Source organism: Pieris brassicae, chromosome 10, assembly GCF_905147105.1.
Source record: "Pieris brassicae chromosome 10, ilPieBrab1.1, whole genome shotgun sequence".
Taxonomy (NCBI): Eukaryota; Metazoa; Arthropoda; class Insecta; order Lepidoptera; family Pieridae; genus Pieris; species Pieris brassicae.
This window is the reverse complement of record NC_059674.1, coordinates 177,204-465,561: the sequence shown is the minus strand read 5'-3', so window position 1 is coordinate 465,561 and position 288,358 is coordinate 177,204. Positions and strand designations below refer to the sequence as shown.

General features: G+C 35.0%; 19 protein-coding genes across 34 annotated transcripts; 10 read left to right on the top strand and 9 right to left on the bottom strand.

The window, feature by feature from the left end:
- Positions 1-29,675: 29,675 nt before the first annotated feature.
- On the bottom strand, positions 29,676-33,571 carry LOC123715488 (protein krueppel-like). The gene is made up of 2 exons (XM_045670510.1): positions 33,532-33,571; positions 29,676-30,532 (listed from the first exon to the last, which is right to left on the bottom strand). The coding sequence occupies exons 1-2, from the start codon at positions 33,566-33,568 to the stop codon at positions 29,676-29,678; spliced, it is 894 nt and encodes a 297-aa protein (XP_045526466.1). The 5' UTR covers positions 33,569-33,571.
- A 49,809-nt stretch (positions 33,572-83,380) lies between these two features.
- LOC123715443 (SUN domain-containing protein 3-like) lies at positions 83,381-85,524 on the bottom strand. Its single transcript, XM_045670445.1, has 4 exons — positions 85,293-85,524; positions 84,821-84,973; positions 84,235-84,521; positions 83,381-83,718 (listed from the first exon to the last, which is right to left on the bottom strand). The coding sequence occupies exons 1-4, from the start codon at positions 85,482-85,484 to the stop codon at positions 83,424-83,426; spliced, it is 927 nt and encodes a 308-aa protein (XP_045526401.1). The 5' UTR covers positions 85,485-85,524; the 3' UTR covers positions 83,381-83,423.
- A 693-nt stretch (positions 85,525-86,217) lies between these two features.
- Positions 86,218-89,952, bottom strand: LOC123715519 (eukaryotic translation initiation factor 3 subunit M). The gene is made up of 7 exons (XM_045670564.1): positions 89,779-89,952; positions 89,404-89,583; positions 88,827-88,921; positions 88,379-88,594; positions 87,771-88,036; positions 87,318-87,461; positions 86,218-86,836 (listed from the first exon to the last, which is right to left on the bottom strand). Exons 1-7 carry the CDS (start codon positions 89,821-89,823, stop codon positions 86,622-86,624), a joined length of 1,161 nt encoding a protein of 386 aa, XP_045526520.1. The 5' UTR covers positions 89,824-89,952; the 3' UTR covers positions 86,218-86,621.
- Positions 89,953-90,217: 265 nt separating this feature from the next.
- On the top strand, positions 90,218-93,759 carry LOC123714884 (putative elongator complex protein 4). The gene is made up of 7 exons (XM_045669516.1): positions 90,218-90,398; positions 90,479-90,514; positions 90,808-90,923; positions 91,212-91,452; positions 92,020-92,291; positions 92,866-93,100; positions 93,616-93,759. Exons 1-7 carry the CDS (start codon positions 90,287-90,289, stop codon positions 93,705-93,707), a joined length of 1,104 nt encoding a protein of 367 aa, XP_045525472.1. The 5' UTR covers positions 90,218-90,286; the 3' UTR covers positions 93,708-93,759.
- A 104-nt stretch (positions 93,760-93,863) lies between these two features.
- On the top strand, positions 93,864-98,918 carry LOC123714885 (tetraspanin-17). 2 transcript variants are annotated; one of them, XM_045669517.1, is made up of 5 exons: positions 93,864-94,008; positions 96,507-96,725; positions 97,187-97,369; positions 97,620-97,817; positions 98,290-98,918. In XM_045669517.1, exons 1-5 carry the CDS (start codon positions 93,946-93,948, stop codon positions 98,578-98,580), a joined length of 954 nt encoding a protein of 317 aa, XP_045525473.1. In that variant the 5' UTR covers positions 93,864-93,945; the 3' UTR covers positions 98,581-98,918. The 2 variants fall into 2 exon arrangements, with proteins under 2 accessions (XP_045525473.1, XP_045525474.1); XM_045669518.1 differs by lacking the exons at positions 93,864-94,008; positions 96,507-96,725 and adding an exon at positions 96,923-97,000.
- Position 98,919: 1 nt separating this feature from the next.
- On the bottom strand, positions 98,920-125,332 carry LOC123714883 (neurogenic protein mastermind-like). Of its 2 annotated transcripts, none has more exons than XM_045669514.1 (9): positions 124,661-125,332; positions 118,980-119,196; positions 113,072-113,821; positions 109,102-109,219; positions 103,678-103,794; positions 102,058-102,318; positions 101,568-101,700; positions 100,701-100,776; positions 98,920-100,512 (listed from the first exon to the last, which is right to left on the bottom strand). In XM_045669514.1, exons 1-9 carry the CDS (start codon positions 124,723-124,725, stop codon positions 100,213-100,215), a joined length of 2,037 nt encoding a protein of 678 aa, XP_045525470.1. In that variant the 5' UTR covers positions 124,726-125,332; the 3' UTR covers positions 98,920-100,212. The 2 variants fall into 2 exon arrangements, with proteins under 2 accessions (XP_045525470.1, XP_045525471.1); XM_045669515.1 differs by having other exon boundaries at positions 118,989-119,196.
- Positions 125,333-126,476: 1,144 nt separating this feature from the next.
- Positions 126,477-130,736, top strand: LOC123715505 (heat shock protein 75 kDa, mitochondrial). The gene is made up of 13 exons (XM_045670532.1): positions 126,477-126,775; positions 126,856-126,989; positions 127,119-127,280; positions 127,504-127,739; positions 127,893-128,002; positions 128,101-128,174; positions 128,427-128,703; positions 128,777-128,846; positions 128,977-129,124; positions 129,466-129,593; positions 129,798-129,985; positions 130,112-130,343; positions 130,511-130,736. The coding sequence occupies exons 1-13, from the start codon at positions 126,664-126,666 to the stop codon at positions 130,683-130,685; spliced, it is 2,046 nt and encodes a 681-aa protein (XP_045526488.1). The 5' UTR covers positions 126,477-126,663; the 3' UTR covers positions 130,686-130,736.
- Positions 130,737-133,049: 2,313 nt separating this feature from the next.
- LOC123715260 (neurotactin) lies at positions 133,050-138,108 on the top strand. Its single transcript, XM_045670210.1, has 6 exons — positions 133,050-134,223; positions 134,395-134,536; positions 134,766-134,941; positions 135,271-135,343; positions 135,512-135,662; positions 135,736-138,108. The coding sequence occupies exons 1-6, from the start codon at positions 133,951-133,953 to the stop codon at positions 137,171-137,173; spliced, it is 2,253 nt and encodes a 750-aa protein (XP_045526166.1). The 5' UTR covers positions 133,050-133,950; the 3' UTR covers positions 137,174-138,108.
- A 5,665-nt stretch (positions 138,109-143,773) lies between these two features.
- LOC123715656 (putative leucine-rich repeat-containing protein DDB_G0290503) lies at positions 143,774-147,588 on the bottom strand. The gene is made up of 6 exons (XM_045670867.1): positions 147,444-147,588; positions 146,958-147,121; positions 146,707-146,861; positions 145,213-146,611; positions 144,251-144,397; positions 143,774-144,060 (listed from the first exon to the last, which is right to left on the bottom strand). Exons 1-6 carry the CDS (start codon positions 147,475-147,477, stop codon positions 143,845-143,847), a joined length of 2,115 nt encoding a protein of 704 aa, XP_045526823.1. The 5' UTR covers positions 147,478-147,588; the 3' UTR covers positions 143,774-143,844.
- A 3,282-nt stretch (positions 147,589-150,870) lies between these two features.
- LOC123715167 (splicing factor 3A subunit 2) lies at positions 150,871-152,343 on the bottom strand. Its single transcript, XM_045670037.1, has 3 exons — positions 152,050-152,343; positions 151,627-151,890; positions 150,871-151,288 (listed from the first exon to the last, which is right to left on the bottom strand). The coding sequence occupies exons 1-3, from the start codon at positions 152,201-152,203 to the stop codon at positions 150,921-150,923; spliced, it is 786 nt and encodes a 261-aa protein (XP_045525993.1). The 5' UTR covers positions 152,204-152,343; the 3' UTR covers positions 150,871-150,920.
- A 16,028-nt stretch (positions 152,344-168,371) lies between these two features.
- On the top strand, positions 168,372-169,944 carry LOC123715115 (40S ribosomal protein S10). Its single transcript, XM_045669945.1, has 4 exons — positions 168,372-168,446; positions 168,622-168,834; positions 169,264-169,507; positions 169,880-169,944. The coding sequence occupies exons 2-4, from the start codon at positions 168,635-168,637 to the stop codon at positions 169,913-169,915; spliced, it is 480 nt and encodes a 159-aa protein (XP_045525901.1). The 5' UTR covers positions 168,372-168,446; positions 168,622-168,634; the 3' UTR covers positions 169,916-169,944.
- A 638-nt stretch (positions 169,945-170,582) lies between these two features.
- Positions 170,583-173,063, bottom strand: LOC123715619 (NADH dehydrogenase [ubiquinone] 1 alpha subcomplex subunit 9, mitochondrial). The gene is made up of 7 exons (XM_045670796.1): positions 172,875-173,063; positions 172,550-172,743; positions 172,252-172,475; positions 171,672-171,875; positions 171,391-171,552; positions 171,107-171,296; positions 170,583-170,823 (listed from the first exon to the last, which is right to left on the bottom strand). Exons 1-7 carry the CDS (start codon positions 172,918-172,920, stop codon positions 170,644-170,646), a joined length of 1,200 nt encoding a protein of 399 aa, XP_045526752.1. The 5' UTR covers positions 172,921-173,063; the 3' UTR covers positions 170,583-170,643.
- Positions 173,064-175,256: 2,193 nt separating this feature from the next.
- On the top strand, positions 175,257-183,407 carry LOC123715114 (synembryn-A). The gene is made up of 8 exons (XM_045669944.1): positions 175,257-175,700; positions 175,855-175,994; positions 176,083-176,539; positions 176,649-176,854; positions 177,251-177,389; positions 178,672-178,915; positions 180,237-180,454; positions 180,598-183,407. Exons 1-8 carry the CDS (start codon positions 175,620-175,622, stop codon positions 180,751-180,753), a joined length of 1,641 nt encoding a protein of 546 aa, XP_045525900.1. The 5' UTR covers positions 175,257-175,619; the 3' UTR covers positions 180,754-183,407.
- Positions 183,408-184,935: 1,528 nt separating this feature from the next.
- Positions 184,936-195,746, top strand: LOC123715779 (spondin-1-like). Of its 2 annotated transcripts, none has more exons than XM_045671074.1 (16): positions 184,936-185,061; positions 186,222-186,425; positions 187,563-187,786; positions 188,550-188,741; positions 188,837-189,043; positions 189,289-189,555; positions 189,835-190,000; positions 190,291-190,510; positions 190,784-190,996; positions 191,269-191,317; positions 191,656-191,841; positions 192,091-192,238; positions 193,382-193,561; positions 193,977-194,069; positions 194,742-194,833; positions 195,548-195,746. In XM_045671074.1, the coding sequence occupies exons 2-16, from the start codon at positions 186,269-186,271 to the stop codon at positions 195,665-195,667; spliced, it is 2,514 nt and encodes an 837-aa protein (XP_045527030.1). In that variant the 5' UTR covers positions 184,936-185,061; positions 186,222-186,268; the 3' UTR covers positions 195,668-195,746. The 2 variants fall into 2 exon arrangements, with proteins under 2 accessions (XP_045527030.1, XP_045527029.1); XM_045671073.1 differs by having other exon boundaries at positions 184,993-185,061; positions 186,066-186,425.
- Positions 195,747-196,195: 449 nt separating this feature from the next.
- Positions 196,196-208,404, bottom strand: LOC123715394 (zinc transporter 1). The gene is made up of 8 exons (XM_045670385.1): positions 208,255-208,404; positions 204,170-204,379; positions 202,819-203,071; positions 202,291-202,401; positions 201,833-201,955; positions 200,311-200,486; positions 199,923-200,022; positions 196,196-199,019 (listed from the first exon to the last, which is right to left on the bottom strand). The coding sequence occupies exons 2-8, from the start codon at positions 204,356-204,358 to the stop codon at positions 198,892-198,894; spliced, it is 1,080 nt and encodes a 359-aa protein (XP_045526341.1). The 5' UTR covers positions 204,359-204,379; positions 208,255-208,404; the 3' UTR covers positions 196,196-198,891.
- A 1,289-nt stretch (positions 208,405-209,693) lies between these two features.
- On the top strand, positions 209,694-219,757 carry LOC123715542 (rho-associated protein kinase 1-like). 5 transcript variants are annotated; one of them, XM_045670597.1, is made up of 19 exons: positions 209,694-209,779; positions 211,316-211,401; positions 211,822-211,881; positions 212,303-212,429; positions 212,793-212,902; positions 213,540-213,714; positions 214,016-214,164; positions 214,254-214,375; positions 214,635-214,794; positions 215,034-215,216; positions 215,585-215,700; positions 215,909-216,017; positions 216,249-216,399; positions 216,660-216,799; positions 217,296-217,411; positions 218,357-218,474; positions 218,999-219,205; positions 219,371-219,611; positions 219,695-219,757. In XM_045670597.1, exons 1-19 carry the CDS (start codon positions 209,767-209,769, stop codon positions 219,709-219,711), a joined length of 2,400 nt encoding a protein of 799 aa, XP_045526553.1. In that variant the 5' UTR covers positions 209,694-209,766; the 3' UTR covers positions 219,712-219,757. The 5 variants fall into 5 exon arrangements, with proteins under 5 accessions (XP_045526553.1, XP_045526557.1, XP_045526554.1 ...); XM_045670598.1 differs by lacking the exon at positions 209,694-209,779 and adding an exon at positions 210,262-210,345 and having other exon boundaries at positions 215,909-216,005; XM_045670599.1 differs by lacking the exon at positions 209,694-209,779 and adding an exon at positions 210,262-210,345 and having other exon boundaries at positions 219,014-219,205.
- On the bottom strand, positions 219,748-234,986 carry LOC123715540 (repetitive organellar protein-like). Of its 5 annotated transcripts, none has more exons than XM_045670591.1 (20): positions 234,865-234,986; positions 234,407-234,522; positions 233,729-233,809; positions 233,563-233,658; positions 233,291-233,389; positions 232,864-232,920; positions 232,501-232,600; positions 230,606-230,709; positions 229,989-230,160; positions 229,181-229,329; positions 227,059-227,189; positions 226,536-226,686; positions 226,204-226,386; positions 222,975-223,090; positions 221,914-222,161; positions 221,536-221,660; positions 221,285-221,406; positions 221,102-221,213; positions 220,604-220,843; positions 219,748-220,521 (listed from the first exon to the last, which is right to left on the bottom strand). In XM_045670591.1, the coding sequence occupies exons 1-20, from the start codon at positions 234,917-234,919 to the stop codon at positions 219,808-219,810; spliced, it is 3,171 nt and encodes a 1,056-aa protein (XP_045526547.1). In that variant the 5' UTR covers positions 234,920-234,986; the 3' UTR covers positions 219,748-219,807. The 5 variants fall into 5 exon arrangements, with proteins under 5 accessions (XP_045526547.1, XP_045526548.1, XP_045526549.1 ...); XM_045670592.1 differs by having other exon boundaries at positions 234,458-234,522; XM_045670593.1 differs by lacking the exon at positions 233,563-233,658.
- A 403-nt stretch (positions 234,987-235,389) lies between these two features.
- On the top strand, positions 235,390-248,266 carry LOC123715632 (outer dense fiber protein 2-like). Of its 5 annotated transcripts, none has more exons than XM_045670824.1 (21): positions 235,390-235,526; positions 235,670-235,779; positions 236,421-236,474; positions 236,696-236,734; positions 236,872-236,980; positions 237,486-237,545; positions 237,767-238,098; positions 238,392-238,593; positions 238,948-239,078; positions 240,139-240,269; positions 240,351-240,504; positions 240,684-240,866; positions 240,934-241,049; positions 241,406-241,641; positions 243,140-243,276; positions 243,823-243,941; positions 244,838-244,955; positions 245,329-245,460; positions 245,718-245,825; positions 246,089-246,297; positions 248,194-248,266. In XM_045670824.1, the coding sequence occupies exons 1-21, from the start codon at positions 235,490-235,492 to the stop codon at positions 248,210-248,212; spliced, it is 2,736 nt and encodes a 911-aa protein (XP_045526780.1). In that variant the 5' UTR covers positions 235,390-235,489; the 3' UTR covers positions 248,213-248,266. The 5 variants fall into 5 exon arrangements, with proteins under 5 accessions (XP_045526780.1, XP_045526779.1, XP_045526778.1 ...); XM_045670823.1 differs by having other exon boundaries at positions 235,670-235,812; positions 245,329-245,445; XM_045670822.1 differs by having other exon boundaries at positions 235,670-235,812.
- A 10,145-nt stretch (positions 248,267-258,411) lies between these two features.
- On the top strand, positions 258,412-261,940 carry LOC123715747 (splicing factor YJU2). Its single transcript, XM_045671000.1, has 5 exons — positions 258,412-258,569; positions 258,652-258,864; positions 259,093-259,267; positions 259,567-259,744; positions 261,477-261,940. Exons 1-5 carry the CDS (start codon positions 258,546-258,548, stop codon positions 261,784-261,786), a joined length of 900 nt encoding a protein of 299 aa, XP_045526956.1. The 5' UTR covers positions 258,412-258,545; the 3' UTR covers positions 261,787-261,940.
- Positions 261,941-288,358: the final 26,418 nt, after the last annotated feature.

The following is a 288,358-nucleotide window of genomic DNA, read 5'->3' as shown; positions in this document are numbered from 1 at the left end:
CCGTTTCCCCCGAGATCGAAACCTAAAGTTTTTTGTGCAGTTTTTGCCCACCCCAGAATACGTAGGGCGCGCGCTAGGGCGATGATGGACGCTCAGAGGGGGATTCTCCACAGCGAAAACGTGTGGTACCCCCTGGGGTAATCTCTGTTTAAACTGCATCTTCATATTCTGGGGGGGTGGGAGGATTGATGGGCTCCGGGAGTCTCACTCACCGCACGAAACGCGAGTACAATAAGATGAACCTATTGCATCACTTTACGCCGGTTTTTTGTGAGACAGTGGTACTGCCCCGGTCGTGCCTGCCCGTTTGGCTGAAGCCCGAAAGCAACAGCATGGCACTCCCACTAGGAAGGGGGTTGACTGACTGCACTGGTGAAATAACCTCTGTCACAGGTTATTTCACCAGTGGGCGATGGGGTCGTCACGTCCCGACGCCGTGAAAATCTAACCACTGTTTGTGAAGTGTAACCTCCTCTTATCAAAACCACATCTTGGATCTTTCTGGGCACACTTTCCAGGATGTTCTTAATAACGTTTTGAGGACAACATTTCCACCCTTCTGAATCTTTTTAGCACCCTTATGATTTGTGGAGCAGGTTGCACTGATCTCACTCGTCTCTTTAGAACGACCCAGGAATGCTCAATTGAATTGAGGTCAGGACTTCGAGCTGGCCTATTTAAACAATGGTTAACTTCTTGTACACTTCCACGTCGCCAGAACGGTACAGGCGGGAATTGTCTTCCATCCTTCCATTCCATTTCCTTTTGTAAATGTTTGAACATTTTTGTATATATTATGTATTTTATCTATGGCTTTATCTTTAGTATAATTATTTTATGATATATATATACGAAATAAAAAAAATTGGAAGTTATTATACTATGCTAAATAAAATTTAAGATAGAGCCTGCTTCTGTCTGTGTAACTGCGACGATTTAGGTATTTGCCACTCCTAAAATTGAGCAAAATATGCTGCCTTGGCTCATAATATAAATAAAGAATACTATAGATATTTATATAATATATAAAACAAATTAAGTTTTACGTTTTATCCCCACAATGTATCAAAGTCGTCTTCGTGCGCTTTTGCGCGTACTGTGTCGACTAACGGATGCATAGCATCAGGCCGAGGACTCGACCATCTTCCCGAAGTGGGATGGTCGAGTTGGAGGAGGGAGTTGTGATTATAAAAGAGGTTGTGACACATGCGCACGGGCCTTTTCTTCGTACAAGTTTGAAGTTATACAGTTCACGTAAAATCAGTGAAGTAAAGTGTGAATTAAGTCATCATTGAAGTGTTTAATTTCCTACCCTAAGAACTAGACCAACTACCGCTACCAATAGTATAATCATGCCGATGTCGTCAATTACTCGGAGGCTGAGACCTTCAGGCCAGCTTGTCAGTGGCCGAGGATCCTCCCTTTAGGTTCGAGAAAGCCACACCATCCTATACAAACCTTCCTCAACATATCTATATTTAGATAACTTGTTCCACATACTTAGCTTAACTTGGCCTACAATCAGCTTAAAGTTGTGGGAAGGTTGGTGAGCAAACCAAGTGTTCTTCAAGGACTCGATGTACCTAATATTGTACCTGAGGGGATATGTGCGACGGCGAAGGGCATGGTTGTTTGAAATACCAAGGTCCAGAACCAGTCTGTTGCACAGAGTAACAAAGACGTACTGAATGCTGTCTCGGACACTATCCACACTGTATGTTCGCAGAGTGAGTTCGACATTGGGTATTGAAAAAAAGAAATATATTATGTATTTATGTTGCACATTGTCGTATTGAGGTTGACTGAAAGGCTGCTAATTAATAGCAATACTTTGACATGTTTAATTTGAAATAAATAAATAGATAAATAAGTTGTCAATAAATTAAAACGCTATAAACGTGAAATGGGGTCCGCGGATTGTTATCTAAATATTAAAAATAAATTGGTGCGGCGTCGTCAAATCACAATAGGCGTACGCTTGAATGAATTGTATTCAGAAGCCGCGTGCGCGACTAAAATACCCTTAAAAAGGTGTACGGTAGTTTAAAAAAAGGTAAAAAGTGAAATAAACAACCTGGGTTGAGTTTTTTCGACAATAGTTCTCGTGGGGTGGCACAAGTAGCGCACGAGTCATGCATCTGTACTGTTATTTATAGATCTTACGACCACTTGCTTACAAATGTGGTGATTTTCAAATCTAGAACTTGGATATTATGAGTAATGGTATGATATGTATGCCCCTATGCTCAGAATCAATGTGTTTTAAAATTGTGTTTATTAATTTGACAACAATTCATTATAATGTGTAAGATTTGGGAACCCTTTGAAGCAAAAAAATACCTGTGTCAGGATGCCCAGCTCTTCCCATAACTAACTTTTATTAAATTCCATTAAAAAACATATACTTACTGTTTTCAAGACGCGTGAGTGAAAGATTAAGTGTGGGAGCATGTGAGTGAGTAAAAAGAAGCGAATATAGTTTAATAAAGAAATCTATGAGGGATAAAGAATAATTTTTAGCTAGGTTTGTTTCGGAAATACGGGTGAACCGGTCAAGTGGTATTAGTTTAATAGTATACGTAATGGATTTATTACTAGGCATTCACTTAAGTTTATTCAACTGATAAGCAGTTGCAGTTATCTAGAAATATCTAGAAACCTCTATATATCTGAATGCTCGTCGCATACAACATTCCTTATTTTAATTAAATTATATTTGACCTAAGAGTTTGTAGTTAAATAAGATAAACATATATTTAATAACAGTGAATAATTTTTTGTATTCCGTCCTTTCGGTAGTATCACATACATATATATAACTGTATTTTAAAGATTTTGTGGTGACGAGAGGTGCTTGTCACTATATCGTGAAGATTTTATCTTAATATTTACAATTAAATAATGGAATCACTCTCCCAAGAAACTTACCATATGCAGTAGCTGAATTGCAATTTGATTGACCAGAGTAACGGACTTTCTCAAGGAAAAATTGTTGCATTTAAATAGATTTCGGTTTCGACAGTTTGCCAACAATGGTGAGGCAGGGGTGATTTTGTCTTTATACGCGGTTGACCTCCCGGCGAGATGTCAATCATTTGAATATCCGATTCGATTTTACGATAATATATTATAATCAACCAACGGACTGCAATGATTCCTTAAAACTTGGTTTTGCTTTGAATAGGTAAATTCGTATTTATTGGCGCAGAAATTGTAACGGACGGCTGGTGACTGTTATGTTAATTATATGTGCTAGATGTTATCTTAAAAGTACCCTGAGAGGTTTCTTTGCTTGATTTTCGATATTTTTAGGTTCTAATTTCAAAATGTTACCTTAAATTAGTTACAATGTTTTAAATTATAGTACATAATACATAAGGCCTTGTGGAACTAAAGGGACAATGCATTTTTTTAAGCATCTTTTGCTGATCTTGTGTGTTTTGATATTGGAAACACTTTAGAACCGTGATTCTGGATATAGCGTAATTGCACTGACTGTCATGTCAGATTGTATATCTCTACAGCCTCTTAAGCTTAAAAACAATATCTTTGGCATAGTAATAGATAATATACCTGTATGTTCAAGTACTTCTGGTTACACGTAGTAGTTAAGTATGCTGTGTGAGTGACTTTCTGTAAACTCAGCTCAGGAGAACAGACTGATTTCTGGCTGTGTATCGCAGCGATGATTTATATTTTTGCTATTTTTGTTGTCCAATACCAAATAGAGTGGTTCTTTTAACTAGTTGCTTTGCTTACTACTCAATATATCAAAGCAAGCCTCTCAAGCCGATTGTCAAGGATGGTGGCAGTAGAAGTAGGGTTTGGAAAAGTATGAGTTATTAAAGCAGAGAAGTCGTTAATGTGGTCTTGACTGTAAAATAAATAAATATATAGTATAAAAATAAAATTTAAAAGCAGGCTAAAGCAGTCTTGCAGCTTTTGCGTTCTACCTTATTTTTTTTTTTAAATTTATAACCCTCTACTCCCCTGCCATATTGTCCAGGGACTTTTTATACCACATTTTTTCCAAAAATAAAAACAATATACATTTAATTAATTCGACTAGTTCGCGAATGGCAGGCGTCGCGAAATACGCCCCGGCTGCATCGGTAATATTTTTATTTACAATATTCGTGGGCGAGCCGGGGCGCAATTCCTCGCGAGACCCGCTCTTTCTCTTTTGTTTGCCTCCTTTAAATATTTAAGAATTTTTTCGCAGAACCGTTCCAGGCACAGTCTGTGCTTTATTAACATGTCCTGTAGGCCGCCACGGTCTAGTCATCTGCATTTGTTCTACCTTATTTTAAAATAGTATAAATTTAAAAGCATAAATGATTATTTTTCTGTATAATTCATGTCAAGGTTTCGACGCTCCCTCAGAAGTTGTCCCCCGTGCCTTGGATGGGTTGCAATTATTCCCTTATTTCGCGACCCCACTCAGCAGCTGAAAAAAAACCAATTTTGTGCGCTCATTAATTATTTAAATCTCATTAAACAGTGAAATTTACGAGTCTTAGGAAAATTATTCTGCTTACACATTAATTACTTTTAAAATTTTTGTGCCCGCGACATTGATCGCATGAAATGTGTAAAACAATTTGAACTATCTTAAATCGAATGAAAACCATATTTGTAAATGAAGTCAATAGTTTTCCCTGCTGGGAACTAGAATTGCGACCATTATTTTAGTACTTTGTTTCGGAAAAAAGATCTTGGGAGAATACAGGCAGTCCAGCTACTAGGACCAGCTTTAGGCCTGGCCGTGCATTGATTGATGTTATCAAGTGTGTCAGGCTCATCTCTTACTGAAAAGATTACCATTATTATTTATTATCGCTTCCGAGCGATCTCTTCCAGGCAACCAATGTGAGAATTAGTTTTTATTAAATTATGAATAAAACAGACACTGAAATATATGCCTTAGTTTGCGCCAAATCGGTGTCGAAGAAGGATGACAATTGTCGATTTTGTCTTTGATACACGAACCATTTTATGTACCATCATTATTTAAGGACCCAGTGTTTACAGTGAGACACAACACCATTGATCTTCGAAGTGCTAGTCTTAGTCTGTTCCTGTTTTGTTTGTTAATTATACTGACACGTGACAGTCGATCCAGTTCATAGTATTTTACCAAGGGAAGGGAGCATCCTAGATACCCAAACCCATACATATTTTTTAGTCCTTCGAGCCAGATTCCATATATATGCATGCATGTGGCAAGAGTAGCATAAAAATATGCATGTTTTATACTCCTCTTGCCACACAATAGAAGAATTTAATATAATAATCGATAAGATGAAGGTCGTTTATACATATTAATTACCTGAAAATATTCTGTAGGAAGTATTTAAACGATGGGACAGGAAATTGAAGCTTTATTGTAGATAGGCAAAACACGAATGTAGGGCTGACGGCTGCTTCCGATTAGATGAAGGCGCCTCCTCTGTTTTGAGCAGATTCAAATATTTTCAAATTACGGAAATTAAGTGCCTCAAATAACGTTTCTTAATATTCGTAAACCTTTTTTAATTGCAATTATGATTTACCTAAACGTATTTTTTAAGCATACATCAATATTTTAACAGTTATTGAACCTCATTGGCTAACTAAATCAGTGCTTTTTCTGTTTCAATTTGTCTTAATTTATTTCAAATAAAAAACTGTTGTAGGTATTGTTATTTTTCGTCGTACTAGAAATGGCCGAGTGTAGGCGTCGGGTGGAAGGTGGCGATCGTCCACGCTTTAATTGTCTTTCACTTAGCAACCGCTCATGAAAACTCTAGACAGAATGAAGAAATCATTAAATCAACATTTTCCGAGATCAGATTTGGAAGGCTCAAAGTATAAGGCTCTTGTTTTTCCAGCGCCTCATTTCCGGGAGGCGGTAAGGGTGGCGAGGGCCTAAGTAATTTCGCTTAAGAACTCTAAACGTAATTAGTGTAGGGCGTGCAAAGGGAAGGGCTTGAAAGTTAGAGAGGGTTGCGTCCCGCGCCCACCGCGTCCGCGTCGCCTCTCTGAATATTTGATCGCGCGCGTCTTGCGATAATATTTTCCCCGAGCTTTCCGCGATACCATATTTTTCTGTCTATACTAATGAGGTACAGAGGAAACTTAACTTTTATCTGCGAACTCGTGTTGTCTATGATGCAATTTAGATGCTTTATCAGTAGCTTAATTCGAAGTATCTTTGTAAAACTACAAACGCAAATGTAGATTACATTGAGTTCAATTAGAAAGTTTCGCGCTTCGTGCAATTTCAATATAGTTTCTCGTCAAAATTATCTAAAAGAAATTTATAAAAGTTTGAGAATATCAATTCTATAAGTATAGCTATACAGCGAGGAAATGCTGCCAGCATTAAAGGTACACTGCCACAGAGACCAAAGTTTTTAAATTACAGTCAAAACCTGATATAGCGACATTGAAGGGACCGTATACTTGCCGACGTTATATCCGATAGTTGTTATAAGCAATACATAAGTATATACAAGTACAGTAGTTATATTAGTTGTGTAGCTATATTATCATAGGTATCTATCTAGAATAGGTTATGTATGTGAACTTGTTGTCAAATCAAATGTCAGAAAAGAAATTGAAATATTTATTAAGAAATAATTAGAATACAAAATGTACTTAGCTACTTACAGTACAGGTTATAAGACTACACTAGTTTTTAAAGTAATCAATCATTTTAGTCTGTTTTTTTTAGCCTAGTGTCAAATATTTTTTGAATTTTACGTTTCATACTCCTCAAGGTATGAGTATCATCAGTATTAAACTGGTCGTTAAAGGAACAAATTTTTGCAAAACTGTTATAGCGTTAAGAGCCTCGAAAATTGTTGATAGCTGAAACTGTTCTTCTGGGTCTTGCTGGTCTTCGTTTTCGTCGTCAGTGTTATGATTGTTACGTTCAGCTTCTGCAAGAATTTCTTCCTCAGTAGCTAAGGCGCACACGGCGACACTGTCATCTATTCCAATAAATTCCTCTATCTGAATTCTTTGTTCTGTAGCAGTAGATCTTTGCAACTGAGCAACCAATTCAGCAAGTGCTACGTTGTCATCTTCATCTGTAGATTGTATCATTCTTGCTAGCGGAATATCATCGTCGTTCTCCGCTTGTGATGGAGAGAGATCTTTGAAACCTGCATGGCGAAAGCAGTTGGCTATAGTGGTCTGTGTGACCTTTTCTCAAGCTTCTGATATCATTAGAATTGCATCCAGAACACTGATACCTTACTATACTGATACCTTAGTATCTTTGCTGTTTTCAATATTCTGTATCATTTGTAGCACTTGAAGTTTTCTGTATTGTGTTTTTAAAGCTTTTATCACTCCTTGGTTCATTTGCTGTAAAACAGAGGTGATATTGGGCGGTAAAAACACAAGCTTTATGCATTTCAGATTGGAGACTACAGAATGAGCGGGACAGTTGTCTACTAGGAGAAGTATTTTGTTTCCTCCAGACTTCAATTCTGCATCCCAGATACGCAGCCATTTTTCAAAAATTTGCGATGTCATCCAGGACCTAGTGTTGTTTTCATAAGTTACAGGCAAAGATTGAATGTTCTTAAAGCAACGCGGTTTTTTAGCTTTTCCTATCACCAAAAGTTTTCTTTTACATGAACCAGTCATGTTTGCCGCAACCAATACTGTAATTCTTGTTTTGGACAACTTTCCGCCCTCGCCTTTGAATTTAAGTGTTTTGTCAGGGGTTAAATTGTAAAACAATCCTGTTTCATCAGCATTAAAGATTTCCTCTGTTGTGCATCCCTCGCATAGTGCAGGCCGCTTATGAGAGAGCCACTCTTCAGACATTCCTTTAGGAACGCCAGCCGCTTCACCGCAAACTTTTCCTGCCATAATATTATGACGAGCACAAAAAAGTTGTACCCAAGACGACGAACACTTAAAATTTTCCTTAGCCATAAGACGAGCAAAGTCAATGGCTTTTTGTTGCAGAATCGGACCACTTATTGTGACGTTGTTTGCCCTCTGATGTTTAAACCATGTTAATAAAGCATCTTCTATAACTTTATGTTTAGTTGTCCTTGCTCGTTTAAGTTTTAAAGAGTTGTTTTCGAAAAGAACTTTTATTTTATCTCTATTCTTCCAAATCGTTGATATCGTAGTGTGCGAAACTCCACATTCCGTTGCAATTTCACTATTTGACTCGCCATTTTCTAATCTCCATATGACATGAGATTTTTCTTCAATAGAAAACTCTTTCCTCTTTTTTTGCGACATGATAACGCATAAATGCACGGTCTAATCAAAAGCAACACTTATAAATCAAGCTGTTACTCACGCAGTCATTTAGCGCACTAAACAATTGGTGTAAAATATGCAAGGTCAAATGGCCGGGAAGAGGTTCGGATGAGGTGGGAGAAAGTGCGTAGGTAATAATACGCCTAAATATTCTTTCAATGCTTATCAATAAGATTTAAAATCGTCCGTATTGTTTTGTTTTGCTGGGACAAGAAGCGGTTGGTCGTTATAGTCGATGAATATCGATAAAGTTTCGTCGTTGTAAGCGATATGTCGCTGTATCCGATGTTGTTATAGGCGGTATGTTTGCTGAATAGTTTACTAGAGATTCGGGCGGGACCTTACAATCTGGCTGTAATAACCGATCGGTCGTTGTAAACGATGTCGTTATAATCGATTTCGACTGTAGTTTTAATTTTCTATTAATCAACTTTTAATCATTATTATAACTTTGTTAAGGTTAAGAATATAGTGAATTAATTGTGTAACCCTAGGTAAGTTTACGTAATATTAGTATCAAAGATAATATAAAGTGGAAGCGAAGCCAGCAACATATGCTAGTCATTATATTTTCCTCTTCGCATTTTAAAGCTGTCGTCCGCATTTAATTGGGAGACCGTGTTAGGTAAGTAGACTTGTAAAGGAATTAAAAACTCGCGCAACACTGCTCCCGAATACTTTTGATGTTATTAAGTTTTTCTGAAAAGGAAAGCTGTTTTGGACTTTTTAAAGAATATTCTAAAATACACGCGCCAATTAAAAGGGAAATAGGTATTAATTTTTTCAAATGAAATTTGGCATAAATTGATTTTTAAATGAAATAATATATACTTCTTTTGTCAGAAAAAAGAAATTAAAACATTTGGCGTAATTATATAGATGTTTTTATTATTTATTCTATACATTACCAACTATACGGCGATCGTCACTTTTATCACATTACTTTTATAATAAATACTTTTCTCTTTTGTTTATGAATTTGTTTTTATTTTACAACATAAAAACCTTTTACTAAAGCAATTCGTCTCCGAATAGTAGAGGCGAATTTCGTTTCGGAACCATAAACATGATGAGATTACAAAATGATTTGAATGAATCCTTAAATTTAACAAAATTTAAAATGTAACAAATTAGAAACTCAGAAAACTTTTCATAAAAACGTATATTTTAACAGTTAAGCTATCTATTTAAAACCGAATCCTTTTAATGCGAGAAAATGTTTTTTTCACATACATCATAATTACTACATGTAAACTTCATTTTTTTTTAACGCAAAAAATTTATTGCAGCAAAAACAAGAGAATTTTTTTTCTTAATCACAAACGTCAAATCTGATTTTATTTTTAATTTTCTTATCCAACCTCATTGGTTGACCGTTATTAACAAAAATAGGTTATTAAGTCAATATAATTACTACTTAAATAAATGTAACCAGATTTGAAGATTTTTACATTAAACATGCCGCAGCCCAAGGACTGTATGGGTCCTTTAACCGTGAAAGATAACATGTCTGATGTTATCTTTAACTTAAATAGAGTGAAAATCTACAAAATAAAACTAAAAACTATAACTTAACTAAGGCTCTGAAGCAGCTAGAGGCAGAGGGCACAGTTTAGTAACTGGTCTTTTGAACACATTAAACGTTTACTTAATCTGTGGTTGTGGTTCATTATTTCGCGGGTTTTTGTAAATTAGATTAAATAAATTTTCAGATACCAAAGTTATAAGTACATATTTAATTATTAATATTATTTACATAGAACAAAATAGCTAATCAAAAATGGTGTTTAATTAAATTTTTAGAGTACCTACTACACAATACTTTCAGTCAGTGAAAGATTTTTAGGCAATTTCAAAACATTGGTTTAGTACAGGCAAGAAGGCGTACTGAGAAGAAAAATCAATACAATCAGCCAAGTTTAATTTACATACAATATGAATGAATGATAAAATTATAAATAGTTCTACCTTACGTTATCTAAATATTCATTAGATAGGCGGTGTAATAATTTACAAATTCAAAAGGTCTGTAAAACAAGGGAGGAAATTAGAATTCATAATTAGTACGAAGCGGCTGCTTCTACAACATTTGATTAGCAATTATGGTAATTTGACTTAGAGCAGGGTAAGATTTCTCCTAATTTGTTAGTTAAATTATGAAACACGACGGAAAAAGTTCTATTAAATCTTTATTATAAAGTTATAAGACTTAATTATTGTCTTTTGTAAAAAAAACTGCGCCATTGTTATATTTGTGATGTAATAAAATATAAACGTGTTTCCAGACGCTTAGATACAATCCGAGTTGTTATAATAATCTTTGTCTAATCTGTGTAACCATACATGTGTTGTCTGTATTTATTCTATATTTTGTCGATGGTAGGTTTTTATGGAGTTAATTTATTTAGTATAACATGATTTGATACAATGCAAATATGTGAACAGCTGTATTATCTTCTTTTTATTACTCAAGTGAAAGCCAAAATCAAATGGTTTTGGTCCTCTGTTCTGTTTGTTACAAGTCGGGGCAACGTGAATCGCGCAATTTAATTATGAAGCGTGCTCCCACGTTTTACCCTTTTGTATCTTAGCCCTCGGAAAAAAACTCACCCATAAAAAGGACCGAAAAAAGGAGCGTATGCAAATTCAGAATAAAATATAGCCCGTAAATGCCACCGTTTCTAAAAGAATATTAGAGACGTTTTTTAGCGGGTGGATGGGGGCCGTCACTTTATACTTTGTCTCGCGCTAAGTACTGCAGCCTGGCTTAATTTGCAAATGTTTTAAAGTAATAAATCAAGATTCAAAGGAAACCGTATACACGTAGATCATTTTATTTAGTCCTAAATGACATACATTTCTATGAATCAAAAAATGACAGCAATGTTAGTCTTAGCTAGCGCGACCGAGGGCCGAACGTGGGGTCATTCGGCTCCAGGGTACCAATAGTTTTTTTGTTGATCGTTCCATGATAACTTACTTCTAGGGAAGACCGGTAGCACACCCGAGGCCAAAGAAATAATCTGGAGCAAAAACTCATGACCCCCGGCGTGTAGTAGGTACTGGACTGACAAAAGAGTGTTACTTCGGGGTGTACTAAAATATTTAGTTTAAATTGGAGTCTTTAAAATAACATACTAACTAATAATTATAAAGCTAAAACGAAAAAAATGTAGGCATTTTACGGACAGTAATTTTACGTATTTAACAAATGCGTAGCCCGTTAATGAATGAGTTAATTGGTACTCTAACTACCACTGTGATGACTAATAATTGGCTGTAAAGAGGCCGCGGGCCGCGTTGACTTAGAGACAAGAAAGAGACGGCATTAATTATTTACAGAAAAGGCCTCGCGTTCGTAATTAAAGCTCTCCTTTTTTCAGCGGCCTGATACAATATTCAGTATGAGAAGGAAGCTCCGGTGGCGGGGTGGCGCCTCCATTGTATTCGCTAAGGAAGATAAATTAAAAAATATAATTACAAGGCGGCCGCCATAATTCTCGACGGGTGGACTTCGGGGGGCGACGTGGTGCGGGGGGGATAGTGGAGGAGCGGGCGCTCCCGGAGGAGGCTTCTTAAATATTTGGGGATAGCGCGTACCTACGCATTACGTAAATTAATGACACGGATTCGAGGAAGGATGGCGCCCCCCGCGCCTAGTCTGTTTGTTTTGTTTTAATGTCCGTTGTTAACGATGTTATTAGTCGCGAATTATAATACGAGCACCTCCCACCCGCTCCAGGATTGATTGCTCTAATGACTCTTCTACTCAGATAATTGCGCAAATCTGACTTCCAACTTTGCTTCAATTTATCTTAAGTATTCTCTCTGTTATTCTTCAATGCTTATTTATGACCAAAGTTTTTGAGACTAATTAACACAATCGCTACAGTTTTCTATAAATTTTGAAATTATCTTAAATCTCTTTTTTTAATACTATTTCTGTTCAAAACATTACTAGAACTAAAGTGTTTGTAATTATAAACATAATTGGTGATTGATCTATTGTTTCTCCCATAGCGTAGACCGTTTGTGAAAGTTCATAAGTGTAAACATTTGTGAATGTATTGTGCGCGCATGCTCACACATCGCGATCAACAAGTGTGTGACCATGTGTTTCTGCATACTACGCTAAGTGCAATTGTATCAAGCGCGGACTTTGTTTCCTCCCGAAGCCAAGATAATATTTATTGCTATAACAATATCCTTAGTATTTAAAATTAAGTTTTTTTAATTTTATCTATAAACATATTACGGCAAGTGTCGGTAACGCAATTATCAGTTCCGGTATCGCTTACTATGACAGTTTAAAAAATATTAAAATGTAAATTACCTGTGTTTAGCAGTAACAATCTAGTTTTTTCTTTGAAATATTTAGTATTAACTGACTTTTGTTTAATGTAAAATTTCAGTTTTCTTTTTCATACTTTTGAGTTTAACCCAATTTTGGTTGAACGTTTTAATTGTATAATAATCCGATAATAGAACAATATACATAACCCTAACACTATAGACAGATATTTCTCTGGCAGTTCCTCAGTAAGCTTGCTTGATGGTTTCAAAATAATTTTAACTATCTCAATCTGAGATTTAGAGCTTTATATAAAAACATAGTAGCTGTTTGAACGACGACTTTACATCCTGTTTCAGAAAAGGTTTCAGTGAGTATATCACAAACATTTCTATTTACAAATTCAATATCAAAAGAATACATGACGTAATCAAAACGAGTACTTAACTGGGTAGGGTGTAATCACAATAATACCGTGTATTCCATCGCATTTCGAAGCACCCTCCAAGAAAACTTATTAATTTCACTCATTATGAATTCCGCGAGCGAAACTCGAACGTCTAATTTCAACCCTAACTTATCAAGACGCGAATAAAAAAGTTCCCCCCTCGCCACCCGCTAACCCCCCTTGTTTAAAACGCCGACGAAAAAAGAAGCACATAAAAATGCATGAGGCCTTCCTCGTTATAAGGAAAGGGTAGCAGTCCCCCCTCCCTCGCCGGGGGGGGGCTGTAAAAATTGTCTCTAATTTAAATTTGGGAAGTTTCGAAGCGCGGCAAGGCTGATGTCTTGATAAATGTGAGCGAATTCCACTAATTTGGCGTCTTCAAGCTCTTCGAAGTTTTAATTGGATGCACATAAATCTCTCCGCTGTAATGTATAAGCATTAATATTTCGCGACAAAATGGCAGGTCGTAGACGATAAGGATCGCTCATTGTCTCCGGAGGCTCTGATTTGCCGACTGCTGATATTACTGACTTGAATACAGTCATTGTGTATGCTATCTCGCTAAATAATGAGTTGATTTTTATTCTCATCTAGATAACCTAATATTTTTCATTCTGAAATCTATGCTTCACAGGACAGGACTACCCTCGATGGATGTAAATATGTAATCAAATTTTAGACAGTTTTGGCATATAATAGACATCATTTAATGTTTAGTGATGTTTAAAATTATAACTAAAATACTTACATAAACTGTTTCAAACATTGTAAGATTATCTATGACACTAAAAACTAATTACAATAAATTTTATAGTCTGCAATTCGATCCATCTCATTACTGATTTGTTCATTAAAAATGGTCACCTTTGTATTTTTCTTCTGTGTAATCGTACTTTCATTAAATCTAGACAAAGCGAGCATTGACAAAGTTGGATGTTTGTAATTCGCTTAAGAAAGTCAAAGGTAGTGTTTGTAGAGGAAAATATAAGTCGCCGGAGAGCGGACGGTGGCATTTTTTCCATTCGCCGCGTTCCATTAGCGTGCCTTTGTTTGGCGGGAGCGCGCAAATTAATTTAGCTGCCGCCATTTCCTCGCGCCTTCACCCGCGTTCTTTCCTCACCCTTGACGCGCCCTTTTGTCTATTCCTTGCTCTACGTATCGCTTTCTTCTTTATGGCTCATTAGGCGTCTTCGCCACCATTGTTTTTTTAGTTATGCATTAATTCAGAATAACTAAGTTTTACGTGTTTAGCCATTATTTAAAATTAAACAATTGTAGTGTATATCAGAAGGGAATGTAACCTCTGAGCCACTTAATATAGGGAAATTGATGTTTATGTGAATAAGTCATGTCCCATTTTACAATCGACTACAAACCTTTTGACTTTATTTACAAAAACGTTACTTTATACAATGATATATTCTACTACTAAGAATCATGAAATAAAATTACACTTAATTGAATTATAGAAGACTTAATTGTCAAATAGATTTTTAAAGAAAACTTATAGTTATTTTAATCGCTTTTTTCGTAATCGTTACTTAATAAATTAACAAGTATAATGTTGTCTTCTTACGATTAATAAACAATTCTTACCATAATTGTAACGGGTTTATTTGTCATAATTATTCAAGTCACTTAGTCTCCCTAACAATTAAAGTTAAATTAATTTTATTCCGACTAAAACTTCTGTTATACAGTTAAACTTATTCTTTTATTACTTACTTTACTTTGACAAACTACCCGTATTTTTTTGCCTATAACATAGTCCATGTTAGTTGAAATAGTGGCGAGATAATTTCATTAGAATTCTGCAAAATATTGTTAACCCATTTGGAATTTTCTAGAGAAAAAATATTTATTAGACAAGCATTGCTTAAAGAAGGTGAGACAAGAGCGGACGTAAACAATCCGAAATATGTACAACTGGATAAAATAATATAATCGAAGAGAGACTCACTAATCCTAGCCAAACTTAAAAAATCATATAAACAATTTTTTTTATAAGCTACAGGTGTATTAATAATTGAAAACTTACCTGTCACCTGCGCCGGCGCCTCTGGTCTAAGAACGCTCACTCGCAGCAACAAAAAAGCGACAACTGAGAGCCATCACCCGTTAGTTGTGAGTTGTGACCCACAGTTTTTTAACCCGCGCGTGCCCTCACCCGCGTAAAACCCTTGCGTACGAACCGACCGTCATATTATGGTAACCACGCACTGTCGATAAAAAGCGCCTTCCACCTCACAAAGACAAGCGGTTAGAGTGGATGACCGCGGCTAAAAACGAGTTACGTAATAACGTAAAAACAAATAACAGTTCATATTGTTAATAATATCGACACACATTTGTTCGTTCCAGACACGTGAAATGCGTTAAAAACATTATAATTTACCAGTTTTTAACAGTTTAATTTTCATGAAAAACACAGTAGCTCTACAACCGTGTTGTTCCGTGTTGTATGTGTTTCATGATATTTTTTTATTAACATACAAGTAGGTGATCAGCCTTTTCTATCGGGTTTTTATGGAACTAAATTCAACACGAAATCACCAATTGATAACTTCATAATACTGTGTGATTTGTGATAACAAAAAAAAAACCCCTGAGCCAATTTATACCAAACTCAAAAGTTTCCTAAAACGTCGCGAATAAATAAGTAGTGCGGATTAACGGGATTGTTGGGAACTCAAAGTAGTGCGTGTGGTGTGTTTAATACATATTATTTTAGATACGATTTAACAGTTTTCTATAACATTTGAACGTCTCATTAAGTAACGCTGAAGATAATCTCTGATGAACATATGTTTTCCTCGTAATGTGCACAGAACCTTGGCTTGGGAAGCTCAAGGAATTCCTCAATTCATTTAAAAGACATCACAAAAGTGCACTTTCCTTTAAAAAAGAAGATTAACGTAAACAATTCGTTTACAGTATCTAATTAAATTCCTGACTCGACGGCTAAAAGCTTGAAATATAACGCAATCTGAAGATTTTATTAATTGTTCAGTAGACACATTTTAAATTCTTAATTAAGCAATTCGTACTTTCGTCCGCCTATAAATTAGATGGAGTCGTTTCCATAGAGACTACTCATCCTTTAAAGCGGCCCGGGAGGGGGAGGGGGGGGCTGCTTTACAAAAAATATAACTTAGGGTGAGTTAAAAAACCGTGGGGTGACTCAGCCGGCCGCTGCACCCCACGACGAGAAATCAATATTAACTCTTTTTTTGAACGACGAATCTTTGAATTTTAAATCATTTAAATTCGCTCTTCTGTTACGCTGTGTCCGAAGTCCGCTGCGCAAATATTGAATGAACACAATAAATCATATTGGGATCCGACATCCAGCATTGCGTTAGTCAAGGTCGGCCATATGTGGCTGACATATTAATGTAGGACATCTCAATTTTCAAACAATTTATTAAAAATATGGCGCAGGGTAACTATAAAATAATAATTTCTAGTTCACGGAGCGTTTAAGAATATTTGTTTTATTTTTTTATTAATTTATCTACATTCGAGTTGGGTATATTACCACATAATTAATAAATTATACTATTTTTTTTTATATAATAGCAGGCAAACGGGCAATAGGCTCACCTGATGTGAAGCGATACCGTCGCCCATGGACACTCACATTTCCAGAAGGCTCGCAAGTGCGTTGCCGGCCTTTCAAGAATTGGTAATTAATGTGTATCTTAATTATCTCATTATTTATTACAATTATAAATACAGAAAAGAGAAAACTATATAAATATTAAAGATCTATCTGTCATTTCAACCTCTAAGGTCGCTTTTTACAATTCCAGCCGAATCTTTTCTCTGTGAACTTTTTTCAACAATATAGGTCATACCAAGGCTGCAGTTTTGATGGTAAGGCCTTATTGTTAAAGGAATTTGTTATCTAATTAAAAAAGCTATAAGGCCCGGTGCTAAAGCATAGTAAAACGCATTTGTTATATTAAAAAAAAACTATTTATGACAGGGACCATTATCGTCCAATAAATCAGCTGCTCACTCTTCTGTTTTCTATAATGATTCTATTATTATGGAAACGCGTTGTGTAACTGTAACATTTTTTACGGGTAAAAAGTATGGAGAGGGTCGTTTGTATTTTAGGGACTTTGTGGTAGCTTTGAATAGTTCTACAAGATCCAGAGTATATTGGGTTTGTTCTTACAGTAACAGTAGCAACGTGTGTTGGTCTGAGATTTCTGTTTCTTGATTTTGATTTTACTCAAGCAAATATATAGCAAGTGGGTGACTAGCCTTCTGTGCCTGATTTTCATGGAACAATTAAATACATATTTATTTGTAAATAACACGATCTTCAGTTGTTTCTTTCAGATTAACTATGAAATCAATGTATAGGTTCAAGATATTCTGAGTAAATTAATGGTAAGAAGCCTCTTCCATAGAACCGAGTTGCGTGTGGGTCGCGAGCCGACTCACAGCGCCCACTGTACGGGTTACAAATTGTGGGGTGAACGGGGTAGTTTTTTCTAATCGACTTTCGTAATAAACGATATTTATCTTTCTTAATTATAGTTTCACTCCGTTATTTGCTAGTTTTATTCATATTTCGATGCAACGGAGGTTATTATCGAATTATAGGCGTTTGTCGTATCTACTATTTTGTAGGAAAAAAGTAATTTGGTTTCCTAATAACGTTTTTTTAAAGGTGTGCGTGTAGTTTGGCGTGACTCATATGGAGAACCTGCTCAGCGGTATTTCAATTATATCAGCGACAAGACTGGAATTGAATTTCAGTTAAAAACTTAACGTAAAATAACGGCAGTTACAGTTAAAAATTAACAAACACCTACATATTTTTTTTTATAAATATATATTTTTTACTTGCCCCTTATGGGCCAATCTACTTCTGCCATTACTTACATTATACACAAGTAGGTAATTCTTATCGAACTCAGGAACATCATGGTGAAACAAAACAAATTCATAAATAATATACTGAATAAATGAGACCTTGCTCCATGAGCAATGAAGTATTGAAAACATCAAAATAATATAAATGGCTCGGATCGCCAGTGATCTGTGAATAACAACTGAGATAACAATAGGTTCTTGTCTACAAAATCTTCAGTTATCAAGTTTTACGACCTCAAATAATAAAAAGCCTAATGGTCGAACTTCTGATTCATTTCAAGATCACAAACGCTCGTATAAAAACTAAATAAAGACCAACCCAAGGTGATTCTGATAGGATTCAAGTGCTAAATTAAAGTCTGTTAATGCGCTAAAGAAAATTGCTGAAACTGTTTCATGCAATCAGTGATCGACGCATGTTGACGCATTTTGAGTCTAAGACATGCCGATTTCCTTACGATGTCTTCCTCTACCGTTCGAGCGAATGTTAAATCCGCTAATAGAAATCAACGCTGAAGCCACTAGGTCAATACTGCTCAAATAATAACTAAAAAAAAAAAAACTAAATAATGTCAATATTGAAAAATGTTTTTAGCTATTTTCCGCGCTATATACGCGCTTCACGAACAACAGATACAAATGTAAGTTCTACTTAGTGATATATTATATATATTAATCTAAAGTTTAAGATACTGCTTAGTAAAAAAAAACTGCCGAACATTCCGTAATGAAAAGTATCGATCTTCATCTCGTAAGCGTATGCAAATAAAAAATGGATCATTACAAAATTTAAAATGAGAGGGCACTGACACGAGGCGCATGCGTACCGTCAACCCTTTTTACCCTTTCCCTGTTTTTTATAAGCCGTTTGAAAGGGTTGTGTGGGGTACCTGTATGCGGAAGGGCAACGTTTTTTCTATACGCATATTATATCCACGTTTTTTCTATGCATGGTGCATTGAACTCTTTCATCAGCTGATGCCATAATAGTGCACTTGTCCCATTGCACTATTGATTTTCGCTATGGTTCAAGGTCGATAAATCTGTTTACATTCCTGCAATAAAAAAATAAGTACAAACGTTGAGATGCCATTTAAAATATGCTCAATTTAACTTTATATGTTTTTATTCATTACACATGAAGCATTTATATATCTTGTTGCACGAGGAGGTAAAAAGTATTTATATGTAAAGGGTCTTATTAGAATTAAACTCGGATTTATTATTTGATTATTTGAAAGATGTCATTAAAACGCATTTCTTTATAAATTAGGCAACGCGTCAGTATCCTTGGTGTCTTTATACAACAAATACCCACAACTCATTGACTTTTTAGGCAACTACTGATTATATTACGGCCTAGCATAATTCACTTTCCAATAAATATAACTAATAAATCTACCAATTAAAACTACTTTGTATTTGAGTTTTGATACGTAAAACGCAATATTAGATCGACGCTCAAATGTCTCTCCCTGTATACCGCTTATAATTTTGCAGCTTAACCATGTCGTCAGTTGTACCAGAACTATATACTTGTGACTGTTTGCAAAGACAGGGATGAATGTGAGTAGTTTAAGGTTAGTTATATGATAATTATTGTTCTGTTGATAGCATCTGTGCTGTAAATCAATAAAATAAATGTTACAGAACTAAAATTATGTTGAAGAAGCGTCGTACTTAATTATGAGTCGCATAAGCGGCCTGTCATTTAATAGTTACATAACACTTTTAACATACCCGTTAACAACGGTGCTTACGTCGTCACCGGATGGTGTCAGATTTCTGAACGGGTGTTCATTTTTTGGCAATCCGAGTAAAAAATGTGCCGAATTCTATTAACCCACATTGATCAAGGTGTGAGGTCGAGTTGCAGCCACCACGTATTCTTTATCCTTTGTTGTTACCCGTTGCGTATGATTGACACCTTGCCAGTGATGCCGTTTTTGGAGACTAAATATTCTAAATTAAAACAACATAAATTGTATTATATCTGCTTTAATTATTTATCAAATGTGGGCTGAAGATATAGACATATATATTAAATGCAACTTGACGCAAATACACTTCATATGTTTACTTGAATAAAACTTAACTTTTAGTAAGAATAACGTGGCCGCTTAAAACAGACCTGGCAACGAGGCATCATTGCAGAGGCTATCCTTCGCCTGGAATGCTGGATAGATAGAATGATGTGGAATTAAGAGAGCTGCCCAGTAGTTATTAGGCTGGTATTCTACGCTGCCCCACTTGGGGGACATAGAACTTTAAGTCAACATTATCCTTACCTTGCCTTAATAAAGATGAAACAGACGCAGAAAAGTGTCTATCGCCTTGTACATGCCGTGTAACTTTTACTGTAGTATACATTATTGAGTAGGCGATTAGGCTCCTGTTCCTGACACACCACCTTTCTAAGGCAATCCTCACGATGTTTTCCTTCACCATTCGAGCGAATGTTGACGCACCTGGAAAGAAATTCCATTGGTGCACAACCGGGGGATCGAAGCTGCGAACTCAGAGATGAGAGCAACATGCCCACTAAGCCAACACTGCGCTAGTTACAAGGTTTAGCAATACTTTTTCGGTATTATTAACTTTAATAGTTCGAGTACTTTCACAAAACTAAGTTTACCTTATTTGTTTGGCAATTCGAATCTGCGGATCTGATTTCTTAAAGATAGAGTTTCATTGTATTTCTAAGAATTCTTTTTAATTATAATCTGATTTCAACGAAGTCTCAGGTATTTTATTAATCCGCTCCTTAAATACTCCTTAAAGATATTCAATGTGTGTTAACTTAAACATAACCTAAAACTATACTCAAACTAAAAGTAGGTAATTGTATATTAGTAAGTTTTTATTGTGATTATAGATTACAATTGTTAACTGTTAAACTAGCTAAATTTTAGTATCCAACGTTATCAAAATACTATATTCTAATGTATTGTAGTACCTATTTTTATTATAATTTTAGAGAATATAAACACGTAAGGGTTTATTATAAAACAATAATAATTTGTAAAATTGGTATTATTGCTAATTAGTAATCTACAATTTTAAATAGAAAATTCATAATAGTTTAAAAGCTAATTAGTTATTTACTAAATCCTTATTTATTAAATATTTTTTCCCTACCGGCTTTTAAATAATATTATACTCCGAAATAAACAAAATTGACAATAAAAATCGCAGCTCGAAGGACCAATGCTTCAACTTCAGCTTGCCAGTGAACTGTGAAATATAAAAATATTTAACAATATATATAAGTACCAAGAGACCTAAGGTAACCAACGGAGCCCTACGGATAGGATCAAAGGTTCAAGGTGGTGGGATTATTTCAAAGCTATCGGGCTGGCTCACCACGATAATATAGGGCTTGAAGTAGTCTTTGCCACTTTAAATGAATAAGACTGAGCAATATTTAAATCTGTTTTATTGTTATAAAACAATATCTTAAATACTACTAACACCTATTCACTCATACATAACATTATTCTTGTGAGGTATTGGTGTATCGCGCACCTTCAGCTGTTAAAATTTAGAACAACCATGTGAGCCGAGTCAGCAGTGGGTCAATGTTCAAATGAAATCTAAACACTTATTGTTCACAAAGACAAAGTACAAAATCATTTATTCATATAGGTAACACAATGTACACTTATGAACGTAAATAAAAAAAGATATATACATTAAATGCTCACCTTATAACAAACATGGCATGCTTTATACCCTGTAAACTATCTATAACTAACTAACATAATACTTAAAAACTATGAATATGTGATTTAATATAGCGAGATATATAATTGTCATTGAAAAGTTTTGGAAAAGGTTTTCCAAAGAGTTTCAAAGTAAAAGAGATGGAAGAAATGTATAGTTTTATAATAATCATTGTTAACTCAAAGCTATATGCTTACTACCGTGTCAAAAATCTATTAATATTAACAATTGAAGCGTTGTGAAAAGAAAACAGAATAAATAGTTGAAGGCGGCCGATTCCTTTGTACTTGCGAAAACATAAAGGATAGTTTGGATTAAATGTAAACATTGCTACTGACCACTGTTACATCAAACACGTAATGCATAGAGATAGCACTCTTTGTCGGCAGTTTCCACAACAAACAAATACAAGTGACAAACACCATTGTGGTAGCTACTGGGTACTGATATGGATTAAAGGATTACATAACCTGACAAACAAGCGACTCTTTAGATGACTTATGAGCGTGATATTAGCCTTTCCTCAAACAACGTATAAAAATTAATATGAACCTGTAGTTGCACGTTCAACAACACAAACTCTTCATTATTATTTTAGTAGTAGGTACAAATTATTACTAAATATACAACAAACAATAACTAACAAGTCATATTGTATTGACTGGTGTAAACTTTTGATTGTGTATGATAAAGTTAAATATTAACTAAATGACCATCCTAACCGTCAATAACGAACAACTCCGAGTGCCACTGAACGGAATTTACACGGATAGCAAATTATCTGCTAATAAATTGCGTTTATTCATTTTAACTACATATGCATTACAATGTGTAAGATTTGGGGACCTTTTTAAGTAAAAAAATACCTGTGTCAGGATTCCCAGCTCTTCCATAACAAACTTTATTATACATTCCTTAAAATATTGTTATATATGTTTAACGTTTAAAGAATAATTATATTTTATTTACATGATAAACTAAATATTGTGAGCGAGATACACGTCTCAATTTTAGTTCACTATGTTATTTAATTACATCTTTTATTTTAGGTATATAGTTTATGAAGTCAACGTTATTAGCAATTAATGCTTAAAAGAGAGTTAATAGGTGAGAATTTTCTTGTAAGGCTATAAAGTTGGACGAGTAGAAATGGAGCCTTGGTTCGAACTAAAGTAGAAGTGAGAATGACATTACATTCTTTATTGTATTGAACTTGAATCGCGACAAGTTCTGATTTATGATATTGTACAGTTCATCCTTTTGTGAAGGAATAATTGCGATGAATAGGAGCTTGATAAAAGTAATATTTAGCGTAAAAATCAATAATCAAACGCACGGTGACAATGGAAGTCGGTTAACCGAATTCACTATCAAAATAGAGACTGCGTGACAGAGCGCGGGTGGATTTTTTATCGCCTCACTTCAATGTGAAGAGCTGGCACAAATTTGCCGCATACATTTGTATTTGCCTTATAGAAGAGATATATAAATATATAAGTAAATGTGACTATTGTTTTCATTTAAGAGTTTAATTGGCGAGTTCACATCTTTTGCTGTAGTAAGGCATACCTTTTGGGTTATTTATTGAACGGATGACATTTGTTAAAACAATGATGATGGTGTATTGTCGAAACTGTTTGAATTAATTGAAATATATTCTCGTATACATTTGTCTGAATTCTTAACTAGCACCAAATTTGACCAAACTTATTAAAAGGTTTCTTTTCAAACGCTTTACGAGTATAAAGTATACGTAAAATTTCCATAGAAAAATGCGTGTTTCTCAAAAACTAAAAGATATAGGAGGCAACGTAAATATTCATCCTATACCTATATTATTGTCCTTAGCAAAAAATATATTAAATGACGCAAAGTTACCTTCAATCAGAACACGTGCATCGTGTGAATACATCAATATAACATACTTCACAATGCATCGCAGGCACAAAGCTTTCACTTATTCAATGTCTATTCAAGCGAATAATTCGTCAAATCGTAAGAAATTGTAGACAATGGGTGGGTGACCTAGAGATTAAAATGATACAACCTAAATAGAAGAAAATTCAATTCCTAACAATAGTATCAGATGAAGAAAAATCAAAGCATTCGTAATGTCTAAATCTAAATTTAATTTGATTAAAGGTGTTTATTCGTTCGAGTTACAATGAACATCTATCTTCTTATCTTCTGTCCAGCTCTGAGGCAAATTAGTACATTATATATTAAATTCCATCCACCGTCTTGTCTGGGTTTTGAGTATTTGCGACCGCAAATATTTAATTGATCAAATTGAATGATATACATTCTGGTGAGAAATGAATGAAACAAATCGTTGGACGTTATCGCGTTCATACAGAGACAGGGCCGAAAGCCTTTTATAAAATGTATGGATAAGATTTATGATTAGCAATGCTGTCGATAAAGGGTGAAAATGTTTATTTGTAACAAATTATACTTTTCCAAAGAGGCCTGGTTGTTGTAAGTTAGCGATGTCGTTACATAAGATCCACTATAAAAATGTGTATAAAAACAATCCTACCCGTTACTGGCTACAAAACAAAAACTGCTTCCGGTACTCGTAGCTTTTTGCTTTCTTTATTGAGAAACTCAATGTTATTCATATTTTATGTCAGAAACGACATTTTTATGTTATTTGTCTTATTATAAAATAAAGAGTAACTATATACAATTTACAATAATAACTGATAAAGAAATATAATATCAATTGAATTTTGTTAAATTTTGAATTTAAAACAAATTAAATATTATTACAACATATCTCATTTAATGTAAGTTTAATGTATTGCCTAAATTGTAATGCCGGACTTGTGTTGTGCTTTAGGAAATACAAAACATTACATGATAATACTGTTGTTGTTATTAATCAAGAAGTATAATTATAGAATTAATTATTAAAAGTTATCCAAAGGGTATGTTAAAATGACAATTCATAACCCCAAAATGGCATGGAACAAACGCATTTTTAGGATAAATCAGGAACCAGGTGTAGTTCACTCGAAACAGTTGTTATATCGACTTAAACCTCGTACCTACACATCACACGTTAATCACAGAGGCACCACCCACAAAAATGTAACTTATTTTCGATAGCATTGCATCATTAAGAATTGTGTAATAAAAGAAAGCTGAATTAAGCAAAAAAGTCAATAAATACACACCTTCACATATACATATGTTGGTGCCGAGTGAGACATCTGCAAATATATTAGTCAAATTAACTTTTGCATAATCGGTTAAAGGTATCATCAGCCACCTGTCGCATAGGCCGCTTCCGCCACCACAAAAACAAATGAATAAAAACGTAAAGACGAAAGTGTAGGCAGATTATTCTTTATTAATTTATACGATAAAAAACATAGCTCGCGTCCCACAAAAGGGAAAGGGTGTCCCGCGCCCGACTCGCGTGCTGCACTTCGTTTTTTAACGTATTCTGCGGTTTAGTTTTTCGGGTGCATCTCTGTTTTTTAACATTTCCAACGGAATGTTTTTTAAAGCGCCATCTTGACGCGCGCGAGTTTTTTTTTAAATCTCTCCGCCTCGGGTGAAACCCTTTTCGTCATGGATCCGCGGATGGAATTCAATGCAGCATATGTGTTATTTATGACTTTGCATTAATTTATCTTATACAAAGTAATTGTGAAGTATTCAACAGGGCTGTTTCGTAGCTTAGTTAACGCATTCGACAGCTCCCGAGTTCGACTTACAGCGAAAAACTAATTTACTTACCTAACCAATAAATGAAACAGACGCAATAACGTCTACCCCACGCAATTGGGGTTGGACACGTACAAAACTCGTTCAAGATAATTTCCTATCATTTGATATATTTAAAAAAATATTCGTATATACCATCAAGATGTTTATTGTTTGTGACGATGATTAATATTCATGTAATTTTAACGATTAAGCAATGATTGTAAGATTGAGGAATCTGTAAGTGCGCTATAAAACACGCGCCATGAAAGCGCTATTAAATATTAAAAGTGGAGAAACGGAGAGCTTAACAAGAAATAAAACATTATAAGAGCGAAGTCGCCCCCGGTCGGGCCAGCTATCGGCGCGCCTCAGTTAATGCCTACTTATACCTTATTATATAGCAGAGTTTGCGTTGAGGAACAAAATTAATTGGTTAAAACTCCTCTCAGTATCCAGGGCGGGCCCCCCTTCTCCCTCTTAATTCCACGCTCCCTCCGTCGCCCGAACCCCGTCAGCTCTTTGAACACAACCTACCTAAGAAAAAACAGAAAGTATGAAGTTGAAAGCCGAAGTGTTGTAACTTAATTAAAAATAATCTAATTATTTTTTGTTTATAACAGAGAATATAGATTTATTGTGTTTATAGCAAAGATCAATTTGTTATAGTGTAACTTAATTTTTCGTTGTTAAATTTTAAAGAATAGTTCCTAGAATATAAATTGGCATGATTTTCCGTTTTTGAGAGCGGCATATGTTCGAGCATGTGCTCGTATTGTGTATATGCTTCCACAATGCACATTGCTAATATACTAGTGCTAAATATAAGATATAATACCAACATGATATCATTGTTTGCCAGTCAATGTGCATAATTATACAAATAATTACGTCACTCTTTCCTCATTTCAGACCAATTACAATTAAATTTGTAATTATACATATTAAATAATCATTATATTAGCAATTGGCCATAAGTTAACTAACATTATCCAATTAATATTTCATTAAATGCTCTTTTTATATTCCAAAGTCTTTGTGTGATAAAAACGATTGGGAGGCAATGGATCAGACATTCATTTCTTTCAATAGTCAATTTTAATTGTATAATTTGAAATATTTTCTTTCGCGAGTTGCAACCGTTGGCGAGTGCGTAGGTAACGAAGGGCGAAAGCAAAGGGTAGGTCGGGCGGCGAGGGCGGGCGGCGGGACGCGGGGCGGGGGCTCGTTGCCACTTCTCCAAATAAATTATAATTCGCCCGCTTTCTTACAACGCTTTACCTCTCCTACTGTTTAAAAGATATTCATTAAAATTGCGAGACAATGCTTTGAAAAAATTGTTTTGTTTCAAATCAAAGCCTAATTGAAATCAAAGTCTTTCAAGTATACAGGTTATAACAGGGTTATAGGAGTAACTACTTGGACCATAGACCCTATGTTTTATGCTGTTAATTCTCTAATAATCTAATCTAATCAGTAAATACTCTATGCCACAGAGTATTACAGAATATGTAGAGTGCGGTGTCAAACTTACTATAGCAGTGAAGCAATTCAAAACGTACGAATAGCATTTTAAATAAGCGTTACGGGATTTGACTTACTTGATATGTGACGTAATTTTTTAATTAAATCAAACTTAGCTGATCTGTGACCGCTTCATATGTATCACTATAGTAGATATATTAGCTGAATAGTCTTTTACATGGCTTATAATTAATTTTTACTAGATAAAACTTGTGAAAAAGTTTTTGAATTAATAACTATCGTTTCATTTTTCACTACATACTATATATTTGTTCACCTATGTTTATATCTGGACCACGAGATGGCGCCCCCGTAATATTCCAATGTTTCAAATGTTGTACACTATGATGAGATGAAAGAGACAGACAATCTCGTAAAGTTGGTATAATAAGTATAGATATAAGTATGGGTGTTGCCAGCTTGCCAGCTAGCCAGCTGGTAGACTGAAAAATGTGTGTTAAATTTATGTCATAAATGTCAGGTGTATCTATGTAGTATATTGATAGCTAAAGATGAGAGGCTGATACCTAAGAACCTAATAACCGACCTCAAAGCCCTAGAGCTTTGATATGTAAGATAATAGTACCAATGTAACATTTGACATTATGATTACATGTTATTATTTTGTGAAAGAGAAATTAATAAAAAACGTCATCAAAAGGAGTCCTGAACCTTAATTTAATTTAGAATAAGCGAAACCCTTTACGGTCTTAATACAAGAGTAAGCAGTCAGCGTATCCATTATAGCCAATACACCATATGTGTCCAAGGGAGAAATCAAAAACAAATGAAAAACTGTTTAAATAACAAACATCTGTTTATTTCTTAATATGTACTGGACATCAATAAGAAATACATAAATTCATACAATAACTATTAATTATTTTACATTCGTAACCTATTATTTGTACAAGGGATTATGACAGACGAGCGTCTAATTCGGACTTTACATGAGGTAGATAGTGGCAGTTGAAATCTGTATCACAAAACAATCCTGCGATGGCACACTTGGACCCTACTACTAAATAAAAACAATTCTAAACAAATATATTTAATAGGAACTTAAATGATTGCAGAAAGCCTTCGTTCTAATGAGGTAATTGTAATATAAGTCAGTCTCAGCATACAGCTTCGTGTAAATTATACATATGAGATCTCAATAGAGTTGAAGTATAGAAAATATTTTAGTTTTTGGCTATTTACCCTGCCTAAGTGTCTGAAATGAGGTAGACTGGTACGACTAACATTAAACTAACTACGACCATATAACATTACTTATAATCACTAGTCGACATTTATTTGTACACATCAATGTTTGTACCAATAATTTCTTTGGGAATACTTAATACACTAGACCCTTAATCCTTACGAAAATAAAATAATAATAATCAACAATCAATACAATTACAATCGTAGTGTGCTCGAACAAACGTCCTAAAATAAAACGAAAAAAATCACACTATAACTAGTAGGAAACTAATACCCGTAAGAACAAATTGCAATAATGAATGCAGCTTTGACACGAAAACACCATTGTAAGCCATGTGTATCTCCAATAAGGTCTCATTTACAATGTAGACATTCAAACTTGTTACTTCATGAGACATCTCATTCGAGATAAAAATGGCTTTGGTGTTCACTTATAACGTAATAGTCATAAGACTACATAATCTTTATTCTAACAATAATATTAAACCACGAGTGGTACATAGCGGTTATCCGCAATTTATTATCAATACACTTTGATTAAATATTTACATATATTATTCTCTATTAACAGCAATCGTCGAGGAAACGACTTATACGTGAATATTTATGTACTAACAGATAAATAATAAATAATTTATGACAGCAATATTTACAAAGAAGCACGCTGCGTTCGACTCCTTCGATTGTCACTCGCTCACTCGGGGCTGCCTCGATTTTATCGATAAAATAATTACCTACTTACAAGTAAAAGCTCCATTGATCTCAAATAATTATCCCCTACACGTGTTATGAATCGCTGTTTCCTACATTCTTTTTAAAATTTAATAAAAAGAACTGAAACGATCACATTTCGCAATATTTATAGAATTTTTTCCAGAATTGGCTATAATAAGGGTGATTAAAACCCGGTTTGGTTCTCGTGAGGCGCGATGGATGAGGGCTCACACAATAGCTTCGTCTTTGTCCACCCAACGGAACTACCGCCCGAATCAATACTTATTTAATCACCGATTGTTAACAAGCCTTTGTCGCTGAAATAATAAGGCAATGTCGCGACCTTCTTATCCGCGAGCCTATTCCGGTTAACGCCATTCGAAGAGCTACAAATTTTTTAATTTAAACCGTAACGAACAATTTTTTTACGTTAAGAACAAACAATAGTCGACACATAAATCAAAAAATCTATTATGCAATTTGCTTTTGCATATTTTTTGTCAGTTCAGTACAATACAACAAAAACTGTCTCGTTTTTGCAGCCCTTGCGCTTATGCAAATGGAACGGCAATAAAGTTGTAAAGTGTAACACGGTGGAACAAGACTATTGCGAATTCGTTATCATAAAAAAAGGAAGGACGCCTACCTAAAGCGCATCAGTAGTCTTACGGAGAAATAAACAAAAGCAAAATAGCTGACCGTTACAATTTTTTAGAGCAATGGCTTCTTTGGAAATTATTAAAAAAATAGAGGATTACTTTAATGAGGGTAAAAACGCCGAGTAAGCGAGGTAACATCGAAGTATAAAATTGGCGAAAACGCTGCTCTACGCAAAAGGAACTCGTATACCGGCTCATGAGTGCGCGGCGAGAGGCCCGTTGTGCGCGCCCACTACGCGGAGTGCACGCGCAGGTCAGTGGGGGAGTCCGGCGTTGCTGGCCTGCGAGGAAGGGACAGGTCCTCCGGCTCCGTCTGCTCGGGCCAATCGTCCCAGCGCCAATCTGCGGCAGGCGGGCTGGGGGTGCCTGGTTCACATCCGCTACTGGGACAGCGGTGCAGAGCAGCCGCTTGCCGACGTCTAAATCTGGCTCCGCAACGGCACGCGAATGGCGCATCTCCTTCGTGGACTAAAGCGTGCGCTTTCAACTGATTTGAGTCTGAAAACCTGGCGGGACATCGGGCACAGGCGTAGGGTCTCTCACCAGTGTGCACGCGCAGGTGCCGCCGCAGGTTGGCAACTTGAACGAAATGTCGAGGGCAATGGGGACAACTGTATGGCTTTTCTCCAGTGTGTAGACGCAAGTGGGTTTTAAGGTGATGATCCCTTGTGAAGCGTTTGTGACATTCACCGCATTCGAATGGCTTCTCGCCGGTGTGGGTGCGTTCATGGTTTTGGAGAACATGTTTGTAGCCAAATGACCGGGAGCAGACCTTGCAAGTGAATAGTTTGTCGCGAGGAGGATCGGTGGCACCAGGAGAAGACCCTGATGATGGTGGCGAAAGAGGTGCAGTGGAGGTGTCGTCAAGTTTAGGGGTTCTTCGTCTTTTACGGGCACGATCTAGCTCAGGAGCAGGGGGTGGCAGTAGCGGTGGGGGTGGAGAAGGAGGCCAGGCAGCCAACAGAGCATTCGAGTACAGCTCGGCTGGCAAACCCGCCACCAGCGCTGCGGCTCGGGTAGCCAGCAGCCTCTCCGCTAGCATTGGCAAAGTATCTTCCCGCATACTTGATAGAGATCTTACCGATACACCTGCGGACAAAGAAAATCTTGTTAATTTATTTCTAAAAATGACTTTCAATTTTTAAAAACGTCGTTAATCTAAATGGGCTAAATAAACAGCTGAAACTGCATGTCGAAGAATGTGTCGTACTTCCGATATGGGTTAAAGCCAACCTAAGCAAACGCACAGTCGAACCTATCGATAGCACACTTATCAGTGAGAGGAGGCAAAAAATACGGCAAAAAGTGTAAGCCAGACGTAGCGGAGGAAACATTTGGTCGCAATCACGTGGCTGCAGGTCGCTTCCGCCCCGACCTGTTGCGCAAATTACCTCCTCTACAACATAGCATGGAAATGTTCCGATATTTATAAAATAGCACTAATTATTCCATGGCAGTTGAAATGACAGTCTCTACTAGATATAATATAAAGTACGACTTGATATTTTTTTCTATTCCGTCAAAGCAGCAATATACATAAAGTATACAAGTCCGGTAAAATAAGGAGGCGCGAATGCTCAGTCTTCCATAATGGAATTAATTATTCCAAAGGCGGCCTCCACCCGCGCTCCTCCCAAATTATATTCAAATATTAATTTCGACGAAGAAAAGCCTTTTGAGAGCACTTAATTAAAATTAGACAAAATCATAATTGAAAGTTCTCCTCGAGGCGTGAAGAGGATGAGCGGAGGGAAGCGTTCTTACATTATCTACTTAGTCGTCGAATTAATTTTGGCCGCTTTAAATTGAATCTACGATTTCTATAGGTATATTTATAACGACTTATTTATTACTTACGAATAACGTTAGACTTGCAATTAAATTGACAATATTTTCTAATAATATTACTTTTTAAAAAATTGCCATATTTAGTATTAATTTTGAAAATGATTCACCATATTATCGCTTATATGGGGATATACAATAAAAAAATGGAATCTGAAATAAGAATGTAGTAAATGTTTCAGTTTTTTTTTATCTAAGAAATCTGAAAATGATAATATTTTTTGTTTGTTTGTGTAAAACCTTCTTGGATTAAACAGGTCAGTAATTAATCAATCGTTCATCTTGATGCGGCATTTAAAAGGCAAATATCTCGCTCGAACGCGTAAAAAAACGCGTTTATATCCATTAAAGAACATTTATTTAAATCTGTAATACTTACGTAAAAAATACAATGAAATATAATTTTAGAGTGCCCCATTTGATAATAATGTACTTATGTTAAATAAATGCACTATAATCACATATCACCAGTAATAAATCAACAACCAAAAAGATTCAAGATATGAATATATAGACTATTGAAGTATGTTTAATGGATAATAAAAATCTGTCAATATGGTATGTGCAATAGTGAACCCCGACGGGTAACGCGATAAATTTTGTAAGGCAACGCACCCTTCCGATCACCGCTTTTTATGTGTTAAAGAGTTGTAATTATCCGCTCTTTATACGCCATAAATATTTGTCAATAACCCATACTCAATACTTTTATGGACTCACCGGCGGTCTGCCACTCCATAACTCATTGCGCAAGGGTTCCACTGATAGCAGACGTTATGCTTTCCTTTGTCATACATTACTTCTTAAATAACATCAACTTTATGCTTTTATTATATAGACCTTTTTCATATTAATAACATACAGAGTCTTCGTTCGTATTGAATTGACTAATGCAAATTAACGAAACTTTTAGTTATTAGTAATTATTAATTATGGACAGAAAGTAAACTTATTCAGATAAAATTTTGTTTTAACCTATTTTTTAATAATTGTTATTTGTTTTTGTTAATCCATTATCATTTGATTTAATTATAAGTTTAAATCATATTATATTAACTATATATTTTGAAGGCCAATTTTAAGCCTAAAAGGTATAAAATAAATAAAGTTTAACAATATTAAGAGTAGAATTAGGAAACAGTACCAATAATTCAATTCACGATTCAAATAGTTTAGTTCTTAATTTATTTAAAAAAAAAATGTCTTGATTGCGCTGGTTGTGTTCCCACGGACAGCAACGTTATGTTTTTGTATGTAGGTCTTTTTGTTTGTTGTATCCTACGTTTGTCCCAATATTGTGTCCAAATAACAAAACAATGGCCTAATTTCTAACCAACTTAAATTAGATTAAAGAGTCAGGTAACATACTGCTGGAGATTAGAGCTCGTACGGTTTCGGCTATTTAGGGTTAAGTACCACCTTTTTTGGCTTCTGCTAACCCTGACTTTATGTTCTGGCTCTATACTAAAACAAGGATAAAATTAAACTGTTCATATCAAAAACATTAGAATATGTTGTATAGCTACGCACCGTTTATTTTATAGATATTGGAAAAGTGTATATCTGTTTTTATGTCATGGTATTTCTTATAATAATTGTGTGAACTACGTGAAATATTTATGTCCAAAGTATGTTAATTATATCAACTAGTAATGACTATAGTAGCTTTCTTGTTAAATTGGGTTATTAGTTTAATTAATATAAAGTTCTTGAAACTTAAGACATATTTCAAATAATATTATAGTATGTAGTTTTTACATGTGTATGTAAATTTCATAATTTTAGGAATACAATTAACCTCTAAGTCATGCTAAAAACTATCCTGTATTGAAAAAATATTATATAATCTTACTATAATTTAATAAGCTCCTTTTAAATGTAATCGAATAATTGCTTAATAGTCAAAAGACTTAAGATAAAAATTTATTATTATTTTCTAATATTTCTCATTGACAATGTTAGTAAGAGGCTTTTCTTAAACGGTGTACCGTTAATAATATTCACATTTTCTTAATAAAGTTTTGTAGTACACGTAGTTTGTTTCGTAGCGGCAGCGTAGAGTCGCTACGAGGCACTCACTCGCGGAAGGCTACGCTTGACTGAGTCTAAAATGCAAATAACACATGTGTGCGGCCGTCAAACCGCCCAATCATAGCGCATTATACACGCATGCCAAATACTCGCAAACAAAACTTACAAATATGCACTTAATAATAAATAAATATAAAAAAAAACAAACAAACCTCGAGAATTCTGCGACGATTGCAGCGATATGGCCATCTCACACCAATTTCACAACATTTACACCAGAAAACTTATTGTTAAACGTCCAATACGAAAATGATTAAAACGTTGGCATGTTCCGCGATTTATTTCGTTCTGTGATACGACCGTTCTCGTTGAGACCTACCACAACACTGGTTTGAACCGAGTTCGTGCCGGCCGCCCCTATGCGCGGTAAACACACCCCACGAGGGAGGGGTCTCGAGCCCCCTGCCCCCGCGTTGCACTCGTTCACGCAATGCATTTTTATGGCCACTACATTATGTCCCTTGTAGTTTTTTCGGGACGAACACATAGGCACTTTTTTATGTTTACGGCTCCCGTATGGGTCGGTGCTTTCTCCTACTAATTCGAGAAATTCACCATCCCTGGCTTCTGTTTTGGGATACAATAAAGTTGTAACTTTCTCTGGGTGTAAGAGTTTTTTTAATTAACTTTGTGTTTTCGAAATTAGGTTTAGCTACTAACGACGGTGATGGTTTTACGGAAACACGCAAAACCCTTAATTATGATTATAGTAATTAACTTGTTAAGAAAGTACTTTTAGGTATTGTAAATATTTATTTTATAGCCAGGACTTTCGTTTGCGTAGACTTATTTAAAACTAATCTAATAATAGCAAAATTTCATTAGACATGGGAGTTTCTATTGTTTCATTGTTTGCCGCTGTTGGCCTATTGGCTTCAGCGTGCGACTCCTATCCCTGAGGTCTAAGGTGGTAAGTTCGATCCCTGGCTGTGCACTAGTGGACTATCTATGTGCGAAACATTTGCTCGAATGGTGAAGGAAACATAGTGAGGAAACCAGCGGCGTGTCAGGCACAGGAGACTGATCAGCTACTTGCCTATTAGATTGACGAATGATCATGAATCAGATACAGAAGTAAGGTTGTAGCGCCAGTATTTTATTAGTTAGTTTTTATATTTATAATTATTCAAATTATAATATTTGTTTGTTTATAGCATAGCATATTAATTAGTAGTTGTACAAGGTAAATTACAATGTAAACTTAACTCGATAAAACGATAAATTAACACATTGTTATGCAATTAATTCCCAGAATCATAATTATCATTATTTCAAATCTAAATATCCTTTGATTTATTATGAAATAATTAATTACTATACATCGATTTGCAGTTAACTATAACTTATTAGTAGAAGCAAATCTAGTTACTGATTCATACGCTTGTTGCGTTAAACATAACGATGTCACTGAAGACATTTATTAAACTGTGATCTTAAATTAAATTATACTAGTATTTCTTTAAATATTTAGGCAGAAGTCAAAGTTTTGTGTCATATAAATTAAACTTTAAAGTTTTCACTCATATTATTAATGAAAACCGCGTTTTTACATGTGTGGTTGCCGAGCCTTCCGCGATAAATTGTCGTTACAACAACAGCAGGCAGTAGCTTCTGAAATAAACGCTGAAGCTGAAATTAACAACTGTTCACGTATAACACTACTTAAAACTGTTATAATTTTGTTACATAATCTAATTAGGGACAAAGAAAAATCCTCAATCAAATTCTAATAATTTCTTTATTGACTTAATATGCTGACACTTTTAATATTTAAAAGAAATCTCCTCAATCTTTGTTTGTATGATAATTATATATTTTATAGTGACAAATCGTATATACATTAAATAATGTAAAACAATATGTATAAGGAAATGTAGTTATTTGATTTCTACATTCAATTGTTTCTGAACAGATTACTAGCATTATAGTAGTGCATCTACGTTGGCCAAACCCTTAGTCTAATGAAGCAATGAAAGATCATTTCGAGATATTATTTATTATATAATGTCGCTTTCTGTTCGTATATACAACCAACCTCAAAGTACTTCAGTAGGCCCTCATATTGACTCAAAGACAACACATAAAAAGCATAAGTGTCGTACCAAGCAGCGTGTCGCGTAAATTAAGCATTTTTATCGCTCGCTTTGGCTATTTTTAGCGTTTTCACTATTTATTCCTGTTTTAGTAGCACGCGCCCCAACTTTTTATCCCGAAGTAGATGAGGAAGCAGAGTATCGTCTAATAACTCTATTATTAGGATACGTTCCTGGCGTTTGGTATATAAAAGCATATTTATTATTTACATATTATTCAGTTATAGTGAATTATTTAGATCCATAAACAATGTTACAGATATCTAAAATAAAATCCAATATTGTTGTGTGTATATATTAAATATGTAGGTGATAATTTTTTTTAGTCTAATGCGCGTCGGTTTCATCTTGATGTTTCGCCGTTCGAGCGAATGTTAAACGCGCTATGTGCGAAAGAATGTTGGTGCACAGCCGGGCTCGAACCTACGACCTGTGGATACAATTTTGATATATATTTTTATGTATACTGTAAACGAATCTTGTTAATCTATACATAAAGCGTTGGACTACAGGCAGATCAAGAAATAATCTAAATAAGATTAGTCATGTTCTTGAATATGTTCCATAAATACAATAATTATTAGAGAAAGCTTTGTATGCGTTTTATATTTATAAACCGACCCCTTATTTAGCCACTGATAATTATGAAAGAAAACACTTCTTTCACTCACAATGCACGGTGAAGATTGTTAGTTTTTTAAGCGTGCCCACCTGCTGTCGTCGCGTGCCTACATTTACTATGTGAATTTAAACTGTATATGTATGGTGTTACGTCTCATTTTAGACTGAAGATTGTGTACACGGTGCACTTTTTTAAGATAAAAAATCACTCATTTCTTTTATATGTTTTGTCCTTATCTCTCAGGATGTTTAGGCTTGTTATCTGGCACACGCTGTCGCACCTTGCCTTCGGAAGCAGAAATGTACCAGATCTTTAAATTAGATCTTTGTTATTTGCAAGTTTCGCAAGGCAGGTGCATCCTATCCTATATCAATAAAATAATCATTAATTAGATCTGCGGTTAAACATAGTTTTACTATAATTAACATCGGCATAATTTATGGGGGTGTTAAAACATAAAGTAAACAAAGCGATTTTCTAAAGTTAGATACATGTCTTACAACAAAATCCGATGCTTTAATATATTAGCATGTCTATGTCTATGTTGCAGTCAACCTACGTGGGTTTAAAATAAATATAAATCAATACTTTTATAATAGAATTATCTCAAACACCCAGATTCTTCAACACAAATAACATTTATTTACTTTTTCAGTTTGTTTTACATTATAAATATTTATTATATGTATAATACTGATCAATCACTACATAACTATACGTTCTTGGTACGAATATGTAAGTACTTTCAAAAGCTATGTTAAGCGTATATTAAGCTACAATCAATTAAAATTATTTAAATGTTGAAATTACAATTTTTTTAAGTTTAACCTTTCTAATATCTCCAGATTCGTGCGACATCAGACGGTATATTGTCAGAGTAATTCGTATTCAAAAACCTTATCGTTTGAACGCTTGACCTAAGTACAGACCCAGGTTCATTAAAAGCGAAAGTTGGGTGAAAGCTATTGTTTCCGAGGGTGGGACCACCCTCGCTTTCATCTCAACTCTTTGAAGCGACAATTAAGCCTTGCCAAGGAGAATTCAAGGACGTTTGAACCCAAAAGTTGCTTTTAAAACCAGTTTCTTTTCGCAAGGGTTATTCGCACTTTGTCGGACCTTAGACAATGGAACCCTTTCTCTTTTACGATAGCAATTGCCCATCTGGGTAATAGTAGGTAAAGTTGAAAGCATTTTTTTATTCAGTAATGAAAGAACAATATCAATTTCAATAGATTACATGGCAAAGGTGAAACAAATAACTATATAGACTAATAGTTAATCAATAAAAGATAAATGTGAAGGTATGGTTACGTAGGTATATAACTAAAGGTCATTCCAAGGTTATCAACTATAAAAACTATATAGGTACTACAACGCCTGAATTCAGTTAAAACTCATTAAAATGACACTATATCATTTTCATTAAAAGCAACCTTTTTAAAATATCAAACTTCGATATCATAATTTAGTACTCAAATCATTACCAGACCGTAACTTATGTAGGATTCTGCCAATTTCTATTTAAACGTCACAAACTTCTTTGCGAGTAACTACTATCAGGTTTGTCTTTCGTTTAGGCGTGTATATGTTTATATTGAATAGTGATATACATCGCTTGTTGTAAGGAATTCATTTAACAAGGCGTTTTACTTAAAGCTAAATCAAACGTGCTAAAGTTATGAAACCAAGCGATATTATTCCTAGAAACGCAAACAAAGGGTTCCGAAATGCGCAAGCAATTTGTCCTATTGCGTTGTCTAATGAAACAATAGTATTTTTGACTATTTTGGCAAATTGGAGCGATATACTTTTATGGCACTGCCGGTGTTTTGTTAAATATTCTTGCAAATATCACAATGCCTAGCCGCTGCCGGGATCTTTTGACAAAGACCTTTTACAAAACAAATCTTTTGTTTTTGTAGTAAATACAAGATTGATACACACATTTCACTAAAATTTTGTCCAAAATCAGAATAATTGGTACGATAAAAATACTAGTAAACTACAAGGAACTTGATTTAATTAGTTTAAGTAGCAATTATCTACCATGATTACTTTGTATTATATGCTATGTATAGTAAATAAATAACTTTATATGTAAATCGTGCAGTGTAAGCGTATTTGAACCCCGAGGCAGCACAATTACTTGATTTTGTTGCCGTTGTTCACCTACTTGCCTAAATGATCAGTGTTACAGACACAGAAATCTGTCCGTCCTAAGCTCCATTGGACCTATGACTTGTGATACACGTTATGCTAAACATTGTTCTTATGTAACATAATTGCGTATTATTACAATTCGATCCCGTGTGAGCGACAGATGTGCTGAGGAAATTATAAAAATTGTGAATATTTCATTCACTTTATTGCGTATTCGGCCGTTACGAATCAATTGAACACAATGGACTTGAGTTTAGCCAGTTTTTTTTTGTATTTGCTGTGGATTTTAATGTAAATTTTAGGAAATATAACTGGGAAGGGATCAAGAATCAATTGATACAATATAAATACAATCTTGTGATTGATTAGAAACTTGTTTGCAGAGATTGACGGTTGTATTAATGTTTAATTGTCACGTTTTTATAATATTAATCAATGGCAGTAATTATAAATCGGGATCAGTTATTGTGATTTACAATGACATTTTTCGTTATACTTGTTTTACAAACCGCTTTACAGCTGTTATTTCACCCTATAAATAATAATCACACAACATAAATATACACAAAAAAATGCTGGATGATGTAAATGGGTAATATAAAATGAATGTGTATTTTGTAGAATCGACTCTCGGTGGGGGTCTTCCCTGGGAGAACCTCCAATTGTTTTAAAGAAGAGTATACTCCTCCCTCTAAGGCCGGCAACGCACCCACTAAAATGGGTGTCGATGGCTACGATGACTGCCATTTCTGGTCGTCCCATAGGCTCGTTTGCCACCCTGTACTTTGAAAAAATACCGTTGCAATTGAAACAACTCAAAAATGGGTAAAAAAGTCCCAAGAAATACATACAATAAAGACAACCTAAAATCTAAAGTTAGGAAGTGTTTATGTTTTAAATGCTGCATATAGGAAGTGTTATTAATTTTGTATCTATTGTATCGTTCCGGTCCATCTCGCAGGTGAGAGCTGGCGACAATCACCCAGGCCGATAGTATGATCGCAAAGGATTCACATTGAATATTTATCCCGGAATAGGATCCCCTTTGTTCTCCTCGGACGTTTAAACTTTTGATTCTGCAAAGGCAACATTGAACTGGACCCTCGCTATTCAAGATTTATGTATTATGCACTTTATGTGAAGGACTTAAAGTCGGTTTTAATGTTTCCACTTATGACGTTGTAGACAGGTGGCTAGTTCTGTCCTTGCGTCACGGACTCTCCCCTTCCGGGTGTGATGAATAATTCCCTTTCACTCTTAGAATTGTCATTGCGAACTATCGATACGCATCATAGGGTTTAGAAATCAAAAGAATATAATAAAATTTACTACATTAATACATTTTGAAGGGATTTATGTACTTTGATCTGAGAAGTAATTTTAATAGTCAAAGGTAACTTAGGTAGGTTAAGAAGGTTGTATAAATGAATCACAAACACACAGGCATAGTTGTTATTACTTGAAGTTCAACACCCAAATGGTAAGTGAATGTTTTAGCGATATAACTATAAACCACAGGAGTATATAAAATTAAAATATTAACACTATGACAGTATACAAGCAAAACAAACCTAAGTTCTAAGTTGTAACTAATAGATAGTTGAACGGCAAAAACATAATCTAGATTTTAGACAAACAAATGATAAAAATTCTCTAACTATACGCATATGTTTAATTTACAATTTGCTACAAAATAATAAAAATCCAATATATTAGAGTTTGCGTGCGTTCCATCATGTGCTTTCACAATACATAAAACATATTTGTATATGAAAAGAGCGTACCAATTCATTAAAGGCCGACAACGCGCTCGCAAGCCCACCTGCATTGGGAGTGTCCATCTCCGTCACTTAGGTGAACCTAACAGTAGGTGAACCTTCTGCCCCTGTTCTACAAAAACAAAACATTCCTTTAATTACAATTTTCGCTGAACAACCTCGCCTAACTGCAAACATTGCACATCAACAACTTCCACTCTTTCTCGTCGGTTTAGAAAGCCTAGGCCGACCCTGACAGTCCTTTACAAAGCCTACAGCGGACCCAAAACATATTTTTTGTACATACGCGCACGGTCCAACAGAGCTCAATAAAATGGACAGCTCCATCACTCCTTTCAAGGCCCATTCATAACGTCTTTCAAACGTCTCGGGTTGTTTGTGACGCTGTCACCTTTTCACGGAACGCTCTCCGCTGTCAAATCTTGCACAAATTCAAAAATAACATTTTTTTCGAAATGTTCCTGTATAAACGTCCGATAAGTTTACCGCTTGGTCTTTGTTTGATGCAAACATGGGACGAAGTCTTATCTCCCATTGATCACCCTAAAGGATAACGTATTTTAAATATTCTTTTTGATACAAACACATCGATTTTCTTAGACCAAGAATTAGGATTTATATGCAATATATGCAACATATATGAATACTTTTGCTTCAAGTGTATACAGAAATTTAGTTTTTTTGTATGTCAATCGCGGTTTATAATAAATGATTTTTTGAGAAAGATTATAATGTGTTGTAGTTATGATTTTTAATTTAATACGTAACTTCTATGTAAAATTCTACCTTTTAATTATGTAAGACAAATTTGCACGCCATTATTTGGGGGCAGAATATGCGATGTTTAGATTGTACCACCATCACATTTTTGTACCATATTTTGTAATAAATTATTACATTTAACGGATATAAAAGATAATTTATAACGTTATTCGTATGAAGTGAGATGAGATGAGATAGAGACTGTGACTACGCCGTCGTACGTCCTATAACACTCACCACGTTATGTTTATTATATAATTCAAAGAATATAATCAAATCCAATACATATATGAACATTTTTGTCCTATAAATGGTACTATTTAACCTAATTTGTGTCGATTTTTATCAAATTTAAACACAATTGTTAGCATATTATATAGATGTCAATTTGTTTCCCATCCCGAGGGTGAATTAAACAAAGTCTAACCAAAGACACCGCACAATGATCTCTTAGCTTGACATGAATTCGCGATTTTTTAAAACACGTCCTCGTGCCACACACTATTGTGATGCAACGAAATGCATAATTCGAGCACATGTCGATTTTTTACCGTAGTGACCTCCATCCAGAAATGCAAAAAGACTATTGAATATTTTTTGACCCGTGGATATTACAAAAAGTGTCCAGGTGGTACCTAAAGGACGTTATTTTTTTTATTTTACAAAGCACGTGGTAGGATGAGGGAGCTTTTATGCAATTTTTAACTTATTTATGACATTCGATTTGAGACCCGCTGTGCTAAGGCCAAGTTCAATTTGCAGATTAGTGTCCTTGCATAATACCGACAACAGATTAAGAGGATGGGACAATATGAGGAGATGTTAAACCAAATGTATTACTCGCCAGTTTAACTGTGACCGCTTCCTTAATTAGAACGCCCTGTAAGAATTGCTTGTAATTAACAATTGAAGATATTAAAATTTCAATTTAATTACACTCAAACTCAAACTAAAAATAATTTTATTCATATAGGTAACCAAATACACTTATTAAGGTCAACAGAAAAGATGTTAGTCAAGGGCTTAGAGCGGGCAAGAAGAACTGGCAAGAAACTCTCCGCCACTCTCTTTAATCACCACCACAAGTTTAGAGCCATACACATTTTTTGTAAGGCAGAACAGCCTTATTGTATTTGAACTGGAGCAAATCAATCCGAAGGAGCACTGAAACAGGAACCAAAACTTTAAAATTAAAAAGAAACCTTGCTATGTAGGTTAAGAAAATTGTAAATACTGTATATTTGATTGTTATGGTATTCGGCTTTAATAAACGACCTTATAAAAAATAAGAATAATGTTGAATTAAATAGTTGAGGTGTTCCGGATATAACTAAAATAACAAACTCCTAAACATAACCGCTATATATGAAATTAACCTTATAAATAAACAAATTGTGAATTGTATGACGCAGCTTTAGTTTCGGACATTCGAATCCTTTCCAAAAAAATACTTTGGTCGACCTTTGTAGTTACCTTCTGGCTTTGACAACTTCGAATTACTCAACACCCTCGCCTAATATCAGCAACTCCCTAAACCATTGCTTTCATATCCAATGTCAGAAACAAATCGCTTCTCATAAGTGTACGTTTAATAAAGAGTTGAGTCTTGAAATGAGTTAAGAACGATAATAGGTATTGAAGAAGCAAAATTATTGACTTTAAAATAGTTTTATCGTCTTAACAATATTTGTAAAGGTAATATTGCTTGTAAGCTTATCCTTCAAATTCGAAATATTCTTACGTTGGGAATCAAGCAATCTTTTTTGGATTATATATCAGTGGTTCCTATAACACGAAGTGCGTATAATAAATTAAATATTACTCACATACTAAGTACTAACTACAAGTGTCTACAATAAATATAACGACACAATTAATAATAATTATTGTCTGCAACAACCTTTCGATTATATTTGGAAAAATGACGTACTTAGATATACATCTTCTTTAAATCTTTTGATATAATTAAATGCAATAACCTTTTTGCTATGTAAACATTTTAATGTGTATTTAAAACTAGTTTAATAGATTAAACTCAGATCAATGCGATTGTCATTTTTGTAAAAAGTACATCGAATAAAAAGTAATGATCGGATTACGTTCAGGCCAGCTGCGGGCAGTGCATTTTTTTAAAATCTCGAATTGTATTTCGGATACTTCCGATCTTCGTCGTATCTAATTCAAAATTCATTAATCTTATTCGATCTGAGAACAAAATCCACTTGTGCATGGTCAGTAGACAGAAAATTGTTTTATAACTATGCATGGAGATAAAAAAAGTGTGAAGTTTAACGTTTTGTACTGTTACATGTGAGCAAAAACGTCATAATTATTATAATAAAAGTTTCTGTACAACGTGGAGTAAATACGTAAGCCAAACCAGAACTTCTATCAAACTTTCAGAGGAGAAAAGCGCTTTACCTAACATTTAATTATTAGGTGACAATAGATACAATTACGTGTCATTAAAACGTAGTTGTGGTTGATTGTAGCGTTAGGTTTTCACTATCGTTTTAACACGGAAGTTCTGAATTCAAGAATATTTAAATGACTCGGATAAAGGGCGTAAAAATGATTAAAATCGTGGGGCTATTCTTTGAATGGATCAAATTCTTAAACACCACAATTTGGAGCTTTGCCCATTGAGGGATTTGACACTAATGCAGAAATGGCAGAAAATATTAATCGCGAAAAGAGCATTTAATGTCAATTTTTATTGTGTGGGTGCACCTTCGTCACTCAACATTTTTGTACTCCGATCAAAATTCTTGCATTGAACAGTGTTATGATTGACAACGGAAACCGTGCAAAATTAGGAATATAAATATATAATAAAAGATACTGTGTCGTTTATTAAAGCCTAAACATAACTATCAAATATACAGTTACAATTTTCATAACCTACAGCAATAATAAAAATATTTAAGGTTCTTCGTTTATTTTTACTGAAGTCCCTGTTTAAAATTGACAAAAGTATTGTTTAAAACGACGCTTGCATACCTACAGAATATATTGGAACATTATACATTGATATATAGGAAATTAAAACAAATTTAAAATGCTTGGTCCCTGTGGCTGTGTACCTTTAACGCTGGCAGCATTTCCTGCTGTATTGCGATACTTATTTCTTGAGCGAGGAAAGCACCAGCTCTGGATTCTCCTGTATATACCAGGCACCAACTTCTTAAATCTTAAATCAGCGCTTGTACACATGAACTCCACGGTCCTTTTTTATGTACTAGGAGGCAAACGGGCAGGAGGCTCACCAGATGTTAAGAGGTAACGCCACCCATATACACTCACATTGCCAGAAGGCTTGCAATTGCGTTGTAGGCTTTTTTAAGAATTGGTAAACTCTTTTCGAATTGGTTCAGTATATACTCAAGTACATACTACATCTTCCTCGACCTACGTTTAGGCAGCATAATAAGCAAAGGTCGGAAGACTCTTAGACAGATTATAGTAATCATAATTGTAGTTATAAAAAATTACATAACCATCTAAAGATTCTAAATCTCTAAATATCATCGAAATGTTACTTTACTCATCTGTGCAATCCGTATCCTGTTTAACCATAATATTCTTACATAATAAATACTTAGTATTGTTCAATTACTTCGCGATCGTAACTTTTTGCCTTGGGTCAACATAATGCCGGAGAATATTATATTTCTCGATAGAAAATATCCCATTTCCGCATCTTCCCATAACAATGAGTTCGCCATCCAACTATTCAAATACGGCACGGTGTGGGTAAACCGATTTTTTGCACAACGAGCGAATTAATGGATAACCAGAGCCGATGCGAAATAAAAAACATGCTTATTAAATGTTGGTTTCACGTAATAACACGTTGATGTCCCGTTTATTGTTTCCAGGCCGCGCCAACATATCCGGTTACCGCAGCTCAATATTTTGCCTCCCGATGAAAGGGAAACTTCGTAGTTTTTTCTTAAAGAATTCGTTTTTGCTCCTCGAACGCGGAAGTCGTACTTATGCAAAAGCTGAGGTATAGGGAATCGATTTCGCTTACGCAATCCGTAACTGCCAGTTGCCATACAATTATAACATTTTATTCATCGAAATGAACGTTAGTAATTATCGTGCTTTTGTTAATACTTCACGGTAGCTTTTTATTACTTTCGCAGCCATATCCGTTATTTTAGCATTAATTGAAGTGTCTGCGATTTACCGAATTCAAAGAATTTCTCCCGAGAACATTTATCAAATTAACAAAGAGAGTGAAACCTCTCTCAAAAGAAGCCTGCGCCGGACAGATTTAATTTGTTGCGAAGGCCTTTATAATTGGAACATAAAGATTGTGAGTAATTAATTTTCGCAGCGAGTCAGAAGCAAAGAGGCTGTGCATTGAGCTGGGGCGGCGGGAGCACCGCGTCTAATTAATATTAATGACCTCGGGTAGCGCCGCGGCCGCTGGCCACCACCTCAGGCTTCCTTTTTAATGCGATCGCAATTTTTATACATTTCTCTAATATCAATCTGACTGAATCGAATCTGGCTGTCCCAATGAACAGCGCGTATATACAACCAAATATAATACACGACTAAAAGTGAGATGTTGTTTGACGCTTATTTTTGCTACCAACGCAGTATCCACAGTATCTGTTCACCGTCACGTCAAAGGTCACAAAACCTTGTGTCTGATTAGTGTCCGTAGATAATCCTGTTCACCCCGAATCCACAGCAATGACAGTTCAAGATCCAAGGTAGCTCATTATTAAAAGATTCTGTAACAATAAAGTATTAAAGTCTCTATACCTGTTATAAACATTTTGTTCATTCATTGACAATACTTTTTACTAATTCTAAGACCTAATCAACGTAATGTCGATTATGTGTTAATACGAAATAATAGGAACATATAATGTGATTTGCCGTGCAATGTACATAAGGAGGTGTGGTGAGTGGTGAGTGGTGAGCGATGGGACGGCGCTAAAAGCCGGACGGAAGCCGCGGACCGCCGGTTCAGGTTACAGGCCACATCGTGGGATCCGAAACAAACGTGCTCAGGGCTATCGCGATTAAATCTTTAGTAAAACTGGTATTCATAGTTCATAGTGTATAAAGTTCTGCATACAAATCCATCAGATATGATTTCTCACGAGAGAATATGACAAGTTCATTACAAAAAAAGATATTCTAATATTTAATTTATCAATTGTTCGAAATGCATAATTTTACTTTAATCAATTTTGTTGAGGATGATGAAAATATTTTTACTCGGCCGATCGTCACTTTTTTGATTGTCACTGTTTAGTTTTACTTGGGTTATGCTAGATGCATTTTTACCTTTTTGTTAATGTTAACGTGCGTTTCGTGAATTGTGAGGCAAGACATCAGTATTAGTCTAACCTCTCTTATTGTTCCCAAACTAATACAATTTCTCCAAATACCGACTGAAAATTGGTTGGTTTCTTCTTGGTTACATCGTAACGAGGTATGTACTCAGGACTTATTATTTTAGTATAAAATTGTGTACCTATCGACAGCCACCGAACCGTTCCTTGTGGTACATCAGTATGTATGAAACAAAAACATTTATTTATTGGTTTTACTGGCGAATTTTAAGTGACTTCGGAAACCTTAACAAGGCTTTACAAGAAATCTTCGTTATGTATGTATGTACACTTCGTTTGCGTTGAGCTAAATATTAGGACATTTTAAGGATTAAAAATGAGCTGAACAAGCATTGGTGATGATGTCAGGTTCTACTTATCATATTATGAGGCAAAATTATCTTCGAACTACGAGCTCAAGCAGTCGGCTACTTGCTTCTTAAAGGTTTTCATATTATAATTATTGTATATATTTAGATTATTATATAGATTTTGTGTTTAAAAACTACAATAATGAGCTCAAAGTAAATAATTATTTTGCTGGTGGCAACCCTGATATTATTGCACAAACATGAGAATATGGGTATATTCCGCGATTCTTCCTGTCCATATGCGACTCATTTGGTCTTACTTAAGATCACAAACAAAAACCTAACACCCCACTTCATTTTTTGTCCATTTCAGTGGATTTTAAGATTCCAGACTGCCTGACTTCCATATTCACAGCCCATCTATTAATTAATTCTACCAACTTAAACATTTATAAATTACACTTTGTTAATTGACAATTAAAAGATTATGCATTAAAAAAGTGCTCGCCATCTAGTTGTTTACATAATTTATTTCTTTTCGCTTAGCTGGCCGTATGTGCTTACAAAATCGAAACAATTTCCACGGGGAATTGAAAGCACTAAACTGACAGTTATTTTTGCATCGAAAACTTTGGAGGAAAAATTCACAGTTACTCTCGAGTCTCGAGTAGATAGATTCATAACTAGTTCAAACATGCCCATATAAACTATATAATAGAAATCCAAATACAGCGAAATTATGAATAAAAACTCAAAAAATGTATGTATGTACAAAAAACATTATTTGCAACATGTTCTGGCGGTGTTCACTTGCACAAAGGCCATGGCAAATGTAGGTAAGAAGGTTATAATCGAGTCTAAAGTGGGTTAAGCAAAAAGCGGCATATGTTTTGTAAAAAAATTCAAAGAACTCGAAAAATCCTTTTAATCTGCACGTGTGCGAGTTCAGACGAGCGAAAGTCTTCGCGTGCGATATCTTGACTTTATTCACTGGGATAGCCTTTGTTTGCCGACTACAGATACGGTATAGATCGTGTGCTCTTAATCATGTGTTTTTAACTTTCACCAACAGTATAATATCTGATATAGATATAGATATGTTCATAACCCCTCGTCGTGGTTCTAGATATTTGTATCTGTTTCGTGATAATTTCTTGTAAAAGGCAAGTAACTGTTCAGGTATTGGATCTAAGGATTGGTTTCCTCGCAATGTCTTCTTTCTCCGTACAGGCGCGATTATTGCGTAGAAAATGCATTGGTGCAAACGTGGGGTTCGATCCTAAGACCTTAGGGAGTCAACTTTACTCTTTAGCAATGGTAAAGATCATTATTTCTTTATAAAACGAAATTGATTCGACACTTTTTTAACTTAAGTACTTATTCGTCTCTTTCAGTTGAATTATGTTTCCGCCGAGTTGAAAAGAGCCAGATTACTTTAGTTACAATTAACTGATATTTTTCATGATAACTTTTACAACTACCGAATATGCATCATATCTAAATTTTTTACTACATTAACAATTTATAATAAATACACAATTATTAGTAGACATGACTGGAAGGAAAGTATGACAGAAGTGTAAATAAACAACAAATTTCTGTATATATAAATATATATATATATATATATATAAACTAACGAATTAAAGTTAATTCTAATTAAACAATCTATCTATTTTAAAGGGGTTTATTTTCCGAGGCAAACAATTGAATTATAGTACCAACCAATATTACCGCACTTTATAAAGATAAGTTATTGTAAGTTTAAATGCCTCCCAGCAATTTGCTGTGGTCCGGCGAAGCATCCAAGCAAAATACAAGATACATTTAACCACTAGACTGTGAAATCACGCGTTCAACATTCTTTGACGTAAAATACCGACAATCGCTCTTTTAAATTCATACGAACAGATATTGATGCAAGATGTACTATTTAAATACATCTTTAATATAAGTAGCAGACTCTCGCTAAGAACCACTATTTAGTTAGTATAGTTTATACTCGTTAAAGAACATTTTAAAAATATATTAAGATAGCAATAAGATTAGTGTTAGTAACAATAGAGAATGATTTCATGAAGAAAGGGACTTTTAGCAATACCAATTTTTTTGTATACAAGATCGATGTTATATTATTGGCATTGCCGTCGCAAATTTAGAATGGTGCTGTACAAAAACTCATTTATGATAATTGCAATCAGAGAGAGTACCGGTGCAAATCCTCCAAAATAACGAGAGACTTGACCAGGCTAGCCATTGACTGGCCAGTTCGAAGGCTCCAATATTGTAATGCACAATGGTCGAAAACACTTTCATTGTACGATTCAGGGTTTTACTGGAATACGATTAAGTGCTAATGCCACGCTAAATTTTAGACAAAAATAGGTCGCTACATTTTTTTATCATACATTTTGATTCGTTATACATCATATAGCTATAATATTTTACTTAGTACAGGAGGTTACTGCGCAGACATACGCCACCAAGAAGTATTATCTTTTTCGCAAGTAAACTGAAGAAAGTCTTCGTCATCACTTCTGATAGGATATTCCTACATCCTTGTACAGCCAATATAGTTTTTTAATCGCAGATTCAGCGAGGGTACACTCGTGGTATCAGCTTGGGGAGACCCTTTGACTAGTCCAATTTGACGGACGTTGGCTAGTCTGAATGTGTTTGTACCTACAGTCATGAATATGTAATAAACTCTCTCATACAGTAAATTATTTCAATATCTGATACGTTATGTGCAAAATTAAATAGTTATCCTTCTTCTGGTGCCACTTTATTGCTTAAGGTTGGCTGTTAACAACTAGAATTTTCTGATATCTAGCGCTAGTCTAAAAAGATTCTCAACTCTCGTATGTTCCGCAACTTCTTCCTCGTACCAGCCCGACTTTTGCCTTGAGTTTTGCCCATCATTGTGATCTACAACAAGTCGTATCGATGATGACGCAAAACGTGTCCAAGATATGCGACTTTCCGTATCTTAATTGTCTGCATAAACTTTAGTGTCATCCTGATTCGTTGAACGACCCTTTCATTCGTAATTGTAATATTTAGCAGTTGTAGTAGGAGATACCTAGTATATCAGTATTTAGAACTGAAAGTATATCAGTAGCCTGTGACAATAAAATATAAAATAAAACGCAATTTCAACTTATTCATATATTTATTTAATCTACCTGATATCAAAAACAAAGATATCTAAACCCATATAAAATCGTGTAAAAAAATTAAAAGTGCAAGTGTTCAATACTTCATTTTCTCCGCATCACATTCCAAATTTTTTTCACATCTTTTGTGATGTCGAATGTGAGTTATAAATGATCGTACCGATATCGACACAATAACTAAACCCATAGTTTTGATTACTGGAAAAGAGCCAGTATTGCACAAAATATACCATAAAAATAATATATTTACAAAAAATACGGGCAGTAAATAAAACCGACATTTCATCTTTAAAAATTAAAATTTTATTTGTACCTATTTGTTTATTTACATTCTTTTTAAAGTAATCCTATTTATTCTCGTTTTTTTTAAGAGAAAGATATCTATATATAGACACTACTTAACTATTATATAAAGATTAATAACTGCATATTTATAATTCACGATAAAAGACTATTATATGTACTTGCATTTATTCCATACATGACTTGCGTTAAAATGACGTAAAACAAGATTGATCCTTTCAGAGAAAACGTCCCGAGAGTAATTAACCCGTTTTTTGTCCTGCGTTTGATTTATTTTAGGATCCATTTGGTATTTGCGAAACTTCAGCCATTTCGGCAAGGCTGTGCCTCTCAAACTGTCACAATTAAAAACATAATTAGATTAAGATTTTTATCTAATTAAGATGTGTGTATAGATATATGTGTGTAAATATGTTATATATCTCCTGAAAAATCCGAGTAAATTTCAATGTATTCCAAAGCCTTTGACCATAACACTACAATTATTGATCTTTCATTCTACAAATATATACTCTTATCAAAGAGCAATAAAATACTATTGATACACGAGTTATCGCAAGTTTGACAAGCGTCGTGTTTAATAAGTGCCTTCTCCGAAATCGATTCCGGGAATAGTAAAAAGCGCAGGTATATATCGAGAGTGAAAGGGTCGTTGCAATTCGAGAACTAGCCCAGTTTCACTGAGGACTGACCTACGTTTTTGTTGCGCATCCAGGGACGGAATGATATGGGAACTCAAAGGCCACGGTAAGGCCAAGGCACTGCGGTATTCGCGACTTCGATAGTGAATTTTGTATCCAATTTCATTTTAGTTCAAGCAAGCTTGTTTATTTTAGAATTTTTTTGTTCTAATTACACAGCAATGGCTATTGAATGATTCAAGTTTTTAAATCCATCATTACCGAGAGCTACAACGTCTCACAGTTGTGTATAAATAAGACAAAGAGTGCACATACAGTCATAAGAATGACGAATGAAGAATAATCAATAGTTCACAGGGCCCGAACAGTGTCATGGGGCCTAACAAGAATGTTACTTACGCTACTGTATAGATCAGATGGGCCATTGATTGCGCACATCCAAAGTAGAAACACGTGGGAATCTGTCCTTTCAACTGATTTGCCGATTTGCTATTATTTCCATTTTAAGTGTCGTTTTACATATTTCGTGGTATCCAAATCAAGTAACGAAACTAGGCACAAAGACCCTATCTTCTTCATTATTCATGTGAATTTATTCAGTCGCCGTTGCCGTCTTGATTATAGAAATAATTTTAATTGTACTCTTTACTTTGCTTTGCTTTTTTAATCACTCATTCATCATTTGAAAAAAAACCTATATATATATACTAAGTAACTTTTGAGGAATGAGAGCAGTGTTGGCCTAGTGGCTTCAGCGTCCAACTTTTATCCCTGAGGTCGTAGGTCCGATCCCCGGCTTTCTACGTGCACATTTAACATTCACTCAAACTGTGAAGGATAACATCCAGGAGGAACCCGACTTGCCTTAGACCCAAAAAGTCGACGGCGTGTGTCAGGCACATGAGGCTCATCACCTACTTGCCTATTAGCTTGACAGTGGTCATGAAACAGATACAGCTGAGGCGCAGACCTAAAAAACAGTTGTAATGCCACTGATATTTTTTTGCTTTTGAGGACCAAATAAGACAGGTGGACAATTTTGTACTCAAGCTTCCATGACTTAAAACTTCACACAATAAAAACATTGGACGCAATGTAAATAAAATATAATCCGGCACTCAACCTGCGTCCCAAAAGATTTAGATAATTGTATTTGTGGAGAAAGCTGTCATTTCTTGATGCGAGCCAATATTTCCCACGCATTGTGTACACGACTTGCATTATCGACCCTTTCATATATCTGAATATTTTGCGCAAATTTATACAATACTTTCTACGTCGTGGGAATGCAGGTGAGAAGGGGGTTCTAACTTCTACCTACGCTTTTTGCACAGTCCGATGCGGTTGCACAAAACTTATTATTAGCCCTTTACAAACGTCAAGCGATGTTCGACTAATAGATTATTTATGGAGACAGCATCTCGGTTTGATATATAAGGGTTTCTATGGATTGGAGATAACGGCGGCGTTTGTTATTTGTAATAAATTGGCAAAATTATACAAGGATGACTACCTAGAACTCATAAAATGTTAATGTTAAATGACAGAATTTTGAAATTATCACATCGTGATATCGGATAGATTACGTCAAGGCAAAGTTAATAAATAAACAAAGATGAACAAGCTCGTGTAGTAAGCCAGGCCATGACGAGAGTAACATAGATGAATTTAAGAAAAATATTGCTGCTACAACCCTTTTAGGTCTTGCCTTAGATTTCTGTATCTGTGTCATGATCATGTGTCAATCTAATACATAAATACATGATCAGCCTCCTGAGAGGAAAGAAGAAGAAAGGAAGGGGAAGGAAGAGGAAAGAGGAAGACTATTTCCTCACGATTTTTTCCTTCACCGTTCGAGAGATAGATAAATGTGCAATAGACAAAAAGTCCTTTGGTACGCACGCTGAATGTTGATATGTTTAACGAAAGAGTCTAATCATCCACAACACAGGTGTGCTTCATTAGTACGAATAGCAACCATGTAATTTCATTTTTTTATCTATCTAATAGTAACTTAAACTACACGACTAATACACGCTCAGCTGTGAGCTGTGTAATGTATAACAATAAACGGTTTAAATTCTTTATGTGTATCTAAAATTATAAATTGAGACATAAAGATTAAAACGTAATAACCGTGTTGACAAGATTTAAAACCGTAAATGAAAGGGGCCAAGGTGTTAGAAATAATCCTTGTGTAGTTGCGAAAGTCACGTTAACCAACCAGCTTTAACTGAACGTTAATGTGACAAAAGTTAATTTTAAAAGTCATCAGATTAACAGCTAGCCCTCTAATCGCTTACGCAATGGTGTAACCGAAGCCCAACGTGGGATCAACACGTTCGTGAATTATTTTTGCAATTACCAGACTCATTAATTATAAATTAAAGTGTTTGGATTGCTTGAAATCTGTAAATCGATGTTAGATCTGTCTAATACTATAGGGCTTACATAATTAAATAACATCGATACATAATAATTACGATTCTATCGTCAGCAGTGTTATATATGCAAATTGACTTGACTTAAACACAAACTATAACACTGCCTGTAAAGGTTATTATACTATTATTTTAGTTTAAAATGCCAAATAAGAAACGAATAATTGAAATCAGTAATAATCTAATCATTTTTCAATTCTTCATCAAGATACCATACGTAAAAGATTTATAGAAGAGTTTATAAGCTTGAATCTCATGTACGCACGCAATTAGACATATTTTGTCCCCTAGTAAATAACAGCAACCCTTTCATCTACCTATATACAATAACCCTTTCTCTTCATCCAATCAAACGCGGCGCGAGAGAGAAATATAAGCGCAGATAAAAAACATAAAAAGACGATCGAGGCGGCGCGCACGCCGGTGTCGAGGGGCTAATAATAACCCTTTCGTTACGGAAGGGTTAAACAGCCAATCAGATGCAAGGCGTGGCACTGCTTTAATTAAAACGATCCTTGCTCCCTCCATATTGAAGTTTGAGGATTTATTTATTATTATATTGATTTGAATTACTAGATAAGTTCAAGAGAATCAATATTAGGCAGTCATATTATAAAACGTGACTGTGTTTGTTAACATTACCATATAATTTGCGTATTAATGAAATGGTATCATACAACGAAACTGTATCTTTGTTTACGGTGGTTTCACTTTAAAAAGGTTGACTATTTACTCAAATTGCTATTTATGAGCGATAAAAGTTTAACGTAAAGACTCAATTGTTTTTAAATTGAAGACCATCTTAAGTAATATTCCTCTAAACTTTGCCTGTCAGTAACAACTACAACCACAGCCAGCCATTGCCGCGTTCTGCCATTTTTAATAGCAACACACACAGATTTGGTTCCTTTCACTGTTATATTGTAAAAATTAAATCGGGTCACAATACATGAAAAGCCCCGCTTCGAGTTAAAACTACTTTGAAAGAATATTTAACATGGCTACTGTGATAAAAATACTCCCGCATGCACACAAACGAATTAAGTGCGGTCACCCTCTGAACATAATTGAAAACAACCAACGATAATATATGTACAATCACATACAACATCTTATTTAGTAATTTTAAAAGGTTCACTAACAGACGTGTTTTGTGTTATGGGTTATAGAGTTACATAGTATACGTTAAAGAGTCTTCCAAATGATTCATACACTGATAAACATTTATATTTTTAAAACAAGCTAACAGGTAAACAAGATACATTTTATATACTTAGGACTGTAGAGGCGAATAAAATCTCTTATGGTAATGTAAACAATCGCCTGGGAAATCGCAATATATGTAGCTGTAATGAAAATATTTAATCTTTACGGGTTGACGAAGTCATTCATAAAATAAAATGAATACGTCATATTATTTAGCCGGTCCATTTTGTAATAATAATTTTAAATTAACTTGTAATATAATCTTTTCTTCGTAACTATACTGGTAATTTGATTAACTTTATGTACAAATTATAACTACATATTGACCACATATTTTTATTGACACGTTATAGATAGTTCAATTACAATATTAATGATACGAAGTTAAAAATCTATACAAATATAAGCAAAGAATACATTTATCAAAAAAATTAAAAACGTACTGCGTATTTATTGAAATATAATAAAATGTGTATGATTTAAAAAGATTACGATTTTAGCTATGTTGGCTCAGCGGTTTGACCGTGCAACAATAACGCCTGAGAAATGAGAACGTAGGTTCAAACCTCGTGCACCAATCTACTTTTTCGTCCATATGCCCATTGAACATTCGCTCGTACGGTTAAGGAAAACATCATGAGGATGCATAGACCTAAAAAGTGGACTGGGTCATGCACAGATACAGAAATCTGAGAGTTGTTAACGCACCGATTTTATTATTCCAAGGACTGATATACCAAAAAAACTAATTTTTACCTTTTTTACACTTTTTTTTGGACATTTCTCAAATCATCAGATACCTCTCTAGAGTTTGATAAATTAAATGCTCGCCTGAAACGTGACATCTAGAAGAGGTTGCACTTTTTAGCGAGACCGTTATTGTTTGATTTACTTCTATCAAATAGTGCTTATAATAAAAATAATATAATATTATTTCATTATAATAAACATTTCATTTACTTTAAAAATGTAGACAAAGGTTGTCCCTACATGGGCATTGCCCATTACTGCTAAGAGGAGTTACATCCAGATAACCCAAACATGAAAATACAAGAACAAATCAAGTGTATGAACAAAACACTGATAAAATACCCATTTTTGAACCAAACCTGCATGTCTATTAACATGTTAAACCACAGTTGATTAGTCCCCAGTCAGCAAATGTATTGCTAAGTTACGGCCTAACCACACGTTATGGAGTCTCTAAACAGCAATAATAGGGAAACGTAGAATGTCCCGTATGAATCATACTTTTTGTACATCTAATAAAATGAGTTTTTGGTAAACTGCTATTCAAAAAGCATGAATGTTGTGTAAAGATAGGGGCGTATTCACAGTATATGAGGGCGATTGTTTAAGATAATTGGTTAAGCACCTAATTGCCACTGGACACGTCACTGCGTTTTTGGTTTAAGACTAAGAAGACTCCATCTTATTTCATTTATTATAGAACAGGGATAAAACGCGCAGAAAGCTTACCTGTTGTTAAGTGATACCGCCGCCCATAGAGACTTACATTGCCGGAGGACTCGCAAGTACGTTGCCGGCCTTTTAGGAATTGGTAATTTTTTTGAAGGACTCTCAAATTGTCTCGGAAATATTTCGTCAGGCAGCTAATTCCACATAGTTGTGTGCGGCATAACTACTTTAGTTGTAGAACGACGGACGTCGAGGTGATACGGGAAAACGTCAAGGTCAATCAACAAGACTATTTTAAAAACTGTTTCAATCACAGTGACGATTATATTGATAAAAAAACAACTAAATATATATAGGTATTAAAAAAAAATTCTTATAAAAAGTAAAAAAAAATCACTAAGCACAAGTTGTTTTAAAACCATTGAAATCCAATCCAAAAATACTATAAAACAGTATATTAACTTTTCAGCTTACACTGCAGTAATAAGATTCATTAACTATGCCTATTACTATAAGGTTTTGACATACATTGTATTCCCGGTATAAAATTCAGAGGAATATGTGAAGAGTATTCGATTATGCCTTGTACGACACACGAAAAGGCTTCACGTTGTCCAACATGTTATTTAATTACTACGTAATCCGGTCAACAAAGCGCATTAGTCAAATTAACACGACATAAACTTTGGCGTGCCCTCTGATTAGTGGACACCCGCGGGCGCGACTCTTGCCTAATTGACCTAAAAGTGTTCATCACGAATCGGTCGAAACATAGCTTTTAGGGTTGTTAGCGTTAACTTTGTTCTACTGAGCTATTTAATATAATCATTCCTACAACTACTTAGTATAATATCTAAACAAAAACGGAGTACACATTCAAACATAAACATAAAACACAGTTAGAAATTATTACCTACTTATAATATAAGATGCATTGATCGTTATAGTATAATCATATGTTATATTTCCTCAATTTAAAAAACTAAAAAATAAATAATTTGATATATATGTTTTAAACTAAACTACAGTTCGAATGGTATTCGTGTATACTAATGTACGAATAGGAAAAGTTATGGAATACGTTGGTGCTTCGACTGATATTTTCGACTTTACTTCATGAAATTATCGAACAGGTTGTGCTAAAAGTGTTTACTGTATGATGTATATCGTACAATGTACCAATGTACCTATAGGAAAGTTTATGATCATGTAATTTAACTTCCTTTAGGCAAACTGGCAGGACATGTGCAACACTAGAAGGCATGCAAATGCGTTGTCGGCCTTTTAGGTACGCTCTTCTGACTGTTTTTAGTTTACTTTTCTAAATTTATATTGTTTAAGCAGTCGAATGGCAATTCAACGTCGTATAATTGTTCTACAGTATTTATTGAAATTAAAGTTTAATGACAACGCAGGTGTAATGGTCTAAGTAAATTTATAAAAATATAATTATATACAAGTACTGTGTACTATATAGATATTACCTTCGTTCGACGTTTCTTCCATTGATAGTGTAATTAGTTGTTACGTAAAAGACTCTAAAAGCTACAAGCTATAAATTTTATATGAAGCAACAAATTTGCCATTAAATTAAATTGAAAACCTTGTAGCCATTTTTCCAGCTGTCAGCTACTTGGCACTGGTGTTATATACCTCTTTTATTGGGCAAACTGATTCTTGATTTATGATTCTTTTTCATACACTCAATATGAACTTACTGTTACGTAATATTTATGTTTTTACACGACTTTAAAGAAACCGAAAGAGGACGTTATCAATTTGACTAGTATTTTTTCTTATCATCTCTTCGTCTCAAGTATTTTTATTCCTTATAACACACCACAACACTGAGATATGGTGTTCGATTCCTGTCTGTATTGAAGGATTTATATGTGCAATGACTACAATTCCACCGTGCATTAAGAGCAAAACGCCATCTAGTGGAAGTTATCTAGACTTAGACTTGAATATTAATCATGGGTTTTAAAAGGATTTTTAAATATTTTATTAATGTATATATGTTAATAATGCTTATCATGCATATTGTATTGGTACAATAACACAAAATACATGGCTACAAACTCGCAAGTTTTGTATGACTTGGTCTAGCGACGACCATTAGCAGCTACTACATATATAAATAGTGAATTTCTTTCTGTTTCTTCAGCCAGCCCTAGCACTGAACATGGTAATGAGTGAGATTGATAGACCAGCGCCCACTAACCCTAATCAAATTAATGGCGACTAAACACTGATTAACCTCGACGACTATAAATTTCCATAGAAGTAGTAACATCGCAACATGGGCGCGCCTGATTTATAAGTCGGCTCTTCGATTCGTTGTAAACTAAACATTTAATGACTATTCAAATTACTCGACTCAGCCCGCGAAGCCTGTTTCATAACATTTTAAGTAATTAAACCAAACTCAAATGTTAAAATTGAAACAAAAACTTATCGACGTACAATTAAAAATGGATATATCAGTCTACAACCTTTTTAGGTTTTCAGATTTCTGTATATGTTTCATGGTCAATTGGCAAGTAGATGAGCCGCCTATGCCTGACACATGCCGTCGACTTTGTGGATTTTAGACAAGCCGGTATCCTTGCGATGTTGTTTTTTAATGCGTGAATGTTAGTAATTTTTAGTTATGATATACATATGAGAATGATATTTATAATTTCCTCGCGATGTTTAATTACCGGAGTAAGTATTAACTAGAACGAAAAATGTATTAGTATTGAATTACAATACATACCTACAACTAATAGATATATAGGCACTCATAGAGTTTATTTTATTTTTTTATTTATTTCCTATTTTTACAGTAACTTAATACTAATACAATAGAAAAGTTATTACTATAGTATAAACCATTTCCTTGAATTCTGCCAGTGTACATCTAAAAATAACAATTAGGGTTATATATATATAACCCTAATTGTTATATATATATATATATATAACAAATATACGACAGCGTAAATACTTCGACTTTTGGATCAAAGACTGTCTCAAGATGTATTCCTTCAACAAGCGAATGTTAATTGCTCATATAAAAACCATTGTTCAAACAGTCTGACTTTCCTCGCAGCTTGAAATTTGTTGGTTCGCTGCGATCGTAAGCCTTTAAAAACCTTTACCACCTAACTATTCACTATGTGCAGTATAAGGAACTATTAATTATGTCTTGATTGATCGAGATGCCATTCAGGTTGGCATTCGGCAAACTTCTCGGACAACTTTGATGTAATTAAAATCTCCCTTGAGCGGACGTGTAATTTTCCTTCAAAGAGAACTTCGGTTTTAGCTCCTCCCTTGCCAGATGAAAGATTACTTTCAGCCTAAAAAGGCTTTTAAGCAACGCCAACGAAATGACCGAAGTTTTATACTTTAATGACTTAGTGCAAAATTTGCCGATTTCCGAGAAATTTTTAAACTTAGATTAAGAATTCCATGTTTGAAAGATTCACCAACAACCAACTCAGTATGAATTTTAAGTGAACCAGTGATTACTTTTTAATTACTTCTTCTCTCTCTCTCATCTACTTAAGATCGTTTAGTTTCGATGTAGGTAACAGCGTTACCTCTTTGATTTGAGATTCAATTAAAATGTAAATACCTCCTTTTTTTAAATTTATCTATCCTTGAGGTAGTAGATTCGATCCTCGTCTGTGCACCAATGGAGTTTCATACAATGTGCGCATTTAACATTCGCTCGAACGGTGAAGGAAAAAATCGTGAGGAAACCGGCTTGTTAGACCAGAAAAGTCGACGGCGTGTGTCGGGCACAGGAGGCTGATCACCTACTTGACTATTAGATTGTCTAATGATCATAAAACTAATACAGAAATCAGAGGCCCAGATCTAAAAAATTTGTAGCTCCATTGATTTTTTTTGACATTAAATTTAGAAAATATATTTTTATTGTCTTTGAATACACACACTTTCCTGCTGTTTTTAAATGTCAATATTACAAGAAATTGAACCAATTTTAAATATTCCTTAAGATTGTCCGTTATCCGTCAAAACCGCCTCTCTAACGTAATTGGTCTGGAAGGTGTGATTCTTGATGAAACATTATTTCAAGACGGTAAATTTTCCTCTTTCGTATACAGTAGTAAAATAAACACGAAAGAGTGTTACTGAGAGGACAATCAAACATCGCGACACGGTGGACACGCACTTATTAATTGCTCGCTCCCTTTCGGAGGGCAAAAACGTCCTCCCGAGTCCTGTCAGCGCGGGAAAAAATCAGTGAGCGATCGTCCCCTCGCCGAGTCCATCATATTGATTGAGGGTGGTGGGACGGTGGCCATTGGTCAGCTTCCCCCGCGCCGATTCATTTATTATAGACACTGATGCTGCCTCGCGTTACCAAAACATGCACCCGATGTTGTTGCAAGATTCACAAGCTGTGCTCACAACAGTTTTGGTAATACTAATAATAACATATACTTTAAATTTTAAAGACGAAACACACTTTTACTAACTTTTGTGATAATTGTATGTGTTTTTTAGTGATACTTGCTACAATAATACAGCTAGTACATATTATATTTTAATTAAAAAATTGCATTTATTTTCATTTTCAAGCACCTTTACAATCGGTATTAATAAAAATGTACTTTGTTTTTTTAATAATATATACAATATAATTCCACGTAATAATGACATCTTAATATAAAAATACTAAACATTCCTATAACAAAACGTAGATCAAACTACACACCTGTAGTATCTGAGAAAACGTGGAATATATTTTAAATGTCTCAGAAGATTAGAACTTTCTACTCTAAAACGAGAACAATTTACGCATGTGTCGCCATAGGACAGGTGAAATTTCCAATCACTTTTCATTAATTTATAAAACGAAAAGCCTTGTTATCATTGATTTGCCTACGTCTAACCGGTTATATGTTGGCGAGACATCGAGAGCATATGATAAATATTTATATTCAACGCGTTGTTATAAAACCTCTTGTACAGTTGCAGAGTAGCCACTCTTCGTCTCAAAAACTGAAGTCGGTACCCAATACCTACTTACTTGTCTAGCTTTTAGTCCTAGGAAAGACTGATTACAAACTTTTTGTATTCTATTGGGGGCATTACAGGGCTTCACACTCACATAGGCTTCGCGGTGATATGTCTTTGTATGTGCATGTATTAGCTATAGTAATATTGATTTTGTTATATGTCTGTGTAATTTACTCGACTGACAACATTTTACAGTTTATTATATAAATTATTTTTAATAATTAACTTTTTTTTGTCCATGGACACTAGAAGGCTCGCAAGTGTTAAGAATTGGTACTCTCTTTACTTCCTGCGGAAATACATATGTGGCAGCTGCTTCCACATAGTGTTTTAATACATAAGCTGCTTGAAAAAACGCTCGGTTGTGGATGGACGTCCAGATATATTATAACTATATCAAAGATTTCTTCAGCATTCAGTTTTTGGTTCGTTAGCTATCTTCAGCATTTATTTAACCTACTCGTCTTTTGCCGTGCTTGACACAGATCAGAGAAGTCTAAATATGTTTAATCATAGCTAAAGTAAAAGTGCTTGGTGTATCATCAGCGGTATTACAAGGAAAAATAAAAGTGAGGAAAGGGAAAGTTTTCTCCTTAAAATATGTAGAGAAAGTGAAAAGTAAGAGGGTGGCGGGGCATCGCGCGGTCAGGGAAGGGATGATGGATTGCTCGGACGGATCTCATTCTTTTTGCAATTATATCTAAATAAACGTATAAGCTGTTCAGTGATTTTTACTTAAGAGACTGTGATAGATATACTAAACGAAACATTATTTATTGAAATTAAATTAAGTTCTTTCAGTACTTGTTTAAGGAAAAGTGTCGCTCATGGGAGAAGGTTGGAGAAGAAGAAGAAGGAATTTCTACGATTCGTTAATATTACGGGTCGTATTTTAGATTCCTTTAGGTAAGACAGATAGGTTTAAGTTTTATAATAATAATGATGTTTAATACGTTTGATCTGTTCGTGATAGTTTATTTTGTTTTAATATAATAATTTTATAACGACATGATTCAATTTATTTAATTAAAAATATAATTCTTGGGAACAATAACATTTCATTCATTAACACGTTTTTTTTATATCTAAACAAGCTAACATGGCGAACTTTGCTCCGCCTTTGAAGTAATAAATGAACAGATTTTGTTTTTTTACTAAGTTTAATTTTTATTAGGATAATAAATATACATTTTCAAAAATGAAGTACGTATGACTCTTTTTGGCCAGGTATTTTGGTTGCATTCTTCAGTGAAGCAACTTCTGAAAGAAGTTTTTTGTTTTATTATCAGACTCGAGTACAAATAAGGCAGATGGTCTTTCCATCCATGAAATACAACAACCGATCAGCTTCAAAAGTTAGTTAATTGTCATATTTTCAATCATACATAACCATAGATAACATTACCTTAAACTCTCAGTTGAGTTTTGTATTTTTAACAAATGAACGGCTAGACTGGTGTTTTGACTGATACAGGATTTTAGGTTTTCAGTTTGTTGCGTTACCACGTTTTATGTCACGTCCCACGGAAATAGGTCCAAACAAATAAACTACGTCCGTCTCCTGGCTCTAAGCTACCTCCCCATTAATGTTCAGCCAAATTTGTTCAGCCGTTTTTGATTTATAAATAGTGTAACTTACACGGCTGTCTTTTATATATATATATAACGTAGTAATGATAATATATGATAAATTTCTAATATCTGTATTAATAGTATAATTTAATTCTGTATGTTTTTTTATAAACCTAACATTGTTAGCAACACGTTTGTTTTTTAACTCGAAGGTTCGATTCCAGGACAAAAAAAATCCATATCTAGTTACTCGATTTGAATTGCGTTCTATTGTTGCAAAACTTGAACAAGTCCAACTTCTGTGAAATTTGCATAGTGAACTCTTTAAAGACATTAAAAATCAAAAGAACAATATTTCAAGGTATATTTCAAATTTGCAATTTTCTAAAGAAACGACACGCTCTTGCCAATAACTATAAAACATGAACCTAATTTTTTGTAGGTCATTGTGAATGTAATTGTTCATAATTATTAAGTAGCATAGGTTCTTTGGAAGTCAACCATTTTTTGTGAGCCCAATTTAAATTTTAAAATATGTAAGGGAAATTCTGACCGTTTTAACGTCACAATAGAACATGTCGTTTAAATGTTATATTTATACATTATGTATACACCGTATTCTTCAACGAGTAATAATAATTCATTTAAGATTTTGAGTAAACGGTAAATCTTTAATTTTGTTTAGAGTATATAATCCAAAATCAAAATAATAAATTCTTGTAAAAAGGAAAATAAAATCAAAACATGCATTTATACTTGTTTATAGAATACAAAATATTTCGAGTTATTTTTATATGAGTTTATCTCAGTGAGTGTGCCCGTAGGCATTAGGAAGATAGGCTGATCAATCATGGAGCCTACCCCTTCTAACCCGCCCCGAATGGCAAAACAAACCGTTGCTAAGCGACGCGGGGGAGGGGCGCTCATATGAGAATTACATCCGAATCTCACATATGACCCGACTTCTCTAAGATTGTCTTATAATAAGTAAGTTATACGCTGTTAATTTAACTTTCAGAGCCGAACTTAAGCGTATCAGTAATATAATAAGGAAGTCCTAAACCAATGAAGAATTCTATATATTTTACTGAAAGAAATGTCTCGTTAATAAATTAATAGGTTTCACCAAGATGATAAAACCATTAAGAAAAACACTTTTATTATGTTATGTAAATAATTGTAAGTTTTTAATAATAATACATAGTTTCAATCAGTTCAAAAGTGTTTTGCACATTTGCAAAAGCAATGTTAACAAAAGACAATACTATGATAAAACCATAAAAAGCACTAAGTGTAGTTTACAAAACGCCATCTGTTGGCAGAATCCCGAAGTGAGTTCGATTAGAAAAAACAGTAAAATAATATTACTAATCAAAACGGGCAAGCAGATGCCTAATGCTGAACATTTCTGTCTAATAGTTACGCTTTACGTATAAACGCTTAGGTGTTGATTAAACTCCGATTATGCACTAGTGATTTTTTTCTAGTCATGTTGCTCATGCAAAAAGTCCGACATGTATGTATACAAAAATCTATATGTATCAGGCACAATTTAGGTCTTTATTACCTAATTTGTTAATGAAACTGTAGCAATTAATGGCACGAAATTCAGTTAAATTTTTCATTTATAATTGCTCTAGTTAATAAGCTACGTTAATGTCCAAAAAAGAATATAAAAGTAACAAGCTGTAATCAGCCTAATTGCACCAATTGACATCCTTTCCAAAAGTATTTCTTTAATAAATTTAATAATAGGGTTACAATCACAAAGTTCCTTTAGAGCGATGGAAAATTACGTAGAAATTGATGCTCCTCACTATCATGGTTTCGAAGTAGTCAAGTTGTTATGACAATAATTTAGGGACTTGACTTAAGGTCCTCTGTCCCCCAGGTGGTGCAAAGGGCATCCAACATAGAAAACTAGCCTGATCGGACCTGGGCAGCTCTCTTCTTATTCTAATCCATGCCATTCCAGCTTCCTTCGCCTCTGCAATTATGCTTCGTTGCCAGGTCCGTTTGAGCGGCTACGTTGAGGATTCTAGTCGAGGGTTTGCTTGGAACCCACTTCCACTTTAAGATTTTTGTAGTCTTGTCAATTGCGACTTCATCGCATATCTCTCATAGCTGATGATTAGAGATTCTCTCGGGCCCAAGGACTTGACGAAGGCAGCGGTTCACGAAAACCTGGAGTTATTGTGTTGTGCTCTTAGTAACTTTCCGTGCCACCCTATAGCAACACTTTCGTTATGATTTATCGGAAGATTTTGTCGTGTTAGCACGGACCTAAGACGTGTAAGCGTTGCGCGTAAGCGTTTAGTGGTTCTTTAAGTGATGTCAATTCTGGTGTCGAAGTGTTAAGACAATATTTTAGGGAACTAATAAGTAAACGATTTCTTATGATAAGTTGAACAGTATAAATTAAAATAATTCAGTGGACCTACACCACGCATTTTTAGGTCTGGGCCGCAGATATCTGTATCATCATGATCATTTGTTAATCTTAACATCAGGTGAGCCTCCTGCCCGTTTGCCCCCTATTTTATTAAAAAAAAAAAAATGTAGGTAATCAGCGTCCTGTGCTTGATACACCATGTCGACTTTTTGGGTCTAAGGCAAGCTCACGATGTTTTCATTCACCAATCGAGCGGATGTTAAATGCGTACATAGAAAGAAAGTCTATTGGTGAACAGGCGGGGCTCGAACCTACGATTTTAGGGATGAGAGTTTCTGAAGTCACTAGGGCAACACTGCTGTAATTGTACCAGTAGGTATATCTTTACTAATATTGTAAAGAGAAAAAAATTGTATGTTTATAAGTTTATTGATAATAAACTCAAAACCTACGAAAATTATTTCAATTTTTTATTTCATAAAGTTATCAGAGTACCTATAACACAGACATTATACAAAACAACGATTACATTTTTTTAATTATTAAAAAAAATACCAAACCGCATACGTAATTTAAGAACAATACTCACGATTTGTATAGATTCCGTTTATTATTAAACGTCTTATATTTTCTCTTCCATTAGACAATTATGAATTCACACGTTTATTGCTAAGCGTTTGGTATCTTTTCGTGTGACAACATATTACATCTCAGGGAAACTCAGATTATTCCGTCTTTATACGCACATGTTATGTATTCCAATAAAAATCAAAACCTTCGCATACATAATATAACTATAATTAATTTAATACAGAAGCCTATTCCCGCAATAGGTAAAGCTTTTAGTTGAAAAAAGAACAAATTAATTCAATTAAGGCGATATTAATAGGCCAAAATGAACCAACTTGAAAGAATGTAATAAGGCATATTTCCATGCATATCAGATGAAGGAATTCCAGACATCGGACTGGCGTACCGTCCCAAATTACTTCTATTATTTTATAATCCCTCCTAGTAACGTTTTGAATATTAATCACATTCCACAGTTTTCCCTCGTACGAGCTATTTTATAAGAGAAATTACCGCTATTGTCACAAATTCCGTTATAATTAAGAGGCAACGTCTTTCAAAGATATTTTTGAATACAAAAGCATGTAACTAAGTAATGTATTTTGTTATGTAAAGGTCGGTAAGACGTGGCAGAAACTATAATTATTTTGCTCGAAATCATAACAAGGAAATGTTTTTGTTTATCAACCAATACTAACAATAGGAAATGAGACCGTATTGTTACTAACTCTAAGTAAAACTACGTCTGGATATTATCTGAAATAAATAAGGAACAGTGTGAAAATTGTGCAATTTCTCTTCTTACGTAAGATTATCTTATTATAATTTAGCTATACTTTCGACAGTCAAGACGTTATTCGAAACCACATCGGGTTCCAAAGAACCATTTAATTAAGTTAAAAAAGTGACCCCAGCAGTTAGTTTTTTAAGTATAAAAAATCGAAACACGCGCCTTCGAAATCCGATTAAAAAGGGTTCAAGACGCGTGCTGTTAAAAAAATTATAACCCCATTCTTGATAGAGCTATTCGATTGTTACGATATCAGCTAATTGGATCGAACGGTAATCGATAACTTTTGTAACCTGCAATGTGTTTTTACATCTGCCCATTTTAATATTTTATTAACCAAAATAGTAAATTAGCATAGGTGAAAAATTCGAGTGACGACATTGTTGCGTATCTTAATTGACGGCCGTTTTTGTTCTTCACTATCTATTATAACAAGGGTCAATCGACAGTGGTGTCGCTTAACCTCCTGGCCGTTTGCTACTGGTGTACAACCTCATTAGACCCCTTACAGTTAAAGTGCTTAGTGTTGAATAATATTAACAGCCACACACACTGACTATTCACAATAAAGTTGTGAATTTAATAACATTTACCAACAGTTACACAACAGCATCCAATGTCAACAAATATTTTACATTTAATTAAAACAAGCTGCGTTCAATAGAAGTTAATTTATGACATTCATGTTTAAATTACATCAAGAATGGTATAAATTTCAATCTTTATTGTATTGATTATGGAAATGTCATATAATCAATTATAAAAACAAAAACTTATTGAAATCTAAATTAAATTACAACAGAACAAATGACATTATTATTTGAACGGGAATTGTTATAACGAACTAAGTGTCTTTGGTCAATTTTATAAAACACAACCTCATAATCATATTTTAACTAAGTTATATTAATATATTACATGTATCTGTACCAAAATAGTTGCATGCTTTTTATCTTCTTCTTCTTCAGGTGCCACTTTATTACTGAAAGTTGGCTGTTAACAACTTGAATTGCCGGGTATCTTGCGCTGGTTTAAACAGATCCTCAGCGGATCCTCCAGCCGCTTTAAATGTTACCCATCATTATCAACTGCAACAAGTCCTATTGATGATGACGCAAAACATGTCCGAAATATGCGCTTTTCGGATTTTAAGAGTCAGTTCCGTGTTTTAAACATGTGCGTGTGCCTGGCTAAAACTAGAAACAAAACTTCAATATCTTTTCTTATAAAAATATCACCTTTTTTACTTTGGGGTACCATTTATTGTCTAAAGCTTATCTGCTGGTTAAAACAGGTGTCGGTTAAAAAAGTGTGTCCACAAAGGCTGTTCGTAACCGTCACGGCTATCAGATGTTTAAAAAAATAACAATCAATCGCGAACAAAAAATTAAATAAAGAAAAAGCGAAAGGGTTGAGTTTACCTGACTCACTCACACAAAAATCCTATTTGACTTGGTAATAAAGTTTAAAATCGCTTACACTTTTTGCTGGTTAATGTGAATAAATGACGCGTCCGAAGCACAAGTGCCTAATAGAAGGGTTATACGGCAGTTACAATACAAAGATATCCGTGTAAACATCGTGTAATTATATAAAGGGATGTCTAGTTTAACCAATCATTATGTACTGTTAGCAAATGGTTGCTAATGGGTAAAATTGAAACACGTAATAAATATAAAATAGTATCGAGCTTCCACATAAAGAGATTACACTAAATTTTATTTAAGGTTGGCAACTAGCGAACCGTATTTGTTCAAGGTATTCAAGGCATAGATTTTTCAATGACCTTAAGAGGAGATATGTTGGGATTGGTTAATATTTGTGTATCTATTTAGGCGTTCAAGTACGTGTGTTGTTTCGTAAATGTATTTATATTTGTCCACCTCTGAAACAAGTCATATCAATTATGCTTTCAGAGTTAACAGAAACAGATGAAGTTTTACCAAACGGTTCAGTAGTTTTTGTGTTATGCATTTCGGAAGGGGATACATATCGTATCACATATATTATTGGTAACAATATTATTAATAGGTAGTTTCTGGAGCACATATAACAACAGTTGAGTACTCTGTTTCAATGTATCTGTATTAATAGTATCATGGTAGTAGGCATAACCGCAATTAAGAGAAATTGATTTAAAAAATATGTGTGAATAACACTCTCGATGAAGAGTATGCAATAAATTCTCGGCGTCAAATAAAAAAACGATATAAAAACATCACTAACAATCGATCTATACCCTTTTATTGCGGCCGATTGTAAACTTGATAAAAGGATGAATGTCGTTACTGTCCGCGGAACTAATTTATAAATAATTGAGATTTCATTTTTTCTACGTTTAGGGGAAGTATTGGTCTCATCAGTTGTGCACTGATTCATCTTAAATCATATCGAATAGCTGCCGTGCGTTGGCTCGCTTTAAGATTAAAAGTGTGTAGATGACCCCTATTTTGTTTACACGCAAAACACAAAATTAGTTTAAGTTGTAGTTAACGAAGTAAATTAAGTGAATTTATGTCTATTGTGTTAACAAGATAATACAAATCAGTTTCCGCAAAAGCTCTAAAAAAGATGACCAAGTGTAAAGCTTGTCCAATGACCATAAATGGATAAAACAATAAAAAAATCAACGACTTTGGTAGTTGGTAGTTTCCTAACCGTTCTCTAATTAAATCCAGTCGAATTAACCCAATCTTTCATACATCACAAAACGTAGTCTAACAAAAGATAATTTTTACCCTAATTTTAGGATTTCAATTTCAAAGCTCCGTTTTTGTATAATAACAGGAATCGTTCCTGGCAAAGTAGTGATTACTAGTTTCAAAAGCACCCCTTTCTGACCCACTTTTTACCCGTTTTTAACAAATTTTCCCTCTTAAAAAGTTCCCATTGAAAGCCGGGCGTGAACGAGTTGATGATATTACATTTTTTTGCGAAAAAATTTACGAACAATCAACTATATTAACAAAACAGCGATGTTGAGCGCATTGTGTTACTTTTTTGCCGGATCGCGTGCGCTTGCGCGTCGGCGGGCGTCCTTGCAAACCCTTCCTGGAGCGGATTGAACTTGGAACCCTTCTCGCCTATGTGCGAGGGTCACCCCAGAAGACATGTGTTCCATTCTAAAACGACCCAATCGCCCCAAATACACCGTGCGCTTATGTCGTTTCGTGACGCATGCTTCTCGCTACAATTCGCATATGTGTGCCTCCCGACAGCTGCATCTAGTTTTTGTATATACTCATATTTTTTCATAATGGCGATCAGTGCAGAGCGCACCCTTGAAACAGTTTGCGTAATCGATGACAAAACTAAACATTCCGCCCGATGATTTCCGTATTTTTGGATAAAAACTTTGAAAAGAACTGCAACAAAAGTTTTTAATCGACATAACAATTATTACTTAAGTTTTATATATTACAAATTACTGCTCATCGAAAAAGGTTTATAAACTCGAAAATTTCACGTCTGCCGATTACACAATGTCTAATTATAGTTGAATTGATTAAATAAGAAACGGCAACACTTTTTATGCGATGGGCTCACAGATAACAACATTATTTATAACTCCTTATAAAACTTTATTTTCACACATCAACAACTTAAATTTCAAAATACCATTGTCTACAAAACATACTCATTTATAATCGACAAAGATCTGCCGAATATTTAAATGTGTCGTATTAACTCCAGTTGTATCGCTTCATCCCATCAGACTTCTACCGATCACACTCGCCATCTCCTTTGAATACATTAAACGGTTTACAGCATACATGTACTTCTATACTATTTCCTGGGTAAGAAAACAAAACCTTGTGTTCTTTGCCTTCATTAAATTTTCATCCCTAACAGAAGTTGATTCCCTTTCATAAGAAGGCAGCTAGCGACTGTTATAATTTACGCTTATTAAAAGGTTATATTTAAATGTACTCACGTCACTGACAAGAGCCTACTGTATAACTTTAACTAGTGAGTCTGCAAAGTCAATACTTTCGACAAGCAAGTAAACTGTCAGCAGTAACTACTCTTTACTTTCTTAACGTTAATTTCAAATATTAGTAGCTTTTGGTTTTGGTCAGAGCAGTGTTGGCCTAATGGTTTCAGCTGTCTCAGACTTGTGGTCGTAGGTTCGATTCCCGTGCACCAATAGACCTTAGCAATCGCTTGAACCGTGAGAAAACCAACTTGCCTTAGACACAAAATGTTGACGGCGTCTGTCAGGCACAGAAGGCTTGCCTATTAGATTGACAAACCATGAAACAGATTCGGAAATCTGACGCGTAGACCTTACAAAAAACATTTTAGCTTATAGTTTGAGTTGATACAAATGCAGTCCATTTCTTTTACTTATATACTAAAGTTGGTCCCCGTTTTTTTCACCCCAATATAACTGGTCCAAAATATATGCAAAACAGAGATCGTGTATGCCATTGTCCACTTTTTGAAAGGGACATTGCGAAGGGTCACACTCATCTGTAATTCTATTCTATTCAGGAACTATACGGGTATAAAAGAAAATGTTATCGAAACGCTGACTAAGTTCATTTTAGGTTTGCCTTTACTGTAAAAACATTTACATTTGTTTCATTTTCATTCTTTTATCATTCATTTTTTTGTATAAAGGACGAGAAAACTGAACATAAGAGACCACTGCTTCGAATGGACACCTGCCAGCTTGCTCGTGCGTAGCCGGCCTTTTATAAAATATCGTGCTCTTTCGTCACATTGGTTTGGCAAAAAACCCATACCCATACAGCTGGTTCCACAGATAGTTTTAGTAACAGTGGGTCAGCCTCAACCTAGAAACTACGTAATACGTAAATTATGCCGACTTTAATCAGTTTACCATTAATCCAACTGACTGGTAAAAAGATAAATTCCATTCTATAATAATTGAGTAGTTAATACATATATATCTAAAGAAATATGATAAAAAGTATTTTTTTAATGAGACTTAAAATTTTATCCTACCGAAATAGTGTAATGTAATGACACGAACTAAGATACGATTTCAAACAAATTATTAATTACATGACGGTGTGTTTGCAGTTCTAGTTTATCAAAACAAAATGAGTGAGTGAATTATACAATATATGTACAAGAAAACAGACAAAACATAACAAATATGACCAGTCCGCCGGATGGGCCTCGTAAGTTTTCGCAGTATTGATTGTAAAGACACAATTAAAGTTAGAGTTAGGTAACTGCGCGCGTTTGAGTCACACATGTGTAGTTTAACCCCACGAAAGTTTCATCTCCAGAGACCCTCCAAGGGGACCCTCCCTACGAAGGGAGTAAAACTTCGTTCACCTCTTTCGCTGACACCCTCCGATATTCGCGTGCTTTATTTACTTCGCTATGTATTATTATTGACTCAGAATCTTAACATTGTCTCCACGCTGGTAAGTGACAACAAGTAATTAAAATAAATTTTGTTCCTCTTAAAATTAAGAATTATAATTTTAACATTTCACATTAAATCTAATATTGGTTTGCGCGAGTTATTCCATAAAGCACTAAAATCATTGTAAATTAGGTATTTTACGTATATATTCGTGACAGAAGTTTTATATATAAAACAACATAGTGATACTGAGTATAATAGCAATAATTTATATAATCATAAAGTATCTTTCAACGCCTGGGATTACATTTAAAAGGGTTTTCATTTTATCCACAACCGAAGATTCATGTCTTGGTGACATGTGCTCGGTTGCGGCGTGCACGGCACACACCAAACAATAAAAAATCCCTTCCCGACATAAATTTGAACGCGTGCTCATCCGACACGCAACAATTGTACAGGGACATTTTTAACTTAAAAAGTGAATTTATTTTTAAAAATCTTTCCCCCGTTAAACAGTTTAAAAAAGCTATAATGCGTCCCGTAACGATAGCGCGAGCCGGCTGAAGATTTGACGCGCTCGCGCATGTGCTTATCGTCCCCTCGGAATTTACAATTTTTATCAAAAAAATTGCAGCTCAGTACGCCGTTTGATGGTGATCGATATTAGAAAAAATCCCAGCGAATTGTTACACCGGACAGCGTATAAAAAACAATACGTACTTTTTCAACGACAAGGGTCGTAACTGGACGTTATGGGCACGGGATAAGTAGGCCCAACGGTTTTTGTCTGACCCCCAATTTACACAAGGGATACCTTTGGCATCTTAGCGTGTATGCAATCTAATGTAAATGTGGTACAAAAATAGGAATTTAAATGTGCAGCCCTTACGATCGGCCCTTCGTATAAAATTGCCGTTAATACTGGTTTTTAAATAATGGCCTCTCAAATCAGAAGCGAAGAAAAAAACCCACGAAGTGTGATATTGTACTTTATTTACTTATCTTTAGGGACGAGGATACATAATATGTATGTATAGGCTGACTGTACCACTTGTAGGTTCTAAAAATCATTAAATAAAATAATTCTAATAATGTAAAAAGTCTTGAAAAATTGGAACATACTCGTATAAGTAGTAGTAGACATAAAATCCCCAACATTTAAACTATAGTTTTACGTTTCTACTAGATTCTTAGATTGCATTTCAATCTATCTATATAACAAATCCCCTATACAGGAAATTAACATGATCCAAGTTTTCCTCGGGGAATGGACTGAGATATCAGCAATAAATAAAATTGCCAAAAAGCAGTGGCGGGCGGCCAGTGGGCGGAAACGAGTAAAAAAACCGCCAAGAATAGTGACTAGTGACCCCTCAGTAGATAGTTTTCCTCGATATCTATAATTTATTACACACATACTTAGAACTCGAAGGACATGATACAGCTAAAAATGTAAGAGGAACTATTGCTAAGTAGTAAAAAAGAAAAACAACATTCTAGGTATATAACTACATACTATCATATAGAAACACCTATAAATAGTTAACGCAATACATGCTGCCAACGTTAAAGGAACACTGCCACAGGAACCAAACTTTTATAATTTTCTATTTATTAATTTTATTATTATTCAATACTGTATATTTGTTTGTTTGAACCACTTTATGTTTCCGAAATAAAATAAATAGTATATCAGAAATATTAAAACAGTTACGAATATGATTTCGAGCTTATAAAGCTAGGACTTCTGTACAGCACAGACTATAATTAAATTCAGACAATAGGCAACTTTATTTGGATTCCTTTATCTATTTACTCTTACGAGAAAAAGATACATTCCATTCTATTCACACAAATTTATTTTTTATATATCTACAAAATCAGTTTACGAATAATTAAATCATATATACTTATTATATTAATTATTATTCATATATGAGCAGTGTTGGCTTAGTGGCTTCAGCGTGCAGCTCCTATCCCTGAGGTTATAGGTTCAATAGCTATGCGCCAATGGACTTTCTTTCTAGGTGCGCATTTAACTTTCGCTCAAATGGTGAAGGAAAACATCGTGAGGAAACCGGCTTGACCGGCACAGGAGGCTGAACGTCCACTTGTTTATTAGTTTGACAATTGATCATGAAACAAGTATTTGTTTATTAATCGGAGTACCAAAACCTAAAAAGGTTGTTGCTCCAGTGTTTTTTTATCGTTTATATAATATACTACTATGTTTTTCATGTATTATTTTATATCTTTCCATAACAATTGTCTTATTTGGATAATTTTATTTAGTCTTTGGTAGTTTAAATTCACTTGGAATTAAATTGAATTATTATCTTATATTACCCATAAATAGTTCAGCCTAGTTTAGTTTATTTAAAAAAATATATCATTGCCTTCGTTTTATAACTTACTTGAACTATTAAAAATACAGTTCGTAGAGTTCGTAGTGTAAGCCATAAAAGTTTATTCTATTGATACCTACAGAGATACATCATATTATGATCCGACCCCTGTCCGATCTTAACGAGATATATGTTCAGTTTTAGGGCGCGGGTTAGGGGCAGCGAGACTCTGTGGAGACGTTGAGTCGCAGCCGAAACTTAACCGAATGACCAGTTGGCAATAACACACAGATGAAACAGTAGCAATTTGAAAAACGCATGGCAAACGATACTTTCGCTTCTCATGTTATTTATGAATAGATATATCCAACTTAACAATTTATCATAGTAAATATGAAATGTTGTTGATAAAATGCTTTAGACAGACGAAATTAAATATAGCTGTCGGTAACTTCAATGACATGATACAACTCCACAATCCACGTAATTCATTATGAAGCTCTCTCTAACCATTTTTAATAGAACATACTGACAGGATCAATTCAAACACTCGACCCATGTGAGTATCCTCACCTACTTATGCATCCTTTTCTATTGTAATTTAAATTTAATTAGTAAAAGTATAAGCGTAATGGTCTATGAAAGCGTTTTCGGCTTGACTGCTGCAACATTCTGGATTAGTAGGGGGTTGTGAGTTGCACGACCTCACCTACACGAAACTCATTTACATGAAAGTCTCGTTACCAGCCTCTGGAAACTCGTTGAGTCATCCTCAGTCACACTGATCCATCGAATATCAATGTGTATTTATCAACCACTGAAAGTAAACACGTAGAATGAGAAAGTTAAATGCTAGAAAACGAAAGGGGATGTGGTTGTAATATTGACTAGGTGGACAGCGTAACAGAAGATTTCACTACAATACTATGTATTGGACTATGATTGTATATGTCTTCTTTAATAATTATTATCGATGCTGGCATAAATCATTAAACTATTATAAATCGATAGTTGAGAGCGGTACTTAATATAATAAATCGAATAATAAAAGATTGTATTTATTTCGTAATCATACAGCTAACAAAAATATATATAAAAACAAACAATTACAATAAAAATATAGCCAAAGATGCAATACATAATGTACAAAAAGATTGAAACATTTACAAAAGGAAAAAAACAATAAAAAATATTCAATACATTTAACTAAGTAACGCCTAATTTGGCTGTGATCTGTGTGGAATAAAGGTGAGGGCATGAACGTGAAGGTTTGTATGTGGACCATGAGATTTTGCGCTTAATTCACACATAAATAGTACACTTTTAATTACTCCATCAGTCAATTTTCATAGACCTAATGGAGCTTAGGATAGACGCATGTATGCGTAGAGTATCTAATAGAATCTAGCCTAAAATAATTATTAATTTGTTAAAAACTAAGCTCCCGAGGCCATAATTACTTAGTACCTTTTGAACTTATTTTATGCAATGCAATTTTATGGCTCAGATTATAAAAGATCTCTAAATTGGAGCCTGTTAAGGCTTTGAGACTTTCTTAGAACCATTATAATTTTATGTCCTTATTTAGCCAGTTGAAAATTCGCAACATCTGTATGAATCGTAAAAACCTGTAACAATTTTGAAACAATGGCAAGACATTGGAATAAGAATATAGGATTATAAGGAAGTAGTTTTATCGCAGTTATCTATGAATTATAGTTATGTACATAGTGGAGAATCGAGAGCAAGGAGGGCTATAACCCTTTGGGTGGTGTGGGGCGCCGGGCGGGCCGCGGAAGGGTTACACCCGGGAGGCGGCAACCCCGCTCCCGTACTTTTACGATCTTTTTTATCGTGCGTGTCGTTTTTCCTTTTCTATTTTTTACGTTTATTTCCCCGAGATCATAAATAATCTTTGAAGGGAAGTCTTGGACGACAGGAGCCGGGGTTAGCGCGAGACAGTGCTGTTTTGTTTTTTATGGTCTCTTATGTGTGGGGCTGTAGCGTTACCATAGCGACCGCATCACATTAGGCGGAGGAGGGTTGATATGGCCGGTAGCTGATTGTCAAATAAACAAGAATATTTGTTGAAACGCGATCTGAACTGGCAAACACGCTTGTCTATATTCATTGTCGGTGTGTTTGCGGACAAACTGTCGGGACGGACCGTCCACCACACGTGTTTGTTCTCGCTGCGCTGCCAAGCGTGTAATATTATCCGACATTTCGCTTTCCTATACTCTGCTTATTTACTAAACAGCTAGTAATTATATTGAGGACTTTATAATTGACACTGTATTTGATATCAAATATATAATACTATACGTATAAAACGTAACAACTAACGTATAAAACAATAAAAATTACACTAACAACACACTCTTAAAATTTTACTTGAGTTTCACCAATGTCTGACATCATTAGATAGCGCCAGTATTCATATCTATATATTTCACGCACATTCCCAATGCTTAGTATTTTAAAAATACCCACTTTCCAATAACAGAATTCTTAAAAATAAATATTTTTTTAGTATTTAGATTTTCACGTTTTCGTTTTTACATGTTTTGCTTTCCATCCGCATCCTTCCACTTGGATGCAACTGGACATAGGAAATATTTAGCCATAATAACCACAGCCGACCACATTGTATTAATAGCTCACCCCTTCGAAAAAATGCACCATATTGCGTCCAGAGCCTAACCACCCGCGAAAGAGAAATTTACGAATAAAAGCCGAAATAGTTACACGGTGCATTTAAAATTAAAAACCCTTTAGGGTGCCACGCCGACAGACAATGGGCGAATGGCAAAATTGTCGGCAGGTAGCGAATATGGAACACTGCGCCAGATAATTACTGTGGGCTATAATAAATGGCTTTTTCTGAATTAGGCCCACGCCATACGGACATACCTGCCAAACCCTTCGCTTTTAATGAGTTAAAACTATTATCGACAGTCGAAATGTTTAATTTGATTGATGTTGGGTAGCGAAGGTAGGAACTCAGCTTGCCATTTAGGAATATTCGCCTTTCATTTAATTTAAAGCTCTTTACGTTTTTGAGTATTTTCTTTCGTTTGCGTGTGTATTACAGGTATCAATAAAACCTTTTTACGGAATTTAATAAGTAATGTAAGTTCGTATTGTACTTTTAATAACATACTGCTGAGTAGAGCAGACATCATGACAAAAATATAAATAATTACAATTTCTAACAATCTTATCTTACGGTGTTTCACCTGTATAAAGATTGTCTGTAAAATAAAGCTAAACTGACTTTATATGTCATCATTGCCTATTATACTATATAATTTAACATTTAATCCACATATTCTATATGAATTAACAAATTTTGACATGATAAATTGGAGTCTAATATACAAAACTGGGTTATTTACAGGTAGAACAGTGGTAGCCTAGTACCAAGCTCTAATAAGTGACACCCTCTGTAACTCTGCATCGCTTGAAGTACTTGCTAGGTTAATATAGGTTTTAAATAAAGCATTGTTAAGTGCCTATCTCGAACCTAATATGCTGTTTTGCTGATACTTTTTTCTCTGCTTAACAAACATTTCTTGTACATTTATTTAATCTTGTATATATTAATTGTATTTTACCTTTTTTTATAACATTTATGTTTACTAAAATTGTCACACATTTTAGATAAAATAGTTTGTAACATATATCATAGATTTAGTACTATGTATGATGTGGTACATTTTAATAAATAAATATCGTGATGAGACCGGCTTACACCGCAAATGTTTAATTTATAAGGCATCTACACTTTCCTACACCGCCAGACCGGCAACTAAATCGATCATAATTATAACATAAGCATTGCTCAATATTTTTATAATACCTTGATAGGTTTAATCATAATGTCTGGATTATGAGTCCCTTAATAATAATAATTTATCAAACAGAAGACAATCATAAGTCCTATGGTGCCTGTTGGTTACAATATTGTCCTAAATATTATTTTAGTAGGTTAGCTTAAAGGTATATTCATCAAAAAATTAAAATTAATTATAATGACCCTCAAACACATAAAATAACACACAGTAATATCTTTACCGTGTACTATTTATTTAGTCTATGGTACAATGAGATATAAAACGGAGAGAATTAGCAAAATAATTTCCTTAGGAGCTATTAGCTAACTTTGCTAGCTTCGATTCTGATTTTTTTAAAAACGATCGTCCCGAGGCAATGTTATTCGAAATACTTAAGGCAAAAAACCATTGAATAGTAGTTTGAAATTTACTAAAACGTATCATTAAAATGAAAGGGTAAGAATGACAACAAACACCCTTTTGCCCCAAGGCATCGATCTGGATCGTGATGACTTGTAATTCACTGTTTTCGCTATTAAAATCGCATTTCCTGTATATGACATTTAGCAAAGTCACTGAAGCACACACGAGTGCCTGATGCCAACACAAAACGTATCAAACAATACCCTCAAACTATTTAAAACGAATCCCTTGCGACTCCTACGCATTTTTATGGTGCAGTTTGTAAGTGAAAGCGACATATCACATTGGAGTTGTTTAGATTTATTTATTTATAGGCAATCACAGATACACATATCCACTTAATAAAAGAAAACACTTAGACAATAAACAAAGGCAAAACGGATTTCATTGATAAAAAAAATATATGAAACAGAAAACTGAAATTAAACATTAAAAAAACGATAATTTATAAAATATTTTACATTACATAATATGTTGCGTGTGGTTTAAATTGTTCTTAAGTCCTACAAGAGCAAAGTCAGAGAAACGGTTTATATAGGCTTAAAAAAGTATTTTAGGGTAGAATTATTTTCTGAATTAATAATACAAGTTTTATTATGGAATAAATTAAAACTTACACTAACAAAGTGTAAATAACAAACATATTTCGTGTTTCATAAATTTTAATAAACCTTGTAAGAAACATTGATGGTTTTTATCAAATATAATAAATACAAATATATTATAAGATAACAATATGTATAGTTTTGTAAAAACGACAGTTGTAATAACTCGCTCTCTGCTTCCACTTTGAACCATGCGGCGCAAACAGTAGTTTTACGATTGCCTTCAAGAACTAAAGTGAAATACTCAACCGTAAAAATACCGGTAATCCTTTACCGAGGCAAGCCTTTCATGGGCGAGAGTCTAGAAATATTTGTTAAATATTATGGCGGATGACACAATGTTTCTTTTGTGTGCAAAGGAAGTAACAGGAAGATGTAAAAAACCTATTTGTTGTGTGAATATGATAAAAATTGTAACTCGAAAAGGGTAACAATATTGTGCTTGTTTATTACGTGTTTATCAGACCAACCAAAACACAACTTACCAGAGACTTACGAGTATTTAACGTAGTTGTTTAACTAAGACTAAATGTGTTTGACCAGTAAAAGATCTTAAACTTACAGTAGAAACGTTATGATTAATACAAAGAATATAAAATGTCGCGTGTGGCTGAGACAAAATGAGAGTAGAATAAATGCCGCTGAAATGAATTGCGTGATAGGATAAGTAAAAGTGAGATACGCGAGCAGTGTGCGTTAAAAGAAGACGTAATGACAAGGAAACGAACGGGAATGCTTTGGTGGTTTGAGTGGTGGTGGTTTGTGGCCACGAAGAAGTGATAAATGAGAAGCAGTTAATAAGTAAGATATACAAGGCAACCGTGGATGGTGAAGTCGGGTTGGGAAGGCCTTGTCGTATATTTACCAAATCTAGTACTAGGGACAAATTAAAAGTTCCTATTAACGACGAACATGCATGGAGAACGTCATGAAAGTGGATAAAGCAAGGTAACATATCGTTGGTTACCCCTTCGGAGATAAGGCGCGAATAAATAAAAAAATCATACCTTAAATCTTGTTTTAATCCAGTAGAGGTTAAAACAACAGCATTTTTTGAAATATTAATAAAATATATGATGTATGTGTATTTTAAAAGTTAAAGAACCTAGCTTTAAGGCACTGGTAACCTATCCTATCCTACCCATCTCTACTGCAGTAACTAACGTACATTTCCTATATTCCAACAGTTCTATGTGTAAAAAATAAGAAATATTTTTAATATCTATTAGAAATCTGGGAAAAAATTCGCCAAAGCTGTGTTGGGTTACGGAGCCACACATCTAACATTACCGTAATGTGGCAGACACATTCCTGTGTCTGTTTAGAGTGTACTTGCCAATGGTATCATCACTGTCAGAAGCATTTATTTATTTCCACACAAATATTATGTCAATACTGAACGTCTGCTACGTATACCTACCTCTTAACAGGTGAGTAACGTCTTTGAAAAATATCAGGCTATACAACGATAATTGTTAAACTTTTTTTGTTCACTATATGGTCTAGATCTTTTCTATTGATTTTTTATGGAAAGCCTTCAATTTGCACACAAGCCACTAATAGTTTTTTTTTATGTAAACGATATTTTTTATATACCTACTTTGAACGCCTTTAGGTTGTCCTACATGAACACAATGTGTCAGCCTATGAAAAGTGTTTTTTCACATTTAAGACCATCTTACTTGATATGTCCTAGTTCATTCGGGGCTCTTGAATAAATTGGTGACCAAACACAAGGGATCTGGACACAAATGCCGATCATTAATACACGTCGCTTCGACTACCAGAGACATTTGAACTAAAATCACATCATTAATATTGAGCAGTACTTGTAGGTGGAAAGGACAAATTCACCCTTTTGTGAATTTTATTGTCAGTAGAAGTCTTGCTTCGAAAAGCAAACATGAATAGGTAATATAATCGATTTACTGTGTACTGAATTACACGGTTTTTAAGCGAAATTGGGTTATTGGCGACGATATATTGGGTACTGCCAGAAATGTTATTAATTGCTTACAATTATAACATTCCAATCTGTATCTACAAATCATAGATATTCTGTCGGTATATTTTTTTTTCCGTATTTCTTCAGGGAACTCGGTGTAGATGTTTGCAGATGGCGTATAGCTGAGAGGTCCTTGGATTGATTATTGGAATAACGAAAATTTTATATAATAGCTGATCGCGAAATAGCTAAACATCTTCAGATTTACATCATTCTTAATAGGCAAATAGGTGATTAGCTTTCGCAAATAGATAGAAAAATCAATTTACTATATTTTGTTCCATAGCAAAGTCAAGAAATGAGCAGATTTATCTTAGTTAAGCATGGCGTTCTTAACCCACGACCTAAAGGACCGTTCATCATTCACGATTCGACACATATGGCACAGGCTTGATCACAAACTTGCCTTTAATGAAACACACAAAAATGTATCTGCCTCATGCTCATAGGTGTCTTAAAAGCGAAATAAGCGCATAAAAATGCTTGCTGTCACACCTCGTCATTATTTATTTGCTTTCCGATGTATTATCCTTTCACGTATATAGGTTTTTTTTGGTCTGGACAATGCCAGTAGCTGCCGGCCAACCCATTAGCTCGGACGCGACGGGACCTCATAATCACTTTGCTTTTTAATTTATGTACTTTGTTGCTTTGTCCGTTTAACAATGGACTTTTATAGTTTAGCTGCCGGACACCCAGATTAATATCGACGTATGGTTTTCTCTCTTTTTGTGCAACACAATGTAACACCTGGTATTGGATTTAAGGACACTAATATCTTACCGAGACTATTGTGCAAAAGGGTTGATTTAATGACTGACCGTTTGGCGTGTAAAAGATCTATGATCTAAGGAAAAAGTTATAATGTCGTTTATGAAATACAATACATCTATAATTTAAAATACCGATGGCCGAGGCTTACGCTCATCGTGAAGAGAAATACTTGTACCATTTACATAGGTACTTTAATCTTATTTACACAAACAAATCATGTTAGCAACTGTGAGGTTGATTGCAAAGTGTATATCTAAAATTAGATTATTAAGACTTCGTCTGTGCGGAATTTGTGATACAATCGTTAAGCTACATTATGTAAATTGTATATATTAGGTCCTTACATATGAAATTAGCGTTTTGTATGGGAGGAACAAAAAGTCGAATATTTTTAAATATAATATATTTAATTAATCAAAGTATGAACCATTGTTTTCTATGCACTTTTGCCATCTCATAGGTAGTTCATTGATCCCTTAATAAACTACTACTACTAAAACCAGTCGGACGGGAATCAATAAAATCTGTGAAGGCGATTTGGACTGCCCCATCAGAGTTAAATTTTTTAAAAGAAGTTGTCCAAATTTCGAAAAAATGTTAATCTGTTGGAGCAAGGTCCGGGGAGTACGGAGGATGTCTTAGACATTCCAATTGAAGCTCTTCTAATTTGGTAGCCGTCTGTTGTGCAGTGTGTGGTCTAGCGTTGTCGTGAAGTAGCAGTAATTTAACGCAGCAGTCGACGCGCGTTTGCCGGTTTGCTTCAGTCAATTCCTGAGGTTCAAGCTTTTTAATCTCCCCAATTTGCTTCAAGTGAATTAAAACAGTTTTATCACTAACACCGCAGCCTGCAGCTAACTCGGACGTGGTTAGCGATGGATCCGCTTCCACAATAGCCTTCAATACTTCATTATCAACTTGAGTCTCAGGCCGTCCGGGGCTTGTTCTGCAGGTCGAAATTTCCAGAACGGAAACGTTGCAACCAAAAACGAACTGTGTTTTCTTTTGCAACATGACCGCCATACACATCATTCACCCTTCGAGTCGTTTCCGCAGCACTAGTGCTACGGCGGAACTCGTACTCGTAAATAATGCGATACTTTAAGTTTTCCATTTTGTAAAACGAGTGACGCAAACAGAAAAAAAAGGAAGAAAAAAACAAATGAATGACGGTCATCGAAGCACAAATACATGATTACATAGCTGTACCAATTTTAATTTGGAATTCCTTACCAAAGAGGAGAACATCGTGATGAAAGTGGCCAGTACGAAATACGCCAATTTCATATGTAAGGACCTAATATTAAAGAATACGTATAATTTTTATATGTTACTTCCTTATCCTTACAGCACATTTCACTGGCATTTTGCTATGCAGTTTTTGACTGGCGTTTTATTAATTGAATTTGCGTATTTAACATTCTCTCGAACGGTGAAGGAAAATATCGAGAGGAAACCGCATGTCAATCCCAAAAGTCAAGGCACAAAAGGCTGATCATCTACTTGCCATTAGATTGAAAAATGATCATGAAACAGATTTAGAAATCTGCCTCCCTTGACCTAAAGATGTTGTAGCGCCACCACATATTTTTTTTATTTTTAGACAGAATGTTCATAGGTGCACAGCCGGGGTTCGAAGCTATGGGGATGAGAGTCGCACATTGAAGCCTCTAGGCTAACACGTTTTTTGGATAATCTTTAAAAATCAACTTCAACGCTACATCATGTCATTGAAAACAAGTCTTAATGTTTACACTAGCCGACATTTGACTATTTAAAAAAGCGTGAAAGACCCTATTTAATAATTTAGAAGATTAGCGAGTACATACATACAACGAAAAAATACTTCACCCTCATTTATCTTTGGTCAAATGTTCAAATGAAATCGAATAAAACAAATATTTCTAATATATTACATACGAATGATAAACGCGTAAATAAAAGACAATATAAATTTTAGTATTTATTATAAATCATGTTAAATTAAAGTCATCAAATCATGTTAAGTTAAAGTGACAAATAACAGCTTACTTTCGTACCTTATATATTAGGAAAACAAATGGATCGTCATTTTCTCTGTTATTCTAGTTCCACAAGATTATCACCATCATCTCTGATTGAATTCGGCGATTTTCTCACAAGTTCACCATGAACTCGCACCCGATACACGCACGTATAAACTGTGTGACCCCAGTTTGAGTATATCCTTATGCGAACTAAGTTATATCCCTTCGTGGACGGATGTCGAACTTCGAAATATTGTATAGGCTTTGCGTCTTTGTCGTATTCGAAAGATCCGAAGTCGTGTGGGTATGGGTCGTTACGAAATTCTAATCCCTCCAGTTGAAATAATCGGGGCGCTGAAGATATCTCCCTGGAAGAACATATATTATAAATTATGGTGGTTCTGTGAACTGTGCTGGTCAAATTAAACTTTAACAGACTTTAATGGAATTAAACTTTAACGGAATTAAACTTTAACGCAATTAAACTTTAACTGAATTAAGTGCGTGTATTATTTCACGTAGAGGAGGGCTAAAGTTATGGAGGGAGTTCCACTAAAATTGTAACCTAACTATATTTTTTTTCTGTAAACCATAATTGTATATTAAAAGTAAAGTATGAAATTATTGACTTTTTTATTGTCATTTTATTTTGTCTTCTGTTGACTTCGATTCCTGTAAAGCACTTGGATCATAATTAAGTACGGAACGGGTCTGGTATATTTAAGTACGGAACTAAAATTTTAACAATTAAACCAAATGTGTGGTTGTATTGCATGTTGCATTAATTTATTAAAAAGTAATAATATATCAAAATATTATTAACTTAAATAAATTTAACAAAACTTGGATATGTCTAAACTTATTAAGTTTGTTTTGATACCTACTTGGTTGGTGAAATATGAGGTGGTATATGTTCTAAACTGATACCAGTCACATAAATGTTGCTCAAAAGGCGTATAGTTGCCTCGCCTTTGGTACCTTTAAAGGCCCAGCATTCTCCTGGCAATGTACCTGGTCGGATGATAGAAGCAGCGCCCAAACACTCCCGACAGAAAGACGCGGCTAATATATGAAGAGCCCAACTGACAGGCGACTCGTGTATCATGTATTCTATGGTATTTCCAGTGTCAATCACTTTAGCACCTGCAGTTTCTAAGGCATAATCGACTATCTGGAAGCAAATGGAAATATGACTTGTGTACGCACATTGGTTTTGTGCTTTTCTAATAGCATTTTTTAAATATTCTTCGAAATAAATTTTATTACGCGGCGTTAATTGTTTGGTTTAACGCCGCGTAACTTTGGTAGATGGGTAGGTATTCATTGCAATTATTATTTACCTACAGGTTTATACGCAGCTTGGTCAAATCAAGGGTTGTGAAAGTCCTGTATTTATCCCGAAAACAAAATAAACCTAGTTATAAAGTTACATGGGGAAAAGCACTAAAATCTGCCCTTTAGTGGACCTACCTGTCTGTCATAATCGTGGACATTGAGACTGTGTCTACTCATCCTTGAAGGTTCAAGCGCGTCCCTCGCTCGTCCAGCAGCCGCTGCCACAGCGGGCAAGGTTTCCGATATACGCTCTATTTCACCTTGCAACTTTTCATGTTTTCGATTTATCTATAGAAGTAATGTATTGATTTATGCCATCATCTTTTTTATTTATCGAAATAAAACAAAACTATGATAAAAAGGAAGTGGCTGAGATATCTTAAGATCATACTTCATATTTAGTACTAGATTATCCCTCCGGGTGCATATCCTAACATTCCGGTTTTGTGACTGACATACCAGTCGTAATTACTAGGAGTAGTAGGAACAAGAAAAGAACAGCTGTCAAACGGTATTTTTATACAAAAATCGTAATCTCGTATACAATTAAAGCAAATAGATCCCGGCTGGATATTGTAGAGTTTTTTGGTTAAAGAGGAATATTAACCTCAGTGAGACCGTATGACAATTGGCTTATTACATCCTTGATGTCAGTGAAGTCCCTCTCGATACCTTCTGGTGGAACCCAAAAATGTGATTGGAGATGCAGTCCAAGTAACATGGAAAGAACCACACAGACAAACGATCTGAACGCATATCGGCGGAAACAACTGGGTTGTTCGTAGGTTGCGTAATGCATAAGTGTAGAAAACCTGTTTTTGATTTTTATCCTTATTACAGAATTACTTTTAATGATAACAGCAGACCACACTTTGACAATATATAGAAGATAAACCATAGATAATGTAAATGTTTTAAAAAGATAAATAGAATAGTCTATGGTTTATGAGTAACGGGAGTTTCATAACACATAAGAAGTCTTAAAAACTAAACAGCTAACATAGCATGAATAACAATAAAGAATACGATGAACTGCGACAAGGAAAAGGGACAAGATATAACCCTATATATCTTGTCCCTTATATATAGTGGTAAGGTACTCTTCGTCAAATAGGTGGGAGGAAAGGCCTAATATGTTTGCGTGCGTAGCTTTTTGGGGTATTGAAATTTATTTTGTTCAGTAATTGTGGTCAATCAATATTTGTTTTGGAAAGTTTTGAAAAGCATAATAAATCAAAACCATTTTGAAGGACATAACCTTGTACGTTTTTAGTTTATCGTTAGTTTATTATAGACCTATTGAATATAAGAACATTATTAGTAAACAAGTGGAGTAGTCGCTAATGTTTTGTTTACGACTTATGAAATACAAAGTATCTTTATCTTATTGATTATCTTTTCCAAAGCTACAAATTCAAGTCGGTGACACATCTTTTCTTATCTCGCAGTTCTTCATAAATTCTCAGTTTTACAGGAGCAGATTTCAATGAACCTAATAATACGTATATATATATATACACAATAAAACAGTATTGACTCGTTACATATTATATTTCCTCGAAAAAGTCTCCATACAAAATTGTGACAATCTATTACAAATTACATGTGGAACTTATATTTATCATCGCGGTCCCCGTGACAAGAACATGAGCATATTTAAAACATTAAATCTATTTTTAAAGTACATCGCAATGGCAACTTTTTGAAAATTAAGACAAGATGAAATTCCAACATTTTAACGGTATATTTGGTTACGACAAAAAACTATCTCTAGAAATATGAATTCAAAATATGTTTATATCTGAATCGAAGAACAGTTTATAATATATAAATTCACTTTTACATCATACAAAGAAGTCCTTCGCATAAGAAAATTTCCTGAATTATTGCATCCAGCGCCACCCAGAGACAGTTGAACGTGTAACATATCCATAATTTAAGCCTTCTGCTGCTGTGCTGCGTACTCCACCTGCGCAGTGGTAACGGATTTCATAGATTCGTGAGCTTGGTTCACGTTGGCACGCCACGCGACCAATACGTCCCGCAGATGTTGCCACTGGGCGGGGCCAAAGGTGCGATGCATCGTGCTGGACACGCGGACCATACGTTGCGCTTGATTCACGCGTGCGCGAACTAAGCGAGTTTTCAGAACTGACAGAACAAATTATTACATTATTAGGCGTCTAAGAAAAACCTTCAGAGTCCGTACCGTGTCAAAATTGTAAACAAATGCAGAAGAATTCAATATAACTATAAATCAATAAACACTCCTATAAAAAGAAAATATAACAATTATAGTTAGCGACAATAAAGCATAGTGTATGTGAATGTATTCTTCATACAATAGTTTAAAATGCAGAAAATGATCTCGGGGTCACTTAAGTTGCTTTCATATTTCCTGAAAACCTTTGATGTAGTATTCGAGGAGATTGTCATGTTGATAAATGTTAATTAAAAAGAAATATATATTTCAATATACCGACACGTTATCCACCATATTTTATGAATTTATTGACAATCCAACCAACAATGCAATGAATGCACGCAAAACACTTTCTACCGAGGTCGACAACTAGTCTTAACATCTTTAATGTTGTTATAAATAATAAAATTAATCATGTCTGAGTTTTACCTTCAATAATAAAGCCTTCTACATCTTTCTCGTCAATTTGTAATTCTGAAGTAATTTCATCAAATGAGAGTTCAGGGTTCGACTCTGCGATCTGCATGAATGATAATATTCTCATCTTCTTGATGTTCTGCTCATGATTTAGGCCTAAAAATCAAAATATACTAAGAGGTATTAAGGCATTTATTCGTTCAAATGCTTACTTACCGTTAATTTAATTAATTTTTTATTTACACAAACACATTACACAAACGCTTCAAACACATTATATGTGTGTCTTATAATTGGATGTAATAGTTGGAATACAGTCAAACGAAAAAGCTAAATTACTCAATAACACAACCTAAAGTCATCTGGCTACTCAAGAAATTTATTTGCATTGTAACGATTATCAATAAATTACAAACAGAAATTAGACCTCTTGTAACTGGAAATAATAATAAATATATAAATTACCTTGGGAATGTACAAATTCCTTGTGATTTTCGTAAAACTTTTGGTAGCTTGACAGTTTTTCTGATACAAAAATGGACAGTAAATCATGAATGACTTCTCCTTCCAAAAAACGTACTGGTTTGAGCTCTAGTAAGGGATCCAAAAGGAATGTGTTGGGGTCTGCCAAAGCAGTTACTATACATTTTATGGCATCTTCTCTTGCATACGAAGCGTTCTCATCTGTGTAAGTGCCTAACAACTCAATCATAACTTTTGAAGCCAGTTCACTGAAATAAATCATATGAAATCAATAATTTAACTTGGATTTAAAATAAGATGTTCAAAAATCTTTAAAACCTATGTGTTGCATTTACCTATATTGCATATACCTGCCTTTATGTTGTTTAAATTAAAAATACTACCAAAATCATAAGTAAATATTATGGCAAAACATTCTATATCTACAATTTGTATATTTTAAAGATCAACTCAACAAAGATGTTTGTTTGTATAAATATGTTTTTTTCAGGAATGGTTTGTGTTGATATGGCCTTTTATCAAAAAGCTACATGCTATACCAAATTACTATTAATACTCAACTACTCTAAATAGCAAAGTGGTGTTAATACCTGTTATTATCTTTCAAGACTTGATGCAATAATCTATACAATTTTTGCATTTGCTCACTGGTTGGTGGGCAAGATGCAAACTCCTTTTTGAGTTGTTCAACACCTTTAAAGACATCTCCCACTGCACCAATTCGTGCTGCAAGTTCTATTACATGGTAATAAACATTGTACCGGAGTGGAGAGTTGGGCTCCAAATTATTATACAAACGCCACAGACTGAAAGAAACAGCTTAATTTTAACATTCTTATGGTAAGTACCTTTATCAAACCTTAGTATCTTAACCTCAACTGTATATAATACATCAATTGTTTTTATTTTAAATTAAACTTAAGATTAGCTTATGCTAATATTAGTATAAAATAAATAACTTTAATAAGTCATTTTTTAGATTAGTAGTTTATGAACAATTTTGTTTTTAGTAATTAATAAGATTATATAACAACTTACGCTTGTAATGAAATCAATCCAAGTTTAGGTTCTGGAGCTTTGCCTAATCTCTGACTAAATGCCACAATAAGATTCTCACCGCGTTCTAGTGGTATCTGTAAAATAAATATTAAGTACTGTAATTGTTTATTGAAAACTAGATAAGCCAAAATGTGTGTATGTGGACTCAGTTTCCGCACTTAGACTCTCAATAGGTCCATTGTGCGTAAACAAGCCAAAATTAAAAACAAGTTTTAAAGAATTTCATTTGAATTAAAAATGAAATGATTCTATATTTAGACGTAGAAACACATATTTGTAAAAAAAATTGGTAAAGAAATTCTCTACCACTCTTTATAATCACTAAATTTTTATTCTACAAGATGGTTCCAACTATCTTTAGCTTATAGGTAATGCTTTTAACTACGGAGCTAAAAGCATTACCATCTTCTAGCTCCGTAATGCCTTATTAAACATCAAATATAATAATAACAAAACATTCAGGCTCTACCTAGTAGGTCCCATCAGTTAGGCATGGCGAAATAGGAGCGTGCCCTTATAGTGACAATGACAGGCATAAAATGTACATAATACTTACAGATACCATTATAGATACAATACTGTTAAGAACTGCTTCAATGTCTGCCTCATTGTTCTCTTTAAAACAATTATCACAAACACCAGTGATTTTGTGTAGATCATCCTCTATACCTTTAGGAGACTTTTCTTCAGAAATTTCTGCACCAAGGTTCTTAAAATACTTCCTTAACTCTAGAGCCTGAAGTGAAAAAAATAACGATCAGTTAACGAAACATTAACGCTTCAGATGAATACCAAACCTGAACATATGCAATGTTATAACTATCAAATTCTACTTTAATTGTTCCCCTTACTGAGGAATAATTAACTAAATGAACACTTAAGTAGTATTGCCGAAAAACTATCGAGGTTATGTTACTTCATGTTAACTTACTTGATCCTCAAGGGATATATCCATAAACACTGCTGGTCCTTGCATTTTGGTATATTCCGTTTCACTTTGATTGAAATGCTTTAAATATATTTATTAACGATTTAATCACTCCAAAATACATGAAGACGTGGGATACACGATCGTAAAAGCAAAAGCCAAAAGACCTAGTCGTAAATGTCAATTGCCATTCATTGTGTGGACTGAAGCGTCAAGCTCATGATAATTGCTGTCAAAGTTAATGTTCGATGTAGACAGAATCATAGAACGAATATTTTAAAATTAATGTTAAATTGTTGCAGGAACTGAACTTAAAACAAAACAACTTTTTTTAATACATAGCAAATATTGAAGACAGAAGTAATTCATATATTCAGCATTGACTTCAAGAAGCCTCAAGCTATATTTACTGTAGCTGTAAGCTGTCACACTGTACTGTCAATTTTTGTACTTTTTTATCGTAAAAATAGTAAACAAACATTTTCAATAAACCATTGTTCACGTTTAAAAAATGTCTGGGTTCCATAAAATTACAGAATCGTGCTTAACTGTTACAGGAACTAAGTTGAAGAACAATTTACTGGTGTTATCGTCTGGCATTCCTTCTCTCGATTATGTTATTGGTATGTTAGTGGTTATGATATGTATTGGTTAACCTTAAATCTTTTTCGGAGCCCTGTTGACTGGTTTCATTATATTTTAGGTGGTGGATTGCCAACTGGAGGAATATTCGCCGTAGGTATGTTTTTTTAACATTACATTTTACAATTTCTTCGAGTTTAAAAGAAATTTAAGAAGCACACCAACAAGATTGGATTAGACTGCATTTATACTGAATAATAAATCTTGATGCTTATAATACATGTTTTATTGTCACAGTTTTAAATTTACATACTTAAGTTAAATTCATGACAGTAAAACTGTACCCATTTTTGTACACTTACACACACACATATACACACCTTTGATCCAATATTCTATTTTTCTGCATCATCTAGAGCATAAATAAAATATATAATATATCTTTTACAGAATCAGATGTGTTGGGCAGTTATAGTAGGGTGCTCACAAAATACTTTATAGCTGAAGGTGTTGTTTGTAACCATGATTTATTACTTTTTTCTGCTGATGAGAACCCAGAAGAAATAGTAAGATTTAAATTTATATATTCTTAATGGAATCTTAAATAGAATTAATGCCTATAGAAATGTGATTGCTCCTAAATTTGTGTCTTATTGGAACAAATAAATCAAACTAGACTGTATTTTAAATATAAACAGTACCGATAATACAAGATGACAGTATGTTATTAAAGTTTATGTTTTCTTATAAGATTGGTAATAACATTTTCCGCTTATGTTAACTAATATGTATTTTTATATTGTTTTGACTAAATATTATACTGTGTTAAAGTCACTTCAATAAATAATTTACAGGTCAAAGAGTTACCTCAGCCATGTGTGGTACAAAAAGATGATAAAATGAATAAAGTACCCCAAGATGAGATGAAAATAGCATGGAGATATGAAGGCTTAGCTCAGGTTGAGTCCTCCTTTGACAATGAAACTAATTTTGGTCATCATTTTGATTTAAGCAGATATATTGATACAGATACAATTAAGAAAAGTAACATTACATATTGTTTTTTAAATCCAGTTGACAACAATGTAAAGAGTGGTAAGTGAAGCTTATATCTACATAGGACTTTATGAAAATTAAATTGAAGGCTAAGATATCTTAAAGTCTCACATAAACAATGTTTACTTTCAAAACTAAGTACACATATTGAAGGTCAAAAGTTCCAAGCTTAGCTGTGCAATTTACAGTCTAGCCTCTTAACTAATTAGAGCCATTTAACCTGAATGATATTACACATTTTATGAAACAGCTAGGCAAATGACATGGATTGATGACAATTCACTGCATGCTTAGCCTGTTGACTGTTCATTTCAATTAAGTTCCACTTTCTGCCACCTTGAGTCAAACTGTCATTACGCTAGGCTCATGATTTCCAAAAAACAGTCTTTTTTATTAATCACATGATAGGGATATTGTACAAATGGCCTAAGCTTTAGCCTGCCAATTTATTAAATGTTGTACCAAATAACGGCTGCAGCTGAACAATCAGTATGCAAGTAGAAAAGTGTTGCTTAGTAAAGAGGCTAGGCTGTTGAGTGAATGACTAATTGAGCTAGTTGACTGTGTCATATTTATGTTAAGTATGTTCTTGTGTGAACTTTTCAGCTTTCAAGAATGGGCTATTTACTCAAACTCTGAACAAAATCAAGGATGTTCTAGCCAATGACTTATACAGAAGAAGTAACAAAAAGAAAAATATACTTAGAATCAGTATACACTTGCTAGGGTCTCCGATCTGGATGGCAATGGATTGCGATGAGGAGCCCTTAGATAATAAATATGGCCAAGATTTAATAAAATTCATGTACTGTTTAAGAATATTACTAAGGGATACAAACGCTGTCGCTTTCATTACTATACCATCTCATTTATTTGATGTAAGTATGTAGTTTAGTTGTAAATTAAAGCCATTTGTTAAATATTTTGTAAGGAAAAGTTAAAACAGAAAATTAAGTCAAAATTGTTATTTAAATCAATGGTATTTCTTAACTTATTTATTATTCAAATCTGTATCCATTTTTAATACAAATTTGGTATTAAATTATTTATTTAGGTTGTGTAATTTATTAGTCATGAAAAATCCAAAAATGTTTATACAAAAAACATAGAAAACATAGATATTGTATTAAATAAATAAGTATATGATTTGTGTTCATAAAATATGATTAATTGAAAACAATATAGTACAATAAATTGAAACAACAATTTCGATATTGTCTTCTTTAATTAATTTTTAAAATTTACAACAATTGTGTTTTGGCAGAGATGAAGCTTTAAATTAAATGTAATATTTCAAAGAAATAAAGGTTGTACTCTTTTGTCACTTATAATTAATCTTATGAAAATCAAAGCAAATATCTCCGTCAAACTTTTTATTTGCATTTCATTTAACAAGATGCTTGTACTGCCACTTACATTGATTCACTTCAGTCAAAATGATTTTCATTCCAGGACGACCACATAATGAATAGATTGCTCTACTCTATGGACAATGCAGTGAGAATAGAATCATTTGCTGGTTCGGATAAAGAAACAAACCCAGCGTTCAATGAATATCACGGCCTGTTCCATTTAACAAAATTATCTGCTCTGTACTCCCTCGTGCCTTTTGTGCCTTCTAGCCTGGATTTGGCATTTAAACTTAAGAGGAAGAAGTTTGTTATCGAGAAATTGCATTTGCCACCAGGTGAGCTTTTAATATATTGAAGTCATAGTGATATTACCTGCGCAGGGAGACAAAAGAAAGTAATAATTATTAATAATTAATAGGCGATTGCTGCCGCTTGCCCTTGAAAAGATCTAGACCACGTAACTTAAAAATTATTCTTTTATTTTTAAGTACATTAAAGAAGCGAACATTGAAAGCCTTTTTTGCAATGTAAACTGATTTCTATCTTTAATAGTCTGTATAGTCAAGAGCTTTTTTTTCTTGAAATAAGTGAGAAAAAGCATTGCAAAGAAACCCAAAAAAAAATTTTGTCTGTCTGCTCTGCACTGAGCTTACTATTTTCTTGATTAATTTTATTTTCCCTTTAAGGTTTCCCGCATGCATCTTATCGATAAGGTCGCCCTACTATCAACTGTTTTTTTTTAAAGATTTTAACAGATTAATCTTTAAATATTGATAAATTTCAGTGTAGTAACCAACGCAAACAATTACTACTATTTATATTGCGATTTTATAGTCTCAACATTTTACAGAACTCGAAGAATCCAGCGAAAGAGAACAAGACGACATCACAGCGGTACCGCGAGGCTGCGGCGGCTTCAGAAAGAAAGATGTAGAATTTTAAGCTCAATTATATTTCCGTAACATACGGCCAATAAATTAACGTACAAAAGTAACTCGTGCATTCATTTCAAAAATTCCTTAATTATTAGTCACCCCAGCTGATCAACAGAGCGTATCTCCTTAAAACCGGCACATCTATTCTGCATACAGTCAAAACGATACCAGTTAACGTGTTCATGTGTTGCTTAGAAATAGTTAAATAGAATCGATTAAAAATATATTTCCATTCCTGAAGGACAATGAAATTGAGAAAAATTGCAAGTGCTAATGTGCTATTTGGTTGTTTTAATAGTGTGTTCTTTGTAAGTATGAAATTGTTGCCTTAAAATATATTTATAATAAATGGCGGATTATTTGTATTTTTTACAATAAATACTTTTAATGGTTTAGTGTAGTACAACCTAACCTAGGTTGTATTACAATTTTGATTTGTGTTGTGCAAACTGGGACATATGCATATATGCGTCTGTTTACGATATAATTATATAATTTGGCTTTGGATTAAAATATATTTAGAATGCATTGGCGGATTATTTGTATTTTTACAATAAAGAATACTTTTAATGGTTTAGTGTAGTACAACCTAACCTAGGTTGTATTACAATTTTGATTTGTGTTGTGCAAACTGGGACATATGCATATATGCGTCTGTTTACGATATAATTATATAATTTGGCTTTGGATTAAAATATATTTAGAATGCATTGGCGGATTATTTGTATTTTTACAATAAAGAATACTTTTAATGGTTTAGTGTAGTACAACCTAACCTAGGTTGTATTACAATTTTGATTTGTGTTGTGCAAACTGGGACATATGCATATATGCGTCTGTTTACGATATAATTATATAATTTGGCTTTGGATTAAAATATATTTAGAATGCATTGGCGGATTATTTGTATTTTTACAATAAAGAATACTTTTAATGGTTTAGTATAGTACAACCTAACCTAGGTTGTATTACAATTTTGATTTGTGTTGTGCAAACTGGGACATATGCATGTATGCGTCTGTTTACGATATAATTATATAATTTGGCTTTGGATTAAAATATATTTAGAATGCATTGGCGGATTATTTGTATTTTTACAATAAAGAATACTTTTAATGGTTTAGTGTAGTACAACCTAACCTAGGTTGTATTACAATTTTGATTTGTGTTGTGCAAACTGGGACATATGCATATATGCGTCTGTTTACGATATAATTATATAATTTGGCTTTGGATTAAAATATATTTAGAATGCATTGGCGGATTATTTGTATTTTTACAATAAAGAATACTTTTAATGGTTTAGTATAGTACAACCTAACCTAGGTTGTATTACAATTTTGATTTGTGTTGTGCAAACTGGGACATATGCATGTATGCGTCTGTTTACGATATAATTATATAATTTGGCTTTGGATTAAAATATATTTAGAATGCATTGGCGGATTATTTGTATTTTTACAATAAAGAATACTTTTAATGGTTTAGTGTAGTACAACCTAACCTAGGTTGTATTACAATTTTGATTTGTGTTGTGCAAACTGGGACATATGCATATATGCGTCTGTTAACGATATAATTATATAATTTGGCTTTGGATTAAAATATATTTAGAATGCATTGGCGGATTATTTGTATTTTTACAATAAAGAATACTTTTAATGGTTTAGTGTAGTACAACCTAACCTAGGTTGTATTACAATTTTGATTTGTGTTGTGCAAACTGGGACATATGCATATATGCGTCTGTTAACGATATAATTATATAATTTGGCTTTGGATTAAAATATATTTAGAATGCATTGGCGGATTATTTGTATTTTTACAATAAAGAATACTTTTAATGGTTTAGTGTAGTACAACCTAACCTAGGTTGTATTACAATTTTGATTTGTGTTGTGCAAACTGGGACATATGCATATATGCGTCTGTTTACGATATAATTATATAATTTGGCTTTGGATTAAAATATATTTAGAATGGATTGGCGGATTATTTGTATTTTTACAATAAAGAATACTTTTAATGGTTAAGTGTAGTACAACCTAATCTAGGTTGTATTACAATTTTGATTTGTGTTGTGCAAACTGGGACATATGCATATATGCGTCTGTTTACGATATAATTATATAATTTGGTTTTGGATTAAAATATATTTAGAATGCATTGGCGGATTATTTGTATTTTTACAATAAAGAATACTTTTAATGGTTTAGTGTAGTACAACCTAACCTAGGTTGTATTACAATTTTGATTTGTGTTGTGCAAACTGGGACATATGCATATACATACAGACGCATCTGTTAACGATATAATTATATAATTTGGCTTTGGATTAAAATATATTTAGAATGCATTGGCGGATTATTTGTATTTTTACAATAAAGAATACTTTTAATGGTTTAGTGTAGTACAACCTAACCTAGGTTGTATTACAATTTTGATTTGTGTTGTGCAAACTGGGACATATGCATGTATGCGTCTGTTTACGATATAATTATATAATTTGGCTTTGGATTAATTGATACAGGTTTTGATTCTTTTAAAACTTTGCTTGAAACTATTTTTATATTTAGTAAACTGGTGTATGGGTACATTACGTTCAGAAATACGTTACAGTTAGGTGCCTGTTTCTGTAATTATAATTAACAGGCAAATTACTTTCGACCACTGAATATGTAATGATTGAGTACTGTTCTGTTCCGAAACCCACTATTCTCTATCGAAAACCCAGATGGGTTTAAGAGATGTCGCATTACCTGGTAAAGCCATTTACAACTATAGAAACTAATTTCTTAATTTATAGATATGTGGTTTTGCACAAGTGGTTTGCGGCTTCTTTCTACTATGCGACACTCGAAGGGTTCTACTTTCGCGTTTATTAGCAACACCGGAAGATGGCTTGGAAGAGCCACCATTTTATTATGTAGCATTAGCTTTGCTTGCATCTGGTCTCACGATATGCACGTTAGCGTCTTTGGGCGTCTGGGCTACTTGTATGCCGGGATATATTGTGCTGACATTCGTAAGTATATGTCTTTCATTAAACCATGGTTAGTCTACTAAAATCATAACATTATGTAAACATACTAAGAATATATTTGAAAACGCGACCTAACCTAAAACTTGCGTTTACGAGTAGTTATTACTCAGTTTTAAAAAGTTATTACAATATCTATGTCTTGAAGTACTAGTTGCAGCTTTAATCTAGATAACTGTTAACAAAAATCCAATAGCGATAAGGGCAAATCATTTAAAAGATATTTGTAGTAGCCTGTAGCTGTGTGTATGAATTATACGGTAATTTACTTCCGCTTATAAAAAGGTGTAGCTTTCATAAAGGTTTATGTTCCGTTTTCCAAAAACATTGGTACTATTATAAATGCCTATTTAAATATATTCACACCACTCTTTTTAATATAATTGCTAGCAAGGTTTTATTATAGCAAATTAGATGAGATTTCTACTATTTATTTTATTTTTCAGTATTTTCTAGTTGTGTTATCCTTACTTCTCTGTGATTGCGCGGCCGGAGTTATTTCTGCAATCTGGCCTAGATGTTTTGGCATTCAGAATACGCGAGGTGGCTCTGTTGGAGCATTGCAGGGTTATTATGGTGTTCCTGACTATGAGGATTTCACCACTGCCGTGGATCTTGCTCAAACTGAGGTGTGTGGTCGCACTTATTGAGATTTATTGTTTAGATATACGTTCAGTGTATCCTTCGAGAATACATTGGTACTTAGTTTTGGATTGTTAGAAATAGAGTGATTAATATAACGTAAACAAATATATATATATTGCGATTTCATACATACTTCTTAAATACATTTTGAATTGAACTTGTTCCACTTTAAAAGTATTGAAATATATCATTACGAAATGACATATAGTTTTATTTGTTCGGCGGTGATTTCAGTTAAAATGTTGCGGCATGACAAGTGCCCGTAACTACGACATGTCGATATGGCAGTTACGGCGTTTGGGCCCACGCGGTATGTCTGTTCCGTTGAGCTGCTGCGTGCAAGGCGAAGAGGAGTCCTACCTCAATCCGGCGCCTGTTAACCAGTCCAGGTGTCAGGAGGTTACGCCAAATGCCCAGTTTAGATATGTACCGGTAAGTTACTGATTTATTATAATTAGCTCATCTGATGGTGATGAAGACCTACGAGCTATGAACCACCAATTTTTAGTAACCTTTTTAATTAATAATAATAATACCTCAGAAACCTAATATCCAAATTATAATATTCTACATACCTACATAATATAGGAAGTCATAGTAGATTCTGAATCAAATAACTTTTTTCAGACTAAATTGGTCTCAAGATACTTTTCAAAACACGACACTTAAATAAAAGGCGCATTACTTAATAAGCCTCTACCTACTGGAAACTCCCTTTGTATTGTGATGATGTGAGATGTGAGATATGTATAAAGCGGTTATTAAATTGCTTTGATGTCATCATGTAGGTCTCTTCTAATTTATTGACATAACAAACATTATCGCTAACAGACAGTACAAATTCTCAGCTATCTTGCTTTAAGCTTGTTTGATCTGACTCAAACCAATACGCATGTCTTTTCAGGGATGTCTGATGAAGTTAGAAGATTGGTATCAAGATCAATATTTCATATTGATGATTGCACTTTTTGTCGGCGCTATCTTCAAATTAGGGATTTTACTTACCACAGTATTCTCTTGCATTCAACTCAGGAAACATCGCAGAGTCAAAATGTTCGTGAATGATAAAAAAGAAAATATTTATGAACGCACAGACGAGCCGATAACGACGAAATACATACAGCCTAATAACTTCTACAGTCCCCGGGTGAGGAACCCCAGACTCTTTCATACAAAACCCAACGAAATGGTCTGAGAATTAGCCATGGAGATAAATACTTTAGAGAAAAAATTGGATAAATTCTCCGATTTATTGTACAAACATCAGGCCGAGTCTATTATGTGGTAGTTTTAGCCATAATCTACTGAAGACTGATTATTTATTTACTTACCCGTATAGGAACATATGTTATAAAACATTAAGAGGTTACATTGCCATACTGGACGATCATTCCTATATTATATGTTTTAAAACCGCCACATTCATTCTGCTTCTTTCACCATACCTATGAACTCTAAAGTATTTAGCTCCATGTGCAGAATTATTTAGTTTTAAGCTTCTTTTATGCATTATAAATAAAATTAAACACAATAATTCAATATGTAATATTATTTTTAAAAGAACATTCAAAAATTGGTCCTAAATTTAAAACATCGTTAACAATGGCTCTGGAATGTCAACATCTATTGTTTAAAGAGAGCTTTATAAATAATAAGGCAGTTTCAAATATGAAAATGTCAAAAAAAATCCAGATTTCCAAAACCTCACCCCTAAATGATACATGAGATCTTAACAATAACAATATTTGATTAACCTACTCACCACCGAGACCATCACGGTAGAACTAATTACATCTTAGGTACAGGAATGATAAACTATCGCCCGATACTCAGCTTCAATTCGAGAGCCACTCAAAATTTGCAATTACCACATATTTCGACTGATGAGTAATATAAATTCATAAAGAAACTTTTAATAGGAATAATTGAGGGTAGTCACATCGGTAATTCTGAAACTACCCACATAAATAGAAGAGGAAACGTCAGATTGTCTAATATACACTACCGAGGACTTTTATCAAAATATTTACTCTTCAAGCAGCTCCCGAATCGATCGAACCGGGCTTACACCATTTCGTACGTTCGCTACATTTCGGGCCGTTCGAAGGCGGACTGAACGATCTCGAAAGGAGGTCGAAACGAACACACTGCTAGATAATATATTGCCCCAAACTGTCATAAATAAATGTATTTCGATGTAAATAAAATTTATTGAATGTCTTTTGTGCTATCTTACCCCTATATTAACAATAAATAGTATACAGTTAAAAAAATCTACCGCATAAATGGAAAACTGAAAGATGGCAACGCTTCAGCCGGACGACGCCGTGAGTAAACTTCACCAAAAATCTATACAATTTCTATACAAGTGCGTCATCGCAACTATTAAATACTAATTACAATAAATAGTCTATCAAACAAAATGTCGTAAAACATTTCAAGATTTAGGAAGAACGCTACGTTAACGTTTAGATTACGAAATCCGGTGAAAAATTCACGTTTTAACTTTGGTCAACAATTTATTGGTCACGAATTCGCTATTTTAATGGCTTTGGATTTCATATAAAACGTCCCGGCTAATGGCTTCATCGGCTTCTATTTATTCACCGGAGGGCTTTCTTATTCATATTTAGATTAAAAAACCGTTGATAAACTCTAAATCAGTGTAACATTGTACGGCCAAAGTGATCGTGCGTCTCTTTCCATCGCGTCGCGTTCGCGGCGGATCGAAAAGAGACGGACCGCTACTTCGATCGGCGCAGCCATTAACTTCGACGTGAATTCTCAAAATTTCTAACTACATTAACTATCCGAAGCCGGCGACCGCTCACAGTATGTCATTCAAGAACGAATTGTCTAGCGAGTTGAGCAGCTCTTGGGCCGTCAGGTTGCTCGTGTCCGAAGACGGCATATTGTCTAAGAAGTCGAGGTTGAAGTCCGCCGTCTGCCCCGAGAAGGCCGACTGCAGCGACGGGAAGCTGTTTTGGTTTATCCCGTTCTGGGAGACCATCGAGTTCATGTTCTGCGAGTGCATTTGCATTCCGTTCTGCATGTTCTGGTGGTTGCCCATGCCCATGCCGCCCTGCATGGACATACTCTGCGACTGGTTCATGTGTATGTTCGGCATCTGAAGGAAATTAATTTACTTTTTAAAGACCATCCTAAGGCTAAAAGCCTTTAAATACATAGGACATCGCGTTGTCAGAGGGTATTTTACTGTAGTTTTATAACTCAGTCATACAATATAATTTATTATTAACTTTAAACAATTATTGACATTTTCGTGTGTCTCTAATTAATTGAAATAACATTTACCTGTCCCTGAACACTCATCATTTGGTTCTGCTGCATAATGAGATGCGTCATCGGAGCTTGTTGCTGACTTGACGTCCTGGAAACCGAATCCCGATTAGTACGGAATGTAAAATGTAACAAGGAAAAAGTTAAATTCATTTTTGAATACGTTTATTTAAGTTAAAACTGTAACTCTTATATGATAAATGGGTACAATTTTAAAACTGAAATATCTTAGAAAACTTTTCATATTTATTAAAAAACAATATGACTGACGTATCTTCAATACATTTTGTTATGAAGATTAATTATATTTTCGCAGTTAATATATATTAATAAAAGCAGCGATAAGATAAGATTAACGACCAAAGTAGAGGACATTATGAAGAAAATAAGGGAAATGAAGTGGACAAAAATTATCACAGAATGGCAACCACGAGGTGGAAAATGGAAAAGAGTAAGACAGTGCAAGAGATGGGCTGACGATATTAAAAGAATAGGAGGCACAACTTGGATGAGAAAAGCTAACATTAGGAAAAATCGAAGCAGCTGCAAGAAGAAGCCTATGTGTTACACGCTGATGACCAAAACCTGATGGATTACATTATCTTAGGTTATGTAACTACAACAAATGTTTTTATGTATTTTGTATTTTCCTTATTTAGAAATAAATATCGGTGACGCTACAGCCTATTTAGTTCGAAAGCATGTTAACTGCGCACATAGAAAGAATGTACATTGGCCGAGAATCGAACCTACGACTTCAGGGAAGAGACTCGCACGCTGAACCCACTAGGCCTATACTGCTCACTATGACTTAGTTACGTTAACTAATAAACATACTCTATGTTTGTGTTAAATTAAAATATATTAAAAAAACTTGCTAACCTTTGTTGTTGATGCTGCATAAGTTGCTGCTGCTGCAGTCGCGCTTGCTGCATCTGTAGCTGCTGTTGCTGCGACATACTGCTCACGCCACTTACGTTGCCCATGCCACCCATGTTCCCCATGTTAAATCCAGCTGAAAATTATAATCAATTATAATTTTGAATTAATGATTTTTATATTAAAATTAACCACGTCTTGTTTGTAACTATAACATTATTGAAGAAACAAAACAATATATTGGTAAATTGATCTTTATTAACAGAACACAAGTTTTTATTAAAGAGTCTAAAAATATACAACATATTTATATAAGAACTATATTATCAAATTATCGCAAAGTTAAAACATTGTTATTTATATAGTTTGTCTAAATCCTGTGCCGACTGATGTTTGTGTATTAAGTAGCAACTGATTATATATATATATATATATATATATATATATATATATATATATATGAAATCGTTAAAAACTTAAGAAATTTACTCACCCTGATGATGATGCGGAAACTGCTGTCTCGCCGACTGCTGCTGTATCAGCACATGCCTCCAATCGGGCGAATAATGCCTCGCGTGTGGGGGAAACGCGCGGGGGGGCGCAGCCCGCCTCACGCCTGACGTCACGAAACGGGCCTTGTACTCGGGCGGAGGCGGACGCATCTGCTGCTGCTGCTGCGCTCGCAACATTTGTTGCTGCTGCTGCTGCAACATCTTGGCCTGTTGCTCGCGGGATATTCCGGCTGCTGCTATGCCTGTAAATTCAAAATTTGTCTTCCTAACGAATCCTCTAACACATAAGGCTCTTTGATTTCGACCTTAATGTAAACAATAAGACACTAACATCCCAATAATGCTTCAGTTGATACAAAGTGTTTGATATAATATTTAAAACAATACCAAACGGACAATCAAATAATCAGCAAATTATTCACCATGGCAATATACAATTGTAGTTCAATTATATATCTATCCCTTTCATACCGAGTTATAAAATATCCATGTCTCGCTCTCGTAATTGAATTTCGTCTCATATAGGTGACCTCAATACGTAATACAATTTCGATGTACCATAGTTATACGAAACACTACGACATTAGGTATAAAGGACTGACGCACCTAATTCTAATCTTAATTAATAAGAAAATAATTTTACTGTAAAAAAGTTATGACTGAATTTATAATAATTGTGTGTATATATGTGTATTGTTAGTGAGCATTATGTCACGCAATTTTTGGAGATTATTGACCCTCCCCCCCCCCCATAAAACCCACCGTAACGTGTTCTTTATCGTAACGTTTAACAAGAGGACCCCCCCCCCCCCCCCCCAAATGCGTGTGTGTGTATATGTTTGTGTGTCTATTTGTATTTACTACGTGAACACCACAACCTAATAGAGGATAAAGTAGACTTTTTCAACTTTTTGTGCCTTACAACTAAAAAATATTATTAACATTTAGTTTTTTTTTTATTATTTTAGATAAGTTTGATAATTCTATTTTTGTTGGTAATAGTATTTTCCTTACTAGGGTTGCATCTGAAGAGCGATAAGTTACATCCTTAACAATTATGTTATTTGTTTTTCTTTTAAAGTAAATTACTCAGAAAACGAAGTTAGGAAGATCGTGAAGGGATATTCCTTGTGCGCAAACTATTAAGATTGGGAATAAAATCGTAATTTAATTAAATGGAAATAATCCATTAAAAATATCTAACAGAAGAATGTAACAAACAATTATATTGTATAAATTATAATCGACTCACTAGTCTTACGTCAACGTTATGTACAAAATTGTATAAAATTGTACATACATTACAACATTTTGAGCGATAAGTATTGGAATTTGTATATAAATGTCCAATAAAAACGCTATATAAAAGTGGGCTATAAAAGTACATACGCGATAAGAATAAGTATATATACACTTTTATACATTACAAAACGATCCAGCTCATTTGTATAAAAAATAATCGCACACAGGAATTTCAGTTTTACGTCACAGGCTTCGTCAAAATTTCGCTATGGGTAGGTTACCCAAGAGTTTCTAATTCGATCGGGGATCGAACCTAAAGGCACTAGGCCAATAGATTGTAAGCAAAATTAAATCCTTACCAAGAGGCGTCTGAGGGCCCGGGGCGGTCTGCGCAGGCGCCGAGGGTCGAGCTCGCATGCCCTGCGAGAAGCTCATACTCTGCGACTGAGACACGTTGTACGTATCACAGTTACTTCCTGTAATTAACAAATTTACACAAATACAATAAACAATTTGTCTAGCCAAGTTGTCGTAATTTGTGAAACAATTATTGTTTAGCTGGGAATCAAAGCGAGATGAATTAATAATAATAAAAACTTTATTCATGACAGAAATAGGTTGTGACAAAATACATACTAGGGAATGCAACATTTATTCCGTGGTATATGGGTCAATTGTATGTAACACTTAGTTTAAAGCCGGATTAAACCATACTTTGTAAATCCATATTATAAAGTCGCGTGTATCAATTTGTTAATAATGGCAAGTTCCGAATAACTTTGTTCTGATAAATTTTAAATCCGCTCTGATAAGCTACTTCAAGGCTAAATAAAATACAAATTTAAATCAATTCAAATAAGGCATTTGACTTAAGCTTAATCACTTAATTATAAACCTTAATTAGCGACTATTTAACATTTAACAACACGCACATTTAACATTTTCATCATCAATCATTGGAGATTTACGACGCTCACTCATAAAAATTAAATCAATAGAGATGGCCACTTCAACATACAATCAACATACAATTAGCATAGTCCTTTACTAAAAAATATGACATACACAAAATAAAAATCCAGCAAAATAGCGGATTTGGTATGAAACAGGCGCTTCGAATACTTTCTTTAAAATTGATCAACACACTACCGATTATATTCAACAACAAAGTCTCTTTTTATCAAATTGTGCTTACACTAAAGCAAAATTATTTATGAAGGAGCTAGATAACGGATATATGAATTACTAGTTATTTTATTGTATATATTATTATTTTTTGTAAAATTTATGTTTACCATGTCATATATTATAGAAAAAATATACATTGTATCTATGATGAGGTGAACTTCAATAGATTAATGCGTAATATAGAGAACAAATCGACAATATCCAAAGATAATTATAAATTTACATGTAATGAATCATCACTACGATCTAGATGTGTTTACAACAGTTTTATCTTTGATGACAAGGCCTACTGGTAGCTGGTAGCCATTGTGATTACGTGATTAAATCATTATAATTATACACATAGACGAGGACAGACTAGTTTAAACCTCAATGATCTATCCGCCATTTTGATGTTAGAGAAACAATTCGTTTTCCTATAAATTCACTCATTAGTAAGCTTATCATTGAAAAGTTTAGAAAATGAAACGTCTCTCAAGGATAATATAACAATGGTGAAACAATGTGATATATGTCTGCAGTTTTTATAATATTACTATAGCTGTGATTTAATAATAAAAATTCATTTATTTCCTTACAGAAATCCTTCCTAACAATACGACAATGTCGAGTGCTAAAAACAGCATTTAATGAGCGCAAAAATGGATCAATATTATATATATAGTAATTTATAAAGTAAACTATAGCATTATTATACACAATATACACTTTAATAAATGATAACGGCCATTTATCATCTATGATACGACTTCCTTACATACGTTCCGTGTTCCGAGTACATAACACACGAGTTACACTTCCTTACAAACATTTGTAACCATATAAGTAAAAACAACATATACACAAAAACGTGATCAATCAACATTTTAATTCTTATATAATTAATGATGTTAGATTCGATTTCTCGTGACGGTTAAAATTTCAGCAGTTTTCAAACTTAATATTGAATTCGGGATTACCATTGACAGTACAGAGCAGTACTGCTTGTGGTGAATGGTCGTAGTTGAATTCGTGTATGCGGTGATGTTAGTTATTTCGACTATGTATTTGCGTGCTGATCCCACGAGAAATGCGTAGTCTTATTTCACAATGCCTACTGCTGATAGAGGACAAATCTGTTTTTTGTATATTATTATTATTATTTTAATTACTTAAAGATGTCTCGTGGAACATGGTGTAATGGTTGTAGCTCCATACAAAGATTTTGTAAAGATTATTTACGTAATTATAAGTTTATAATAATAATACATAGCTTCAATACGTTTAAAAAGTGTTTTCTTAATGTGTAAAAGCTATGTTAACAAAAGACAATAAAATGAACAAAAAACCTAGCAATTAAAAAGAGTGGCGGAGAGTTTATTGCTAGTTCTTCTTTTCCGTTCTACGCCCTTTATTTGACTACTGCCAGTGAATGATGATCTTATGCTGATGAAGAGGTAATCGCCAAAATTTAAGCCTACTTTGAACTTACTAGATGTAGAGCGTAGTAGTAGCGTAGAGGTTTTGAGTCCAGATAAGAAAATATCGATTTTATACAATCATTAATAATAAATTAAAGATTGTATAGGCATTATTTGACTCAAACAAACCACATAAGAATCCTAACACATTATATATGTATATATATAATGTGTGTATGGTAGCTTATCATATATATATACAAGTATATTCGCGTGATTTTTATCTTGTTCGGTCGTGGGTGACTGACTAATTTAATTCGAAAGCGTCTTTGTCACGCTTTTACGAATTTATCAAGTGTATGCAAGCTATGCCATCGTTTAATATTTTATTACAGCATCAGATATATCATCATTCATATTAACATATTCAATATTCATGTACTTAAGTACAGTAAAATCACTCTGACCTATCATTTGATAAATCGTAACGGAATACGATACAAATAATTGAAAACATATTTACGTTAGGATTTGCTAATCACTAACTTTGTTTTAGCTACGTTCAGTGTCAAAGTTGGATGGATTTCTCAAATTATTTATGAATAAATAGGTGATACCCATGGAATGGTATGATGATACGTAAAATAATTTCTAGGCCTCCTCCAGACTCTTCCAGTCTGCTCTCACTCGTCCCACTCTTGACCAAACCTTGCCCTGTTTCATTTCATCTTTCCATCTCTTGTACTGACCTTTCGGACACAGATACAAAACGTCGAAGATAAACCAATGGTCGCTACAACCAACGGTTTCCCAGATTTTTTTTTACAAGTAGGTGGTACACCTGTGTTGCAGATGCGACACGGCTGCAACGTAATAATTTCACAGATATATAATGGCGAGATTCGCACCCCTAAACTGGGCAACACCAAGTAATTTTCGGTAGCCATCAACTGGTATACCACACAGTAAATCACTAAGCTAAGCTACTGTGGTTAAAAAGAACCCATGAATATTATCATACAACATAACATCCCCGAAGTGTTAACCGCGGCGCATTCCCGCAGATCGTCAACCCCAGATGTCCCCCCTCACATCTATTAATCGATGGCAACATATCCCTTATTACAATGGGATAAGATTCAATTCTCTCATATGTTAATAACCTTACATTGTACTGTGTTATGAAAAATAAACGAATAATACTACTTACAATGCTTTAATGTATCTTTATAGATAACTTAGTGATTATTCCCGGAAAAAAATATAAAATTGTCATTTTCAGTAAGTCTTTGCTTAGCGCCTACTATGTTATGCATGTTATAAATTCAGAATATACGTTAATGTTTAATACGTAATCAGGCAAAAACTAAAGCCAATAATGATCAGTGTGAATTCCCGTTTAGTGAAAATAAATTATTAATAACTAATATGTACAATGGTTTAAAATTAAAATGTTATGAAACTTAATTAAAAATAATATAAATAAGAAAAAAAATGTTCTTTTAAGAAAATTTCAAAGGTTGAAACATTCTACGCGATGTCATTATTATTAGAACAGCCTAATAAATATGGCTTCTCGCTGACCTTATGAAAAAAACTGAAAAAAAGGGTAAAACATTATGAAAAAGTATTTAAACAAAAGAGACTCGTTCGAGGGTTTCTTGAAGTTTTCAAACGTTATTTTCAAAAAAACTGAATTGTTCATGAATCATGCGGATGACATTGAACTGTACCTACTAATACAAAAAACTACTAAAGTATACAATTATAGTAAAAGATTTAAAGTCGCGTCTAAGTCTCATGGAGAGATTCAGGGACATATTGTACGACGGTCCAAGTCCGTACTAACCCGGGTAGCGGCTTAGACAAGTGTAATGTTTTAACATTCATTATTATTTTAATGACATGATTGTCCATTTGGCCAGCGCCAGACTCGCGGCTCAGTCTAGATCAAGTCGTCGATTTCCTTCACTTGGCGTAAACTATACCCAAGCCTGACTTCGTAAGGAATTAGTAATGGATTTTGCCATAGTTTGTGTTAATCTTGATCCTGAATCTCGCCCTTAGTCTTCGGCATAAACTGTTCGATACGTCAATGTGGACGAACAAACGCAAACAGGACAAATAAAGTTTTGATTTATTTTTGTACTACACACATGCTTTTTAGCATTAATTTTGTACATTGTGTTTGTTTAATAATTAATAAAACTATGAGATGGTAGAACATACATTAATATAATATAGTTCCACAGAACAGTGCTCTGTTCAGATTTCAATATAAATTGTAACGAACTTTCTGAGCTGTGACATTCGTTGCTCTGTGCAAAAATTATACCATGAACAATGAGCAAAAGGTTGACGGTTCTGTGGTTTATCATACTAGACACTAATAATCAGTTTCAATAGACAAATCAATTTTGGCATTCATATATTTGTGGTTCACGTTATTGTAGTAACTAGAATATAGACTGAAAACATTTAAATCTAAGATATCTTGTCCAAAAACATTGCATTGATCAACGATCTGTACCTACAAACATTTTTTTTCGCCTAGAATGACTTTAAGAACGCATGAAAACCAAAATAAAACGCTTGACATTCTTAAACCATAGAACATATAGCGCCGCTGAGCAAAAGTTCAGTGAAAATGACGACTTGTGTATATTCTGTGCAATTTAATATTGATTACGAAGTCGTCAGCCTTTTTATCGACACGCTACACTTAGCAACACTTAGTTTGTACATAACAAGTGGTATTCAAAGATAAATAAGTTCTCTTTTGAGACCTTGTTAAATGTAATCAATAACCATTCTCATTGCGTAACATAATAGTATATAGTAATATAAAATTAATTAATTAAATAATTAGATTGACACGAAAAACTTGCCTTAATTGATCGGTTTGAACACTCTTTTTAATTCCAGCCAGACAATGCAACTGGCAAAAATGTTTACATATAAATTTAGTAATTTATTGATTTCATGCATCCATAGTTAATGCCGAAGTCCTGGTTGCGGATGTAATAACAAAAACTCTATACTAGACCTACTGAATTTTTACGCCCTTCACCAACACAAAGTGAGCTGCTCTTGCCAAAATACCCGACATCCACGCAGAAGAAATGCAGGCGGAAGTTAATCGAAAATGAAAGCCTTTTTTGAATTTACGGTCTAGCACTTAAAAATCAATCTTACCTTGATGATGCTGAGGTGATGGGTTCTGGTTGTGGAAGGTGGCGTACAGTCCCTGCTGAGCAGCCGCTGAAACGTGACCACTCCCACCACTGACTTGCATATGTTGAGCAGCGGACACCTGGATTGATAAATCAGGATTAAATTTGTGTACGTATATAGACTAAGTTGTCGAGTTGTATGTCATATTTATTACGTTAATTCTAACATATATCACAAGCAGAGCGTACGTGTTTAAAAAATATATTTTGTAGACAGATTTGGAATAGTCTGCCCAAAAGGAAGACAAAAATTACGAAATAATAGATGTCTCGTCAAAGAATTTCAAATAAAGTAACATAGTTAATAAATATAGTGTTGAGTTAATATAATTTAGCTAATACAAATATTTTACCAATGACTGCAAATAATAATATTTCAATGGTGCTACAACCCTATATAATCCGAGATGGCAAGCGTTTCTTTCATCATTATTTTGAGATGATCAACCCGGTTTCCGAGAAATTTTTGCCTTCTAAGCGAAGAAATATCAATCTACGTGACTTGAATGCAAGACCTCAGGGTCGGGTGTCGCAAGCGTAAACCACTGGGTCAACACTGCCCTTTATAAAAAACAATAAGACATATACAGAGTTCTACGTCCAGAAATGTATCAAATTAAAATAATCGCAAATTCATATCCTTTTATATTTTTTTCAGTACAAAATATAGACTTATTAAAATAAACAACTACGCAAACACTTATTTTTAAACACGAAACCTGTTCCAACGGATATCTTTATGGGTAATTGGGATATCTAGCGCTTTCGCCGACCAGAAACGTTATTATAACCGCTTTGCGCCATACTCAGAATCATCTATGAAGTGCAAACAGTTGTTGCCTATAATAAGTACTGCGCTGGTACCTGTAACTGGCTGCGATCCTGACGTTTTTTATGCAATTCCGATTAGTCCTCTGTATATCCGTAGCGTCGAACTCGCAACCTTGAAATCGTGCCGTACAAAAACTCAATATTGAAGTCGGGAACGCCATTGGCAGTTCCGGCAATGATCCAATTGGAGCTCATAGTTACTACACAAAATCTACTAATCGGCTAGTTTTTAGATACATACAATTTTATTTTACAATTCTTATAACATGAAGTTACTATTAATACCTATTAAATTCCAAACGATATTGTATCTCTTTGTGTTCGAATACTGGATTCGTATAAAACTAATGTATTGAACACAGTCCGAGTGTCGACTAAAGTCAGGTTAAGATGCAACGCGGTTTAGCCCTAAGTACGACTCCCGTATGTCATAATCCAATAGGTTTTAGAATGAGTGAGGCCTAACTGAGTGCACTCTTGCAAACCATTTTAATACATACTAACTTAGCTACGCAGAAGTTAAAGAAATACTTTTTATCTTAGATAAATTGTAATAATCAATGGCGCTACAACCCTTTTAGGTCTGGGCCTCAAATTTTTGTATCTGTTTCATGATCATTTTTCAATCTAATAGGCAAGTAGGTGATCAGCCGGCTGTGCCTGACGCACGCCGTCGACTTTTTGGATCTAAGGCAAGCCGGTTTCGTCACGATGTTTTCCTTCACCGTTCGAGCGAATGTTAAATACGCACACAGAAAGAAAATGCATTGGTGCACAGCCGGGGATCGAACCTACGACCTCAGGGATTAGAGTCGCACACTGTAGCCACTAGCCCAACTGCTCTCTTAGATAAATGTGTGGAAAATTAATTATTAACATTTAAATAGACTAGTCTAAGGCTTTAGCACTGAAGGAACTTGATAATACATTTATCAAACGTATTAATGATATGAATCAATGTGTAATGACCATCTTTCGAGGTTAACTAGCTGTTTATAGCACCTCGTCTTTATAAGTAATTACTATCAACAAATATGAGCTTAAATTTCGGCTAAGAGCGTCTCAATGACAGCTGCCAGTATGAAGCAGTCAACACATACACCGACGCCACCGGACGCCGCGAACCGGTTCTGATCCGCACGTCCCTCGCCAATATACGCGTAATACTTTAGCCGTCAGTGATGCCAACTCAGCGCTTTCACCGCCAGATCTAGCGGATTTGTGGTACACAAAAATCTCCCAATCCAACAAATCCTTATACGGATTTCGCTAGCTAAAACATTTAGGGCTTTTAACACCATTTTTCCAGCGCCTAATGCCTAAGTAAAGCAAATTGCAATTACGTTAAATCAAGCGCTTTTTTTTGAATGTAATAAGCGCTATTCCGTAAACTAGAGTGCTGCACTGTGCGTAATAGTTTAGCCGTATTGTACAGACAAGCTAACGGAACCGCTTAATCTGGTCGCACATCGCGCCAGCCATGAGCACTGTATTGGCAACCCCCTTACATCGCTGTATTAAGGTCCAGTTTTCAATCGACACCACCCATAGTAAGTCCGAGCTTTCCGCGCGATTGCAATCACGAATTCACTATCCGTTATCCCATATGTTGTAATACCAGTGCACTAGGGTATATTTTGTTACCAAAATTACCTTTTTTTCGGCAGCATTTTTTTTGTTGTTGTAAAAGTTTAATCTTAAACTAGTTTACGTCATGGTAGCTTGTGTCAATTGCTGTCTGATTTCAATCGTTTCAACCCCTTGCTTGAGGTTTAAAATCTTACATCTCCAGATAACATTTATGAACTGTGTTTTGACGTCAGAGGAGCTAGCGGTTCAAGGTACGACGTCACGAACGCCCATACAGGTCAAAGGTTAAATCTATTAATAACACAAGAAAGTATGAACTGCCTACACCCGAAAAGGGGTGAAAATCCTATCTTGCCAATACAAAGCTATAGACATGTATCTGCTCCAAATAAATATGTTCTTTTAATTTGCCGGAGTTGGACACTTCGTGAATATTTTGGACACGCTTCAGTAATTTTCAAATTTATTTGTTAATATACAAATTTAAACAAACTCCTCATTATATTTGTTATTAGTAATAACACTAATCATACCGTTGTAGTAAATTTAACAGTATATAGAATGCCAGTCCACATTAGTTCCTGTTTTAATTAAATTCAAGACAGTGGGGAGAGACACGTGGAGGCAGGAAGTAATCACCGCGACTTTTTCCATTCGAATAATAGGATGTCATTGGCCTTTGCCTCTTATCGTACATTGTTACACTTTAGAAAGCGAGGCCCGGTTCCATAATTTACCGGGAACTAAGATCTAACGTCTCCAATCTAACTGTAAATATTTCAATTGTTCGAAACAAAGTATGAAACAGCCGTCCTTAATGTAACGCTTGTGTGTAACGTAAAATATTATGTATCTTCGAGGGATTCTAATCCTCGAAGGAGCGATGCTTATGTGACCCACATGACCTTAGATTTTTTAACTTTAAATACAGTTTGAACGAAACATGTGGTCGGACACATCTGGTCGCGAATCTTGTTTTGTAAACAGAGCGATATACATGTAAAAGTTTCTTGCCTATTACAAATATTGTGCACTCGATCATACTGAAGCTATAGGAAAATAACCGACAGGCTGGAACGGCGATTGATGCATGCATTATTAGCTCATTGCAGTACTCTAAATCCAAAGACCATATTAACGTGTAGTGGGCGTGGGTGAGCTAGAAGAAGACGACGCGGTTAGACGTGTCTCTCACGGCGCGGTCACCCTTCTCTCCTTCAGTCTGCGAACGGGCTAGCAGCGCGCGCACTTTATACCCGGTCGATAATACCCCAGACTCCTATGGTTTTTTATGTCTCTTCGCGTCATGAATTACAAAATAAAAAAAGTAACAACGAATGCATTGGATTTTTCAATTAATTTATATTCACACGATCGTATTAACATTGCCGATTTACGTTTGTCTAACGGCTTGCATTCGGCAAGTTTGATGTTTCGGCGCGAACGAAATGAAATAAGTGAATATTTATAGAGCTGAAGTACGCATGAGCAAATTAATTCAAAGTACTCACCTGCAGATTGTGATGAGGCTGCGAAAGATGTAACTGCTGTTGTTGGGACATGTGCAAGTGGTCCATCGAAGGTTGCGCAGGTCTCGGCCCGGGGCGGTAGTTGCCGTAGCCCCTGTACCGCGCCCAATCACCACCGGTCGCTTGCTGATGCTGTTCCGCCATATGCTTAAGCGTCTGAGCCGCCGGCGACATCTCCCCGGCCCCATACGGCCTCGGCGCCGGTTCTCCTTCCGACGGCTCCAGACTACCAATATTACCCCCATTCAACTTCCCCGCATCCAGATCAAAATCTTTCATGAACTCAGGGTATTCCGATATTTCGGTAATGAGATCTTCGAATGTATCATCCCCGTCGTCTTCGCCTATCAGCTCCGCCAAGCCAGGGAAAGAGGAGGCTGCATCTCGCTCCAGAGCAGCAGCACACTCGTCGAGACCAACAAATTCATCGTCAGCTACCTCTGATTTACATTCTGCTTTGCATTCCCTTTCGCAGTCTAGTGGGGTTGGTATTCGAGGTGGTTGCTGTGGTGGCGGGGATCCGGACGTTTTCACCGCATTGGCTAGAGCTTTTACGGTTACATTCGTGGATATCTGCTGCGGTTGCGAGTCCGCCGCAGACGTCGTGAACTCTAGCTGCTGGACAATCTCTACGGAGAATTTCGTAAGAGCCTCACCAGCTCCATTTACGCCAGCATTTCCACACTGTAATTTCGCAGGTGGTTCATAATCGCCACAGCCAAATTTTTGTTGCTGCAAAAAAACATAATTATTAAAAAGTGAGATACTTAAATATAATTTAATAAAATTGATATTACGTAAGTACTTCACAAAGACAATGACATTGTGCAATGAAAAGATTAATGAGTTAACGTTTTAGTTCCTGTCCCTAGGGCTTCGCTTCTTATTCAATGTATTTATATGTATATACATGTTAAGTAAACATTAAAAGTAGCATGTGCTCAACCAAACGCGTAGTAAACAATTTAGTTCACATAACGCGTCCATTCGCCCAGCACTAGCCTCAACAACAGCTATTTAAAGACATTGATTCAACTTTTGCACCGCAATGTGTGTAATAAACAAAGCAATTACCTTGAATATTTATTTACATTTATAGGGAAAAACTAGTATGAGATGTTCGTTCAAGGATTTGATGGAAATCCATGAATAAATTGAATTTACGTATGTGTCATTACTTGATACTAAATTATATTAAAGGACCAGTACTTAATAATAATAAATCTTTGTATAATAATATCTATAAGTAGGTATTTTAAAGCCTCAGAAGAAAATTATATTTTTTTAGATTTTATTAAAATGTAAGTAAATGCTACTAACAAGAATAGTATGGAGTGTGAAAAACAGAATATTTTTAAATAATTACCAGTCTAGATTTGAATAATTGCTAAAGCAAGGTTAACAACACTGACAATTAAAAAGGAACTAAAACTTTAATCGGAATCTAAGATGGGTTCAAAATCCACGAACTACTTATGACAAAATATTATTTAATTTTGCGCAATGCGTAATTTTGGGTTAATTTATTTTTTGTTTTATAAGGTCGTCGCGATACGCTAGACTACGCAAAAACACCTAAGTTAGTAATTTTAAAGGTCTAGTCAGCAGGTCCATCAAAAATCAGACGTAGGAAAGAAAATAAAAATCCTAACCAAAACTATTTTTTTAACGGAAATAATTAAAAAAAAAGAACAGAAATAATTTGTCGTATTTTAATGCAAATTCCAATACTTCCGAATGAAAATGTTAGCCTTGATATGTAATAGAGTTTCCAAGCTCTCGAGCTAATAGTGAGCGGCGCAAAATAGGTCCGAGACAATGCGAGGCAACGCTTACGACATTGCGCAGTTTGCACAACAACTGCTCAGCCCTACTGAGTTTATTAAATACAATACTTTCACAATTTACATGAATAGTTAATAAGAAACTCCAACTTAACTAATGAAATTTTGTATTTGACCTCTAATAATGAAATACAAGCGACATTCCCTGATACAAATTAGTTAATGTACATCGAGAAACTATTCGAAAGTCTTCTAATATTGTTAATGGAATTCATTTGGTACAAGCATAGTACATTTTATACCCACTAATATGGGGGAATAAAAAACAAACACCTACAGAGGATAAAGCACAAGAAGTGCATAATTAATTAACAAAAAAGACTCTAAATAACATGCAACTATAACTAAAATTAAATATAAATAATAATATGTATAAACAGACATATATATAAGTAGTTGTTAGCTACTGTCGATCGCCTACTCGTTGGTCGGACCAAATTAAGACAATTATGGGTCTCATGCACTAATATAGGCTGAAGATTGAGTGATGAGGAGGCAGCAAGTCGATGTATCTTTAAGGGGTTTTGAAGTCACGACCTTAAGTATTGAAGACTGCAAAAAAATGCCGATTTGTCGCACTCATCACAATGCGACATTTTAACAGAAATAAATATTTAAAAACAATATAAACAAAAATCATTAACCATAATGAGGAGTTCCTGCTTAAACACCGATTATTAAATGTTAGAGCGTTTTCATTCAAATTTCTCTCATAAGAGAAATTAAAACAGTTAAAATAAAGTTATTTATTTAAATACAAGACATCGTAATAGAACCGGACGTAAAGTAAAATTCGCCATAGATAATATTAAAACAGGTTAATGAAGAATCCAAGTGTGCGTCATCTCAGCCTAGGACCGATATGTGAGCGTCAGCACAAAGTCGAGGAATCCATGACACGTGAACAGGATATTCAACTCTTGGTCAAGATTATAACAATGAATGTTTTGTATTGTACCACGCTACAATGTATATACTAAAGACATTTCACATATAATCTTCTTTTTAACCAATGCAAGGTACCCAAGGTTGTATGGTTAAGTATGTAACATAATAAAATATATACTTTAGAACTGCTACTACATGACATCACCTTAAATTAAATAGAAAAATTGGCCTTCCTTATTGCTGCCTACCAGACTCGTAGTCGTGTTTTGTTTAATGTTCCTCACATCAACACTAAGGATACAAAAAACTCAGACTTGTATCGACCAGCCCGGACATTGAACGACCAATATTGAAGCCTTAACTATCACGGAATCTGTTTAATAGGCGTATTAAGAATAGCGCAAAATCACCTGGCTCATGAGCCACATACACACAACACACTCACTTTAACACCATCATTAACACAGTCAAATTAGTTAAATGTATATATAATGTATTGAATAATTTCTACAGTTTTTTTTTCTTTGGCTACATCTTTAATATAATTGTTTGTTAATACACATAATTTATGTCAACAGTAATATTACGAAATAAACAAATATATAATAAACACACTAATTCTCCTTCCCAACCAAGCCTTTTAAAACGTGAAATTAATTTACAACTAAACTCGCATTAATAAGTTTATTGTACATATGTATTAAAGAACAAATCATTTCCAAACCAATACTTGGTGAACGCTAGGTAAAACTGTCTGTACAGGTTGTACAGTCCTTATAGCTGTGCGGTTTTCATCAGTTATTTAATGGTATGTAGAGTGCGAAGAAGAAGACAGATAGAGTACGATTGCTAGTGCAATATACAGATGTGTGGAATGAACTGTGTTAGAAATTCAAGGCAGGTGAAAAAGAATAATTATAACACGTGTTTGAAGGGACAATTGAAATCGCGTCCGGATGTAACCCAGCGTCAATTGACTTGCCCTCTGGCATCGCATGCGCATCCCATCCCGTGCCTGTGCGTACATTACATAATTACATTTAGGTATATTAAAACAACAGGTTAATTATCTAGACATCAATTACATATTATTCATGCAAGTACTCAGTCTTCTGTGTGTTTACTGACGCCCTTGGTCACCATGCCAGAGGGCTCGCAATTGCCGGCATTTTGGGTATTGGTCTTTTTTATTTTTTTTTCTCTTTCTCTCGAACCAATTCGACTTTTCCTAAGTCGAATTGGTTCGAATGTGTGTCAACTTTTCAGTGCTTTTCAGCATACGTGTCTCTCTCTCTCTGTCCAAGGCTAAGCTAAATCTCCATTGTGAAGCAATAATAAGAGGCAACTACTTTACGACTTCCGTCAAGAAAAAAATTTACAGCTCGGTTCATTTTCCATACAATTTGTATAGTTTAGACAGATTCTATTGAAACAAAGCATCCACTGAGCATTTGTCAAATTGTGCATAGTAAAATCTATCATTTATGATAATTATTACAATTTACGCATTCTTCGCGCTACAGATAAGAATACAGCGATTAACATATGATTTGAAATCTACTTTACTAACAGATAAAGGTATCTTATATGTGTTTTGTAATTGATAAAATCGGAAACAACTTAGCCGGTTTTTACCGGTTCCACAAGGTTATTCAAGACTCGTTACAAGAACAATTCGAAACACTACAAAAAAACCTTTATCACTGTCCCGTGTATACACCCCCTAAACGTACGTCTCAAATGTCACTTTGGCACTAATGGCACTTTCTAATCACAACTAACAAATTATTTGTCAACTAATTAAGGATTATAATACGTTTATGAACAAATATGTGAATTTAAACGCTACAAGCATTTTAGGCCTCTGCTTCAGATTTCTGTACTGCCGACTTTTTGGGACTAAGGCAAGCCGGTTTCCTCACGATGTTTTCCTTCAACGTGCAAGTCAATGTAAAATTCGCAAATAGAAAGTCCATCGTTGTGCAGCCTGGATCGAACCAACAACGCCACTAGGCCAACACTGCTCGCAAATTCAATATACATTCATACTGTTACCCTATTGTATATAAATTTATACGATTTTTTTAAATATTTACATGTAATTATCGGTCATACTTAATAAAGAATGTAAACAAATTTTAATGAGACATATTTTTCTGTCAGTATATCAGTCACAGGACAATTATCAGGCTTTAAGGAACACTTGTTTGGCCGGGAATCGACCTTCGGAGCTAAGGACTTAGATAATGTAAATCACCTCAACTGGTACCTCAAATGTAAAACTTCTCTGCATTATGTAATGTTAACGCAACTAGAGTTTTATTGAAAACAGAGCGACGCAATATTACTTCATACGCTTACCAACAATACGATATTTCCTAGTGAATTCTTGTCTCGAAATAATTGCGCGTGCGTTATCACTGTTCAATGGTGTCGTAAATAAACACGATTAAAACATTAAAAAGCTCCGACAGGTAGATGGATCTAGTTTCTTGCGTATTTACAAAAAGGTATCCTGTCATTTAAATTCCAAATTTAAAAAAAAACGAGTTTGTTCGTATACGATCAAAAAGTTATATATGCTGCACGTTGTGTATGTCTTCTGCGTATTTGAAAATAGAACTCGCAATCTGCGAAGGTTGTATAACACTATTATACAACCTCATTCATAAAACCGAAAGCGTTTGTTCATACAACGAACAAATTTCAAAAATAGAATTGATCTTTGTCTACATTCTACCCCATAGACAGTTGTCGTCTTATTCTACCGTATTTTATCTAAATCGTACACGTTAACTTATAATTGTGTTCATTCAAAGAACATAGGTATAAAAACACAATGTCGCTTCGCAAGGCGTCATGGAAACCGAGAAACTATAATTATATACATATCTAATTACTTTACACACGTAAATAACGTGATAATGGCAGAACGCAAAACTAGTTTTAAGACGATTGTTACTTTGCAATACGAGATTTCAAAGTCGAATCAAAATCAGTCTTTAGTTACAGGATTTAGGTGTTGAAATTGTATTTATTTTGACTTTACCCACATATCGAAATCTATTTTTCAAGTAATTGCATTGTTAATGTAATGAATAGTAGAAAACTATTGACGAACTAAACTAAAATGAAAAATAATAAATAAGGTAGCTCACACAGCTCACATGCACGCTGCTATGGAGGTTGCTGCTTATGGATGGCAGGTCTGGTTTTCTGTCTGTCTTCTTAGCTTGCCGTTTGGCCTTGCCCTCAAGAAACCTCTTCTGGAGTGCACTCGTCTCCAAGTTTTGCTGTTCACACGCGCCACTGAACGACTGATCGAACCTTGGCACACATTCCGACTGACGGCGTCTGTATGTCTCTATCCTCCTCCTGTTGACAAAGAACAAAATGTTTGAAACACGAATTGTACATCTTCTTCCGATCATTGTGGTAGTTTAAATATTAGTATGAGAAGTAGAACAAAATGCCATAATAGAAGAGTTGGTAGCCCACCCCATCGACCACGTTGGTTGAAGCACCTTGGGTCGTACCTGAGCCGGCCTAGTTGTCGGATACCAATGGATCGGCCTATTTAGTTTATTTATTAGTGGTGGAGGATCTGCTACCGTTGAAAGCCAACAATTGGCGGGAGGTGGTACAGGACAGGGAGCGCTGGAAAATTCTCTTTTTGGAGGCCAAGACACTTTTTGCGTAGCAGAGCCAGTGGAATGAGTGAGTGATGACCAGTAGCCACGCGATTAATTAGAAATAAGGTTTAAAGGATCATTCATCGAATTTTTTACTATTCCTTTCCGCATATAAATTATGAATTTAAATTTTCAAATTTGATTGCTTAGAAAACATTTCCAGGTCTATCACTCAACAATAAATGTAGTGAGGGTAGAAGGTTCTCTTTAGAGCAACTACGAAGCTCTGTCACTTGTCAGTCAAACGTTAGATTTATCTATCGTTATCGTTGTAACTCAAAAACATCGATTCGGCATGATGACAATTGAATATCCAGGTTGAGCAGAGCTCCATGTGAACTGTCTCTTTAAAGCCTTTTAAATAAAATGTACTATAGAGTACAATAATTATCACTTAATTTGATTCGTATATGAAACGTACACATTGAATGCAATTGTTTTCTTTGTATCTTGAAATTAAATAAACAGTTATAGTGTCATTGTCTCACTCACATATAGTATACATAACCCACTCGTCCTAACGAGAAAGTCTCTTCATTTATTAAACATTATTTAGATATTTTATAATGATAAATCGTATTTAGCTTTGGATTTAAAGAAACCCTTTTAAGGGAAAGATGGCGGATTTTTATTATCACCTGTAGTTTTATTAATTATAAAATTAAGCTAATTTTGATTAATGTGCACTGGTACAATATTATAAATGTCCATCTGAGATGATGGATGAGGTCATTTTTATATATAAAGTTGATATTGTTACGTATTAGGCCACATTCAAAAATACCATCGATACGGTTTTAGGAATGTTTTGAACATTGTTTAGAGTTGTGGTATAATAACTAGTAAGGGCCAATGTTTATAACGAAATTTATACCATTGAGTTTAGCAAATGTATCAATTTATAGCATATAACAGATGAAGGCAAAACGTAAACGCAATACAAACATAGATTTTTATCTAATCTATAAAATGCATCATTATATAAGTGATACGTAAAAATTGTCGTCATTTAAGTTAAATACCGAGAATTGACCGTAGAATCAATTGCTATGTTACCTGAAGTTAAAGATATGCATATTGCACCTACTACTGCCTCGTTTGTGTAAAATAATAAAGTAAGAACACGTAATGTATACTAACTTGTTAGTTAAGCATAAAACTATTTATGTAGAAGTATTACTAATAATTTATTTAAAATTTAATGACTGAAAAGCTGATCAACATATCATCGCGAAAACATGTTGGTGTTTAAAAATGAATATATAAACATTTGCTTCAACCAGGCAGCATTAGGAGTGAGTGTGATGTGAGGGATATACCATCTAAGGACGAACAACTTTTAAAAAGATATATTGAAAATTGTGTACATAATTTGCAATATTTAATGAATATACATTACACACCGTGCCCTAACAACAGTATATACCACTGTACGATGTTCAGTGAGCCGCAACTCCGACGGTCACCTTGGGTAAATGTTAATGCGATGTCTACTAGCTTTTCATTTATACGACCAAAATATTCGTTCAAAACGTTTCAAGGCTGTTGTCAACCGCATTATAATACGCATCTACGAAAAACCTTCTGAGAATCACTTTTTAGGGTAAGAGACGTTGCGCTCACGCACCCGAATGAAAACCTTCTCAATTTCACAATCGAGAATTAAATCACGCTAAACTGCCACCTATGAAACGTCTTCCTTTTTGAAATACCGGAGACATAGTTCGAGTTGTCTTTTTTCTAAATATTACCCTGAGTTTCGGCTCAACTAGAGTTGCGTTGTTTTGATACTACTACGTTACCATGGCGGTACTATTGTTTATGACTAATCATAGTGGTAAAAAAACGGTTCGGGTAACAAAAATGAAACCCAGGTTCAATCCTGAACCATAAAACTACCAAGTCCACAAAAAAACTATCGGATTAAGTTTTTAATTTGTCTTACATATAAAGCCTCTGAGCGAGTTTTATTATAAAGTGTCTAAGTCAATTTTTATAAATATCATTACACTTTTTATAATGTTAAAAATGTTATGTTATAATAATGACATGTACTCCATGAGTGAGGAACAAAATCCTTTTCAGACTGAGGTTGGCCGAGTGATGAACATAACAAAACTTGGCACGTGTAAAACCGTTCATATATCATTAAAATGCGTTTAATTCTCCATCCACATAACCGGTACTATACATAAACATCGCGTATATTCTTACCTAATCACACCTAAGCCATTATATAACAAGTATATCGACGAAACACGTCATTCAAATTCGGATACGATATCAATGTAGTGTTATATGCGTTTCGCGTACAAACAAATTGTATATGAACTGAACTAAGAAGAGATGAAGCGAACAGAACAGAAGGTACCAGTGACCCGAAAGCTAGTGCTTTTCTGGCTTAACGAATAAATATCGCAATACAGCATAAAATGCTGCCAGCGTTAAAGGTACACTGCCACAGGGACCAAAAAAAAAACTTTTTAATTATTTATATTACTTTGTTATAAGAACTTATAGGTTAAGAAAATCTTAAAAACAAATTATACGTATGAAGCATGATTAAATCATGATAATACATTGAATTTGTTGTAGGTCTTTTAATAAGTTTGATGAAAGTATTTTAGTATCTGCACAGGTACGGTTCGTTACGTATATGTAAACGTAAGCTTATAACGCCCGCGACAATTTGCATAAGGAAAACACATACTTAAATTCGTAGACAATTTAAAATAACCGATACATAACATTAGTGTAAATACATTTCTAGGCTACCATTAAAAAAAATATTTCCCTCACTATTGAAATCTTTAGTCCATTAACTATGGCCGTAATACTCATCTACATTATATTGTATAACGTTTATTTACACTACTTAAGATTAAAACTAGTACATATTGTAACAATCCCTGAGGAGCTTTTCTAATGGGAACTATTGGGGACGGTGGCAATAATCTTTGGGGTGAAGGCGTAATGCACTGACGCATTGTAGGTGTTTTTGTTTAGTTCAATGACCAGTCACGTCTTGTGCGCGAACGCAAACAACTGACATCGATAAGGTTGCCTTGCTTTTTATATAACGTATATTTTTTCAGTTTACGTTCACTTTCAAATGATTGCATGCTGTACTCCAGCCGTGATGTTTTCTATCGCGTTAGTCTCAATAAAATTGTTCAATTTTATACAATAATCATGACGAGATCTAGATATGTGACGATCCATTAAGATGTTGCCAAAAATACCCTTATATAATCATTAAGTTTATACATAATTTAAGTCTGCAAATATAACAGAAGAATTTAAACAAACAACGGCAGGTATATAAAAAAATATTCTTACATAGAAGTACATGAACATTATACATGCAAAAATTTCGTATTCACTTCTATTATCAAACATTATTGATAGAAAAGCTTTTATGACAAAAAAACTTTCTAGGTTTATTTCTAACCCCAAATATACTGTCATGTCTCGACAAGTAGCATACTACTATAACTATTGTTAATGATATAATTGCGATCTTGAAGTAATATTTAACATATTAACAAGACATAAATTTTATCTGAGCTCTATATAGACTACTTTCACCGCGCGATGCAGACGACATGTAATCTACATTATGTATAACTGATTTCTCACATAAATATACCATTTCCTTTTCTAGAACATACTACAGTATAATAACGTCTATGAATTGTTGTATTTTCGTTTCGTTTTGTGGAAGATTATTTAATTCAATAACTAAACGTAAGGAAAAAAAATGTTTTATACAGTTACTACTAAAGGATAATGACACACTTTCAAACTAAAACATAAACGTAAATTATTTGAATCTGTAGGATTATAGTTTGGTGTATAGTAATGTATTTATATTTATTATATTGTATCTATTGTTCGCATAGTATTTCGATGTATGTATTCTTTACGACACAATTTTTACGTACAACAACGGAAACAATGCAATGAAGGTACATAATCACGAATAACCGTTAGCCACGCGGATAGAAATACATATACAGTTTACATATTGCTCAGATATGCAACTGCAATGTTATATTTAGAAAAGTCAGTGCATATATTTCAAACATGCACACCACCTACACTTATAGGAAGAATCTTTATTATCAGATTTGTTATTTTAAAACATTACAAATAGGTAACATTTTTAGAAAGTTTTTGCTAAAAAGTTAATTATAAAGTATCCCATAGTAGATAAATTTTAATATTAACTTACAAGAAGTTACTTTTACAAGATAAAAAAAACAATTAGTACATTAGTTTTTACATTCAATTAAGTCAGCAAGCGTTAAGCTTTCCTTAAGCGTACACAATTTTTTTTACAAACTTCCAAAGACGCACACCCATTAATTGGGAATGGGGCTAAATAATTTTAAATATGTTTTCTCCTTTTTAGAACAAATTAATGAAATACTATATATAAAAATAATCTTACTAGTGTCATTTCTTACTATGTTAGATTACAATATACAGTCAAAACCATTTACTACAACATCATATAGCATACCAGTTATATTGATATCAAGGATCCCGGCTGAATTCTATTGTATTAGGTACTTAATAACCTCATTGGCTGTTAAGTCTATCAGTTTTTACAACTAAATATGAGTAGTCCTTTCAATGTTGTTAAACAATTTTGACTGTAATAATGTAATATGTTATTAAAACTTATAATATTATAAATATAAATGTGAATAAGTAGTAAATCTGTCACTAAAGGAACACATTGAAAATAGGACTAGATTTAAATACCAAATAGTTGTCCACTGTTTTACTCTCCTTTAATTAATATATTTATCTACTAAAAATAATAATAACTAAAAAGGATAGAATTAATCAATCTGAATTTGGTGCACAGAAATACCTAGAAAATTCCGGACAGGAAAATGATTATAGAATATATAATTGTTAGTTCAGGTAAGAACTTAAATCACACCGATTCTTACTTTTAATGTTAATGTTTGACTTTTTGACAATGCTCAAGAAAATTCTATTTTAGTACTAGATCGCAGACCTAAGAACTCAAGTATTATTTTTACTTTAAATGGTCTTTAAAAAAACTCACTCGGGACCCTGGAATCAAATCACTTAAGACTATTCACAGAAAAGTCTTGTAAGAGACAACTCACCTTAGACGATCAACAACAGCTTGACGTTTCGGAGGTAGTATCATTTCTTCCATAGGCTGCAACATGTTAGGCGGGTGCTGGGCAGGCGAGGCGCCGGGCAGCAGGCCGCCCGCGCCACCGCCTCCAACCAGATGCTCCACGGTGAATCTTTACTACTTTACCTCTGAACTACCATTCTCAGTCCTTAAACTACAGATCAGCGATCAAGTACAGCAACGTAGTGATAACACTATGAGATAGTAACAACAGTTCGTCCTATACACTCTTAGCACATTTTTCATGATTACACTTTTACAAGTACGCACTTGTACGAGCCCGATTCACACGGTACCTTCAAGAGTCACTTAGCTCGCTCCGACTGCTATCATGTGATTTAACAAACGGAATATTAAAAACAAAACTTGTAAACTCACATATCAGTCATCGCTACAAAGTTTTTAATACCAGTTGTAAATTCTCAATATGAGTACTACAAAATCATTCTTTAACACCCTAATGGGATGATTACTTAATAATTTAATATTTTCATTTCATAGAATTGGAGAATAACTTGAATTTATCATTATCACAATAAACAGTTCAACGCCCACAAGTACCCAAACACAAGAATTGACTGAAGGCTGAAGCACTGAAACTGGCTTGACGGGCGCGGGGTACATAACGGCGACTCGGCGACGCTACTTTGAAGTTTAGCTATCAACTGACATAACCTTAGTGTTGTATACAACTGGTCGATAAAAATTAAAGGGTTTAATTAAATAGTCGCTAAAATGCTACTCTGGTAATGTTTACCGACAGGTACCAAAACCTATAAATACGAAAAAAGTTTAGCAATATTATCGAAGCATGAATTAATCTAAGAGATGCTACTTCTATAACGTAAACAAATATATGACTATTCTTTTTATTACCAGTGCTCAGTGATATCAGTTTTTGTGTATAAAATACATATCAACGCTGTGACTCGGAAAGTTATGATTTGATCCGATATTTATGGATGTGATTTTAAGTAAGCTTTATCAATTTTTGTGCATCGGAAAATGTCGGTTCAAACAGTGGATTTGATTAGATTTGCCTTCTTTTACAAAAAAAATCATGATAAAACTATACTAAAAATACAATAAAAATAAATATTTGAAGTTGATTTCCGATAAAATAGAGTTGGGTAACATGACAAAACAAAAAAGTGCACGCGTACAAAGTACACATGTCAGAAGTGAAACCTCTTTGTAAATTAATTATGTATTAAGGTAAACGCCCCAATAGATGATCATGTACCTGTATATGATCACTCCATGTATTTGTATATCTCTATTCACACTGTATACTGCTAATAATAATATAAATAAATAAAAAAATCCGCGTTATCTGCGTTATGGGACAGAATTGCATAGAATCTAGTTCTAATATGTAACTACTTAGCGTATACATCAACATTTAGTATGTATTTTTTCTCGACCTCCCTTTCTAACACACTCTTAATCGGTCGCAATCCTTTTTTTCAACAAAAACGCTGCACATCTCGTGACATCCGTAAATATTTAACCCCCTTGTACCTAAAGAAGTTACACTTCAAAAACATTCAGAAGATCAGAACAATTAATTAAAGTATGAAACTTATTAATGTCATTCTGTCTGATGACTGCTGTCCGGATGCCCAATTTTCAGAAATATCGATTAAATTAAGCAACACTATTTGCTTGACATAAATGATTTGAAGCTTAACGGTTGCTTATAGTCAAAAATATGGTATATATGACATCGACAGTTAAGACTTTGACGTTCTTTTTTTAAGCAATAATTCTTCAGATATTGTCATTTCAACGCAAGAAAGAAGATGTTCTTCGCTCTGTCAAAAAAATAGATTTATATTTTTATACGCATGATATTTTCTTGAATAATTGTTCGTAAAGATTAAACAAGAACAATTACAAATATATAAAATTAAAATTCTTACACGTAATTTCATCTTGGTTTCAAATAATAGTACACTACTAATTACTATGTCGGCTCTACGAGCAAGATTAACTTCTGCTCTATTAACTCGGCGTTTATTGAATCAAACAATAAACAGTTCAAAACATTTAAACGGAGTTAAAGTATACAAACAGAATGGTAAGTATATAAATTGTTTATAAGTCGAACAATAAATTTATGACATAACCTGAATTTGTTTCATTTATCTGAATCTATAGTTAGTGCGAAGTTCAGCACTGTATCAGATCAAAAGCCAGCAGAATCAAAAGGACATCCAGAAAAAAAGGAGTTTCAGGCCGAAACACGAATGCTACTTGATATTGTAGCAAGATCTTTATACTCCGATAAAGAGGTAACTTACTCTCTTATATACTACCCATGCAATAAACCTGTTTTGCTTTCAAAACCCTGTTATAACTGAACCTATCCATTCTTATAGTTAAGATATTTTTAAATGACTATATGAAATAATTATTTACAGGTATTCATTAGGGAACTTATTTCCAATGCTAGTGATGCATTGGAAAAGTTTAGGTACTTAAGTGTGAGCTCAGCAGCTGAATCTGTACAGTTAGAAAATACTGATAGATCACTTGAAATAAGGCTGACTACTGATAAACAAAACAGAACCCTAGTATTTCAAGTAAGTTTATAAACTAGAAGTTGTCTTAATTTATGAAATAGTCTAAAGTTGTCTAAGTACCATTAATAAAACATTATCCTCCAGATACGCTGATATCAGAATATCTTTTTCTTTCTTTTTTTATTGGTATTTAGTTTTTTTGAAAGAACTGTTTGTTAATTTTGCTCTACAATAGATTGTGTTTTTGTAAGATATAAAAATAATTATAAATCATGTGTAACAGGATTCTGGAATTGGAATGACAAAAGAAGAATTGATCCAGAATTTAGGTACAATAGCAAGATCTGGTTCAAAATCATTCATTGAAGAGGTTAAGAAACAAGGTGCTGACGAAGCAAGTTCCATTATTGGTCAGTTTGGTGTTGGGTTCTACTCTGCATTTATGGTTGCTGATAAGATTGAAGTGTTTACTAAAAGTAGTAAAACTGGATCTCCAGGATACAAATGGACTTCAGACGGGTGAGATAGTTTGTTTCTTTTTTAGAAATCACTTTATTTATTAATAATAATTTGTTACAAGGTTAAAAAATTACTTAGCAAAGCTGAGGTATTACATAAATTTCATAAAAGTAGTATTCAATTATTTTAAACTATATTGTTTTATTTATTCAGGTCTGGAACCTATGAGATTCAAGAAGTCGATAATGCACCAATTGGAACCAAAATCGTTGTATACCTCAAAACAGACTGCAGGGAATTTTCTGATGAAGAAAAAGTTAAAAGTAGGTAGTGCCATATTGCATACAATTGTTTAAATTCACAGGGCCAGATTATACGTCGCATGATTTAAAATTATAAATATTAATGTTTCTTTTTGCAGCAATAATTATGAAATACAGCAACTTTATTGGCAGTCCAATTTATTTGAATGACACACAAGTTAATTCTATAAAGGTTTGTTTTCTTTTTTTTATATTTTGTTGGTTACACTCTATATTCAATTTTTATTTGAAATAGTGTGTTTGCATCTATATACAAGTTAAATAGGAAAAGTGGTGATCAATTCTAAACAATACAGCTGGAATAGTAGTGAGCATGATTATATATGATATGAGATAAATGGACGTTATGATGTGAGAATTATAAGAATTCTTACATTATTTAAAATTATTTTGATTTTTTGATAAAATATTTTTATACTTTTAGCCGCTCTGGTTAATGGACCCCAAAGAGGTGACACACGAACAACATGTTGAGTTTTACCGATTTGTGGGCAATTCGTATGACAAGCCGCGATACACACTTCACTATAAAACAGACGCTCCTTTAAGTATACGGTCAATATTGTATGTCCCGGAAGGGAAACCGGGATTATTTGAGCTATCGAGAGATTCTGACGTTGGAGTTGCTTTGTATTCACGAAAAATTTTAATTAAAAGCAAAGCAGAAAATATTTTGCCCAAGTGGTTAAGATTTGTTAAAGGTACGACATAACGTGCTTTGGCTGAAACTAATTGAATTGGTGCAAATTAATTCATATTATTGTTAATTCCCAGGTGTTGTGGATTCCGAAGACATTCCTCTTAATTTAAGTAGAGAGTTGTTACAGAATAGTGCGTTAATTGCGTAAGTATATTTATTTAGTAAATAATGTAATTTGTGATATAAATATTCAATTAATCGTCAGGCATTTCATGAAGAACAATACAAACTTATATCTATATTTCTCAAACTCCATGCTTTTTTTTGTTTATAGAAAACTTCGACATGTACTCACAAATCGTTTCCTCAAATTCATGATTGACAACTCGCAGAAAGATCCCGTTGGATATGATGCGTTCTACAAGGACTACTCCTTGTTCTTCAAAGAAGGGATTGTTACAGGTCAAAGTCCTCTAGAAAAGGTATTATTTTTTTGTATTTAAATGTAGTTAGATAAATACATAATATCCTGCATTTTCAATTATCAGTGTTGTGGCCAGAGAATTTAAGTTACCGAAATGCCTTAGTTTGATGACATTTTTTACCAGAAAGACTACATTCTTCAAATAAAAGTAGTCTTATATAGCTGTGGGCCTCAGATGATATATTTGTATACAGATATGTTTCTTTTTAAGTAGCGACATTCCCGCGATGTTCGTCTACTGGATATATGTACCAACGCACAACCTAAGGACCCAATAAAATTGGTTAATATAATACAAATATTTATTATATGTATATCCATTGTTACTTATTTGTACAGGAGGAAATAGCAAAACTACTTCGTTTTGAATCTTCTAAACTGGAAAGTGGTGTAAAAACATCTCTTGCCGATTACAGTGCCAGACAGAAGAATGAGCAGAAGAGTATATATTATTTGGCTGCTCCTAGGTTTGGGCTCCTTTGATTTATTTATATACCATTACTTAAACTATTACTTTAAGTTAAGTTTCTTATTGTTTTACTTTTTTTTAATAATCAATTGTTTTGTCAGCAAAAGCAAATACATCATATATTATCTCATAGAATGATTGTGCGCTTTGATTTTAATATTGATGCGTTTGTTAATTATTTTGACAAATAACAATATTGCAGCCGTGAATTGGCCCAATCTTCCCCATACTACGAATCTCTCAAGAAGCGAGAGGTTGAGGTCCTTTTCTGTTATGAGATGTATGATGAACTTGTTCTATTGGAACTCAAGGAGTTCAATGGAAGAAACCTTGTCTCAGTGGAAAACGATATGCAAAAGGACCCTGCTGGAAACTCAGATACCATAATTGGTAAGAATTGTTCAAAGAATTAATTTGCACCGGTATAAAGGTGAAAGTGAAGTGCAAATATATATGGCAAAAAATGGCATATATGTATATGTAAGCGTAATTTAAATTTTATTTTATTGTTTACAGGAAGTGATGACCTACAACAGACCCAAGTGAATGACCTGATTTCATATTTAAAATCACATTTAACAGGCAAAGTGTTTGAAGTGAGAACAACTCAAAAATTAGATTCACATCCATGTGTAATTATTGTACCGGAAATGGCTGCAGCTAGACATTTTATAAGAACTCAAGCTCAAAATCTTAGTGAAGAAAATAGATTTGCACTTTTGAGACCACAATTGGAGATAAATGCAAAGTAAGGTTTTGTTTTTGCTTGTCATACATGTCTGCAGAGCTACAAACTGATAACTATTTTCAAAGATGAACAAAAAAATTGGCTGTAATTTGCTCAATAGTTTTATTTTCCAATTTAAATATATGATTTTTTTAAATTAAAATAATGAATTATTAATAAAATTTCAGGCATCCCATAATTAAAAAACTCCACAAGCTCATTTCAAGTGACAAGGAATTGGCAAATATGATTGCACAACAGTTGTTTTCCAATGCTATGGTCACCGCAGGATTAGTTATGGACCCAAGAAACCTGATCACAAACATAAACGATCTTCTTATTAAGGCTTTAGAAAAACATTAAAAGCATTTTATGAATGTTAATCTGTATTGCAAATAAATTATTTGTTTATAAAATATATCTTTAAAAATCTTGATTTTTAATTTTTGTGGCATATGTTCTACATAGATTAGTTATTATTTCAGTGATGTATGGCAGTTATTTTAAAATTACAATTATTTAACATCTCATAACCCTAGTTGATACATCAACATTCTACCCAATAGTGGTGTGATAGCAGGGCCGCGCCGACCTTTTGTGCAAAACCCATGAAGCGCCTCCTATTTTTACGAATCTTTAAGTTTCAATGTATTTGTTATTATTTGTCAATTTTGACTGAAAAAAAAATGTTCTTCACTTTAATATACTTACTTAAATAATGTTTAATAATAATAAAATTTAAATAGGTAAAACGTCCGCTTGCCAATTGATACTAAAAAAAAATATATTTTTAATTATTTAACGTGAATTAAATTATTAGTTACTTTATAAAAAATAAAAAAACTCAGTCGTGTGATGATTGATGTTGGCAGCGTCGTTTACTTATTATATTTAAGCTATGGCTAGCAACACTGAATATATAAAAAGCGCGGGAATTTAGATACAGCCATCTTTTTTGAAGACCATTATTATTACCGCGCCATATTTAATCCCTTAAGAAATTTCGTATAGAAAAACTATTCTATTATAAATGACGTTAATCTAGCGGCAGTTGTATCTAGGTATAATTTAACAGAACGCTAGGAAATACTGTCTTATTTCCAACTTTCCAGTTTTCATGTAAAAATTGACAAATATTATTATCATACTAATTTGCTCTACGTGTGAAACTCCAGGAGTACAATCCAGTATTATTGAAAAACACTTATTAATTCGACATGAATTTAAAATATGTTGAATTTGACCACACAGTATGAAAATACATAAATTTGGATTTTATCAAGGTATGTTATTGAAATTTATAAACACACTCGAAAAAGGCGCAGCGGCCGTTTTTTTGATTCGCTACATTGAGTAATTAATGTAAACTGAAACCCAAAGCGTAAAATGAAATTTCAAACGTAAATATTAAGTAATGTTCAAACGTAAACGTAAGTATTATAGTCTTAGGAGACTTGTACAATAAATACATTTTATATTTTGTTATTTACAAGGCATATGTTGCGCCTATTGTACCTACTACTTATCGATACTCTATAACTCTGAGTGTAACATAAATAATTTCGGTGGCGGCGCCCTCATTGTCTTAACTCTTAGCGCCTGTGTGCAGCGCACACATGGGCGGCGTTAAGGGCTATTGCAGTAAGAAAAATTTTAAGTGTTGCATATTCACTATGCATTGGAAAGGCCGGTCTGATAATTTGTGGTTATAACTATATTTTGTTGTGGGCCTACACTGCAGTGATGCCAACTTTACAAAATACATATTACCCCTAGGTCCAACTTCATACACCCGTAAATATTGATTAAAACCCCCTAGTTTTTGTTATCAAATGTTAAGAATAATATTTTGATCTTAGAGTAATATAGCATTTTGCTATTTCATTTATAACCACGTTTATAGTTTATATTTGGTTTAGATTGTGAGATTTTAGGCCTAATATAAATTGTATACAATCATCGTTTTTTTATGCAAAGAAAATTCTTGTATAAAGTGCCTAAACGTCTCACAAATAAATGTATCTGCTAACGAGGACATATTCATTACTCCTAATTTGGGTAAAAACCCCACAAGTTTGCATCACTGCTACACTTGTCTTATAAGGGGTCATAGTATAAGACCTGTGTGTGAATTCTGTGTATAATATAATGTTACGAGCTAGGGGATCGGATATAAAATGCCGTAGATCAGTCAAGGGTTTATTTTTAAATAAATCAGTGAGGAGTTTATAAGCACAAATTATTAACAGTCACTAATTACTTAATTATTCACACTTCACTTTATCGCTTCGGTCTCTTGATATGGCATTGGAAACTAAACTAACTAGTCGCGTTTCGGCTCGCGTATATATTCCTGGGAATAATCTTAAACAATATTCGAGAACTCTCTCGGCGGGATTGCTACTGAATAGCGCTTGCAAAATTCTAGAACGTCTGTAATGTTTGTCTGCTTCGCACATTGCTCCGTGATCCGTCCTTGTCGTACGGCGTTCTAGAGTGATCAGTCTAGCTTCGAGAAGGTTCCGATCTACCCTCTCTCTCGCGTATCATTCCGTGCTTGGCCCACACCTAGAAAATTCGGTCTAGAATATTCCTTGATCAAAGCGGTATAACTAGGCCTGAAAACTCCACCACTCGACTACACATTTTCTGAAAATGCCTGAAAAAATGTTTCAGCATCCTGAAAACTAGGGTAACATTATGCAAATTACAGTTTTCTAATATGTATATGACATGTCCTGAAACGGTGAGTACTGGAAAAACTAGTGGAAAAATGTAGAAACATTGCAGTCGACCCTTCTTCGTAAAAATGTGATTTAGGGGGGAGTCTTTACTTCTTACCTTAACAACTTTATGTAGTTTAGATTACTATTAATCTTGGGCTTGAGACAATATCAGTTTACGATAAGCGTGATTAGTGTAAACTGTGAGGCAAAGTAATTAGTATAAGAATGACTGAATGATTAGCTTACTTCTTGTGACTATTATCATACAAATTCGTTATTTTGTCAAAAGTTGTTATTCATCTAGATGAATTATTTTTTATATTTGGTTTAATAAAATAAATAGAAAAAAAATAGAAATATATTCTGGTATAGTTAATGCTACTTAGTTACCTTTGAGAGTGATATTTAATAAAATTAATGATATTCGCTCTAGCATACTTTGGTCTTTGATCTATGACTTTTTAATAGAATTGTAGTCTGCAGACTGTGTTCTATTTTTATAACTCTGTGGACAGCATTTCGCAGTTTCGCACCTGCGCAACAAAAATTCAAAAATCAATCAACCCAAGCGGCGGACGACGGCCCTGCTTCGCGCTAAATCCAGGATTCTTTTGAAGTTTGAAAATGCAAACCACTTAGATACATTTAAAACAGTGAATCGAGTGTAGTACCTTTTTTCGAAATTAGAGTATTGTAGTAAGTCCCAAAAGAACAAAGCCTTGTCTCACGCTTTTTTATTCTTGGTTTGTCAATGGTCACCAAATTTCGTATTGTATTGAAATAAAAGCTTATTAATATAGATATTCGTTCGTGATAGCTTAAACATACACCGGTGAGTTTTATTTAAACTTATAAAATACCCAAGTCCCAACTAATGTGCTGGACCAGATAAAACATCTAAAATGAGTACAATAGTTATTAATAAAATTGAAAACGAGGTTGAAAAAACGTTGGATAAAAAGCAAATAGAGGCTGAGGAAAAAGAAGTCATGCTAAAAACTGAAGCGGATAACGAGGATGACGTAGAGTTGAGGCGTGACGGAGGGTTCGTCAAGACGGCATTGTCGGGGGACATCACAGAACAAGGACGCGAAGTCAAACCCAAGTTTATTCCTATTGGCGCAATTAAAATGCCAGGATTTTTTACAAGAAACTCAGACAGAGAAAAGTCCAAGGTATGAGACCAAGCAAGTTTTATTGTATCTGCACAATCATACAAAAAAAACAAGCCACAGCTTCAATCATTGCAACCATCTATTGTTATCTTTAATGTCCTTTATTACTTAATGTAATTTTATTGTCAGTTGATAAATTTAATGTGTCTTAATAGGCCTTTTCTTATACAGGAAGAAGAAGCAATTGAAAAGGACACAGAGACAGAAAAATGTCAAGATCAAAGGGATGGAGATAGTCATCCAAAGAATCACTTCAAGCTTTTACAAAGTTGGCCTTTTACAAGCTTTTTACAAAATTCTCATAATGATAGTGGTGAGTTATTATATCCTTAAATATACATAATAATTTTTTTCAATAACAATTCTTTGGTTTTCTTCAGTTTTTGGAGTAGGGCTTTATGGCTCCTTTCATCTATATAATTTATTTTCTTCTTATTAATTTGTAAACAAGTTTTAGCCTAATTCAATTTTCAGTCTACTTATTTTGCAATAAATCTTTAAGAATTTAAATGCCATGTTAAGTCTGAGCTTTACATTTTTAGAAGGTAATGCTGAAAAAAGCCGAAGCTTTGCCATTTTCAACAGCTTGAAGTATCCAAAAATGTTTAACAAGCAAACTCGTAAAAATGCTGAGGCTACATTAGCATCTATGGAGACACTGGAAGATAAACTTGATACCACAAATGATGGAATGGAGAATATCAAATTAGATGTAGCTGTAAGTATTTATATTATTTGGAAATTGAGCTCTGTGATTTGATTGTAGCATGATATTCAGCCTCATATATGATCTCCTTAATTGGACTATCTGCTGTTTTGCCAATAGATTGAAGATATATTCATTTTCATTTACTCCATACTTTCATATTATGAGACATAAAGTCTGTTCCTTTTAAAAAATAAAATGTCGTGCCAACATTATCCTGTCATTAACTAGAATGAAAAAATATTGTCAGATTTGGTGCAGATGTCATGGAATAACGGTACTTAATTGTTAGATTACTCTTAGGGTAATTTAAAAAATATAACAATGAGGATATGTTTTAGGAACCTGAGGATGGAAAAGTTTCTACAAAATTACCATTGAAAGAGAGGATTCGTCAGAAAAAAATCATCATCGGTAAGTTTAAGAAATCAAGTATAAATCTGACTTAATGTTTAGCTAATAACAACTTGGAACCAAAATAAACTAATAAATTTAAATAAAAAATAAATTGGAACTAGTAAAAAAAAATTAGGAATGAAATATTAAAAAATCTATACTTAATTATTCATATTTTCTTAACAGATGATATAGTGGTATGTGTGGTAGTGTTGCTGGTAATCCTAGCAGTGATAATTGGCGTTTCGATCGGCGCTCTTGCAGGGCCACCCTCAGAACGCCCGCTCAGACTTGGTAAATTTATCACCACTCAAACCACTTGTGGCCTAGTGGAGGGGTAAGTCGAATAAAATAAAAAGTAAAATGTAACATTTGTATTAAATAAAAAAATATATAATCTTCGTTTACAGACTATTGGACGAAGGCGTCTATAAGTTTTACGGCATTCCATACGCTTCGCCACCCATCGACGAGAGAAGGTTCTCGTACGCGCAACCTCTCAACAACCTTTCCTTGTGTTGGAACGACACCCTTAGAGCTCTCGAGCCCACTCCCAGGTGTATGCAGTTCCTCGAAAATAGGACGATTATTGGCGAGGAAGACTGCCTGACCCTGGACGTCGTGACGCCTCACGTGAGGTACGATTCGCCTTTGCCCGTCGTGGTTCTCATCGGCGCGAACACTCTAGCCGGAGGCGTCAGCCCCGCCCGGCCCTCCGCCCTCTACGCTCGCACCAAAGAGGTAGTCTTCGTTCGACCCAATTTCCGACTCGGATCTTTCGGCTTTCTAGCTCTCGATATCATCTCCAAATCTCGGTACCCGGAAACCTCCGGCAACTACGCCCTCAGTGACCTCGTAGTGGCCCTTCAATGGATAAAATACAACATCAAGCATTTCGGAGGAGACGCCGAATCGGTGACGCTATTGGGACACCGCGCCGGGGCGACCCTCACCGCGGCCTTGACCACGAGTAAAAAGGCCCAAAAACTATTCTCCCGGGTCTGGCTGTCGTCCGCCTCGGTGATATTCCCGGGCGAAGCGCTCGAACTGTCGGAGAGAAACAACGAAGAGTTCAAACAGATGAGCAAATGCGACGACATCGACTGCCTCAGAAACATGTCTCCGCTAGAAATTATGTCTTCCACTCCCGTGACGTGGCTCGGCACCAGCGCCGAGCTATTGCCCTTGTTCGGCGAAGACAAACGCTCCTGGCTGGTTTTGGACGGAGATTTATTGAGAACTCACGCCTACGAGAGCTGGGACGCCCAAAGGGAAGCCAAGAAGGAGGGAAAGGAGAAAGTCTTTAAACCGATGGTGTTCGGGACGACCCAACACTCCGGCCACTGTGAATTTTTGAATATGAAGAACGCCGACTGGACGGCGGAGGCCTTGGAGGACATTGTGAACGAGAGCTACATCGGCAAAAAGAATTTAACGGCGACCGTATTCAAGCACTTCAACAAGACGTACGAGGGCCTGGTCGGACTGATAAGTTCGATACGCACTCTGTGTCCGTTAGTCACTTTGGCGAGAATGCGGCTCGCAGCGCCCATGTACGTGGTCCTCGGCTCTGGACCCGGAGGAGGAATTAATGGTACGGGAATCGCCGGAGTCGACTCCGACGTGGAAGCCATTCTGGGCACCTTCGACTCCGAAGTGCCGGAGCAGCGTCGTTACATGGCGGCCATGCAGCAGCTGTTCTACTACTACGTGTGGCACGGTCGGTTATCGGGCCCCGAGAGCGGCCTGATCGCCGTGGGGCAAGACCTGCTGCCCCACCTCGGACTGCCCGTCTGCGACATGCTCATCCAGGAAGATCTCGTCCCGAGGTACGCTCATATCGACTGAATAATTTTAGTTTTTTCGTTTGCTTTGACAGTTTTTAATATTCCAGTAATCTAGTTCTAAGCGAAATTTAGTTTGCACTTATTAGTTCAACTTGCCAACGAGATCTTCTAAGACTTAAGCGTTATTTTCTTATTGTAGATTTGTTTAGATTACTATTTTTATCCGTCGACGTTGACGGTGTGACGTGTAGCGATATTAACTTTTGACTAAGAAGTGTTTTTTTTTAAGAATTGAAACTTCAAGTACAAACACTGATTATTTCGATTTATTGTACTCTACATAAGACTGATTGTGAGTTTATGAAATGGATCTCTACAGAAACAATCTCATCAGTGATAATAAAATGTTCATTTTATTTAAGTATGATCGGTTACCTTACTTTTTATATGATGATGAACTCCCGGGGTCTAACTTCACAATACTAGACCCCGCGTACATTAAACATAGTTTTATAAGATATTCGATAAGTTTGTATTTTTTATGTTTAACTCACTTTTGTAGCCTAGTGGGCAGGATTACGTATATAAATGTAATTTAATTTGAAGTCTGACTTTCCAAAGAGTAATTTTTATAGCATTTGTATGAGCCATAGTGATAGAGTTTCGTGTGTCGTAGTCATTAAAATATACATATCTTGCACAAACCTTTCTCATATTTTTGTACGAGACGTGTGTATGTGTAAGTTGTACTAGTGTTGCATTTAACAATTATGACCAAATAACCGCTTCGATAGTTTTTACCGGTGAAGTGTACGCTTTGCATTTTTATACCAAACTTCTTTTCTACGTGTGAATATTAAAGAACAGGTATAGTTATCATTAATATACTGAGCTGATATCAAAACTGATTATGATAATTTAGTGTTAATGCGTAGTTGTATACCATCGCTTCGTTGTGTAAATTGGTATGTCAGCAATAAATGTTTAAGACTGGAATTTTGTTTATTATTTCGGACTGTCTAAATTCTCCCAATAATATTATGGAATCTCGATAAGTCGAAAAAAATTGTCATTCCCTTCCGCGTTATCTCTACTTAGACTTAATATTTCCCTGCGAAGTATTGATAATACATATTTACTCGAATTAAAAAAATGGGACTCCATAAGTCGTAGTTAGTAAAATATAATTACGTCTTATTCGGAATTCCCCAAAGTAATAGCAAAAACATCCAAAATGAATGTTCGAGTTCGGGGCTTCTAATCAATTGTCTTCTTAAGAAGTTCTTGTTAAGTCTATTTTTTATATTCCTTTGACATTCGAGTTATCGAGATTCCACTGTATTAGTGTTTATTTAATCAGCAATTTAATTATTAGTCCTAAAACGACATGTTTGCTTAAAATATACAAGAAAATGTGACTAAACAAATTAAAACACACATACAGTATATTAGAACATAAAAAAATATTTCAAACTATATTCGACGCATTGTGAACCGAGGCTTGAGGTCATAAATCATATTTATCTGTCTGTCTGTATAGGTACCTACGATAACATTATGTAATGCTTAATTATATTAAGTATAATTAGGAATAATTTTCGCTATCTGAAAATAAAAGTTTTTAATTTTGTAAGATAAAATATTTGTTTCGACGTAATCATAGAGAAATTGTATAGAACATTACATGGCCCTGAAAAGGGAAGATTTTACCTTTTCTGGGGATATTTTTAACAAGGAAAAAATAAACAAGCAAATAGTAAAAAACTGTTACACAAAATTACGGTATACGGAGTCGGTAAGTGCAGAAGATTGTAAATAAACATTTTTGTACTTTTTAATGTTATTCATTCGTTATGTTCAATAGAGTCATTCAACCATATCGGGGATAATAATAAACAAAAAGAAAACGGTGTAAAATAAAAATATATTTATTATGGAATATACGATACAGGTATTACTTATTCCACGTCAGAAAATTTGGTTTGCAGACATCCCTACTCATCGGCAAAGAAGAGGGTGTAGGCCGAGAGAGAGAGAGCCGGCGTAAAAAACGCTCGGTACTATTTTAAAATAACTCATCAGCAAACAATACTATCGGATGTTTTTCTCTACCATGAAAGGTAGATCATTTATATAAACAAGAAAGAGGAAAGGGCCAAGAATTGAATCCTGTGGTACCCCCATATCTACTGCCGACCCAGAGGACCTCTTAGCATTCACTTCAACCTTCTGAGTTCTACCGTGTAAGTAGGAAATCAAAAGATTCAGTCCGGTATGCTCAATGCCAAAGTGACCGAGTTTCCCGAATAAGGTCTTGTGTTGGACACAATCAAATGCTTTGGATAAGTCGCAGAAAAAACCTAAAACGTCATGCGATTCCTATCAAGCCTTAACTATATAACTCAACACTGGCATCGGCTGTCGAGCGACCCTTAGTAAAACCGAACTATAATGAGTTGTATGTAATAATTTGTTAACGTTAAAATGAGTTTCTAGTTGATTTAGTATTGTTTATTCAAATATTCTACAACTAGGTAGTACAGAAATTGGTCTAAAGTTACTGGGGTCAGACATGCTACCTGCTTTTAATAAGGAAATTATTTTATTATTTAATGAATGAATGAAACTCGCCACTTTCAATACAATTGTTTAAAATTATAGCTAAATGGAGAAAAATTATGCTACCTACTAATTACTTTTACAGAAATACCCCAAAGATCGGTAATGCTCTTAATGTCTATGGTTTTGAATATCTTAACTATATCGTCGGCACCAATGGGTCGGAATGTAAAACTGACCTTGCACTCGTTTACATTATCTTTAAGCAACGATTACAAAACAAAAGTAATCGTAATCTACAATGAAAAGTTTAAGCGTTGCTGCAAGAGCCAAGAATTAGCTGGAAACTATATAAATACTGCTCTCAAATGGGGGATGATCTTCTTTGATTAGTACGAGAGTTTGATCTAATTTGACAGTGACTTGACGGGGAAGTAATGTCTTAAGCTATTGTTATTTACATTTTTAATACCATTGTACTGATCAAGACAACTCATAGAAACTAAATCCAACGAGTCTAACTTTAACATCCCAAGAAATCGTTTCAGCAGAGTTATTCCCAGCTAGATGGCGGGCAGGTGAGCACCAACTTGGGGTGGCAGGGCTGCGCCGACACCAGGTGCAAAACATATGAATGTTCATGTTTCAACTTTTTTATTTTATTTTAATTTTGGCCGAATAAAATGATTTTCAGTTTTATTTACTTAAATAATATTTTATTCTTAGTCTTATGATAGAAGGAAATCAATTTGCTATGTGATAGATCTGGAAGTAAATAAGGAGAGTAATTGCTGCTATACAGGGTGTCTTAAAAGTCGACGTCAAGTCGAAATTTTCTCATAGGTAATGCCACACTAGTTATCAGAAAAGTTAAAAAAAAAATAAGTCATGTATTTTTGAAGTTATGGAAATCTTCCTTTTATTCCAGAAAATGTACACCATGTGACAGTTTTTTCATTCCTGTTGTTACAAATATTTACTTTTTGCCAATTTTTTTTCTCTTACGTCATCCCAAATAGTGCTTTATGTAACCTATGATCCTAAACCCTGTGCCGATCACTCCAACTTGTAGGAAAATGTCATTTTATACCGTACCAAGTTTTCAAAATTAATTTTTCGCACTAGTTCAACTGATCGTCCTGAAAAAAAAGGACTACTCCAGTTTGGCAAGCAGCTTTAAAAGTTCGCGCATTTAATAAGGATTCTAACGTGGTATAACACTTACTTCATTATTTCTTAGATCGGCCATAAAAACATTTTTTGTTAAACAAAGTCTGTTTTTAAAAAATTCTCTGGAATTACAAAAATCGATTCTAGTGTACCCAAAGCGTTCCTAATAACCACAGCGTGGTTTAAATAAGATGGCGTAAAGTGTGAGCGAGACAGATAGTGACGCTTCTTATTGACACACGCACTACAGGTCAGTACGCAACGCTCCGTACTACGCATCTTTTCGTATTCGCTGGTGTTATTTTGTGTTCTAACTACTTTGGCTTCGTTTACGGACTTGTTTGCTTGTGATTTGGATTTTACATTTGTGATCTACGACGACCTTTACTTTTCCCTGGACTTACGTGTTATTGTGTATTTGTACCATACCATGGCTACGTACACTACACAGGAATATGCTAACATGCACCTCATTTCTGGGGAATGTTTATGTAATACCAGTGAAGCCGCTAGACGGTATCGCGAGAGATACCCTAATGCAGATCGCTATCCGGATCACAGAGTTTTTACCAATGTGCACCGTCTACTGTTCTCTGAGGGCCGACTGCCAAACCAAGTGCACGGTGAAGGTAGAATTTCACTACCCTACGAGGCAGTTGTCCTTCAAGCAGTTGATGAGGACCCAAGTTGTTCGGTACGTGGAATTGAGACCAGCACAGGTGTGCCCAAAAGTACAGCTCACCGAATACTACAAAAAAATGAGTTCCATCCATTTCATGTACAGCGAGTACAATCCTTATTACCTCGAGATTATGAACCTCGGGTTGCTTTTTGCCAATCAATAATTCAAAAACACCGAGAAGAGAGAAGAAATTTATTATGGTCGGATGAATCAACTTTTAAAAAAGACGACTACATGAACCTACACAATCTGCACGAGTGGCACGTCGAAAATACCGTTATAATAATACCGTTTCAAAGTTAACATGTGGACTAGAATTTTGAATGGAAAAGTCATAGGGCCTTTTGAGTTACCAGAAGTTTTCAATGCTGAAATTTATTTAGATTTCTTACAAAATCATTTGCCCAATTTGCTGGAGGACGTGCCGCTTACTATTTTACGAGATATGTGGTTCCAGCAAGATGGTTGTCCAGCACATTACAGCCGCTTAGTTCGAAACCACCTTAACGAGAAGTATCCAGACAGATGGATAGGGCGGGGTAGTACAAACTCGTGGCCCGCCAGCTCACCCGATTTAAATCCTCTTAATTTTTTTTACTGGGGAGCAGTAAAGGAAAACGTCTATTCCAAGTCGATTCAAAATGTAGAAGAGCTTAGACAGAGAATAGCGGAAGCAGTAAAATTTGTGAATAATGGACGATTGGCCCGATTCATTTCACGATCTTTTTTAAGGAGATGTCGAGCCTGTATTGCAGCTGAAAGACGCCAATTTGAACATCTTTTATAAAAAAGTGATAAATCTAATCTTAAAAAACACTGTCTATTTTACTTATTTGCGTCCGTATGTCATAAGCGTCACTATCTGTCTCGCTCACATTTTATGGAATGTCTCTCTCCATCTTATTTTAACCACGCTGTGGTCATTAGGAACGTTTTGGGTGAGCTAGAATCATTTGTTGTAATTTCAAAGAGATTGTTAAAAACAGACTTTAACAAAAAATAAATTATGGCCGATCTAAGAAATAATGGGCTCAGTGTTATACCACTGTAGAATCCTTATTAAATGCGCTAACTTTTAAAGCTACTTCCCAAACCGGAGTAATACATTTTTTTTTCAGGACGATCAGTTGAAGTAGTGCGAAAATTAATTTTAAAAACTTGGTACGGTATAAAATGATATTTTCCTAAAAGTTGGAGTGATCAGCACAGAGTTTAGGATCATAGGTTACATAAAACACTATTCGGGATGACGTAAGAGAATAAAAGTAAATATTTGTAACAACAGGAATGAAAAAACTGTCACATGGTGTGCATTTTCTGGAATAACAAAAAAAAATCCATAACTTCAAAAATACAGGACTTATTTTTTTTTTCTGATAACTGCGGTGCTAACGGTGTGGCATTACTTATGAGAAAATTTCGACTTGATGTCGACTTTTGGGACACCTGTATACATAGAAAGAAGCTAAAACGTAAAAATATTGTAATAATAAGGAATTAGGAGGATAATTCAAATAATCCTCCACCGGCGAAGTATTAGTTATTTCAGCGCCTACCCTCATTTAAAATAAAAGCTTATAATGAGAAGTACTTTGTCACAAATCTATAAAGATTTACGATTAAAGTATGTGTCTAAACTTTCGATTAAATTAAAGTTTGGTTATATATCCAGCATCGGCTGAATACGTGATACAACGCGTCTTAAGTAGATTATGCATGCGCCCCCGCACGGCAAATCAATCTTTACCGAGTATCCGCTCTAATGACCTAGTTCGTGGGACTAACTTAAAGACGCTGGAGATGACAGGGTGCATTTACTTGAAGATAGTCATGACTATACTATTCATGATGACGATTATAGTTTGTAAATATATTAGGACACTACTGTTTGTGTCAATAATGCAAAAACTAGCTTGTACTTAACTGTTTTTTTAGTGAACCCTGTTACAAGAAGAGTTATACAGTATATTATAACTTGGCGAAAAGTTGTTAGTTTTTGAAATAATCAAAAGCAATATGTATTTACTGCTTAATATAAATTACTTATATTTTCCTTAAGACGTTATTTTCGATACAGCGCTTTTTGCGCGAAGGATGCATAGAAAGTTTGCATTATTTCATTTATTTTCGCCTTTTGTATCATTTTCTTATCGGTAAATAAAATGTCAAAACGAATCACCAAATAAATTTAATATAAATTGAACAAAATATTCATGACAAATATTTTTAAATTAATAAAACATGCGGCAAATAAATAATAAATACAAACAGTAACACAATTTTGACGTAAAAACAATTTACCAACGAATATCTGATGACATTTAATGATTTCTCTCTCTGAGTGGAGAAATAATTTGAACATTTTCTTTGCCAATTTTCTGCGATTTGCGAATGGCCAAGGGCGACTTGGGCTTGACTTCCGCATCCTTCTTCATTTTGTCGAGTAATGAGGTCTGTTTCGCGATATTCATCGTTAACTCTTCGTTTTCTTGACGAAGAAGGGACAGTTCGACCACCAGCGATTGTTGATCTTGAATCTGAAAGATACAAATGTCAAAATACGTTATGTTAATTTATTAATATTTTAGTCGAGTCGCGTGAAGAAAAACGATTTTAGACAACCTCCCTGAAGGGTTTTAATTACGCGAAAACAATATTTATAAAAATGGAAAAATACTACTTCTAGATTAAATTAATCAAAATGCAAGACGAAAACGCCCATCCTACCTGTTGTAGGAGACAGTGGTTGTCGTTCTCAAGCCGGGTGATCTCGGCGGCCGCTTGGCCCAACAGAAGTCGGGACTGTTCGGCGGCCGCGCTCGCCTGACCGGCGTGTTCGGTGGCCAGCTCGCAGAGCACACGCTTCTTTTCCACCTAATTCATTACTAATATTAATAAAACACCTTTGTACTATTCACCAGTTAAAAAGGTGTTTAGAAAATTTAGCAATAATACATATCTAATACGTGGGTAACACTGAAAATGTTTAGAAGTGGCCAGTTAGAAACATTGCTAATGATCTTTTTTTTTAATTTCATATTTAGAACTCTTTGGTAACCTAATGTAGTCTATTCCATTCATTTGTCATTTAATTTTGTGAATTGGCGGCAAATCTAAAACTCTTGTTACACGTTAAAATGAACCTAACGCGAGAAAATTTTCGGTCAATTATTTATTATGATTTTCGTTGTGGGCTCACTCAACAACAAAGCTATGATAGGCTGTGATTAGCATTTTTAATGAATCCCCATCTCGTGCAACTATTTACATTTTATTTATTTAAGCGTGGACGTAGCAATCTCAATGATGATCCGCGTGAGGGATGTCCTTTAACAGCGACTACTGAAGATAACATCAGTGCTGTGCGACGCATCATAAAGGAAAATAAGAGAGTGACCTATCAGTAGATATGGGAAAGCCTATTTAGGCGTCAGGAAGCTTTGTACCAGATGGATTCCCCATACTTCAACCGACGACCAGAAACACCTTCGCATGGACTGGTTATAAAATTCGAGGTATTCGCTGTACGAGCTCTGAAGGTGCGGTGAAAGCGTACGAAAATTCCATAGAAGAGACCCCTAAGGAAGAATGGGCCCCATACTACAATGTGAGAGGAACGGAGATCACTTCTGAAGTATTGGCAACTTTCTACATGAAGCCTAGGTCACGGCGATATTGTAAAACCTTACCTCTTCACGAAGCAATTTTATTTGCGAACTGGATTCCTTCTTGATCAACTCGACGTCTTCGATCAATTCGCTCTTGATGGAGCCCAACTCACGATAAGCCTCCTTTTCCACGTTCTGCAAACTTTCAATCAAGGTCACGTTGTGTTCCATTATACGATTGTGCTCTTTGGCGAGAGCCGCTTTGGATTTCAATATATTGACCAACGCTTCCTTGTACTCGTTGCACTCCATCACCGCATTGTTTAGAGTGTTTTTATACGATGTCAGTTCCTCTTCCAACACTTCTTTAGAATTCGTCAACGACTGAACTTGATTTTCCAAATGCTCCAATTCACTATCAGACTCCCGTAGACGCATGGTCAGCACCTGGACGATGTCGCGCGTCACGGATAACGACAGTTCAAATTTACTCTTTTCCTTCACGGCTTTGTCTACGTCGACTGTCAGCCTATTAATTTCGTTTTCGAATTCTATCATTTTTAATTTGTTCTCTTCTCTCAGTTGGTCCAATTCTCTGGCTGCTTTTAATTTCTCGTTTTTCATTGTTTCGTTTTCGCCTTTTATTCTGTCGAACTCTTTTTGTAACGCGTTGTATTTCTCTTCAGTCGCACTTAAATTGGCTTTAAGATTTTTAGCTTCGTCGTGCAATTCGTACAGCTCCTTCTGTTGTCGCTCCAGAGATTCTTGAATGTTGCTGCTGCGCTCCTCAAACTGAATTTCACACAATTTTAACTTTTCTCGAGTAGCCTCATCGATTTGTTCCAGTTTAGCCTTCATTTCTTTCTCTTTATCAAATAATTTCTTTGAAAGTTCATAAATTTTCTCATCTTTTTCCTTTGCCAATTCATTTTTTATAGTCTCTATGGCTACATTAAATTTCATTTTTGTGTTTTCCTGATCCGCTTTGCATTTGCTAATTATACTTTGTTTTTCTTCATCTATCTTGGCTTTGAGCGTCTCTAATTCGAGTTTATATTCCCTTCTAATACTCTCATTCGCTTCCAGAGCTAGGGCATGATGGCCCTTAACCATTTCTAATCTTTGTTTAGTCTCCTCTAAACATGATTCTGTATCAGAAAGTTTCTTTTGTAGGTCGGAGCACAAGCTATCTCTTATAGTTATTAATTCCTCAAGGGATGCTAGTTCTATTTGTTTATGATTCACTTCATGGCCTAATAAACTACATTGTTGTTCTAATTCATAAATTTGTTTTTTTAAATCGTCTGTGGAATTACATTTCTCTTCATTTTGCAAAGTACAATCTTTGAAGTTCTTAATTAGTGATTCTATATTAATATCTCCATTAGACACTTGTTTAATTACTTTTTTCAAACTTTCAGTTAAAATTTTAAGTTCTTCAATTTGCTTATTGTATTCTATAATGGTGTAATCTTTGTTTCTGAAAATATAAAAAATAATATGATATATTTCTTTGAACTCTATAGAAAAAAATATTCCAAAATTAATATATATATTTATTATGATTATGCATACCTTATTTCAGCTTCATGGGCCTTTATAAGATCATCACGGAGCATTTGGTTGTTAGGATAACAAGATGCTGTAATTACTTTTTTAGCAGTTGATTTAGGCAAGGCAATTATTTTTTGAGTACTTGTACCTTTGATCACAGACTTTCCAGGTTTTGGCTGAAAATATTAATAATATTGTTAATTATAGTTTTAATAGTATTCATTGTGTGTGGTGTGGTGGTGACTTATATGAACTAATAATTTTCTACTTACAGTCACAAATGATTTAAGGCTCTGTACAGAGCTACATTGTGAGTGAGAGTCTGAATGTTTTTTAGGTGTAGAAAGTGGTGTTACTTTGGGCTTGAGTGTTACAGATTTCTTGATTGCTTTTTCTTCTTTTGGTGGTACCAACTTGTGTTGACTCTTTACAGGAGCTAAACAAAAAAAAAACAGAGATTACACCTACATGCAGATCAACCCAACCTCATGTTAACAAAACTTAGTAACTAGTGTTATTTCTGTAGGACGACACATATCCTTTAACCCAGATAGATAAATAGTTCATACCATTATGTGTAATTTGCCTTTGTTTTAGAATATTTGAAATTATACCTGTAATTGTTTACGTAGATAAAATAATTTAAACGATGTACTTTATATACCGGTAAAAATACAACAACAAGGTTAACAGTCATTTGTTTTCAAAAATATTAAGGAAAGGTAAAAATTATTTAATTTAACAATAAATTTACTTACCAATTGTTTCAAATCTTTTAGCCTTTGAAAACATATTACACGAGTTCGTAATTGTAACTCATGCACACATGTAAATAATGAAGTACAGTTCCAGTTTGGGATTACGCGCGAAACTAAACGTTGAACAAAACTCGCGACCGTTATGCCAGCTGACAGCTGCATTGAAGATTGTATTGAATTATAAAAAACCGTTAAATTACGTTTCATTTTACGTTTCTTATATGCCCAACATAAATATTTATATGTAGCACATTTAATTTTAAATACTAGAACTTATATTTTTTATACATTTTATATAGATATATATGATTTCAATCTATTAATCGAAATCGCCAACGAACTAAGTTTTTTATTACTTGTGACTAATACAATCCTCTAGACTTTCTCTTGATTGATTTATTGACTAATAATAACCTAAAGCAATTGCATAGTACCTATAGGTAAACATGTCGATCATTTACTATTAAGCAATATGTCTATGACTAATATTAAAGTAACAGCCTCACCAGATTTGTAAATTTTACGCGAATCATCTTATTGTGAAATTTTAAATATGCTGAAGTAGCTTTTTTGTGAACGAGAGGAAATACTAAACTAAATTCTTATAATTCTGAGTATGTATCTATTATTAAAGATCTAAAAACCATTTATTCCAACTAATTTGTTCTGTTCCTCCTTAATAATGCTTGCTGAAAGATTACATAAGAGGTAACGAACAAACAAGAATAAATAGAGTAGTAGTAAAAAGAAAATAGAGTATCATGTTATTAGATCATGGCCATTTAGATCTTATACAGATGTAGATATAGATAGAATTTAATCGAATAGGCAAGTAGGTGATCAGCCTTCTGTGCCTGACACACGCCGTCGACTTTTTGGGTCTAAGGCAAGCCGGTTTCCTCACGATGTTTTCCTTCAGCGTTGGAGCTAATGTTAAATGCGCACATAGAAAGAAAATCCATTGGTGCACAGCCGGGGATCGAACCTACAACCTCAGGGATGGGAATCGCAGGCTGAAGCCACTTGGCCAACGCTGAACCCTTAGCTTTAGTGAGGCTTAAATAACTGAGAAAATATTTGATAAAGGAAAGGTCTTTGTACTAATAAAGGAGCTGGAACTTGAGGTCATAAAGCGTTTGTTTTAAAACTATTATCTATAATATATCCCTCAAATAATGTATAATTCCTGAAGTACGGAAAAGATTTCTTTTTGTACACAATATAAAAAGGGATATATTACCGACGTAAAAAATTACCGTTCCTGTATATAAATATAGGACGGTAGTTTATCTTGATTTTCCAAGCTCTTTAAATCTGTCCTTTATCCTATAATTTCCAAAAGTATGACGGCTGTGTGATGAACAGCATGGTTTAAGAAGGGGTCGTTCCACTTAAACAAACTTCTTCTCTTTCGTAACCGAAACATATCAGGAATTAGACAGTAGGCGTCATATATACTGACTTTAATACAGTCAACACAACGCCTTTGATAAAGTCAGTCACACGATTTTGATTCAGAAGCTGTGCGGTTATGGAATTGGAGGAAACTTACTGAAACGGTTTAAGTCATTTAACTTCTGGACCCAGGTTGGTCGTACTCTTAGATTTGTTCTGATTCGAGTATTATACTGGTGAAAGTCACCATTTGTTTTAAATCGTAAATCTTAGTGTCATAATACTTAATTCCTTAAACTTACTCCGTTACTCTTCTTGATATTTGTGAACGACATTAGGAATCATATAAAATACGCTAAAGCTCCCTTCGCTAACGATTTAAAGATTTTAACTGTGTCTGACGCTGATTCTTGTTCAAAGTGATCTTAATGGCATAAATGGTTGGTGCTTATTAAACGGTATGATCCTCAATGCCACCAGTTCTTGACGTAAAACCGCAAAACCGATCCCGCTAGGTGTCGCCATTAAGCGAGCCGATTTTTAGAATATTAATACCCCAGGGTATTTTTTATTTATTTGCCAGATTTTTCCGGTACTGCATTTTGGAGACTCTTAATGTATGTATTAGCAAGGTGCACTTTATATCAAAAATATAAAAGAGGGTAAAAACTAAGTAGTATATAGAATAACTCCTTCAAATATTTTTATTTATTTATTACCACTTCGTTACATTACAATATAAAAAAATAACATAATTAAATCAAAATGAGGGCAACTGGCGGCCTTATCGCTTTCGAGCGATCTCTTCCGGGCAACCACTGTGAGTAAAGAAAGAAAAAATGTATTAAATTACATAAGATAGGCATGAAGTGCAAAAATACATGTTATACACAGTTATTAAAACAAAACTAAACAGAAACAAAAAAAAACTAAACTAAAAAGATGATACATCAAAAATAAAAGATACATAAATCACGATAAATCATTTTTGAGATAGGAAGGAGTAATAATTATTTATTCTCTTAAGTATTTAGTTTCTAAATTAAGGAACTTCCACTGTGGTGTGGCCCTTCATAACGTCATACTTTCTTAGACCGAATATAAATTTTTACGTTAGTTATCTGATGTCATTCGGAAAGTATATAAACGCTCTCTATCTCAGTACTAAAAGTTCAATATTTCTTTTGATTTTCACATTTAAGTTAAATTTTTTAAAAGAAAATGGAAATAGAAAACTAATAGGAAATAGAATATTCCCAAGAGATATCATAATCGGCCTTCATAAACCCAGTAACAGTAATCGTGAGATTTCAAGACTACAGAAGATACCAAGACAAATTGTCGACTACATCGTTAAGAAGTTTGCGGCTGAAGGAACAATTTGCAACAAACCTCGTTCAGGCAGACCAAGAACTACAACTTCCAGCGACTTGCAAAATTGAAAAAAATTGTAGCCAGGTTGCCGAAGCTTTGTGAGGCTGTCATTAAACATAAAGGGGGACACATAGAAGAGTCCAAAATTTAAAAATTATGTTGTAGTTACGTCTAAAAATAATTATGATGTTGTTTCATTCAATCAGACTTTTACAAAATGTATTTTATTAGGTGGCCAAATACTAATCTAATAGATCTATCCACGAATCTAAGCTAATATATCTCTAGACACGTCTAGTTGTAATAGTTTTCTATAAATTTTCAATCAAAGGAGAATTAGAAGAGAAGGTGGCCCTTAATCAATTAATTGAATTTATTAATGTTTATTGTATTTTTTTATATTAGGTTTTGATTTGTTTTCATAAAAAAAATTATATCTGAATTAAGAACAAGATCTGATTATGGGTTAAGAAGCAATCTTTACTTACTTTTAATACTTTTCAAATAGTGCAGAATATAATGTAAGAATTTTTATAGTGACTAGTAATTTTAGATTCAGAAAGTATAATTAGGTAAAGTTGCATATAATGGCACTTTTATGTCATATTTAAATTTATTTTGAAACATAAAGCTCAGTTTTTAAATTAAAGTAATAAAGTACATTTATGTCCTTTTATTAAGTAAAACTTACACTAAAGTACATCAACTTTACATAGATGGAGGGGGAGGTGGTACTGGCATTAAGGGTGGGGGTGGTGGAACTCCCATCATTGGTGCACCAGGTGGGGGCGGTAAACGAATCCCATGATTTTCCCACATCTTGGAAGGAGGTGGAGGCAATCTCAATGGCTCCAATTTAAACGCAAATTGCAAGAAAAACTGCTTTGTATCCTTATTCCAATGAGTCCAAAACTTAGAATCATGCTTCTCAACTTCTCGACTAGGCACCTTGAATGCTATTGTTTCATAAGGCTCTGCCGCAAATAATAAATACTGCCACCTGCGGTCTGGAGGTTCTATTTTTTGTTCATAGGCTGACATAAATCTATGCCTTGGCTGCACACCTTCAGATATTTCTATAAAAATATATGTCAGTTAGGGTAGGTGCATAGTTAAATAATAAAGAAAGATTTAAATAATTAAAAGGCCAAGGATAAATTATGTATCTGTTGAATAGATCCTGTTTTTTAGCACACATAGTTATTCATCTCAGTATGTAACTTAACCAGATTTGGCATAGGAATGTGGAAATTTGTTATTCTTCCTTTAGTTGGAAAAAATATACTAACACTGTCTATATGACTGGCCTAATTCGGTAAACATAATGTAATTTTACATAAAATTTCAAATGGCTTATGGACTAAAATGTACTCATCAAAACAGGAGGTTAACAAATTCACTTAGAGTTATTTACCTGGATAGTCAACTTGAAAAAGTAAACTTTGCTGTCCATTTTCAGGATCCTTTTGCTTAGTTACTCTATAACCAGGACGTCCAATTTTTACAAACTTTTTAGGTTCAATCCTCGGTTTCTCTGGGGCTAATTGTTGCGGAGCTTCTTTGGCTTCTTTTGCAGCTCTTCGAGCTAAATTTGCCTGATGTTTCTTTCCTTGTGTATGAGCCAAGTAGCTTCCCTCATTATTATGAAGAGTTAGGCAAAGTTTACACTCATAGGAACCTGGATTGAAATAACGTTTTTTTAAATTTATAAGTTATTAATAATTGATTAGTCGCAATTTGCAAGGTAATAGGAAGAAGATAACAGTCTCTAGAAGTAACTAGGTTATTTTCAACTCTAGTAAATAGGTTATTTTCATTTTGACAATATAATACAAACCTAAATGATTTTTCATAAAATAAGGATCCTTATTTAAGTCGATGGTTTCCAACGCAAGCTGTCGAAGCCGCTCGCGGCGGTCTCTGTTGCTTTCGGACCATGATGCTACGCCACCGCCTCCTGTTTTTCCTCCAGGCCGATTTTGAAAATCCATTGTTTGTTAGGAATCTCCTACATAGAATTTTTACTATCTAGGTTAACACAATAGTCATTTATTTATATGGGCATATAACATTTATCAAGCACTTCGCGTTAAGGATACCGAATTTAAATTTTGCTTATCGTCGAGATTGACAGTTGACATTTGACAATACATCAGCGTTTGTAAATTGTAATTTGTATAATGCTTGTTACGTAGCCCTATATAATGGAATCTGCATTTCGCAATATATCAAGAATAACACGTCCCTAATGTTACATGGTGTCAGCGGAATTCCTATGTCGCAACTTACACGAGTTACACGAGCCTCACGTTGCATAGTGTCAGCATTTGGTGCCTCTTCGAGCCTTTTTATTTCCATATATTATGCGCATTCAATTTCCTCACATCGGGTTGTTTAGCCGTATTTTAATTATAGTTTAAATTGTAATTTTATTTTTAAATTAAATTAGTTTAAAACATTTGGTTTTTTTTGAAACCTTCGGCTGTGGCCTTCGTAATTGGCGCAGTCGGTAGGATTTGTTCGTAGAGTCAGTGAATCGATCATAGACCGGGCAAATCCAGAAACCTACAAGAGCCTGCAGCCAGAGGGAAATCAAGACATAGATTTATCAAAGAGACCAGATGTGGTGAGTACCTAGTTTTTATCTAGACTTGCCAAATTATCCTATAATTTTTTTTTATTATTCCATACCAAGATTTTCCATCCTAGTGAATCACGGAACCCTAGGTTAGGTATTATACGTAGGAATTTAGATTTTGATTTAGGTAGAGATTTAACAGGAAATATGTCGGAGCTTCTAGTTGACAACATATTTAAAGCCTTACGTTTAGTTCCCGAGTTTGATGGTAACCCGAATGTCCTCACTAGGTTCATTAATTTATGTGATCAATTGGTGGCAAAATTTATAACAGCGGAACCGGGTTATGAATTAAGTAATCTATCACTTATTAATGGCATTCTCAATAAGGTTACTGGGCCCGCCGCGCGGACTCTTAGCTCTAATGGAATTTCTGAGAATTGGATCAGTATACGTAGTTCTTTAATAAATAATTTTGCAGACCACCGTGATGAGACCTCTCTGTATAATGATTTATCTCTCATAAGTCAAGATTCAGGGACACCTCAAGAGTTTTATGAGCGTTGCCAAAATCTTTTTAGTATAATTATGACGTATGTTAACTTGCACGATTCGGTACAGAGTACAGTCGAGGCCAAAAGGGCGCTATATAAAAAGTTGACTTTACAAGCATACTTGCGTGGCCTTCGTGATCCACTTGGGTCTCGAATTCGATGTATGCGACCCGAATCAATAGAACAAGCCCTCGAATTTGTACATGAGGAACAAAATACTTTATACATTCAGCAGCGTAATCAAAGCTGTCCCGATAGAAAATTATATAATAACAGTAGTAATCAACCTAATATGACCAATGCTCAACGTAATTTTAATTTTATACCTAATTTTAATCCAGGCCCCTCTAGATTTTTAAATCCGCAACCTAATAGGCCTATGCCCATGCCTGTGGCTGTTTGGAAGCCTCAATTGCCTTTAAATCGTGGTCCTTCTAGAACACAACAGATGTTTGGTGCTCCTCCACCAAATTACCGTCCACAAAGTAATGTATTTAGAGTGCCTCAACAGAAACCGGTTAATAATGGTCCTCAACCGATGAGTGGCGTTAGTCACTATGTCAGTAAGACCTCTCCACCTAAACCCGTCTTTAGCGGGCATGATTGGTCAAGACATGGGAACCCACCACCTTCAAACTATTTCAAATTTAAGGATGTAAACTTTAATGAGGTCCAAGACCAGTATGACTATGACTATTATTCCTGTAACGACTATTACTATGACCCATATTACCAGGAACATTACTATTCTGAGCCAGTTTATGACATGACAGAGTATCAAGACGTTAACGAATACTCACCTCCTAGTGTTGAAGAGACACAAGAGAGTTCAACTTCAAATCAGGATTTTCAGACAACTCACAAATCAGACAAGCAAAAATAGAAATAAATTTACAAATACAAAGACAACTTCCGTACATACAGATTACAAATCCACCCTTAAAATTATTGGTTGATACAGGGGCGAATCAATCATTCATAAGCCCCGAGGCAGTAGAAAAATTCTATCCCAATACACAGTGTAATTACGACCCTTTTGAGGTTACTAATATTCATGCGACCACTCGAAATAATTATTCCATAACTATACCATGTTTTCGCGAATTTGGTGAAGATTGTGATATAACCTTGTTCATATATAAATTTCACAATTATTTCGATGGCTTAATTGGACTAGATTTGCTGGAAAAATTGGAATCTAGTATTGATTTAAAAAATAAAGTCCTAGTTACACGGAGCTCTACCAACCCCCTGCGAATGTATGATTCACGGAACTGTAATCTTTATGAGGAAATAATACCGGCCAATACATCTAAAATAATTCGAGTTCCAATTAACTTTCATGACGGTGACGCATTTGTGACTGAACAGACAATATCTAATTGCACTATTCATGACTGTCTTACTAATGTACAGAACAACCGAGGTTTTATTGAAGTTACCAACCCGACTAAACATGATGTAGTATTTTCGATGGACCGACCAGTTAGTGCGGAATTATTTAATACTCAGTGCACGCGTACTCAACAACATACCGATCGCACATCCGAAGTACTTTCGCGATTACGTACGGACCATCTGAATCCTGAAGAACGAGCCAACCTAGAGTCACTTTGTTCTCGTTACGCTGACGTGTTCTATCTTGATGGCGAACCATTAACCTTCACCAATAAGATAAAACATAGTATTCGTACTTCAGATGAATTACCTGTTTATACCAAAAGCTACAGATACCCCTTCGTTCACAGACAGGAAGTTCAAGATCAAATCTCGAAAATGCTCGATCAGGGAATTATCCGTCCTTCTCAGTCAGCATGGAGTTCTCCCATATGGGTTGTCCCCAAGAAGGCTGATGCTTCTGGCAAAGTCAAGTGGCGAATTGTCATCGATTTTAGGAAAGTTAATGAAAAGACTATTGATGATAAATATCCTATTCCTAATATAAATGATGTACTAGACAAATTAGGTAACTGTCATTATTTCACCACTTTAGATTTAGCAAGTGGATTTTACCAGGTCGAAATGGACCCTCAGGATATCCATAAGACAGCTTTTAATGTAGAACATGGGCACTTTGAATTTTTAAGAATGCCCATGGGTTTAAAGAATAGCCCTTCAACTTTTCAGAGGGTTATGGACAATGTTCTTAGAGATCTTCAAAATGTAGTGTGTTTAGTGTACCTTGATGATATAATAGTTTTTAGTGTTTCATTGCAGGAACACATGGTAAATTTAGAAAAAGTATTTAAAAGATTAAGAGAATCAAATTTCAAGATACAAATGGACAAGTCCGAATTTTTAAAACTAGAAACTTCATATTTAGGGCATATAATAAGTAAAGATGGTATTAAGCCAAACTCTGATAAGATAAAAGCTATTCAAAAATTTCCTTTGCCTAAAACCGCCACTGAAATAAAACGTTTCCTTGGTTTAGTAGGTTATTATCGAAAATTTATTCCTGATTTTGCTCGTATAACGAAACCAATGACGCAGTGTTTGAAAAAAGGTTCTAAAATAACTTTTAATGATTCTAATTATGTTAATTGCTTTGAAAAATGTAAATTATTATTAATTAATGATCCTATCTTGCAGTATCCTGATTTTAATAAAGATTTTGTTCTTACAACCGATGCATCTAATTTTGCTATTGGCGCCGTACTTTCTCAAGGAACTATAGGTAGTGATAAACCTATAGCATATGCATCAAGAACACTTAATACGAGTGAAATTAATTATAGTACTATTGAAAAGGAACTTTTAGCTATAGTGTGGGCGACTAAATATTTTAGACCATATCTATTCGGTAGAAAATTTAAGATTGTAACAGATCATAGGCCACTTCAGTGGGTAATGAATCTTAAAGAACCAGGTTCTAGATTAACGCGTTGGAGGTTAAAATTAAGCGAATATAACTTTACCACCGAATATAAGCAAGGAAAAATGAATACCAATGCCGATGCTTTATCTCGCGTCGAAATCAATAATGAGGACGTGAGTTCCATCGCTGTAAACACATCTGAAAAACCTCTATCTCAGTCTGATTCTGCCACTGAAACAATTCATACCAGTGATGAGAACCCGATCTTAGAAGTACCTATATCTGACGACCCACTTAATAGATTTAGTCGACAAATTTGTTTCGTTTTAGTAGGTGACATAAAAAAACGACCGACAGTGACAAAACCTTTCGAAACTCATACCAGAACGACTGTACAACTCTCTGAATCTAACTTGACCAATGACGTTATTAACGCAATTAAAGAATATGTTAACCCCAAGGTTAAAACCGGAATTATCATTCATCCTCCTCTCGCCATGTATAAGATTATCCCGATTATACAAGACAATTTTAAAAGTTCAACTATGAATCTTGTTTTAACAAAGACTGAATTAGAAAACGTTAAAGAGTATCTACGACAGCAGGAAATTATAAAAAAATATCACGAGGGTAAAACAAACCACCGCGGTATCACTGAATGTTATCTCTCTTTATCCTCAAGATACTACTGGCCTAAAATGAAAGAAAGCATCGCGAAATATATAAGTGAATGCAGTGTTTGCGGCCAGGCTAAATATGACCGAAATCCGATTAAACAAAGATTTTCAATTGTACCCCCACCTTCAAAGCCTTTCCAAATAGTTCATCTTGATCTTTTTACAGCACAAAACGAAAAATACCTTACAATAGTAGATGCCTTTTCCAAGTATTCGCAAGCATATCACCTGAGAGATAGTACTGCTTTGAGTGTCGTTCAAGCTTTACTTGTATTCTGTACTCATCATGGCGTCCCTTTAACTATTGTCACCGATGGAGGTCCCGAATTTACAAATCAGATCTTCTCAGAATTTTCTCGATTTCACAAAATACAACATCACAAAATATTAGCTCATTCTCCAAAAGATAATGGTATTGTAGAGAGATTTCATTCCACTATCCTCGAGCATCTTAGAATACTGAAGCTCGAGAAGCGAAATGAACCAGCAATTAATCTAATGCCCTATGCAATTTTAGCTTATAATAGCTCGATTCATAGTTTTACTAAATGTAGACCTTTGGACTTGATAACTGGACATTTTGACCCACGTGACCCAATAGATATCGACCTATCAGAGCACTTACTCCAACAATATTCACAAGACCACAAGAAACGTATGAACCAAGTATATGACTTAATAAATGAGTCTTCGTTACATGAACGAACCCAATTGACTGAAAATAGGAATAAAGACCGTGAGCCTGAAAAAGAATATTGTCCTGACGAGCAAGTGTTTATTCGTAATCCTTTAGCATCCCGACAAAAATTAGCTCCTCGTTTTACCCAGGACACTGTTCTTGCTGACCTTCCTATCCATATTTATACAAAGAAAAAACGAAATCCTATTGCAAAGTCACGCCTTAAGCGAAGTCCTAAAGATCCCACCTTGTTACAGGATTCCAATTTTGTTGACCATCCTTCTACATAAGACTCAAGGACAAGATGTGACAATTGAATCTTTGGACAATGGACCCGGACTACTACCATTCAAACTAGGACCCGCTAAGATTATTTCTCACTATCATTCCTTTTTGAATTACATAAATCTAGATAATTTACAATCCCAGATAGAATTAGTTGAAGTTCAAATTGGCAATTTGAGTTCTCAGTTAAATAATAAGACATTATCTATGTTTAATCCTCATGTAGAACATTTAAAAGGTAAACTTATGAAAATACATGATCAGCTTCGTACTTTTCAATTTCATCGCAGTAAAAGAGGACTGATTAATGGCCTTGGATCTGTAATTAAGTCCATATCCGGTAATTTAGACTATACTGATGCAATTAAATATGAAAATGCTATTAATTTGTTACAAAAAAACGATGCAACATTAGAGTCTGAAATCAATACCCGAATAAGTTTAAATAAAGAGTGGATTACGCAAAGTTCCAAAGTTATAGAAGACATTATATTGAATCAAGAATCAATTGATAAATATGTAAAATTAATTTTAGATAAAAATAATCAGTTAGAAGCTGATTTAATTGAGTATGCTCATCTAGCTCAGCATCTCTTTATTCTATCGGATAATATAGAAGATTTATCCGAGGAATTATTTAGCTTAGGAAATACATTATCATTTATACGTGCATCGAGCACTCCTTATTCGTTAATCGATTTAGAAGAGGTTAAGCATATATTAGATAAGTTAAGGGTTTTATATCCAAAAGATGAAATCCTTGATATAGATTTTAGGAATTTTTATGAAATAATTAAGTTAGGATATTTTTATTTAGACAGGCAAATAGTAATAGTAATAAAAGTCCCAATTATCGTGTCCTACACCTATGACCTTTATAAATTAGCCGTTGTCCCGAATAAGAACCATAAAGTCCTTATTCCCACCTCTCCATATTTGGCAATTTCTGGAAAAGACTCTAGGTATATAGAGACAGAATGTCCGAAGTTAAATTCATGGTTTCTCTGCAACTCAAAACCAGATTATAAGAAGGATAAATTCGATTGTATCCAGCAGCTGATCACCCAACAGGAGCTCAACAATTCCTGTCCCTTAACTTCAGTCGTCTTACAAAATGAAGCATTAGAACAACTTGATGATAAGCATTATACAATGAGCTTTCCAACTTTAACGAAAGTTAAATTATTCTGTGGACAAGAACAATATAGGACACTACAAGGCAGCTATGTAGCAGTCATTCCACTTAACTGTTACCTTAAGGCACCAGGATTTACCATTACTAATATGAATAATCGTATAAAAGGTCACATTGTCAAGATATTGGAAATACCGCAATATATTGAATCCAAGAATATTGAACAGCCAACATTAAACCTGGCCTCTACAGACCTCAACAGTTTTCATACTCTTAACACGAAGATGTCTATGCAGCCTCCAGTACATCTAAATCAAGACAAGGATATAAGTCTATATCATACTACTATACCTCTATATGTAGCATTGATAGTATTGATTATTTTAATTGGCATCGTGACATATAGACAAATGGTAATTAAACCTGAAACAAAAGGACATCCTGAAAAAGAACAAGTTCCTGAAAACCCCAGTCAAGTGAAAGTGAATCCCAGACATATTTCATCAGCAACTCTCTCACACAAAGTTCTCGAATAGTTGCTGATTTTAGGAGGGAGGTGTTACGTAGCCCTATATAATGGAATCTGCATTTCGCAATATATCAAGAATAACACGTCCCTAATGTTACATGGTGTCAGCGGAATTCCTATGTCGCAACTTACACGAGTTACACGAGCCTCACGTTGCATAGTGTCAGCATTTGGTGCCTCTTCGAGCCTTTTTATTTCCATATATTATGCGCATTCAATTTCCTCACATCGGGTTGTTTAGCCGTATTTTAATTATAGTTTAAATTGTAATTTTATTTTTAAATTAAATTAGTTTAAAACATTTGGTTTTTTTTGAAACCTTCGGCTGTGGCCTTCGTAATTTGCTAAGGCAAACGAGAGTAAAACAAAAATTCTCCTTCGTGCTTTCTCCATCTAAACTGCACTGGCGAAGTACCTTGTGCCCAGTTGGAATAAATAAAAGCCATAAGCAAGAAAAAAGAAACAAAAATTCAGCTACTCTGCATAAAAATCGAAAAATGCTCGATTTTTAATTAATCGATTGTTTTTGTCAGGCAAGAACATCTGTTCAAGACGTTTGCCGGTATCTGTAACTGTTTAGATCATATTCGGCTACTGGTCTTTGGAATATGGCGCTAGCTTTCATGGAACAATCTCTCTGCTGGAGCAGAAGAAGCCGGTACCAAATGGGGCTTACATGACAACTGTGTCAGTTGAGGATAAGCCCTCATATCTATAATCTAAAGCGTCTACTTTTAATCCTTTTAGAGGCGTAGTAATGTACAAGCTTAATTCGGATGCCTGGCTGTAACTGTGACTAGTTCTCATCGTCGCCACGAATAACTTGTTGTGGGTTTCCCTAATGTAGTCATTGTCGATATCCTCAGCGGCCAATACCTTCGGCTACAATGATCAGGATTGCATTGTAAACATCGATGTATAGAATATCCCTAATAGTTCGAGCTCCAGTTTCTAATAGACCAGATATAATGTCATAGGATGGCAGCTTCGAGAAAAGCGCTTTATGCCATACCGATTGTAGGTGATTAGTACGTGTCGTAATGAAACAGTGATGTGTCCTGACAAGGACAGTTGTAAACGTTATCGTCATAAAACAATAATTTGTTCTGAAAAGAACAGTTAATTGCGTTATCGTAAGACCACGATATCGAACTGTTTTGAGAAGAACACGTTCCTACCCTTCGACGGTTGCGCGCAGAAAAGGACAACTTTTTGCCGCGCCTCGATTTTATCGTCTACGCACCCTTCGCATCTTGGTACCACATGTTACCACTAGTGGCCAGTGTAGGATAATTTTTGTATATAAATCTAATTTTTAATGTTTTTAAAAATTAAACACATTCCACATTCCATCTTCACCTCTTCTCAACGAATTATTAGGAAGTTTTATTTTAACCAAATAAGGACCAATCAACATAAACCAAAACAACCTAAAGTGGTGACCCCGAGAAGAACACCAAGAAAATTGAAGATGACGAACACAGAAAATTCCGGTGCAGAGCGTCAAGTTTCATCACATCCGTCGAGCCAAGAAGTCTCCGGTATCTCACTGTCGCTCCGTGTGCCACCATTCTGGCGCGACCAGCCGCTCCTCTGGTACTTTAGTTTCGAAGCAGCAACCGCCGATCTGAAACGAAGCCAGGCTCAGCTCGCCCAGATGGTCATCGCACAGCTTGAAAAGCAAGACATTCAAAACATCGCTGATCTCATTTGCTCGCTGCCGGAAGCAGATTACTACAACAGACCGTTTAATATTATTATACGAAGAATCGAACAGCGCACAAACGAAGAAGCTACTGTCGCAAGTTGAGCTTGGAGACCAGAAACCCAGCCAGCTGATGAGGCAAATGAAGCAGCTTAATAAGGACAAATTTCCCGAGGGAACCATCAAAATGATGTAGCTCGAGCATCTGCCGCCACACATTCGTTCCGTGCTAGCCGTCAGCGAAGCGTTTAAAATCAAAACGACGCTTGACGACCTGACCTTGCTCGCGGACAAAATGATGGAAGTCCACACGCCGTCGCAACACATCGCTGCCGTCGCAACGCCTTTCACACCTGTAGCATCGCCACCAACTCCAGAACAACCAACCATCGACACCCTCATCGGTGAAATAAGAAGGTTGTCTTTGGAAGTTGCCGAGCTACGAGCACAACCTCGCGACAACTACCGCAACAGTCGTTCTCGCCACCATTCACATTCACAATCACGCTCTCGGAACGCATCAACAAATCGAAACGAAAACCGACGAGAGTCGTAGATGGAAGATCGAAGCCGAAAAAAATCGCCAATGCCGTACTGCTATTACCATCATCGCTACGGTATGGACGCGAAGAAATGCACACTACCATGCCCATATTTCAAGCCCATAAACCAGTCGGAAAACTAAAAGTAACGCTGGCCGCGGCGGGAACCGGCGTTACCGAATCATCACACCGCCTTTTCGTTACCGACAGGGTAACGAAACTTACCTTTTTGGTCGACACAGGAGCCAATATCTCCGTGCTACCAAAGAAAAAAGTCTCACGTGAAAAACCACTGCCATTTCAACTCTACGCCGCCAACAACACGGTCATTCCAACATACGGAGAGAAGTCACTCCAACTTGATCATAACCTCCGAAGACCATACACATGGAAATTCGTCGTAGCAGATGTGTCTAAGGCAATCCTGGGAGCAGATTTCTTGCAGTACCACCACCTCATTGTCGATGTAAAAAACCGAAGATTGATCGACGGGAAAACAAAGCTGGTAACAAACGCTCAACTCAGTACTGCAGACATACCTACAGTTCGTAGTATTGACATTGAGCAATATTACCACAGCATACTAGCAGATTTCCCAGGCACAACCAGAATCACTTCAATGAAGCTTAGTCCCAAACATTCCGTTGAATACTTCATGGAAACAAATGGAGAACATAAACTGTAGATTTATATACAAAAATTATCCTACACTGGCCACTAGTGGTAACATGTGGTACCAAGATGCGAAGGGTGCGTAGACGATAAAATCGAGGCGCGGCAAAAAGTTGTCCTTTTCTGCGCGCAACCGTCGAAGGGTACGAACGTGTTCTTCTCAGAACAGTTCGATATCGTGGTCTTACGATAACGCAATTAACTGTTCTTTTCAGAACAAATTATTGTTTTATGACGATAACGTTTACAACTGTCCTAGTCAGGACACATCACTGTTTCATTACAACACGTACTAATCACCTACACGATCAAAGGCTTTCGCTATGTCCAAACTAACCGATTGCGCCTCCCCTCGGACTCAATTGCCTCAGCCTATCTATGTGTAGGGTATACACATACAAGGTCACCTTAGCTAAACAACCACAAGCCGTACTGATAATCGCTAATAAGCTGGTGACTAGATACCTCAGAAGCTGGCTATTAATAATGGTTTCCTTTATTTTGGAGATGGAAGTTATAGCTTTTTTTTTTTTTTTTTTTTTATAAAATAGGGGGCAAACGGGCAGGAGGCTCACCTGATGTTAAGTGATACCGCCGCCCATGGACACTCTCAATGCCAGAGGGCTCGCGAGTGCGTTGCCGGCCTTTTAAGAATTTGTACGCTCTTTTCTTGAAGGACCCTAAGTCGAATTGGTTCGGAAATACTTCAGTGGGCAGCTGGTTCCACATAGCGGTGGTGCGCGGCAAAAATTGCCTTGAGAAACGCTCAGTCGTGGAACGTCGGACGTCGAGGTGATACGGGTGGAATTTTGTATTTTGCCTCGACGTCCGATGCTGAAACTCAGCTGCAGGTATTAATCCGAACAACTCCTCTGAACACTCTCCATGGTAAATGCGGTAGAAGATGCAGAGTGACCCCACATCTCTACGCAACGCCAAAGGATCGAGCCGCTCGGAGAGGGATTGGTCATCGACGATTCGAACCGCTCTTCGTTGGATACGGTCAAGTGGAAGGAGCTGGTACTGGGGAGCCCCCGCCCAGAGGTGAGAACAGTATTCCATGTGGGGCCGTATTTGCGCTTTATAGAGTTGCAAGCGGTGGCCCGGAGTGAAGTACCGTCTCGCCTTGCTGAGCACACCAAGCTTTTTGGAGGCTAATTTAGCCTTTCCCTCCAAATGACCGCGAAACTGAACGTCGTTCGATATGTCAACGCCAAGTATTCCGATGCTGGCTGTGGCTTCAAGAAGAGTGTTTTCGAAAAGAGGAGTAGCGACAAAGGGTATTTTTTTCGCGGAAAACGCGCAAACTTGTGTCTTCTTGGGGTTAAATTGGACTAGGTTTAGTCTACCCCAGTCCGAGACTCCACGTAAAAGAGTTTCGACTTCAGACACAAGTTTGTTCCGGTACTCATCGACAACTGCCCGAGAAATACCTGCCCGGCCAGTGTAAAGAGTATCCCCAGTGCTGTCGTCCGCATAGCAATGAATGTTGCTAAGTTGCAACATGTCATTGATATGCAGAAGAAACAGGGTCGGGGACAGAACACAGCCTTGTGGGACCCCAGCATTCACGGGTTTAAGGTCGGAACATGCTCCGTCGACGACGACCTTGATGCTCCGATCGGCTAGAAAGCTGGAGATCCAGTCGCATAATTTCTCAGGAAGCCCGTAGGCTGGTAGCTTCGAGAGCAGTGCTTTGTGCCACACCCGATCGAAGGCTTTCGCTATGTCCAAACTAACCGCTAGTGCCTCCCCCTTGGACTCAATTGCCTCTGCCCATCTATGAGTAAGGTATACTAGAAGGTCACCAGCTGAACGACCACGACGAAAGCCGTACTGATAATCGCTAATCAGCTGGTGGCCCTCTAGATAACTCAAGAGCTGGCCATTAATAATGGATTCCATTATTTTGGAGAACAAGGAGGTTATTGCGATTGGGCGATAGTTGGATGGATCAGTGCGATCGCCTTTTTTAGGGATCGGATGTATCGAAGCGGTCTTCCAGCACTTCGGGACAGTGCCGAGCGAGTACAGGTACCGGAAAAGGCGCGTCAGGACCGGAGCCAACTCCCATACCATCCATCCCGCTCGACTTATGAATGTCCAAGGAAGATAGTGCTCTGCGAACAGCACGTTGCTGGAATGTGATTTCCGGCATTGAGTTATCACACCGCGAAATCGCCGGTGGTGATCTCCCCCGGTCATCCAAAGTCGAGTTGGACGCAAAGAGACAGCCCAAGAGGTCGGCCTTCTCCTTCGCAGTGTGGGCGAGCGAGTCATCCTCTCTGTGCAGCGGTGGTATCGATGGCTGACAAAAATTCCCTTGTACAGCTTTGGCGAGAGACCAGAAGGCTCGGGTCCCAGAAGGGAGTTGGGCCAATCTCTCGCCAAATCTGGCGATGTGCTCTGACTTTGCCTTAGCGATTTCCCGTTTGAAAGACCTGGAGGCTGAGTTATATGCTTTTTTATGTTCGCTGGTATTGGCATCACGAGATATCGCCGCCTCCGCCCATGCATTAAAGCATTCTCGCTTTCGACGCGATGCCGCCTTGCAAGAACGCTTAAACCAGGGCTGTGACCTGCCACCGATCGGCACCGCAGAGAATGGAATAAAAAGTTCCATGCCCTGCAGAACCACTTCGGCGACAGAGGCAGCGACGGAATCTGGAGCTTCCGACGAAAAGCACATAGGCCCCCAAGGGTAGGACGCAAAGAAACACCGCATCCCATCCCAATCTGCTGACCGATAGTGCCAAATACGACGGCAACCCGAAAAACGGGGCCGAGGAGGGCGCGTAGTAGGCACAGTACTCCGGACCACACAATGATCCGATGAACCCAATGGCGGGTCAACAGAGACTTGATAGGTCTCCGGATGTGAGGTCAGCAGAAGGTCCAACAAAGAGGGTTTATGACCATCCACATCTGGTATTCGCGTAATCGCAGGGACCATTTGTGACAGGTCGTAAGCTAAAGCAAAGTCGTGAAAGGATCTTCCCGCGTGATCGGTGGTTTCCGAGCCGAGCCAATCGGCATGGTTAAAATCGCCAAGTATCACGATTTCAGCGGTAGAAAACCCTTCAAGCAGGGAATCTGTAACCATTTGGATGTGCTCAATGAGTCGGTCAGTTTCGGTATTTCCGCTATGGGACCTATACAGGCATGCGTAGAATCGCGGATGGTCATCGCAGTCTACGCGCATCCAGAGGCTAGATAGGTCCCTTCCTTCAAGCGACCCGAGGCGACGAGAACAGATATCCTCTTTGACGTACACGCAAACTCCCGCCCGCGGCACAAATGAATGTTCCAATTTGTACCCCGGGTAGGAGAGGTAGGAAGTATCAGCCGGGGAGGATATCTGAGTCTCAGTAAGGAAGAATAAGGCCGGCTTCGCAGTTTCGAGGTGAAAGTGAACCGCGTTAAGATTAGAGTTGAGCCCCCTAACATTGGTAAAGTCCACTGAGAGCGTGGAAGGGGATGCCTTCGGTAAATTCTTCCGTTTGCCCCGAGATCGAAACCTATAGTTTTTTGCGCAGTTTTTGCCCACCCCAGAATACGAAGGGCAGCCTGTGCATCCACCACCGAATACTGATTGTTCCGATGATGGACGCTCAGAGGGGGATTCTCCACAGCGGAAACGTGTGGTACCCCCCTGGGGTAATCTCTGTTTAAACTGCATCTTCATATTCTGGGGGGGGGGAATTGATGGGCTCCGGGAGTCTCACTCACCGCACGAAACGCGAGTACAATAAGATGAACCTATTGCATCACTTCACGCCGGTTTTCTGTGAAAGCTGTTAGGCGATAGTTGAATGGATGAGAGCGGCACGTTTTTTAGGGATCAGATGTATTGAAGCGGTCTCCCAGCACTTCGGAACAGTTCCGACCGAGTTCAGGACCCAACTCAGGAGCCCAAGTACACATCACAAATATTGATTAAGAACGGGAGGGTATTAGATGCAGTCCTTACCGGAAGAGTCAAGTTACAGCAGAATAAATGTGGTAGCGATAGATTCGAAAATTAACTAACCAAAGGGTCTACCATGTGTTAGTAATTAAATCATTGCTAAATCAAGAACTAAAGCGTAGCTCCATTGGCAGTGGAAGTTTCTTAAAGATAATAACGCATGTTTAGAATTTAAACGTCTTAGGTGAATCATTAAGAACAACATTCGTAAAGCTAACATTAACTATTTACATACCATCTCATTAAAATTAGTTATTAAACCTACGCCATTTTGGCAATATATTTATTCTCTTAGAAACTCAAAAGTCAAAGAGTCTGCAATTTTTTATATTATGGTTGTGACGCGACAGAGGTAGTTGCTAGTCACTTTAAGTCAGTATTTCGGGCAGATTTGTGAAGCGTATACAGCGTAGGGGGTATTGTGATTAAAAAATGTACTGAGAAAAGATTCGAGGATAGCAGGAGGTTTACCGTCAATTTTGTAAATAGCTTAATTGTATTTTATTTTAGTTTTATGTTATTTATAGTTAGAATTTAGCCATGGATAGGCTGTAAATAAATTAATCACAATTGGGGGGAAGTCATCAGGCTCGCTCGACTTATGAATGTCTAAGGTACTTATACTCAAAATAACTTTATTCATAAAGGTAAACAAGTACACTTATGAACGTCAGAAAAGAAGTGAAATTAATTATTCACATTTACTCCCGCATTTACTTCGCAAGTCTAGTAAATAGTGTTTTGCGGACAGCACGTTGCCAGAATATGATTTCCGGCATCAAAGAATGAAGAATTCCATGACTTTCAAAACCACTTCAGCAACAGAGTCAGCGACGGAATCAGGAGCATCCAACAAATAGCCCATATGGATCTGTTGGATGCCCAAGGGTAGCACTCAATCTGCTGACCTATGGTGCCAAATATAAGGCGTCAGCTCGCAAAGCGTGGCCGTAGAGGGTGCGTAGTAGGCACAGTACTCTGAACAACGCAATAATACGTCAAAACCCAGAGAAGGACGTCGGAGACTTGCTAGTTCTCTGGATGTGACAAGGTCCAACAAAGATGGTTTGTGACAATCCACATCTGGTATTCGCGTAATATTTATAGGTATTTTGAGAAAACCATTATTCAAGCCATACATATATTCATCAAGCCATAGGCCTAACCAAGCCTAGGCAGTCATGAAAATACCTATCCATGTGATCGGCGGTATCAGAGCCGAGCCTATCGGCATGGTGGGCGTTAAAGTAGCCAAATATCACGATTGCGGTGTACGGGACTTTTTGGAACAGGGAATCTGTAGCCATTTGGATGTGCTCAATGAGTCCAGTCAAGTTCGGCATTTTACGCTATCCGAGCTGAATTATGTTCGGTAATGGTTGTTGTATATTGGAGATGTTTAAATGAAACTCTTTGTTTGAAGCTAGGTAACAACTGGCTTTAAAGTTATAAATTTAAACATAAATTTATATCTAACATAAAGTGGGGTTGCGACGCTAACAAAAACTAACACGTGACACTTCAATACAAGTGAAGTTGACCTTTTTAGACATTATCGGAAACAAGAATATTGAATTACAATTTATGAGAATTCATGTTTTGCATGGGCAGATGTTTTTGGTGCCATGTGTGCGACGATGGCTTACATGTTACGGTTTACGCTTCTAATTATTTACTAAAATGTATATATGTAACTCAACTAATGTAAGGTTACATAACTCCTGTGAGTAGTCTTTTATTTTAGAGGTACTTAAATTTGCCCTCTTACGCCACTATAAATTGACAACTTAACTAACGTACTTAATAACCAAGCGGGCGCCGCGTCTGCGAAGATAAAGAAGTAGAAGTACTAGACTATAACATTATTTAGAAAGTGAGTATATAGCAAGCAATGGTTAAACATTAATGTAAAAGAAGGTACATATAAATAAATCATATACGAATGATATGCATTCGTTTGCTATTGATATTTGATTGTGGTTTCTATGCAAAACACTCAAAGTCAATTGACATGTCAGTAATGTTGTCAAAAATGAGTGGTATTGAAAATAAAACGTCTGTCACACTCTTTTACTTGTCAAAAGTAGCGGAAGGTAGTGTTTACGAGTATCTAATCTAAATTTATTTCGATAATCATTTAAAAACAATAAATTAAAAGACATTTAAATTGGTTTTCAGTATTAAATATTTCTTAAATTCCATATATTTTTAAGGGTGGTGTCTTGTGTAAATATCTGGAGATAACCTCTAAACTTTCGTGTTTTGCAGTTGGTGGTTCAAGATGTTGATGCCAAAACAAAACCGTGTCTCTATTTACGAGTACCTCTTTAAAGAGGGTGTTATGGTGGCCAAAAAAGACTACCATGCCCCCAAACACCCGGATCTAGAAAAGATTCCAAACCTCCAAGTTATCAAAGCTATGCAATCCTTGAAATCAAGAGGTTATGTTAAGGAACAGTTTGCATGGAGACATTTTTACTGGTAAGTGTGCAAAATGTTTAATTCGTAATACGTAAGTGCATATAATAGCCATATTATTCATTATATACACTTACGTATTTATGAATTGTCATGTTCAATTTTCCTATACATCAGGTGTAATCTTAGCTTAAAGCTCAGCCGTTGTTTCAGTTCCTGCTTGTATTAATAATTATAATATATAACTGGTATTCCAGTATTTATTACTTTTGAAAAAGTTTTGTTCGAATTAATTTAATTTTTATTTCTTTATGTCTTAAGGTAATTTTGCTAAAACTTTGATAAATAATAAATTAAACTAAGGTAGAGAGAAGAGTAAGATTAAAAAATGACCCTTAGTTAATATTATGTGACAAGGATATTATTGTAACATTTTATTTTAGTTTGCAAATAATAATTTCTGGAATGATAAGTTAACATATTGATTTTCAGGTACTTAACCAATGAAGGTATTGAGTACCTTAGGATTTTCCTTCATCTGCCACCTGAAATTGTGCCCGCTACCCTGAAGAGATCAGTAAGAACTGAGACAGTCAGACGTGGCGCTGTGGGCCGTCCTGATGCTCCTGCCAAATCTGCAGAGGACAGATCAGCATACCGTCGTGCACCAACCACACCTGGTGCACCTCATGATAAGAAAGCTGATGTTGGACCTGGCACAGCAGATCTTGAATTTGTAAGTTGCTTCATATTTCGTATGTAGTTAGCAGTTATAAGAGAATTGGAATAATATTCAGAAACAAGACAGTGTTGACTAGGGCCCTGTATATATATCAAAATAAAATTAATTTTTGACATATGGGAGACAGACTTAGCACTAAGTCTTGTTTCAGAATCTTAACCCTTAAATAATACCACTAAAATGGGCCCATCATTACAATGATTGTAGTATCCCTATTTAAATATTTTAAGTTTACTTTAAATAAACTATGTTTAAATAATTATTTAGGCTGTATTTGTATGAAAACACAAAAATGCCTGAAACAAATATTGTCCTTCATAACTTGTATTATACAAGTAATTAATAAGTTTTCCTGTATTGTTTCAGAGAGGAGGATATGGACGCGGTAGGCCTACACCCTAAATTAAGTTTAATAAATATATAACATAACATTTAGTTTTTTTTATTGTTACCTAGTATTGTGTTACTGTTACCCTGAGCAGTGTTGGCCAAGTGGCTTCAGCGTGCGAGTCGTAGGTTCGACTCCAGCTGTGCACCAATGGACTCTGTTTCTTTGTCTGTATTTAAAACGCGCTCGAATGGTGAGGAAACCGGCTCGCGTTAGACCCGTAAAGTCGACGGTGTGCGTCAGGCACAGAAGGCCTATCATCTACTTGCTCTTTAGATTAACAAATGATCATGAAACATAAACAGAAATCTGAGGCCCAGACCTAAAATGGTTGTAGCGCCATTGATTTATTTATTGTTACCTAGCAGTTCATTGCAATATATCTAGCCATAGATGGTTATTATATGAAAAAATCTTTGGGAAATTGTAGGCATTCCAGTTTTGTGTAGAATATGTTGGTAGTGCTCTATAGTACCTAACACAAGTATTAACATATTTCTGCTGTCACAATTTGGAAAAATAATGAAATTAAAAAAACATTAATGCTCAACTTTTTCTATATTTGAGTGATGATGATAAGTTTTACTTAAACATTCATTAATAGTTATTCCAGTAAAGCCTAAGAATTTTTCAATATGTATTATTTTAATAAAGTTATAAGGATTCCACAAGAACTAAAAATGAAAACAGAAATAATTTATTGAAACTCCATCTAAAAATTTAAATGTTACTACTGCTCAGATTAATCTGTGTACACAGGAGGGGGTGGTGGAGTAGGGAACTCCCCAATTTGGTCAATGTAGTACTGGTGGGCCCTGTATGGCTTCAATTCCCATGGTACTTGATCTTCCATGTGCGTAAGAGTAACACCAAGATCTTCTAATGTTGGTAAATTCATGTCCACAACATCTGTAGTGCATTCCTAAAAAAATATTAATACTTTGAATGCTTTGCTTGTAAGTTAGTCCTTTTAACCTGGAGAAATTATGGGATTCTTATTTTACCCCTTTTCTTAGCTAGAAAGATTGTTTGAATTGAATTGAAATCAAACCATTTTATTGGACCATTGAAACATCTTTGTCCTTGCTGACCGTGACTGCTACAGAAGATTCAAAACATTGAATTTCTGAGTCATAACATATTTGAATACATGTCAAAAGAAGTGATCTTCTAATTTTAAATTTCAATATTATTTAAAATGTTACCTTTTCAAGACCTTCCCAATGCAGGCCACCAAATGGATATGCAGGTGATAACCTATTGGCTACCATTACTTTAAGTGGGAATAGGATTGGATCATATTTCATGTCATAAATCTTTAATCCCCAGCTTTCATCTTTACGCATCAATTGGTAGAACCAGACCACAAGATCTTTCCAAAGATATCTCTTTGGCCTAAAAATAAATGTGTTAATTTTTTTTGCTATCATAACAATCTAACAGCTAAAAATTACTCAAAATTTGTATGTTAATTTTAAAACATTCATACCCAACACCTTGGTAGACCTGGCATCTAGTATCAGGATCACGAGCAGCATTGACAATTGCCTGGGCTACATCAGACACAAAAACAGGCTGTTTAACAGTAGCCTCACCATTCTTGTATAGAGGCAATAATTGGGAGTGACGTCTCCAAATAGATGCAATACTCCTGGAATAGTAATATTAAATATAAGCAATAAAAATTGTAGCCCAATTATCTAAACATAAGAAATATAGTCAATGGTTTCATTACAGATATTATTTCAATTTATAAGTTTCAATACATACTTAAGGAACCTGTCCTCCGAGCCATATATATCAGAAGCACGAATTACAGTTGCAGTCGGAAACTCTTCTTTCACAGCACATTCACCCATAAATTTACTGATCTTGAATAATGATGGACTTCTCATAACAAGAGGCTTGGGGTTGCGTTCAGCATTTAGGTAAGAAAGGTGAATTAACCTTTCTACACCCATTTCACGGCTGATTCTATAACGAATTAATAGAAATTTTTTGTTAAACACAATTATTATGATTCATTTATTACAACCACCACCATAAATTAAAGAATCTTGTGTGTTTGTTCTTATGGCACAGTTTAAGTAAATTACATTATAACTGTAATTGTTTTTTTAGATATTTAATTAAAATAATCCAGTTTTAATAAGCTAGGGTGTGTTAAAAATGCACCAATATTATTTAATTAATGTATGTATGTATAATTCTATTTAAAACCTATTGTTTATTTATTTAATTTAAATATGTTTATACATATGTAACATTATATTAATGAACTAAGTATTGTAAAGATTATAACTTATAATTTAAAAGATTAATTTATAAAAAAATGAGTTTAAAGACAAACCTTGCAATACGCCTGGCACCTTCAACATGCACATCATTGTACTTGAAGTTTTTTGTTTCATAGTCCCTACCAACAAGATTGATAACAACATTGGAATATTGTACAGCTCTGGCAATAGATTCATCATCACGAATATCAAATGGTGTGAAAAGAACCTGACCAAGATCTCCACAAACTTTTAATCTAGCTGCATCATAAAAGTCACCCCTGTATGGCAAAATCATCTAAAAAAGAAGAATCAAGGTGTGTTTTTGGTTCATATATAAATAATATATACATTTAAACAATGATACCATACTTGAGTTCCAATCTTGCCTAATTTGTTACACACATAGCGGCCCACAAACCCGGTACAACCAAACACTGTGGCTACAATTCCGTTGAAGCTACTTCGGCCACCAGTACCTCTCTTAATAGCAGCAAGGTTAGTTTTAGCATCAGAACTGTATGATGGCGATTTGATGTAAACGATGCTGACTGCTCCATTTTTACCTTCAAAAATATATTAAACAATGTGAATAGGTAAAAAAATGTATTATTATTGTTATTTACTAAATTTATCTTTACGTCAAATTATGTAAGATCAAGTAGCTCGGATGGGAACCATTGAGAAAAATACTTACACAGGAGTTTGGATGCCGATGGGCCTTTTAATGCTAATGAAGCCATTTTAGGCTTAAATTATGGTATTTCCTTCTTTAATTATTTCGTCGATTTAATCAAGAATCATTGGCAATCATCACAAAAATGGAACAAATAACTACTATTGCAGTAATGTTGTTAGTGTCAAAACCAGATGATCAGTTGTCAGTACTCAGATTAGTTATGCGACAGACAAATGTCGTCCCTCTGTGGCCGAGGGGATTACAAATTTATATCAAATTGCTGATTTTCGGTTGTATGGTGGCCATTTGGAACCGTCCGAAAAACATGGCATGATGATTTTCGTAAATAGCTACACGACGATGATTGACTGTGCAAAAATTTGCCTGGTACAAGTGGTAGTTTTTTTTTTAAATTAACGCATTCGCGTCGGTATGCCGGGCTGTAAGTCACACCGGAGAAGCATAGCATGACACTGCCGCCCTTTTGTTGTTTTATGGACTATCGGAAAATACTAGAATTTTTGTGGAACAAATCGTTTAACACTCGTAAATAATCCGCCGAGTTCGACTAAACACCCTCGCGATTGGCGTAATAAGACGTAATAAGACTGAGGTACTGTCAACACGAACTGTCGCGAAAGGTGTCTTGACTGCGAACTTTCCTGACTTAATAAGTATCGCAAAACAGCGTGGAACTGCTGCTAGTATGAACGATTTTCTATTTTATTATTATTAACATTATGATGTAGATAAAGAATTTTGTAATAGAGTCCGCGCTACCATTCATTTTGTAATAGAGTGGCGTACTAAGATGATGCTAGTGTAGGCGTAATTTACCCCAACATAAAATAAATTAATATGAAATTATTCTTCTAGATTTGCTTATGATGTTTTACCTTAAAACGAATAAGATAATATTTTATATTTCTATTTAATGTTTAATACCAGATCTTTATACAATAATTATGGTCCACGTGATTTAGTTCCGTATTTTCACAATCAATATAATTTGTATCTGGAATTTACTATCAGAATCAGTGTCGCTATCACTCGCTGTAGATAATATGAATCTCACCATTTCCACATAAATCAGTCCATGGTTCTTAAAGTATTCATCTTCTATAATATGTTCCATGTGCTTGCACTGAACACGCCAATCTTTAAGTGTGATGTTTTCAAAAGCTGATTTTGTCAACTCCATTATTTTCTTGGGGATTTATTTCTCAGCAACGCGTCTTTTATCCAGGCTCCATATCGTTTCTATCGGATTAAAGTCGCAATTGCAAGGGGGTAGCTTTTTCTCATTGTATTGCTTCAACAATTCATCGAGTTTATATACCGGTTGCTCTTTGTTGGTTTTTATGATATTATATAAAACGGAAGTTGTCCAGCTCTCTACAAAATGGATTTGCTTTTGTTTTAACCATTACTGCATTGTAGGTTATGCTATTGTAGATGGTTAATTTATCTGGGTTCAGTGATATGGTGCGTTGTCTATCACCATACCTACTCAGCCATCCATTTTCTAAAGTTTTAACTATTCATGTTATTGCGATAATCGGCTGATTGTGACTATGAACGAATTATTAAAAGCGCATTATCAAGGAACCCGTGTTCAGATCCGGCAGGTGCAATTATGAAACGTTCTCCAGCATATTGGGACACCAACAACACATCTTCCTCTTCGCTTTGCCAACAACTAATGCGTGGCAAGTGGGATGAATGTAGGTCAACCGAGAATACCACAAGTCTCTTGGTCCACTAATCTATTTTTCCTCATTATTTCGATATACCTAGCACGCAGGCAGTAATATCGTACTATCAAAACCTTGTGCTTTGACTGAAATCGCTTGAATCGGAAACGTATTCTTTATAATATCCGTCGTAACGTTGTAATGCATCCTTAAAAATCTATGTCTCGTTTTAGTTCCAGGCGCAGTTTCTTTACCGTAGGCAACTCTTTCTTTACAACATAGAAGAAATTAATTTTCTGGCGGACAGCACATAAATCCATATCATCCAAATCAATTTTTCTGGATTTTGGAGAGCTTTTCCCAGGATTAACATTTTTTTTTTCAAAGTGCTTGCTGCAACTATTCCTTATTTTGTACTATTATATACAGTTTTTACAGAAACACCTAAAACAATAAAAATATTGATAAGGCCTCAAAATCGCTCAAATTTACCAGTCATGGCCGTGACTCTTGTTTAAATATTCTTCAAAGATATAAAGAGGACTTTTTTTCATCTCACAAAAGTCCTTCACCTCCAAAAACATAGATAGGAGATCTCCTGAGCTGCACTTTTCACTACTTTACGCTTCATAATCATTCTGATTCTCGCACAAACGCACCCTTCACAAGCAACAAAATGGCGGAGCTGTCAAATTAGTTCCAGGTTTCCCGTCGGTAATGAGTGGTGGCGCGGACTATGCTGTATAGAGTTTGTTATGAAAAAAAATATTTGTACTAATTTGTAGTGTAGTCTTTTTGGGATCTTTACCACTACTAACTCCGATCACCTAAATAAACTACAAAGTGACAAAGGTCGAATTATCAACATTTTAATTTGTTTACCTAAAGGGCGATCTGCGTTTTACGGACAATAAAGCGATTGGTACAGTATTAAAGAAAACTATTAATTATTAAGCGCAGCTTTATATAATTAAAGCCAAGCTGTTGACGCCGCTCCGAAGTAAAATTCGAAGAATTCAGGACTGAAGCATTTTTTCTTTTATATATTTCCCAGTAAATATTTATCGCCATGGATGAAAATGAAATATCGATTATAAGCAGCAAGGACTTCGCAAATGTTTTGGAAATTTTGGAGAAATTTATGAAGAATGTACGTATGTGTTATTTTTGACATTAAATATAGGAAAATATGTATTTTGACCAACTGTAAATTACAAACAGCCCAAAAGGTCTTCTTAGTAGCTAATCTTATTATTAGATAATTATTAATCTTTCAACTAAACAAAGCCATTATTTTATTACAGAATGAAACAAATTTTTCATTCCCTTATCTTTCGGAGAATAACATGAGGGTGTCACTATGGGCAGCACTCTTTGAACAGCTTCAGGATAAATCAGCTGAAACCATTCATATTTACTGTTTGTCTACACTAAGAATATTAAGGTAAATAGTTGGGTAAAAGGTGATAATTTAAAATTGTATTACACTAAGAAGATAAAATTTTAATTTACATGAATGTAATATTTTGCAGTCGTGACAAAAGTGAAGTAGAAAATTTAATTTGTGAAAAATGGATGATAACATTGATAGAGAAAGCTGGCTTATACAATTTCCTTGATGTAACTGACGATGTAAAGGAAAATTTGCCTAGTAAAGACGTTGCTGTGGAGGCTTTGAAATGTTTGTGTAACATTACATTTAATAGTGAAGTGGCCAGAGCATTGTGTGCTCATACAAGTATTGCACAAGGACTTGTGGCAAGACTACGATCATACAGTGAAATACCTTACAAGGAAGATATAATACTCTTTGATATGAAATTATTATTTATTTTAACTGCTTTAAGGCAAAATATAAGAGCCAAAATAAAAAATGAGTTGCATGGAATGATATATTTGATAAATTGTCTGAATGACCTTGTGTCTGAGGCTACAGAGCATAGAATTGAAGCATCAAATGTTTGTAAACATCAACAAGTCGTACTTACTGTAAGTTTCGTAATAGAACCAAACTTAACTAAATTTTTCTAATTGTGTTGTGTATTGATAAAAATATTTTAATAATTGTGCTAGAATTATCACAAACTAAACTTTTTAGGATAAGCAAGAATCAATTGTATGTGAAATACTCAAAACCCAGTTTAATATGATGTACCATTCTGGTCCTGATGAGGTTCTTAATGCAGAAGAAGAAGCGTTGGTCTTGAAACTTATGCCGATTTTAACTGCTCTACTCACAGCTGAAACTAGTACTTGGGATAAGTTGACAGAGCTACATATTAACATAGCCAATTTACTGACATGGTTTGTATGCGTTATGTTTATTTAAATTGTCATTCTGTGCTGATCTCAAAATTTATATAGATATATTCGGCAATATGACAAGTTTACTTTGTGTTGTGTGACTGCAATATGCTAACTGCAAAAATGTATTAAGATATCTAAATAATAAAAATTGGATATTCATAAATTTCTCCCCACAACATGATTTCATTGTGATACCCGTGAAAGAATATAGTCAATAAAATATTCCACCATTAAAGTTGTCAGTGTTTATAATATTATTGTCATTGTCACAATATTTTTTCATGTTTTCTGTTATTAGCCTCAAAGACGGTTTAAAGCGATTTCATATTCTGTGAATAGTTTATATAATAAGCAATAAAGTGTAGACTAATAAAATTAAAATTTGTATTGCAGTGTACCAGCAGAATTTTATCAGTACTTATCTCCTGAATGTAGTGAAGATGAGAGTTTACAGTATGTCTATGATGGAAAGAATATGGAAGCTGTGCATGCTCTATTGCAATTGTTACAACACAGATTAACCGTTACAACCGTAAGTTATGCTTAAGTAAAATAAACAACATACAATACAGCCTTAGATAAAGTTAATATTTAAACAGTATTAGAGCTTCATGTAATACTTGTTTCGAAACAATTTTTAATAAAAATGTAAGACAAATCAAAATCTTACATGCGTGATGACTTTGAACAGTATTTAGATTGTATCCAATAAACAGTCTCGCAGTAAACTACATTTTTGTAGTTTAGCCTAACTTTATTATGGCAACAACAGTAGTATTGTTTTGCTTGCCACAATGGAATCAAGCTTTTATGGTCCATAACTCAGACCAGTGTTGCCAGATGGTCTCGACTAATTTGATTTCCCCCTAGAAATCCCCTAGGATGCCCTCACTAAGCGGATGGTAATTGGTAGCATAGGCGATGGCGCGATTCTTTAAAACGGCGGTCATGTTGGGATTGTTGGGAAATGAAAGGCATTACGCAAAGTATCTGTAATAGAAAATGGATTGACAGGTTCTAGTTTTATACGGTTTTTGCGATTGCTACCATTTTTACTATTCGTTCGTACTACAATTTAGATCAAAAAATCAGGAACGTGATATGCAATACCAAAAAAAGTGTTTTTGAAATTTTCCCTAAAAAAACTCTAAATATTGTTTCCCCTTATTCTGCGCCAACACGCTTGAGAAACCCCTAAATCTAGGGGGAAATCCTCTGATCTGGCAACACTGACTCAAACCGTTATTCATATATCACACTAAAGCAGATAATTGCATGTCAGCAATGTCCTTGTCAGATCTTGTCAGTCAGGGCGAGATCTATACAGTTTACTTAGACTGCTCAGAATTAACTTTCGAGTTAAGTCACAGTCGGTATTTATAGAGCAAACTTCGAATCTCTCTGAGTGCGTGCTTAGCTTAATGTTAAGTCCACGAAATCGATGACTTACGAAAAACTTTGACTAACCGTATAAGCCTAACCTAATAAATACCTATGAAATACATGAAATAAAATAATTTCACATTATTATGGTATGTATTATTTATATAAGTGTTCAAACCCCATTTTTGAGAGATCTTTAAAATAACTGGTGTGATATTGTGTCTGCCACCTGGCAGCCTAGCAAAATGTCTATAAATACTAAATCATAGTTTATGCTTAGTGTACACTGAGCAGAGTTTTAGCTAAGTCTAAGTGCGCTGTATAGATCTTGCCCTAAGAGTCGACACTTAGCGCTCAGTGATACTTCTGTCACGCGTGTCAAAAATGTCGTTTGACATACGGTCGCTCGTGTAAAGAAAATTTCATTTTAGGGTACAACTAATGAATACGAAAACCTTTCACCGATTCTGACCGTATTGAACAAAAGCGCTCGTAACGTACGATCACATCGTAAATATTTACGACAAACGGTGCTTCCGCCTCTGAGAGACGTTTCCCTGCCTCCGGAGAAGGGGAATACACTTCGCAATCAACTCTGCAGACTTTTGACTACGCCGGTCACGTCCGTGAGGGATCTCGTTGCAGAATTCCTGTTTATTCTGTGCAAAGAGAAAGGTAAGGTCTTCATAGTAAATTTAATTTCTTCTACAGGTGCAATGTGTTAGCGGTAGTTGATTTAGTTCTTAGGGTAGGAAAACACTTCAATGATGACTTAATTCACTATAATTTACTTCACTGATTTTACGTGAACTGTATAACTTCAAACTTGTACGAAGAAAAGGTCCGTGCGCATGTGTTACAACCTCTTTTATAATCACAACTCCCTCCTCCGACTCGAGCATTCCACTTCGGGGAGATGGTCGAGTCAATTCGTAACAACTCGTAAACAACCGAACGAGTCAAATGAGTAACTATTGCACATGCGCACTTGTAGCAAGATTCTTAAGAATATGTTTCATAAAAATGTTTAGAATATAATTAAATTAATATTAGAAGCTAACAAATGTTTACTTTACACACCGAGCACAGTAGTAACTGTCAGGACACAGAGATACAGATTTATCATATTGTTACGAAGACGGGTCGACTACAATGTTTCTAGATTTTTCCACTAGTTAGAGAACTTTTCAGTAGGCTGTAATATGATTTCTGACCGTTTCAGGAGAGGCTCAATCACATATTAGTTAATTGTAATTTCCATAATGTTACCCTAGTTTTCAGGAAGCTGAAACATTTTTTCAGTCAGTTTCAGAACATGTGTAGTCGAGTGGTGCAGTTTTCAGGAGACCCGTTTTCAGGCGTTTTCAGGCCTAGGTATACCCCTTTGATGAAGGAATATTCTAGACCAAACTTTCTAGGTGTGAGACAAGGACGAAATGATACGAGAGAGAGAGAAAATCAGTACTTTCTCGAAACTAGACGAGCACTCTAGAACGCCGTACGACAAGGACGGAGCAACGTGCGAAAGAGACAAAGAGTGCGGATGTTCTAGAATTGTGCAATCGCTACTCAGTAGCAAGCCCGCCTAGAAAGTTCTCGAATATTGTTTAGAAGGGATATATAAGCAAGCCGAAACGCGACTAGTCGCCTTTAGTTTGGAATGCGATAACTAGAGCAAAACACCGAAGCGATAAATTGCGAACAAAGTGAATACAAGTGATAAATTACAGTGTAAAATAATTAGTCGTATAAGTGAAGTAATTAGTGATTGTTTTGTGTGTGTAATTAGTGCATCTCTGCAATTAATTTGTGCCCATAAATTCCTCATTGATTTTTCAAGAAATAAACCCTTGAACAAATCCACGGCATTTTCTATCCGACCCCTTAGCTCGTAACAATATATAAAAGATTTTGGCGATTTGAGAACCTCTTTCGATGTTGCTTCTCACGAGACCTTTCGTCGGACACTTCCTGGTATTTAAATACTTGTTCACAGTGGGCCGTATGGTAAAATACACCGGTTTCGGTAACGCGGCGGGTCACTTGGCGCAGAAAGGTCTCATGTGCGGTGGGCGTGGCCCCATACAGTACTCGTCGAGTAGCGAAGACTCCGACACTGAGGAGTATTTGGAGGCCCAGCCTCACATAGACCCGGTCGTAGGATGTACTCGGCCACCCAGGGTCGATCCGTTTGAGAATATGACTGAGGAACAGGTATTGTTTTGTGATCTAATATAATTTGAAGTTTTATTTGAACTTTTGACGTAATTATATTTTATGTTAAGAAAAAACAATAAAGATTTAATTCCAATTAAAATATTACTGAAATGTTGTCTGAAAAGAAATCTTATTTACAGAAGGAACACGAGGCTATGAAGTTAGTGAATTTATTCGATAAAATGCTATCTGAGGGCGTGGTCAAACCGGCGACGATCGGCCCGGACGGAAAGCCCAAACCGCTAGAGCACGTCCTGGAGCTGAGGGAGAATCCACCGAACAGGCCGCAGTCCTAAATATAGAATTAGATGGCTTTTTTTATTTATTTTTTTATTTTCTTACAAAAATAAATCGCAATCGTAAAGAAAGGGATTCATAGGAGTGATTCTGCTTTATAAATATTTCAATTTTACTTGTCTTAATGCCCTATAATCCCTAGATGGGGCAGAGGGCGGCCACAGTGAGGCGTTTGCCATTTCGTTCGGTCTTGAGCCTCGTATTTCAGCCTCTCTTTGCCTCATCTGCAACTGTACGACGCCAGGTTTGCTCGAGACGACCACGCTCACACGTTCCTTGCGGGTTCCAATCAAGCGGCTGCTTGGCGTTAGGATTGGATATCTTACGAGTGTATGTCCCATCCATTTCCACTTGCGTCACTTGATCTAGCTAATAGGGGTTTCACGGCAGCGCTACCAAAGTCGCTCGTTAGAGATCTCGGGCCAGTAGATAACCAGAACATGGCGAAGACAACGGATGACGAAGATTTGGAATGTCTTTATACATTGATTAAAAAACACCTAAAAGAAAATATATAGTAGACTCGCTCACAATCTCGTCGAATAATAGACGCACGCGTCTCTGTCCTTTGACTGAATTAACTAGAGTTCAAGGTCATGGTAAAGCAAAGCAGAAAAGCTGTGTGGGGAGTCTTTATTTACCTTTATTTTGAGGTTGAATATCCACTTTACAATTTATGGATTCTGTAAATTGAGTGTGCTCAAGAAAAACAATATTTGCATTTAAGTCGGGGCCTATAATGTTGTAGATATATTTATATTTAATTATATTGCATATATGCAATTTTATTAAGAAAAACTCCTAACGATAATTTTTATATTATATCTATATATAATTTAGCGCACACCAAACGTTTATATTATTTCAATAAATTAATTTACTCTTACTACGAACAATATGGTAATTCAGATATGTAGTTACATATAATATGCAGCGCTTCGTGAGTGAATTTCGACACAGAAGTGTGAACATATACTTTGTGTTATAATCGTTTTGCAAACTATACAGATTGTGTGGAAACATTTCGCGTTGAAGTCCATGCGAAATCCAATTTTAAAATTACATTGTCTCTTAATTACGCTCACGGAGCACTGTGTTCAATAATTTCTGCTGTAATGTCTTGTAGTGTCTTCACCTGTCACCTGTGTGATAGGTTTTTAGTAATCATAGGTTAAGCATAAACCATAATCATTTTAATCATAGCAGTTTTACATTTGAATACAAATTATATGTGTATTAGGTGGGCTGAAAAGTTCGTAGGCTGACACATCGGTGGCGCCTCGAGTATTGAATTGATATGATTATTAGTCATAATCTTCGAAAGACACGTTTTTAAATTTAACGACTCGTACTATTAGTTTGAGAATACTATACAGGGTGCCCAAAAAGTCGTGGATCAAATGCAACTAGGGGTTAAATGTACATCAGCTGCAAAAAAAAACTACGAATTTAAAGACCTATCTTTAAATTCAACCTCTGCAGAGTTATAATTTATTTTGTGTTTTTATAAGAAAATTGACCTTTTTTACGAATTCTTACTATAATTCGAAAAAACCCCCCTATTCTACACCCATATATTTTTTCCATAGCGGGGTCCGAAGTAAATAAATAGTTCTGTTCTGAGTAAAAAACGCAAGTTTTAACGCAAGGACTCATCAGTACCAATCTAGTGAAAATTATGAGAAAGATTCAATTTCCAGTAAAAAAAAAAGTCAAATTTCTTTAAAAAAATGCAAAATAAACTATTACTTTGCAAGAGTTGAGCATAAGGACCTCCAGTAGAACATTTTTTTTGCAGCAGATGGCCTCATGCAACCCCTAGTTGCGTTTGATCCACGTCTTTTTGGCCACACTGTATACAGTAATTCCTCCTACAACACGGTTTCGCGTTGCAGGAAATGCGTTGTAAGAGTATTCTCGCATAACGCGCTAGTATGCCCCCATATAACGCGTTATGTACCTACAAATGATTCACGTTTAACTTTTCTTGTTTATGAAATATTAAGAAGAAACTATATTATGAACGAAATATGTGCGTACAATATAGGTCACAGTACAGAAATATAACGTGATCACCGTGTTTTAAGGGGGTTTACTGTACTTGGAGTGAAGGAACTTTTGTTTAAAAAAATTAATAAAAGCCAATTTCGTGTGTAAATAAAGCACTGCTTGCTGCCAATAAAAATACTATTGGAGCCAAGGCTTGGCTTGATAAACATTATTCGGACTCGGCACTAGAAACGAGGCGAAATGAGCACAGAGGACGAAGCACTCAGTGGACGAATAGGCTGCTGCCCCGACGAAAACATCCACACAAGTCCACAAAATAATTTATTAATACCGAAATGTGAAGTTGCTTAAGATAGCTGAGACCCTAAACATATCAAAGGAACGTGTTGGACATATCCTAGATGAATATTTGGATATGCGGAAGATCTGTTCAAAGTGGATGGCACGCGAGCTGACAATCGACCAAAAACAACAACAAATTGATGATTCTGAGCAGTGTTTAAAGTTGTACAATCGTAATAAATCCGTATTTTTTGTTTACATCGGAGTCCAATCGACGGATAACCGACTCCATAACATGGCATCAAGATTGTGGGATGCTCTATATTCAGCGACTTTCTTAAAAAGGGAAAAACCATCTACAACGACTATTACGTAGAGTCATTGGAGCGTTCGAAGGACAGGTAGAGACAATGCACCGAGTCACAAATCAATAACGATAGGAAACGTTCTCATTGATGTGTGACACGGCGCAAATTTTGATTATTTTATTAAATTCCATGAATTGGGCTCCACGGATTGCCTGCTCCGTAATCCTCATCCACCGTATTCTCCGTTTTCTCAGACCTCAAGAGAACGCTCATTGAACAGAAATTTTGCGTCGATAAAAAGGTAATCGTCGAAACTGAGGCTATTTAGAAACTACAGACAAAACGTACTATAAAAATGGTATCGAAAAATTGTATGACCGCTATAATCGTTGTCAATCAAATTATGTAAAAAAACCTATTAAACTTTTCAGACCACCTGTTAATGTGTAATGTATTCAGAGAGTTGGATGTTTTAAATTCAAAACTTCATTATAGTATTAAGCTAATATTATGAAATCAGTATTTAATCATACACATTTCTAATTCGAACAATTATATTAATGTGCATTACAATTTAAAAATAAATAGAAACTACATTGACATTCATTTGTTTTTGTCGCTGGATAACAAAATAAAATCGTATTAGTACTTACAATGTTTTTGTATTATTTCGTTCACAATGATGATTTAATTAAAAGTTATATAGGTAAAGTATAGTATATTATAGTTTACATCAGTATTATATATTATAAACATTTATATCCCTTAAACCAACTAAACCAAGACGTAAGAAACAGCCAGTTATTGTATTTTTACCTATTCACGTTTCATAAATTGAAAAATATCGTTTGAAGAAAATTTCTTACTCTTGAAAATGTCCCTTTTATTGTACTCTATCAAATTTTAAGGGCCATCGTCAGTGCTGTGTCGGCACGGGGTCAAAAAGCGACCTATTTTTATGACCACTTGATAACAACATTTTTCAACCTTCTTTAATAGTTACTCAAACATCCGTTGTACAGTAAGTTTTAGGCTTAATTAGTCTGTCCTCGCTTTTGTTTTCTGGGAAAGAAAATATTTTGATTTGCCATTGACGCATCTGATGATAACTTGTATCAAGAAATAAACAGTGAAATACATTCAAAAATTTAAGTGTTTGTGCTTAATTTAAAAAAAATAGGCATCGCCCAAGTCCGTGTCTCTCGAAGAAAAAGCTTTTCCAAAATGTATCCTAAAACTAGGTGGTAATTAATGTAATTCAATTCTTGATTAGTAGAGAGATGCAATATTTGCAAAAAAACATTTATCTATTCATTCTGAAACCGTGTAACTGAAAATTGCGGCTCAATATTTTCACTTCAATGATATTTTGGAACAAATAATAAAATGTATCGTGTTTAATGTAGCAAGTGAGCCTGTATAAATACCCCACACTACATTTTCATTTCCACTTATGTCTACAGTTCATATTGAATCAATCAAATCGAAGTACAATTCAATCTACTGAAGTAAATATATCGGGGTTCGGATACCCTGTAAATTTAATATGAGAGGGTGAGACCGCAGTATCGTGGCGGGAGTCTACCAGAGAGGTTGGACGCTTCGCGGTTTAATCCCCTTACAACAAAGAGAATTTACAATAACTTTTCTATAATCAATAGCATTTTCATTAAACCTCATCTGAGATAAATTAATTGAAGAAGCGAGGTCAGTGAACTCCGATATAACCTGTAATTGGATTATTAGATTACCGCGTTTTGTACACCTGAAGGGTGCTTATGTATGTATTGTACTTGTATATTTTAATGAGATACTGCGTAATTTAACAGATTACCAATATTAAAACGATACGATACATCTTTATGCGACGGATGTATATGTAGATATCTTTTTTATATATTTTAGAGTAAATATGAATTTAAAATTGAGTAAATGGTATTGCAACAAAAAAGTGCGTAAAGAGCTTTTTATTACTTAATTTTTTTTATGGTATACCTATTAAAATGGTAATTTTTTTAGCAACAAAAGCTTTTTGAGACAAAGAAATGAAGGGCGAGCTACTAGAAAACCTATAAAAAATTCAACTTTAAAGTTAAAATTAAATTGATTAAGTTAAGAGAAAGCTATTTTCTACTTCCTGCTGGCGCTTCAAGCATTTAATTAAAAACTTATGTAGCGCAACGGTGCGAGCTTAGAAATAAAGTTATGAAAATTCAGTAAGCGTAGTTAGCAAATATATGTTTTTTTCGTAATGTATTATCAAGTCCACTAGTAACACGATGTTCATGATTTTAATATAAACAAGTAATTTAATTACAAACGCATAAAATATTTATAACCGCAGATTTTTACCCCATTATTATTTTTAATTATTTCATGACATGAATTTTTATATATAATTCCTATTACAATTGTTAGTAATTATAGGTAAATGTTAGTTGTAAAATGTTAGTCACCTAGGGATATGGACCCCTCTTGGGTAAAGGTTTCCTCCAACCAACCCAGCCTTTCCAGACGATTATATCTTTGCCATCAGCCCTTTTTGGCCCACTCTTCTAATCCCTTCCATTGTGATCTTTAATATCCACCACACACATACGTGACCAGCCCATAGGCATTCATTTCAGAGCTTGTGATGGAACATTGTTTTGTGAACATTGTGAACATTTTTACTTCGTGTACCTTTAAATTTAGTATATTTATTTCCATAGCTCTGTGTTGATCTAATCTTCAACCTAACCGTTACTGAGAACACTCAAGTTTGGCAATATGTTTGAGGGCAGTATGTTTGTACTATTGTCCATATGGCCACGTAAATAATAAATATTATCTTAATAGAAATTAAAATTATCATAATATATTTCTAGTAAGATATATATTAACCAAGTAATAGTTAATATATAATTTAAACAAAATGCATCTTCTGGCATTCGTGACTTTGGTGTTTTGTGGTATAATTATGTCCGAGTTGTGTGAGCGATCTCCACCACACGCGCAGCCGGCTGACTCCCACTACAAGATGGCAGTCGCTGGTGACCCCGACTTATTTCTTCCTGGAGAACTTTATTCAGGTAATAAAAAAAATTCTTACTAAATCTGTGAGATAAAACTGAAACTGATTTCTTTGAATCAACTAGGATCAGGAACATTAGTACATGAAAAATGTATTGTTAACTGGGTAGATTCACATAATTGTTGAGCGCCATAGGCATACAAATTATTTTAGGCTAATAACGGACAATGGTTTAAAGGTTTTTGAAAATAATATTAAGAATAAAAGTTTCTCAAAAATTCTAATGAACAATACGAATATTGATGTCAACAAATAAATATAGAATTTGCTAGAATATTTAAACAAAAATCTATTTCTTTTAGCTGTAAAGTTCTGTGATTGGGCTACACCAGGTTACGTTAGTAGAAAAATAATTATTATCTATATTAGTAAAGTCTATTTCTACCGACCAGGCGTTTATAAACTATGTCAGAAAATATTTATCAAAGTTTGTAATATACCAAAGACAAATTATTTAAGTAATAAAATAAAAATAAAAATTTTTTATCAGGAAACTGGTAAAACTTCATTTAATGCAGCGATCGCAAATGCTGAGGAATGCTTTTTCTCTGAAATTCCTGCAAGAATCACTAGTAAACTGACCATCCATCTACGCAATTCGCGATTTCACTTTTAACGTCTAGCACAAATAAAAATAGTAGTACATTTGATTTTCATAAAATTAGCACGGATTCTATATAAAGGCATTTAAATAGTTAAATAAGAAGAAAACAGAAGATCTATGGAGCATGCCAGTAGCTGTAGTAGTAACAATAATTAGAAATATTTCTCCTTATGGGGGTTTTCCCATTCTTATGAAATATAGTAAAATTATTCCTTTATTAAGGTCTAGTGACAAATCGGACCCCACGAATTTCCGCCCTATATCAATTTAACCAACTTTAAGTAAAATATTTGAAAAAAATATTCATAATCAATTACTTTCACATTTTAGATTAAATAAACTATTTCATGAGAGACAATTCGGTTTAACTAAAGGTAGACGTAGTACAGATGCCTGGTAAAATAAACATAACGCTATCTTCTGTTTTCGTTACCACCTAGATATTATAAAAAGTTTTAAAGTAACGATACTGCACTTACTGAATTCCTATTTTTCAAGTGACGCTCAAGTATTTTTTTATTGTATTTTCAGTATCGCTTCAAGGCGTAGACAGCGGACAAGGCCCGGCCCCTTTCATAGGCTTCATAATTTGGGCGGAATTAGATCATAATTTAAATACTAGTTCCAATACTACCAATGTCACTGTGAGTGGATCACCTGGGACCTTCCAGGCGTATGATGCCCAGACTAAGCCTCACGAATTGTGCAAGCCGGCAGTGGATAACGCTACCTCTCATCCAAAGACAGAAATTCAGGTTAAACATTAGTTTAACGCTTAAAGAGTTACGCTATCGCAATTACAATGTTACTAATATGTTGATAGTAAGTTTAAATAATTAATGACAAGCTTTTAACACTTTCAATGCGTTCATTTCACACAACATTCATTTTTAAAACGGCACGCAAAATACGAAAAATATTGAAGCGATCACTAAAGAAGCTTTATGTGAGTAAAGCAATAAAGATATAGAAGGTGAAAATTATAATATTTAGAAAATAAAGTTCGTATTGTTTTAAGCTAATACTAGTCTTATGTAAAGTAGGTATTTAAGAAGAAATTTTTTCATTCATAATATTGTTTTTGTTTAAGGAAAATATATAGTATGTTTTTAGTTTAGTTTTTGTTGATAAACTTGACTGATTGGTTGATACTCTTTTTAGGAGTATACCCCATCACTAGCATAACATCTGTTATATGCGGTACTATTTTCCCATAAGATCAGCAATTTTGAAAAATGTCCATTACTTCTGGAATGTTCAATAGAACGGGCGAATAGGGCGACAGTAGCTAAATAGACTTAGCTCAAAAAAAATTTAAATGCGATGAGTATGCATGATCTGATACGGACTGAATAGAGAACTTGTTCTAGCGCCAACGCATTGAAGGTGTTTAACACAAAGAAACATTCTAGATGGAACATTGCCGATATAGATTAAGCATAGAATTACGCGGAGTATATTGTCTTGAGTTGTGTATGAAAATAGATGGTAAATTCGGATTTATAACACATTTCTTAGGTGATATGGAACGCCCCGTCAAGTACACCTGAGAGCTGTGTACGTTTGTGCGCGCGCGCTTTTCATCTTGATTCCACTACGGTATCAATTCTCGCACGCAAATTGTGTCCTGCGCCTGCCATTCCTACTGCGCCTGATCGACAACCGCCTATTGTGGAGCCTTGTTGCGCTTGTGATGAGGCTAAATATGAGGTAATTTCAGAAATATTAAGTGTTTTAGCGTTTAAACCAAAATAACATAAAAAATCGTTTTGGTAGCCTAATTAATGGCAATTAAATTAACACAGGTAACATTCGAGGGTCTGTGGTCTCGGAACACTCACCCTAGAGAATTCCCTCCAGAATCAGCGCGGGCGCATTTCAGCGACGTTATAGGTGCCTCGCATACGGCCCAATTTAGAGTTTGGCAAGAGGGAAGAGTGGCTACAGCTGGATTAAGAAAGTTAGCTGATGATGGTACAACCACTACCCTTGAAAAGGAGTTGAAATCAGAGGTAATATTTTATAGATTCGAGCACGTAACGCATTAAGAAAGAAAAAAGTGTAAACCATATTTGAAGTGGGGCATGGGCTATCAAGTATTTAAGTTATAATTACTTCTTAGTTAGTTTTCCAACTGTTTAAGTTACTTAAAAAATAGAGCGTACATAATCGTCAAATATGTACTATAACTTGTATTTTAACATTTGATATCTTTGGTGTTGCGATGGATAATCCTCACTCCAAAATAATTTTTCAGAGCGATCATATACGGACAATTATCAAGGCCCGCGGCATTTCATGGCAACAAGTGGCCGGTTCTGGTATTCCCACCACCTTTGCAGTATTCAGGGTGGATGCGAAACATCATCTAGTATCTTTGGCCTCGAAACTGGCGCCATCTCCGGATTGGATTCTTGGTATTTCCGCATTGGAGTTATGCAACTTGAACTGTACTTGGAGAAGATCGGCTGTCTTACCACTTTATCCTTATGATACTGGAACTGATAGTGGTATAAGTTACATGGTATGTAAAGTTTATATATCCATATAGATTAAACTTTCTATTCCTATTGGTTTGTGCAAAATCTCTTGAAACAAAAACTTAAAAATTGTCATGCTGTAAATATAGAAAAAGAGATTCTAATAATCCTCGGAGCAGTGAAGGTGGTCGGTCCGAGAAGCTTGCGAAGTGCCTAGGAGCCGCCTGTGCTTCTGGAAGGAACTAGGGTGGCTTAGTTACACAGGAGTTTACGCAAACTTTTCCGTTATATAGCGTAAAAAGACAGTTTTCTTGACTTTATAGTCCCGTCGCAACCCGACTGTGCCGCCAGCTCCAGTTCGCGCTCTGAGACCCGAGTGGCCTAAAGATTCTCGCTCGCCATTTTTTACCTCCTCGGGAGAAATGAGGCCTTTTGCTCGACTCAGGCTTAATCGACTGCGCTTGTATGAAAAGAGCTGCGAATCTTCAGGTATTCATTTAATTTACATGAATTATTCGTCGATTGGTTGTTAATCTTGTCGTTGAAGTGTTGGGCACTTGAACGGGTTTCAACTCTCCTCTCTCTCGGATAATCCAGCTTTATTGAAAACGGGAGTTGATCATTGTTCCATTATTTCTCTATATTAGTTAACTTCTGACATGATAATGACCGACATAAATTCTATTAGAGAAATAGTTAGATGTAGTGATTTTATCGTTCGAACTGTCATCTAAAACACGAACAAATACTGATCCTAAAGTTTATAAATATTTATCCAGATCCTGGCAACCAGCAAACCATTGATGCATCAATACGTACCGGTGGCGGGTCATGTGCGACCCTATCTTGGGGCTCTTGGGGTCCGTGTAGCGTGACATGTGGCGAGGGGCGTGCAGCTCGTCAGAGGGACTACATGTGGCCTGCTCGGGCCAAGGCAGACGCCTGTAGAACTCCACTCACTGATTACCAACCTTGTCGTGGACCTAGGTTACATTGCCGGTAAATGATTATATTGCTTTACCCACATAGTGCGCTATATAACTTGAAGATGGATATATATTTATTATATTTATTTATTTGGTTACGGTTCAATTCGTTTAATAAAGATTTTAACTACTGTTGTTGGACACCTTATTATGGTTACATAACCATTTTAGCAAATAAGGTTAGTTTTATATTACTTATTAGTCTTAAGTTAGGCTAGATCGTAATGTTAAATGTTGTCTTCGTGCCGAGACAATTTATATAAAAAAATATAATTTACCTTTTTAGAGTGCAGTCAGAATACGAGCCAGATCCAGCCGAATCCAGTGGACCGTGTGCAGTGTCCTCTTGGTCCGAGTGGTCCCCCTGTGAAGGGTGTGGAGTTAGAGCCAGAACCAGGCACTATTTAGTCTCGCGTGCCTACAAACGCTGCCATGTTGGTTTCAAGGCCCGAACGGTCCTCAGCCAGGCTATGCCTTGTGAAGCTGGACCGTGCTTTAAGTAAGAAATTAATTATACGTGTAACGTAGTAACCTTCAGAAGTAGTCGATTCCTATCAGGGTTTATCGAAAACATTGGCCGGCTTTTAAATAAAGTTTATCACTATATATTATAAAGCTGTGTGTTATGCGATATATATAAAAAACGACTTAAAGTTTTTGATGCGGTTTCCAGGAGGATAGAGGATTTTCCTAGAAACATTAAGTTTTATAAAGTAAATTTTTTAAGCGAACGAAAGATACATTGATATATTGTTATGATTTGAATTCCAGAGCACCGAGCGCTTTTGCAAATTCCACAAACTTCGATTGGTTCTATATTGTAAGTATTATATATCTACTAAATTGTAAACAGAGAGGGACAATGTTAATCTCTTGTTATTAAAATAAAGAATGACTTGCTATAGTAACGGACTGATTGAAAAAACATATAGGTAACCAAGTTCACTTATGAACGTTAACAGAAAAGATGTTAAATTGATTCTAAATTTACTACCAGCTCGTAAGTCAACGTCGTAGAGCGGGCAAGAAGAACTGGCAGAAGTATGTAAAAACTTAAAACAGATAGTTCGGTCAATCATCAAGTCAACATCTATTTGTGAATATATGCAATTATGTTGGACAATTTTTTTCCTTACTGGAGTATATAAATATTTATAGGACAATCCTCGCGGCGAATGCGGGGTGACAAGTTGGGGTTCATGGTCCCCTTGTTCCGCAAAGTGCGGCCGCGGTCGTCGTATTCGTACACGTCTTTATATCTCGAAGGACCCGCGCGTACAAGGCCTGCTCACGAAGAGACTGCTCGCCGATTGGAATAAACTGTTTGCTCATTTTCAGAATTTGGTAAAGTTTACTCATATTGGTGTTTTTAAGGAGTTTTTGATCAGTAATAGTTGCATCTTGCATTGTAAATAATTAATGTTTCATGTTTCGTTCAAGGCACAAAGTTTTATAAAGTTTTGATAGTAACGTCCACATTTTGACTTTCTATGTTTTTGCATATCTTATATTTATTATTCCAAAACTCACATATTATTTTGCTACTGGACACTATCCAGTATGTATGTATAGGTGGAAGTTCAACAATTTCAGGCGGTACCATCGGAAAATGTGACGAGTGAAAACCCGAACGTGGACCTTTTGGTACAAGAGCACCTGGATCGCTGTCAGGACATTCTGACTCAGCAGGAGGCACTTTGTGATGGAGAAGACCCTTCATGCGACGCTGATGTTCCTCAGGGTACATATAAGATTGTATATTCTTTTTTTTACTTTTAACTTGCAAACTTCATTCATCGCTTTATCTCCTCTCGATAATAAATAAATAAAATTATGGATATAGAAAAATATATTGTATTTGGCAACATATTTAAATTAATGTTAACCTCTTCCTTGTTTTACTATAAAATTAAATTTAAATGTAATTTAATACTAGATACAAAAAGCGTACTTTCAATTGATTTTAAAAATCATTTGGGGATTGAAGAAATTAATAAACTCGTTTTACGACATTCAAGTCGAACGCATTGGAAAAGATAAAATAGCGCCTAAAAATAAAATAAAATATGTTTATTATGGAACATAACCTACAAATGTCACTTATTCCACGTCATTAGTAGATACGTTTACTAGAATAGAACATACGCACAATGTTAATACTCGGAACAAACGCAGGCTGCATTTCCCCCGCACTGACAGGGACTGTCTAAAGTAAGAAATTCTTTTTTGGGAAAAGGAATACTCTTCTTAAATAAAATCCCAGACGCTCTTTTATCTCTGTCTTTTAATAAATTTAAGAAATGTATTAAAGAAAAGTGTGTAAAAAGGCTTACTACAAAGTGAACGATTATCTAGTTGATAAAAGGGCCTGGTCTAAGGTCTAATTAATTTGCGATATTTGTTTTAAAATACATCCATCCCTATTCATCAGCAAAAAAAACAGAGGATGTAGGCCGAGAGAAAAAGCCGGCGTAAAAAGCTCTCGGTACTCTTTTAAAATATGAAAGTATCAAACAACCTAAATCAAGCTATTATTATTTTATTGGAACTATAACATCATTCGCGTCATTACACATCGCGAATCATAAAATCTAATAACATGAATATGGATTGAATGGTCGATGTGAGCGGACATATAAATTTAAATTTACTCTTGGGAAAATAATAAAAAACAAAATAATCAGTTGCCTGGTATCTGAATCTGTTTGATGATCATTTGGCAAGCGTCTAATAGGAAATTAGGTGATCAGCCTTCTGAACCTCCTTGACCATATGAGTGAATGTTAAATGCGCACATAGCAAGAAAGTCCATTGGTACACAGCCGGGAATCGAACCAATACTGCACCTCTGCTCGTTTCTTATAATTTTTCTCATTATTCTCAGAGGTATGCACACTGCCTATGTCTGTGGGTCCGTGCCGTTTGTACGAAGAGAGATGGTTCTACGACAACTCTACTGGAGTTTGCGAGCCGTTTGGATTTACAGGGTGTGGTGGGAATGCAAACAACTTCCGAGACAAGCAGACTTGCGATCGAGCGTGTGCTGGGAAAAATATATCTGCAGGTAAGGAATATATTAGGTATTATATTATATATATAATGGATTCTCCTTTTCTTCAGGCATTTATTAATATATGTATGAAATAAACTCTAATAATCCTGACAATACTTATTTTTAACGGACTGAAAAAAATTGAAGGAGGCGGTTATGAATTCAACGTTATAATTTTTTTCTATTCTTTGTGATATATATTGTGTATATAGGATAGCATTCTATTAGATCTACAACTGAAAATCAGCTGACAAAATAAGTTTAATCATTTTTTTATTTTTTTTTACGCCGAAATGCTCAAACATCTTTATATTACGGTTATATAATAATCATTTATAGCCAGTGTATATTCGTAACTGACAACACTTAACTAACTCACTCTTAACACTATAAACCCTAAATAGTTACTATATTTGGTATTGGCCAGTTTTTCCAGTCGCAGAGGCGAGCACCAAAAAGCTAAAAGCGACGCCTCCTGCTATTGATAATGAAGTCTTGTCAAACGATTCTCCGCGAGTTGGTGAGTTAATATTGACAAATAAATAATTCGCAACTTTTCCAAGATCTATGACAACTGCATTTAACAGAACATTTAGCAGCTTATCCTTGCTGAACTCTTTCGCGGGTCAGTCTGTGTGGATTAGATAATTAATTTCACAGGCGCTTTTTGTTTATTGTATAAAAAAAAACCAATACATTTATATCGTAGGCATTTTTGTGTTATGTATCAAATTACTTCTATTTATTTATTTAACTTTTAGAACAATTTTAATATCTGTATTTTTAAAAAGTCTCCTGTTCCTTGCCTGCTGTTGTACTGTGTTGTTTTTTTACTATTGTAATATACAATTAATTAATAAGGGTATATTAGTATATTTACTTGTATAAATTAATGTTGTAATGTGTCTGTGTGTACACACTAAACGCACGATTTGCTAAATTATTAACATATCAAATATAAAGGTTTCAGTCTCAGTTTTGTATATTTTCCGGAGATACTTTATTGGATTGCCAGTAACAATAAGTGCTGAGTGGAAGGCATGAAGCACGTGATTACTATCAATGACAAACCCAGAAATAAAATATAAAAGTTACTTTTTGAAATATATCAATTTATGAGTTTTAAAAATGTTCGATTCGTTTGAGTATTATTTTTATATTTGTGTTTACCGGTGGTAACGGCGGTCCGAAGATGTGAGTTGCGAGATGGAACCGTGGCTTGGTTGGTCCGAGTGCCTCGGGGACTGTGAATATGCTATCAAACTCAACTATAGACTTGTACGAGTAAGTAGTAGTACTAATAGCTGCATCACACGCTTTGAAAAGGGGTTTCATAGAGCAGATTGGAGTTTGGGCCTCATTTAGGCTGAACATTTTAGATATTTGTATCGTAAAAGAATAAGATTTCGGAGGTTTTGCGGCAGGTAGATGGTTAGAATAAATGAGTAAACATTAAAGTGTTAAACAGGATATGTGGCTACGGGCAGAAACGGGTTAGATAGTTTTAACTTTAAACTACAAATAAACGTACTAAAATGAACTAATGAATAATGATCGGCTGGCGATCTTAAATTGGGATTAATTTATAATTTAAATATTTGGCAGTTTATTAATGATCTAGATCTACATTTTAACATTGTTATGTAGTTTATTTATAACTTTCATATAAAGCTTTATAGGCCTTCCTCGATAAAAAAAATTAAAATACTACAACCTATTTTAGGTTTGGACTACAGATTTTGTGTATTTGTTTCTTGAAAATTTGTTAATCTGGTAGGCAAGTAGGTGCTCAGCCTCCTGACACACGCCGTCGACTTTTTGGTTGCAATCCACAGAAAGTAATGTTCTAAACCAAATCAGTAGTTCCTGACGAATCAAACTCATATTATATGAGCCAAAAACATTAGAGCCAGAACTATAACTGCAATTTAAAATATTTTTAGTACCTAGACATATTGAATGTGTGTTATGTTTATTAAGCGTGTATCTTTGTTTCAGCATTTTGCATCTGGCATCGGAAAGCCGTGCCAAAAAGTATTAAAGAGTCGTATTTGTAGACCGAGACATTGTAGAGCCTCGAATAGCACGTTGACCCACACCTACGGTGAAGACGAATAGTTCTATTTTAATCTCTTGTATTGATACTAAGCGAAAGCTGCGTTAATGTTTTATTATATTTAATGAAATAAAGGGTTTGAGAAAGCTGATCTGTGTGTTAATCACTCTATTCAAATATATAAAAAAAACCAGAGTTTCTTAGAGTGTTCTTATGGTAAAACTCCAGTTGAGACTCCCGTATGTCTAAATTGTTGTCTCGACTTTGAATTACCCTTACATAATGCGTTCTTGAAGAAACCTTATGATACTATTCATCACAGGAACTCTAATTTGCAATTATATAGATAACTATGTAAATAAGCAATAATGCTTATTTTTCTATAAAAGACGGTAGGTACAATACTTTTAATAGCTATTTAAGTTACTGTTCTTTAACGGAAATAACGCGCCTTGATTACATTATTATACAAATTGAATTGCTTTTCAACAATCCCTATCAAAACGTGATGTTGCATACCTCCCATGGACATTAAACAAGATTTGACAAAACACAATAAAAACAAGATTTGACATTAAAAAATAGTGTTTATTAATTTGTACATTACGTGTTAAAATATTAACTTATCACTTGTTCCTAATTCTAGCGATATTATAATATCTATAATAATACTCTTAGGAACATCACAGTTACATCGCCAGACATTTCATTATGATAACATGACTTACGTACTAATTGAACAACGCACAAAATGCAACAGATTGGTGCTTATTGTGATGTACAGTAACTAGAATAAACCAATTTGCGTATCCACAAATTTATATTTTTCAATAAAAAATCTGTAATAACAATTGCAAAGGGCAATTACGGCTGGTATGTCAGATTTTGGATCCAAACGCATTTCCAGACTTCTAAAAGTCTAGGAGTGAAAAATTAATGATTAGTAAGCCTATTGAAATATGTATTAAATTAAATATTTAATTTGATATCTTTCAATAAAATTTTTGAGACTTGTACATCGCAATTAGCACAAATAAATAACATTCTTAACAATATTACTTAAAACGGGCAAGCTTAAACAAATTCACGTGGGGTTCAACAATACTCTGGATACAAATATTGCAAACGGCGTGACCCAACACAGAGTACAATAATCGATCGTATGGATCACCAGAGCGTGATCTAATATCATTGCCATAAATTTAAATTATGATAGCTGTAGAAGCAAAGAAGCCTGTAGCAGAATATTATTGTTAAAAAGTAATATTTAAAAAGGGTTCAATATACTGTACCACTATCGCAATACACGTTTTTAGTCTTATATTTTTAAATTTTAGAGCCTCGCTAGCAAAAAACTGCTTCTCAAAAGATTCGAGAAGCTCTAAAAAATTTATACATTTTACTCCATACTTTTCTTACTTTTAATATAGTTTTTTGGCCGTTCGTCACCATTCGTTTGACGCGGTATATAAAGAAGGTCTTTGTTAACAAGTTCACTTTATTTTTTTTGCTTTACTATAAATTAGCCTTTCAACTAGTTATAGTCGCGTTAATCTGTGATGATTCGTGTTGATCAAAAGACTATTAGACAAAAATAATTTTCCAATTCAAAGATCAGCGTAAGATTTTATAAAGTATATTCAACGAAGTGTTCGGGAACTTCGGGTGAGCTTTTAAAGTTCATCGACTTTTGCACTAACGGTTAAAATGAATGTGACCTCTGAGAATAAAAGGCATTGTAAGATAACAATAATCCATTTGATGCAACAATCGCTTCTTTGTCATACGATTGTTCATTAATTTTTATCAGTTTATCGTTTATTGTATTGTAAGGTCTTTTACTCCATTAGATTTGAGGATGACTATTGCTGACGACGTCGTAGACGTAGATGACGTTATTATCGTACCTACCGAGCAGCTTTTCAATTAATAGGAAAAGCTTGATGTTATAGTCTTTAACACCCAGTCCTCTTAATAAAGCTCAAATTATTGTTAACTTCATCCGCTCAAAACGCACGCGTTTTTAGTGAACACTCACTGAGAGAACTCTCAGTTTAAATTTAATAATTTCAAAATGTCTAGACGTAGTTGCTTCGGTTATGGTGAAGAAAGGGAGCATACATCTCCGATTCAAATATCTTCGGACTCAAAACCGTAAACAAAAAAAGAAGGGCCCGACCAAAAGCAGCAGACGAGGTGTTTGAGAGACCAGAATACGATTTTATTGTATTTTATAGTGTGTGTTAAATATAAAAATGTATTATTATTAGGAGTTTTAACAGAAATTCAAGTAGTGTAAATGTTAAACAATATTATTATCAGCTAAAAATATTCACCTACCTAAAGTGTATAGCCTAGCTTTTAAATCGGTTTACTAAAAACCTTGGACCTGTATTTTCCACTTCTAATTTTGAATAAATAAATGTATGTTCAGTTCATCGCAGTGGATAGTTGTAGGACGCGATTGAATTTACAAATAATAGTATTATCAACTATATTATCCTTAAATTTATACAGTGTTAATATTTTTCTGTATCACGAATGCTAAACTTGAATATCTTGTAGGTTACGGCGAAACAACTGGAGCGTAAAAGTTAGTATTAATAGAAAATGTCACTTTCCAACTGGTAGGAAAGTCGTCTTTGGCTTTACTTAATCTACCTATAAACTAAATTACGGAACACACAAGTTAACTCTATTTTACACAATATTTTGTGTATTTCAAAGATTAGATCCTAACTTGGTAACACAATATTGATATATCATTGGCACTATAAGATAACCTGCATCTATCTTTAAAGATAATTTCATATCGAAGATATATTATACAAAATGTATTTCTTCATATATACTATGTATATATTCGTAGCGACCGCGGTGTATAATGTATGTGGTGGACAAGACTGGAAACAGGACGAAACAGGTTACGAAGGCTGATCTTCCTTTAACAGGGAATAATGAAACATAGCCCGTACTGGATCCCGTCTCAGTGTCATTGTTCTGTTCGTGATTTATCATATATCGTGTAATATCAATCAATCCTATTTTGTGAATTTCAAAACGAAAGGCTTACATTTTGTAAAACATAAATCGGGGTTAATAATAAAATAACGTAAGTCAAACCTTAATTACGAATATCTCGTTTGAGACAATGTAAATCTAAAATGTTTCCTATAATTAAAACAAATAACGGTATCAAATTTAAGAATTTAGACAACTCAGAGTCAAAAATGTTGTAAAATAGTGTTCAGCCAAGATTGTGACTTAACTATTGTAGTAAATAGTGCTATATTCGTGTGATTGTAGGCTTTGGCGGCGCCGCACAACAGCGCGGCGCTGTACACTCCTTGGCACACGGACAGGAACAGGAAGCATTTGCTAAATCTATTAAAAGTTTCTTTTCTTCACCCGAATCTGGAAATATAATACAAATAATGCAAACACAATTCCTTGCTTAAGTTAGCACGTTTTTTAAATAAACAGTTTACTCATTGACGTCTTGTTTGTGTTTTATCAATAAAAAAATAATGTAATGTCAATTGCCAAGGAATATAAATTAGTAAAAAATCAAGCTGACAAGTTAACCTATATTATATAAATTAAACTAATATAATATAAACAAGTTTTCTCAGTTCTATAGTTTCAGTAGTCCAACCAAATGTACGGTATATTTGGTTTGATTTGTATTCAGGCTGGGGTTTGTGGTTATCTTGTAATAAAGGTTGAACTGTGTAAAGGGCTGATTAATTTACAAATGATAAATCAGTTAGTGTCAGTGACTAATCAGTTTTTTAAATTATGTCACTTACGTCTTACATGAATATTAATAGGTGAATTTACGTTATAGATATATATTATATACAGATAGTTTCCCGAAGATCTTTCGAGTTTTACGGTATTCTTCTTAACATTTACGTAACACTAAGTATGACAAATCTTCTAGAATCATTTGAGATTTACTTTTAAGAAAGTAGAAAAGCCAAAGTAGTAGTAAGTAATCTTAATTATTTTATTCGTTGAGCGAGGAAAGCAGTAAATACATTTTTTATTTGAATTCACGATTTCGATGTAAGATCATCCAGGTTGAATCGCTAGTACAAGCTTTGCCCACTTCAAAGTAATGTGACCTATTTTGTCTTCTTTTACATTTCCCAAGCACCTATTGATAATACATTTGTACGATAAACGAGGGCAAGGTTTCGATATAGCGCTTGATATGTTTCAAGTGATACATTTCATAAAGGATTATTGGGATTAGAGTATTTTACTCAAAATACAAAAATGTGTATATTAGGAAAATAAAATATGTATAAAAACCTGTGATTGTAGCAAGACTGAACTCTGGCTGTAATGTAACCAAGTTTATTCCATGACGTTTGAATACATCGCTCACTTGATTCGAGCTTTTCAGAAAATCCTGGAAATAAAACAATGCTCACTACAAAATTGCAATTAATCTAAATAACAGGCCTCAGCACCACTCAATGAAACAGAAAAAAGATAGCAGAGAACCTCTGATTATTTGCAACGAAGTCTTAAATAATTCAAACATATTGACAGCATTTGAAAAATTGTTGTGTACAATTTTATGCTTATATTTATTAAAGAATGTATATTTTTATTTCCGTCTCATTTCATCACAGGGTAAACTCAATTCGACAGGAGACGAATCAATGCTTCAATTAAAAGAATACATTACACTCACATCTTCCGAGTTATAACAGATATGTGCAGTAGCGACCAATCTATCCCGATGCAGCTGCCAGACATGCAGCTCGTGTATGGCGAGGACTCCCGGCACCTGCAATGCAGCACTTCGCAAGTCGCAGGCACCGAGCCCTTCTGGTACAGTTTGGAGTAGAACCAGCCCGGCTGATCTCACTGTATAGCATTGCAATATCAAACATATAATTTCTTAACATTTCGGTGACACGTGTTTTTATGACGGACTTGTGGTTGATGAAAAGACTCATGTTTTCTTATCGGGCTAGTCTAGGCTAGCGTCATCCAAATGTTATCATTAAAAGAAGAAAAATAGGTTAATTCTATTTTTGGGTAAAATGTGATGAGACATAGTTAATTGGTTGTCTGAGGTCAACGCTATAGTGTACAATAAATTTCCTATTAAGATATTTTTATGTATGTAATAATTGTTTAAACCTGTTTTGGCTCCATTATTATAATTTGAATACGAAAAAACTATTATACGAAAATACTATTATAGATATAGTTGGTTCAATAGATATGTTGGTATTAGTTAATAGAGCGCTTGATTAATTCTAGAAAATTATTTAAGACGTTGATTATCCTGACTTCTATAGTTGTTATACTGGTACTAGTATTGGCGAAATAGAAAATATCGTCGATGCGAGACATTATTTATGAATTAATTTGATAAACAAATTGTAATCGTTACAAAATAATTGAAGCGACAACTAGATTTGAAATAGACCGCGACGATTAATGAGGCTGAGATTTTTTGCGTTTTCTAAGCTTCAAAAGATTATAAAGCACGATAAGGCATGGTAATGAGATGATAAATTGATAAACACGCAAGAGAAAATTATTAATACAAATGGAGGTGAATGAACTTAAATTAATGAAACCGGCATAAAATACATGTATGACGTGATGCATGTATGGCTTTTTAATGCTGGAAGATGTTAATAATACTTCTGACAACCTTCGTCTTTGCTGACCACGATAGTTAAAAAACCGTAGAAACATTGGGTTGTAAACAATTTTATTTGCAAGTATAGTATTCGCGTAAACCAAGATGTTGTGATAAAAATATTTAGTTACGAAATTGTTGAAACATCTCTCAATTGTGTTTACTATTACGCGCTACAACTATAAATGTTCTAAAATTGTTTTATACAAATTTAGAACGGGCCGCTTCTGTTACTTAGTGACGGAGAACCTAGGTTAGATTTTAGGCGAAATAATATTTTTTCTGTTCGGTCAAAAAATAAACAAAAAGCACTACTGGGGGTGATTGCAAAAGCAAATTCTTTATTACATTTTCTTTGATATGCCACTGTTAAACAACTGAGCGTTTTAAGGCAGTTTTTGCCGCGCACCACCACTATGACGAACCAGCTGCCCACAAGTATTTCCCACCAATTGGATGTATGGTCTTGTTGCTGCTAGTACGTAAAAAGCTGATAAGTGACATTAAAACTGACAGGTCTTAAACTGTTATCTGTATCTCATTAATAAATACTTACAGAATGGATAATTAATTGTGACAAGAAGCATAGCAGCACACGCGGAAAGAGCGGGGTCAGCCACACCCGCCACACTAGGCTCCCATTCCAATGTTAAGCCCGCAGCCATCACACACAAGCTACCTTTACGAAATCATATAAAAGTCAATATATTTCGTGAACAATAGTTAAGTATATGGGAAACCTCAAACTATCCTACATTTACGGTATGATTGAATCAGCAAAATCCACGCGTCTTAAAAGATTAAGAAAGATTTTGTTCATTTACGCTCATCATAACTGATTTTTCACGAATTTTTATATATAGATTAAGCCGATCCCCAGGAATATGAAACAAAAGTCGCTTGACTGTTTTTTTTAATTTGTCGAATGTTGTTAACCACAGGGCCCAGTTTTGTGTACTTTTATAATTAAACAGTATACTTATTGGCTGAATAACTCCGATGATAGATACATACTTGTAATATCACTCGGTGCATGCGCAAGTACAGGCTCCCTTGATCCCGATTTGAGAACCACTCCCCCACTCTCTGTCACACTGAGTCTTCTACTGTAACTTAGTTCTCGTCCTGTCAATAATTGAGATTATTAAGAATTACGTGTTTTTCTTTATTTATTGACGAAAAATAAATAACATCTTGATATTAAATAGGTACAATGACGTTCAAAAATTGCAAATATTCAATTAAGTCAAATCTAAACTAATATTTAAAAGAAAAGTAAATATTATAAGTATGTTAGTATGTCACAAATAGAATTTCACTTGTTAGTAGTTATTATGTCATTTCATTTCTTTGCGGTGGGTAAGCTCACTTCAAATGGAAAGCGGTACTGCTTTTTTACCAACTTAAACAAAGGCCTTTTACATTTCTTTACATTATTTTAAGCAGACTTTATTTATATGGAACAAACTCACAACTCAAGGTCGTATTGTGTAATATTTTTTTAATAATATATGTTACTGTATTATTAGTAAAGTAGCTAACCCGCGAGGAGAAGATAGTTGATGGCATTCAGCAGTAGACCTATCACACCACTTCCCAAAATGACCCTGGGATATCTTGGAGGCTGAACATGAGACGAATGCACGCCCAGCTGCAGCGCGTTCACTACTAAGGCAAGGGAAAACGACGCGAAGAGAACGTGCACCGAAAGTCTTCCGAGGACTTCGATTCTGGCCCAACCGAATGTGTTCCGGAGACGGCCTTCACGTCCAGTTCCTTCGTCAGCTCGTTCATACTATAAAAATATGTTTAAAGTTAACTATGATATTTTTGAAGTCTGATCCCATATGTTTCTGTTGCTGAGTGAGTAATACAAATTTGAAACGTTGAACTACATATTTACATATATTTACACATAAATATGACTTTTATTATTATCGTGGTTAAATATTTATCGCACATGGTAACGCGGAGGATTAGGGACGTCTGAATTCCGTGAAACAATATTTGATTCGGGATTAAATAGGGAAAAAACCTTGCTTAAAATGATTAATGAAACAGACCAAAACTATTGTGCTATCCTCTTTAGTAAAGGAGTACAGCCCCTACATCCTCGCATGCTTATTATTAAAATAAAGTTCGCTCTAAGTAACGCCATTAGAAAATGCCTACATTCAAACGATCAGGTAATATAGGCCTAACCTTGGTAAAATCTATAAAAACTAATTATTTACTTACATATTCTTTATAATTGTAAAGATTAAAAAAATAACCTTCGTGTAGCAATTTTATACAATAAAATATTCGGATTGTTCAGAAACTACAATTTTACAGTTTGATAACAACTGAAGCATTACCGTGCAGTTATATTTTCAAATATATGAAACGAAAATACAAAACATCCAGTGCAGCCTATTAAATTGGGTGAAATTTCCCAATTTAGCTTACAGAATATTTCGGTTATTTTAATTGCTGCCTTGATATGATACCATATATGTTATAATAATATGGTCGTAATATAGTAGCTTAATAGGCACGCGATCAAGATGGGGCCGAGAAGCTAGTCAGAAGGGGGGGGGGGTCAAATGCTGTAAAGGCTTTGCATCTCCCATCGGGCCCGGGCCACAACTACTCCAGAAATATCCTCATGATATTTATGAACGAGTTGGAGCCCGCTGGCTGGTGAGACCCGCGTAACCTTTGGTGCAAATTTCTGGCAGAATTTTTTCAGCTTGTTTTTGTTATATTTAGAAGTCGTTTATCTTTATAAATTACTAGCTGTTGTTGTTGTTGATTCGTTCTTAGCTGACGCTTGTAAGTGTAAATTCTGACAAATATTTTATACGTCAAGCGGTCTTGAACATTTCGTTATTAACACTCATTCTACGCTTACCTTAAAAGCTAATAGAGTTGTGATAAGACCGATAAGTCGACATAAGGAATGGCAGGCGTCCACAAGTAATGTTGGTGAATGTGCGACGTGAGCTGCAAATAAACGCCCACTGAAGCCAGTCACAGCCAACAAGAGCGCCAGCAGAGAACGAGGAGGTGGCAACCATTGGAGATATTCCTTCATTGCCATTGTGGCCTCCTATTAGATCAGCTGGAAAAAGTTTAGTTTTAAGAGAGTGTATATGTGAGGTGATCGGATTCTGTCAATAATAAAACATAGGCAAGAATATTAACGATTTTAAGGAATGTTGTCGATAATTTTAAAAGTTCTGTTTCAAACGCTGTTTCTCAAAGATGACTGACGACTTGAAAATTTTTGGGGTGACACAGAGAATATTCTGATTTAAATCTTAGATCACAATATATTTGTCTTAGAACAGGGAAAATGGGAAATAATAGTACTTTTGTACTCAATAAATGATTAAATTATCTTTTTTTAAATAAAATTTTGTTACCCCAGGGTTATTGTTAGGTATTAGGGTTACGGGTGCTACTTGTGGTGAGTGGTCGTATTTGAATTCGTGTATGCGGTGATGTTAGTTATTTTTGACTATGTATTTGCGTGTAGTTCCCACGAGAATGTAAGTGCCTGCTCTTATTTCACCATGCCTCCTGCTGATAGAGGACAAATCTTTGTTTTTAATTTATTTTATTATTATTATTAACTGTTAATTTTAATAAGTCATGTGGAACATGGTGTAATGGTTACAGTTAGTTACAATCATTGTGTAAAATAAAAAAACTTGGCGATTAAAAAGAGTGGCGGAGAGTTTTTACCAGTTCTTCTGTTCTGTTTACACTCTTCATTTGAGAACTGGCAGTAAATGTAAAACTAGAGGCGTTTATTAAGTATTTCATTTTTAACGTTCATAAGTGTACATTAAATAAATATATGATTTTCACTTTGACTTTATACGCATAAGAAAAACATACAATACGTCTTTATCATTGACCATATTACTATATTGCCATTTCTGTCACAAGACGTTCTTCAGCATATGAGAAACTGTTAAATACGTACATGGAAAGAAAACTCCTTTACTTCGAACTCATGACTTCAAATTTGAGAAGCAAATACTTAGGATAATACAACTATAATACATAAATATTCATAAAAGAATCCATTGTTATATGTAAATAAGTGTTTTCTTAAATGTTCGTCATTCGTTATACAACATTTGTTATGTGTCACACGTAATAGGGAACATTGCCGAATTCGTCCTTATACGGTGTCCTTACGACTCTAGAATTTATTTATTGCATAACTACCAACATCTATTTTGACACACATTGACATAGATTATATTTAAAAAGGTTAATCGGGTCAGACGGAAATCGAAATTATAATAATGGCCGTGTGTACGTTGAGTTTTTCCCCAAAAATTGAAAAAGAAATTATTTATGATTAAATAAATTTATATATCATTTGTTAACAAAAGTATACCTTAATCTAACTACTCGTATATTAACTAGTATATATATTCATATATAGTAGTATATATACCTACTAGTTAAAATATAGATTACGGAACTGATATATAGATTTGTAGACTCTCACCAAGTCTTAGGTGTCTCGAGCGATTCTCATCTCTTAGCTTTCAAAAAGTGGCGTGTGCCAGAAGACCGATCATGTGGACAACAGACACAGAAATTTGAGGCCTTGGACTCAACCAAGGGTTTTGGCGCCACATGTCCAGTAATGAAGCTTTACGGTCGTCTCTTGTCTGATTTCTTAACTAACATTTTTACTTAGCACATATTCATTTATAAGGTACATATACAAGCGATATTGGTTTACGAAGGAAGTATTCAAGTTCATAATAGACAATCTCCGGCAATTGAAAGCAGACGTAAAACCAGTATGAACATACAATGTCAACGTCTACTTTATTTAAACCAAAACGCAAACCTTGTTAAACAAATTTGCAATTCTATCATTTTTTTTATTTAAAAATATTATGTACGTTTTATTTTTGTTTAAAATAGTTTCATGGTCTGTTAAGTGTCAAACAGTTCGTAATCGTAAAGTAACGATAACATAGTGTTTAAAATTCGTTTAACAAGTGTTTATTTATCATAAGATATTATCGCCAACATTATGTTATTCGAAATAATTCACACGATCTTTAGCGCGTAACAATTTTGACTTGTGAATGAATCCCTGCTTAAATCCATTATGTAAACATATTCCCAAATCTATTTGACTAACACCTGGGTATCCGGGTATCCGATTCACGTCTGTCTGTTTCACGTAATAGAATTTGTACGGTGAATCTATTTGAGATAAAACACTATGATAATGTTGATTAATTTTTAGGAAATGTTGTACGTTATATTTATCTATTACGATAGCAGTTAAGACTGAATAAAGAGAACTTGCAGACTGTTAACGACGTTGATATCTAACCGGTCTACCGCAACGGAAGTGGTTAACAACGAAATATTATTCCGAATATAACCAATATTATTATCTAATAACAAATATTTGTTGTAAATAAACGACCATTACTTTATCTGTTATCAGTGTTACCATATAACATATATATGCATTTAAGCATAAATTATATTAACTTTTTTTGGAACAGCACAAACAAGCAGGCGTCTCACGATATTAATGAGTGACTTCGCCCATGATCACTTATGTCACACTGCCAAAAAACTCTCATTTCATGATGTACTATAAGTGGAGTTGTATCGCAATTGCTTTGATAGGCAAAAAACATTATTCGTTCAGTACGTTCTAGTTGTGTAACGACGAACAACGCGGAAATAAAAAAAAGTTAGTACTAGAGTAAATTTATTTTCTTATTGTATGCATTGCTACTATAAGCTGGTGCTAGTGCCAGTGGATTATTTTTATTAAGAAAAGTTTTTATTATAAATAATATATGAAAAGAAATGAGTAAAATTTTATTAAATGGCCGTTTTGGTACATCTTATTTTAAAACAAGAGATTAGACTCAAATTACTTATTAGTCTTAAATCAGACTAGATAGTAATTAATTATATTGCAGTCAAGACATAATTCATTAATATTTTTTACTGTACACGACTAAAAAAAAACAAGATGCGCTGGATCATAGATATTTTTACCATAATCAGCTGACAAGCGACGTCTGTCGGCAACAAAACCTTTTTATCCATTTAATCATATATCAAACATGAATCATATTTTATTGATTTACATTTTACAGTAATTTATTAAGTGTAAATTACAATATTGTAATAATTTTATTTAAATATGCACTTTTGCGTTACCTTTTATGTAAAAATATACAATTGTTATGAATCTAGCCGGTGTTACGTTCTTATACGAATTGGTAAATGGTCAAATACAGAACAGTAACTCCAAAGGCTTCAACAATTTAGACTTAAATTAATATTTATCGTTATTGTCATGTATTTTAGAAAATATAGCTTGTAACATATATTGTAGATATAGCATTATATATGATGTGATGACCTTTAATAAATACAAACGAAAATTTGTGTTAGCATATTTTATATTAGCAAAGATATACAAGATAATATTCTCTTTTCTCGATTTAAATTATGCGAAAAAAATATTCTAAATAAATTTAATTAATATGGTAATTATCAGATATAAAGTGTAAATATCAAACGAAACGAAAACGCTGTTGTTTGTTCAACTCCTTTCTAATTAAGTTAAGTTTAAGATATTATTTGCTGATTATGCACTAATCATTTACATTTGTTATAGATTATGTTTTAATTTAATTACTATGTTTTTCTAATTAATAAATAGTAACTTAAGGTCGAGATGAAATATGATAGTGATACATTCGCAACATGGAAGAACCATTCTTCCGCAGTGAAAAGAAAAGAAAGTTCTAATATAATACCACCTACGGAGAGTGAAATTAAAACCGAATTGTCAGAAACGGTTGGTTGCGCACGCGCTGATACATCGACACGAGCTAGATTTTGTTTTTAGATGAAATATAAATAAACAATTCGCGAGTCAACGACCTTTGTAAAACTGCACATATTTTGAAATCCACTCACCTTGTCAACGGTTAATTGATACAAACACTATATACTCATAGCACAGTTTACTAAACACAGGTCGTACATATCAATGTTTATAATTCGTATGGGACGGCGCGTTAACTCGCTGCGCCGGCGTCGATCACGGTACTGACGGTCTGCGCACGGGCAATTCTTATCGAGCCTCTCGTTACGATAAGCGTTAAGTTTGCCAATTGAGGTGCAATAATGTTTACACGTATCTAGTGTTAAATAGGTTAAAGACCTTTACATAGAGTTAATAATAATTTACTTCACTTTTCCCACTTCTTCTTTCTCCTTCTACTATATTACGAATAATACTTATATTTAAAATTCACAACACGCGATTGAGATGTCTAGTTGTCGTTATCCGTTACGTTAGATAAAAATAAACCGGCCGTGAAAACACGCGTGAGTCGTGCTATTTCCCTTCAGTTAAAAATATATATATATTTGATTAGCCCATATGACTCGTTTTTTATTACAATTAGTGTGTTCATAATAACTAATTTTGTTCATAAGAAATTTAGACTTATTTAAAATACATTTCTAGGTGCCTTTGTCCCATTTAGGGTTTATGGGACATCATTGATTAAAATCTTCTACAATATACGTAATACCTATTAGTATTGTAAGTAGATAATATTAATAAATAATTTTTGAATAAACGGGTAACGTGTAGAACGCAATGTTTTGAACAGTAATTAAACACATCGAAATCACAAACCCTCTTAAACATTAACAATAAGAATGTTTGATGCGCAAAAAGTTATCAACTGACCTAGTTATTATATCTAGTCAAGGTTTAAAAAAATTCAATGACAATAAACAGCTAGATGTACGTAGGTCGGAAAGTTAATAAAATTCCAATAGACGGCTAGCCTCTTCCAGCTTCACGTCTGGAAATATGTATTTCAAAGTAGGTACTTTGGATTTCGTTAATAGTGAAATCCAAAATATTGGTGATTTTTTTTAAATCGATCCAGTTATTTTACAGTTTATTTGTTATAGAAGCACAATTTATATCAAAGCTATCATTAAAAACAGCCTTTTGGTTTCACTCCGGGTGTATGGATTTTATTCTATGTGATTGAAACCCAAAATTCTACAATTTTGATCACGTACAGAAGGCACCTATGAAAAAATATCCAATAACATAGATGTAGACATTGGAGGCGATGCGATGTGCGATGTCCAGGATTATTTATTTATTAGCGTAGATAAGTTCTTCACTCAGCCATAGCTCCTGGGTCCAAAAAATTATCTCCAATTCTCTCAGGGGTAGAAATGTGTCTGTTCCATCACTCTCATTCGATTTTACGCATAGGCACAACTATAATACCGAGGTACGTTTCGATAGCTAAACAAATAAAACTGATGTTGACAGGTCATGGTCATGGTCAATCGTGTCGTGTGTTTACAGGTTCAGGGTTAAACAAAATGCTGCCTGTCCTTGTAGCAATGCAGCTGAAGAGACGGAGATACATATTCTGACAGACAGTCCAGTGTATGGATACGATAGGTATAAAACTGTACCAGCTATGGGAATAAAAGTAACAAAGTTATAGGAAATAATGTGCAACATTAGGTTGAGGCATCTTTCTGGAATTTGCTGTAACTGTTAAACAAAAAGTTGGTAAAAAAATAGTATTGTCTTTTGATAAAATAACTTTTACACATTAAGAAAAACACTTTTTGAACGGATTAAAGCTATGTATTATTATAATATAAATTTAGAATTATGTAAATAACTATAAGTTTTAATAATAATACATAGCTTTAATCCGTTCAAAAAGTGTTTTTCTTAAAAAAAATAGGTAAATACCAACCAATACCATTTACATTTTAAGTTGTACATATACATACGTTATTTAATACCTCCGACGACAACAAAGTGGGGGAATTATCTAGAAAGTATTTTAAAAAAATACCGATGTCGTGCCTACATCTGACAAATTTTCTGCTATGAAACCTTCTTGATACGTTTGTATCATATATTGTCATAATGCTTCTTTCATTGACAGTTCAAAATTTAATAAAAATCTCGTTAAAAGCCAAAAATTAAAATAAAGATGAATAGAAGCGACGGTAAGTGGTATAAATAACAATTATATATTATATATCCGCGATCACAAGTCTTCTTCTAAGAAAACGTAAAAATATTGGCTCTCGGTTCAACGTGCCCGTTTTAGGGGTCCAAAGGTTAATTAACTCTATTTATAATCGTGGATGGATATAGGATATAATCTAACCGCGCATATGCTATTTTCCTCAAGTACGAGTTGCTATCTTTCATTTTGTAAATTCAAATTCATGGATGTGGCTGAAACTTGCTTTATTAAAAGAAAAAAACAAATCTTAAGAACGGTGATTTATGTACACCGTTAAAGTAACAGACAGAAACCTACACCTAGTGACTTCTGTGAAGAAATAAACTAAATAAAATTTAACTTACTAATGTAAATTATTTTTATATTGAAAAACAATCTGATTGGTTTTCTTCTATACTACATATTTAAATTGAATTATTTTACTATAGCTATTGAATACTTAAATTTACAATTATAATTGCTATTATGTAAAATAGTATAAAAATAAAATCGCCTAATCATAATCTATAGATAACAATATCACTCACCATTAAAATATGCGAAGTAATATTAGATACGTATAGTAACACAAGTTGTTTTTGTATGTATGTACCACGGAATATTTAATGAAGCAATATTGCGATTATTTTTATCGCCTCAATTGAGATTAAAGTCTGATCGTTTCAGCCAGATAATATAACGTCTGCCTTACATGGTAACACTAAGCAAATGTAATAGTAGTACAAAATAATACCCTTTTGATTTTATGAGTTATATTTTACAAAGGATCGGATATCAATCATTGTCCTTACGTCCATCTTTGTTACGTTGCGAGTGCTACATTATGTTTTTTGTCTGTCGACGTTTCGAATAAGTTAAAGCAGTCGTGATAATCGAGGGATTACTTCCACGACTGTCATTGCTGGAGAGAGCTAAGTAAAATAATTATTTTCGTTATCATAATACAGTTGGTGATAAAACCGCGCGGAAATGCACACCACGACCTTTGAACAAGAGAGCACACTCCTTCAGCCCCAGCAGTCTTAGAACCCCAGTAAGTTTTGGAAGAAGCATAAATTGACCAACAAACTCATATGATCATTTTTGCCACTTATTATTACTATCATCTTATCATTAATCGAGTTATGCCTTATTGTTATTTGTTGGTCTTCATGCCTAAGATATGTAGTTAAAAGTTGCACCATAAACACTGGCCAGAACTTGACACGATTTAATGTGATGGGACAAATACAAACACTGCTCTGACATAGCATTTTAAAAATGTTCACTATGGAATGTTTTATTAATATCCAAAGAGTGATGGTATTCAAAAAGATCGATCCTTTTGCGTTCGGATTGCGAGAATTCTCGTTTTCAATTCACGGAGTTGTACTTGATTTATTTTAGTGATATTCTGAGAAGGTTCAGTTCAAAGTTCGTGAAATAAATTGTAAATATAATCTGTATTATTTAGAGTCCTAATTCGATTGATAAAAGTGGAAAGGAGAGAAGATGCCGAAGCCTAAATCCACAAGTAAGTGCTGTGGCAGTTTTTTCGTCATATCGAAGGCCTTCAAATATCGCTATTTTCAACCAACCCTTTTGAGGTCCACTAATCACTCATAAATACTATGAGGTTGTACATCATAACATAGATTACAAATTTAATTAAATTAAATTAATAATCTACGCTTCGACCGAACCCTCAGCGCGATCTTCCTCTAATTAACTGTTAAATAGAGTAAAAGGTAGGGATTATTGAAAACGGTGAATTTGAATTTTTACTCTTCCCATTCATGGATTCATCAGCCTATTTTTTGACTCACCCATTATTATTTACCGTAGAATATAAATAGTGATTAGCAATGAATTAATATTACAATTTATTATGTATTTATGTTTGGTGATAAACTTTGAGCGCTTGGTAATTAGTTAACGAATTTGTTTTCGTACAGCAAATCCAAAAGCCGATGGAGCCGACAAAAGATAAAAATACAATATATGGCAAAGAATTTATGTCAGCGCCAGAAAAACTAGATTCGATGATAGAGAGTTTTCAAAATAGCATGAACCACGAACCAGGTCAGTTTATATCGTGGTTTTTTATAGCACTTGGCATTATGTGAATGGCATTTTTCGTTTTTCTTTTATTTTTCAACGTTTTTGTTAAAAAATACAGTAAGTTTTCAGTTTGTATTTGTTAGAAATATTATTTTCTATAAATAGAAGATAGTTCTATTTTTCTACATGTTGTATACGTATTATTTGTCCTTCTGATTCATTAACGAAATTTTAAAAGTAAAGCCTGCAATACCGAAACAAGTATTATTCCTGTGGAAATCAAATCCACCCCATCCTTTAGAGTCCAAGTGTGACTACTTAGTCAATGAGGATATACGCCATTCTGTCGCATAAATTTATTAACAAGTATGTTTTTGTTGTCAGAAAAAGATATTATTACCATGCCCCATTGCTTACTATCAAAAGCACTTCGAGCTATAGCGACTAAGAAACGAGAGTTCATGAAATTACGGAAGTCTCTATTACATCAACAGGTTTGAATGTTTTTGATTTTTCATTTAATTTCAAAAGTACTGAAACTACTTGATTTATTTAATTTAAACTATATTTATAAATTATATAAAACATTAGGTTTCCAATCCGGCATACATCATGTTTATGACTCAACTATTTTAAATGAAATTAAAAAAAAATATCGCCTACCAACGCCAAAACAACTTGCCCCTTATGATATTAATTTATTTGTGTTGTGCTGTAATAATGCGATAAATTAGATAAACAAAATTCAAATGTCCTTTTATTCTCGATTATTGATATGTGAATGAATAAGTCATTGAATGTTCCTATAATGATAGAGTTTATGTATATATAATATTTATGTAGTATGTCTTTGTTCTATTGTTAGGTTAAGAAATTAGTTTAAATTGCATTTAATTGGCGTTAAATAAATTTATATGGTAAATGACAGGTCCGTGTTGATTTTATGCTTAAAACCTTTAAGGTCATTTGTTTAAATCACGGATTACGGTATCACGGTACCAATACATTCACCGGATTTAAATGGATGCGTAATTGACATTTGGGTCTACAATTGGACCCACAAGGCTCTATAAAGTAAAAAATAATCAAGGAAAACCAATTCTATTGCCTTACTTTGTGTGTATTTTACAGGACTCGTTCCTAGAGCACCTGGCGGCGTTGAGGGAGCTTGAATCTCGAGCCGGAGTTTGCGACGAATCTTTGACTGACATCAGAATAGTTTCGCTACCAGGGTGGCCGGCTCATGATATCTTGTTGCTGTTGAGATGTGATGGTGAAAGTCCACTCAAATCGAATGGCTGTTTAGGTAAGATGAACATTATTGTAGGTTTTTTTATTGATGCTGTAATATTTTATTTATGTGTTAATTCATCCTCGTTATTAGTCGTAAATTGAACACACGTTAAAATAAATACTAATTAACTAAAAAATATATTTGTTGAGTACACTATTAAAGTTTTGTAATATTCTGCAATGTAATTCCACAATTAAGCTGTAAATTCTCTTTAGTCTTTTTTTTTAAAGGTAAATTTTGCGGATAAATATTAAAAAAAATAGTGAGTAGTACGTGAACCTTAATGTAGATTAATTTGAATTACTTATGCCAGGAACACAAGTACTGCAGCAGTTACAAGCACAACTTGGGCCCATACCTGAACAAGTGTTGAGCATGGGGGCTGAGATCATGGCTCGACGGATTGAATTGCTTAACATTCTCCGCTGCAAACATCGTTGTGATCGTGCCACGTACCACACTGTAAGTTGATAAGAAAGGAATTACTGTTTTATCTACATTCGACGACAAATAAAGACACTTGACAAAGAGACAATTACTTTATTTTCCAGAATTTAGAATGGAAAAGCAAAAACAGTGACTATGATAACGAAACAGAGCAACTGCATCGACTTGTTGCTGGTACTGCTGAAAATTTGAAAGAGAAGATTACATACTCCATGGAATTAGTAAAGTAAGAAACTTTGTGAAAAGAACAGACTTTCCACTGCGGCCAGCGTATGATCTTCTAGGACAGACGCATCTTACCTTATTATCTAAGCAGGGCTGGACCTATGTCTAATAAAATTATTTTGGCGCTCGATTCGTTGCGCTGTGTGTCAGGCTGTCAACGCCACATGCCATATGCATTTCAAGACACATTATCAAAAACATAAATAGGATATTAGGATCACGCTTTATACGGAAATTATTGACTTTTATATGATTATCAGGGTGCCTTGGTTGGATAGAGAAAATTTTGTGAAAAAAATCGAACGCCTACAAAAAGATAACAGCTTGCTTCATATGAAAATCGAGGAATTCACAAAAAAGGAAAACCAAGCCGATGGCGAAAAACCTGACGAGAATGTAGACAGTGCAGAAAAATACCAGGTAACTTTTTACGTTTATGTATACGGATACATATCTCAAAAACTAATGAACTGAATTTAAACAAAAATCGAGCCTACCTAATTTATATTTAAATCATCACGATTATACCCACATAACCTTAAATATTCTTAAAACAACGTTAAACTTACTACAAAGTTTAATCAAAAGGATTTAGTTTAAAGTTTAAAACTACTACTATATTATATACATGGTTTACTATTAAAAACGTAAATTAACAGGCGGTATGTGATGAATTGGCCAAGGAACAAGCAGCACGGGAGGCCTTGAAAGACGTCGTGACAGCTGCCGAAAGCATGCTGCGAGTGGCGAGGGCCCGAGTCGCGACTCTTGAGAAGCAGCTGAAGGATACCCGGGCAGAGCTGGAACTTGCTCGTAAGAAACACAAAGACTTGGAACAACTTGTAAGTACCTAGAAAGGATACGATGGTTCGCGGTTTCGAAACCGCCACATATTGTAAATATCTTTCTACGTATTGTTTGTACAGGGAACATTTTTATTTTATTTTATTTAAAGTGTAACCTACTTATAAAACTAAATCATTACAATCTTTAATTCTCATTCAGTTCTGCATGTTTTTATCATAGCGCAGTGACACTTTGACAGAAATAGCTGTAACGTATAACATAAGTTATAGCGGTATGAACTATGGTCTCATATTAAATAATAATTGTTTATTAATTTAACAAAATCGCTAGGAATTTATGTATTAAAAATGAAAGTATGTATTATGGCTTGAAATGTTAAATATGGAAATACATTTATTTTCAGTATCGTCACCGAGAAACTAGCTATGATGCTAGATCCAGAAAGCTCATAGAGGTTTCGAAGACTGGAGAAATGACTATTGACGCTTTGTCACGACAACGCGATGCTTTAGAACTAAGGTAATATATTATATAATATTGTTATAAAATGTAAATAAATAACAATGTTCCGTAAATAAAACTGAAATCGAATAAATGTACTATATACAATTACACTTAGACAGTATAATAATCTAGTTAAAAATAAGTTTTCTGTAAAATTACACTGTTCTATTATCAAGAGCAATTAACTGAAATATTAGGTTTCCATTGATATTTTTATTTCAAGGGTGAAAGAGTTGAGAGAAGAAGCCGAAACCGCAGAGAAAGAGGCAGCACTACGAGAACAGGATCAAAAGGCGCGCAACGAGATGCTGCAGGCGAAGGTAGCAGAGCAGGTGCCATGAAGTTATACAAAGTATTTAGATAGACGTGAAGTACAATACACAAATTACTCAAAATGATATAATAAAGTTTAAATATCTGTTTATACCGACAAACATTAAGCGTGGAAACAAAATTATGTTTATCCAAACAACTAATCTCATCCAACGCCAGTGACGCGGGGGTCGGTCGATAGATGTCGGGCTCAATGTTTGTTGATATGAACGGACTTTAATTTTGTAAAGGAAAAAGGAAGAAAGGTAGCCCAATCAAACGTAACAGAATTAGAGGCTCGGATAAAGGAGTTGGAAGAACAATTACGATCGATTCGTGAACGCTCAATGCGTCTTGTTGATTTGGAACGCAAGCGTGTTTTGGAATACATACCATCGAAGGGTAAATCATTGGAATATTATGTGCATTTAGGTCATTATGGGGTTTCATGTTTTACCATTTGTGATTCGAATCAAAGACTTCTATTTGCAGTCAGACGTGCTGAGATAATAATAATAATGATAAGGGATTATATTATACCTATACTCTACGATATGTTAGTTATTTAGGTGATAAGCGCCATGTACATGCAAATATACTTGTGTAACGTAGTGCATACATTTAAATATATTTTAAATTAATAAAATGTTTACTTTCCCAAGAAACTGAACCGTCTGATAATGAAACGGAGATTTGGAAGGAGCTTCAGGTGACACGTGTAGCTTTATCAAGAGCCGAAGATGACCTTCGGCAAGCCCGAGCTGATAAGGAGAGCTTTTTGAATTCTCTATCAAAGATTGCGGTAATTTTGGTACCCGATGTTGTCATATGAAATGCTACTGTAGCTTTTTCGATGGACTGTAAAATTCATATAAAAAATTTCAGCCTTCCTACGCCGGTAGGCCTACTCTCTAACTTGTTTCCGATATTGAGTAATTCCAAGGTTGAAGATATGAGCTGATAATATATTACATTGAGACAAACTCGGGTACAAAAACATCGCGTTATCGGTATTGAAACTTACCGAGTATCGGTGCTGGTTATGTTAAGACATTTTGACAATGACGATTTTCATGTTGCAGTAATTTCATTTGTACCGTTTTAATGAACAACGGCGTCTGTAATTATTCCGTATCAGGTTCAATTGAATATGGTACATTTTTAATATGTCAAAAATTTGTTTTCTGTTATATTAAAATATGATTTTTGATATATGAATATTATTTTGATATATAAAATCGTAACCATACAATAATCATAACAAAACAAAAAAGGCGATTAATTTTTATATCTTACAGCAAGAAGAAGGTGCCAATAAAGATGATAAGTTGGCAACTGAATTATTAAGCAGGGAACAGAAAATATTGGCGCTGCAGCGAGTGATTGAAACCCATTTAGAAAATGAAAAAATCATGTCCGTAACTATTCTTAACTTAACTAAATCTTGAATGCGCATAACATAATAAAAACACGTTGTCGGTATTAAACATAAATGGGTTGCCTTATCGTTAAAGCGATGAAAATTATCCCTTGGAACCCAAGGTATATGTGTAAACTGATAACTATTAAAAAGGAATGCTACTTGTGCCTGTATGCGACTCAGCCTGCCTGTCATGTCAATATGAACTAAGAAAACCTGGCCGGATAGATTAGGATTACTACCTTTTTAAGCATGTTAGCTGTATAGGGTAAATAGTAGGGAATGCAATCCTGATCTCGCGAGATCCCGTGTATTTTTCGGGATCAATCCCGAAGTATAATATGACGAGATCCCGTTCGCGATTGACGGGATTGGGCTGCAATGGTCAGCGATTCTACACACATCCGCTTGGGACGCTTCACGCGACATTGCACGTTGCATAGGATACATTGCAATGGACATTAGATGCCGGTTAGCAGATAGCACTCTTGAGACACTTTAGAAGATACTCTTTTTTTAGAAGTTACTTTCAAAATCACCAATTTTAATCTCCTTGAGCTATACCTACTTTTGTTTTGATTATGTTCATGTAATTAAAATTGTTAGTTGTTTAGTTAGTAATATTAAAGGATAAAGGCTTTTGTTTTCTTTCAAATCATATTTTATTTTAATTAACCTCACTATCACAAACATGCAGTTTTCATCGTATTCAGTCACGTGAATTATTTTTTTATACTATACGAGATCCCGAAGATTTCGGGATCCCGCCGGATTGATATTTCTAATCCCGCGGGATCTCGAATTCACGATCTGGAGTCGGGATTGCATTCCCTAGTAAATAGTGAATATTAAGTTGTACAAAAGTAATTTTAGCTAATCCCCATTATGAATGGAATAAGATGTCACTGGCACCACTCATTTATTATTTTTTATTATTAGGGAACAAAGTATGACTGAATATGAGAATCAGCTAGCTACAATGCGTTTGGAGATAAAAAAGCTGCGAAACTACGATTGTTATTCCAAGGATATAACTTATCAAGATTTACAGACAGAGGTACTCAGAATTTGTTTAAACTTATTTTTTTGTCAAGTTTAAATATCTCGTGTCAAAGTATTCTCCTCCTAGAGTAATTTAATCCTCTTTATAATAAACAAAGGGGTGATATTATTATAAATATGCCTACTGGGTGTTTAGTTTTTAAACAAAATCGTTATAGGTATTACAACTTGATTGAAAATTGATGAAAAAATTTGTATAGTCTTCCAACTTACCGTAACTTTGTTTATCATGCTCTTAATGAGGTTTAAGGTTTAGTTATTCTTTATTTTTTTAGTTCACGTACTATTACTTTTTTAGTTATTATTTTTTTTATTTTGTGATTGTTTAATTTTTTCCATTGCTCCCTTGCTTATGTTCTAATAATATAATTGATGTGTATGTGTGTAAAACTTGTGATGTCTTATTATTTAGAACTTATAAATAAATAAATAAATTAGTTATGTGTTAATTTAATCATAATCAATACCTAAGGTCATCAATGACTTACCTATTTTATAAATACAAAATATTATTTTAAGTTGCTAGACATGCAGATACAAGTGGAAACGTTAAAACGCGAAAGATCCGCCCTGGTATCAGCCGCGGCATCTCGTGCCCTCATGTTGGAGAGGCATGAGCGAGCTGCCGACCTCTTTGCGAAAATGACGCGGGCTCGGAGGGACTTACAAGCTATCCTAGAAGGCCGCCCTGATCCACCTGAATCTGATGCCTCTATATTCCCTGAAGTATGTTCATGACATAAATTACGGTGAACACATTCCGAAGTATCAGTTAAACAGTATTCGATGTACTGTCAAGTCTTATTTTAAACAATTATTATTTCGCTAGGAAGAAGTGTATTTTAGTGTAGAATACAAAGAATCATGTGTCATAGTGACATATTATTAAAGGTATCACGGTCGTTGACATCTATGTCTTCGTACGCGGCGGATACGTGGTCAGCTTTGCGAGCCGAGCGTGCCAGAGTTATTCATTTGGAGAGCGCAGTTCTGGCGCAAAGTTTGCAGCTCGAGAGGGAAGGCCGTGTGAGAACGCAACTAGAACGACGAAGAGCGGTACTCGAGCGTGAAATATTGAGGGCCCGACACAGCACTGGTTCCTCGCAACCACATAGTGTGTTTAATAGTAAAAGTTAGTTCATATAAAGCGTTTAAACGTTTTATTCCGATCTAAATCTAAATAGTAACTATAATCAATTAATACTTATGTTTCAGATTCCAGCCAGTTTTAGGATCTGTGAAACAAATGTTTGTGAAAATAAATTAAATTAAAACAAACTTGACTTTTATTTTAGTAATCAAACATCACATAACATTAACATAACAAACTAGATTCGGTGACTTGTCAATTTTAGCTGTTTATATTTTCTATCATCTCTATAATTATCCGGTACAAGTAATTGGAGATTTCGAGTTATGTATTTCTCATGTTTTTCCGTAGCAGATTCCTTATTGGTTGTAAAAGCTTCCTCTCTTGAACATGGTGGGATATTCAAAGTATTTCCATTGCAATCTGCAGCCCATTGAAATGTTTCCACGTTAGCCTTCTTTCGGTTCAAGTCCTTTTTCACCTGGATGTCTTTCTTTGGCAAATTCTCACGATGAAAATCACCCACTAAAATAGTAGTGTGCGCTTCTTTGGGTTCATTCAAAATCAATTGATGTTTTGCCCGACATATTGGAATCGTCGAGGGATCATTCGTAATGTTATGCTTAGTTCTCTTATTTTTATGTGGCTCGTTAAGTTTGAACTGTTGTTCAAATGAATTTCCCAACTCATCTTCGAGTATTTCAAACAAGCTATCTAGATTTTTGCTTGGAGCATTTTTTTTGGTTTCTATATAAGTTTTATATTCCTCAAACTTTCTTTCGAGCAGTTCAATTTTTTCGTTATCTTTACGCTTTTGCTGGCTAGCTTTACGCATTTGATCTTCTAATGTTAGAATAATCTTTTCCAGTTGCGATATTTGACCTTTCCTCGTTTCCAAGTTATTAATAAGAACATCAATTTCTTCATTTTTTTCTGTAATTTGTCTGCTTAACTGTAACAAATATAGTATAATATAATTACGCCAATTTTAAGTAATAAATTTGTAACATGAGACAACTAAAAAAATACGTTACGTCGGAATCAATTTTAGATCTATGTTCGAAATTATTTCTTAATAGCTTTATGATGTTAGCCTGCTCTTCTTCCTTTTGCGAAAGAACTTTAATAATATCATCTCTTTGCTTAATCTCATGTTCGTGACTGACATCCTTTTCCATCAGTAGTTCTAGATCTATTTTCCTTTTTTGCAATGTCTGCGCGAGTTCATGATTCTCGCGAGTAATAATTTCCATTTTATGCTTTTGTTCGTTTAACTTAAAATAATAAAATTTAATCAGTTGTAATTTATAAACAATTCTTATCCTTTTTCGTTGGTGTATTTTAGAACAAAACAATTCGACGTAATGTCACAAATTGTAATAAATACTTTAAAGAGGCTACAAGGTATGTAATAGTTTTCCTATATAAATATATATAACTGTTACTCAACGATTATTCTTTCACTGGCGACGAAACCCAGTTCAGAGCAAAGTCAGAATAAATGCAAATACAATATAATGATAATAACTCACCATATCTCGCAAATCACTTATATTTTCAACGTCACCAAAACATTCTTGCAATTCCATTATATGATTTTTAAGCATCGTCAATTGCTTTTTGTAGGACTCCATTTCAGATTCACTAACAACAAGTTACGAATAATGAGTTAATAATTGAACAACCAATTAAGAAATTACAATAATGTGTTGTACCTCTCCCTTAGTTTTTCTTCTAAATTCATTTGTTTTCTTTCTAAAGCGGTGATGTAATCATTTTTTGTTTTTAAATCATTTTTGAGTTTGACTTCATATCCTCGAGACTCTTTAAATTTCATCTGCGAACAAACAGTAAGTATACAAATAATATGAACAAATTATTTCAAAATATTTATAATATGTTACATTCATTTCTAAGACTTAAAAATATGATAACGTATTCAGAAAGTGAACAAAACTAAACTCACTTCTATTTCTTTCATAACATCCACTTTTTCCAATAATCGTTGTTTGTACTGCTCCATTTCTGTTTTAACTCTATCCAGTTCTTCTCCTGCAGCTTCCAATTTACTTTCTCGTTCACGAGATTTATCTGTTGATAAGTACTTAGTAGTATCTTTTACATTATACAATATATATTAAACTGTATCAGATCCTAATTATTTGAGTTTTTTAATTTAGTAAATTACTAACTAAAAACATGGGTAGGTATATTGTAAGGGTCCTATAATGAATATTAGGGTAATTGATGTTTTCTTCTAAACCTGATGTATGTGGAGATGCGTATCAGATTCCTATATAGACCTCAATAAGAAACGTCAGAGGGTTCATAATGATTCGCTTACTTATCTCTTCTTCATATTCTTCTATCCTTTTCGTCAATTCCTTGTGTTGTAATTCAGCTTCTAAAAGTTTTGTACACTGAACTTCTACTGTTCCTTGTAACTTCTTTTTTTCTTCGACCTCTATTATATTATTTTTTTCAGTCTCTATTAATTGTGTAACTTTCGTGCTAAGTTCATGTTTTAATTTACTAATAGATTCATTGTAATGAATGGATAAAATATCTAGTCGTTTTTCCAAATCTTCTTTTCTAGCAATTAAATTTTTTGGTTAGTTTTAATTTATCAATTATTGTGCCGCTTATCTTCTACAGCTTATAGTATTGCGCGTTAAACTTTGCGCGTTATCAAGATATGAAGGAGGTCAAATACTAAACATTAAAATACTCGGAAATTAGACCGGTATAATTAAACATGCGTTTATTGATATATTCATGAATTATTTCTAGCTGGGATTTATACTACAACGGACTAATATTCCATCAAACTGGTCTAAGACGGATTGGTAAATGACAAATATCGTAGATTTCTGGTACTAGCATGAAATATGACCATTGTATGTCAGAAACGTATTCTATGTTGACATAAAAATTAAATAAATCAGTGGCCTCAGATTTTCATCTGTTCTGTTTCATAATCATTTGTGTGTGTGCCTGACACACGCCGCCGACTTTAAGAGTCTAAGGCAAGCCGGTTTCCTTACGATATTTTCTTTCTTCGTTCGAGCGAATATTAAATGAGCATATAGAAATAAAGTCCTTTGGTGCACAACCGGTGATCGAACCTAGGACCTCAAGGATGGGAGTCGCACGCTGAAGCCACTAGGCCACCACTGCTTTTACTTTATTTTGACATACCGACGACATAATTCGGCCCAGTACCAATTCTGAATCTGACCCTAAGATTTTTCGATCACCTTTCTCGTCTAAAGACGACATAAATAACTCACACAAAAAATAACATCATTTTGTTGATGAGAAAAAAGTTCTCTATAAACATATTGATACAATATATTAACACTAAGTCAATATGCACTCTTTAATTGAAATTACAGATATACTTACTCGGCTTGAAGTTTTTCACGAGCATCGGCAATTTCTTCTAAATGTACGCTGTTTTCTTGAATGGATTCATTTAATTTATTTAATTCAGTGTCAAAGTCGCTTTGTAACCTTTCGTTCTGTGAAAAGTGATTTCTGGATTTAATTCCCGGTAAGCAATAGTAATTAATATATAGGGTCATAAAAATAAATTAAGTCTTTTTGTTTAAATAAAGAAAACATATATAATAATAATGGCAAAAACAGTATCATAGATCTAAGCCTTAATTTGTCCTGATAGCTAGATATTTTAATTATTAACTGTCCACAGAAATGATGAAATGTGTATTTTGGGGAAATAAAACTTAACTAAAAAATTATGGCTTTCTTAGAATCAAACAATCTGGTTCTATTATACTACTTCATATTAAAAATGTCATAAAAAATAAGCCCTCTAGTTTAAAAAACATATTATTTTATGTCCACAGAAGAGATTTCTTTTCGGTCGACTCTTAATAAAATATTACTTTCAATCAAAGTGAGCACAGCTCCTAATAAATGAATAAAATAAACGATCATAAAAACAAAAGATAACGAAACTATACTCTAGTTACAAACGTCGTCGCTTATAGTATGCTTGTTGTAAGTACGCTAGAATATAGGTTCGTCATCTTCGCTGTCAAAGAAGTGATTGAAAAATGTTATTTTAGACTGCTAAGTTTGTATAATCAAGTCGTCTTCATCGCTGCCGTCTGTGCGTAATGGCTGAACACGTTGTGGAGGAATAATTACATATGAATCATCAGAGTCTGATAGGAACCTCGATCTCTTATAGGGAAGTGAAGGGGGATCCTGAGAAACTGTTTCTTCTTTAGGTGTAACCAGAGTTGATCTATAAGTAACTGTAGAAGCATTGGCTGTGTTTACTCTTTTCGGAGATATATTTCTTACGTCAGCTAAACTCGCGTGACTATGTGATCGCGTATCATCGAATGGAACCTTTATCTGACCAATTTCGACATGTGGACTGTCTGTGCAACAAATGCAGTTTGCATGCAAGATACAAAACTAAGCCTCCTTACAAGTAAAATATTTGGTTCGTTTCGATTCCGAGAAAGTTGGTGAATCTTAAATGTCCCTTTATAAGTATTCATTTTATTTTTGGATCTTCTATTTCGTAAATCTCTATACCTTTATAATTTTCTTTTATACATGACATAAGAGAATCATAATCCGGGTATATATATATCCGATATTTACCCATTGGACCGAATTGTTACATAGCTCATTGATGCAACCACCTACTCCATAAGGAGCACCTTTGCCATAACCTTACTCAATGTAGTAACATTTACACTGTTGACATCCTTTAATTCTTGGCTTATAAAGTTTACAATTAACAAGAACATAGATTTGTTTCGGTACTGCGTTGTTGGGCCATCAATTAATGTATGTAATTCTGTTAAGTTCGGACTAATTCTAAAAATTGGTTTTATAAAGTATATATCACAATTTAATAAAGTTTATATCTCAAGATAATAAAGATTATATCTCAATTAAAAAAAACTCAAGTTAATAAAGTTTATATTTCAATTTAAGGTAGGCACAGATCATCAGTAACTGACTACAGAAAAGTTAGTCCACGAACGAACGAACCTTGTTTTTATAAATGGACGCCAATTATATATTTCAATAAAACTCTTACCGTACTATCGACGTCACAGAAAAGTCGCAACCATCTTTGACATTAAAGTAAAATAATTACTAATAAGCGAGATTTCTATTTTTATTGACAGAGCTCTTGCATACACCTCATGTACTAAGCTATACTTGAACTGACAAGTTGAAATAAAGCTAGTTAAATTAAATATTCTAAGGTTGCATTCCAGTTATCGACTTTTCAGCATCAAATTACAATACAGGCTGTAATATGATTTCTGACCGTTTCAGGAGAGGGTCAATCACATGTTAGAAAATTGTAATTTTCATAATGTTAGCCTAGTTTTCAGGAAGCTGAAACCTTTTTTCAGTCGGTTTCAGAACATGTGTAGTCGAGTGGTGCAGTTTTCAGGAGACCCGTTTTCAGGCGTTTTCAGGCCTAGGTATACCCCATTGATGAAGGAATATTCTAAACCAAACTTTCTAGGTGTGAGACAAGGACGAAATGATACGAGAGAGAGGGAGAGAGAAGATCAGAACTTTCTCGAAACTAGACTGAGCACTCTAGAACGCCGTAAGACAAGGACGGAGTAACGTGCGAAAGAGACAAAGAGTGCGGACGTTCTAGAATTGTGCAATCGCTACTCAGTAGCAAGCCCGCCTAGAAAGTTCTCGAATATTGTTTAGAATTATTCCCAGGGATATATAAGCGAGCCGAAACGCGACTAGTCACCTTTAGTTTGGAATGCGATAACAAGAGAGAAACACCGAAGCGATAAAGTGCGAATAAAGTGAATACAAGTGATAAAGTACAGTGTGAAGTGTGCATAAGTGAAGTAATTAGTGACTGTGTTATTAATGCATCTCTGCAATTAATTTGTGCCCATTAATTCCTCATTGATTTATCAAGAAATAAACCCTTGAATTAATTTACGGCATTTTCTATCCGATCCCCTAGCTCGTAACAATATGTACAACTTGTTTATGTATCATAATTCGAAGGAATTTACTTTAAATATTATGTAACAGTGGAAAACAATATTTTGATTATATGAATGACAGATACCATAGGAGATGTATTTATAATTTTAAGTGACTATAATTTAATTTTGTTCATGAATTTCGAAACCTGGAAACGATCCACGGAAAGGTACCAAAAGGGTGTTTTTATTTTAATATTGTTAAACGTAATAATACGAATGTAAGTATTGCCATGCATGTCAGTCATATGTACTAATAGTAAATAATTGATATATAATATAATAATTGATATGGAAGGCTTTCATTGTTTTAGTTAATTACGAGACAACGCACACATTTTATAAATGTTCTGTTTATGACCCATGTATTCTTTTGATACAGACAACCGAGTACTTAAAGACGACAAACGCATACATAACGATTCATATTGAATTATACACTATTACTAAAACAACACATTCCTACCGATCCGGTGCGAAAGATGTGGACAAATATATATTTTTCTGTTCTTTGAAACACACCGTGTTAACAATAGCTCTGGTATCGATTGTTTAAGCTATTTTGATAAACTCAAGGCCAGAAGCTGAGGATAGCCAAACTATATTTTACAAACCTGTTCTTTCAATTGCAGTATAGTTCTTTCCAAGGTGCGAGTATGGACCCGTGATTGGTTCAACGCTGCTTCTAAATTAGCTGAACGCTCCGCTTCCATTTTAACTTGACCGTCAGCTCGGAATGCTCTGTCCCGTAGTGACTTACATTTCATTTTTTGTTCTTTTAAGTCTTTCTCAAGTTCCTAATAATAGTTAATTTTATGTATAAATTAAAATATAATAATGTGCTCAAGGCAGGCTGGACCAAGAGGGCTTGGCCACGTTCTTATGAAATAAGTAGATCAGTGTCTACGGGCTGGATAAAATTGGAATTTAAATATTATGACATTACCTCAATTTTATGTTTATTATTAAACGATTTTTGTTGTTCTGCGTTTGTTAGTTGTTTGCGAAGATCTAAGATTTTGGAATTTAGTTCGGAAACTTCGTAAGTTAACTTTTCATTCCGTAACTGATTGCCAATCGCTTCATTCACACATTTCCTGTAAAGATTAGTTTCTTTATATAGATTTATAAGCCAGGCTCAAAAGCAACATACTTGTATTAAACATTTGCACCTAGACGAGACAAAATTGTCTTTATTTAAAATTCTTACTTCTTATATTATAAATTGCTGTTATTGAACCTAAAAAATAAATGCCTTATGTAATAAACGCAAAACGTATAAACGGTGCAGTCATTGATAAGGAAATATTTGAATGTGTCATAGAACATAGTTATTGCGTGCCTTTTAGCAACAAATGGCGACACAGACACAGATGTATATAATTAGCCGTTAACTATATCGTATGTAATGGCCAATATAAAGTTATTTCAAAGATATAATAAATTACATTAATTAAATAAAAGATTACCTCAAAAAGTCCATATTATCATTAATCTCTTTGAGAAATTCATTTTGACTTGTATGTAATAAACCATTGAGCATTTCATTTTCAGCGTTAAATTCATTAATTTTCTTCGATAAGGCTCTTATGCTGCATTCCTGGGGTAAAATAATTAGATTTTAATGAATCCTACTAGAATATAAGATGTAAAAGGGACATATCGAACAATTAAATCATATAATAAAATTAACGATAGCGATATGATACATATGTTTTGTATATTTGATATATAATGTATCAAAATAACTGTTTAGATTGGCAATTGCCAATTAATAAGGAGTGATTTCGGAGATTGACTCCTGACCTATTGTAATAGAAGAAGAACAGCAAGAAGAAGATATATATAGAAAGTGCTGATCATAGGGCAGGAGGCTCACTTAGCCGCCTTAGGACTTTCTCACTGCCAGACGGCTTGCGAGTCATGCCGACTTATTTAAAATATAAGGACTTATATTCATAATTGCTAAAACAATCTAAGGATAAGTTATTGTGAAGATTTTATAAAAAACTCCAAATACTTAAACACTAAGAAAAACGCTTTTTGAACGGATTGAAGCTATGTATTATTATTAAAAACTTATAGTTATTTACATAATTTTAATTTTTTTCCGACGTTTCGGGTGCTTTTCAGCGTCCGTGTTCACGGTGACTGAAGACAAAAGATGATCTTTTGGTCGATATCAACTTCGGGGCAATAAATACAGATAACAAAACTTTCCCTGCAGCTGTGATACTTTTGACATTCAACACCTTTTGTCTTCAGTCACCGTGACCACGCACGCTGTAAAGCACGCGAAACGTCGGAAAACGTTATGTAAATAACTATAAGTTTTTAATAATAATACATAGCTTCGATCCGTTCAAAAAGTGTTTTTCTTAATGTGTAAAAGCTGTGTTAACAAAAGACAATACTACTTAAACACTGTAAACAAATGCCATGGATTAAAAGGACACTCAGTTGGTGGAATGTATAAGAAAAGGTATATATGTTGTGTTTTTAATACAATTCAAATTTAGTAAGGTAAAGTTGTAGTGACATTTCGCGTTTGTAAGATAAGTTTATAAATATTTTGTTGATATGAACAGCGTTACGACAGTCATTTTGAATATGACCTGGTATCGGTCATAGGGACGGACCTCACGGTATTATACTAGCTATACTAGGAAGTCAGGAATGCAATGGGCTCCTTCTGTGAGCATGTAATGCTGCAGAAGGAGGTTGCTGAGCGATTGAGGGAGAGGTCTGGGGATGACTGTAGACTGATCGGTGGTTCAAGGCTGGGGTCTCGACCTCGAGTGGCTCGGAATCGCAAATCCTGAATGAGCTCTGTGTGTCGGATTTAAGCCCATTCTACCCAAGGGACCCCCTTGGGCTGGCGAACCCCGAGGGCCCAACTTAAGGGCGTGTGAAGGGCTGAGGTGTTTTTAGTGGGTCGGGTCTCGCTACCCCTCTGAATAGCAGAGGGATTTGAGTGTAGACCCAGCCCCACAGTCCCCGCGTCAAGCTCGATATCCTTGGCGCGGGCCTGCGCAAGCGCATTTTCACCTCATACAAAAAAAAAGTCATTGTGAATATTGTGTTTTGAAATCGTCTTCTCTTGCGTAGTCTATTGCAAATATTCATGGCTCGTTTATGCTATTTCAAGTTAGACACCGTAAAACTCCGATGCGACTTCATTGACCTTATTTATTGAACTTAATACTCATGCTGACCTTTTAGCTAAATTTTCTTTTCTTTGTAATCCCAGAGTTACAAAAGTACTTTATACGTACCTATCGCTCGCTTATCTGCTAACTTTTATGGTCCAGTGAATAGGCTATCTCGCTCTTACAACTTAATTAATGAAAATTGTATTGATATATTTTGCAACAATCTTCCTACTTAAAGTAATTTGTGTATTACGCTTTTAATGCGGTTCAAGTTTATATTTAGTTTAACTTTTTTTGGTGTTTGCTTGTATTAAATTTTTTCCTTGATAGTTTCAAATTTTATGTTATAATGTAATTAATGTATATATTACACATTTTCTTGCATATTTTAAGCGTACACTTTGTTTTAGGACTTATAAATAAATAAAATAAAACACACCTTCTCTTGACTTATAACATTTTGGAACCATTTAGTGAATTCTCGCTGTTGTGTTAAAATTAATTCAGAGGTTTCGACTAGTTTTGCGGGAATATTGTTCAGTTTGGTCATATCAATCGTCAAGGAATCCTTTATAATCACTTGGTTGTCTGAAATAAACAGACCTAAGTTATTATTAAATACATAGTAAAAAAGTGAATTTTCTTATGAAAACGTAATATATAAAAAAATTAATTCTGTAGGGGTCGAGTTTAATTTTGCAGCTGATGACCCCATCTAACCCCTAGTTGCGTTTGATCTACGACTTTTTGGCCACCCTGAATAAGGTTTGAAATAAAATACTAGCTATTGTCTTCGGTTTTATTCGTTATTACAAATAGATCTCCTTAATAAATTGTAAGCGCCTACTGCGTTCATCAAATAAAAAAACATTGGCTGTAAAATATAGGTAGGTACATAAGATATGGTCGTGATTCGTTGTATTTTAAACTTATTTTATATTTTAAAAATTTTCTAATAATTTCTATATTTAAACTCATCCAAATAGCAAATTGTTAAAACCTCGAAATTTTACAAATTTTATGTGAAAATGGAAGAAATAATAGAAATACAATCATCATATATGTATGTCATATTTTATATTGGTCTAATCAAACGTGTTGAGTTGATAAAAAAGAGTATACTTTCATATCTATAAAGAAATATAATAAACTGCATAATTTGTTTTACAACCAACCATAGAAAGTCCTAGAAATTTATAAAGATCCCCTAAATCTTATTTAATATAGGTGATATAAGATAAACTTGCCATCTTTCTGTCGCCTGGTCTCTTCACATAGCTGAAGCAACTGCGCGGGAGTCATTTTAGCAACATTCATAACTTTAAGGTCTTCTGTGGTGGGAAGAATTGCTTTTTGACCCAATTTCGACAGTTCTTGATACGTTACTCGCATTGATGCATATACTTGAAGTATGTCATTCTACACGAGAGATATGTTTATTAAAAATACAATAAATCACACCTTTATAGGTCTGGGCCTCAGATTATTGTCTGTTTCATGATCAATTGTCTATCTAATAGGCAAGTTGATCGGCCTCCTATGCCGGACACACGCCGTCAACTTTTTGGGTCTAACGCAACTCAGTTTTCTCACGTTTTTCTTCACCGTTCGAGCGAATGTTAACAAATGAATGAATTAATGAATGCGCTCATAGACAGAAAGTCCATTGGGGCACAGCAGGGGACCGAACTTACGACCTCAGGGATGAGAGCTGCTGAAGCCACTAGGCCAACACTTATTATTAATATTATATATTAATACAAATCCGTATTATGCTTTTGCTTAATTAATTGGTGTAATGATTAGCAAACATTCTGTAGATCATAAGTATAGCTACTAAATCATAATGATGAATTATTATTACCTGACGGTCATTCAGCTCACTTTTCATCTTCTCAAACTGAACAATCTTTTCTTGCCAGTTCATTTTCAGTTTTACTAATTTTTCACTTTTAGTTGTTAGGGACTCTAAAACATACGGCATTGTTTTGTTTTACTATACTGTAATAATAAGTTGGAGAAAAAGTTTCTTAGCATTTTTTAAGAAAACTCATATTTTTTTTATATAGTTTATTGACACTTAACTAAAGTATGTAGGTACCATTTTGTTTGATAACTTTTTTCCATCTCGTAGGTAGGGTACATGATCCCATTTCTATAGAAATTTTGGGGCTTGTGATCAAACTACGGCGACAATTGCGTTTGGCAGTCCTCTCGTGATGTTAACCTGGCACTGCCTAAAAAATTCTGAACAGACCGAAACAGGTAGAAATCTGAAGGTGCAAGGTCGGGACTATACGGCGGATGCATTAACATGTCCCAACCAAGCTCTCTTAATTTTAGCTGAGTGGCTAAATTGTGTGAGGTCTAGCGTTATCATGATGAAAAACCACACCCGTTCTGTTGATTAATTCCGCCACTTTCTCTCAACTTCTTGCTTTAATCTCATCAGTTGTTTGCAGTAGAGTTCAGAATCGATGGTCCTGTCTGGTGGTAACAGCTCATAATTAATAATGCCCTTCCAATCCCACCACACACACAGCATCACCTTGTTACGACTTGACCCGGGTTACGCCACAGTCTGTGAAGCCTGACCGGTCATTGACCACGACCTCTTTCGCGTTCTTGTCCTACATGATCCACTTTTCATCACCAGTTATCCAAAAATGGTTCGGTTTAATTTTTTTTCAAATGCGCCAAAACTGTTTTGTGGTCAATTCCCAGTTCTTCAGCTACGTCGTAACTACTGATATGCCGATCTTGATCCACTTTTTCAAAAATGACATCAATTTTATCCGTAATAGGGAGACCTGAGCAGCACGTTGCATCTTTGACATTAAAATTTCCGGATTGTAAACGGTTAATCCAAATTTGTGCTACTCTCACAGACACGGCACTAGATCCATAAACATCGCAAATTTATGACCAAGTAAAGATAATTATGAATTAAAGCCAGAATTCGTCCAAATTCTGGCTTTAAAAGCATAACATCCTTTGCAGTTCTAACAGCACGCAGCCGTCCAGATGTTTTATGGTCTTCGACAGACGAAGTGTTGTTGTATCTGTTGATAGTACGATGTACGGACATACGGCTGATACCAAGCTTTTGAAGTCTCTGGAATATGACCGACGGCTCCGTACACACTTTTTGCAATGCAGTTCTGCAGTCCTATTTTCTTTAAAACCCCATTCCATATTGTAATTTGGTAATGAACACGAAAAATATGTGAAATGGCGCAAAATCAAAAGAAGTTTTAAAATATACTGGCGCTACAACCTTTTTAGGTCTGGGCCTCAGATTTCTGTACCTGTTTCATGATCATTTGAAAAACGAATAGGCAAGTAGGTGGTCAGCCTTCTGTGCCTGATACACGCAGTCGACTTTTTGGGTCTAGCCGGTTTCCTCACGATGTTTCCCTTCACCGTTCGAGCGAATGTTAAATGCGCACAAAGAAAGAAAATCTATTGGTGCAAAGCCGGAGATCGAACCTATTACCCCAGGGATGAGAGTCGCACGCACTATGCCAACACTGCTCTATTTAAAGTTTTAAAATAATAAACATGTTCCATATTCAAAATAATTAAAAAGTTGATAAAAACAAAGGTTTTTATGTAACAGTATTTATGGCCAGACTTGTTAAATATGACTTTTTTCAACATATATTAGAATGATTGTAGACAATGCGTCACCCGAATTTAATATTGAATTAAATCAAAAAGGATATCAATTACCAATATAAAAATAAATTTATGTAATACCTTCATCATTATAACTAAAATTTTCATTTGAACCGTCTACATCAAAACTTTCTTCGAAGTCGTCGTTCGCTTCGAGTTCTTCACATCTTTTTATCGTCTCCTAAGATGTATTTATGAAAAAATCGTTCAATTATATCTTTATCATCTGATGTTAAATGAAACTACTGCTGCGAGTGCAAGAGGTCGGTGATTCTATACATATACCGATAAAAAGCTATTAAAATACTTAACTTTTTACAAGATAATACATAATTATGTAAATTCTGTAATAAATTCGCGATCATATCCGTTCGATCAACATCCGCGTTCGTAAAACAGACAAAGTTACAGTCGTTACAGTAATGATATTATATGAATTCTTACTTGATCTGGTAATATTGTGGATGTTCTGTTTGTATATGGTATTCTTGATTGTGTTTTCTGAAAATGTAATTATAGATCAACAATCTTTCAGCCTCATGAACCCGCGATACGGTAGACTAGTAAAATGTACTATGCCTTGGAAGAATGGTTTTATTTAGCTAAAAATATCAGCATTAACATTTTAGGTTAATTTTTTTTAGTGTTACAAATTGATTACTAACAATCTTATCGAATTAAATACTAGAGAGTAATTAAAGTTTCATAAAGAGTTAGAATGTGTACAAAGAAAAACGAAACGTCTAAATGCCGGATTCCTGACGACCTTAAAATGCATTTGACAACACTTATGTCTACACCACCTAGGCTAAAATTGCAGTCGGATTAAATCCAGTTCTTAATATTACTATGGTCGTGAAAATGTATTTACTTGTTTTGGAACTGTAATGATCGGCCTTAAACTTCTGTTGGCTGTTACTTCTTTCATCCTGTCATTAGTATTCCTCTTCGGCGATGTTATTAAAACTTTCTGAAAAGATGTTTCTATTGTCACAGATGGCTCTAAGGTCGTAACTAATTTTTTCATTATGAATGGAATAAAATATTTAATTAGTATTCGTGTAATTGGTATGTAGCTATGCGTGGAAAATAAATAGACTAATTATCAAATTCATAACTAATTCAGTTCTAAATGAAAAAAACCTTTTGGGACAGCGGTAATCTTTCCCGTTGTGGTCGTAGAGCGGGATCCATTTGGAGTGTTTGATCCTCTTTCTTGTTGGCCGACCTTGGCTGAGTCTGAAAATACGAATATGTAGTTTACTTATGTATTAAATAATTAGTACAAATTATGTAATTAAAACATTACCTCACATGACCTTGGTCTGGTATTTTTCACAGAAAGACGCGGAGGTAGCGCAGGCGAAGGAGCGGATTCTACTTTGTTTTTCTGTTGAAGCCAATATATCACTGAATAAATATGGTTTTCATTTATTTGGTTAAAACTCACAGTAGGTTCTTACACAATGTGGGTTATTAGAATAAATAGAAAAAAAATAAACACTAAGGTGTGCTAAATGGGTTTTAAGTCAAAGAAGGAGAACAATTGTCGACTTTGCCACACGAACACATCGTCCCTTTATAATGGAAGATGTTAATGAGAATTACATTAATGGTATTGGCATCAAATTAGTGTATTTGTTTCTGAACATGTTTCTTTTAATATAGCTGAACAGCCTTCCTAACACGCACGCCTAACCATTGGGTCTGGGAGGGACGGTTCCTCTGTTTCAAAAACGTCAAACATTTTACATACAATTACAGAGCGTATGTCAGTTTGCGAAAACTCTCCGCTCTGAATCTAGGGGAGACATCCGCCCTCACGACTTTTCTTTCACCGTATGTGTAACTATTAATTTCGCAATATATATATAATTTTCTAATGAACACCGTGTCGAGATTCGAGCGTTACTATTAGGCTCTGTTTACAAAGACGTTTATCTTTTACTAAGACGTCTTAATACGACCTATAATATAAAAAGATAACCATTGTTTCAGTGACGTTATCTCTAGGTTTGTAAGGGTAGCGCTGTCGTACCCTGGGAGCACCCGAAGTAACAACTCTTTGTGGTATTCGAGACTTTTGTTGATTGCCTGATACATCTGAAAATGTAATTTTTATCAAAGGACCTCATCGGGTTGAATTGTATTTGAGTATTTAGGCTTTTAAAAACGTGGAGGTACTTAATTTCGTAATGTATTCCACAAATTTTGCCACAATTGAGCCGTTTTATTTTTAAAAAGGTTTTATTAATATTGGTTCAGTGATATGGGCATTATACATACACACATCGATTTCTGGGGGGGGGGGACTAGTACAATACAGGAACCAGGCCAAGTAAATAAAGTGGGCAGATATTTAAAGTCGCTATAATTGTTCGAAATTGCTTTTGCATTTGTTGGTACAACATATAAAGAATACACACATATATACGTATAGCAAACCTTTTACGCGGAGGTCTCCAGACATAGCAGAATTTTTATCAAAACATAATTTCATAAATATTTCAAAATAACAGAAATTTACAAAATAAGGGCTAATATCACAACATTATTTATAAAACTTGTCAAAAAGCAAAGTCAAAGGTTCCAACTTTGCACGACTTTGACCCATGTCAAATGGGTTTTCGAAGAAGAAGGTCTTGTATTTTAATACGCTTTATAAAATTCTAATTAATTTGTTTAGTTTGTGTTGGGTTATTACATTAATTAATCAACAAGAAACATAAAAATATGAAATGCATTCTTCAAGCGCAATTTTCTTCATAATATAATCATTCTCGCAAACCATCATCAGCTTTTGGCACTAATATCGACGATGTGTCTCTTCTCGACATGCAGCAGCTTTTGTAAGTTTTAAAGGTTGGAGCTTTTAAAACGTAAACAACTCCAGATTGGAGATATAGAACCTGCACGGCCAGGCAATGTCAAGTGTATAGTAAAAAAGTTGTCCTATTTGAAATCAGAACAACTATGACATAGACATACTTTCAGTTCACTCTTGTAAATGTTATTATTTCAAAATTCTTTTTAATCGTCTTATGATTTGGCCTATTGCAAATGAATCAAAATGTCAACGACAGTGAAATCACACAAAGATAAACCACGTAAGTTACGTTAGATCGGGTTCAGAACCTATTAGTAATAGCGGGTAAGACTCTATGCAGCCAGATTATTACACAATGGTTATAGTACATTGTAGTTGAAATAAGCATGCCAATGTTTGAGTAATGAAATTGTGCCTTTATAGATACGGCAGCTCCACGTCTTGCGCCGAGACCAACGGCCGCCTCGGCAGCTCGTGCTGCGAAAAATGCCACCAACAGGAACTTAACCGCACCATCCACACGCCTGTCACCGGTTAGATCCCCTCCGTCACCAACTTCATCTCGGGTATAAATTGCAACGATGAATTATGTTTGGCTCACCCTTAACGTTTTGTACAAACTGATTAAGATATTAAGAGCGGACACTAACCAATAGTACTCATCGTAGATTTGATTTTGTGTCAGGATATGATGCTTGAATTGAAAACAATAACATATTTATTATTGGTCCTTCGCCATAATTACACTCTTGGCGGTTGACTCTAATTAAAAACACATACAATATAAATTCCTCAATACAAAAAGAAACACGAACATAGTCACTTTTGGCTAATTTAGTTTTTAACCCATGGCAAGTATTATGGAGCCAAAAATAATTGATTACCTACTTCTTTTTTGTTCAGCGAAACACTCGTATCGTCCGTCTTATCTCACGTGAAATCTCTTAACTAGGAGCAGACTAACTCGTGGTATATGTACTAAAACTTCAATATTTACTCTCTATTATATCATAGGTAGTTATTATTGTTCTTGTTAAATAGTCTTTGCTATGATCAAAAGAGTTAATAAATAAAAATATTTATTAATCGTTAAACTTGAATTTTGATGGTTATTGATAAATACAATAAACATATTTTTAATAGGTAACGATTTCAGTACTGTATACATTTGCAGGTTAGGACTGCTATTCCGAAAAGTGGCAAGACTGACTCGAAGACTGATATTAAGGTACTTTTCTTTGAATTAATTTGTTTCATTAATTAATTTATAAAGCATAGGGATACTGGGTTTGATTTTCGTAGGTAGGTATGGCATATGTGTATGTTACTTATCCCAGGTTCCATTGACAGTAAAACCATTGTATAGCCTGTAAGCGACTTATTTAAGTAATTCACATAGCCTTCAGGCAATTATCTTTCGGCGTCATGCTAATTTAAGTTATCTTGTAGGTGAACAGAAACCGTGAACCAGAGAATGCACCAACTGTAGTAAGTTATATGTATATTATGAACAAATGAGAAAATAAAGAATGATTGTTTTTTAACTATGGAACTCGAGTATATGACGAATACAGAAAATGTTAGTGGACATCTGACCTTTATATTTGAAAGCGAAAGTTTTTCAGGTACAGGATATTCACGAAATAGTTTATGAAGTTGCGGAAATAAATGTCGTCAAAGAAAAAAACATTCCCGTTGTGGCGTTTGCAGAAATCCACCAAAATGACATTGAAGGTTCATTTTTGCGTATTTTTAATTTATTTAAGAAGTAAAAGGACATGACGTTAATACGGGAATTATGTTGGTGAGATGAAGATCGAAGATTTTTAATCAGAATCTTAAATGAGATGGATATGATGTAGGTATTCCTCGTGCTCGTATATCCTCGTTGAGGCCTGTTTAAAAAAATATAAATGTACCGCAACAATACAAAATGAAAGCCTTATTTGGCTTGGCTGACAGCATAAAGGAAGCTTCAGCTATAAAGGTCTACGTATTTAACCCTAGGTAAAAGAATTTAATTAAAATTTTAATTAATTTTTTTTTAATCGAAAGGATAGGTTTGTATCAATATCTTGTATAATAATGGTGCTGAAGCAATGAAGCTAAAAGAAAAAACGTGTAAACGTTAAATGAATTTATATATGAACATGCCAAATCAATTAATCATAGCGTATACTTTGTTTATAAATAAGACCGTATATGTCTTAAAGTCTGTAATAAACCATATGTGTTATAGATACAACAGCTGTGGAAGATACTATGTTACAAGATGATGTTCAGCCAGCGGTCATAATTGGTGAGCAAAACAAGTTCCTGTATAGCAGCCAGGTTTTGTGATAAAAAAGTTTCGTTAACCCGTTCGAACTTAAACTCGAACAGACGTAAAAGGTCGACTCTTTGTCCCAGTGGGATTTGTAATATATTCGTGATAGATATTTGTCACACAATATCAATTACGTAATAGTTTGTGCAGGTCAGTTAATACGGCATGTTTAAAAGCACTTATTTATATTTCAGAAACAATAGACGAAACTCAACCGCAAACACCAATAAATAGCCGTCCACAAACGCCCTTAGTAAGCCGTCCGCAAACACCTAAAGCTCGCCCTGTTACTCCACGCATGTCAAGCAGACCATCAACTCCATCCCAACAAAGAACAAACACCCCTTGCAGTCGACCTAATACCCCCCAAAAGGCCACCCCTAGACCGAAAACTCCCTTAAAGACCACTCGCCCTGTTACTCCAACGAATGAACCAAGAATATCAAATGACAGTGATATTAAAAGCGTGTATGCTGCAAAGCAAAAGCAGTTTCATCGGCTGAAGAAGGAGCTTGATCTGAAGCAGGTGAGGTATACGAGTGTAATAAATTCTAACAAGTGTTTTTTTTACAAAAGGATTGATAACGATAGCCTTGCTTCTAAATTCAAAATAAAGATTAAGTAAGCATGCGATTCCTAACCTTGAGGTTGAGACTTTGGACTCCTGCCGTGCATAAATTTTGTTTTATTTGTATCATCATATGAAACACATTAAGAAACTTTAGGCTACAGGTTTAATATTGTTAGATTAAAAAAGGACAGTATTATTTCGTTGCCAACTATTGATTTTTCTTTTCAACAATTTATTATATCTTTCAGCAAGCAGTATTAGAGGTGTTTGAGAATCTACGCAGTTTACACGAACGATTGCTAAACGAGGGTCATCTAGCTAGTGGGGAAGGTGCACCAGAACTCGTACTATGTAATGTTGCTGATTGGACAGAAGAAGAAATCCATGAGCTGTGTAGACAGAGTACAGCAGATGGTGCTGTGGAAGTGTTTAACAATAGCATTCCTATAGGTATGCTTGCAGTATCCTTTCTGAAACAATTAACTAAAACAAATAAATAACACGTTCTCAATATAATATTTATCAAATACCCATTCAGACTGACATTCGTGGCATTTTAAATTACGATCATTATTTTAACAAATAGATATAAATGTTTATTAATAAATGCGGTAGCATTTTTAATCCACAATTTATTAAAGGGCGCATTTATTTCACTAAAGACTACAACTACACTATTGCACATATTTTGAAAATAAATTCAATAGAAAGGTATCTCGGAGGCAACAGCTACATGCTTAAAAGCTGCCCATTTTAGTGTATTTATTTGAAGATTCAATTCTTTGAAACTGTATTTTTCAATAGATGAAAACTTTCTCACCAATGCTGAATATAAGGCGATGAATATCCCATCCTGTTTCGCGGAGCTATGTCTTCAAGCCTTTGCCGCCCGCCAAGAGCTAATTGACTGGGTAAAAAGATACATAGAGAAAGAGGTATGTAAAAAACTTGTATTGTAATGAAACCCCGTTACACTCAGTTTGGCGGCAAATAATTAAAAAAACTACGTTGATTAATATTGATTGATTCCATACTTAACAGAACTCTGCAGCTATAGTGATTTTTTAAATAAATAGAAAATATTTCCAAATTATATGAAGTCAAACTTCGTCAACTGCTTGTAAAAATCCATTTCAAAAATGAAAATGATTTTTCGACCCTCTACAGTTGTAATTGGCAAAAACTGTAGTTTTTGTTTTGCCCTATGTAGCTTTTGTTTATCAATTTCAACTTCCTTATTTTCTTAACACTGATTAATAATGTTTAAAGCCTGGATTTTAATAAATTAATAATAATTTTAAATTAAAAATAAATATTTGATTTTTTTTTGTTTAACAACCCCCCCCCCCCCCCTTAGAGTTTATGTAGCATTGACCAACTTAAATATTTATGCCTGAAAGACATGAATTAAATTACATAAAATATAGACCGAACAATGTGACTCTTATGAAAGAGATAGAGAGAGAGAGAGAGAGTAATAAATAGTAATAGCATAAAATCGTACCCATCTCCTCGTCAAATTTTAATAAGTTCAAGTTTTGCATTCATCTCCCTGCAAAATTGACGGTTTTTATCAATATCAAGTAAAAGATTGGACATGCTGTATAACGTACGTACAACAAATACCGCAGCTAAGAATTTTCTTACTGTATATATTATAAAGGTAAAATAAATGATTGACAAAAAAAATGATTTATGTCAAAGATGGGTATATTATAAAAAACAAATCAGAAGACATGAAAAAGGTCTTATCGAGTAATTTATTTGAAGCACATCACTATTTTAACTTGCCCCCAAACTGAGCGTTAGATAACTGGGTCTAATTGTAATAATTGTTGAATAAAAAAGAAAATGTCCAACACAAACTGAACTGTTTAGCTTATAGGAAGGCGATTCGACTCTTTATTATGACTAGCTCATAAAATTTAACTAAGCTACCGCAAGTTTAGTTCGCGGCGGAAATTTGGTTTGAAGTATACATAATACGTTTTTCAGGAGGAGCCAGAAAGTGATGCATTAGATCGAATCGATGCCTACAACAAAAGGGGTTTGGAAATGTGCGAGGCTCTACGTGATTTAAAAGCGCGAGCTGACGATGCCGTGGAAACTATAACGTTACTATCAAAGTTAGTAAAAATTACACCAGTTGCCATGTCCCATTTTTCTATTGGGAATTCACACTTAAAAATTAAACATATTTTTTGCAGACGCGCTTGCTCAGAAAGAGCCACCTTAATATCTGTTGGAGAGTCTTTGATACGAGAAGTAGCACGTTTGCGTCAAGACATGGAAACGAGGGTGACAGTTATAAATGAAGTCCGCGAACCTCCTGCTGACGAAGAAACCAAAAAAGTGTTGGCGGTAACTTATATATAAACATTATTTAATTCTTGCATCTCGCAATTAAAGCAGCGCTCAGCTCTGCGATGTCTAGCTGAAGAAAGATCTAAGGTAAACCTTTCAAAACTGAACAAAATATTCATATAATTAAATACAATATAATAATTTAATTTAGGAATAATACAGGATTAATACCGCAGGAAACACGCCGCGAATTAGAAGATGAACAAGCAGCCAAAACGGCCATGAAGGATAAACTCGTGGCCAGCGAGGCTCAAGTGAGACAGCAGCGGATGCGCATATCTAAGATGGATAGGCAGCTTCGTGAAGCCGAGGCCAGCATCACTGCTCTCACCAGTACGGTGAAAAGTTTGGAGGACCAGGTAATGGAAATCAGAACCGAAGTCGGAAAGCATTGAAATCATTATTATGTCAACCTTTGTTAATTAGGGACGTCAGCGTGAAGTGCAACTAGAAGCGAGAGCACGGAAATGGAGGGATTCCGTTAAAACTGGCGAAGTTACAAACACACATTTGGTGCAGCAACGTGATGCCTTGGAAGCTGAGTAAGCCTCTTTCTTAATTACTATAACTGTCTCTGAACTTTAAGGATTAAACATTAAGGATAGCTGAAGAAATTAGTTTATAGAAGAAAGATTTTAGGTTAAAAGCTCATTTCTAGACAATGTCTTCCTTCAACCGATGAGTGAGTGCTAATTGCGTACTTACAAGTTGACGGATGCATGCCGTGATTCGAACGTTGGCACCTCAGGGTTGAGAGGCGCACGATCAAATCACTAGGCCAACTCCTCTTGTTCATAAGACTTGTATTATGTTTGCGTTCCTGCGTAAAACTTCTCCTTTTATGGCAACCTAGTCTCCGCGTCTCGATGGGTGTATATTATGAACTGCGATGTTACAGAGTTGCCGACTTAAAAGACCAAATGAAGAGTTTGACTGCGCAGCATAAATCATCTGTTCAAGACCTCAACAACCAACTAAAAGAACTTAATCTAGCATTGGAAGCAGAACGCGAAACGACACAACGAGAAGTAGGCTTTAAGGATGCTCTTCAAGAAGAACTCAATGAGAGTCGTAATACTATTGAAGAGCTCCAGACGAAAATTGATGAATATGAACGGAATAAGCCAAACCCTGGTATTATTTTATAATATGTTATTTTATATTATCAAGTACCCTAAACCTCCCTATTGTATATATTAGTTAAAAATATTGGACTACATCTAACGATTAATTAATATATATTGGCAAAATATAAAAATTTCAGTAAAATAATATGCCACATTTGCATCGTGTTTTGCCGTTTTTTTCGAGGTTCTCGCGCAATTTCTTTGTAATTAATGTTAGTGTTAGGTTGAGAACATCAATATATTAGGTCCTTACATATGAGATTGGCGTATTTCGTACTGGCCACTTTGACCTCAAATACCTCCTCTTAGGTTAGGAATTTCAAATTCAAATTGGTACAGCTATTTAGTCATGTATTTGTGCTTCGATGAGCGCCATTCATTTGTTTTTTTTTCTTCTGTTTGCGTCACTCATTTTACAAAATGGAAAACTTAAAGTATCGCATTATTTACGAGTACGAGTACGCCGTGGCACTAGTGCTGCGGAAACGACTCGAAAGGTGAATGATGTGTATGGCAGTCATGTTGCAAAAGTAAACACAGTTCGTTTTTGGTTCCAACGTTTTCGTTCTGAAAATTTCGACCTGCAGAACAAGCCCCGTGGACGGCCTGAGACCCAAGTTGATAATGAAGTATTGAAGGCTATTGTGGAAGCGGTCCATCGCAAACTACGTCCGAGTTAGCTGCAGGCTGCGGTGTTAGTGACAAAACTGTTTATATTCATTTGAAGCAAATTGGGAAGATTAAAAACCTTAAAGGTGGGTACCTCACGAATTCACTGAAGCAAACCGGCAAACGCGCGTCGACTGCTGCGTTACCGGTTGGATCCTGGCCAGCCAGCCAAATCCTGCCCCAAGCGAAAATTAACCCCAAAACGGTTACTTGTAAGCGTTTGGTGGACTAGTGCCGGTATTGTTCCTTTCAGTTTTCTCAAATCTGGCCAGACTATTACGGCTGATGTCTATTGTCAGCAATTGCAAACCATTATGGAAAAGCTAGCGGCTAAACAACCTAGGCTGGTCAATCGCTCCACGCCACTGCTACTTCACGACAACGCTAGACCACTCACTGCACAACAGACGGCTACCAAATTAGAAGAGCTTCAATTGGAATGTCTAAAACATCCTCCGTACTCCCCGGACCTTGCTCCAACAGATTACCATTTTTTTCGAAATTTGGACAACTTCTTGCAAGGGAAAAAATTTAACTCTGATGGGGCAGTCCAAATCGCCTTCACAGATTTTATTGATTCCCGTCCGACTGGTTTTTTTTTGGTAAAGGGATCAATGAACTACCTATGAGACGGCAAAAGTGCATAGAAAACAATGGTTCATACTTTGATTAATTAAATATATTATATTTAAAAATATTCGACTTTTTGTTCCTCCCATCCAAACGCCAATTTCATATGTAAGGACCTAATATATGATACAAATTATTTAAATGTACTTAAAATGTAATCTAAAAATGTATGTTTCACTCAAAGCTTATTTTGAAATATGTTTAAGATCTTCCAACGGAAAGGGAAATGGATTTGTGGGCTGAGCTTCAAGCTACGAAAGATACTTTGCGCATGACTGAAGACGAAGTCATAGCATGTAAACGGGAAAAAGTTCGCTTCCTGGAGACTATGACCAAAATAGCAGTAATTATTTAATTACTATTTTATGTTTAGTGTCTACCGAACTTTGCTTTTGCAGTATGCTATGCCCCTCTAATATAAAAAAAAACAACTGTGGCATAACCTTATGGTGTTTCACCTTTGCGTTCCCCTACTTCTATCAAGATACTGTTTGACTTCACTGTTTTGGAAATTAAACCAGTTATACTTATATTTAAACGATTCGTACCGTATGACATCCCTTAGGTTTAAACCGTCTCTCGGCCTCTTTTTGGCTACTAAAATATAGAAAGTATAGTATATATTTTAAATACTTTGTACAGTCTAAAAAGAAGTCGTGGCTTCATAAATTTAGAATGATCATCAAGTGGCGAGGGCGCATTCATAACGTTGTTAAACTATAAAATTAGTTTTTCAAATCATAGCACGCAACTATCAAATGAATTTTTGTTTTCTTTGTTGTAGAGTTTCGTACCAGATTCGTTTTACTGTATAACTAAAAGGTGATAATATTATTTAAACATATTAGTATATTTACACATGAATTCAATACATTGTAATGTATACTAGGACACGGAGAACGAAATGGCCTTGCAGCAAAAGTTGGCAGCCGAATTATTGAGTAAAGAGGAAATTATTGGTAAAATGCAAACCCAGCTTCGTGATCTAACGAAGAATATAAAGCTCCAGTAAGTGTAACTGGTATTCTATTGCTATATACACAAAAATATTGTTGTTTGTTTTTGTTTAAAAAAATGTTTTTTTTTATCTGTGCCAGTCGTGGGTTGATCGTGAAGTAATAAATATTTCGCCTGGACCAAATTACTATTACTAAACCGAACTTTTTAATAATCAGTTTTAGTAAAATTTGAAATTTAATGCTCGACCTATTAGCATTGATTTTGAAGACGAAATTAAATGACCTTTTAACTTAAAATTAAATCTATTTTAACGTTTTAACTTATTTTTGACCTTATATGATTATTTATTTATATATATATATATATATATATATATATATAATTATACATATTGGAAATCTGTAAATTTGCCCATACACACAAAGAATTTTACACCACACGCGAAGACATACAGACAAGATATACACTTCGACACAAAAAACGCCTAAACCTACCATCTTCCCGATTACAAATACATGCATCAAGCCCACTAGTCATGTCAATCAAAATTTATAATAAACTACCGGAGACACTAAGAAATGAAAAAAAGATACATATATTTACAAACAAACTAAAAAAACTTCTTATACGTAAATGTATAAGCGATAATATTATAGCGTTAATGAGTACCTAGAAGATAAAAATATACCTTAATTTCATGATTATTAATCCCTAAATATTCAAAATTAAATAAATAAAAATAAAAAAAATGTTATTCTATGTAATTGGTACTAGCCTGGAGTACCCATAAACATCTTTTGTAACGTTATGGAATGCAAATAAATACATGAATACATATAATTACTTATATAATAATTATGTAAAATGTTTATCCAATATATACCTTCGTGGTAACCCATGGTTTATAATAACAAAGCAATGTGCGACCGTAAGTTATATTGCAGTGAGCAGAAAGTTGTGCAATACGAAAAGTACGTCCGCGATTTACAAGCTCACAATCGCGCCTTAATAAATAGCCAAGATACATCTGGTGGCATTTGTTATCCGGAGCTTCAACAAGAGGTAATTGTAGGAGTTTACTTAATTGTTCCCCTCTTATCAACAATGGAAGGTATTGTTGACCCTCTAATTGTAATGTCAATAAAACTGTCATACTACAAAAACATTTTTAATATTTTTAAATACTAAACCATTCTTTCATGGCCTATTCGTGTTTATGACGGTGAAGTATTTGCCAAAATACTCAGTTTGTCATGGCTCTAATAATTGTTATCCCAATCACAAAACAAAGGTAATGAAAGTATTAGGTTTAAGTATACTAGTGGAAGATACGTAGTTTATATACGTAGATATAATTTGTACAATTTATGTTTATAATAAAGATCTGTTTTGGTGTATGTCTTGTATTTGATAGTAAATAAATTTCATTGCATAGACTATGACCCTAAAAATGAGTCTTCTGGACGCTGTGCATCGTAACGAAGAGCTTTCAGAAATGTTAGCGCAAAAGGAACAACAACTTGAACAGCAAGACAAAACAGCTCGTACACAGGCAAGATTCCTCAAGGTTACTTTTTGAAACAATCTAATAAGAAGTGTTTTTTCTAAACTATAAAACAGATTTTAGTGATGGGTTTATGGACGAGAACGTTTTACCGATACTGTTGTTTGTAACCGATATAATTTTTCCTTAATGTCATTTAACTCAATAGAAAGATGACGAAAATGTAGTGAATAAATAGCCTCAACAGTCAATGTTCATTCTAACGTTTACAATTAAATATAATTCTCTATGTTTATAAATTATAATAAGCTGTGGTACAGATTCGTGAAGAATTGATTAACGTGCTCAAGAACAAAGAAATGGAGCAAACTCGCGAGCTGTCCGCATTGCAACAAGATTTAGATCACCGAATGAAAATTGTAGATGGAGTGAGACGCGTTTTTTTATTATTGTTTGTAGCGAAATAATATTATCACATATTTGTATTTATTTAATGAATCATGAAATTAATTTGCTAGTTACTAGTGGAAGTATCCAGAAGGAGTTCAGTTTTGTCTTGGCACTGTACATTTGTTTATATTTATCCATTTTAAATACCACGATTAGATACACTTAACGATAATATTATTTTCTCTATAATGACAATCCGCACGTTGAGTGTACGAGTGTTAAGATGTTTCTTGTAAAATAGGTAAACAAGCAAATCGCAGCCAAAGCTGATGAGATTCAAGAGTTGTTTGCCACATTAGAAACGAAACAACAACAGATCCATCGGCTGGAAAAGATTGTCCTCGCTTTGGAGGATCAGCAGCGGCGGGCGCAAGTGCAGAGAACGCGCCACGAGACGAAAATTGCTGCCCTGGAACATGAACTCGCTGCTGGCGGCAATCGGAAAGACAGGTGACAAATCTTATTTTTTAAGTTCTCGCCTTAGTTGTCTCTTCTATATATGATTAATAAGAACGCGGCCACACAATGCGGTAACGGTGCGGTGCGGCGCCGCATCGCAATTATTTCAAGCTATAGGGTGTCTCACGGGCGTTGCGGCACCGCAGTCCAACGCTGTTTACCACGGTGCGGTGCGGCGCCGCATCGCAATTATTTCAAGCTATAGGGTGTCTCACGGGCGTTGCGGCACCGCAGTCCAACGCTGTTTACCACGGTGCGGTGCGGCGCCGCATCGCAATTATTTCAAGCTATAGGGTGTCACACGGGCGTTGCGGCACCGCAGTCCAACGCTGTTTACCACGGTGCGGTGCGGCGCCGCATCGCAATTATTTCAAGCTATAGGGTGTCTCACGGGCGTTGCGGCACCGCAGTCCAACGCTGTTTACCACGGTGCGGTGCGGCGCCGCATCGCAATTATTTCAAGCTATAGGGTGTCTCACGGGCGTTGCGGCACCGCAGTCCAACGCTGTTTACCACGGTGCGGTGCGGCGCCGCATCGCAATTATTTCAAGCTATAGGGTGTCACACGGGCGTTGCGGCACCGCAGTCCAACGCTGTTTACCACGGTGCGGTGCGGCGCCGCATCGCAATTATTTCAAGCTATAGGGTGTCACACGGGCGTTGCGGCACCGCAGTACAACGCTGTTTACCACGGTGCGGTGCGGCGCCGCATCGCAATTATTTCAAGCTATAGGGTGTCACACGGGCGTTGCGGCACCGCAGTACAACGCTGTTTACCACGGTGCGGTGCGGCGCCGCATCGCAATTATTTCAAGCTATAGGGTATCACACGGGCGTTGCGGCACCGCAGTACAACGCTGTTTACCACGGTGCGGTGCGGCGCCGCATCGCAATTATTTCAAGCTATAGGGTGTCACACGGGCGTTGCGGCACCGCAGTCCAACGCTGTTTACCACGGTGCGGTGCGGCGCCGCATCGCAATTATTTCAAGCTATAGGGTGTCACACGGGCGTTGCGGCACCGCAGTACAACGCTGTTTACCACGGTGCGGTGCGGCGCCGCATCGCAATTATTTCAAGCTATAGGGTATCACACGGGCGTTGCGGCACCGCAGTACAACGCTGTTTACCACGGTGCGGTGCGGCGCCGCATCGCAATTATTTCAAGCTATAGGGTGTCACACGGGCGTTGCGGCACCGCAGTCCAACGCTGTTTACCACGGTGCGGTGCGGCGCCGCATCGCAATTATTTCAAGCTATAGGGTGTCACACGGGCGTTGCGGCACCGCAGTACAACGCTGTTTACCACGGTGCGGTGCGGCGCCGCATCGCAATTATTTCAAGCTATAGGGTGTCTCACGGGCGTTGCGGCACCGCAGTACAACGCTGTTTACCACGGTGGGGGGCGGCACCACAACGTCAATGACTCAGTGCGTAGGCCGTAGGGAATCAGCGTCAGAAAAAGTTAAAAAAGGATATGCAACTCAGCAGTTTCTCCTCCTGGCCCAATTTACAAAAAAGTTACTTCAATACACTTGATGAAAACTAACTTCAGAAACAGACTTAAAATAATAATTGTAGCATGAATCACGTTCGATGCGCTTACAATTAGCGTACGCTACAAACAGGCTGAAAAAGATCTGGCAATACTACGTTGTCACTACGGCGCCTTGCGGCGCAACGCGTCGTGTGGCATGGTATAGTAATTTGTATGTAGGAGGACGTTGCAGCGCCTCACCGCACAGTTACCGCATCGTGTGGCCGCGCTCTAAGAGAAATGCGTAAATACTATTCACTTTCAAGACGAACTTTAAAACAATATGCAAATATTGTTAACTAGAAGACTATTCATTTGCATATTTAATATCTATTATTTCTATTGTTTCAGGAAATTCATCTTCTTTTGAGAAGCAGATATACTATTTGATATGATAGCAATAAAATTACTGTTTCCTTGTGCCTGTACTGTTTGTGTAATTGTAATGAAATTGTGGGAGTATTAATAAAGTATCGAAACATTTTCCAATACAAAATTTCGAAGAACACTACGCAAAACTATCGACTTTTTTATAAAAAAAACAGTAAATCGGCTTCACGGGATGTTTATTAATATATAGTCCCTTATATACGTATATAAAATACTTGTGTACGTTTTGGTTTCATCAATATTATTTCTTCACAGAATTAACTTATATTTATTTACATTTACTCGTGCATTTGTTTTTTCGGTGACTATTGCTTCATTTCGTGTCACTGTTTAAGAATACGAGTTGGAACTCGTACTCCAGTGCTGCAGAAACGGCTCAAAGGATTAATAATTTGTATGAGGGCGGTGTTGCAAAAGAAAAGTGTGTTTTTCCGTTCCACCGTTTTGGTTCTGGAAATTTCAACCTGCAGAAGAGGCCCCGTGGACAGCTGGAGGCCAAAGTTAATGACGAAGAATTGAAGGCTATTGTGAAAGCGGATCCATCGCAAACTACGTCTAAATTAGCTCCAGACTGTTAGTGATTCTGAATTAACTGTATAACTGATAACACTTGAAAAAAATTGGAAAGATCTTGGGAAGGTGGGGGAGGGTACCTAAGGAATAATAATGAAGGGATTTTTTATCGAACCTGTGATGAAAAGTGGTTCCTGTACGATAATCAGAAGCTCTCATCGCAATAGCTGAACCCAGCCTTGATTGTCCTAGTTATCCAACAACAACCAAGGCTGGTCAATCGCTCTAGGCCACTGCACAACAGACTGCTACCAAATTAGAGGAGGTACTTGTAAGGTAAAAAATTGTGAGTGTCAGAAGTGTGTGGCCGGTCACTAGACGTTAAAATGTAGTTTAAAAATTACTTCCCAATTGCGTCTATTTAATTCCTACTTTAATACATTTGCTTTCTTAGTATTTTGGGAGAGCCATAACAACTTTAGTGACCGTCCATTCTGACGTCTGAATGGCTGGTTTGTACTCACTATAATGAATTACAGATTATTTCATAGTGCCAGTCCTGGGGACTGGTAAAATTATACAGGCAAAAATATTTTGTTACGATAGTTGATTTGTTATTATTTTTAAACGTTTCCGTCAAAATTTTGATCCTTATGGATGGAGCTTTCAATATTGTGGTGTATACAAAATTTCAGTTTTATAAAAATAGTTTTACAAATTGTTCATCTTATAAATATGATGGGGTAAGTATTGTTCATAATTTTTTCTAAAACTACCTATGTCGAAGTGTTATAAAACCCTTTGCAAAAATATATTACAAATAAAAATTAATTCCTTTAAATTGATAAATTTAGTATATACGTTAACATTAGATTGAAGATTGCCTCTAGACATTCTTTTTCTATATTGATTGCGTCATCCTAAATAAATACGTATAGTTATTAGAATATATTCAAATGGCTTATTTTTTACATATTGTCAGTTTCAAAATACCTATATTATTATATATATATAATTATTATATAACCAAACAAAAAAGCAGAGGAGAATAATATAACTTATGAACATAATAAGGAAAAGTTTAATGTATTTATGTTTAGTTTATATCGAAATAGTTGACTTATACTTATTGTATTTAATAATTAGAATATAGATAACACTTCTATTGTATGCCTCACAATTGTCCTCAGTTTTTCCCGCGGGAACGCTAGCCAATCATACTTTATGCTCTATACAACAATATCCAATGAGTTTTACAATAAATACAAGTTTGTTATAAATCTGGTAATTCAATAAATAGATGATTTGCATTGATATCTTAAATTATTAGTACTTAAAATGTATTAAATGATGTGTATTTGATGTTATTCACAAAGCCAATAATAGCCGATAGTTTTGTAAATAACACTTCTATTGACAAATCCCACGATTGGTGGTTATTTCTTGAGTGACGCGGGAAAACGTCGGCGTGATCTCCAGCATTAATTGCAAAATAAAAACAGCCAAGCGGGGCTAGGGTCCGTCGGGAAGTCGGATATACGGGGGGCATTCTATTGGTTTGGGAGCGATTAGAGATTGACACAAAACTTGTTAATTATAAACCAGGGTACCAATATAGAATATTTACCAAATCTATTCTCCAAATCTAAAACGATATTCTGCATTACTAGCAGGAGGAGGCTTAGCATTAGTGATAAAGCGTTCATATTTATTGTAAAATAAAGAACTAGACGGGTCTATTATGAAGTATTTACCTATACTATACTGATCCAGGTTTAGGTGTTTTTAATTAATTTGCCTGTATATTTTTACCAGGCGCTGGGGGAATCGTAATAACATTGTTCGATATCTTAATTCCATGATAGGTACAGCATCGAGGTTTGAAAACCTAAGATAAAGCAAATAGGAAGCAAAATATGAACTAAGAAATAATCTGTAATTCATTATAGTGCCATTCAGACGTCAGAAGGGACGGTCACTAAAGTTATGGTTCTCCCAAAACACTAAGGAAGCAAATGTATTATAGTAGGAATTAAATAGAAGCAATTGGGAAGTAATTTAAAAAAAAATATCGCATCAAACGGATTTAAGGAATGGAAAATAATCTATAAAATAAAATATTAATTATATAAATAGATAAAAAAGGAGTGTAACAAAAGATATTTACATATATACACGTTCATAGTGTCTAAATTTTTATATCATTACTTAAGATAAAAGCTGTTGTTGCAAATAAATAGGATCTGGATGAAGGATAAGAATTTGAAGGGAAATGAGCGGTCGCGTCGAGAAGAAACAAACATGATGTGGTTCAAATCAGCTTCAGCATATCCGCATTTGCAAGTAGGGCTGTCAATAAGATTAACCTTATTTAGATGAGATGGGGTGCAGACGTGTCCCAGTCGTATACGCGACAGTATACTTTTACCGAATCAACCGTAAAAACACAACGGAATTGGAATTTATCAGACAGGAATTGCCGTCGTAAGTTGAATGGAGGCTCTACAAATGCGGCTCTCATACTAGGACTAGTAAAGTCTATTAAATTGCTATGAGTATTCTTATCCTCAAAAGTATTAAACCGTTGTAGCTCATGTCTGCCGCTATATATTTTTTCCCCTTTCTTGGCCTGCACGGTTTGTGCGTCAGCCATGCAAAAAAGTTAGGAAGTGTTTTATTAGATTTATTTTATTGGTTTGGAAATTGGATCGGAACGGTCATGTTGAGGACAGGCAAAGAATATATGATTAAAATCCCCAACGTCATTGCCACAGTGACATATATCGTTAGGTAAAAGGTTAAGTTTTGCCAAATGCAAGGGAATGCATGCATGGCCAAGCCTCATACGAATAAGGGTCGAAGTGTGATAGCTTTACCAAGCGTTAGAGTTGAAAACCACGGTTTAGGAGGTTTATCGACCTGAATCGTGCTGTAATATCGACCTTTAGTCTGACTTGAAGAACGCCAAATGTTTGTCCAAGAATTCAGTAACTGAGATTTAGGTAGGAGAGCCAAATCACAAGAAAAGTTTTTGTACGGAACCAGATCTCCGTCATTGACCGCAGCCTTGGCAAGGCTATCGGCCTTGGTATTGCCAAAAATACCTGAGTGCCCCGGAACCCAAGCAAAAGAAAATGCAATTGTTGATGCAACATCGATACAATAAATCGCGACATGTAATAATGACTGGATGATTATTTCGGTTACTGTTAAAAGGAAATCTTTCCAAGGCTTGGAGGGCACTTTTAGCGTCAGTTAAAATTAATGAGTTTTTTAACTTCATGATTAAAATATACTCCAGAGACTTCAGCAGACCAAAACATTCTCCAGTAAATACTGAAGTCTCTGGAGGCAATTTTATTTTCTGTACAATGCCAAACTGTTGATGGAAAACTCCAACTCCCACACACTCCTCGGGTCCGGGTTTGGAAGAATCACTAAAAATTAAATGGCAATGTTTCCATCGGCTGTTACTGCTAATAATATCTATAAATTTGGCATCATAGTTAACACAAAATATAGGAAGGAATTGTGATCTATGTGTTGGAGCTTGAAGAGCTAAATATTATTGGAGACTAACAATAAGGCATGGCGGCGATTTATGAGCCCAGTACGGATAATCCATACAATCCAACAGAGACCATAACTTAGAGTAAAGAGGATGATTATAGACTTGGAATGCTCTAAACAGGAACCTGTCAGAAAGAAATTGTCGTCTGAGGTGCAGAGGGGCTTCAGAGCATTCGACCTGCAAAGCGTTAATAGGGCTCGAACGCATAGCCCCAGCAATTATTCTCAGAGCTTTAGACTGGATAATGTTTAACTTATAGAGAGCTACTGCATTACAGGGTTCAAGTATAAATGTTCCATAGTCTAAAATACTTCTAATTAGGGCATTATATAAAAGCTTTAAAGAGAAAGGGTGGGCTCCCCACCAAACTCCAGAAAGGCAATGCAGTATATTTAGAATCTTCTCACATTTGGCACTTATATAGTTGCAATGAGGGTTTCCTGTAAGTCTTGAGTCTAAAATTACCCCTAGAAATGTTGCTTCACTTTTAACGGGAACTCTAATGTTATTATAAAATACAGACACTGATGGAGGAAGTCTCATACGTGAAAATAAGACCATAACACTTTTAGGAACCGAAAGACTTAGAGAATTATTGTCAAGCCAGACTTTTAGCAACTTAAGGGAATATGTCATAGTACCAGACATTTTGCCAACAGAATCACCTGAGATATATAGGAGTAAATCATCTGCATATTGGAGTGAGTTAACTTTACCCTTAAGGGAGGCTTCCACATCATGAGAATATATATTGTAAAGTAAGGGACTTAAAACTGAGCCCTGTGGTAAACCTTTCCAGGCAATACGGGATTGGTAGGAGTCTTCTGATATTACTTTAAGCATTCTACCAGAGAGAAGATTGATAGTGAAGCTTATAAAAATTTTAGGGATATCTAAATTAATCATTTTTTGTTTCAGAATTGAAAGGTTAACATTATCATAGGCTGCAGACACATCTAAGAATGCTGCTAACACAGACTTATTACATGAAAATGCCAATCTTAAGTCTGTCATAAAAATACTGATACTATCCATCGTACATCTGCCTTTCCTAAATCCAAACTGGTTTTGAGATAGTAACCCTTTACTCTCAATAAACCATTCTAATCTATTTTTAACTAAATGTTCAGAAATTTTGGAAATAACTGAAGCTAATGCAATTGGTCTGTATGATGATGGATCATTAATCGGTTTGTTGGGCTTATGTATAGGGATAACTTCATGGATTTTCCATGATGAAAGAATATTACCTGATGTTAAGATAGAATTAATTAAACTGAGAAAATAAGAAAGGCATGTGTCATTCAGGTTTTGTAGAAAAGAATATGAAATTCCATCACAACCTGGGGCTGAGTCCCTAAGTTTTGAAAGAACCCCTTTGAGTTCTGAAAGGCTAAACGAAATGAATGAATCGCTACTATCATGCTGGGAGAAGAGAGAAGGCTGTGCGTCATAAGAAATATTTTCTATAGATGTGTTAATTTGTCAAGAAACAAATCAACTGTATTGCCATCCATAAAGCGAGACCTTTGAGGTTTAAAAGCAGATCTGAATCTACGAATATTTTGCCAAACTTCATATAAAGAAATGTCTGGTGAAATAGAAGCACAAAAAGATTTCCACCCATTAAATCGTTTTTATTTTAATAATTTACGTGTTTTAGTTATAAGATTACAAAGAATATTAAAATGTTGTGTTGTAGAATTTTCTCTGTAATTTTTTTCGGCTATCTTTCTCTCAGCTATAGCAGCAGAGCACTCGCTGTCCCACCAAGGAGGTGATGGAATATGCCCATTGCCACTATTATTTTTAATTGGAAAAACTTCCTCAGCAGCCTGTAGTAGTGCCCGTGTAAAAGCTTCAGTACAAAGATGATTATTGCTGTCATTTACTGGAGGTATGGTTGATAATTTTTTTTTAACTTTATCTCTAAATAACGACCAATTGGCATCCTTAAGTCTATATTTTAACCGGGGAGGAGGCTTTGATGTCTTTTCGCCATTTTTTTGAGGAAATGTTATAATTAGCAGAAAGTGATCGCTTCCATATGAAGACGATAGAGGCCACCAGTTTAATATAGGAGCAAGGGAAGGACTACACAGGGTAAGGTCTGGTGCACTGATACCCTCGTGGTGCTTTGCCCTTCTAGTAGGACAACCAGAGTATAGAAGGCATAAATTATTATCATCTAAGATGTCTAAGATTCTAGCCCCATAATGATCAGACTTAGAACTTCCCCACATAGAATGTTGTGCATTGAAATCTCCCATGACCAAAATAGAGCGCGGGAGGGAAGATAGAATGCTACAAATATCGTCAAAGACTTCAGTGGAAGGGTGAGGTATATACATATTTACAATACAAATATTATTTACACTAGCAGCAATAATGGAAAATTTATCACTGTGATTAGACATGGGTATGTGGACAAAGGGCACACTTCCCTTAAGAATTAGTGCAACTCCACCATACCCATCTGTTCTGTCTTCTCTAAGACAGATATATCCTGGAATTCTAAAATTGAATCCAGGACGAAGCCAAGTCTCTTGAAGAGACACAGCAAATGGTTTGTAATTATTCAATAAAAAAATAGGTCACTTTTTTTACTATTAATACTCCGGCAGTTCCATTGAATCACCAGAGAGTGGTTTCGTGAATGGTCCTGTCTGTCCATGAGTTAAAAAACTTTACTGGCTTCTGAATAAGATATAGAGTTTCTAGCCATTGTTTCTTTGATAGCTTTTTGTCTAGCGTACTCTGGGCACTTTTTGTCTGTTGCAAAATGAGAACCAGAACATAAGATACACACAGCATCATCTCTTTCAGTCTTACAGCTTATACTTGGGTGGTTGTTAGCACATTTGTAACACCTTGGAGTGCCTCTGCATTGCATTTTTGTGTGACCAAAACGGCAGCAATTAAAGCATTGCAGTGTGGGGTAAATATAAAGATCTACAGATAGGGAGTTGAAACATATAAAGACCCTGGGAGGTAACACCTTTCCATCAAAGGTTAAAACTACGGTCTCAGTTGGAATGAACTTGGGCGTCTCGCCTTCATATACCTTTCTGTTTAGTCTCCGAACTTTCAAAATACTTCCACAGTTCTGCGGAAGCTCAATATTTTCCATAATGTCTTTCTCGTCCCAGTCACATGGAACACCTCTCACTATTCCCATGCGAGTGATAGTGAAGGCCGGAATAAATGCTTTATATTTATTAATTTCTAGAGATTTGTGATTTAAAAATGTGTTAGCATCCTGAAATGAATCAAATTGCAAAGACAACATGTTCCTTCCAATTTTTTTGATGCTTCCCTCTACTATGCCTTTTAAAAAACTTTTTTTCAGGAAAAATCCAAATTGTACTGGGTGAATAGACCCAGTTTGATTTGGTTGTAATATTTTTTGAATATGGACAACATAAGGCGCAGGGTCTGACGCCTGGTAAAGCGACCTAGCAGCGCGAGGGTTACTTGAAGCAGATTGAGCAGCCTCAATATGGTGTATTACATTGATTTTATCATCAAGCACTTTAGAAATAATATTATCCTTTAAATTATTCGGGGAAAGTTGGGATTCTGATGGACTCGTATGTCTATGATTCCTTCTCTTCTTTTGGTTTCTACCTGAAATTATCTTTATTTTAATCGATTTCGTGCTATCCGAACAGTCCGTATCTAAAATTGAACCTTCCGTTTCCATTCTCGATGCAACGATTGTGACTACATGAGACACCTGGAGGGATGTCCCTCCAGGGTCTTCAGGCTCCAACATGGACGACTAAAGAATATTCCTATTTACATATAATACAATTCAATTACTTACCAGGGGAAGAAAACAAACTAAGAAAATAAATAAACAATAATATATACACTTTACAACTTAACTGATCCTGCGATATCAAATTTAATTTAATTTTCAAAAGTTTGGCGCCCGCCTATTTCAACACTTCCCGCCTTTTTTTCCGCTATATAATTATATATGCTCATTACTCGTTGGTGATGACTTGTCAACTATTAGCTCTCATTTGTCAAACAAATGTCAACCGTGTCAGACATCATAGTGTTGCCAACTGCACCATAATTACTGTAAAAACACCGTTATAAGCAAAGATCTACCACGTACCGTAGGATTATAATGACGGTAACAAAATACAATATATTCCCATTGAATTGACGGTTGATTTTTTTAAAAATATTTTAGATATACACGATTATTATCTTTTAAATACAATAATTTTAGCGTGTTTAAATGATTATTTTCATTAAGTAAGTGTATTTTCGATTTATTCCACAGATAACACTGTTTTATGCATCAGTCAATTCCCCAATAGCGTGATTCCAGCTGGAAGATATCACGCAAAATATTGTAAGAGCTATATGTATTTGAGTTTCGATGAATTCTTGGAACTTTTTAATTTACCTAGGTTTTTTGTTTCCTAATCTAAAACGCATGCGTATCTCTTAGTTGTTTGTGTTGTGTTCTTAGATTTGATTATTTTTTTAAACATGTAGAGTGATAGCGATAGCGCTACTGATCGAAAAAAATATTTATAGGAGTACCAGCTAAAAGAAAACGTTATAAGCAGAAGTTTCGGGTAGAATGGTTGCTAAATAAAGAATACAGTAATTGGCTACGAAAAGATAGTAAGGACTTATCGAAGGCGATGTGCAAAGTTTGCAACACATATTTCAGTGACATAAAGAGTTAATAAATGTAATAAAACGCCAAAAATAAGGAACTAAACACGTAGCAGTTAAAAGAGATGTAGTGCTTCAACCTCCAAAAAACCAACAGTCAATAAGTTCTTTTACATCCCTGCCGCCTAATGAAAAGCAATTGTTAAAGACTTCAGAAAAAAATAATCTGCTTTTGTAGCTGAACATAAATTTTCTCATAATGTCATGAACCACTTAGTGAATACGAATCTAGTAGTTAGATACAAAGTGAATTAAAGGAGTTTCAGTACTTTGATGAGGTAGATGTGCACAAAATTATTAGATCAGCCTAGACTAGATGGCTGTCTTTAAATGCAGTAGTGCAAAGGATTCTAGAACAATGGGATATATTACGTCATTATTTCGATAGCAAATGGCTGTAAAAATCACTGGCACGATATTCATTAATGCCTGAAGGATTATTATTATATTTTAGCCTAGATGTTGCCAAAATTTGCAACATTAAATAGCTGTTTGCAAAGCGAATCTTATTTAATTACGAAACTACATGAGAAAATGACAGCTTTTTATAAAGAACTTGTAGGTGATTAGTACGTGTCGTCATGAAACGTCATGAACTTTTTGCCGCGCCTCAATTTTATTGTCTACGCACCCTTCGCATCTTGGTACCACATGTTACCACTAGTGGCCAGGTAGGATAAGTTTTGTATATAAATCTACAGTTTTTAAAAATTAAACACATTCCACATTCCATCTTCACCTCTTCTCAACGAATTATTAGGAAGTTTTATTTTAACCAAATAAGGACCAAACAACCTAAAGTAAAACACCCTAAAAACTGTTACTAATGGTTTACACAGAGATTATGTTGACTCTGCTCCTATTGAAAATCTATATCCAATGACACAAATTGATCAGAAAGAATTAGATTCTATTGAAAATGAAGGAAGATAATTCTGAGAAAGATGTGTAAAAACTTTTTTAATAGACATTGTGTTGGCATTCGTAACGTTACTCTTTTATTGACAATATTATGACAGAAATTGGTAAACTTGATCTTTTGAGAGAAATTTCTTATGTCAGGGAAATGTCAGTATGTCAACCTCCTGGCGTATTTTGGCACCGGGTAAGTTTCTAAATAAATTCAAAGTAAGCTAATTCATATGTATTTCTATTTTAGTAACAGTGAAAGAGTTTTTGGCTGTGTTAACGACATCAAAACGAAAAATATATTATGTTATTTTTCAACTTTGACTCTTAACATACTATAAAATAAATAAGGTAATTCAACCGAATTTCATATATACATTTTTATCTACCGTATTTTTGAAGCATTCTACCATCCATAGAGTTGGCAACACTACAGTGTCGGTGTACCAAGAATGATAGAATCAAAAATGTTTGAGCTATGTAGTATGTGTTCAAACTTCAAACTTCAAGACAAGAAGTGTTGGTGTTCTTGACCAAGTGATAGTCGTATGAGAACTTACGTGTGAATTATTTGTTGAAAGTATAATTTTAAACTGATAATATAAAACACAAATAAAACATGTCGGAAAGAAAAGTGTTGAATGTAAGTATGGGACTATAGTTTGATAGTGTGTAAATATTGAATAATGTCCATTCTTATATTTGCTTTGCTTTGCTTTTTTCAGAAATACTATCCTCCTGATTTTGATCCGTCGAAGATTCCCCGCATGAAATTGGCAAAAAATCGCCAATATACAGTCCGTCTTATGGCCCCTTTTAACATGCGATGTGCCACTTGTGGGGAGTACATTTATAAAGGAAAAAAATTCAACGCTCGTAAGGAGGATGTAGAAAATGAAGATTATTTGGGTATACGGATATATAGGTTTTATATTAAAGTAAGTTGATAATTTCCAATTTTAACAGATACAAGTCTTGTTGGCTAAAATTACTGAGGAGTATTCAAATTTGAATTATATACATTTGTGTATACATTCATTAATAAAGTTATTTTTTAATGTGAAGTATTTGCATAAAATATACCTATCATATTATTCATGTTATTAAGAAGTCAAATTTTGAATAAGTAACAAAGATTTATATTAAGTATTGTTATGGTTTTCCAGTGCACAAGGTGTCTTCAAGAGATTTCATTTAAAACTGACCCTAAAAACACAGATTATGAAATAGAGGCTGGTGCTACTAGAAATTTCATGGCTTTGAAATTAGCAGAGGAGCAAGCTAAGCGAGAGGAAGAAGAACAGAAGGAGGAGGAAGCTAATAATCCCATGAAACTTTTAGGTAATCTTTTTACGCTAATACTTAAGTCTATTGAATTATACACTTCATGATATTATCAATAACTTCTCCTAAAAGGGGTAAAACAATACTACCTGTTATCCTATATCCTTTGCCTATTCTCTGTTGTAATACCACATTAGCCTCATTAGTTTACTTCTAGTTTTGTAACCACATAACAGAGTTTTGTTTTAGAGTGAACTGTATATTCAGATTTCCAACTTACAATTTGTTTTTATTTATATGTTTATAAATAAAAAAATCATCGATGCATTTTGCTCATTATATAATTGGCTTTGCAGAATACAGAACGGAGCAATCGAGACAAGAAATCGAGTTGTTGGAAAGCCTAGAAGAGTTGAAGGAGTTAAATCGGAGACAGAGGACTGTTGATTATGAAGGAATGTTGAAACAATATCAGCCAGAGACAACTGAACAGAGGAAAGCTAGAGAGGAACAAGAAGACAATGAATTTATAAGGTAAATATAAATTTAAAGTTTACATACACATTTTAGTTATAACAATTCGATTCAGAAGAAAGAAAGTATTGAAAGAATGAAGTTATGAAAAAGGTGTGGCACTTGGCACCTAGAATGATTTCTAACATGTAGAAACAAATGATACAGAATTTCACAAAGCTCTAAAAGATTGCCATCAAATTCTGCGTATACTTATCTAGCATGGCCACATCTACTTCATTTACTGTTTTTTCTCCCCAACTTATTCCTAGGTTCATTAAGTCAGATTAAAATACCCCAAGAGTGAAATAATATTAGTTCAATGCAAATATATGACAATTCTTGTGAAATCAAACCCCAATCGTCAAGGCTCGAATGAGCTTTATCATACTTTGAGTATACTATAGAATTAAATAATATTGTAAATAAAACAACCTCTTGGTCCTTCGCATCCTGAGAACTACCAAGTCTCTGTTCACCCGCACTTGGATTCATCAGATCTATGAATCAAGCGATCAACCTCGCTTGGGATGCGTTCTTTTTTTTCGTCCTACCCATTGGCTCCCATTTGCACTCCCGGTTGCGAGTGAGAGGGGGTGGGGTAAGGTTGTCACCCCCAACCACTTTCACGCATCGGAATGAGTTATTAAAAAAAAATCTAACCAAACAAAAGATTATAATAGGTTTTTGGACAGCCCCAGGGGTTCCAATCAAAGTCCAGTATTATCAAATTCAGGCGATGTATTTCTAAATCCAACCCCTATTCCTCTCTTCAAAGACGCTCTCCTTAAAGCCACAGTTGGTATCTGGTCGGTACCAAGAACTCACGCAAAATAATCGGTTGGGGCAAAAGTTTTTTCGCATTTTTTAAGAAAATTAACAACATTTTTGAATATAGTTTATTGACCTCTAACTAAAGTATGTAGGTACCATTTTGTTTCATAACTTTTTCCCATCTCGTAGGTAGGGACATGATCCCATTGCTATAGAAATTTTGGGGCTTGTGATCAAACTACGGCGACAATTGGTTTTGGCAGTCCTCTCGCGATGAGGTGGAAATCTGAAGGTGCAAGGTCAGGACTATACGGCGGATGCATTAACATGTCCCAACCAAGCTCTCTTAATTTTAGCTGAGTGGCTAAATTGTGTGAGGTCTAGCGTTATCATGATGAAAAACCACACCCGTTCTGTTGATTAATTCCGCCACTTTCTCTCAACTTCTTGCTTTAATCTCATCAGTTGTTTGCAGTAGAGTTCAGAATCGATGGTCCTGTCTGGTGGTAACAGCTCATAATTAATAATGCCCTTCCAATCCCACCACACACACAGCATCACCTTGTTACGACTCGACCCGGGTTACACCACACTCTGTGAAGCCTGACCGGTCATTGACCACGACCTCTTTCGCGTTCTTGTCGTACATGATCCACTTTTCATCACCAGTTATCAGCTTTTCAAAAATGGTTCGGTTTCAGTTTTTTTCAAATGCGCCAAAACTGTTTTGTGGTCAATTCCCAGTTCTTCAGCTACGTCGTCACTACTGATATGTCGATTTTGCTCCACTTTTTCAAAAATGGCATGCATTTTATAATAGGGGGACCAGAGTGACATGCGTCTCTGTCTCGTCTCTTAAACCAAATTTGTGCTACTCTCACAGATACTGCAGTAGGTACATAAACATCGCAAATTTTTTTCATACATACTATATAATGCGAAAAGACTTTTCCCCCAACCTAATACGTTTATGTTACAGATCCGTCAAATTCACCAACACAAAACCGAAAGTAGTTGCAGAAGAAATAATTGAAGATGTGGAAGAACCAGCAGCAAAACATATAAAGATAGAAGATCCGCCGCCAAAGCCTCAAGGAAAAACAGAATCTTGGAACAGGAGTATCGGAGTTATTACAAAGAAAAATCCCTTAGCAAATCTCGTGAGAAGTAAAAAGGCAGATGCGAGTGAAGCGAACTCCACAGCTTCGAGCAGTGAAAAGGTGCCAGAGAGTAAACCTTCCGGTCTCTCCCTGTTGGCTGATTACTCTGGGAGTGATAGCGATACATAGTCACATTTTACGAACAATTAAAATAACAATGAACATCTAATGACTCTCAATCGTGAGGTCGTGCGTTCGCCTTATGAACACAGCTGAAGAAAGCGGACCGTCTTTGAGACCCTGTACGAAAGCATTTGATTAGTACAATAAATAATTTATAAAGCATGTTCTTTGATTCATTTCTGAATGCCGATAACATTAAAAAACCTTTGTTGTTATAAAAAAAATGTTTTATTTGTGTGCGTTAAATTTTACATTCTGGTATTTATTTATTCGGTTCCCAGCAAAAATAGAGCGCGTGAATGTAAAACGGAACGATGGCACTTTACGTTTGTGATTGGTCTAACGCATGTCAACGTACTCAACAGACCAGACGTCATTCCGTTTTAATAACCACAATAAAACTAAAGGTAGGTACCACCGTTTCGTTCTATATTCTTATCGACGCGACACCTAGAAACAATGCTGTGCATTTCACGTTCTCATAAGCAACGTAATAAATACTATGGAGTAAGTCAGTAAGACGTAGCCTAAAAGCAGTAGTAGTTTCGTAACCATTAATAGGTAGTTTATCATGTTAACGTAGGTTAGTTTATGTAAATAATGTAATTTATGAAGCTTAGAAAGAAATTGCATTGGACAATATATCGAACCACTATTGAAACCTTTTTATCTTGCATTGATAATATTCTTGACGGTCTCAATTATAACATGTACGTATAACAATGTTCATCTATTAAGGTAGCAGCTAAGTAATGGTTTGTTAATTAAACCCCTATCAATTAATTCCTTTGGAAAATGACAACTGTAATCTTCACTGATACATTTTCAGGAACACAATTCTTATAATGATAATTAAGAAAAGGGCGTTACCAATTGAGGTAGGAAGACAGTTTCGATTAAGGTTTACCTGAAATTAATGAAAGTAGATCTAAAAACGAACAGCAAATTAGGGGATTGTAAGCGGCTTACGGAGTCAGCTCCCAATCTATTGTGCTGCGGGTTTTCCTTTGTCATGTTGTCAAGTAAAGATTATTGCTAACTAATCTTAGGATTATGTGCCGATTATATGAAATGTTTATTAAAAGTTAAGGTAGACCAGACCGCACTAGGTATATTTTGTTATTTATGATATATGCGTTTTAGTTATTGAATACTCCAAAATACGAAACAAGAAGGATACGAGTTAAGAGATCTTCTCATATCGTTTTTGATTAATGAAGAAAAGTCTGTGTACATTTTGTTTAATCAATAATCGAACTGTATCCCGTTCTCCTTCTCTTTAAGTTACCATTTATGTGGGGTTATTAAAGTTAATTTGTAATGTAATTATTATAAGTACATATATGAATTCGTCACACGATCCTCCAATGCATAAACGATTAACAACATTCCTTATTAAATTTAAATTAATATAATAGGCACAATTATTTTGACTCATACTTGTAGCAGGCTGTGAAGGAGCCTAGCTTTATTATTAACAATTTCTATTTACAGAAACTTAGTTAAAAAAAAATTTGGCAAGCGGCTCTAAATGTTCCCAATTGCTATGTCCGAAACCACACCCAAATGCTTAACATGCTTAACAAATTGTTGCCGAGTTTAGTGAGGCGTTACCTGCGGATTCCTGCAAATCGGGATTTAAACAAAAAGCTCACGGTTCGGAGATAAGTACGAGTGGGTTCCCGATTTTTTCATCAACTTAAATATTGCTTTTTTTAAATGTAACGGCTTTGAGTCGACACATCGGTGTTCGTTTCTCAGAAGCAGAGTTGTCGCGGCGCCGGGCCGTGGTTCGTCTAATAAATAAACGGCTGCTTGGGAAATATTATGTTACGACTCGGGATGTTTTTTGGAAGTGCGGGCGGCCTTCGGTCGCTTTGGCCACTCGAGCCTGGGTAATGAACCATTTACCGATGGGACCATGGAAACGGGATAGCTCTCTTTTAGCTGATTGGAAATTCTCGAAACATGAAATTGCTATGGCTCGTAAAAGTTGTTTCTCTACAACAAACATGTAACTGCCCTACTTGCGAGTTAGATTGATAAAGAGTTAACTGCGTACGTTACTGTTATGAAACAATCGGTTAATGTGAGCGCGTGACGTAAAAGTATGTTTTGTATTTCAAGCAATATTTTACTCTGGTTTAGCGGTGATAAGGCCGGATGCCGGTTTTATCCCACATGATTGATTAAAAAGCCGCAATGTATTCATGCCTCTATAAATAAAGTTGTTAATGAAAGGCGGCCGCTAGTAATTGGACCTTCAAATTCCTTGAGGCACACGCACACACAGATATTAATCCTCTTGTTTGAGGGATCCGGCATCCTCGTAAACCCGTGTCATTCATATGTTGGAGATTATTTTCTGTCATTCCTTTGAAAGTGGAAAATGATGAGAATGATTCGATATTTTGTAGGCATCTCTAATAGCAAACTTTAGAGGGTATAAAGTTTTATGTTCTGAATATACTTACCAGTTAATTTTAAACGTTTTTATAAATGTTAATGCTACAAGTAAAAGCGACCATTCGAGCGTCAAGACAAAGGAATCGTTCTAAGAATATTCGTTTAAGTTTGAATAAACTTTTAATATTTCACAAAATTCAAACAGATAAAGAATTTCGTCTTAGAGAATTAAATAAATCGCAAAGTTTAAGATCTTGTCGCACAATTTATTACGTAATGGCTTTTTATTCGTTGTGCTTAATTCACGAGAGATATATAGAAATGCAGGAATCCTCTCATCTCGCCCATTAGGGTTATGACGGGCCATCTACATTCCTGAACAACAATGGACGACCTGCGATTAAAAATAACACCTTCGTAAAACGTATACATATACAGTTTACTTCACATGGACCCGTAACGTTTCCGCTGGGTTACCATGAAACCTTTTTTCCGAAGCCTTCGAAAAAACTTGGCGTCCCATTAACAATAAGATCAAAACTAGCCGCGGCACAACGGCCGGCGAGCGCCAGCCTCCGACCGATCCACGAACACTTCCAGGAATAGCGCCTTAAAAAAAGATCCGACTCATTCTGGGCGTGTGAGTTGGCGAAGTTGCATTCCTCCTTGAGCAACCTAGCTGCCACCCATCCTCCTTATCTATGCACCTACACTATAAACAATATTTAAATTCTAGTCGTAAAACAATAAATTCTTTATAGTGATTCGGATGCAGGACAATGGATTTAGTGTAGCGTACGAGGAATTCACCGATAAACAACCTTCATATAGATAGATAGCATCTATTAGGTATACAGTGTCTCAGCGATTGTGTATTGTGAGAAAGGACGATTTCAATTGCTGCAAAGAATTGCGTTGGACTGCGTGCGTCTATTATGCAATGGCGGACAAAAAGCAACAATAATACAAAAGTAATAAGTTGATTTTGAACATCCATTAGTGGGTACCCCCGCGATGCTCCCACGCTCGATTGTCCTTCAGGGTGGTTTATACTGTCAATAACGTAATGTACGTCATGTGTTGCTGTGAAAGTAAATCACCAACACCTGTTTGACACCATAATATTTGTTTAAGACGCACTCGATAAGGCTGTGTTTATTCTAAATACTTTTAACTTTATAAGTGTCCTATTTAGGATTATTTTTAAAAGATAACAGTTATTAAACAATGACAATAGGCTTCGAGGCTTAAAGGAATCTTTTATCATGTAAATACAAATTGTTTTTAATACAATCTTAGGGCTGATAATATCACAAACCCGTGTATAACACACGATACACACAAACACACGATATATGTTATATCGTGTTTTATGATATTTTAAACAATTATGTATGTCACTCAACTCACATGTCTCGATGTGATTTCGATTTCATTTATACTTGAGCGCTACCTTTCAACGTCAATTTTAGGAATGACTACTCGTATAATTGTTTTAAAATGTAAATAAGTTTAAGTTATGTATTAAATTGCTCAAAGAACTGTGTAGTAAATTTATATAGTTTTAATCCATGCAACATAAAACACAAAACCCTCTACAACTAATAAAAATAAAACCCTCAAAAGTTTTTTTTTCGATGATTAGAATGTATTTTCTTATACGTAATGAATCCCAATTTAGTTATTATTCAAATAGTCATTTATTATTTATTACAGCATATATTTTGAATATATGAAGTGCTTACACTATATAAATCTAACAACCGCCTAAACTTTTCTTAGCATTCCTCAACCTGTCACACATATGTCACATCCTGGTGCACAGAACAGTATTTGTGTTGAGGAAGTTCGTGATTTGTATATTAGTAGTAAACTTGATTCATAAGTTAAAATTCAATTTTGAAAAACATACCACTATTCAAATAATTATCATGATATCATAAAAGGCAGACAAAGCCGGGAATATCATAAATCAGTGTACCTAGTTGTCGACTTAACTAGTATTGATTACAGATTCACGTCCTCATCCCACCCCCCGCTAATATTTATCGACAACAAATTCCTTTTGTGTGGAATTTGAAAACGTCAAACTTTTCTTAATATTAATGATCTCGCCCTTAGACGTTGCCTATGTTTTTACTAGTACTCCGCGACAAAGACTTTCCCTATGTTATTTCCATACATATTTCATATAATTATCGCATTAAGAAGCTTATTTATTTCAGGAGGCATTTAACAATAGGTGATTTCGCTGTTAACCTTGGTAACACAGTTCGCGCTGTTGGCGGGCTTAGCTCTGCCGTGAAGAAAAATAAGCATTGCACTTTATATTTATCAAGTTGCCTTCCTGAGACATATTTAAGAGCTAACAACAACAGACTGCTCCTAACAATCCTTTTAAGTAAGCCATAAGTAGACAAAATGTCTTTTGAATTTTCGTCACCTTCATACATTTAATTGGAATTGTATGAGGTCCCGTAATTTCTCAATGGCATGCTTGACATGCTCCGTATGGGCCTTTATGTTACGAAAGTACTGCTTAACCACTAAGCTAACAATGCTGACATTTAATTGAAAAGTTTCACGATCATTGCCACGGGTTGGCACGGGTTGAATCAGTTCAAGTTTTATGATTGTCATACCGAGTAGGAGTCTGCGTAATTTATGGATTTTATGTTGCAGATGTCGGTAGGTGTTATTGCATAGACAAAACAATTTGACTTGTTGCAAATTCACTATGTTACTAGAGAACTTAATAATGTGGCGTTCGTCACGTCACTGTAATCAATTGGTACGGTTTATTTATTGTATAATTCTTTGACGGTGCCGATTGCCAAGTATATACTTACTGTTTAATTAACTTAGTTTGATATAACGCTAAATTATGTCAAACTTGTAAATTTGATTTATAAGGTTATGTAAATGAATATAGTTTGTTTTTTTGCGTATTGTGAACTAGCTGTGGTTGTAATGTTAAAGGCGAAGTATTTGTCTAACCTGAGTCTAACCACACTGTTCCTATATTAATTGTTCCCTTATCACTATCGACTCTTCGTCGGTGAGCGACCCATTTTTGATGCGTAGTATATTGTGATTTCTAACGTATTTAGAGAAAAATAACTAAACTTCTTCCATTGCGATTCTTTTGTATCATTTATTCTAGCTTCTTATTCTTATTATTTTATATTTGGATTTTTAATTCTTCGTTGCTAATTTTATCTAGTATTCCGTTAAGTATAATATTATTAGTCGATGCTACGGTGAACAGAAAAATCAGTAATCAGTTTATCGTCACATAAACCTGTTGAATTTCTTCAGTAAATAAACTAATAGTAAAAAATGAGCTTTCCTAATGCCAATTCTCTAATGATAAGATGTATTATTGTAATTATATAAGGTGTAAGTGGATATGGAGAAAATAAAGCAATATAGTTTTTTACATGCAGAAATCTGTCCAAGTCTGTGATAAAAAAGTCTTTCAGTTTTTTTTTTTAATTTTTGTATAGCTGGGGGCAAACAGGCAGGACTTTCACCTGATAACTATTGTGATGTTTCTCATATCTAAGATAGCTGTGTCAATCTTCGGTGTGAATGTTGATTCTGCTGAGATATTCAATAAGAATGCTTATCGAAAATCACTGACCTATGTTAGTGATAAGTCCATGGGAAATGCAACACCATGGGAATTACTGATGCACATAAGATATCCATTGATACGTTAATAACGTTACCTGTCTTTGAGTATTATTCCGTGGCCTAGCCATGCAGCAGAAAATACGTAGTCGGTTAGAAAGTTCTAAATGGAAATAATAATAAAAACCTCCTTTCGGCCCCGCGGCCTGTCGTTTATCGCATATTCATGTCGATTTCAGTGATTGCTTTTTTAAAAGATTTTATGGGGTTTATCACAGACCTTCCCTGCCAAATTTTATAGTCCATAGGATTAAGGTGCGGACTAGAAGAAGGCCAATCCTCATGTGTAATTAAGTTGTTTTGACGCTAAAACCAGGCTCCTGCTGGAACACGAAGTGATGTCCCGCAAATACCGTGCTGGGCAGGTCTTTGACAAGCCGACCCAAAACCGTCTTTTCGTACACTTTTGCACTCGTTTTGACCCCATTTTCGCAAAAATGAACCTCATTTGGCCCGAAATAGGACACTCCCAACCAGACCATTACTGATGATGGATGATGTTCATGTTGCACCCTCGGAACTTTATTTCCAGTTTCTTCAGAACTCCTAGAGTCTCTCTAACTCTATCATTCTGTTTATTGTACTTCTCTTCAATATCGATCGGGTTTTCGCGTACGGCTTTGACAACAGCCGCTATCTCTTAAGCTTTATTGCTTTTACACGAGCATTAATTAAGTGCCCACTCATTCTGTTTTTGTATGTTCGTAGACCAAGATCTTGACACCCAACTGCAAAGCCACTTCTGTTTTCGGAAAGGATTTCTTGCAATCCGCGGCTTGATAGCTTTGATTACTGCTGGTTTTCTTCCGGAGCATGGCCGGCCAGTTCTTTTCTTGGCTTCAACTCTGGAGACTTCATTGTAGCTATCAATAGAACAGTACAATAATGGTAATGATACTCGGTGCAAAGCAATAGGCAAACATTCCAAAAATAGAATGCAAAATTTTTGTTTGAAATTTGTAAATAATGTGACATTGAAACCAGAACCAGAAAGTTTGGGAACTTTGGGATCAACTACTATATACTACTATACTATACTACTAACTACTATAGCGCAGTTGATCCCAAAGTTATATTTGCGCAGATACAGAAGGAAGTGCACTTTCTACTCCCTACCTCTTGTGTCGGATGTTCATGATGAAGAGGAGAGACTACGTTCGCAGAAACGTTCATTTTCGAAGCAATCCATTGAAATAGCAAAGGTGTATTTTAATTTTTGACTAGCACAAACAACAAACATATTAAATATTAGACTGACGAGGCATTATTATAATTATAGTTTTATGTGTGTATATATATATATATTTATTTATTCCTTCCTTTTCCTTCTTCTTTATGCAGGTCCGGATTTAGGGGAGGGTAAGAGATTTGGCCCTGTCTTTATGAGTACCCAAGAAATATGGAAAATATGCAGAAGTTAACAATATTTCACTTAAAGATTTAACAATACCTATTTTAATTTTAACAAGCCTACTTATTCGTTTTCTTTGGCCGTAAATGCTTTCTAATTTAATTTCCCTCCATAAGTGCACTTTTGTTATGACAAAAGTGCACTTAATATATGTATTACCCAATCATTAAATTTTGAATTCAAAAACAATCATAACCAGAGATAATATATGGTTTTTATCAAAAAAGAACACGTCATAAGCGATATTAGGCAACAGGTTTATCAATATACAAACCGCGAAAGTTCAAACGTCTTAAACATGTTATCTGCGTCTATTCCCACGATCTGAATTATCTATTTTAAATTCGGTCCTTCAAGGAAAGGCAACTGCAAATATAATCGAGGTATATTTGTGGACTTCTAAATATAACACTGACTTTTGTGCAATACATATATATTTATGTTGAAAAGGGCGAGCGTGCGTGTCACCCAATACACATACGGGCATATCCATTACAATAAGCAAGCAAATAAAAACTAATTCAATGGTTTTCGTGATCGCAACGTAATAAACACATCGTGTAGGACCCCATTTCGCCCAGCATCACCCTTAATTCTAGTCGACGAGGCAATTGTGGCGAATTCTTGCCACGTGACCTTCATTACGACATCGCCCATTTTACTTATTTATATCATCAATTAAGTCATCTCGTGATGAACGAATGCGGGCTGTCGGGAGTTTAACGAACCGAAGATTGCTTGCAAAATTTAACCGCCGCTCATATAGTTTATACATACATATATAGATTAGTTTATTGAATCCCTACCGATAACAGTCGGATTGGCGGCGAGACGGTTCATATCCGGCCGTCGAGGTGATAAACTAAATATTATATGCAAACAAATATTAATGGTTGTGTTATCAATAAATCAACTATGACGACCGGTTTTGGGTTTGAAAATCCCCTGGGATAGCAGGTTGACGGAAGCGCCAATAAAGGAGTATTCTCGCTCATCAGACACGGAATAGACTGTGAGTGTTATACAATGGAGAAAGGATCTGGCGCCAACGTGTCGCATCGACAAATAACGGCACAGACTGCTCAATTGTTAAAAGTACCTGCTCATTGTACCGCAGGTATCGGCTTTACGCCTTACATTGGCTTCTAAACAAATAATTTTTAAAAGGACAGGAAGCGAAAGCCATCTCGGCGATGACAATAAGCCTCCTAAAACCCACGTTTACATGGAATTTGTAAAATATTTCTCACATAATACGGTCCATTAAGCTTTAATAGTTATTGTAGAATATTACAATAGAAACTACTTGATAGATATAAACTTAAAGTAATTCAGTTTTCATATTACTTTGGACACTAGCTATTCAGTATAAAGCTGATATGAAGAATGTTATAATCCCAATGAAGTACTTTTAAGATTATTTTTTGTCTGTCTGCGAAGCTTAAATGTTATACAAATATAATAGGTACAAACATACAAAAAATTAAAATGAAAATAGGCCGGTCACATTTCCCGCATTTGTGATGACAGATGGGTCAAGAATACCCTTACTTGGAATGGGCCAGTGGGAAGAAAAAACCGAGGACGCCCACCAGAAACTGGGGTAGATGAGAGCGGGGCAGGATCATGGAAAATTTTGGCATTCCGTCGGAGGTCGAGTACTAATGTACAACATAACATGGACTAAATGTAATTTAATTTAGAACTCGAATAAAGCCCAGTTTTATTTTATTATAAGTCGTTCAAAAGCAGTAAACTTGGACAATGTAGCCCCAAATCCTCGGCAAAGTATTCAAAATTACGAACAAAACATCGGATGTAGACAATAAAATGTATTCCTTGAAGTGGCCGAAACTCTTTTTGCACAAGACAATGAACCGCATATGTCAGAGGCCGGGGGGCACCGAGGTGATTGTCGCACATGTGTTTACGCGCTCATTCATTGCCTTGCTATTAATGAACCATTCAACTGTATTGTCTTGCACATGCGCCGGATATTGTGCCCCTCCCCGCGCCGAGACCGACTCAGTTGACAAATTAGAATGACTATAAAATTATGTGTTTAGTTGGTAGGCCTCAGACCCTGTGCGGTCGTCGGTGGGTGGCTTAGTAACGATACTCTACAATTATCCTGACGCTATCTGGAATATTAATATGTACCTGTAATATTACACGATGGCGCGCAAGTGATTTCCTACCTATACAATTTCTCTTACTTAAATCCCAATTAACATTTCGAATATTAATATTCGTCTTTGTAGGCAAGTAGGTAGGTGTTCATGATGTAACCGAAATGAGATATCGAAGGACTGAGTCATTCGCGAAGTTACACTTGGTAGATTGCCCCTATACTCTTCGTTGGAGGCCTACAACACAGTATTGGGATTCTTGATCGTTATAAAGGCTGTTCATAATAATAAATTTACTATGTCAACTTATATGTATAACACAGAATGGGACATATAAGTGACTGAGAAAAATGATGATTACGGATTACGGGTCGTAACGAGGATGCAACGGCTACGATACGCGTAGCACAACATCGTAGCACTCTGCTACGATTATTATCTCGGATGGAGATGCTGTCAGAGCTGTTATTCTTTGCCCCTTTGACAGCTACTAAATATGTATATGATTTCACAATAAGTTGCCTTGTAAAAATGTTCGGTGTTAAAGTATGAAATATAATTTTAAAAACAATATACATATTATCAAAATGTGCTATCAGGAATGCTGGCCGATGACATCACAGGTAGAATTTATTAGCGGTCAGACACTTAACGTGTGGCTTAAGAAAGGGTTTGTTCGTGTGAAATTCTATCGTCTAATGTCCCATAAATTCCAGCTTAAAAACGTCCGGATAACCACCCATTGCGCGTCTTTCAGGCACCGACACTGGAGAACTGATAATTGACTCGTCCGACTAGTCTGCGAGGCTCGTCCAACCACCCTTTCCATAAATATTTCCCGATCAAATTATTATGCGTTCTAAAAAATGCCACGAGCTCACTTCTCAGAATTTCGAGCGAGGGCGGTAATATTCAAAGTTGTGGAACGAGAAAGCACTATAGGGGCAGGGGGTCGCAGGAGCGAGATGAAAGCTAAGGAATGAGGCTCAGTCAAAGGGGCGAACTGTGAGAATTACGTGGAATGGATTTATTTATTGATCTTTGTTCCGTTATGCATTGATGCATCTAGATAATGCAGATACCCTATTGATAAAACGTTATTGCTATAAAGATATAACACTATATCGCAATTTATCACCGATAAACAATTTTATTTTTTTAATTGTTATATATAAGTAGACGAAAAGTTATGTTATATTTATGTAAGTTACTTATTACGAAAACTTAATTTCGTAACTTAAATGGGTAACTTACACATAATCAGATTAATTACTCTAAATTTACATGATGTAGAACGGACGAGTAGATCAGGCAAAAAACTTTACTACGATCTTTTTTACGATTTTTTTTACAAGATGCTTTTGAACGACATATCATAGAACCAATCATAATAATAAAAATCAAGCATTTAACTTCTATCAGTAGTAGGTTTGGCGAAATAGGAGAATACCTTGTGATAATTATTGCTATCATAACGATTTGAAACCAATAAATCAGTTTTAAAAACTACGTTTAAATTTCTACTCGATTTGCTACTAGGTTATCGTCATATACTGAGAGCCTCCGACCGTAACCAGGTGGTAGATGAGAATGATAGTGGTAGAGATCTCGACTTAAAAGTTAAATCATAATGTTATAAGCCACCTTCGTAACTCAGTGGTCAACGACTATAATGTAGTCCCAGCAAAACCATAATCAAGGTCGGTTATATAGAAAAAAAATCCTTAAACAGACACCAGTGACTTTGCTCCGTTGAGGGCATAAAAGAGTATTAACTTTATAAGTAACGAATTATTAACATTGCTCATTTATCAACATTAATAAAGGAAATATCTTTTTTATATAATATAAAGGGCTGTCTTTTGACACAAATCAGATCTGCTTAACACTAAATGGTTCATTCTTTTAAAAAATCTGGTAATTCTTTATTCTAAAAGCAGCAAAAACACACAAAATCATATCTAAACATTTTAAATATTTAATTGTTATTTAGAAAGGTGTTACGTAGACATTTTCTTTCATTTAAAAATAACCAAGTCACAACAAGGGTTCATTGTTTTCAAAGTGAAAGCTTTCCTGCTTCGTTTTGATAATTTTTGGTAGTCGTTGTTTACCATATTCGGATCGTGAGAATAGATGGCACGCATTCGACACGTCTCATTAGATAAACAGGCAATGTTTCTTTATTTATTGACTGATAAAGCATATTATTATGATTCAGTAAAATTGCACGAACTTAATTCTCTACAGTCAGCATCATTATCATCAATGGCTATACAGCCCCTTGTAGGTCTTATATTACTTGGCCCTCCTCGAGTATATTTCTCCATCGCAATCTATTTAGTTCTTCTCGCGTCCAACCATTTCTTTCGAGGTCCTTGTCAACTCCATCCCAACAACGCAGCCTCGGTCTATCGGGTTTTATTTTGCCATGAGGTAGTGAGTTAAGCCAGGGCCTTGGGGTGCTATCGTCCATTTGGTGGTGCACATGTCCCAACTACTTAAACCTGTTGCATTTTATGAATTTGGATGTTGGTGTAAGTTTCTTCATCATAGCGAATAAGCCAAACACCGTTGTCGGCCAAACACGGCCAAATAAAAACTATAATACTAGAATGTTGTTACATTTTAGAAAGATATCACTCCCACGAATGTCTCCACTAAATAGACACATAAATATATCTGTTCAATGGGACATAGAATAACAGTGGGATGTGGGATTGTTTTCATCATAAAAGTTGTAGTTTAGACCGTATGGGCTTAAGGCATATTTAATTTCAACCTTTTAAACAATAAATGGTTGTAATTAATGAATATGAAATTATTCATGGTGAGTATGTACTGAAAGTATACCAAATCAGACTTTGACACATCAAATATCTTGTTCGTTTGTAAAAGAGACAAATTCACGTTGTTATCCGTTCCCAAGACGATATCAAATCAGTAAGCAGCTATTATGACTCCGCTTTACGCTAAAAGGCATCTCGGGGCGTTTTATAACTAAATATTTTAATAGAGGCTTCCTTTGATAACAGGCATCTTTTTTTTTAAGTTTTTGTCGCCACGTTGTCACTAATTATTTATTTCGCTTTGGATTTGATATAACGTATCATTTGAAATTGTTTATATATTTGCCCGTTTTGTTGATTAATTAAATAAAATATTATTTTGTATTGAGCGTTTTTCGAACTATTTGTGGTTGTATTTAAAAGCAAAGTATGTTTAATAATATTGGATTAACCTCTCCCATTATTCCCATAAATTTTTCCATCATATCTCTGACTGAGAACTGAGTGACATTTTTTGGTCTCACTGAGTTGAGCCAAGGAATATATACATATAAATATATCCGAAACATACTTAGGGCTTCCTATTTATTATTCGAAAATTGTGTATCAACAAATAAGTTATATGAATAATAATGGTGTAAGTTTACAAGTACGTTCAATAACCCGTCCTGGTCATTCCATGGAACATTAGGTCAAAAAAATAAAGCAAGAACTGGTACATTTCATTTTTAAGCACTAGCATATACACAAGATTGTTGTCATGCGTTACTGAGACGTAGAGTGTAGAAAATTAACCAGTTTTGTTATATCAAATTGTTTAAGCGTTTTAGAATTGAAGACAAATATTTGGGGTTGTCTCGGTATCCTGGCGCACATGTGATTATAAAAAACTCTAGTGTTTAGTGTGGTTAGTGCGTGTTGACAATGCGCATAGCTAACCGACCACCCTGCTGTACTGCTTAAAATTAAATAACATCATCGACTTTCCTAAATAAATATACTTAATTAAGATAACGAAATGCGATTATCACTCAGCGATTATAAATTTGATAGTAAAAAAATCCTGTATTTTTATTCGTATAGAAAAATAAATATACTTATGAACGTCAGAAAAGAAGTAAATTGTAAATTTACATATACTACTAGTTCGCAAGTCAAGGGCGTAGAGCGGGTAAGAAGAACTGGCAATAAACTTTCCGCCAACCTTTTTAATCGCTAAGTTTTGAGTCATACAAATTGGGATCATTCAAGTATTCGTCAAATTTATAAAAAAAACGCTTTATTGAATTATTTACGGTTAATGATGGCTTTGAATTTATTTAGTGATAATTTTCTGTACGCGTTTACATTAAGTGCATTATACGGCGTTCAACAGAGAGCAGGCCTCCTCTATATTCTTCGACTTTTCTTTAATCCTCGCCACCATGGACCTATTGAGAGTCTAAGTGCGGAAACTGAGTCCACACATACATATATCCTCGCCACCATTTCCCAAACCCCCGCTCCCCTTTTATTCCATGTTCCCATGTTTCTGGTGGGCATCCTCCTTTTTAATTTAATGCAAACTTACAATAGGTATTTTTAGAAAGATTGATAAAACAATATTTTTATCTATATAATGTAGAAATTAAGACAATATAAATTCATATCGATAACTGTATAAAGGCTTAATCGTCCGGCCTCCCGTAGGATACATTATACCCTTCATTTATAATAACCAAAGATAACATTCCTTTAGTGCACCTCGTTACCCTGCCTGTCGGGCGTTAAAAATAAATTAGTTTCTTCTAATACCTAAACCAAAAATAAAAGTAACGGCGCAAACCATTAATTGACCAGACCCTCTGATAAAAAAAATGTTACCGATAAAGCGGATAAGTGTTTATGATTTCTCACGAGCCTCGACCAACCCTCAATGGCGCCTCGCTGATTGATAGTAGCCTAACCTGCCTTCGCACCTTCGAAACAAGTGATTAAATACCTTAATAACATGCTTCAAAGATACTTTTGAGCGTACACCTTATGACTCCAACTTGAAACTGTTTTCACAATTTTAAACGTTATGTATCGGTGAGAGAGTTCGAAATGGTTCGATCGAAGGAACAATATGAAGCCCATTCAAAGAATTCTGCACCCTCATAGCGTGTACCTGTTCGCGGCCACCACCAAAGGATTCCACAAAACAATATGTTAATTTCTAATATCGAAGCATTATTCATAGATTCCGTAATAGCTTTGTTATCATTATTGGGTAACATTCCCTCGTAATTGTCAGCGGTTTAACTTCCCGCCGATACGTTTTCAAATGTAAATTAAATCGTATAAAAAAGTTGTCATGTCACTGTGACCCCTATAATCAGGTAAGGAGCGTTGAAAAACGCAAAATAACCCGCTTGTTAACATACCACACGCTTTATTATTTACCTCAAACGCCGTAAAATTACGTTTTACGTGCGATTATCCTAGGTTTCTTTGTTCACATTTTGAGCTCTTTCGTTGATTCTGACAAATAGGTACTGGTAGTATTACTACTTAAATTGATGCATTTATTTATTAATTCCATAAGATATTTAAGTATTTGACAATCCTAACTTAGCGAACTCTCAGCACGAAATGTAAGCTACATAGTTCCCTTTATTTTCACCGTGAATGGATCTAATATAATTTTCGTAAATTCCTCCGCAAGTAACGAGGCGTGATGAGGCGCGGCGGGTTTCGGGCTCTGTAATCCTCAGTCGGTGTCGGCTTACGGCGCCTCCTACAATTATCATATTCCGCCTAAACACTATATTGTGCACGCAATTTTAAAAATAACTTGCGTCCGACCTCTATCGATCTTGATTTATAGCGGGCGCCACGAGACCGCGATTTTATCCCGGAGAATATAACAATGAAGGCTCCCGAGCCCGGCACAGTCTTTTCTGACGATATTTTTTTCACTCTCGCTCGCCACCCACTCACGTATTGAATTAGTTGTTTTGCTACATTCCATCCGCAGTGCGCTTCTTTTTTACCACGTGTATTTAACATAAATAGTCGCTTATTATTAATAAGTTGTATGTATAAGGAATACAATGAAACAATTTTATTGACTGAAATATCTAAAGCTACACATATACGTAATTGATAAAAAACATCGCTTTGATAAAAAATACAAAAAATACGATATCATACACGGCGTTATACAATGACTGACAAAGTTGCATCAATAAAGCATTATTTCGATGCAGTTGATTGTGGTTCGTTATGTCGGTATGTAGAGCGTCCTATTGTGATGGGGTCATGCGAATAATGAAGCAGTGCCCTCAGTTTATGAATCAAATACATGAATGGCCACGTGGCGTCGTTCTCACGCCTGTCGCCTCGGCTTTTTATCGTGTCTACGTTTTTTTGAGACGTTGTGTCGCGTGGGCTCCATCTGCGGATCCCTACCCCCGCGAAGCTGCGATCCGCGGACGCCACACATGCCACTGTCGCTAATTACCGTTTCTCGGAATAAAAGTGCTCCATATAGTCAATATCTGTAACATTCGTTTCTCACCTTTGAAGTATGGCTCCTCGATACTTATACCTCTGCCAGTAGGCCGCGTTCTAGCATCCTATCTTAAGACCGGAGTGATAAATGAGCGAGATAAATTACAGAACAATATATAGTCATCGCCATTGTCCCATTTAGATGTGACGACAATACACCTAAAAAGCGTAATTTTTTATCCATTCGTCGGACTTGAAAGTATCCAAGCGGAAATAAATAGGAACAATACGTCGAAGTTGAGACAAGTACTATTCGCGCGTGCAAATTGTTCGAGTCAACAGCCGCGTTTAGTCGTACCTAATGGGAGGCGGCATTCTTTTTCTCCGTCATTAGTCAAACAGAGAGCCGTCACGACTTGAGGCTCGGCAAAGCCTGCGGCTCCACAATAACTAAGCATTCCTAACGAGCATGTGTACGCACACTATTCGCGGTTAACCCCTTGTGAGACTCGCAATTTAACCTGTAACCTGATATAACAATTCTTAATTCCAGAGATCCATTAGCACCAGTTAGAAAAACAAATAAGCGCTATTAGGTTGTTAGTCAATAATTTGATGTGCCCAAACCGCAAATTAGGTTGTCCATGAAATTATTATGATGCGCGTGGCGAGTATTGGGAGGGCCTAAGGCTGAATCGTGCCGCAAATTATTTCCATCAAGGCAATATCTCGCTGTAGTGTGTTGAACCATAATCACACAAACAAATGAACTGAAAATAAATGATGCGCTATTGTTGAACGCAACTGTTGAGTGACAATTTATTTGTTACTTAAAATCATCGTTCCCATTTCTTTTGTTATGTCCCAGCTTTTTAGTCACAAAGTGATTGTAATTTTTACAATTTTTTATAGCATTTTAGCTTACCTAAGGTTTTCATCTGTTATCTGTTATTAAATTTAATAACTATGAATCCTTTATCGAAGTATTGTTTATCTAGATAATACGATATATAGCTGGTAGCTTTAGCGTCAGACTCTTGTCCCTGAAGTTGTTGGTTCAAACCCCGGCTGTGCTTCTCTTCAGGAAGTGAAGGATAACATCGTGAGGAAACCAGCATTTCTATTAAAATAAGAAAAAAAATATCAAGACCTAGGGTTGTAGCGCCACTGTTTTAAACGGTGCAATAAGAGCAATGTTTTCTTTATATCGAGACAGCTATTACTTATATATTGGATCGGGCATAACCAATAAAAAAAATATAGTACAATAAAGGTACATGCATGCGTTTCTACGTGTTGATCGTGCACATAAAGACACTAAAAAGTATTTCGGTAACTTGTTTAGATAATTATGAGCTTACTTAATTGTTTATGTCGTATTCACAATAAGGCAAAGACGCCCGCATGGAATGCGGAGAGCGTTTGTCTTAGCGATAAAGTGGAGCATTCATTTGAATAACTGTTAACTATTGACGCTGCAATGCACCGGTGAAATTCGTGCTTTCACAAATTTTATTAATTCTAAAATTTACTTTACGTAAACAGAGATTCATAAACACGTTTCTTCTCACTCTTACTACGTTTTTATTTTATTTTATTGATGGGCAAGTAGTTGTGTAACCATCTACGACAGGCGCGTCGCCAATTTTTAGGAGGAGGAGGACAATCTAAACTTAATAAAGTACTTGTGACTTTCAAAAACATAATTCATATTAAGTCTCGACTGTGAATCTTACCTTTACTTAGCGCAGCGTGGCTTTTTCTTTCCTACCTTATTGCGTCGTGGAAAAAAAATAATTGTATATTCGTTGCTAAAATATGTTCAAGTAGCATATTTCAACAATTAATTTTAAATCCATAATTGCTATCCTACTAATCCTAAAAGAAATGTAACTAACAATCGAATAGTTCTCCTAAGAGGCCGGCAAGTGCAAAACTGAACAACTCTAAATAAATTCCGATTAATTCGTGACTTCGAAACTCCCAATTGCAGCCTCATTCAAAATTTTGTTTCGTTCAGTGAACCGCCAAACCCAGTTATAATCGAAAATCGATAGTTTTTTTTTGGCACCTTGTCTACTTTTTGTTTTTATTCTCGATGGTTTTATTCACGAGATTCGTCTAAAGTGCTAATAGATTGTCGGTGTAGGTGTGCAAAGCGTTTTGAAATTAAAGAAAAATTGAAATTTCACGTTCATGTTGAGGGTCCGTGTTTGCGAGATCTGATTTGGTGACTCGTAAGTTGGTTTGAGGGCTCGTTATCCCGTAATGGCTGTTGGGCTACTTTCTGCGTCATTCATGATATTTTAAGATAAGATTAAGCTGGCAATCGCCTTTCAATTAAAGGTCAATTCCATGATCCCATGGTCAGGGCCAAGTCAGCACGGAGCTGTATCCCACTTACAACCAGCACTTTGACTAATGTAAAGATGTGTCTTAATTACCTAAAGTCTCTAAAAATTCAACTTTAACTTAAATTAGTTTACCCAACACGTTTCTATTTTTTAAGTTCTAAAACTCTTAGAGTAAAAATAATAAAAAATTAAAACGGTTAAGTAGTCATTGCTTTATTAAACAGTTCCATTTCCTAAATTAACCAATTAAAGAATAAATTACCAAATTTATGACACTTCTAATTAAACTACAATTCAGCCAAAACAATTGACAACGCCGAATTATAGGTTAGTTAGTGATGCGGACGGTCTTAAGTAATGCGCATACGCACATGTTTAGTGCTTGCTTAGTTAATTAGTTAGTTGTCCAATTCTGCGTGTAGAAAGGTCACCCTAGGCAACGACCGTGGCCGCAGCTTCCTGCCGTCCGTACTCAATTAAAACTCATTGCAGGGTCGTGTGAACTGGCGAGTGGCCCCTTGCCCCACAGGAAACAGTGCTTGTCTAAGTTGTCTCTCTGTTTTCGGTCAATAAACCCTAGAAAATGAACCTCTGGTAGCTTTTATTATTACCGGAAAAACTGTTCTTCGAATGAGTCTTAATATTAGACGATGAAGATTGTTTTCTATTATTGTAGTGATTTTTATATGATTTTTTTTTTAATTAGCTTTTGATTGCCACGAGGACTACACATTTATTTGATACATTTATTATTCCCTACATATCTAGACGTTTCGAAAGCTTTTAGAGAAACGTGGTCAGCGAGAAGCTGTTCTTCAAGTTTCCCTATAAAGAATCAGAATTTTCAGTCATTAAAATGTACAGTCAACAAATTATCATAATTGTTCCTGCCCCGTGAAACATCATAACTGAAATTATATTTATTTATTGTCGTAAGATGTTGAATAAATAACATGGGTTGTCGGAGACTGTATTTCGTCATTATTACTATTTTCAATTACACTATGTCATGCTTTCTATGTGCAATATAAATTATATACGTAAACAACATAGTCTTGGCGCTTTTACGCCATAAATCATGGGGCTGTTGCCTAGGCTTCGCCGGGAAGCTGTAATATACATAAATAAAGCCCTTGAGATAAATTCTCGACGACCTCAGTAAATCGAAGAGCCATGGAAAAAGTTCACATCAATACTATGCCGTTAACAGAATGCTTAAGCAGAATCGTCGATTATTAGCTCTTAATTAATTATCTTGCAAGCATTCTCCATACAGCTATAGGCAGTTTTTGTTTGAGTTATTGCAATGTTAACAGCCCTAAATATAGTAAACCCTGGAATTGCACAAATACTGAATACACTGATATGTGAGTTTATAGAATGTCGTTTATTTGAGAATACAACACTATTTTCCGACAAAATAGGACGTAGATTCTGTGTCCTGCATAATTAAAGACGACAGCATTTGTCTTCCTGTAGTATTTTCTCGGGAATAGAATAAATCAACTACTTGACTGTAAATGCCGTATTGTATGATGCACTGAAACTGACCTGTTCGCACATTTTTCGGTAATTATTACAAACAATCAGTCTGATTTTTACGTATAAATGTTTTAAATTGTGGTTGGTAAAAGATAACAGAACAGGTTTCACATGAAATACCTAACTTTATTACCATTAATAGGCCACGATAGGTACTAGGAATTCATTTTTTACTCTGAGGGTGAATAAATGAGTAATCGAGTGCCGTGCAATGAAATAAAAAAGTGAATAAGCATGGTGATTGCAGCCTTCCCAGTAACGACTACTAAAAACTTTGTTTGCCCCGTTATATAAATATAGCATTAGATCCGAGACAATGTATCAATCATCGTATAATAAGCGTTGACTATCGTATAATGCTCTTAAAAACCCAGTCTCATCATTCTACATACAAACAACGATAACTTTGAATTCTGTATACCGTTGATGATTAGATGTTACGACTCATTACACACAAATTACTTAATTTTAAACACTGTAAACTGAAATGTAAGGTGAGATGCGCTGATCCCTACAAATCCCGTTGTTATCATCTTAAATATTACATAGTCAATTTTTCAAGTTGAATCTTCAAATCCAATTCATATTGTTTTCGTTGATGAAATGAAAATACAAATGTTAATTAAAAAGATATATATTTTCTTTTAAAATAATTGATTATAAACTTAAGAATGCAGTCAAAGTAAGATCAGTTTATTTAGTAAACGTTAAGTGGGCGCTTTATTAGTACATTCGGAATATAAGTACGGCAATGACGATAACACCTCCATTCGGCTGCAAATATGACCGAACACATTCGATAAGAGTCGAAGTGGGTTCAACAAATTTCGCAATATCAAATCACCTCACAAGTATTCGGCAAACGATTGTATACTCTGTATCAATAAAGCTGCACATCTGTTTAATATTTATACGTTTCTTACATGTGTTTTCTAAGATAATATGCCCAGACAATGTTAAAAGATTCCTTACCATATACGTGAAACTTGAATACTTCATATTTTTGATAAAAAAATCTTAGAGCTTCTTCTAGCAGAATAATGAATAAGATTTATACAAGGCTTTGTTTATTTATCAATAAAGCGTTTAGTAATCGAATCTGCCTTTCATGTCGTGTTTTATAAATAGTTTGAGATAGCGAAGAGGCCCCATTTCTGTCTACCACGGTTTCAAGGCCCGCGAGTCATTGCCACGACCGACTCGAGGCGACTGCGACCGCTAACTTTGTTAGTTCTTTAGAATTCATATTGAATTACAATTCTAGACAATGTTTTTGCTGTTTTTGTATAGACTCGATGATTTCCGATGAGTTTATTTCACATTAACTTTACAAACAAATGTTTAATCAGGTAAGATATCTATTAGGATGAACGTGTTCAATCTCAGGAATGCGGGCAAGACGAGAGGTCCCGAAGGAAAAAGTAAACGACAGGATGTTGTGTGAAGGCACCGGGGTAAGCACACATAGAAGTAGCGGACTGATAACACACAGCGGGTGTTCTAAAAGGACAGACCCAATCGGACTGGTTTTGTGGTAAATTGCTGACGATTATTTAACCTGATCTTTTGTTTATTTTTTTATCTACAGATTACTAAAAATTGTTGATGTGAAATCACAACATATTTATTAGTGAAAAATATTAACTGATCATATATGACAGCACTTGCCTTAATGCGTATACGCGAACTCGGCCCCATTCGAGTACGCAAGAAAGAAACACAACACAAAAATTAAAAATCTCATTCACGAAATTCCTTTTTCCACCATAAAGCCGCAAAAGAGGAAACATAAAAAATAGATAAACTACATGATAAATTGCCTGACGGTACTCAAAACTAGTTTTGGAAATTACCGTGTAGTGTATCGTGCCCTATTTATTAGCAAACATCGCAACGTGAGCTCTGTCCTGCACGAGCTACGAGTTATTTTTTTACGTTGAATTTATCAAGGATCTTTTGGTGAGCATCTGCCGAAATTGTGTATTTTGATATACGCTAGATAAACATCACTTGAGGTTCAGGGTCGAGCGCTGGGGGGCGATTCGGATACATCTATCAACCATAATAGCCTCCATAACACATGAGACGTTATTCCATAGATCTTTGACCTCTTCATGTGGTGTACATTTGCTTCATCTACGCGAAACCTTCGAATCCTTTGTCGTTATAAATTTAAAAACAGAAGTTCATTAGCATCTTCAGAAATATAACGACGAGTCCGCAACGGTCGAATTTTAAATAACGAACCGTTGCTTTGCACTTGCTTCTTGCAATAAGATTACAGGTTTTGTCGAAAAGGAAGGAAGCCTTATAAAGAAAATGTATCCAAATTACTTTTCATTTAAATGATGGAAAACTATTAAAAACTGTATATTATGTCAGCTTTCTCAAGAATAATCTTAAAGAGCTCGACTAACGTGTTCTAATTGATTTTTCTTTCTGAGTTCTTATGTATATTTCTAATATTTACAGCTCTAAAGGTTCTTATAATGAAAGGCTATTTATACACAAGCAGATACTTTATAGTTTTTAAAGAGATAAATGGTAGGAGTCGAAACGTAGAATTAATTTATGACAACATCTACACGAGGCTAGCCGCGGCTAAAACCTCTAAATATCCTTGTAGTCCTAATATTCTTATTGCTTTTCGAACTAATATGTGGGATCCACAAAATGCAACAACCACGTCGCGTCGCCGAAAACGATTTGGCTAATTAGACAACGTTGGAATCTCGATTGAAAACATTTGTACCTTCGATATTTCCATTAATTTATTCGTATCAATTGATACAATTTCAGGACATTATTTTTGCATTTTTAATTTAAAGTAAATATATAATAAGTTGATTTATAACCTTTGCTACGGTTGCTAAAGTGACCTAAGGCTATTTTTGCTTTCCACAACAATGCCAGGTATCGAAGTTAAGCTTCTAACCCCATTAGTATTTTCGAATGTACAACACGTTGTAGAAAGAACGTTATATTAACAAAAAATAATATTGCATAACAACTTCAATTAAAGCTTTTTAATTAACATAACGTGTGAATTGCGAGACAAAAACGCTCCGAAGCAAATTGTCGGCTTGTTCGACAAAGCCCCAACGATCGCAGCATCACATAAGTACTTCGATCGGACAATCGACGGAGACGAGCGGTTCGGCGTTCCCACGGGGCGGGTGCGCACTGTCATTCCGGTTTTCGCCAACTTTAATGTTTGTTGTCAAATTAATCTGAAGTAACTTATTATGCGCCCGTCGACCAGTCGAGCGACTATTCATTCATAGTCTAAGGAATGTTAGATCGCTCGTGGTTCGCCTCGAGCGACCTTCGCCGCCGTCGCCCGGCAAAAAGTGTGTGAGCCTCGCGCGCTTAACTATGTGGAAGTACCAGATCGAGTACTTACACGGTCCTGCGCCGGCGCTGCTGAGCATCCCGTGCGACATGCCCTTACTCTCATTTCACATGCACTGATACCTCTACGTTGAGCGTGTTTTTGTCTCATACTGCACGGCCGAGACAGTTCGCACAGACTAAATGAATATAAACAGTTACGAATTAATTAGCAAAAAGGGCGTTCCAGACTGGTTCACTTTACCGCCTAGCCGACGGAGCAGATCAGCTCATTTTTATCAAAGATCTTTATTGTTCTACTATTTACCTTTTTTATTAGCTTTATTAATAAGTCAACTGACATGCTCGTCCAGTCATAATTAAGTTTTAATTGTTAGCCTCAATTCACTATTTTAAATCACACTGAAATCCGCGAGATGAGCTCCGAGCGGAAACTAGAAGACATTAAAAATATAAATTTATTGATTTATGAATTCGTAGATGGTTAGCATTGAGCGTTATATTAGATTGTGTTTGCCATTTTCGAATTCTCATTGAACACCGGACAAGTCGTTGACCTTATTACGATGTGGATGATTTCGTTTTATCCAGATCTGGTAATCTAGGGCTAATTGTTATCACTGGACACTGATAACATTGCCACGTGAGATTAGAAAGTAAAATCCAAATGGCAATCATTTCACTTAAATAAAGATAAATAAAATAAATAATAACTCTAAGGAGGCAGTCAGCGAAGGACCAAATATGAAGTTATAATTATTTATTACGACTGCCGCATGAATAGCTAACTGTGATACATAGATTATATTATATTAAAGTTGTTTATGGTTGTCCTCATGGTCTCAATATATTTAAGATACCTACAGAAGAGTATGATACCCAATCTTTTAAATTTTTAAATAACCGAATAATCTCCAAGGACTCTTTAGTAAGTTTTAGTGAAACCCAGAGGCACCTCCTGGGTGACGTAACGCCGGACGTAGCCCGCGCCGTTCAAGGACAGTAAACATTTATTTACCAGGTCAATGGTCTCCGTCTCTAGTCGCGTTTTTCAACGGCCACTGCCGAAGTCTCACTGAGGCCCATGCGATAAGTCAGCCAACAAATACAACCAATAACGTGTACCTAATTATTTTCTTCTCTATATATATATATTTTTTCTTTAATTTATATTTAATATACATTTAATTGCATTTGGTAAACTTGACCACTGCATATTTAAATGAATTCTATGACATATAAACGTGAATTTATGACCTTTTCAGCGCCCATGGTCAGGGAGTGATGTTATACTGTGTAGAAAATAAATAATAAACAAGGTTGTATGTATAGATTTCTATGTATAGTTGACAATTTAAAATAAATCTAGCCAGTTCTTCTCATTCGTTCTGCGTCCGTTTGAAGTTCGGAAGTGTGCAATGAGTTGACTGGATAAATAAATATATTTTGACTACGATCCAAAAGGAAAGTTCGCATTTCTTAATGATTAAAATAATATTGGTCCAACTCTTCTTCCGTAAATTAATGTAAAAATGTCTCATTCGATTAACTGTAATCTACTTTCAAATTGGAGATGAGCAGGTTGTCATTAAGCAGATAAGCTTGAAGATATCGGATACCGTCAAGTGTGGAATATCAGTGCTTTTCTAGATTAGAAACTTTTGAAGTTATAATTGTAGATTTTTAATCAATTGGGACAAACCACAACTTATGTTATTTTGTCAGGATAAGACCAATAAACTTAATAGATAATCATCTTTGTTGAGTAACTGTTCCGACAGCGTTTGAGAATTGATGTCTGAGACCTCACACACTTTAACGGATATGTCTGGTATATCCTGTAGAGTAACCATAGCCTATTACGATAAGACAATCCATCGAAAATGGTACATCACCGCATTATATAGTTCTGCTTTGTTATATGCCTTCAATTTGGGGGCTGCTTATATTAATGAGAGCAATGATAACGTATTCGTTATTATGCATTGTATATGCATATGCATATTGGTGCAGTATTGATAACAATGCAGATATTTTAAAATCATGAGCTGATGATAAACCTAAATCCCAAATAACCTTTTATATTTTCTTGAATAATTAATAACCTTCTTTAATAATATTAAAGAAGAAATTTTGAACTTTACAATTTATAATAAAACATTGTGCCAGGCGAAGCTGCCTTGGCTCGTACTTATAAAGCTAAATTTGTTAATATTTTGTTTTCTATCTGGGGCTTACGCCGTGAATTAAGGACGTTAATATTCAACTAATTGGAATTTGCCTTAAAACAAGAGAATTGAACATAATAATTTCTAGAGTGAAGACCTTTGACCGGATCTTTTGAAATCTTTCTGCGCTATTGAAATGAGCTTGAACGAAAACAATGAGCAGGATTCCAAAACACATGCAATAAAGTGGAATGCTTAGTGCGAGAGAGACGTCACTTTTTCTCAGAATATGCGACTTGGAGCTTGGAACGCGGTAAATGGAATGTTGCCGGCACCGTTCGAACAATTCATTCGAAAATAGTACGTTTAGTGTACTTTTGCTAATTTGTCTCGGAATCTCGTTTCGTCAATAGAAAAAAATCTGTCCGAAACAAGTAAATTCAAAAAGTTTTACGACCTGTGAAACAACAATACATCAATACTAAGCGCAAGTACCTGAAGATTATAAAATTTGATGTCTTCCGCTTCTTCTTCTGTTAAAAAAAGGAATTAATTAATTAAATGAAATGACCATGGAGTAGTACCCTAATAGATACAGTCTCAAAACGATTTCATTCGCAAATGCATCAAATCGATAAGATCCTCCTTAAGTTTCTTAAGCCGTCTAAAAATAGTCGTAATTATGATCGTTCAGAATAAGACAATGTAACAGTTTTGTAAACTATTGTAAGCTGTTTAAAGCATTGTAGCGTAACAATAAAGTTCCACCGCGTGGTCTATTTGAAAACACAAACCTTTTTGAACGATAATTTACTATCGATGTTTTATCAGGCAATAGTCTTAATTTTGCGGAAAAACTTGCCAATGACCTGGTACTTCCAATAGCAATCGCCCGACGTATTTGTGTGCAATTTCGATATAGTTCTCTAAACATCCATTCGAAGAATACCGCAGTCAGAGCTTGCCGGGTGGACAAAGAATAATTTTAGCTTTGATTAACTCAATGATTAGTACTAGTTAAACAAATCGCGTTTGAATCGATTCCACAAGTTTATTTAAACTCTGCGTTAGGCGTATTATCAATGATTTTTTCGCTACTTAAACAGTTGTGGAGCTATTGGCTTTGGTTATGAACCTATACCTAGTCTATGTAGTGGGTTGGGTCTCGACCCTCCTAATGTTATGTGTGTATCGTGTGTAGATAGCACACCGGAGAATGGTCCTTGCAACTACACAACGTGATTCCGATTCATCATTCCAA

Coding starts and splice junctions, on each gene's coding strand:
- LOC123715260 (XM_045670210.1), top strand. CDS start 133,951: ATGAGTACAATAGTTATTAATAAAATTGAAAACGAGGTTGAAAAAACG. Junction 134,224..134,394: donor CAGACAGAGAAAAGTCCAAG/GTATGAGACCAA, acceptor TTTCTTATACAG/GAAGAAGAAGCAATTGAAAA. Junction 135,344..135,511: donor TCAGAAAAAAATCATCATCG/GTAAGTTTAAGA, acceptor TTTTCTTAACAG/ATGATATAGTGGTATGTGTG.
- LOC123715505 (XM_045670532.1), top strand. CDS start 126,664: ATGTCGGCTCTACGAGCAAGATTAACTTCTGCTCTATTAACTCGGCGT. Junction 126,776..126,855: donor TAAAGTATACAAACAGAATG/GTAAGTATATAA, acceptor CTGAATCTATAG/TTAGTGCGAAGTTCAGCACT. Junction 129,125..129,465: donor GTCAAAGTCCTCTAGAAAAG/GTATTATTTTTT, acceptor TTATTTGTACAG/GAGGAAATAGCAAAACTACT.
- LOC123715394 (XM_045670385.1), bottom strand. CDS start 204,358: ATGGCAATGAAGGAATATCTCCAATGGTTGCCACCTCCTCGTTCTCTG. Junction 201,956..202,290: donor TGCACCGAGTGATATTACAA/GTATGTATCTAT, acceptor GATTTCGTAAAG/GTAGCTTGTGTGTGATGGCT. Junction 200,023..200,310: donor TCTGTTATAACTCGGAAGAT/GTGAGTGTAATG, acceptor TTTTATTTCCAG/GATTTTCTGAAAAGCTCGAA.
- LOC123714883 (XM_045669514.1), bottom strand. CDS start 124,725: ATGTTGCAGCCTATGGAAGAAATGATACTACCTCCGAAACGTCAAGCT. Junction 109,220..113,071: donor AGCCTCATCACAATCTGCAG/GTGAGTACTTTG, acceptor TTATCAATCCAG/GTGTCCGCTGCTCAACATAT. Junction 100,777..101,567: donor ATGCAGCATCAACAACAAAG/GTTAGCAAGTTT, acceptor TTCGGTTTCCAG/GACGTCAAGTCAGCAACAAG.
- LOC123715542 (XM_045670596.1), top strand. Junction 212,903..213,539: donor AGTCTCTATTACATCAACAG/GTTTGAATGTTT, acceptor TGTATTTTACAG/GACTCGTTCCTAGAGCACCT. Junction 218,475..218,998: donor ATCAAGATTTACAGACAGAG/GTACTCAGAATT, acceptor TATTATTTTAAG/TTGCTAGACATGCAGATACA.
- LOC123715747 (XM_045671000.1), top strand. CDS start 258,546: ATGTCGGAAAGAAAAGTGTTGAAT. Junction 258,570..258,651: donor CGGAAAGAAAAGTGTTGAAT/GTAAGTATGGGA, acceptor TGCTTTTTTCAG/AAATACTATCCTCCTGATTT. Junction 259,268..259,566: donor TAATCCCATGAAACTTTTAG/GTAATCTTTTTA, acceptor TTGGCTTTGCAG/AATACAGAACGGAGCAATCG.
- LOC123715656 (XM_045670867.1), bottom strand. CDS start 147,477: ATGTTTTCAAAGGCTAAAAGATTTGAAACAATTG. Junction 146,612..146,706: donor GCCCATGAAGCTGAAATAAG/GTATGCATAATC, acceptor TTATATTTTCAG/AAACAAAGATTACACCATTA. Junction 144,398..145,212: donor TAAAATTGCTTCGTGAAGAG/GTAAGGTTTTAC, acceptor GTAATGAATTAG/GTGGAAAAGAAGCGTGTGCT.
- LOC123714884 (XM_045669516.1), top strand. CDS start 90,287: ATGTCTGGGTTCCATAAAATTACAGAATCGTGCTTAACTGTTACAGGA. Junction 90,924..91,211: donor ATGAGAACCCAGAAGAAATA/GTAAGATTTAAA, acceptor AATAATTTACAG/GTCAAAGAGTTACCTCAGCC. Junction 93,101..93,615: donor GAAATTGCATTTGCCACCAG/GTGAGCTTTTAA, acceptor AACATTTTACAG/AACTCGAAGAATCCAGCGAA.
- LOC123714885 (XM_045669517.1), top strand. CDS start 93,946: ATGAAATTGAGAAAAATTGCAAGTGCTAATGTGCTATTTGGTTGTTTT. Junction 96,726..97,186: donor GATATATTGTGCTGACATTC/GTAAGTATATGT, acceptor TTTATTTTTCAG/TATTTTCTAGTTGTGTTATC. Junction 97,370..97,619: donor TGGATCTTGCTCAAACTGAG/GTGTGTGGTCGC, acceptor CGGTGATTTCAG/TTAAAATGTTGCGGCATGAC.
- LOC123715114 (XM_045669944.1), top strand. CDS start 175,620: ATGGATGAAAATGAAATATCGATTATAAGCAGCAAGGACTTCGCAAAT. Junction 176,540..176,648: donor ATCAACAAGTCGTACTTACT/GTAAGTTTCGTA, acceptor TAAACTTTTTAG/GATAAGCAAGAATCAATTGT. Junction 177,390..178,671: donor ACAGATTAACCGTTACAACC/GTAAGTTATGCT, acceptor ATTTCATTTTAG/GGTACAACTAATGAATACGA.
- LOC123715519 (XM_045670564.1), bottom strand. CDS start 89,823: ATGCAAGGACCAGCAGTGTTTATGGATATATCCCTTGAGGATCAA. Junction 87,462..87,770: donor GGAATTTGTACATTCCCAAG/GTAATTTATATA, acceptor TTTGATTTTTAG/GCCTAAATCATGAGCAGAAC. Junction 86,837..87,317: donor AGAAGGCTTTATTATTGAAG/GTAAAACTCAGA, acceptor TTGTTCTGTCAG/TTCTGAAAACTCGCTTAGTT.
- LOC123715540 (XM_045670591.1), bottom strand. CDS start 234,919: ATGAAATTATGTTTTGATAAAAATTCTGCTATGTCTGGAGACCTCCGC. Junction 230,161..230,605: donor GTGAGCTGAATGACCGTCAG/GTAATAATAATT, acceptor TCTCTCGTGTAG/AATGACATACTTCAAGTATA. Junction 223,091..226,203: donor TACTGCAATTGAAAGAACAG/GTTTGTAAAATA, acceptor CACTTTTCACAG/AACGAAAGGTTACAAAGCGA.
- LOC123715443 (XM_045670445.1), bottom strand. CDS start 85,484: ATGCATTACGCAACCTACGAACAACCCAGTTGTTTCCGCCGATATGCG. Junction 84,974..85,292: donor TGTCATACGGTCTCACTGAG/GTTAATATTCCT, acceptor TTACTTCTATAG/ATAAATCGAAAACATGAAAA. Junction 83,719..84,234: donor CCTCATATTTCACCAACCAA/GTAGGTATCAAA, acceptor ATGTTCTTCCAG/GGAGATATCTTCAGCGCCCC.
- LOC123715632 (XM_045670822.1), top strand. CDS start 235,490: ATGTCAACGACAGTGAAATCACACAAAGATAAACCAC. Junction 236,735..236,871: donor CAGAGAATGCACCAACTGTA/GTAAGTTATATG, acceptor AAAGTTTTTCAG/GTACAGGATATTCACGAAAT. Junction 239,079..240,138: donor AAAGATACATAGAGAAAGAG/GTATGTAAAAAA, acceptor TACGTTTTTCAG/GAGGAGCCAGAAAGTGATGC.
- LOC123715779 (XM_045671074.1), top strand. CDS start 186,269: ATGCATCTTCTGGCATTCGTGACTTTGGTGTTTTGTGGTATAATTATG. Junction 190,511..190,783: donor GGACCTAGGTTACATTGCCG/GTAAATGATTAT, acceptor TTACCTTTTTAG/AGTGCAGTCAGAATACGAGC. Junction 190,997..191,268: donor GAAGCTGGACCGTGCTTTAA/GTAAGAAATTAA, acceptor TTTGAATTCCAG/AGCACCGAGCGCTTTTGCAA.
- LOC123715115 (XM_045669945.1), top strand. CDS start 168,635: ATGTTGATGCCAAAACAAAACCGTGTCTCTATTTACGAGTACCTCTTT. Junction 168,835..169,263: donor GCATGGAGACATTTTTACTG/GTAAGTGTGCAA, acceptor ATTGATTTTCAG/GTACTTAACCAATGAAGGTA. Junction 169,508..169,879: donor GCACAGCAGATCTTGAATTT/GTAAGTTGCTTC, acceptor GTATTGTTTCAG/AGAGGAGGATATGGACGCGG.
- LOC123715488 (XM_045670510.1), bottom strand. CDS start 33,568: ATGGCCATATCGCTGCAATCGTCGCAGAATTCTCGAG. Junction 30,533..33,531: donor ATCGTCGCAGAATTCTCGAG/GTTTGTTTGTTT, acceptor CTTTGTCCGCAG/GTGTATCGGTAAGATCTCTA.
- LOC123715619 (XM_045670796.1), bottom strand. CDS start 172,920: ATGGCTTCATTAGCATTAAAAGGCCCATCGGCATCCAAACTCCTGT. Junction 171,297..171,390: donor CAGGTCTACCAAGGTGTTGG/GTATGAATGTTT, acceptor ATTTATTTTTAG/GCCAAAGAGATATCTTTGGA. Junction 170,824..171,106: donor ATTGGGAAGGTCTTGAAAAG/GTAACATTTTAA, acceptor ATATTTTTTTAG/GAATGCACTACAGATGTTGT.
- LOC123715167 (XM_045670037.1), bottom strand. CDS start 152,203: ATGGATTTTCAAAATCGGCCTGGAGGAAAAACAGGAGGCGGTGGCGTA. Junction 151,891..152,049: donor TTTTATGAAAAATCATTTAG/GTTTGTATTATA, acceptor ATTTCAATCCAG/GTTCCTATGAGTGTAAACTT. Junction 151,289..151,626: donor TTTTCAAGTTGACTATCCAG/GTAAATAACTCT, acceptor ATATTTTTATAG/AAATATCTGAAGGTGTGCAG.